The sequence below is a fragment of the Scleropages formosus genome, chromosome 19 (genome assembly GCF_900964775.1).
Source record: "Scleropages formosus chromosome 19, fSclFor1.1, whole genome shotgun sequence".
In the NCBI taxonomy this organism is placed as follows: Eukaryota; Metazoa; Chordata; class Actinopteri; order Osteoglossiformes; family Osteoglossidae; genus Scleropages; species Scleropages formosus.
This window is the reverse complement of record NC_041824.1, coordinates 13,361,358-13,649,715: the sequence shown is the minus strand read 5'-3', so window position 1 is coordinate 13,649,715 and position 288,358 is coordinate 13,361,358. Positions and strand designations below refer to the sequence as shown.

The window sequence follows — 288,358 nt, the reverse complement described above, 5'->3', positions numbered from 1 at the left end:
AATCAAAATCACTGCATCTTCTGTTCTCTAACATTACTAATATAATCAAAATTGAACATCTTAAACCTCACTGTTATATTTTCCATCCAGCTTGTAATAAGTTTTGCTGCTTTTACAACAGAAAAGTCTTTCAGAATCTTGCAGACAACAACAGTAAATAAAATAAGTACAAGGACGGATACCTAAAAGTACGTGGTCCAGTTATGAAGCTTTGAAAAATGACATTACAAAAACTGGCACTGGAGTATGAAATGCACCCCGTTAGCCTATTTAAGTTGTGTGTTTTCAACACCTACAAACTTTAATGAATCTCTGTCATGATATAAATTATCAAAATATTTTGCCACAGGGGATTTTTTTTCCTACATAATGGCACATTTATGTAGGGGTTGCAGTGGCACAGTGGGTTGAACCAGGTCCTGCTCTCTGGCAGGTCTGGGGTGCGAGTCCTGCTTGGGGTGCCTTGCGATGGACTGGCATCCCATCCTGGGTGTGTCCCCTCCCCCTCCAGCCTTGCACCCTGTCTTGCTGGGTAAGGCTCCAGTTGGGACAAGTGGTTTCAGTCTCTCTGTGTGTGTGTGTGTGTGTGTGTCACATTTAAGTTCTAATACCTTTGGTTGGAGTGGTCTAAAACTGGTACTGTATGTATTAATACAGGGTGGCTCAGTGGTGCAGCAGGTACCACTGCTGTCTGACAGTGCTTGGGTTGTTCTGGCATAAGCTGGAATCCAGCTTGATCTGTGTGGAGTTTGCATGTTCACCTCATGTCTGTGTGGGTTTCCTCTGGGTGATCTGGTTTTCTCCCACAATCTAAACACATGCATTTTAGATGTATTGGACAGTGTAAATTGCCTGTAGCGTGTCACTATGTATGCGTGTGGTTACTGTGCAATGGACTGGTGTCCTGTCCAGGGTTTGTATCCCACCCATCTTACCCTGGGGTTCTGAAATAGGCTGCTCACCTAGACCCTCACTCGGACCCTCACCATGAGTTTCTTTCCTAAATACCATGGTGTGAAGGAAAGTGTCCTTTATTGACACTTCCAGAACATAAATTCCAGTATAATCAAAAACCAGCAACAAAAAAAATCATTCAGATAGGAGTGAAAGAGATGCAAATCTGCCTCAGGCCCACTCCAAATGAGCAAAGTGTCATCAATGGTACTGGCACCATACCTTTAACGATAAGAGACAATGAGACAGCATTAGCAAAAACAGTCTTGTTTGTATTTCCCCAAGAAAAGATTTGTGTATGTAACAGAGCAGGTCTGCCACAGTTACATGTCAGCTGTCACATCCACACCCACAACTCAGTTGCCAGCACCTAACTCCAGTTCAGCACCCACCTTTTAAAAGACACTCCACAACTCCCAGATCTTTGCGGAATTTCGTCAGGGACAACCGCCCTTTCTCATGACTCTTTGTTCACAAGCATCGCTAGCTCTTCGTTCACGTCCTCCGGTTTCTGACTCTTCGCTTCGTTTCCCGACCACGTCCACGGATACTCGTTCCTGTCCTGTTCGCCGTTCGACCGACCCTTCGCTAAGTCCCCTGACCTCGCCCATGGATCTTCACTCTGACTCTGACCGCCGATCGATTGACCCTTCGCCTGTCCCCGACACCGAGAACTCACCTCATCCCTCGTCTCCGGACAAACGACGCTGCACTTGGGTCCAGCCGTCCCAGGCCCCTACGTTTCGCGTGACATCAGTAGGACCTTCACTCATTCCTCCCAGTTGAGGCGTCTCAGTGTGTGCAAAACTTGGTAAGATACATTTTCATGCCATACACAAGCACTGGAAACACACAAACACTTAAATCCTCCTCTGTTATCCATAAACATTTTTGAATGTAACTTATTAATTATTCATCCCTGAATAATAAAAGCTCTATTTACTTTTAAGTCTGGAAAAAGACCCATGTCAAGTTTCTGGTGGCCTTATATTGCCTGCTTCTATTATGCAGATGCTCAGCTGGAGTTGAACAAGAGAACTCATTGTTGGGAAAGTTTGTAATTACAGTGGGTCATCAGTTTATGACTTTACAGTAACAAACTTTGTTGCATTTTTGAGAAGTAATAAGTATTTATCTCTTTCATAAACAGACATAGCATACTAAGTCAGACTGTGCTAATGCTTAAGGCAACTCTTGCTATCTGTCAATGAATGACGCTTCACCTCATTCATTGACAGATAGCAAGAGCTGCTTTAAGTTTGTAAACACCCCGCTCCAGCCCTGAGCAGACTTTTTTATCATACTTTCTTACAAGTATCCAGCCAGGGGAGTTAGAATGTGCAGACACGTGTACGTGGCGTCTGGCTGCCTGGTCTCCAGGACCTGCTCAGCGAGAAAGAGATAGAAAACGAGTGAGACGTTGCATAGTGCTGCAGTGTTACCATCAAAATAACCTCACTGTTTCTTAAGAGCAAGCTGAGCTGTTTGGGTTGCGGACATTTACATTTATGTTTATTCATTTAGCAAGGGCTTTTCTTTAAAGTGACATAAAACTTGAAGCAAACAAAAGTGAATTTTGCCAATGGATACCAATACACACACACACACACACACACACACAAAATTCTTGAAGTACAGTCAATCAGTTCAAAATCACCATTTTTTTCTGATGCTCATTACATGGGTAGCTGCATATGTAATTACAACAGAATATAAGTATTAAACTGATGATAAGCCTCTGGCCTGTTCCATGTCACAGTCAACTAACAAACTTTTCGAGTAACAAAACTCTCTCCCAATGAAGTTTCTAGGTAATGGTCCCACTTGGCTTAGTATTTGTTTAATCAGTGTATTTTCTGATAATGGTCAATTGTAACATGTACATTTACATTTACGTTAATATTTATTGATTTAGCAGGCGTGTTTTGCCAAAGCAGCTTCTAACGAACACTATGTAATGAAATCGGCCCACACTTTATTACTGCCTCTGGATCCAAAGGTTGTGGGCTTGATCCCTACCTCTGGCTGTAGTACCCTTGAGCAAGATACTTACCCTAAATTGCTCCAGTAAAATTAGCCAGCTGTATAAATGGGTAAATAACTGTAATCTTAACATTGTAAGTTGCTTTGGAGAAAAACATCAGATAAACATACTGGGTAATTCCTAAAGTTCCTCCAAAGGCAACTGCATCAGGGTATTCGGAGCCTTTCTGTGGCCCTTTAGGAACTGCCAAGGTCCAGTGTAGCGGTCATTCCAAGTAACACAAACCTGCTGGAAACCACAGTGCCGCAAGTGTAGTGCAGTGTACCGTGAGGCAAGTCAACAATACATTGTAGTTATTCTTGAGGTGCTTAAAAACTGTGCTTCTCTTGCTGAGTAATACTGTTACAGTGCAATAAAAAAAAACACTCTTTTCTGCCTTTGTGTGTTAAAATATATTCTGTCTGACATTCACCCACAAACTGTCACAAGCAAAGCGAATTTAATACTAAGGGCTCCTTTGTCGCAGAAATCCCAGGAACCTGACAGAGCAATAACCTCTAATCTAGTTTCTGTTTGTTCCTACTGTCATTTCAGTGCCTAGTACGTAATCCCAGCAAAACAGATTTAATATTCACTTTTGCAGCGCCAATACAATAAAGAGGTCCAGTCCAATAAAGGACTGTGTGCATTACACCCATTTTTGATCTGCCATCCGAGCATTCAGCTGGGCTGAACAAAAAGTAGAACAGTGTGACCCTGGCTGACACAGAGAGAGCAGGAACCAAAGAGGTGTCGTGCTTCCGTTCTGTGTGACAGCAATACGTGAACAGATACCATCTGCAGGGCCTTCATCTTGCAGGCAATTCATGAATAATGCAGGCCAAGCGTCAAGTTCGTACAAATAATCAGGTCCCTTTCGTGTTCCCGGAACAGACACTGAAACATGCTGTAGGTTTAAACATTCATGTGTTAGTCAAGTATGTGCTGGAGAAAGAGAAGTATGTTCAACACTTGATATTATGCAGTAATAACGCCCATTCATCTTCAGTTACTGCGTTACCGGTTACGGCTGTAGTGATCAGGAGACAACCCTGGGAGACAGAGGGGCGGGGTGCACTCTAGACGTGCTTCAGATATATTTATTGCATTCACCTAAATAGCATGTCTTTGGACTGTGAGAAGAACTTGGACTTCCCAGAGGATCCTCAAAGAGGTTAGATTTGAATCTTCAGAGCTCTGCATTGCATCTTGGCACAGCATTCCACTAGATACCCATGATTAAAGAAGCGAAATTAACCTAACTGAGGGCTAAGCTAGTAACACATGTCGCTGCAATAGAAGTAATGTAAGCTCTACTTATGTTACACAACTTTGCAAATGGGTGCAGGTGGTTTTAGCTGATTTTAAAAAACGTGGTTGGCTATTAAAGGAGAAAGATCAGAAGGGTGAAACCTTCTCCAAAGTAAACACAGTGAAGCATTGTGAAATATTTATTTATTTATGTAGTGCTCCTCATCGACATGCTTGTTGTGCTTGACATCTCCAGGCTTCCTTGCCTAAATAAATAAATAAATTACATTAAACAAAATAAGAAAAAAAACCAAGCAGCAGATCGTGGCAGCACGACCCTGGCATACATTCTTTGTCAGTGGATCACAGGAGGAAAGTGCTGCCATAACAGGGTTCTCATTATATCATACAAATTCAACCCCCAAAGGACAGGCTTGCTCAGGGCAGGGAAGGAGGGTGCTACGGTTGGAGGCGCACAGGGAGATGCTCTGTAATATAGAGCTGTAACTCAGGAGTCACAAAGTGCTGACAGTGTTCCAGAGTGATTCAGGTCATCAAAGCCAGCACTTGTGGGTAAGTCATGGTTCCCAAGAACCATAAACCATAATATCCCACAGCCCTGTTTTTCTCCACACCCCTGCTAAATAAACATAATCCAAGAATTTCTCAGAAACAAACCATGTTTTTCATTTGTTATGTTTTTTCCTGTCTTTATATTTCCTTTTTCAGATTAAACTATTTACGTGAAAAGGTTTTGTGACACTTAGTATTTAGTAGATTCTGGATTGGGTTGTAGGGGGGTGCAGTGGGTTGGACCGGGTCCTGCTCTCCGGTGGGTCTGGGGTTCGAGTCCCGCTTGGGGTGCCTTGCAACAGGCTGGTGTCCCGCCCTGGGTGTGTCCCCTCCCCCTCCAGCCTTACGCCCTGTGTTGCTGGGTTAGACTCCAGCTCCCCGCAATCCCGTATGGGACAAGTGGTTCAGACGATGTGTGTTGATTGGATTGTAACTCTTATTAGCTGAGGTGTTAGTAGAATAAATTATATGTCAAGAAGTTGGAGAGAACAATCTAATAGCATGTCATTTAACACTTGCATTTCTCCAAGTGATAAACCCACCAGAACCAGTGCTCTCTGGGGGGCTTCAAGCACATTTGGCCCCAGCCTAAACTTGCAGAGGAGTCTCACTTCAGCCAAGAGTGCACTGGCACATAGCAAGCACGGGTTTAGGCTCCGATGGGGCAAAGAATAACATACGGAAGTTGTCCATAATGAACATTTATTGGAACACAACAGGAAATAATATTAAGTACAGAAGTAAAGATTGCCCTCAGTCTGAGAAGCCCTCTTTCCTCAAAGATCTGCATCTCAAGCAAGCTTTTTTATATCAATGAACAGGTGGGAACCACCTTCTGGTCTCTCACAGTTCCATATGTGGTTGCACAACTAGTTCAAGTTCAAATTCAAGTTTATTGCCATAGGTACAAGTACCATGTAGAAGTATCATGAAATTCTTCCTGAATGCTTCTCCACAGACTATGGACAAAGACAGAGACAATAAAAATACTGCACAAACAAAACAATGACAACGACAGTGAGTAGTGCAACAGCAATACAGACTTCAAAGCAACCCTTGTTCACTATTTGCAAAAAATATCGGTTCCTGCTTGAAGGGAGCGCCTGTCACATATACTGAGCTGGACACTGGAGTGTGGACCCATTTGTGGGATCTTTTACAGCTAAGGTACACAGAGAAAGCAATACTCGTGGTCAGGGACAGGCGTGATTCAATCCTATTTGCAAACATTGTTCAGAAGGAGAATCCAAAGACATAGTTGACAAGGCGAAATGAGGATCGATGCCGTGGGAGACTGATAATGGGGCAAGGAGTCGGGCAAGGGAGCAAGGAAGGAGATGTATGGAGGACAGGTAGACAAGGGGGACATATCATGAGGGTAGGAGGGATGGTTGTCTCAATGAGATTTCGCAACCGGGGAGCGCTGGACTGCTGCTTCTTACACCCAGCTAAGTTGATCGTGACCAGGTGCTTGCGGTTGAGGTGAGGGAATGGGTGTGACAGCACACTATGATAGTGTGGTGTTCTTTACATTTCGACGAGATCACCCACCATGGTGATGGCCCAGCGGCTGAGGCAGCCATCCTAAGCCTTTATCCTCCCAGCCTTAGTCCCAGTATAGTTGCCTGACACATCCGTACCGAGTCCTGGTGGCACTGATTTGTTCTCACCGACTGCTTCATACTCCCTGCAGCTGACTGGCTCTCAGAGGAACGATGGGGTCACTTGCTGCTGATGCTTTTCACCGTGTCTGCTCCAGCAGAGGTGGAAAACAAGTCCCCTCTGTGTCTGTCCATCCCATTGAATCTCTCACTGCTTAGTCACCTTTCGACAGGGCACCTGATCAGGTTGGCATACCCTCCTGCAGCTGCCCAAGTGCACACCAAACCTGATATGATGCCTGTGGAACAGGGAACTTTCAGTTGCACAGCACTCCTGCTTTCACAGCTACAATGGTATAGTAGTAGTAGTAGTAGTCCGACTGTATCACCCCTTTTTAGTGTGGCTTCCAGGGGCTTGAGGAAAGCTTTGGTCTTTCTACTTCACAGTGGTGATGTCTTCTTCAAATGTGGGAGACCTCAAGTTTGATGTTCGCTCGACTTGACTGGGTTAGGAAGCACTGTCTGTACATAGACAGGGTACGCCGTACTGCTCGATCCAGCACATCGTCTGGAGAGTGTACTCTTCCTGGAGTGCAGGGAGGCTTCCCCCAACCTGAACACTTGCACTGTGGGCCAGTTTCCTACATTCCTCTGCCCCTTTGCCCCCAAATGCAGGGAGATCCCTCTCAACCTGCTCACCCACCATTAAAGGCACATCACATTTCTTTCCTGGCATTTTCAAGAGAGCATTCTCTTACCCAGGACCCTTCTGTTTACCCACACTTTGTGCATCTCTTCCACTTTCACTACCACTGTCACAGGATTCATTCATCCTCACTCACTTCTTCCTTCATGTCAGTTCTCATTCCTCCATCTTTGCAAATTCCAGTGCTTTTGGACTGTAATTCTCAGGGTCCAGCACCATCCCACCTCTGCCACCAATGTAGCAAGCACAGGTTTGGGCTCTAGTGGGGTAAAGAATAACACACAGAAGCTGAACATGATTAACGTTTGTTGGAACACGCTGCACGAAATATCAGCAAGTAGAGAAAGAAAGACTGCCCTCAGTCCATGGAACCCCCTGTCTTGAAGGACCTGTATCTCAAACCAGGCACTTTACATCAACAAACAGGTGCTCATCCCCTTCTGGTCCCTCACAATCCCCTCTGCAGTTGCACAACTATGTGCACTTCCCAGAAACCCTTGATCATATCAATTATTTTCAATGAATATTGGTTCCTGCTCAAAGATAGTGCCATGCGGTAGCACGGGTCACAACGGTAGTTTAATACACAAACTAGGTGAGCCAAGGTGCTTAAAGCTAAGATGACATGTGCTCATACTTGATTAGAGGGAAAGGGACTTTGGATTCATCATTATTCCTTGCTTCATTGTTATAGAGTTGGCTTCAAAGCTTATATTCAGAGTCCATTTATCATTTATCATTAAGTTTAGTGAGTGGCTGCTACCCAGAGTAAGTATGCAAGCTTAGGTAGATTTCTTATTTCAAGTAGTAAAATTTCAGATTCGGGGCAGTTACTCTCCTTTGAAGACATGATCAATCAAAGTGATTAACATCACTAAAATTTCACTGTCTGTATCAATTCATAGATCTTGATATTTGCTGAGTGCAAAACAAATCTGATGTCCGGCTTGAGGGCATCGCAGAAAACAGCATGATAGAAATTTGCCATCTCTCAGTCACGGGTCCAGTTCCTTGACCAATTACCCCACTTGAGTAAAACCTTACAGCAACCCAATAGGTAAATCTAAGGTTGTCAACTTTGATTTAAGAGGTGGCACATTGGCAGTTTCATGTTTCAGCCCACTTTTTAGCTGTACAGCCCCACGTAACCTTTTCTGACATTAACACTTGCAGAGCAATCACAGCCATCAGCTTGCTGGCAGGTAATAAGAAATGACACACAGAGGGGCTGTGGGATATTTATGTCTTCACCAGGGCAAATGGTCTCCATTGGCTGACAAGCTAATCTACAGCCCTTCAACAAAAGGCCATGTACTGTAAACTGAGAGCTTGATATTCTGAAATCCAGTTAATTGTGAAATGTGTATGCTATTTTTTTAAATAAATGTCTGTTGATTATTATGAGATCGATGAAGATCACATCACATTTCCAGAGCCATTCATGAAGGAATAGAGAACATGGGGTTCACAAACTTTTTCCTCACCACTCTATGCATATGTGTGATTGAGTGAATATTATAGGTCCTGACCTTAGGATATTAGGCCACTTCGCTTAGGGTAGGCAGGGTAAGCAAGTCCTTAGAGCCCATGTACGTTTAACTGTCTATCATTTCTGCATATACTTCTTGTACTATTCTGTATTCTTTGTTGTGATCTGTTTGGAAGTGGTTTATATGAAAATTAATTGTTCAGACCACAGCCAGAGCTTTTCTCCAAAATCATTTTTTCAGTGTATCTTCTCCACATAGTCTCCCCACCTTCTTTTACATCCTCTCTCTCACCCAGTCAAGGTTGACTGATGGGTATGGCTTAGTCTTCCCTTTGTCCAGGCTATCCTAGCAGGAACATTTCAATATACATGTTGCCTCTCAGCATGGATGAAGCACACTGGATTAGCAAGATACCTCGTTTTGATAAACCTGGAGATTGATGTACCCTTCCACACCACAGGTCTGATTCCCTTCCGCTTGTTTTAGCATGTCTCTCTGCAGTATGACAGCTTTCACTGTGGCTCCTTTAATACTGACACTCCACTGACTTCCTGAATCTCAGGGATTTAAACTTGAAAGTCAACACTCTTTTTTTCTATTCTTTTCACTGGTTGGCATATCATTTGTGTCTTTTTGTGACCTTAAAATTCTATCCTGCTATGTAGATGCCATGTTCTGTTATTGTTGTAAATGTGATTATTATATATCCTTCCAAGCCTTATCTGTGTATTGTGAGAATTGATTAAAGCAACACTAAGAAAATATTTAATATTTATTGGCCATCGGTACTGATCCATGTCTTCATTGTCGTTGCAATATGTGTCTTATCTTATTTGTTTATTGTCAGCTTATCGCTTATGAGTCTTCATGTCTTCATGTAACACCTTACCCAGTTGTCACCTTTACCTGTTTATACAGCTCTGTATTTGCAACTGCACTGCACACTGAGGACCTGTTCAAGGGTAGGACCATTAGGCAACACATCCAGCTCCTTAACCACCACACCACCGGCTACAGCATAAATGTGCAAAGCTTTTGAGGCATGTGTCAGCATCTTCATTCCTCCTCTGCTCAGGTGACATTTTGAACGGCAACAATTCATTTCCATAACACAACCAAGGGAGTCCCCCTCTGTCAAATGTCACAGGCAGTTCCCATGAGCCTCCTACAGCCTCAGAGGCACCAGCACCAGTCGCCTCTGTGCATCACAGTCGTGTGACTGCTGCCCTTAGTGATACTATTGCTTTCACATGTGGGTGTTTCCTGCAGGAAATTTTGTATTTTGTAATTTAATAATTCCCCAGCAGCCAACATAATCTGCAAAAGTTCTGACATCACCTGTTCACAAAGCTAGATTGTTTTAATGCTGTAACTCAGTGCTCTGCTGTAGGGTACGACAGCAGCAGCTCAACAATCTTATCCATAAGTACAAGAACAGGTCAAGTACCGTTATCTAAATCCAATCATACATCCATAAGATCTGGCATGTCTATACTGAGGTCTCTGGACAATAATCCCTCTTGTGTTGTGTAACTCTAGTTTCCTACAATGTTAAAAAGGGTAACAAGGCAGTAAAAATTCCTTTCCTTTTAAATCCACCATATTGACTGAAGAAAACGGCACTTACCTTAGCTGTTCAGTACAGACCCTGTGTTGTTTGCATATATGTTGTATTGTATGTGTATTCCTGTTCAGTGTGAATTGATTGCTTTCAGTTTTTTTACAGGGTATTTCAGGGATGTGGAGAGGAACCATGTAAAATTCATTATTATTATTATTATTATTATTACTAAAGGGGGGCACAGTGGTGCAGTGGGTTTGGCCTGTGCCTGCTCTCTGGTGGGTCTAGGATTCGAGTCCCACTTGCAGTGCCTTGCGATGGACTGGTGTCCCGTCCTGAGTGTGTCCCCTCCAGCCTTACACCCTGTGTTGCCAGGTTAGGCTCTGGTTTGCTGCAACCGGGCTTAGAACAAGCGGTTTCAGATTGTGTGTGTGTCTGTCTGTCTATTATTATTGTTGTTGTTGGTGGTGGTGGTAGTTTTAGTAGTAGTAGTAGAAACAATAGCGGTGGGGGTGACATTCTTTTCTGCAGAGAAAATGAGGAATGTGAGGCTGTGGCTCAGTGTCTGTATGCCTTTAAGCACTGTGAATGTTTCCGGCAACTCTCAGCACTTCTGGAAGTCGTTTACAAACAAAACAAAATTTTGCTGCACTCTGTTTGTTAGTCCTCTCATTCCCCTGTCCCTCCAGCAGTTCACTTTGCTCCTATAGTATCTCCACAAGGCCTTTCTTCTACTTTTCCTCTTCTCTGTTCTTCAGCTCAGTTGTTGAGCTCCAACCCCAGCTATGTATTGATTTCCAAGGTCTGTGGGCTTTAACAGTCAACACTTACAAATGTTTCCTGTAGGTTTTGCAGATTCCTCTCAAAAAGAAAAAGAAAAAATCTACAATTCCACCCTCCTTGACGATGTGTCCTCATGGAAAATGAAACCATACAAAAATAAAAGAAAAATAGTCTGGGGTTTTCTGCTATGGGCATCCTCTGTATCTTCACTCCTTCTTGCTGTCCAACCATAAATTTCCTGATCTACTGTATGTGTAGATGGATATTCTGACCATTCTTCAGAAAGAAAGCCTTTTGTTCATAGGGCAAATATATTGTGCACTTCGCATTCTAGAACTCACCATGAAATGATTTTTTGGTCAGTGACTTGGGAGACACCTGACTCTACTCTAGTGCTCATTAAACCACAGTTGACCTTGTTTAACATTCAGATAGACATTTTATTGTCTTTGAATACAGCATCAGTAACAGTTGAAAGAGTGTATGCAGAATTAGAGTGAACCTGATTATCTAAAATTTCTTCATGTTCTTTAGCCATTCTACAACCTATTTTCTTCATATACTTCCTCCATTCTATTAGCGTACACTGCCCGTTCTGCTCAAGGTCAACTGACATGTCTTTAATAGCTGGGAGCAGGCACTACAAGGCAGTTGGTAGTGTAGTGGTTAGATCTACTGCCTTTAGACCCAAAGGTTGCAGATTCAGTCCCCACCTTGAGCAAGGTATTTAGCCTAAAATTGCTCCAGTAAAACTACCTGGCTGTATCAAGGGGTAAACAATCATAAGCATGTAATAATTGTGATCTTAACATTGAAAGTTACTTTGGAGAAAAGTGTCAAATAAATGTGAGTTGAAGACATCCTTTGGTCTTCTCCAAAAAGAAAGCTTGTCCTGATTTATCAAAAAGTGCAAAAGATTATATGTTGGCTCATATTACCATTTCAACTGGTAAGGGGTCCAGCTTATATGCTTTTGCACAAGAGCAACTCTGTGAAGCTCACGATGTACAGGTTTTAGAGACTGACTTAAAAATGTGTTTATTATACATTTTTAAGGGTGTTGTTTTGTAGTTTTCCTGTATCATGGTGACCTTCAACTTGTAGCCACATTTTTCGTATTTCATTTTCATTGCTTGGCACTTACTGCCATGATTTTCAACCCTTTTTCCATTACCACATTAAATATTACTAGAGTTCTAGTGACCAATGAACCTGCAATTTGGCCACCATCTATTAAGACACCTTTAAAACCTGCAAGTTTCTCATCTAGTTTTTTTGTGATTGTAACAGTCAGTCCCCAAGATACACTCATTTGCATTGTGAGAATTCAGCATTATAAGGAATTTCATTTAATACCCCCACTTCATCTTTCACTGATTTATTTTTTCTTTCCTGCTCTGTTTTTACATTTAAAAGACAAATAGATATTGAGTATTGTATTATATGTAATTTATTAAGGGAAACTGTCTTGTAATGTTGTTTTATGATAACTAATGGTAACTATTGAAGTAACTGTATCCATTTAAGGAGGTATGGTAGTATTTCAGCGTAAATGGGTGTCACTTTCGGTTCTGAAGAGGCATAAAAAATTTTATCTTTGAAAGGAACAGTAATTATGCCTTCAGGTTATGAGAATTTATCTTACAAAGAGTTTTTTTTTTTTTTATAACAAACACATTTCTTTATTAAGGTATGGGAAGACTGTACTTCTTTTTTTGCTTACAACATTCACGTTATGAGAAACCATACTTATGACATCTGTCCCATCAATTTTATATTTTTTAATTATATTATTTTACTGACACAAGGTACGGTATTTCTTACAGACTCAGTCAATCTTATCAATCTCATCAAATCTTATTGACAACATCTTTTCTTTACAGAATGTTTAGTTTGATTTCCTTATGTGAACATTCTAGTGGTGCAGAAAAGAAAAACCAGGGAAAACAGATTTAGAAACGAAAGTCAAAATAATGCTGCATGAAAATTATGTTAATGTAATCATTTTATATTATCATTATTCCATGTTAGTATTATTTTAATATGAATAACGTATGAAATTTGTGAAAAAGGCACTTTTGTTCAATATACCATTCATGCATGTTAATTTCTTATATGGTCTTAATGGTTCATATAATGCAGCTTTAGTGGGTTTGCAACTTATAACAAGGTCATCAAAACAGAATCCCACTCTAAATCAAGGGCTATCAGTACACGCTAAGAAACAGACAAAATAAATGAATTGACATAGTGAGGGCTGTTTCATGCTAAGGCTTGGTAAGAGTGACTGTGAAGTGGGGCCATGTTCTCCAACTCTTCTCCAGAGCCAGGAGTGTGCCCTACCCTCAACCATGACTGCCGGCATCCAGCTTCTCTATAGGTAAAGCCATTGTTAATGCTTCCTTCTGTTCTTCTCTTTTCCTTCGCACTCAGTAACCCCTCAGTCAATGCTCAGCTCTGTTCAGCCAAAACAAAGCCTGAGGAATATCGGGAAAAGGGTGGAGAAAACGGTGGCCTTAGTTCCAGTTGCTATCCTCTCGCTCATCAATCAGCTGTGAGCTGAGGGAAGGTAGTTCTGGAGGCAGAGGGTGGGGGTTATGGGTGAGGGAGGTGGGGTGGGTAAGAGCATTGAAGGAGTGTAAGAGAAGAAAAGCAATTAAAGGCAAAATTGTCTCATTTCACGGGACCTGTGCCTTCCCCCTTTGTTGTTCCATCTGCCATGCGCTATTGAAGGAGGATTTAAAAAAAAAAAAAAAGCACAATTAGCACGCAGGGTGCAGAGCGGTCTGAAGGAGTGGTGGAGGGAGGAGGGGAGCAATTTATGTCCCTGCCCCTCCCCCCGGAGTCTTGCTCCCACTCAATTGGGGCTAACCAAAAACCAAAAGGAGACTTTTCCTTGACCAAGCGCTCTCTTGTTTGCTTCGCCATCTTTTCACACGTACCTTGCCAGTTAGGGAATAATTAACAAGTGAGAAAGTCATGGCCATGTCATTGCAGGGCATTCTGGAGTGGCTTCCTAATTACAGGCATTCATTTATTCCAGCTAAATGCTGAAGTGATCTCAAGTGCCAGCAATGTGGTTTAAGTGACTGAGGTTTCAAAAGGGGGGTGGGGGGGGGGTAAAATCTGTTACTGGGCTTCTGCCACACGCAGGGTCTATTGTAGTCAGGCTTCTGCAGCTCACCATGTATCACTGTGGCTGTGCAGCTTATTAGCACAATCTGGAGCCGGAGCCTCTTGCTAAAGGAAAATGGCATGTTTATGGCAAGAGCTCAGATGACATGCGGACGGAATAAGACATGGAACTGAGTCGAGTGATATCTGGCTGAGAATATTTAGGTCTTATTTCAGAATAATAGCCTCTAATCAACATCTTAATTGTTCCTTGTGGGATTTCTCTGCTCCTGCCTCAACCCGCACCCCCCACTCCCCTTCCCCGCCTCCCCTCCCCTCCTTCAACGTCAGATAAACAACCAGCCATCTGGGATGGAGAGTTTGTGCAGAGATTGATGCGCTTTTAATTATTTCTGTTGCTCCCGTGCTGCTGCAGTACGTGTCCTCTGCCAGAAGAAGGTGCAGTTGACCAGGTTAGCTGACAGGACTTGATTCGTGCTCTGCTGAGTGATCAGCTATTTGAAGCAAGCCTTTCTTTCCTGAGTCCTAAGGGATCTCTCTGCCTTCAAGGTCAACTGGGATCTGTGGGGAGCTGTGCAGACAACATCAACCTCCCAAGACTCACAATGGTCTCTGTGAAACGAAGCAGGGGCGTGTGTATGTGGAAGCATGGTGAAGAGAAGAGCAGAAAAGAAGTTTGAGCCTCAAGCTGCTGCTGGAGCAAGGCTGATCCCCAACTGATGAAAAGGCAGAGCGAACCCTTAGCCCTTCGCAGTGCCATCAAGCAGAAGGGGAGGCAGTAAGAAACCGGCTTTCCTTTCATTAGCCTGCTGATTTTGAAGTCTCCAACGCTCCTGGTTGAAGTCTTCCTGCTCCAGCCAATGCATAATTCAGTAACCATGAGCCTTTTCCCCTTCAAAGAAATCCGCTTTGAATGTCTAAACTTTGAACTGCATCATATACAAGTAAAAAAATACAAAAAATTCCATACCCAACCCCAACTCTGTAAAAAGAATCAACCTCTCAGCACACACGCTCACAAACTGTCAAACAAAAGGCAGCAATTACTGGACTGTGTAGGTCATTACGGTTCCAGGCAGCACGCGCCCTTCTGAGCATGCTCCGTGTGCCATGAGCTGCGCTAGAAACATCAAACCCAGCACAACCATGTGACACATCACTTGTCACGCCTCGCCCGTTTTTCATCACCTGGGGGGGAGCGTCGGTGAGTCTTCAAGCCAGGAAGCAAGAGAGTACAGGCCTCATTGGGCCTCCACCAAACCACCAGTGACAGGACAATGAACAGGAGAACTGCTGCTGAACCACCCACCATCCTCCCCCAACGATGGTGGACGGAGCCCGGCCTGAGTCTGTCACCGTGAATCAGTGTCCAGCTTAGCTACGGCCAGTGCACAGGGAATGTGGGGCCACGCTCACCGACTCCACAAAGACATGCCTGCGAGACAAAAAACAAACAATGATAAGGTTAAACTGTATCTTTTGACAGGGGGCTTCTGAAGCGGCAGAACATAATTATCATCAACTGCACCTGTGTGAGGTTTTATGGATGGCAACCATGGCTGCACTTTGGGCAGCAGCTCCACAAGCCTAGCCGAGTAGTCTTGCAGTTGCAGACAGCACGGCCCATGAGAGCTGGACAGCTCCTTGCTGGCGCTCCTGTTCACTGCTCCATGATCTACAGTGGGCACAGAAACTAAGTGGTTTGATGAATAAATATGAAATAATAATGGCACAAAAAAATTGATAAAGTAAAAGAAAAATTAAATACAACAACAAATTACTCAGTAGACACTTGGTGCTGTTTTGCCGTAATGTGCCCAGAAAACTGTCAAAACTTAACGGTAAAGAGAAGGAAAATAAATCTGTAGAAAAGACTTTAGGGGACCTTGTGTTAGGATACAGCGGTGAAATGTGATGACTGACTCTCTGGGCTTTGGAAACTCTAAATGGTGGACCAGTTGAGCCACGAAGCAGCCAGTGGGATCTAAGCTCAGATCAGAGAGTGGGAGTCATTCTCAGGGAATATCCCACCTCCTGGTGTTATGCCACCTTGGTACCTCCAAAAAGCTACATCATGGAAAAAGGAAGCAAAAGAAGAAGAAGAAGAAGAAGAAGAAGAAGGAGAATCTCATGATCATGATGAAGTAGAAAACAGAAAGCAAAAAGATGAAGAAGAAGACCACAGAAAAGAAAAATATGACATGGAAGACGAAGAAGTTCATGATCATGATGAAGGGGCAAAGGAAGATTAAGAATAAGGAAAAGAAGAAAAACACGATGCAGAATTAAAAGAGGAAAAACCGCTCTCTTTAGCAATTCCCCAACTCCTGCACCTTGAACCATGTGTCTACACTGAACTCCTGCAACAGGACCCAGTATCCGCACATTTTTTTTTACTTTTACGTTTTCTGTGACCAAGTCAAGCTGCTCTTACAAAACTGTAAGAAATGTGCTTTTGTTCTTTAGAAAGGGCAATTGGAGTTATCCTCCAAAGGTTTCTTAATAATCCGTCTACACATTACATTTGAGGGCGAATCCATCCTGGCGTGGGAAGCCTGATTAAAAGCTACCTGCAGCATCTGCCTTGCACCGCATGGCCTGGATTCAGCTTGGAGAATACACGTGCCCTTTTACTTAACTCGGGCATAATTAAAAATCTAGTCAAATACAAGCGATAACTGGTGCTTCAACCGTTAGCTACAGTTGGCAGTGCTGATAAAGAGTCTCTGGACAAGGATGGCTTAATGAAGACATTTGTCAGTCTTCATCTTGTTTGAGAGTGGGAGTGATTTGCACCGGCATCAGTGTTCACAGACACACAGCTCTTGGACCCTGGCCACCAGTCGTTTACTGGTGCGACACCGTCATTCCATGCGCAACACAAAATGTTTCTTCCCCTCTGTGTCCATTTAGATTGCCTCCCTGATGGAACCGATTAGCCCTGGAGCTATTTCTTCTTCAAACTGCACCAGAGCTAATGTAATCTGGACAGGAGCAGTCGCCACAGGCGGTGTGGATCCGACCACAGGGCACGTCTACAGCGCTGCGATTACGTCCCTGTGTGTAACTGAGCCATTTCAATATTGAAACAGAGTTTGATGGTTGGCCCTAAATAATTCATGGCATGCGTTGGCTACAGAGCACAAATAGGCCATATTTTTCACATATTTGCAGAAGTAAATTAAAAACTGAATTATCTTGGGTTCGCATACCTTATTCGAGGGGAGGACTGGAAAATAAAAGTATTTTTCATTAAAAAAAAAAAACTCCGCCATTGTTGGAGTCTTCGTTCCTGTGAGGCTCGCGAGCATCGCCACAAGAGCTGTCGGTGGGGCACAACTGAAACATGTCTGAAAAAAAGCACGAGAGCCCCGAGGGTGCTTGGGCGGAGGAGGCTGCTGTGCAGGGATGTCAGGATGGAGCAGAGTGGGTGCTCACACTCCAGGCCTCCTCGAAGCTCCCCTGATGACCTCATTTAATGACATCCTGGAGTGAAATACCACAAGGGAGAAATTTCACCACCGTTCCTATAAATATGTATCGTGCAGCTTGTGTTGTTTCTCTCTTTTTATTGCATGTATATGCGTATGTGTGTGTGTGTATATATATATATAGACACACACATACACTCTTTCACCTCCACCATCCCTGATGCCCCGGAGGAATACAGCACCTGCAGTATAATAAGTACAAAAACAGAGCTTTTTGCACAGAGTTGCCTAGCAGCGAGCTATTGTCCGGTATGAATTCTTGTGCTTGCGTCTTGTGCAGGTCAATGGCCCTCCTCCTCTAGGTTTTAGAGGCCAGTGATCCCTGTCTCTCCTCCAAATGTTGTTTATGTAAGTGCCCTGCCTGCTTTGTTTTTGTGTGTGTGTGTGTGTGTGTGTGTGTGTGTGTGTCTGTGCGTGTACCTGCTACACAGCCAAGGTGTCGCGCGCCTACCAGAGTGATGTGACGCACCTACAGAGGTCCAACACTAGAGCCATGAGGTCCCAAACTAATTGTGAGGTCCCAGACTCACGGTGCTAGTGTCCCTATTCCTACTTTTCAAGAGCAGCATTTGAATCATTAACGGAGACCTTCGCGTGAACCGGACGCGGTGGCAGGCAGCGAATGTTTCTGAGGTATAATAATGGTCCCAGCGCCTTTGTGACCAGCGAGTGTGGCGCATGATGATCAGTTAACTGGGGGATGCTGGATGATCTGAATTAGAGGCAGTGATAATGAAAACAAGCAGCTGATGCACCGGGGTAGCTGTTTATCCTCATATCCGTCTCATTATCTTGGAGAACGGAGAAGGTAATTATCTTAGAGACGTAGGACAATACCTGGCTTTGCGGTTGCCATAGCGGCACTATGCTCCGTATCCCAGCGAAGTGCTTTGTCTGTGCCTAATTGGAGCGGCTTTGCACCACCAGAGCGGGGCTGGGACTCTGAGGCTGGGTGCTGGAGCAAAAACAAAAAGCAGTTCCTGGAAATAAATCGCTGAAAGGCCAACCAAATAGGCAGCCTGGCTCCAAGGCCCTTCCACATGTGGGCTTCCTGGCGGAGTAGAAAACCGGTCCTCCGGAAGCACAATGGAGTCCAGCTTGGTCCCCCCATGGTACTGCACCGGCCTTTCCCTTCTGCCTGCTGGGTTGATCACCGTATGCAGAAAGAGGAGCCGGAGAGCGATAAAAGTGAGTGTGCAGGGGTGGTGGGGTATGGCGAGGCCCGCAGGGATGGGTTTTTCCCATGAGGCATTGCTGTTGAGCAATGTGCCAGATTGCACGGGTAAATACCCAGCTGTACAAATGTGCGAAGCCTCAAAACTGTAAGCTCTCTAAGATACCGGGGATAAAACACAAGACAGTGTAGATAAGGGTGTCTGCTAAACAAATAAAGAAAGTATGCTTTTCACTGCAGCACGAGAACAACCTCATTCATTTTTTCCCCTCTCTTTTCAGCCTTTAATGTGGGATTTCAGAAATATTCACACTCGCTTTCGAAACCTTTTTCTGTGTTCCATTTGAAGAGTTTTCTAAGGTCTGGCACAATGACAAATTGGGGAAAAAAAAAAAATGAGTAACACTTCAGTTCAAGGTTTGCTTCTTTTATGGTGTATAACGCACTGGAATATTTACAAATCTTTATGATTTTGTATGTGTGCGGCACGCCCGGGCTGCCGGGGGGGGGGGGGGGGGGGAGGAGAGAGGGAGGAACTCGCCACACCTCGGGTTAATACCCACCTCTATTTTAACCCGTGTGCCCAACAGTGAAGGACGGAGACGGGGTTGGAAAGCGTAGCAGAGACGGAGACGGGTGCACGATGCACACACAGCAAACAAGGAACCCCAACGATCCCGCAGAGACCCACACGCCCAACGAGACCCCCCTTCTCCGTACCTGCTCCTTGTCCCCTCCTTTCCTCCACTCCCTCCCCCCGTGACCCGTTCCAATGTCTGAGTACGAGCACGTATCGGCTGTCTCCCGCGTCGTGTGTCACAGTGTGGTACACAATTTAATAGCAAACCTTTCATGAACGGCAGATTTTACTAATGCATAGATGACCGGTACGGGGGTAGCAAGCGGTTTAACGGTAACAGCCACAACCTCTGAACTTTGAGGTCACAGGTTTAAATCTCACCTCCTGCTGTGATACCCTTAAGCCAGGTACTAACTCTAACTTACCGCAGTAAAATTGCCCAGCTGCATAAATGAAGAAGTCACTAAGTCACTTTGGAGGAACGTTTTACCCTAATGAATAAACGCGTTCTGTTTCATGCTGGTTAGCAAAGCATTTCGTAACAACTGATAGACCATTTAATGGCAAAGCTTGAATTAAAGTGTCCTCAAAAAGGGCAGCACTTTTCAGCCTCGTTATTAGAGTGAAATGCATCTGTTGGGACAGAATTTCAGAGAGCATTGACACAGAGGACTCACGCGGGTCATTGTGTGGACTTCCGGCCGGGGGTGTCACCGTGCCATCTCGTCTCGTGGTGGTTTTGGGCAGAGCCTCATCCGATCACCCTACAAGAGATGTGACCGACAGTCCTTGTCAACGTGCTGATGGCAACATAACAGCGGGAGGTGAGCGAGAACCAGACCGCACGTGGGCGGAGTAGCAAACCTCGCTGTGAGCTACCTGGGCAGCTGGCCTTGCAAGCAAGCGATGCACTAAGGCCACAGCGACTTGCCACTCTTTTTGTCTCTAGCCCCCATCCTCCTCCCTGTCAGTCTGCTGGGATGTAAGATCCTGTTGTTTTTCCATTTTAATTGTCAGTTGAAGAGCCTTCTCCGTCAGCGTGGGCTTCAGCGCCAGAACCGTAAGCGGCTATTTATTAGCTGCATTGATTGAGTGGAGCCAGCATTAAAAGGGTAGAAATTGAAATCCACACGCTGACAAGCAGTCGGCTGAGCGCATCTGCCGGCTACGTGGCGCGTGGGTGCAGACAAGCCTCGCCATCGCTCCTCGCTTGACCAGCCAGTCCGGCTGCTCGGCTTGTTCATTATCCGCCGGCATCTGCGCCTCCACCTAAGCAATGCTGTGGGGGTTGGGCGTGCCTGGAGGCAGCGTGCACCCCGCACCTGGAGGGACTCCAAAACACCGCAGGCCATCAGAGCGATTCAAGTATTCATCATGAGAGAAGCTCTGCTTAATTGATCCCATCATGATCCCATATCGGTCTTATACCGTTCTGCCCTTTCCTCATTAATTTCATCGGTCAGGGTCAACGCATTCTTCCATGCGAGTGAAAGACGAGGAGCCAGAATAGCCAGCAGGTGGCAAAATGCAGGAATGGAGGAAAAGGATAACGGCAGTGCCAAAAGGGGAGGAGTTTATCTGACAAACACTTTGCACGTGCTGAAGATCCATGAGCGCTGTAATAAGACCCAGCAATGTTACAAGGCGCAACTCGGTATTATGAACAAAAGGCGACGCTGCTCTTAACGGTGCTACTGCTGGTAAATTTGTTTGCAGTGTTATCGATCGTTCGTATCTGCTTACATCAAAGCGAGATCCATCCTCATGTGGCACCCAGCGGCATGCTGGGCCGTGCCGGATGGCGCTGTGTAATTGGACAGAACGTAGAAATGTGAAGTGGCTTCCTTATCAGGAGAAGTCAAATACGCGCCAGCCTTTTGCCAGATGCACCGGCTAATCCCCACAGCCCCATGAAATAAAGCATTCCGAACATGACAGAGGCAGGCAGGCGAGTGACAGCCTCTCCCCCAGGGAGCCGAGTGCTCTGTGGGGAGATAATGGCCCCACTTTGTACTCCTTCGCCACGGCTCCCGCCATCTCTCCTGCCTTCCTCCTACTAGCACCGAGAGCTCCAATCGAACCTAATCTCTGCCCCCGGGGCCCGGCTGCTTGACCGGACCGCAGTGCCCCTGCCTCCCTGAGCGCATGCCTGCAGACGCACACGCGCACACGCACACAAGCACAAACAATAACACACCGGCCCATACGTCTGGGTCACGTCGGTGTGAGCACATGCCAAGAGCAGCGAGGGAAAAGCACACTGTTACACGCTGTTTGCAGAGCAGCACTGGAAGAGTTCTTTCACACCGCAGAGACAAAGCCTCCAACTTCAGAGCGACTAAATATTCCTCTGACAGACCACACTCACTCGCGCTTTCCGGCTCCATACGACTCTATTCTTTGATCGGTTGCAGGAGCTGCTGGTGCTGCCTACCTGCACATGTGTTCGTGTGCGTGCGTGCGTGTGTGTGTGTCTGTTTGCAGCCCCAGCCCCAACGTGCCCCCCAAGCAAAGGCACGCAGGCAATATTACCCATGGCTTTGTTTCATCAGCTCTTTGTCTCGCTCGTGCTTCCTCTCCCTACGAGTTCAGCGACCGCTTCTGGGGGCGCCGCTGCTTGGGGGAGCACGGACACGCTGTCGAACTCACCGCTAACGCGCTTCTCGGCTCCCAAGTTCAGAGCCTGTACGAAAGAAAAAAACAAACACACGCATAACTCGAATCTGTCTGCATCTCACCCCAGAGTCCCTGCATAATTTTAGATATATCACAGATTAAATATTAATACAGAAGATACAGAGGCAATTAAGGAGAAATATGTGTCAACACGTACGTTTCAAGTAAACATCTCTTCTGCATTCAAGTTCCACACTTTAAAACAGTAAACAAATTTCAGTTCACTTAACCTGGTGTGTGTGTAAGTAAGAATAAACTTACAGACTGCACATGCGCCACCTCTGTTACTAAGAGCCCACAGTAGGTACGGAGTGCCCCGCGATGGGCCTGTCCAACTCAACACCTCTGTTTTTGCCTGTTGTATAGATTTGGTCTTGCACCAAAGCTCATCAAGATGTGTGTTACAGCAGAGGTACTTGTTCGATTCCAGAGTGACCCTTTTCTCCAACATACTGTCATCTTGATTTTTAAAATTCTTTAAAATTCTAATTTAATAACACGTTAATGTTATTTCGTTCGTTCATTCACAAATGCATAGTTATTTGTTATTGATTTATTCAGGCATTTTTCTATTTTATTTTTGTTTTATTTTTTACATTTCATATCGTGTTTTTAGAAAGCACTTTGATCTGCAAAATTTGTATGAAAGGTCCAAAATGAAAGTAATGATCAAACAAACAAACAACAACAACGACAATAATACTACTACTAATAATAATAATAGGGCAGCACAGCGAGTATCACTGCTGTCTCACAGCGCCTGGGTGGTGTGAGAGGACATGGGTTTGATTCTCTCTCAGTCTGTGTGGAGTTTGCATGTTCTCCCCGCATCTGTGTGGGTTTCTTCCGGGTGCTCCGGTTTCCTCCCACAGTCCAAAGACATGCTGTTCAGGTTCCCCCATAGTGTGTGAGCGAGCAAGCAAGAGAGAGTGTGCTCCACTGATGTATGGATGAGTGATCCAGTGTAAGTAGTGTATCTAGCAGTGTAAGTCACCACGGTGAATAAGGTGTGTGGGCTGATAACACTAGAGTTCATTGGAAGTCGCTTTGGAGAAAAGTGCCTGATAAATAAATAAATGTAATAATAATAATAATGACCCAAAAGGTATGCCTTAATTTTCTTAAATGAGGTATGAGTTAAACTGGGACCTTTCTGAAAGACTGTCAATGAAGTTCAAAGATTAAATTAATATCAGCAAACATAAACTCCTCTGCTGAGCTCCATCCCCACCTCATTCATATCATTTCCATTTCACTATAAAGTCAACATCACATGGTCATACAAGGAAGGATAAGGAATCATCAGCTTTTACCGCTGAACCACATTTTCCACCAAAGGAACGGAGTAAAACTGCGTATGTTCATGAGGCATGCAGTGCTGCTGGACTCTTGAGGAGGTGGCAAGGCTACATTTCACAGACAGCCATGAGGAGCGGGGCGCGGGGGGACAGCGAACAGAATGACAGAAAACTTGAACGAACCAAGTGCCTTCAAGCCGACGCTTTTTATTAGATTTTCCCTAATTGGAAGTTTAATTAAATGTTTTCAATGCCATTTTCTTTTACTTTTTTTTTTTTTTTTTTTTTTTACACTTGTCGGCAAAATTACATCGAGCTCTGGAATGGGCACAAAAGCCACTTTTATTTTGCAGTCAGCATTCTTTTTTATGGGGGAGAGCGTGGCAGCGCTCTAATCACAATAACACTACAGCTGTTTCATTAAGAAGTTTGCGGATATCCAATTACAGAAACCCCACCAAAGGCGTCTCATTACGAGACGCACGGATTTCGGTTTGATCAGAGCGCCAGATGCACACACCTGGCCTGATGTGATTCCAGCAGGATCCTCCAGCAACAGGGAGACAACACGGCTCTGAACACCTCCATTCATCTTGGAAGAGGGTTAAAAAAAAAAAAAAAACAGGAAAAATAAAAAAGCTTTTCTTTCCTCATTTCAGGGCAATTTCCTCAATGGCTCGATCCACTAAACTGTATTTAAACCAAACCCACACTTGTGGCCTAATTTAACACTCTAGCAATCCAAATCTATTTTGCTCAAGGATCATTCACAGACGTGTGGGGGGGAAAAAAGATGAGTGCTTTCTTTATGGAGTTACTACGTACGGAGAAAGAGGGCATTTAGCTCCCACTTAAATTGACTGCTGGTACCCAGTATGGCCTCACCACTCATACTGAACAGCCGAAGAAGCTAATTAAATGCGTAACACTGTATTTTGTGTTTATGCTTTTCATCACACTTCATCAAGTTCCAGGCTTTTTTTTTTTAGTCTTGGCTGGCCACAGTGCCCCTATACCAGACCTTGAAGACAGCATAGACACTCCTCTGATACAGATAAACATCTCGGGAGCATATCCAACCCCACTCCCATTGCAGTTATTGAGTGTCACAAACTCTTTTCTCAGTTTCTTTGATACAAGGTAGGTATTACGAGTAAAAGTAACAGACAAAACCACATGACAACATGCAATGGAGCTACAGTCAGAGACAGCAGGAATACCACAGCTGACATTGCTGGCAACCAGCAACCTGCCACAGCCAGTTTGGACACCGCTGTTCATGTCCTCCCACCTAAAGACGTAAATGACAAGAGCAAACGGAACGGTGTTACACGGAATTGCTTGGGAGACAAGCTCCGATCAAAATGATGGACAAAGCAAACATGATTCACATGAGTTACCTTGCTCACGAGGTAAACAAGCAGGACCTTCCAGTGAATACGAACCAGCAGCCATGTGGTTACGGGCTGACATCTTCAGCCACTATTCCACAAACACACCCGTTAAAGAAAATGGGCTGGATGAAGTACATTGACACATGCCTTGAAGTCTGTGGCAACAGGGCAGCGCAGGCAATGCACTCCAAGTGGACTCGATGCTCGACCTTTTCATCACCGCTCCTTATTAAAGCACCAGCATGGACACAGCAGGCCGAGGGCAAGGAGTCGGGGCGAGAAGACACAACGTGCCGAATGAAAGGGAAAGAAGCCTGGGCTGCGATACATTTCATCATGCTCTTCTGAGCAGCACCACGCAGATAAAAAAACAAACAAGGAGGAGCTGCGGGGCAGCGTACACCCTTGGTCCCTTATCTGCAACCCCAAAGTTAATCAAACAGGAGTGATTTAATCGCCTTTATCGCAGACAGGGGAAGAAACCAGACACACTTTCCTTTCATTAGTGACAGGAAATTTGATCACTCCGATAAGCCATTTTCTTCATTATCTCATTTATTTACTCCCCTCGCCTGCCCGGAGTCTTGCCCTAAAGGGAGGTTGTTCCAGCAGGGCAGACGTCAGACTAGGGGTGGAGGGGGAGTGTGCCAGTGGCTGGCCCCGCTCAGGGAGACAGGGGGACACGTGGGCCAATCATGTATCTCTTTCTGGAAGTAGATTTAAGTTAATTCTGGCATGTGGAGGTGGTAGTACCTTAGCTCCTCTGACCCTGTAAACACTACCATTATAAATAAATAAGGGAAAGAAAGAAAGAAAGAAAGAAAGAAAGAAAGAAAGAAAGAAAGAAAGACTACATTACTGATCAAAAGGAGAATGTCAGGTTTCCAGAGTGGCCCACACAAGCAGGTGCAAACATAAATAAATACAGCTGCGTCCAAATACACCAACTAAACACGAACTGCAAGGAAAGCAAGGAAAGAAACAGCAAACATTTTTAAGTTTGTTGGCAACCTTCTGGCAGTACTGCATAAGATCAAGTCCCTTTCCTTTTGTTTTAGAGTACAAAAAAGCACAAAAACGTTGCATGTGCAATCCATTTCATGGAGTAATTGATAGAAGGAAAAAAAACTTGAAATTTTCATTATCGTACAAGATGTGAAAGAAACTGCAGTAAAACGAAGTGATTAATAAATTACTGAAAATTCAGGTTTTCATAGCATAAAGTCATCAAGTCCTGTTTATATGCACCTGTGTATCGTAGATTCAGCAATTTCCCGAGCGCACAAAAAACAACCAATATTTCCACACTAAGTGAAATAAAATTATTGCCACCAGAAATGAGGTCTCTCTCATTTGAGCGAGGTGCAAACCACTCCATCCAGCTAAAGAGCATTTGCTACTGTGAGGAGAATGGGAGCAGAGAAGCACATATATTATTGCACGTCTGGAAGCTTTAACAATTTAACTGTGAATGTGCACAAGATGAAAGCCTATCGCTCCAGTTGACCTCAGTACAGATAATTGCAGAAATTACAGAAAAGTGATTAATACCGCTGTGTGCCGCGGTAATCAGTTGTAACGCAGCTGGCCTTGAGAAATTTACAGTACCCCCATGATGGAGGTACCAAAACTGAGCACAGATTGCAAAGCTCATTCAATGTGGAGGGATCAAAAACCTGAGAGACGTCATCAATAACACTATTGATAACCCATTATCAGTAACCACCTGCCCAATGCAGGGTTACGGTGGTCTGAAGCCTATCCAAATAAACCTGTGGCACAAGGCATGGCACACCCTGGACAAGATACCAGAGAAATGCAGGGCAATAATATAAACACTCAGAAACACACTAAGAGCAATTTAGAGTGTTGAGAGCCACTAATGCACCCGATACATATTTTTGGACTGTGGGATGCAAACACACAAACACTGGAAAAATATAAATCTCCCCAAAACACTGAGCTAAATTTGAACCCTGACCATCAGCGTGCTGCCCTAACATAGACTAGTAACCCAAGTACTGAATGGATGCACAAGAATCTCTGCTACTGGCAATAAATGGTACAGGTCCAGGGGAAGGCAAGGCAACATTGTGACATACGAACAAAACTGCTTGTGCGATGTAGGGTGGCAGTGGTCCAGGGCTCATCCCAAAGGCATAGGATGTGTGGAAAGGGACACATTCAGAGTCACAAACCCGAATGAAAAGCATGTCTTTGGACCAGGGGGAGGAAACCCTGCAAACACGGGAACAACATTCAAACCCACAGCCGAATACATTGCCCTGGCACGGGGGAGACACCTGCTGTGCTACTGCGCTGCCCAGAATAAAATCATGTTGGAAGAAGACAAATAATGATGATAATAATGAAAAAGATGTAGAAATACATCAATTGCAATAAACAAAATGATGTCTTGAGCAATAACCAAAAACAAATTCGCTGAACGCATCGAACACCAGTCCCAGCTTTCTCTCTGACTCTTTTATCCTCTCTTGTCATCTCGTTCCCCTTTCCCCTCATCCCTCTTTTCCCCTCTCTCCCCTTCTCCTGCTCTCCTGCACTTTCTCTTTCACATACTTGGATTCCCCTTTTACCCTGTTTCCTTTTCATCCTCAGCACATCTCTCTTGCTCTTTCCCTCTCTCTCTCTCGCCCAGCCTTCATCTCTGCATCCTCCAGGTTGTTGAATTATGGAGGTGCTGCAGCACCGCTGTCAGTGCGCTGAACTGGAGCAGGCGTGTCTGGAGCCATGTGCACCACGGGGGCCTCCGGACTGCCCTGGGGCTAATCTCCAACACACCGCTCAGCAGCACATGCAATTACTACCTGAAATACAACTACATCAAGCTCCTCACCTTTCATGCATGAGCTGACAAGGGCTTCATTTATTCTGCTTGACACTGTCTGCTCTTTTTTTTTTTTTCCTTCCAAGGTGATATAGCATAAATGCAGACAAAAAACATTACTCTGGCACTTCTTGACCTTACTGTTATGTGCTGTATGTTATTAGACTGATGCTATTAGTTATTCTGCCGATGGAGAAAAGCACTTGCAAGGTCGCAACACAACATTGCAACGGAATGGACTCACTTTCAACCTGGGAGTTAGATGCTGGAGATCAGACCTTAGCAGTGCTGAACAGTGAAACACTATAACTAATGTAGCTGTCATGCTACCATACACCAGCCAAAATGGCAAAATGTGGCAAATAAAAATGAAACAAATTAACACTAATGGAAAATCAACTCTTTGTCAACCACTGAATTTCTTAAAACAAGAACCAACATAACTCTTGGAGTAATATGGACGATAGCCATGACTCCCTGCTTGGGGTGATTCCAATGAGTTTCTTTAGTCACCGTTTCAATTAGTTAAGGAGCACAATGGGAGTCTCGTCAACGACACCCATCTGCCTCTACAATGTCATTCAAGGGTTTGGTGGCTCCTCAACAAGGTGGTGAAGGTAATTGCACTGGTGTAATCATTCTCACTTTAGTTCTAGTATATCTGTAAATTGTACATGTTGATTTCAAATGTTCATAAATATTTTTTATACATTTATTTTATTTATTGTCTTGTCAGTGTAACTGCACTTTGCTGTTATGTGTCATGTTGAGCTGCTGTGTGTGAATTTCTTCGCAGAGATTAATTATTATCCTATCCTATCCATCACACATTAAACATAAGCAGTCCCCTCAGTAGGTCACTGGTCTCTGCCACCTTGTTTGTCACCTCACCAGTGCGAAGATATAAGAATCTCTATCCTTTTTGACTTCTGCATGAATGTTTCTAAGTGCTCTTAGGTTCAAGAGCTCATTGTTCTGTTCTTTACAAAATGTAGAACTGTAGGAAAATTTGTGGCAGTACTACTACACTAATCCAAATGTACTATAACAAATAAGAATAAAATTTCTTATTTTGAGAGCAACTGACACCAGTTCTTTTTAATGCTTTGTAATTACTGCACTTCTCATTTCCATTTTCACTTTGCTAGCATCTACAGTTGTCCTGTAATTTTCTGCAATCATTCTATAACACCATAATATTCTATTTTTCTACACTCCGCCTTTAAACAAGCAGTGCACCAATAAACTATGTGTGCTTTTTTTCCCCACAAAAATAATATACTAGTGTTATAGTGTACAATATCTTTTAAGAGTACAAGTGAGCACAAGCTACTTTTTTATTTTACAGTACATGCCTGCTGTGTCTCGGCCGTCTTTGACTTGGAATATATTGATTATTTTGGAGCACTTGAAAGCATCTTCATCCAGTGTTTTTTTTTCCTTTTAATCCTGGCTTTTTGGAACTCCCTTTCTGTTCTCTTCATGCCGCTGTTGTCCGCTGTTCTTTTTTCAGATGTTATATGTCTTAATTATTGTTGTTACAGTGCACTGCAGAAGTGCCTCAAAGTTTCAGACAACCTCTTCAAAGTTTCAAACAGATAAATTAAACTTGTAGTAGGTTCTGAGCCTCATGACTGGTACCCCTCAATCTTTAACTTAGCTGCGAACAGCAAAACACATCCTCAAAATATGAAAATCAATAACCATGTGACCTTTGTGTGGCCAATCAGGGTTCAGTTTTGGCAACACCAGTTCACAAGGGACCATTCCTCACTCCCCAATTTCATAGACTTGGCTATATGATGAATTTTGGGAGAGCTTGTGCTTGTGTGTATCTGGTACACAGGGTAAGTATGAGTGTGAGCCCATTGCCAAGGTAAGTTGGTTGTAGTGGCCTGCAACTTTTCAGTCTGCTCAGTCAGAATTTCACTAGCTCACCGGGAAAAATCCTGCCTCTCCAATGGCCACTCTGGAATTGATTCAGACCCACAGCCAGGAGGAACCACATGTTGCCACACGTCCCCTGCTGAGGTGGAAAAGCACAGGGAGAACTGTGGCACTAAAAAGCCTGTCGTGTAGGAGATGATGTGGGCGGGGGATGCAGCAATAGAAAGACTGCATGACAAGCTGCACACCTCACCAGGAGGCTTGAAAAAATTAAGCATTCTTTTACAGCACCTTCGCCTGGGCAGCACCCTCTTTCTTCTCAATAATTATTTCATGACGAACAAGGCAGGTAGTGTGGCTCAGACCTCATGCTTCCTTTGTCCGTGTAACTGGGCTCTGCTCTTGTCCTGCGCACCTTCACAAAGGGAGAGCCCCTCATCTCTCCCCCAAGAGGGGTGGCAGACAAGCAGGAGGTGAGGAGTCCGGCAATGATGGATGCCACTCTCGAGGGAGACAGGTTCTCGTTTGTTCTCACCCCTTCATTCCCACACCAGGCCACCAAAAGCAGCAACTGACAAAATTACAGCCCTGCAGGATGAGCTCCAGGACTCACTGGTTTGATTTAATTTAAGAGATTTCGTTTGTACAGATAAGGTACAGTCTAAAGAAGGCGACTCAGCAGTCTGTGAGGGTGTGCAATTCTGATAGGAGCAGAGAGTTCATTTCACCACTAGGAAGCAATGGTCAAAACCACCAGGCCAAAGCCAGGTATTACTTGCATATGTCCAGAGCAGTGTTCAAGTGGATATGGAGTGTCAAAGGCAATCACTCAGTGAGAACCCATGTGCACATTAGACATAGAGGCTGGAGAGTGCAATGTACTTGCGAGCCTGAGCAGTTAGTGCAATATCTTCATAGTTAATGAAAATAGATGGTGAGGCAATGAAGCCCACGGTCCAGCGGGTTACGACCGCTGCATGAGCCATGCAACAGAAAGTCATGGATCATAAGTAGAACTGACAGGGAGCGCAGAGCCATTCAGGGTTACACTCGTTTAATCACGTCTTTAACCTGCAAGTAATTGACCTCAAATTCTAAAGGAAAAAAGTCTTGAATGTCGCGGGTAAATGATCATCATTTCACGTTTGACACGTCATACATCATTTTTGATCAGGACTCCATGTAGAGAGGAGAGGAAATTTACAGTAATGGACTAAAGAAAGGAAAGGAAAATTGAACAGAGAGATTGATTTTGAAATGTAAACCACGCACAAAAGAGAAAAGCGGTGGACATAGTGACAGGAGAAAGATATTGCATTCTGACATGCCGAATTATGAGTGATGCTCAGTAAATTGAAAACAAGAGTTCACACAAATCACTAAAGAGTAAATGTGAGAAAGGAACAATCAGGAGGGTATACATGCTGTAAGGATAGCAAACCTTTTACCTGCACTCAGCAAAAACCTTGACAGTAAGAAGTTATGTGCCAGTAAGCCCCATATGAAAAAGAAATCTATTTTTAAAATGCATTATTCAATATGTAAATACTTGAAAACTCCCCAAGATTGTAGACATAGCCTATAAAGCAAAAGTATTCAACTTTGGTCCCGGAGGGGCACATCCAGCAGGTTTTTCAACTCTTCTTAAACCAGAGCCACGAAAGTGAGTTAAATGGGTTCACTCAAGAGGGCACATTGAATCAGGGGGTTCACTGAACAACTGCAACAGAAATCTCCCAGATCTCGGCTTCCAAGCAGCTCATTTCAATAGTCCTGCCTTTGAGACTGAAATATATTGCAGTACACAGTATACCAGAATATACGTCATACGTAGAGGGGGCCTTTATTCTTTTCTATGTGGAAAACCAATCTTTTTTTTGTAAAGGTGAGCCTATTGGTAGAATAACAGATGTAGATAAACAAAGTAAGAGGGGAAATGACAGTAATACTGATAAAACCCCTGCACAGACACTTACCTTTTCATCAAGAGGACCAAAATGTATAAGAATCCCATTGCATTTTGATGTCATAAATAGAGTGGGAGGGGAAAAAGACAAAGTTGAGGAATTAATGCACATTCCCAAGTGGAGAGCGTACACGCTTCCTTTCCTACCAATATTCTTTAAGTCTTTGGGTTTGTTTCGTTCTAATTGCAGCAGACAAGTGAATCGGATTTTCTTATCAGGTCATGGACCTGGGAAGCAGAAAGACCAATAGGATTAGATTCTTTTGACTCTATGCTTTCTTCTTGGCTGAAAATCCCCTCAAGTAATCATTGATCTTGGACAGGATATGTTAGGATACCCAGATGTGAATCTCCTTGTGTATGCACATCAGAAAGATCATCAGAAGGAGTCAAATGTGAGCCATGTAGTCCTATCTCACATGGATGAAAGAAGCCTGAGACAGAGAGTGGAATGTGTGGAGAGGAAGCAAGCCTTTTTCCCTGACTGATTCCATGTCCAGATTTACAATTCTATGTTGGCAGTGAAGTATCAAAGCAAATGGAAAATGTTGTCAGAGTGATGGACGAGGATGAATGTAAACAAGTGGTGGAATTCAAATAGTACAGTACAGTCACTGAAGGGAGAAAGAGTAAAGGTGTCTTCCGAAGCTCCCTCCAGAAGCCGAAAGGGAACGGCAGCCAAACAGTATACAATCAGGCTCAAAATCCGTAGTCTTCCGCGGCTAGTGTCAACTAATTGGGGATTTAACTCTTCTGGATTTGTACGCGGTCAAATCCAGAAGAGTTAAATCCCCAGACAATCAGGCTCAGTTAACTATAAGGCATTGGTTGGCTAGTCGATCCCATAGACTACGAGTGTAGCTGGTGTTGGGGGGCTAAAATGATCAGTGTCTGTAGTTAGAGAAGATATTGAAAAATACTTGGAGAAAATTAAACTTTCTTGACATCGGAGGGGATAAATCAGGCCCACTGTCCCCCCCATCATGCCAATGCTAAAAGTCAAGGTCTGGAGTTGCATTCAGAACAGAAAATAAGCCAGACAAAAGCTGAACCAAAAGTTTTGAGTGGAAAGTGTTGTGAAAGGATGGCAAAAAAGAAAGTGTTAAGGAAGAACCCAAGTGTTGTTCACAGCGCGGGGGAGGACTGAGCATGGTCAGATGGCGTGGAAGAGGCGTGACCAAGGAGATTCACCGAAGCTCTGCGAGAGATGGCACATTGCCGTCAGTTTGTGAAGCTGGGTCCATCAAGGCTTTGTGTGTAAGGCCCCAGACAATAGCACCCCACCCACACTCCTCCCCCAACCCCGGGCTTATCCGCCAAATCTACCCAAGGCACAGAAACATGCCTCTTGGGAGGGCTTGCATGCCTAATGGCATTCGGCTCCCCCCATGTGGCATGGAATCCAACATTCAAAGGGCACCTCAACATTTACCACCCACAAGGTTGCAAAAACCTTCCCTGAGAGAAGGACACTGTATTTCTGAGAAAGCATTACAACCATAATGATTCCAGACAGTCCTCCTCTTCTGCAGTTGCCTTGTGCATACTTACATTTACAAGTATTTATTTAGCAGATGCTTTTCTCCAAAGCAACCTCCAATGAACTCTATGTAGTGTTATCAGCCCACATACCTTATTCACCATGGTGACTTACACTGCTAGATACACTACTTACACTGGGTCAGTCGTCCATACATCAATGGAACACACACACTTTCTCTGTGTCACTCACACACTAAGGATGAACCTGAACAGGATGTCTTTGGGAGGAAACCAGAGCACACAGGAAACCCACACAGACACAGGGAGAACATGCAAACTCCACACAGTGGAGCGGGAATTGAACCCATGTCCTCTCACTCCACCCAGGCTCTGAGAGACAGCAGTGTTACTCATGATGCCACCATACCGTCCAACGGAGAGAATCAGAATTTCAAGTTTGCTAAATGCCGGGGTAATTGAGTACTTTATTCGTCGTGGGTACAAGTTGCTACCTTGAAGATAGGCTGGTTCAAATCCCGTGATACAAACAGCAGAAGAGGAGGTGTCCTGCTGTAAGTACCCTTTGAGTAAAACAAGGTATCTAATCCACACAGCTGCAGTGAAGTACCCATATAAATGTGTCAAACTGGAAGTAATCTTGAAAAAAAGTTTCATCAAAATAATAGTGAAATAATAAGCATATGGGTGGAATAGAGATAAAGTAGCCAACACAGTTCTAACTGAGGCAAAGAAAGTGTTTAAAGATATGATATAAAAAGCTGCAGCACTCAAACAAACCACATTATCTAATGAAAGCAGGGCTTTTTTCAATGAAGGACAAGATCATCCGAACAATGTGGCGTGTGGAAAACACCAGCCCCAATCCGGGCTGTAGCAAAATTAACAACACAAATGCAGTGTTTTCCTTGAGATAAACATCATCAGAGGGTGCAATTCAATCTAATTGTTAATACATGGATTCGGCTTTTCTTTTATTTCATATCAGGCAAATTGCAATGACACATTAAACCAATGTCTTTTCCGCCACAAGGCGCTTCAACAAAAGCTGTTTCTTTATGTACTGTAACTCTCTCTGTGGGGCACTCAACAGAAAATACAAACGCTATTTGCCATCAAAGACATTATTACGAACAAAGTTCTAATTTTTATAATCACTGCTATTAGGAGGCTCTAAAATTACAGGGCTTCACCTGTTTTTTGTTCTTTTCCTTTTTTCTGTCAGAAATGTGTCATCGACACAGGGAGCGTTTTGTTGTCATCCGCCTCTACTTTTTCCTAAATGCCCAAAAATGTCTTCAGGATGAAAAACTCAAATAGAAAACATCAAAAACATATTCAAACAAACGTACTGTGTATGTGTAATGCTTATTATCTCCAAACAGCACAAGTTTGTAGGATAGAGCACACGAATTTCAAAATCTAATCTTCCGAAGTCTGCACAAAACAGCGCAGATGAATAGACAGCTGCCATGTGTGGATAACGCAGAGCTGGACTACACTGCACAGACAGTAAAAGGAGGGACAGAAACAGTGCCTGGACCATGGTGAAAGAGCTCATTAGGGTCAGTTCTTCCTAGGTGTGAAGAATAATTAGCAGGAATGCGATTCCCAAAGTGGGCGGCGAATGCAGTGGGTCTGGTTGTGCCCATCCTGTTCCACACGTTTCTTTGGCAAGACCTGATCCGCAGACTGCGCTGCATTAATGAACACCACGCGTCTGTCCAGCGCGGCTCGGAAAACGGACGCTTGGCTCCAGAATCCGCACGCGATGTGTTCTCCTGCAGGCCGGAGCACAGCCACCGCCAACCTAAAACGAAAAAAAATGCTCTCGGCAAAGACCGTTGCTTATTCTTCAAACTCTTATACTTTTTTTCCAACTTTCTACAATTTTTAAAGTCATTGCCAGACTTTATGCGCGGTGACAGAGCTTCTTTTTTCTGACGAAAGTGCTTGATTTTAAGCTTTCAGCCACAGTCGAATGAAAGTTACTAGTGATGCACGCTCTTCCTGGAGGGCCCGGACGCGCCACAGGAGCAGAACCAAGAGAGCAGGCAGAGAGACACAGCACATCCCAACACACAGCAGGCACATAGTTATCAATTTCTTCAAGTCTCAACTGAGGTGCCAAAGTGGCTTAAATCAACACTAGACTCAAAGAGCTGAGTGACCAAACATTTCTCCCAGATGAGTCTCCAGTTTATTGACTTAGGCTCATGTCTCAAGTAGATACCCAAATCCACGTCCACTTAACAGAACCATGCTGCTGGCTTTAGTCATGCAGAGTTCACAGGGTGTTCTGATGCCAATGGTATCTTTCTGCCCCCCAGCAGAGTACATCTTCATTTCACAAGCTTGAGGTTTATGATGGCAAAGGTATGGCTTTCGCTAGAGGGGTGAATGTTGGTGACTAGAAAGGGGTCCACATCTGGAAGGCCCACAAGAGTTCCAGTGCTAATTAAATTGTTTCATTTGGGGTGGGGGAAAGGAGCAGAGGAGTATTCTTTTAGGGGCCCCACAATTCCTAGTTATATCCTCTGCTCAGAAAGGTTAAACACTCGTGACGCGGTTTGCAATTAAACCCTGGCAGGGGGTGGGTTTAGTTTGATGGACATCTCCCCACAGCCCTCTCCTGCCTCTAACTGAGATTAATTGAGAGAGCATCATGAGGGACATTAAAGCAGCTGCTCTGAGGACCCAAAGGGGACCTTGGGGGTGGTTGTGCTGGGAGTCAGAGGGTTGTATGCTAGGCAGTTTTGTTGCTTTGTACCTTGGTGTTGTTTCTGTTTGGTAGTGAGTGTATTGGTTTGGATGTGTTAAAGGAACCCCGTTCCCCCACTTTACTAGTCAATGAAGGCTAGTGTCCAGAGCCTTTATCCTGCCCACGTGGTCATATCTGCCCTAGAAGGGCCACACGCTAACTTAAATAGCAAATCATTGAAGGGTGAGGGACAATTAACAAATCAATACCTGTTTAAAGCCAGGGGTTCCCGTTGAGCGCAAATATCATAATTCCAAAGTAGTTTCTTTCTTTCTTCTTGTTTTGTGCTAATTAAAAATAAAATGCATTTTTCTAAAACCACTTCAGCAGAAAATGAATAATTGATTTTCTTTTCTAGCTTAACAAAAATACTTAAAAAAAAAAAAAAAAAAAAAAAAAAAAAACATTTGAAGAAAAAAGACACAAAGAAAACTCATTTTGCCTAAAAGAGAAATAGCTGTACTCCTGAACAAAGGAGTACCACAAAGTGTTGTGTCACTCGTTTTCTCCCAATTGACTTTATTTTCAGCATCAAATGGGAGTGCTGTTTGAGCAAAGTTAGCTATGGAAATGAAGGAGCTTTAATCTTACAAGCACATTGCAGATGCAGCTTTCCTAAATCATCCTGCACCACTCCGGGTTAACAGAAGTCCTCTAGTTGGAATGTGAGAGCGTGGCTGTGTTTCTAGTGAAACACTGGATGACCTGGGATCAATAAAAAATGGGCCATTTCAATGAAATCCCTCAGCACATTCATGATCTGGGCAGTTTGTGAGGAAGGTTTCATGAGACTAGGGCTCCTTTTTACTATTGGGGAGTTGGTCCTTCATAACATATAAATTGAAGTCCACATTCTGCCTGCCTTTGCTCGTGTTATTTGCATAAGTTTTATGAAGCCACAATCTCCCTGATATTGCACTCAACACGTCCCATCTTTCTAGATTAGAAGGTTTGTGAGAAAGGTGTGCAGTGTAAAATAATACAAAAATTATTACAACGTCGCTCTAGAGGTTTTTTGTTCTCTAGTTCTTAACAATTGTAAACAAGTGTTGCACCCCAAGATCCTTTGACACCGTGTCTGAGGAGATGATGTGCCATGCTTATAATTGATCCCATCCTAAGCCCTGCCATCACAAGAGTGCTTTGGATAACACTTACTGGGACTCAGTAAAGGAAATTACGTATGCGGCTACCTGGCTCTTTTTTCTTTTTTATAATAGCTCTTTCAACCTAAGTGGCCCCAAACTTTCAAACACATCCATTCACAAACTACTCCCGACATTTGTGTTTTAAGACTCATTTGCCACATGTACAGCTCAGTTTCGTCTCAACCTTATTGCTCCAGTTCTCACAGTGCAAAACAACAAAAAATCCTTTTTATTTTCACTCTCTTCATGCTGAAACGTACTGTGATTTATGGTTATGCTTAATCAAAAAGTGCAGTATGCAGACTTGAGGAAACTTCTCACAGAAATTGAGATCTTGTAATGGTTTTCTGTAGGTTTAGTTCTGTTTAAACATACTGTTCTACCAAAGTTTACTTGAAGGCTTTGGACATGTTAGATAACTGACAGCAAACGTGTTAGCCAAAGAAATAGCTTTGGAGGTAATCGATCAAATTGCACTGCATTATTTATGAGCATACCTTAATGCCTCGCCTCACATTGCTTACAGTTTTACTCCACTTCCATCTACAGGACTAGAGACTCACTGTAAGAAAGTTTTTCCTCTCACTTTGAACAGGCAGCTTTATGATCGCAGTACCAGTTACGCTTCCTGCTCATATTATTGTTCATTCTTTACCATTAAGTAGTTGGCCATTCATAAGATATAAATTGAAGTCCAAATTTTGTCTGCCCTTGCTCATGCTACTTGCAGAAGTTTTATACAACAACAGTCTCCCCCGACCACACATCTTCTGGTCCTGAGGTCAGAAGAAAACTCAAAAGCTCATTGGCAGAAAGAATTTCACCCATCTGATAACAGAGTTCTGGAGATGGGTGTCTAATTTGATGGGACACATCAAATCCTGTAGTGAACCAAATGGAGCCTTGAGCTCTGTTCTGACCTCCCTATCACAGGGCCCTGATAGTCCACTTATCCAGGGATATGGAGGTCTGACAGTGCCCATTATGAAGAGTGGCTTGTTTGAACATCTCCTCACTGAAGATGACCACACCTTCAAAATTACCATCTCTAATGCCTGACTGGTGACTTGTTTTCAAAACAGCAAAAAAAAAAAAAAATAGAAACACAGAAAAACTTAAGTGCAGTTCCTTTTCAAGAAAATACCACCAAGATCGTACAAATAACCACAAAGGCATGGATCTTCTGGAGGTTAGTTTTGGAGTCGTTTTGCAAGAGCAATAGGCTGGTGGAAAAATTATGGAAGGATAAGGGAAGGAGATATTTTGGAAATCAAAACTGGTCTTTGTTAAGGTTACAACAAAAGCACAAAGTGTGATTGTTTGTATGCACAGAAGTAAATAGCATCCTTCAGCCACGGCTTTATCAGCTGAAATTCAGTGCCATCAGCTAGTCCAATTCCTGTCCCTCAATACAGCTAGATGTCTAACACGGGGCCGGTCTATTCATTCCGGTCAGATCACATTACATTTTCACAAAAAACCCTTGGGAGTTATTTAACGAGGAAGAGCGGCCTTGATAGTATTGATTACTTGGAATTAAATGGCTCTATATGCTAAGAAAAGCTGTCTTTCAGGAAACACATTAAGTCATGCTTGTGGCCAATTTACGCTGTCCCTAGTAAACTATTCATTCTTAGACAAAGGTTAAAAACCATTTGCAAAAATGTGGTTAAAGCAACTGGAGGAAATTCAACAGTCAATTAGCTGTTGGGTTACGACTGCTTGCTTGATGGCATTGTTTGTGAGGGGCTTGAAGATTTGTAAACACCTTAGAACTGCTCACGAAGCACCAAGTGCTCATTAGACACATATCTTGGAGGGTGCCAGTGGTGAGCTCCATCCTGCTCATCTCCCGCTGCATGCAAATAAGCCTAATTAGTCTATGAATCTCATTAAGTGTTTCGGACACTAAAAGTACATCTGTGTTTAGCACAAAGGCTCTAGGACGTCATTGTACCTTTTTGTCCCACTGAGTCATTCATTTGGTCATTATTTTCCCCAACAGAAAAGGCCAGAGGAAGCAGATTATGTGTGGATTGGCAAAACATCTTCACTGGCTCCTATTCCATTTACATGTAATGTTTGAAAATTTGTTCATTTAGTAGATGTTTTTCTCCAAAACGATGTACATCTCCAAGAATGATACAAAAGTGTATTACACTAACAGAATGAGAGATTTGAAGCTGCATATAGGGTTTTTCATTATTGAACAGATAACTCTTCTATGTATGTAGAGAGAGATCAGAGCAGACCAAAAACCTTCCTATTTTTGATTTTGGACCTCTTGTGTATGTATTTCAACCAGCAGAGTTGTTTCTCCCTACTCACACATATAAACATATACAGTGTAAATGGGTCACAATCAACAGGACAGTAGATCTTGCATTGAGATTGTGTGGATGACTGCAAAAGTTGTCACCAGGTGTTTAGAGAACAATTGTAAATGTACGATGTAGCGCAGCATCTGCAGCAGCACGGTGCTAGAGGCATCTGCCAGTGGGGTCGTAACAGGGTCTCAGACCATTGCTGCCCACGCACAGCCTGCAAGCAGACATTGTCAAAGACGTGGCAGCAGTGGAGACAAGCAACACCTCCAGCGTTCTCCTTCATGACCTCAGCCTGCACTCCTGGCAAAAATCCATCTGCTTGGTTTTGGATTGGAACCATAGGTAGGTCAGGAGGCAGCACTTCTGTGTCCTTCTACCTGTTATGGTGTGTGTCGAACCCATGTCCATGTCATCTTTGAAGGCACCCCTTAGATGTGGTTCCTGTAACATCTCCATTCGGCAGTGAGAATCAGTAAAGATGCTTCCAGGTACACAGCAAAACTATTTCCTCTTCTTACTTAGTTGATATTCTTTACCCAAAGAGATGAATAATTCTATTCATATGTACAGCTAGATAACATGGCAGAGCAATTTGGGTTAACCATCATGCTTGAGTGGCGACAGGTGTACGTCCTTAGCTAATATAGTACCATTTGCCCAAACTTTTCTCAGGGACGAAGTTTGTTGAACTATGGAACTGTCATGGAACAGTCAATAAAGAGGTGGAAAATGAGGGCACACGAGAAGAAAGAGGAGGTATAAACAATTCTAGCCAGAAAGAAGGTCTCGGATTAACAGCTGCAGGAGGAGGAGCAGGAAAACAACGGGAAGGTTTCAGAATTTGCCCCCTCTGTCCTTATCAGCAGAGCAGTTCCTCTCATCCTTTTGGTCACGCTGCCAAAGAGAGACCTTGAGATGGAGAATGGTAGACTGGGAATCTCACCCACAAGGCCTGCTTTAGACTATCAGACAACCGGCTTTGGAGAAACAAAAGCTTCTGGAGGCAGCAAGAGATGGGGTGGGGGTTCTGGAGACAATAAACATGTCCCTAAAGGTGAAGGGCCAAATAGAGTATGACCTGAGAACTTATGATTCAGACTCAGACTGCTGCCATCCCTCATTATCACTCTCCAAGCAGGATCACCCACTCTCGCTAGTACACAAACTAAAGCACTCCCCTCTTTATTCCGATGTGCAGGATTATAACGATTTGCCAAGATTAAGGACTGCCAGTCAAGTTCAAGCAAGCTTTAATGGTTTAATTCACGGGCAAGGGGATGGGTTTAAATAAAATCATCAAGTGAGGTCGATTAAGCTCATTAAGTGTCTAAAGGACTGCTTACATATGCATCTGCAATCAGATTCTTTGAAAATTACAATTAATTAGGGAGGCTTGTTCCTTTCCTTGTGCGTTGGGGAAAAGGTCTACGGGATCTGGACTGGTTTTATACGCTGGGGTTAGGCCTCTAATATCTTGACTGGTGACAGAGAGATGGATCCAAGCCCCCTGAGCTATTTTCATTACATGTTGTACCACTGTCCTGAATGTAAGGTAGCTAAAATACCAATAATACCAGTCAAAATATTGCTTCTTATCATTTATGTACATTATGAGATTCATGCTGGTAGAAATTTAAAAGTTATTGTTATGTACCATATTCATAAATTACTCATTTCTGCCACAAATTTGAATGCCACCAGCTGCCCAAGTGCCCAAAAGAGGAATTATTCCATTAGAAGTCCACTGGTGGGATGCAAAAGGGTGGGAAAGAAATTTAGCAGCTGATTGTTAGAATAATGTCTAAAAGTAATATATTAGAGAGGTAAATGCAAAAGATGACAAGTTATTATAACAAAATAAAAAAACAATGCTTTCGCAGGAAGGCATTATTTGTAAAAGAACAACAGGCACCAGTGACTCCTTTGTTATTTTATGCATCAATTAATAAACACTGTTTGAATACAACAGGTCATGGAAATAGGGAGTTTTCATCATGGACAGTGATGATGCCTAGAAATATGTAATAAATACATGATGCATACACAGAATTAAAGAGAATTTTCAAGAAAATGGGCGACACGGTGACACAGCAAGTAGCGCTGCTGTCTCACAGCGCCTGAGTGGTGCGAGAGGACATGGGTTTGATCCCCGCTCAGTATGTGTGGAGTTTCCATGTTCTCTCCGTGTCTCTGTGGGTTTCCTGCAGGTGCTCTGGTTTCCTCCCACAGTCCAAACACATGCTGTTCAGTTTACCCTGTATAGTGTGAGTAACAGAGTGTGTTCCACTGATGTATGGATGAGTGACCCAGTGGAAGTAGTGTATCTAGCAGTGTAAATCACCTTGGTGAATAAGGTGTAACACTACATAGAGTTGATTGGAAGTTGCTTTGGAGAAAAGCATCTGCTAAATAAATAAATGCAATTGTAATAAAGAAAAAGAAAGTTGCTGATTTGACAAAAATCAAAGAAGCAGGGAACCCAATGTTCCAATAAACTCATTCACACACACACACACACACACACACACACACACACACACTGTCTGAAACCACTTGTCCTGAGCAGGGTCATGGTGAGCTGGAGTCTAACCTGGCAGCACAGGGTGCAAGGCTGGAGTGGGAGGGAACACACCCCAGAGGGAATGCCAGTCCATCGCAAGGCAACCCTAAGCGGGACTTGAACCCCAGACCCACCGGAAAGCAGGACCCGGCCAAACCAGCTGCATCACCGCACCCCCTCCAATACCCTCTGAAGATGTAAAATCACAGTCACCTTGTGCTTTATACCAAAATGAATTCCAAAAAATATTTGAGTCACATTGGCTCCTCCAGTGAGATGAAATGGCTGCACGGTAAGGATGGGTAATTAAAGAGCTCCTCAAAAAGATACTTTCAGACTAGAATCCGTGGTCACCTTTCCTTTCCTCTCCATAAATGTGAGGGGCAGACAGGAGATGAAAGGATTTCTATGTCCAGCCATTTGACAGAACAAGAGCAGCAGTCAGCCGCAGGCTCGAGAGCACCTCAGTGCCTGATCAGGCTTGGCGCAATGGAGCTTCTGAGAATTAGAGCCTTTGATAAAGTCGGAGCTTTCGGACCCCTTTGAAATAAAGATGGACATTTTTCCCCATATTTAGCTTCATCTGTTTTTTTAGCGCTGGTATAAAAAGCGTTCAGGGGATGATCTCCTTTCGTTTCCTGTCTTTTGAAGCCTGCCAACTTCAGACCGTTGTACCACAAGCACAGGAGATCGAGACGGAGGGAACAAGAGGGAGAGAAATACTCAGCTAGACAAGTGGCTCCAGAAAGCGACTACAGCAAGAAAATAGCAGGTCCCTTTGCTTCCCATTGTGGGGCCCGAGAGGAAGACTCTAGAAAATTCCTCAGTGAAGACCGTGTCTGCTTAACTAGCTCGGTAGCATCTTTATTTAGGTTGACGCTTAAGCCAGAAGACTCCATCCTCAGTTTCCCACTCCTCATACTGTGAACCTCCTCTCTGTTTGGTCTGGACCATTACCTTGCTTATCCCTATGCTTCAACCTTGTTTTTCTTTTGCATTCCCCCTTTGCGCCATAATTTGGGTTGTATCTGGGAAAGAAATGTTCCTTATCGTAGTGTTTCTCTTAAGTACATAAGGTGTTTATGACAGCCCTAAGTGGAAACAAGCCATGTTTTTTTTTTACATCTTTTGGGATCATTTGTTCTTGCTTCATAATAGACTGGTGAACAAGCTTTGATCATGTGGTGAATATGCAGCCTTTTTGGCATAAATACCCCTTTGAGTCAGGGAGAGAGGCACTCCAACAACTTAGTCTGGGAGTCTGATCATGCTTTAACTGAACCAATGGCTGAAACAATGAAATAGTTTATTTATTTGGCTGTGAAACTATTGCTTTCTTCCGCAACCCCATGAACCCCAAAAAAGGTGTAAGTCTATGAAACTGTACTTGTATCGGGAGGACCACGCACAAAAAAATCTTGTTTTAAAAATGCCAATTTCACTAATCCTCACTTGAACCTCAGTGGAAAAAATAGAAAATCTAAAGTTCACAAGGCTAAAAAAGAAGCTATGAAGGAAACGGGAGAAAGGAGGGAGGTGGATCGAGAAGGAGGTGGATGAAGAGCGAGGAGAGAGGGAGTGAAATTAGATCGATTCCTCCACAGATTTCTGCTCTTCGGCTCACCCAGGAATGAATCTCCCATCCCTTCCACCCGAGCAACAGATGGCTGACGTGACCCAGAAGGTTTCAAAGCCAACCTGGCACCTTTGTACCGCGTGCTAGCAGGTCAGTCTAGAGGTGTGCTTTGAACAGTTCTGACAGAGAACTGCAAAGCTCAGGCTGGCATATGTAGAAATGTTACGACCATCAGGGGCACACTTTGAATATTTCCTCGGTCTTAAATATAGCACAGGGGAAGCGGCAGCGGTGCACTCATTAAAGCTTAGTTTCATCTCCAGGAAGGAAGTCACGACCATGTTGCGGAGCCATCAGGACCACATTCCCAGGAAAAATGTTAACCCGTTGAACTTAAAGCTGTAAAGATGACAGCAAGTAAGTGGGTGTGCTGGTCTCGGCACCACTGAGCCAAAACTTTGCCATTTATTTCTACCAATAAATGGCAAATTCTGTGGGCTGTGTGAATGTTCAACCCCCTCTCTAAATCATTGTAATAGTACTGTATCTCAAATGCCACATTTCATACAAATAATGAAGCACATTTGAAGATGGCAGCTATTTGCTGGAGAGCGGGCGCGGTGGTGCAGCGGGTTTGGCCAGATCCTGCTCTCTGGTGGGTCTGGGGTTCGAGTCCTGCTTGGGGTGCCTTGTGGCAGACTGGCGTCCCGTCCCGGGTGTGCCCCCTTCCCTTCCAGCCTTACGCCCTGTGTTGTTGGGTTAGGCTCCGGCTCGCCGTGACCCTGCTTGGGAAAAGCGGTTTCAGCAAGCGTGTGTGTGTGTGTGAGCTATTTGCTGTGTTTCCCTGAATTTCTGTGGTATATTTTGGGGTAAAAATCCCCATGATGAAATCATACAGTTAATGAAGTATTTCTTTAATTAAATAAGCCAGGGAAATGCACTGGAATAATCATCAGCCAAAAGCCTAATTGCAAGGAATTCATTCTGAAAAGGCTGCTTCAAACTAAAATAGTTTAAATTCACAGCTTAGATATGTTTATACACAATTGCACTTTTTACTTAATTCACCACAGGTACATTCCTTAAAGGTCCAGGTCGACTTTTAAAAGCGAGGTCAATGAAATGCATTGCGTGGTCTTCTGTCCTCCACTTCTCCCATCAACAAAATTATTTTCTCTCCCTCTCTGCCTCTGATAAAACTACCATATTTAGCCAACTGTAGGGTTTTCTGACAAGACGGTCCTGTCCTAATCCTCTTCATTCCGGACACTTTGGCTACTTTACGCCCAAAGGGAAGGGTATCAAAGTCTTGTTAGAGAATTCCTTGTCTGGCAGCATCTTGTTAGTTCCTTGTTCAGCTCAGGTTTTGCATAATGTGTTAGACTGCTGAGCTTCCACTTCCACTTTATTGTCTGGCCTGATGGTTCTTTAACGTGGTTGTACTAGAAGTGCCATTTCAGCAAAAGCACCCGGTTGGATATTTCATCTCTTCCAGCGAGAGGTGTGTATCAGAGAGTTCTAACATCCGGAATGCATTTCGTATGGAGACTCCCGGAGCGTTTACTCTCGACAAGCTTCTGTGCGTCACAAAACCCACAATGTTTGTATTCCCTTATTGCTCTGCTTTTCACTCTTCAGACAATGTAGGATAAAAGCACAGAAGGCGGTGAACGTGATTGTGCCATTTAGTAAAACCACATGCCAGTGATGACTGAGCTGTAATGACTAACCTGAAGAGGAGAAATATACTGCATCATCCAGCACTCGAAGAAACAGCTATATGTCACAACCCTTAGAAGACATAGAGAATGCAGAAAAACACTGAAATGTGACAACCAGTGGTGTTTCGTCCATTAAAATATTTAAATAGAATATCATTATGCTTACACTGCAGCTCATGTGGCACAAATTAATAAAAATGGTGCATATAATTCATGTTTATACAGTTGTTTGTCCTCAAAGTATTTGCACTGCATACTTGTTGAGTCTAAAGAGGAAATAAATACTGGATAAAATGAGCGAGGACAGAGAGATTTTCACGTTGCCATGTAGTTTGTAGTATTTAGGTTCGATTCATGTTCACTCAGGGATATTTTTCATCACTACAGACCAATCAGCATCTCTTTTGCTTACTCTTTTATTCTTCTGCTGATCTCCTCTCACTCGCTTCCATCCTGATGAGCGTTGCCTGGGTGACAAGCCGCAGCAGCGGGGCTGAGAGGAAGGATGAGACTGCATTCCAGGTCTGAGCCTCAGATAGAAAGCATCAACACCGCGCACACCTACCGACACGTCTCGCATACCTGGTACCGCATACTCACGCAGCCTCGGTCACAGCCCATATTCAGGTTCCGCAGCCTTTGCACCCGGAGCCCACCTCCTTATCCACCAAACCGATAAGGGCTGGCAGACTTGCCTCTCAGAGGACTCGAAACAGTACATCGGAAACCACGGTTACAACCCTTCCACCCCCAGGAGATGCGGAGGCTCTAGTCAGTCTGCAGAGTTCAAAGGAGCGGCTACTTGGTAATGTAATATTTAGTGTTATACTCACACAGAAAAGTGGAAGAGACCAGTGCCAAAACCCACAATGCATTTCAAAAAGAGTCCGGCAGAACAGACGCGTACCTGGGGAAACAGCTAGGAAAGGATTATAAACAATTTTAAAAATGTTTACACATACAATGACAACAGGCAGCAGAAACACGGGACATTTTATGTTTAAATTAATAACCACAAAAAGCACACATGGTTTCGTTCCCGAATATTCAAAATATATTTTACATTATTCTGAAAGACATTAATGTATCATTCCATTCCTGTTGTTTTAATTACTTTTACATTTACTCACTTAGCAGACGCTTTTCTCCAAAGTGACTTACAATGGATACTATGTAGTGTTACTATCAGTCCACACACCTTATTCACCAAGGTGACTTACACTGTTAGATACAGTACTTACACTGGGTCAGTCATCCATACATCAGTGGAACACACACTGTCACACATGCTATAGGGGAATCTGAACAGTATGTCTTTGGACTGTGGGAGGAAACCAGAGTACCCGGATGAAACCCATGCAGACATGAGGAGAACATGTAAACTCCACACAGACCAAGCAGGGATCGAACCCATGTCCTCTCACATCATCGTAACTATTGCTGACACACATTTATGGAAAATGTTTGGTTTATTGCCTTTAATTAAACGAAACACTTATGGAACCAATATTACAGTCTAAGAAAAGGTTGTCACTTTTTCATGATGACTGTTGCTCAGTCAGCACTTTAGCACAACTCTTTCAGTGTTAATACAGTCAAAAACTAGCTGTCAATTACAGTATCACTTTAGCCTTCATTCTTATACTAAGGAAAAACAGAAAAATACTGAAACTTCTTGCGAATCACTTGCGGTAATTTTTTCAATGAAAAATTGGAGGTTTTTACTGACATTCTCCCCTTACCAGTCATCAGTTGAGTTTATTCTTCTGTAATACCCTCACATGCAAAAAGTCCTGCAACATCCTAGTAGCTTTTGCAATAAAAAACAACGGTGCACAGCTTAAAAATGCTGAAAAAGCATAGGAGAAAATGGCAGAGGAGAAGAAAAAGTTACAAGCCTGGTAAAGGAGAGGAAAAAAAACCTCCAGGGGGGTCCAAGGCCAACAGACTGCCTGCTCCTCCTGGGAACAACAACTTTACACAAGCGAGGAAAGCCTTTATTATTATGTAAGCACTTTCCAGAGTGGTTAGTTGGTCCTCTGGATGCCCACTGCCAGGTCAGCAGATGCTCAGAAGGTCAAGCAATACCAGCAGTAAAAAGTGGTGAAGAAGGCATTTCCAAGAGAGACCGAGAACTGTTTTGTGCGAGATGGAGTTACCCAACAGTCAAAATTAACTGCAGATGTTTCATCTACTGTAGCTGATATCACGTCTGTGTGAACGAAGTTACATCTCAGTTGTTTGAGTAAATAGTTTTGAAAAGACATAACCCAGCTAATCAAATGCTCATGATTTGCATCTACTGATGCACTTGTTCAAGACAGCTGACAATGTTCGGTGTACAGTACAAAGCTCTTTAGAATTCCATACCCATCCGTACAGCAGATCATGCGCACTGTATCAGCTCAGGGCAATGATCTGCTGTACGGATGGGTATGGAATTCTAAAGAGCAGGGCTTCGAACCCAAGTCCTTCGACTGAAAGATCACAGCTCTAATTAATGCAGGAGTAATGCGCACACAGTATTTTCTGTGAGATGTATGTCGCTTTGGAGAAAAGTGTCGGCTAAACGAACAAATGTAAACGTATATCACTACAACTCCTGCTGTCCCACGTACTGATGTGTTATTGTCCTGGTGATTGACAAGCATAAAGAAAAAATTTAAACACATAGAATGATGGCATTGTTCAAAGCAGTTCGCGATACACAACAGCCTATCATGACCAGGGGATCTTACATTAAGTCATCTGAGCATTCAGACAAAATATTTGTCACCAAAACCACAAAAGTCATTCAATGATAAGGTGAGATGACCTTTCTCAGGATGCATGAGCAACTGTGAGAGCATCTAGTCGCACCCCCTCGGTTTATCAAGATCAGAGCCATTATTGCAAATGTCATGTCACCATGTTATTTCTGACAATGTCATTGAAATAATTTTTCAATTGAGAGCTCAAAACATTTTTTTTATCGACTGGAAAACATTAATATGAGCAGAAAATTTCAACACGTTATGAAGCTTTTTTTTTTTTTTTTTTAATACATTGCTGTGGCTGAGTATTATTTGTGAACAGGTCATGTTCATTTGATAATTTTTCATATAACACTGGCTGTATTCACGAAAGAATAAATATGGAAATAAAAATGGGAAAAATTGACTTCCTCCTCTTCTCGTTCCCATGTGATTTCACATCACAATACGCAGCACGTATCTGCGCAGCCTCCTGTGAACTTTAACCTCCTCTCCACATGGCGCTCAAAGCTCCTACGGCACACAGCTTGCTGTTGATTAGCCCCTTTGAACCTCAGCGCCGGAGTGGCCGTGCACACTTCCACCGCGTGTCTGAAAAAACATCGTCCCTTTCCTCAGATGTTCGCTCCGTGCGCTGGCTGCCTGACACCCCATGCATGCAAACACACGAGCATGCCGGTAGGGACTAGTGCCGGACAAAATCCCCAAACAAAATGTCCTTCCTTTCACGGAGCATGCTTTTCATGCCTTCTCTTTATCTTTTCTTATTCCACTAGCACTTTATTATGGGGTAAATTTTTACTTGTGGCAATGTAAGTTTTTCCTTCATGTATAAATCTCCAAAGCACTTGCTCAACAAAAAGGAGGTGACAAAATCAAACCGAATATGGATGTGGGGATGTATGTTTCATCCTATGTGCGCGTTCATATGTGCGGGAGCATGTGTGCAAAGACATCTTGCGTTCGTTTGTTTTCAGATGTGCGTGTCTGGAAAAGTCTGAGAAAGGCAGAGTCCGGGAAAAGACTGGGGAAAAGTAACAGTCAATATATGAAAAAAATCAACTCTCTCTAAATAAGAGTGAATCCCTGCCTATCACATGGTTTCCAAGAAGACAAGATGTTTCTTGCCATGTACTCCCATCCCACTTTAAACAAACTGTTTAATAAAGCAAAGACATCAGCATTGTGTGGACAGTCAGTAGCATAATGGGTAGAGCTACTGCCTTTGGGTCTAAAAGGTCGCAGGTTTGATCCCCACCTCCAGCTGTAGTACCCTTGAGCAAGGTACTTACCCTAAATTACTCCAGTATAATTACCAGGCTGTATAAATGGGTAAATAATTGTAAGTTGCTTTAGAGAAAGGGGTCATATAAGTGTTTAGTTTCATCTGACATTCACAGAAGCACACACTTTTTGCCAAAGCAACGCACCTCTCAGATAACTTTTCAAAGAGTGCATCACATCAACAGCAGGAGTGTTAGATGCAGACCGGATGGTGGTACGGTGGCACAGCGAGTAGCGCCGCTGTCTCACAGCATTCGGGTAGCGTAAGAGGACATAAGCTTGATCCCCACTCAGTCTCCGTGGAGTTTGCATCTTCCCTCCGTGTCTGCGTGGGTTTCCTCTGGGTGCTCTGGTTTCTTCCCACAGTCCGAGGACATGCTGTTTAGATTCAACCATAGTGTGTGAGTGACAGACAGAGTGTGTTCCACTGATGTATGGTTGAGTGACCCAGTGTAAGTAGTGTATCTAGCAGTGTAAGTCACCTTGGTGGATAAGGTGTGTGGGCTGGTAACACTACATAGAGTTCATTGGAAGTTGCTTTGGAGAAAAGTGTCTGCTAAATAAATAAATGTAAACATAAAACTTTTTGAAAAACACAGAAGATCAGGGCACAAGTGAGTTGAAAAGAGGTGAATTTTAAGACCCTTCTTGGATGTTGAGATCCAGCAGTTCTGAGTGAGAGGGAGGTCGTTCCACCACATCACAGCCGGAAGCAAGAACTTTTGTGTTTTTGATTTTAGACCTTTAGTGGATGGAAGACCAAGCTGTGGCAGAGGTGGAGGAGCACAACAATTTGGTTGAACCGTAGGCAATGATGGTTCTGCTGTGTGAGAAGTATGATGTTTTGTGTTTAGACTGAGGAAGAGCATGAGACACACGAGATACACACTGGCTAGAGACGAGCTGCCACTCTACATCCCTATAAATCCCAGGAGTAACTCTCTGCCTACCGTAGAATCCAGTAAACACAGGAGATTCACAGGACTGTTGGCAACCTGAGACAAACTGGACAGGAAGTAGTTCTCCAACGAGTAAATCTGTGCTGAGATGTGCAGATAGGACTGGAATGAAAAATGATTCTTGCTCATTAGCCTGGTCGATTGGCTGATTTGTCACGGGATGCACGCAAATGAAACACATCCTCCTCCAATCAGATGCTCAATTGTGTGCTAGAATAAAAACACTTTGGAGACATGATCAAGAGCTGTAATATTTGCCATTGTTTCTCTCGCTTATGTTTTTTCTGCATCTCTTGCATCGTCTGGCAGACTGTCAAACATCTGCAAGTTATTTTGACATAATCTGCAAATTTTTAAAAAACTACCAGTTATTGCATGCAAATCTATTCAAGCTAACGCGTATTTAATCAACTACTAACAGCTCTGAGAAATAAAAATAAGTAATGGTGAGCATGTGCACAACATTAGACCTACATATCTACTCTTTCTCTCACCCTTCCACTTCCACTTTGAAACACTCACGCACACCCACTCATTAACTTGCAAAAAGTCATACACCTACTTCAGCCTTGCAGTCAAATCTATTGAAAATGGGCAAAGATGTTATTAAAAGATCTGAGTAAGGAAGCCAATGACAGACAGCGGGCAAATACATGCAGGAAGTGCTCTCTGTATTTCAGGGTGCTCCATCCATATTGCAGAGGTCCCATTGTCCCTTGACTGTGTCTGGTCTCATGGAGCTGCTTTCCAACCAACCAAGTAGAGTCTAGACCTTGATTTCATTTCCTACAGTAAAGAAATGGACCAGTCAAAGACCCTCACAATAGGTAGTAATCACTGCCTCTCATTTAATCCCAAGTTAACAAGAGTGTGTCAACACACAAGGTGTTAACTCACACCGCATACAAATTAAAGGCATCCTCAGGAGTGACTTACAACCAAATTCATTTGCATATAAGAGCTAACTTTGCTTTAACTTTATGGATGGCGGGGCATGCCGGTGGGGCTTTCATGTGTTCTGAGAACCTCAGAGATATGTTGCCTAGAGCTTTGCACTCCTCTTAAGGCCTGCCTTGGTGAACAAGTTTGAAGGGAAAGTCTGGAAAAATAGAAAAAATTAAGTGTACTTTACCTAGATTAGGACTACTAAACCATACCTTCGGAGCCAGGCCTGGGTGACCCACAGAATCAAGCTGCTCTACAGCCTGTACTGGCAATGAGGAGCTATCCTGAGGGCTGACCAACCAACAAGGTGAGTGTGGGGTTGGGTGCCACACAAGTCAAGTTCTGAGCAGGATGGATCTAGAGGGATTAGACTCAGACAATAAAAATTGGAACTTGGAATATCTCTTTGACATGGAAGGAGCATGAACTAGTGAAGAAGATAGAAAAGTACCAGATAGACTTGATTGGTCTAATCTCTACACACGAGAACCATGCACCTGGAGCTCTTTCCGGCTGATGAAAGGGTTGCCACACTTTGACTGTGGTCTGAGAAAATTCTGAAAAATCAGATTGTTGTGTGTACTTTTGCAAAACATAACTGCTTGGAGGATTGAACCTTCTTGGAGAAGGTGGGCGATATATGTGAGATATATGTGGCCTACAAACTCTGTTCTGTCCATGTTGGAAACAATGGTGATATTTGGAAGGTATAAGGAAAGCCCTAGTTTACAACTGCTGCTTCTCCCACTTGAGTTAGTTGAAGTATTTTGTTAATGTCACAATGTCCCTTTGTCGGCTCCCTTTGAAGCTATTTCAGGCAAGTTGCACTTAGAGCAGACCCCTAGGCGGACAGAGGATGTGCTGGAGAGATTGTATCTCTCAGCTGGTCTGGGAACACCAGTAGATAGCCAAAGATGAACTGGAGACTATTGTTGGGAAAAGGAAGGTCTGATCAGTTTACTAACACAACGACCTTCACCAGGAACAGTGGCCAGAAGAAGCTGAAAAACATTTCCTCCAGAAAGGTGATGTCTGTTCACTTTCCATATCCTGTACATACTTTCACTGGGCCTACCACCCGTTGAATCCTATCCGTTTCTAATAGAGAACTCTTTGAGGTATGAAAACTTGCTGTCCATGAAAAATAGACTTCTCATGACCTTGGATACTAGTCAATGACAAGCACATTCTCTGTCTGCATTGCATTTATAGGCTTCTGTGCCAGGGGATTCACATCACTGAAGGAAAAATAAAAACAGAGTATCCTGGGTTCCAGAAGCTTCATTTTCACACTCTCCTGATCTGTTTATGTCCTCCTGCTCCGAAAACATTTCCTAGCAGGCTGATTCAGCTCTGTCCAGCTTCGCTATCCTAGAATCCCCCCACCACCAGCTTCCCAAAACTCTCCTCCCCCACACATCCCACAGTGGTACCACTGGAGCTCATTTCATGACACATTGAGCAATTTCACACACAATCTTCAAAAATGTTCAAGAAAGCAGTACATTATTAGTTCCACAGTCTGCAGATTCTACAAGCCTAAGGCTTTCTATTGATACATTGGATCCCTGGGATGATTGAGCCCCCTTTAATGTTTTCTTCCACTGCAAATACACATGCAGCAAACCTGTCCAAATCTCAGCATCCCCAACATGTCCATCAAATACTGGTTACTGAAAGGTAATTAATTAGTGAGCGTCAGCACTCTCGCCAACAGGGTCTGGAAAGTGATTTGCGGGAGGTTAAAGAAGTGCCACACATGGGGATGAAAAGAGAAGCCAATCAGGTGCTATCTGAAGAAAGCCAATTGTGACACAGCCTCTGATTGGGCTTTCAGGCTGGCATTCTGTCTGCTTGAGAGTCAACCCACCTGTTTCTCCTGCTGTCCCATCAGGTGAGTCAACTGCTAGTCAGTGGTTATCATCTGAGGCTCCTCCTCCTCCTCCCAGAGCTGCTGTCAGTTGTCCAGGCCCTCTCCCCAGCAATCACATGCCTGGAAGTCCCCTCTCTGTGGAACCTGCTCACGTGTAAATGTTAATATGTATGTCCAAAAAAAAAAATACTAGGAATGTGATCAGGAATCGTGGATGTTCTGATGAAGTTGTATGCAGCTAGTCGTGTGATGAACACTGGTTGATTATGGTTCATATGGTGGAAAGAAACTAACTGCACTTAAGAATCACACATCTGTAAATGGCACTAGAATCACAGCTGGGTGAAAGGGTGAAACTATCCAGCGTGTCATGTTTTCTTTCTTGTTATTCAGATATAGAGGTTTAAGTGTAAAATCCAATAAACAAACAAAATAATAATATAATTCGCTATACTGAATAATGGAACTGCAATTTGAAAGTTAACAAAAATCACAAGATCCATCCAGTCCAAAGAAAAATATTTTATCTGGTATTGCGCCCAATAAAGTCCCTTCAAGAAAAACCAAGACTACACGCAATTTTGTGATCATATCAAGCTGATTTCATGTGGATGACGGTGATGAACTATGACTGCAATTAAAAGTGGTTTGGAGACAACTGTCTACCTTTTCACAACAATCAAGTTTGGAGAAAGTCATGTACTGGGGGATGTCGCTTGCAGATATGTTTATAAACATTGAAAATGCCTAAACAAAAATATCTGTCTCCTAAAATTCTGTTAACCCTTACATAAGAGAAGTTCGGGTATGGGGCAGATTTCACATTTTAATCATTTTAATGCTTAAAAGCACGGGTTCTTAAGCAATAATCTTAATAATGGGCAGTTTGGGGAGGCCTGTGGACTCTTTTTCAGAATAATGTGTTTACACGGATAAAAAAAATACATAAATTAAAAAGGAAACCAACTGTATTGAAATACAGTTATCAAATGATTAATATTGCCTCCATTCATAATTAACATAAAAGCTAAATTTCAGTTAGAGGTTAATGAAAATAAAGACATAAATTTTTTCCATCCAAGTTCATGGATCCCCTGAAATCTATGCAGAGACCCCAGGTTAAAACCACCTGCTTTCAAGGAACAGGTTCCAGCATTGACAGCTAAACTCAATTTAGAACTTACAGTAGAAGCACAACTTTTGATAATACCCTTACAAGTCTGTGCAAACTACTGAGTCTCTTCTTATCTTGTGACACCCATCTCCATAGATTACATATCAGAATTATGTCCTGGAAGGACACCAGTATTCCATTTTGCATTTCAGTGGATTGATTTTGGCCTAACTGTCCCAGCATCTAAAGAAAGTTCATTGTCTGCGTTATTTATTTCATGCCACTATATTTACTCAAAATGACTTTGCAACAAAATGCAAGGGAAGGGTATTCTTTTTGATCATATTTCCCTCATTACTGTTTCAGTTAGCTTTTCCACTCAGAATAAAATAAACACTAAAATGCATTTTCTTATTATCAAAATAGCTATGTAAGTTATTCTGAATACTGGGGCAGGTGAACAGATAACTATAAAAAAACACTGAGAGTCTCCATAGCAATTTCAGATGCACAAGCAGATTACATAGTATTTGTGCACAGCACAACCATACATTAGTGCATAGATCACTGGGCAAATTGCCTGATGAACTGAAGTCTATGCTGGAAATGGCTAGTTGGCAGATCCCAGACTGAAGGCTTCAATGAATGGAACTGCACTGCATTGAGATACGTTGAGAATTTTGCTAGTGCTTAATCTTATTGTATGAAGTGCTGTAATACAGTACTTTGTGTTCTAAAAATGGTAAAGGCGAATTAAATGAGAGCAGAATGCGTTTCTTGTGACTGCTTGCTTGATATTTTAAATGAATTAATGTTTGGTCACTCGTTCAAACTAGTGGAGCATAATGGGAAATTCTCACATGTTGGACGTTGCTTTTTACGAGTTGAGCAAATCCCAGGTTTTTGCTCTTCTTGACAACAGGTACCACAAATTCATTGTCTAAAACGTGTGCGGCAGCACCTGAAAGATACTGTTTTCATAGGCCTCTCCTGAAAAGGTGGCAAATGTTAGCGTCTGAATTCAGATGCATTGGATCTGGCCGGTCCTTCCCGCCCCCCCTCTTCCCAAAGTCCGCCCGGCACTGCCAAGTCTCAGTGGCGGCATCCCGCCCGGTGTTGATTAGCTTCTAGTGTACAAACACCCAACATGTGCATCTGCCAGCTTGTCACCCAGGGGGCTTGGGGCCAGCCGGAGCCCCTGAATTAGTCATGGAGCCTGTTCTCCTCCACTCTGATCATTGAGTAGGCTCTCAGACATACTGTCCGGGCAGCGAGCACACCCGCAGACGAACAAACGAACCAGCAAGGAATACACACATGAACCATCAGCAGCCGGTTTCTTGCAACAATTTCGAATTCGTGGATATGGGCGGATGTTCGGCTCGGACTCAAAGCAAAAACGGACAACACATCACACGAAGCTGTGCAGTCACAGTGACAGGCACAACAGGGCCCCGTATATGACATACGGTGTCCCTTTGAAGCTCAGTCTAAACCATGTAAATAGCGCGTTTGATGTTGGTGGATCTCATTGCTCTAATGAGCTGGAAGTGGACACAGAGAGCGGCATTCTGGGAAAAAGAGGGCCTTAAAAAGTGTTTCCAGAAATCAATAAAAGCGGTCATGGATGCTGTGTTGCTCTGCTGGTCTGAAAGAACTACCAAAACTGTTCTTTTATATTACCAGTTATTTGCTTACTCTTATGATCAAAGTCATTACTTTTTATATAATAAAATATGTGACGTTGAAATGAACAAAAAAAAAGATTTTTTTTTTTCTTGTTTTGTTTTATTCCTACTTCTGAGAGATTGTGACAGTGTCAGAAGAGACAGAAGCTACTTTTCTTGAGGGTAAACAAGAAAATGTAACTGACATTGTTTTTTTTTTTTTTAACGTGAAAACCCTTTGAACACACAGTGGTGAATACAAATTAAAGCACAAGTAGAAAGCATTTACTGGATCTACCTGGAGTATATATGCATTTAATTAACAAGTAGTACTGTGTTTGTATTATTTCTCTAGTATATCCCTAATATGTAGTGTGATAGAACTACATTGTATTTTACACAGTATTGTATACAGGGGATATCAAAAGTCTGTGCCCCATTATTAAAATTTCTTATTTTGTTGATTAAAGACTGAAATCAAGACAAATCATGCCAGACCTTTTTTTTCCTAAAAATAAAAAGAAAAAAATTATAAAAGCACTGAAGGCTTTTTATTTTTAATTATTTTTCCTAAAAGTCATCCACCAAGACATTTAACTGACCTAAGACACCCACCAAACTGAAACTAATCCCACCAACAAAATCCAAACCACTAAACCAGATTTAACACACCAACAAATAACCAAACTAAGCCTAACCGACTACAAAACACCAAGCCACACCCATCACCAAAACACCTAAAGGAAGCCTAACCCAACAAGCCAGCCATCCAGCCAACCTACTAACAATACCCAGCCACTAAGCCAGACCAGGGCACAACCACCAACAGAAACCAACCAAGCCTACTCCCACCAACACAGAAACTAACCAACAAACCACACAGACCAGATCTAACACGTCAACTCAGAACCATCCACTCACACCACCAGCAAGACCAAGCCAACAAACCAAACCTAACCACCATGTTTCAAGATCTCATTAAAGGTCAAAAACGTCTGGCATGATTCATCTTGGTTGTCAGTCTTTACATCAACAAAATGTGACATTTCAGTAAGGATGCGTTGACTTTGGAGATCCAATGGACGTATACGCTTGCATCTTCAATATGATATTATCAGCAATAATTAGGTAAGTAATTGAACTAAGCACCATTTTTAAATAACCACTCATCACTCAAACTGTGAGAAACAACGCAAGTGGCACAGGACATGTCCGCAAATAGCCCGAACCACCTGGCCTCCTTGTTGCATTCTTGTAGAACTACAATTCATTTTGCACATGGCCTTTGAATCCTGCAGGTAAGTTTGGGTTTCTACTTACTTGTCATACTTTCTGCAAGTGTAGCCATCTGTGTTCAAAGCACTTTGCAAACAGATGAGTGCTTGGGGCAAATGTGTTTGTATAAAGGCACGCTTTCTTCAAGTCTTTGATCACATAAAACATAGAGGAAGTAACCCCCAAGGCAGGCACAGTGCAAACGCCCAGCAGAAGTGTTCATGGCCATAGGATATTGGTTGAACCTTTCATAAGCGGATTGATAAATTGGCCGTAGAAGGAACGCGGAAACTTCTCTGCATTAGAAACTTTCCTCTCGAAATATATTCAAACGAGGACATTACAGAAAAACATCCGGCACATTTCATGGTATGTAATCCAAGATTTATGAATATATATTCCGTACATATGCATATGTGTGTGTAATCCAGTTTGGCTGTCCGTTTTTTCAAGGGGCTCCTGCAAATTTTTCCAGCAAAATCAGTCCAAGAAGTTGTTTGTGCATGTGAACTATTCAAACAGTAAAAATTAATCTCACAAACTTGTCTTTGGAATAAGAATTTCAGTTGAAAATATTCAGGAAAACTTATTTTCGTTATGTTTTTAAATTAGTGATAAACCTGGAGCACAATGCATTTGCTATATTACTTAAGAAACTGGGCTGTAATTAAAAGATGGCTGTTTCAGCTCCTAGGAGGCAAACAGCTGTCGTGGCCTTGAGAACGGTACTCAATGCGGTAGAATCGCACGATCACGATAAGAACTGAAGCTCTTGCTTTTGTTGACTAATAAAATGAGTACATTTTTGTTGCTGCCACAGACCATACATACCTCTTTCCTTCCGGAGACAGGCACTAGGGGTGGAGCGATTCCCCAGATCATACTCTTCTATTTCTCATACCAGCTAGTCTCTGTGGGGCTGAGCGAGGAGGGGGGGGACTAGTGCCCTCAGTGCAGTTTCCCCCCCCCCATAAACCAAATGGACCGTGGACTATGGACACCAGTGTTTGGACAGGTTGCTGACCCCTCCAGTGAGCCTCGGTTCCAGTGAATCGGGCGGCACGCGGGGGGGAGCGCAAACAGACCGATCGCAACATGTGTCGGACTCCTGCAACCTTGACCTGAGCTCGACGCTGAAGCACGGCGAACAACACAAGCGTAAACAAGGAAAATCAACAACTGTTTTCCCCCTGCCCTTAGACACCAGGCAGATGACCAGAGAATAAGCAAATAAAGAGTAAATTGGTGTGTACTCAGGGTAAACAGCTTACCCGGTGAAGGACAGAAGCCCGCGGGCGCCGAAGTGCAGAACCCTCGGACCGGCGGCACCGCAGCTTCTCCTCCCGCAACGGATTCGAGGAAGTGCGAATGTTGAATCGCAAAAGCACAGCACTGAGGAAAATTGATCCCATGCAGGGTGAAAAAGTTCGCAGGAGTCGGTGCGAAAGCAGGGTTCAAGTGCGCAGATGTATTTTTACGGCAGATGCTGTACATCAGCGAGAGGGAAAGAGGCATCAGAACAGAACATTAGCTTTGACAAGCTCACATTTGTCATGCCTGATCAGGTCTGTTTGCATGGGCCTGCCAGGACCATCTGTTGGAAAACAATGGCACCCCCACCCCCACCCCTCCTCCGCCTCCCTCGACAGGGTGCTAATGCGCTTCGCCGCCAGGTTCGGGGCAAACACTGTGGGGCCAAAGCAAATGTTGCATTTCATAAAATCTCATGCGATGCGAGGGCCAGGTGACGATTCGGGGTCCTTTGGCTGACAACAATGACATTGCCACTAGGTCGACCGCTTTTCCTCTCATTTGCCTTCGCATCCTTTCTCAGATTGGTCACAAGGCACGTCTTTTTTTATACAATATATACAGTATAATACTGGAGCAGACGGGACACAGCAGGTAGTACTGGATACTAGAGCAGCAGGCGGCACCGTGGTTTGTGCTTTGCCATAATAAAAGGACGCAGGTTGGAATGCACGCTCCCATGATAGTACGCTGAACTGCTCAAGTAAAAGAAAATTCTGGATAAACTATATGGCACTTTGTGTACAAACCTAATGCTGTGAGTCCCCTTGGACAAAGGTGTCGAGTAAAGAAAAGTTAATAATAATCGCTGTCATTAACCACTTGTCTAGTGCAGGGTCACGGTACTTTAAAGCCTATCCCAGAAGCACATGGCATAAGGCTACAGAGAATACACCCAGGGTTGACGCCAGTCTATATCAGGGCAGATGAACACGCAGTCACTTACGCAGTCAAGCAGTGTGGGCGATTAGTGTTACGGGTTTACCTGAAACATACGTTTGGACTGTGGGAGGAAACCAAAGCACCTGGATGAAACCCACACGAACATGGGTAGAACATGCAAACTCCACACAGACAGAGCTGGATTGAAACCCATTCCCAAACAGCCTAGAAGCTGTAAGACAGCAGCACAACTTGCTGCACCACCATGCAGCCTAATAATAATAATAATAATAATAATAATAATAATACTAATAGCACAATTATTTAAACATCTAAAGTTATAACCTGTGAGGTTGAATGCTCTAGTCCTTTATAATCCCTTCTTTATGCTATGCTTAAGATAAATATCTATCTGTACGAAATGGTAAAACTGTTGAGTAAAGTTCAGGTCAGTTTGGAAAATGAGGGTTTGCTCAAGTGTTTAATTTAAGAAACTCTGTCTGTAACGTCTGAATGCACGTGACCGTCAAGGGGAAGAGGCTGTCTCTGCATTTGTGACAATGCCAAGATCCGGCACTATTTCAGAAGGGCCACATAGTACACTTACACTCTTTTACCCCACAGTCTGTCTTAGTGACATGTTATGACTGCCCCACTAAATCTGCATTTCTGTTTTATTTATCACAAGTCCCTTTAACTCTCTTTGTATGCAGAGGGTGGAAAGGATGACTTTCTCCACCAAAAAAACAAATATATGCATGATTACATATGAATATACTGTAAATTGTGGTTTTTGCATAGAATTTTTCTGAGAGAGGATGATTGCAGGGCAGAAGTTGTCCTGGTCGAGTAAAGCAGAGTATGTCCTATATGTCCGTTGTCCCCTTTCCCGTGCTTGAGGGACAAGTCGTTAGGAGAAGCAACGTGAACAAAAATTATTTATTCTTTTTCATTCAGCTCAACATACATCTTGACGTGAGAATTCACAATGAGATCTTCGCAAAGAAGGCATGTATAATTTCTATTGTACCGGTCAGTTTGTCTCTACTTGTGCGAAGTAGGTGGGGCGGCTGAGTTTTCACACGGGAAAACAAATGCAGGCGTCATATAAATTATATATAGATGTTCTTCCCTACAGACCCTGACAGACAGAATAACTGGGGTGAAAATCCACATTGAAATGTCCACATATGGGTTATGTGTGTAAAGGATGAGTTTATGGAAAAAAATATAATATATTCACAAAATATTCTTTTTGCTTTTTACATGGAAAGTCACAATGATTGCTCCACTTCAGGAACGCCTCATTCATATTACACTTGTACTGTGACAAATATTTCATTATGCATTCTCCAGGGATTATATTTCACTACGTTAATGTTCACAAAGTGAAATGGTTCCATGATCAGAGGTCTACATCCAAAATGCCATGTAGTTCATGAATTTTTGCTACAAGCAAGGGACCAAGTGGTGGGAAATATCTGGCTAAGGAACAGAAACCGGCCAGACAATATGAACAATCAACATCTAGTGGAGCTGGCAGGTTATGTATTGGTTGGAAGCATCAATGCTCCCATGCATGTTCTCCCCATATCTGCCTGCGTTTCCTTCTATGTTCCAAAGATATTTGTTTCAGGTTTATTAAGGACTCGAAACTGCCAACGGTGTGTGAGTGATTGTGCGTGTGTGGATACGTACGATGGAGCTGTGCCCCATCCAAGGCATACCCTGACTCACCTGGTGCCCTGAGCTTTGAGAACTGGCTCCACCATCACTGCAACCCTGCACTGAACAATGAGTGTGACTGAGTGTTCATTCAGCTGACACCTTTCTCCAAAGAGTCAGAGTCTCCAACGAATGAAATGTTGAGCTACTTACAATGATTTACACATTTGTGAAGCTGGGTAATTCAAAGTGGGATTAGAACTCAAGTTCGAATCCCTCTTTGGATTACTCAGCTCCACAAATGTGCCTTGAACATATCTGTAAAAGTCAGAAACACATTGGCAGTAAAATGTTCAAAGTGTCAGGGTCTTGAACATATCTGTAAAAAACAGAAACACATTGGCAGTAAAATATTTTAGCATTGGCATAAGTCTCAGTAGCGATGTTTTCAGAATTTCAGATTGCCAGGTACAACAGACATACTATCTTCCCTTTTTAAATCCATCACCATTGTTGTAGAAGATAATATGCAATGTCTTGCCAGCAATCAAAGACAAGGCATTTTTCTCATGATGTAGGCTTCTCAAAATGCTTCGGAGCTTTAAGACTCAAATTACAGCAGTGCAGATACGTTGTACGCTGCCTTCCTGGGGCAATTTGGACTCGGTGGTTACGTAAACAGTGTGGTGTTTTCACATAGCACACTGCGTACTCTCCCAGACTGACAATCACCTTTGGAGACCACAGGCACCAAGTGCGACCAATCAGCTCTTGAAAGAGTCTCTATAACCAGGTGAGATGTTGAGCAGAAGGAGTTTTGGACATGGACAATTTTGAGTTTAGCAATTGTCGTGTCTTTCCAGTTCCGTTATATTTAGACAGTTTTTGTTCTTACTGTTATAGAGGGATGACTAGTTTTGTCCTTTTCCCCAGAAAATGGGCTTGTAGTTGTGCCAATGCATAAATGGGGTTAATGTGAATAAAATGTACTGGATGTTCAGCCATTACTGCCTGGTTACTCCTCGAGTCACAGCTCCCCAAACTCTGCAGTAGGGTCTGAGCTCAGAGATGTGAAAATCAGTCATGATCCAATCATCTCCAGTCCAAGTCTATAGACAGTGTAAGGAAATGGTAAGAATCTAACAGTTATGAGTCTAAAGCCTCTATCTGCTCTTTTGTTCCAGCTGTAAATGTGTCAGACCACTAATTCCACTGCATGGGAGCCGAGTCCAGTGAAGGTTGTGCGAGCAAAACAACTCGGACCCTAAATGTCAAGCGTGGAGATGTGATGCCCATTATTGCTGCTGTGGAACCCTACCCCTGATGTGCCTCTGAGTGTGCCACTGGTTCCCAGAACTAGATATGTCACCAATATCTAAACATAGCCCATTCCAAGAAAAATAACGGCAGTCGGCCCCCTCCTGATTTCCTTTATTCCCCGGAGGAGCCCGCCGCAGGCACTTTATTCAAACTAAAGACGATGACCTTTACAAATAGAACTGCACCTGGGCCGAGGTCGGAATTCTCTCCCAGCATTACTCTGCAAAGAGCTTTTATATTTCAAATAACTCAAATGCCGAGGGATATGAAGAGTCGCTTTCCATTCCTGCACCATACTCTACTTTTAGATACAGATCTGGCCCCTCATCCTAGGCTCTGCAGCTACAGTGCATCAATCTGCCTTTGAATGACCAAGGAAAAATTTTTATCTTTTAAGGTAACTTTTACTGTGTTGTATCCAGAGCGCTTCCATTACGACTTTACTGCCTGATCACAACATTTCCCCTTTTTACATTCTGCTCGCATATACAGTAGGGTGTCAGTTCAGGTTGTGTACCTTGTACAACAGGGCCTCTCTCTGCACATGACTTTTTAAAGTCCTCCATCTGCTGTCCCCATTAATGGGGAGTGGGGGGAAGGTGGAGGAGAGTATTAACGCCGCAGGTCCTGTTCCCCCTATCGACTGTAACATCAGGCAGAGCAATACATGGTGGATTACATCCACAACCCCTAGGGTGTGTTAACCATAGAAATGGAGCCTGAGTGTCAGAGTACGCTATTCATCCGTTCACTCCTTGTCCCTACTTTGGGCAACGAACACCCCGCGAAAAGCACCTGAGGGACTTGCTGCTGTCTGCTACATTTACATTTATTCATTTAGTAGACACTTTTCTGCAAAGCAACTTAAAATGATTCGTATGTAGTATTTATCTTACACCCTTTTCATCCAAGGTGACTTACAGTGTCAGACATAGTACAGTGCATTACCTACAGCCAAGAACACAGCTGAGGAACACGACACACTCTCTCACACACAATGAGTAATTCATAGGGACCAGTTCACTTGAACACATCTTACATCACATCAAACTAGATTATACTTACATCTAATCATTTAGCTGATGCTTTTCTCCAAAGCAACTCACAATTTTTTACCTATTTATAGAGCTGGGTAATTTTACTGCAGCAATTTAGGGTGAGTATCTTGCTTAAGGATACTACAGCCAGAGGTGGGGATTGAGCCTGCAACCTTTAGGTCCTAGGAGAGTAGCTCTAACCACTACACTACCAGCTCTCCCATAGAGCATGCCTTCTCCCCATTTCTCTAACTCTCCTTAAGTTCTGTGACACATACTCCCTTTTACATCAATTAAGGTACATCTGGAAGTCCACATAACTGTTCAATCTCCAGTATGTGCTTCCATTTGCATTACATTACCCAGAATAATCATTACAACAATTAGTGTACTGGGTAAATGTAAACTGCCTATTCCCTCTTTGGGGTTTTCTTCATTTAAACAAGAGAGTAAATGTAAATCGCACAGCCCCCTCTTAAAGGATTCATCATAAAGACCCACAATCACAAAGACGTGCTGTGTGGGCACCAGAGGTCACTGTTCCCAGTTCAACTCTTCATAGTGCAGAGGGTCACCCAAGAGTCTAATTTCTCATAATCAAAATAGCTTCTTAAAGATGCATGGTAATTAGATGTGCACTTCATTTAAATCAAAAGCAATGTTTCTGTCCTCCTATATCAGCACTAGTGCCTGTAAAAGGACCGAGTTAAGTATGTGAGGCAAACCACTAACCTCTGCGTAAAGTCCCCATGGGAAAACATCATCTCACGGGTGGACGGCTACCCTGAGCTCAGCCTATCGATCAGGCCGGAGAAAAGTATTTCAGCATTGTAGTGATGTTGAATTAAGCCCTGACAAGCCCTCTTTAATCCTTTTAAAGTGAGTATCTAAATGGGACTGTGGAAACACTTCATTTTCACAACGTACATACAGACGCCTCTCTCTCGGAGGTGCTGATGTGACATTGAGTGGCATAATCATTCAGCAAGACATGGAGCTCACACGAGCACTCAGTTTACTGCACATTTCCACAATGAAACCAGTGTCAGTGGGATTAGCTGGGGACTTCTGGCAGATGATACTCACTAGTACAGCAAGAAAACAGGCTTCTGTTCCCATTTTCATTCTCTATTTCATTCTGTTTTTGGGAGAATAAAGCGATCAAGAGGATAGAGAGGAAAAACAAGGGGTTTCAAGAAGCAATGGAGGGAGATGATTGAAACCAGTCATTACAAAGATTCTAGAACCACTGGGACACTATGAAGAAATGGGTTCTGCTCTTAAGCACCTTCCATTCAGAACCAAAAAAGTCAAGGGACCAAACAGAGACAAGAAAATGCAATAACCAGCAATACATGTCACTGCTGCAACACACATACACATCGTTCCTGAGAGTGAGAGAAATTAAGAGGTTGGGGGGGGGGGTCAATTCATAAAGGACAAAGAATGCTCTTTGGTGCCCCTTTCCAGGTACCTCCCAACACATCTGATTAGCTGTCAACTTTTCCGCTGGTGGGCTATAACAGAAGCAAGCCCAGATGTAGGAACAAACAATTACTGCGGCCTGTAGCACAAGAGAACACTTTCATAGATCTCTCACCGGAGGGCTTTGTGGACCCAGAGGAGTCGTAGGTGAGAAGAGAAACGTATAGAAGAATGTTAGAGCTCGGTGACCCGGTCTGACGGATCTTCTTCGGGGAAGGGAAAGAAGGAAAATGCAAAACCCAGGCACACCAAAAAGATTTTCCGAGTTAAAGGTCTAATTCTGAACGTCTGCAGATGGGCATTACTAACTGAACATCTCGCATAGTTATTTCTTAGAGTTTTAATTTGAAATCTACTTGAATTGAAGCATACGCTAAGGTAGAAAGGTTTCATTGATTTGTTCATGTTCACCTCTTAAAATGAATGTGCTTAAATTTAATTATGGCCCATTAAATTATTGTGATGGAATAACAATTACCCAATAGTTCCTAGTTTCTGAAAGATTAAGTAACTAAATGATCAATTAGTTATAATTATGTTGAATTGTAATTCATTCTATTTTGCTTCATACCAGCAAACTATTTATGTTCTCTTTTTTAAAAAGAAAAATGTAAGCATTAATAACTGTGACATGTAGATGAATGTTTTGTAACAGTCAAATGAAACCTAGCGAATTCACAGGTTGACATTAATGAAACTCAGCACACACAAGACTGGAGCACCTTGAAGCAAACCACTAAAGTCTCTGCAACCAAAAACTGTGGGGGGGGAGAGAAAAAAAAAAAAATTCACCATAAAGAAATTTCCAGCAGAGTGATCCAAATGAGGAAATAACATTCTGAACTCTGCAACACCCCCCGGCTATTTGATCCCCATCCACAGCCCAATTTCACTTGCTGAAAGAGGTCCCCTCCAGCCCCGACACCGGCCCGTATGATTTGGGAGGAAGAGACGCAGCTCACCTGAGGCGGGTTGTGTGGGTTAACGTGAAGATCCCACTCTGACAGGGTGTCAATACAAAGCAATTTACAGCCGCATGAAAAATCGACCCCCAGATAACAGGCAATTTCTTTGCTCGGATGGTTCAGCAGGAGAAACAGCCCCAGAGTAGGAGGGCGGGGGGTCCGGGGAGAAACAGGGGAGCCGGGTCATCCTCGGCGATTAGGGTTCACCGGCCGGCAGGAGACACCCTGGAATTACCCTGCCCACTTTCAGTCCTCGCAGCCGAGGAGGAGCAGGAGGGAAGCTATCCAGGGTACCTAAACATGCACGGACCTAAAGACAGTCGAGAATAATGGAGCGCAGAGGAAAGCGGCGACAAAGACCCAAAGCTCAGCTAACGCTTCGAGACATGAGAAGCACCCGGCAGTTCCTAAAGAACGCAAACGACTAAAACGCACCCAATGAGCCGGGAGCAGATGTTCCTCCGGTTCTGCCCAAGCCGGCAAAAGTTGTTGCTGCGCAGGCTCCCAAACGGAGGCCGTGCCACAAGAAAGCGGTCCTGGCCCTCGCTCTGAGCTACCGGACAGCCGGTGGGAAGGTTTTTCGAAGCGGCGCATCAAACGAGCTTTCCTCGAGGCCCCGCAAGAACGTTCAGCTACTTTTCTGGAAATTTCCAACACGGCCCTAAGGCGTCGGGGGTTAGTGAGAAGATGACACAGTCGATGGGAATCGGACCAGAGGAGAAATTGCCCAGCGTGAGGCAATTTTGAAGCCGTGATGCAATCGCTGCCAGCGAAGGAGTCACCTCCACCTGAACCTGCTCCATTTAAGTTAGAATGAGTGTGCATGTATCTCAGCTTGACCGCTTTCACAGGATGCGTTTCCATTTACCTGGCGCAACCTGAAAGCTGCTGAGGGCAAGCCTCGTTGCACACTCTCGGCGGCTCAGAGCCCAGCGCGTTCGAACTTCGTGCCGTTCTCTTCCGTAGCCTTGCGACTGCCACCCTAACGCGGCTCAGTGCATCATTTCGTGTCGGAGGCTCCTTTCTATTCATTTAAAATCAACGGTACATCTTAACAAACAGTAGGAAGATCGTCTGATTTCGACCATCCATCTCTATTGCTTGTTATTTTTTTTTCTCACCAGCTGATATAACAACACAGCGGACAGCTGGACATTTCTGTGGATCAGATAGTAGTGGTGCCCTAAAACTAGGGAAATGCTAACCTCACAAGTCAACAGTTTCTGCCCACACGTGGATAAATGCGGTTAAAGTGTAAACAATGGCTACTTGTGGCTACTTCAACGGCTTCAGCGAAGTCCTCTCTGCAGTTTCCCGCACGCAATCTGAGCACGTTGTAGCTGAGATCGACTGACCGGCTCCTTTCCTAAATTCTGGGATGAGGAAAAAAAAGCACTCCAGATAAAGGTAAAATGTGAGAAAATAACCATAAAACACAAATGTAAAAAAAGCGAACCCTAAAGCAAAACAAACGGCAGTGTGCGATGACAGCGGAATTTGTGTTTATAGGCAAAGCACTGCTCCGTAGCTCATGCTCAGTTCCAGAGAAGCGGATCAAAGTGCACAGTACCTCTGACTTCGTGGGACAGAGAAGCTGAAAATGCAAAAATCAGGAAAGAGAAGAAGAGAAAGTGGAGATGCGGAGAACAAAGACCTTTCCTATTCCAGGGCGATGAGCAAGAAACTGCTTGGAATGTTTTTTCCCCGTGCAGTTCTGGGACGGTACACAGGCACATGCAGAATGTGCATTGTAAAATCTCACTGAAAAATTTCATGAGAAGCTCTTCCAAAACGACACCCACACACTTTCCAAAAAACACGAAAAAGCGGAGAGGCACCAAATACGACGAATCGTCTCACAGCAAGACAGGAGGCAAAGCAGACCATATTGCCCGCGTGGGGCTGTGTTTGATGGCTTCTCCGCTCTCCGGCGAAGCACGCAGCTGAGCCCCGTGTGAACCTGTCTCTCGAGGCCCTTTCCCCGATCGCAGCAGACGGGATGAAGGACGGATGCAGTCCCCGCAGGAGGACGGGGATCGGGCGTGCGGAGGGTGACCGGAGAAGTTGGTGTTCATTCTCTCCCAGGGCTTCTGTAGCTTTTATTAATAAAACGGCCCTCGTTTCGACGCCACCCTTTCCTCCCTGCTTCTTAGTGCTCAGTGCCTGCAACCATCTGTGCTGCTTGTCTGACCCTTTTATCCAAAGTAACAAACGAATTTTACCCATTTATACCCTTGGATATGCTCCGGCAGCAGTTCAGATTCTCCCGTTGGCCGCGTTCAAAACCGCTCTCTATTTTTGGTGTTCCACCTCCAAAATTGGGCTGCATCTTAAAATTCTTTATAGAGCAACAATAAAACACTGATAATCAACCTACTGTTGTGTTGCACCTATCAACCAACTTCATTCCAAGTCATTGTCAAAACTTGTACACTTCACTTTGGGATTAATAGTCCAGAAACCTCATTTACCTGAAATTCAACTTATTTTTGAGTACAACAAGCACTATTTATGAAGTGTATTATTTACATGGCTCTACTCCAGAACTTGAAATGATTTCAAGCGCAAATTTTTACCCATATCACACACATTTTCAGAACCGCTTGTCCCAGACGGGGTCACGGGGAACCGGAGCCTACCCGGTAACACAGGGCATAAGGCCAGAGGGGGAAGGGGACACACCCAGGATGGGACGCCAGTCCGCCGCAAGGCACCCCAAGCGGGACTCGAACCCCAGACCCACCGGAGAGCAGGACTGTGGTCCAACCCACTGCGCCACCGCACCCCCCTTACCCATATCAGTCTGTGATAATCAATCTTCCTCTGGTCTTTACCTTAGCCAAAAAATAATAGGCCGAATGAACGATGAGATGGGCTCAGTCTTAATAGCTGCAGCTTTGTAGCTGTCTGTCTGTCTGTCTGTGTGTGTGTGTGTGTGCTCTTGAATTCTTCATCTGATAGTCTTTATTCTTAATTGTAGTCTCATCTCTTCATTTCATACGGGAGGCCAGATCTTACCAGAAACTTCACAGATGTAGAATAAACTTTGAATATAACACCTAAATCTCAGCAAAACTGTGGATCATTCAGTTTTTATGTTCAGATACCTGGTGTGGAGGGTGTCATGATGCCTCATGGCAATCGGACGAATGAGGACATTTTTCTAAATCAAGTGATTCGATCGGAGCGCAGCAGGAGGATTAAGAATCTTGCACAGAGTGTATTAAGTCATCGTCTGTGGGACTTGCTGTCCAACAGACATGCAGGTAACGCTGCGCTGCAGCAAATGAAAGTTGAAACATGGGGTATCGCCCTGCGTGGCCTCCTCGGAATTGTCACCGACGTGAACGGTCAGAACGGCGGGGGGAGATGGGGTGCACGACGGGTCGAGAAAACGCAGCAGCCGTGGAGATGCGGGTAGCGGATCCTCCAGAGAAGACGTATTTAGAGCTGCTGCTCAGCAGGAGGCTGCCACCTTACATAATGGCTGCCCAGATAGTCTCCTGTTTCTAGCGGGGTCTCATGTGAAGGCAGAGGGCCCCGCCCCACATGCAGTGCCTTTCCGATGAAGCGCGAGTTCAGTACAAGGTCTCGGAAGAAGAAGAAGTTTCTTCACATGCCTGAAGAAGGATCAAGCGCGAGGGCTTTTTAAGGACTTAGCTGCTGTTGGGGGGGATCGACGAACTGAGTCATCTACAAGCTGCTCCCTCTGAACAGAAAGACAAAGAATAAGAGATGTAATCCACTCCCTGCGGAACGGTCCCAGATTCAGAAGAGAGCAAGACTCGAGCGTCTCTTCTCCGATAATGATGTTTCCTTCCTCCGGCACCCTGCCGAGCAACCCGCTCACCTTGCTCCTTGCGACAGCCATGGCAAGAGGTTCAACCGGGTACCGCTGAAAGACTCTGCTGAAGATTACGGGTTGATGCGGCACCTCCTCCTTTAACTTCGACCCGTATTTTTAGATACCGTAAAGCTGAGGCCGTGCGTAATCGGAAATGCAAATGTAGATACGCCTCAACGAAAAGGCCCTTGTGGGTGTCGCAAGGGAACGGACCTGTGAGGGCAACAGGGCGTAAACCTTAATGAGTGACAATATGTGGCAAAATGGGGCGCACTGCACTGGCACTTCATGCCTCTGGGTGTTTCTTTCATCCACTCCGTAAAGGTCAGGAAAAGACCCTTAGTACCCTCTCTCTTTCTCTCACACACACACTTCCTTTTTCTCCTTTAACAGAACATTTTAGCTACCAGGCCAGAAGGGGACTGAGTCGAAAGTCAGAGTGGATCATCAAGGGGCTCCCCAGTCAACGACGGGTCTACGCTGACCCCACCGCCCTGGTTTTTAAGTCATTGTCTCCCAGTTTCCCAGCATGTGAGCACTGTATCCTTCCCAGAGGTGAGCACTCGGAGGAAGGAGGGATGAAAGGAGCAGGAAACGAGAAAAGTAACTAATGTAGGTGTGTGTGAGAGCGCTGGGCTGAATGTGCAGCAAGTGCAAAGTGCTGGGGGTATGTGAGGAGGGGAGGGGAGGGGAGGGAAGGGCGGTGGTCACAGGTGGACCATCTCCACTGGAACAAGGACCTGCTGAGTCTCGGTGCAGCTCCATCATCTGCTGGGTAGTAGCAGAGCACTCAGCACTTCAGCTGAAACTGTAAGCAACTTCTATACGTGGATGTACGCACGCATACACGCACATATAGACAGAGATTTAGAAAGTTGTGCAACGCCAAGGGACACTAAACCCGTCGGGATTGTTTTTCATGCTGCCGTGCAGAAGCTGGAATAAGAAATTGTGGCCAAGACAACTTCACTTTCCGTTTGTTCGGAAAATGGGTCTTTGGAAAATGTGAGCCAACTTCTCTGACGGGTCCTGCTTACACTCGAAATACGTCAACGTGGGCCGGACAAGCGGAGTCATTGCAGCCAGGCTTGCTGGGACAGGTTGTGCCGCTAACTATGTGTCCTCCGGGTGACCGCTCTCAAACTGACTCAGGAGTTGGGTTCATCCAGGCGGCATATTGCGCCCAGCAGTGACAGTGCACTTTTCTCCCCAGCTTCCCAATCCCACCAGGCATCCATAATCTCTCGCTGTTGTCCCGGGAGCAAGATCAAGGTCACCCTGTTCGCATGTCGTCCTCATCCTGTCCTCAGTCCCACCTAATGAGGTCCTTCCATCCCGGTGAGACCGGAACCTGACGTGATGAATGGGCAGTGTGGCGGCATGAGGACGCTCTGTGGGGGTCTCACGTGGCAAAGAGGAGTTGCAGAACAGACAGCTCACTGCCCCATGATGCATTGCACCCCTCCCTTGCCATCTCCCTCTAGAGAAAGGCACTACTGTAATTCAGGACCTTTCTCACTAAATGCATAGAACAAATTAACACACCAGCACATGTATCTTCCAGTCCCAGGACACATTTTTCTGACAGTTGACCTGGGACTCGCTCATATTCCCATGTCTGTGTGTGTGTGTTGACCCCGCTGGGTTTGTATTTCAGTCAACTCCACAACTTTGCCCTAACCCATTCTCACAATTTCATACTTAATCTACAAAAAAAACCTGTTCAAATACATGGAATAATTGCCTGCAGCTGGACAAGTTGCGTTGCATATGCACACACTGACACAGAGGATGTAGTTTCTGTATCCAGCATCTTATATGTGACTTTCTTCAACTTGCATTGCATTTCTAAATCCTTCCCAAACATAGCCCTTTCTATCCTTTTACATTCTTACAGGAGACAGATGTATCACCACACCAATTGCCCCCAAGTCAAGGTGTGTCAAGGTGTGCGCTTTCCCAGCAAACCTCTTGCCACACAGGTTATTGTCTTTACACCTTGTATCTCATACACACCTGTTTGTTTAGCTGACGCTTTTCTCTAAAGCTGGGTAATTTTAACGGGAGAAATTTAGGGTAAGTACCTCGCTCAGGGGTGCTACAAGATGAGGAGGGATTCAGATCCGAGACCTGCGTGTGCTGGTGCAGGAAGGCACTGGTTCTCGTCACATTGCAGGCGACCACCGTGAGCACCCAGAGATGACATACCGTGGTCCAGTTACCGCTGACATTCTGCGAGGTGGAACATTGCATTTTGGTAGAACGTTACAGCGAGGATCTCATGACAAAGTGCAGGCAGCACAGAGTGTGAGACAAACTAGAGCTGTAGGACTAGAAATGGCCTTTGCTGGCCTCAACCACCCCGCCAGCTCCATTCCCACTTTTCCTCATACCGATTGTTCTAGCGGGCAGCTTGGCTCATGTTGGTTCAGACCCATCTGCTGCTAAACAAACTGCAGTCAAATGTCGTGCCTCCCTTCAGTGTTCCCTGCAAGACCCCATCCCCATCCCATTTATCAGCTGTCCCTTCAAATCATCTGCTTCATGTTCTCATCCCCCTTCCTTCACAGCCAGTCTTCCCTTCCTCCGTCCTTTGGATCTCATGCTGATGTTCTCTCATTCACCCATCCTTTTCCATCTTTGCCGAAGTGATGCGCCCTCCTGCAGCACTGTGCCACCTGGAGCTCCAGCTCCCCCCACCGTGGAGCTCACCGTGGAGAGGAAGCCCGACTGCAGCTCGCTCTCCCTCTTCTGATACATTCATTACAGAGAGGGAATGACTGACCTCAATCTGTCTTCTTGAATTACCCCTGTTTGTGGCATTAATTCTGTAACACCTTGAAAAAGACTAACCACATGCTTGCCATGTTGCCTCTCCTTTGCTCCTTCTCTATATATATCGTGTGTGTGTGTGTGTGTGTGTGTGTTTCTGAGGGAACACAGATGAGGATTACCGGAACCCGACAGTGTATGACTTTCTCTGCAAGACGCCTGGTGTGTTTTAATGAAGTACCTTCACCAGACCACCTATCATTGTTTTATGTTGTCATTATTTTCTTTTGTGGAGTTTGGAGGATTTCTACAAAAATTCCTAACTTGTCAACTAAACTCTTTGGAGGAAAAAACATAAAGCTGATTTTTTTTTTAAAAAAAAACAGAAACGGTGGAAGTACTTCACAGGAACTAAAGGATTTCTTTGGCAGAGCATGGACGATGGACGGCCACGTGAGCAGCGACGCTGGGAGGGACATCCTCCGAATTGACGTGCCTTTCGTGAAAGAACCTGTCGTGTTCAAAGCGAGCGGCTCCATTTTCCCGTCGCACGTTTTTCCTACCGTCTCCATTTTTCCTCATTCAAAATACAAACCACCTAAATTTGTAATCATTATTCTCCCGAGAGACAGCTGCATACACTTTTCGGGCAAATGATCTCCACGTAGCCAGTTAATTGCCTTGTTTGCTTTAGGTTTCTCACCATGTACCTTCCTTGACTGAATGCCAATAAGACTCTTGGCACCGGCAGAAGGTTTCAGAACAGAAAATAGGTGCGAAGACTTACAAACCGCTGTGGAGTGTCGCATGGCGGAGTTCAACAAGCTCTACAAATATCGAGATGTCGAATAAATAAAGACAAATAAACAAATCAGTTTGATCTGCAAACTGATCATGCACTTTTGGACTCGAGAAGGTGCCGAGCAGCACATGCGATGCGACGTACCTGCGGTACCTGTGTGGCGGTGAAACTCAAAGGGACTTTTCAAAAGGCCTTTAAATACAAGGAGGCGTGCAGCTCCCCATGGATTAAAATGATTGAAATTACTCTAAATAGGCTATGACTAAAAGCCATTGCAAAACTTTATTCTGCGGACCAGAGACCGGCTGAAGGAAATCAAGGGATTGTAGGAGCTCAGAGATGCGAGGGAGGAGTGACAGGGGTATTCTGGGAGACCGAGGAGCCATCGATAAACCGTAGGCAGCCCTCCCTTCAACGCGGCCACTTGCTGTGGCCGCTGCTGCTCCAAATGGGCATTATACTCTGAAAGGGAGAGATTTAGTAGCTCGTACCTTCATAGAGGTGCCATAACTGCGCCACGGTAATAGCACTCGGTTCTCAAGTCCTGCGATACTGGGGCCTCAATTATTGCTGGCAATGAGGCATGTCCCTGTCGTTTATGGACTTAAAATTACCTAGCAGACTGCTGATGGACTCTGCGGTGCAGCTGTGGGGACAGCAGCCTGATTAGCCAACACAACACCGAAGGGAGGAGGGAGCAGCGTCACCGGTGAGCAAACGTCAAGACGAAGGTGCGAAAGAGAGGTTCCCGGGAAGTTATTCGAGGGCTCCAATTAGGTGTGTGCAAATGGACAAAAACAAATGCATTGCTCAGGTTTCCTCCCACACAGATGGACAATTGAAACACCCTCTCAGAAGGGCAGGACCAGCAGACAGCCCAGATACAAATGTACAGTACAGAGAACATGCAGAGACAGCAAGTGTGTCCCGGCACAGACGCCTCCACGTGTTGTACAGTTCCGTAATATGGAAGGCAATTAGGCTGACTGTAATTTAGCAAAACCTAACATAGAGCCTTCAGAAAATTGACAGAGAGCTGCACTTGAAAATGTTAAAGTTGCCACGCTGTTATTAATGGTTCAAAAATTCAAGGTCTAAATAAGTATTAAAAAGTTTTTATGCAAGCAGAAGGACCAATCAAGGAATAATTAGAAGGAAATCTGCCCATTTTATCCACGATACATGGCCAGGCTCCATCCGGCTTTTTAGTTGAGAAATTCCGAATGCAGCTATAGTCACACATGGATATACATGTGTTCAATAATACAGACGGCGCATTCGTACACACTCATACCTACCATGTTGCGTTCATAAACACATGTATAGACTGCAGTGTAATGTGCTGCTGGCTGTTTCGTATGGTAATCCATACTACAACAATTTAGTTGTTGCCAAGACAACCAGGGAAAGGACACAGTAGCAGAGTGCTGTCTTATCTATGCACGATTCCCTAGACTAAAGGCTCATCCCAGTTTTGAAGCCTGTTCGACCATCCATTTTAACTCCAAAACAGTATAATAGAGTGTACAGACACAAGTGTGCCTTTATATCTTCAAAATAATATTGGATTTAAGAAGATAGCTAAGGTAATGATATCAAGTTATTTCACCAAAAATGAAACCGCCAGATAAATAAGCTCTACTGGAAACAGTGCAGTTCATTGCTAATCTGATGGGTGATGGAGCTCCCATCGATTTTCCCAGGATTCAGATTGGCCTTTCGGTCAATCTCTCCAAAACGTACACAATGAAGCACATATCTAGCAGTGGCATTCGTAACTGTGGACCCCCTTGTCCTCTCTGGTTAATTGAGCTGAGAGGCACTAGTAGCTAAATGTCCCCAGGGCTAAGCGTCTTGAGAACAGCACCTCGTTTAGACGCGAGAAGTGCGAGCTACAGTCGGTGGGGAAATGACGGCCCACGTGGCGAGTAGCTCACCGAGAGGGCCGGCCCACGGCACAGACTACAGTGGCTGAGTTTGCTTCCGTAAATTAAAGATCATCCAAGAAATTTGTAACCAAACAGCTGTCGTATAGAACAGCACAGGAACATCCCTGGAAACGGTCAAAAACAAAACACCTAATTTCTAAGGGATCTTTCAGCGACCACAAAAGCCCAACGTGAGATTCAAGAAGTGCGTCGGGTTTGGCCTTGGACACGATCGTTTGACCCACAGCCTCCTCGGACCTCCCCTTACCCGGTGCTCCCCCTACCCCCAAGCATCAACCTCCGCCCAACGCAGTCCAAGACTGAGCCCCACGGCAAACCCTGTGACTTTTTCCACTCTGCTTGTTCTCCCTTCCCTGGGATTAATTAGAGGGAGCAGTTGCTGTGTGCTGCACTGGGAGATACCGGGTTATTACAGAGCAGTAAAGAAACTGCTCAGCTCTGCCATCCTTTATTCCATTATTCATCTGGATGCCATTTTGGCTTAAGGAGTATGAATCAATTTTTTTCCCCCCAAAAGGTCTGAAGTTAAGGGGGGATTTTACAGATTCCTTTTTATTTCAGTCTTGTCATCCCGGTTTGTGAGCTTGCATGAACAACAGGCCACTGTGAACAGAGCCATTACGGCAACAAGGAAGAGCACGGGCGAACGTAGGTGCCTGTCACGGTGCGAGGTGGAACGGAGCACAAGGTTCCAGCGATGATACGTCGCACCCGTGTGCCTACTGTGACGGCGCTCCGCTGAAAAACAACCATTATACACTAAAGCAGTAGGTGAATAAATGAGAAAGGAGGAGAAAAAGTATTCGTAAGAATGTATATCCATATTTTATGTTTTTAAGCCTGATATGCATTATTGAGACAATGCGGTGGATGCTACGACGACCACACTGAGGAGTAAGATCTGAGAGCTTTGCTGCACAATATTGATTGGATGCTGTTAGCAAGGCACTATGGATTGGATTTTTGTTGCGTTTCATATTGTAAATGCAGCTCCTGCAAAGTGCATCTCCAGTTCAGCGGAGTAAACGGCTCATACTTAGCAAGGCAGACAATGATGAGCATGCAGACCTTCCATAAAACAAGCTTGGAAGAGGGTGCAGGAACATGGACAGGGCGAATGAAGTGGCTCTTGGGGTTGCCGTGCTGCCCGCAGGGTTTACCGTATCTGAGAACTGGACACTGCTCACCTGGAGGTGGTGGAGCCAGCTTATGGAGAAAAGGCAAGAATCAGGAGGAGAAGCTGAAGACACTTGATGAAGCAGTTCTTTCAACAGCTTTCTGAGAAATTTTGATACAGGACTGAAGCTGTCTAAATTGGGGGCTCAAATTTATGGGCCTAATAAATTTTAGTCACTCTGTGTTCAGTATGAATACTTTGATGCTGTCAGACAAATTATATATATTTTAGTACACTTCTGAAGAAATAGATGTATTTAGAACGGCAGTGTGTCAAGCTGTGAGCATGAGGAGTGCTGGAGATACCCCAGCTAACCTTGGGACATCCAGGGGGGGATTTCACTGAGATCTAGACCCAGACTGGGAATGCAAATCCTGTAGAGGCAAATGTGCACGGCTGCCCTCGCTGTCCTCTCTGCGTGCCAGCTTGCACTGACTCCTCATGGGCTCTTTTCCAGCGAACCCAGGTCTTCTCCAGTGGGCCATGCAGGCCTGGTCTGCTCAAGTTGTTTAGCTTTTAAGAGAAAAGCCACAACCCTGTACAACAGGCAGTTCAGGCCAGTACGTGCGGGCATGCATTGTATGTCCGTCGTGTTTAAATCCTCGCTGCAATCTTGACCAAACAAAGTAATGATCGGCCATATCCAAGGTTTCTACAACACGTATCTAATGGTTTATCAGGCAACGTTAACATGATTTTTCTGTTACGGAAACTTAACTATTTACTACTGAAATAAATAAACCTACCGCAACACAACCTAAATGGCTGAAAGCTTAAGATCACTTTATTCAAACTCCCATTTCCATAGTGTGTGATTTACCAAAATGATTCCATTCTGACTTTTTCCATCTGAACGTACTAACGCAAGTGTGGACTTGGATAAGTACAAATGAAGGCACGCAGATCCCAGAATCTATTCTGGCTGGTAAACTGTAAGAAGATACGATCTTTGCTTTAAAACTGTTGAAATTATTTATGATTGGCTGCAAAGGAAGGAAGAGATCACTGAAACACAAATACCTGTGTTATACACCTAATACAAGTTTGTCGGTGATCACTTTAAATTAACCTATTTAGGCTGCGTCACATAAGAGTTGGAAAGATGGCATAACTGATGAAAACCCTTGGAAAGAAAGAAAATCCTCCACCTGAAGGATGCTTTAATCAAGAACCAAGGACTTTGGAGCTGTTTGTTGTTACCCATGTCATGCATTACGGTTTTGGCGTTCAGTTGCTATGCTTTATCTAAAATTCTCGCAAAGGTATTGAGACTGATGCAGAAATAACTTGGAACAGTTGCTGAGGTGTCGCCACAGCATCACTCCCACGCTATACATCTCGACGTAAATGTTAGTCAGAATCAGAAAGTTGGGAGATGGTGTTCATCAGGGACTGACTGACTGACTGAAGGAGACAAGTCAACATGGTGGATGAAAAATGCATGACGAGTAGGACTTGTCACTAAGACAAGTATGGAGAACACTCCAAACTTCTGCATTACTGAGTCAGAAGATCCCACCATCTTTTCACATCCTGTTGTGTAAAGTAATCATTCATATTATAGTGAATTATGGGTTAGCAACCACCACGGCCGGTCTGTTAACACATTGCTTTAGTGAAATAGTCTTGTGTAGATTCTTCCACTTTTATACCCGTCAGGCTGACCAAATGACATGTGTATGACCAGCTCACGGTGTAGTGAAGCTCTGTGAATCCGGTAGAGTGTCAGGAATGCAGCGGCAGTGATGAAAAACGACGGCCAAGTGGATGAATAGGAGGGCAAGAGAAGAAGGCGTGAGGAGGGCTGAGAGCGATGATAACAAACGGGGATGGTGGGTTCAGTGGGCCACAGAAAGGCTGGCAATCAAATCAAATGTAGCGAAACGCAGCCTGTGCTGTCTGACAGGTAGCTGCCACTCACCTGTGTGTGGGGAAATGACAGTGGGGCGAGTCATACTCAACACACGCTCAGATTTAGGTTGACACAAGGTAGCTTTTCATGCTAGTTTTGTGAAGCTGTGTGTCACCTGGCAACCCTCAACATCTCAACACCTGCCTACAGGCATCACTTTAACACACTCGTCACGCCCTCCGGCGTTCCTGTCCCCGCACTGATCCGCCATGCAGTCGGCCCCTCGTTTCGATCTGCTCAGCACAGAGCAATGAGACGAACGTTGCCAACAGCGACTGCCCACTGTTGTCAGGCTGAGAAGGCCAGGACCACTTTCCCTCCGTCAAATAGTTATCACAGGCGCTTTCCTCTGGTCTTTGGTGGGATTTGCCGTCCACATGAGGCGCCCCTCCCTGACGAACTCCGTTCATGATCTCATCCACATAAACTCTTATCTAAACTGCCAACAGTCCAGCGAGGCCATAAAATGCATTCCTTCCTTATCTGCTGCCTCCATAAAGGGCCCCTCTGCAATTTTCATCTGCCAATAAATTAAAAGATTATAATTCGTATTAATTTATTTCCATTTTTTCAACCTTTGGTAATTTGCCACTTTTTCAGTTCCCTGCATTTTCGGAAGAATAGAACAAGGAAACATCATATAGCCTGAAGGTCATTTTCCCTTCTTTTTAGATGAATATTGTAAAAAGTTGACACTTGTGAGACACAATGGCATAGAATTTCATGGGAAATACAATCAGAGAATGGGTACGAACAAACCCACTCTTTCCAACAACAGTTGGAAACCAGACAACCAGACAAAACTGTTTTGTTTGGTCTCTGGGTTATTCAATGACAGTGGCCAATATGAGTAGAAGAACAAAGTTCTCACAACAGGGCGCTCCACATAATCTGATCCAGCACCTTACTTTGTATGAGATAACAGCTCCTGTAATAGAATGTTCTAGAGCAGCGTAAAGCAAATTTCATACTCAAGGAGCTTTTGTTCGGCTGTGTTTGACAGGCAGCTACTTAACCAACTGGCAGAATTTCACACCTCAAACCTGGCTTTAGGAGAATAGATAATTTATCTCAGTCCAACAAGACAAAATATTGCAAAGAGTTGTCTTTTATCTTGGGGACATGGATATGCCTTGCTTCTCGGTCCTTTTTGGTATTTTGCCTAGCACTGTCCAAATGTACTGCAGATTATTGCTCCGCCAGATTTGTCACTGTAATTGCTATGGGCAGTCAGACACTCACGGAAGGAGGGGGAGGTGTTTTTTCATTTTGTGCTGTTTTGCAAACCTTGAGGTGATGTCTAAAGCGGTGTGGTGTTGACTTAAAAGAACTAAAGTTTGCCTAGCAATCCTGGGTGCCCCAAAAGGTATCACACATACCTTTGCATCCTGACAGAAATCATCTTGCACTGAAGCCATGAGTTTGTGTCTGACGCTGAGCATTTGCCAAGTTGTTGAGTTACGGGACTCAGGTACATCACTGTTCAAGTAGGGCTGTAGACCATGTGGCAGATACTAGCCACATGTATGATCTGCAGTGACTGTACCAAAGCCAAGTTGTGTTCTACTGTCACATAAACTAATTATCCAAGCAAATAATCACATAAAGTAATTCGTCAAGACTAATATATGGAGCTGACTGAGTTGGTTCAAATCCGATTTTTTTTTTTGTCTTTGAACACCGACTCTCTGCTTAGGATTGTTTGCCCATCAGTGGTGGCGATAAGGGTCCTGCCCACCCAATCCAAGACTTAGGGGACAAAAAAAGAATATTTAGAAAAAGAAGGGAAGTTTTCCCTGTATTTTTTCATTAACTTCAGCTATTTATGCTTTTTTAGACTAGTTGAACAGACAATTCACAAGATCTGTTTAAGAGGATTAAAGAAACCACATTTCACATTAACAGCACGACTGTGAAGATGAAGGTTGATTAGACTGAAAGTCAAGCTCTCCAGAAATTTCACTACTGTTTTGTTTGTTGAAGTTTTATAATACTTTGATGAGTTATATTTTATTATAGCTCAGTTTTATTTCATACTTTGTGTGTTTGTGATTAATGTTAATTAGCTCAGTTTCTGCCACTTAGCTGGTAAGAGGGAAACTAACAATCATTACTTGCATTTCTGGTAAGTAAAATCATTTGTCAACTATTCCCTTAGGGCAAATCTACCTCGGAATATGTGACGCACAACTAGGAGAACAATACAAAAAGTGTATGACATCAAGAGAAGGAGAGATTTGGGTGCAGACAGTTTGTCACTTACCTGCCATATGAACATTTACACAAGTAGTTGCATAAATGGGTTTTTTCTAATGTTAGCAGCCGTGCTCCTGAGTGGTAATGCAGCACATCTACATAGGAAAGCACTGTGCCCATCACCAGTACTCACTGCTCCCCAGTCCCGGTACAAGTTCTGCAAACTTCTCTTGTTCCCGTTCTTATGACGACAGTCCTGTTGCTAGATCCTCCAAAACTGACTTGACTTAAACCTCAATCGCAACCTCAACCTATTTTGAAATCCTGCCCTAAACGAATGGACGGCTGGGTCTTTATGAGTGAGTTGGTAGCAAAACCTCCCCTTTTAAGTTGAACACATTGTACATTGCGTAAAACACACATAGAACATACTTTCAATATACAAAACACCCAAACACTGCAGTGAATAAGACACTTTTACTGCATCTCTGTATTATTGAGAGAGACTACCATTGCATCTTAAAATGATGCAGACCTCAATATTTTGAGAAGAGACTAGTATATTTAACACTGTGGCTCAGCCATGGCAGCTGTCTGTCTAATTATTAAATCAGTGCCGCTTCGTGTCTTATAAAAGACACTGTGATTAAGAAGTTTGGAACAAAATTTAACAAAAACTTAACAAAATGATCTGCAATACCTTAAAGTTACATAAAACATGGATGCTTAACTGATCTCTTAAAATGTTCCCTCCACCAATGTATTCCAGAACCACCCGTTGCACATAGGGGTCTTTTATTTCTTTTCCCGTCAAGGGCTTCAATTTATTCCTCGGGTTTTGGATCTCATTCACGTAACATTTTTATGTTTTCACCTCTCCGGCTCCCTTATTCACTGCAACACTGTGAAGGGTTACATCCGCTGGTCGGACAAGAACTCACTCACGCAGCTAAAATCGTTTCCGTTGGACAGGTTGAGGGGTCAGACAATCTCAGTTGATTCACAGGCCCCTTTGAAAGGGGAAGGACTAGTAGGAGAAAATTGGGGGCGGGGTTGCCAGCATGAAGATGGCTTCTTCTGTCCGCTCTGTTCATTCCCCTCAAGTAACCTCTCCAGAGTCTGTCTTTCCATCCAAGAAGTCACTTATGTGGATAAGGCATTGACAGTACAGCAAAGATGAAAGGCTTTAGACATCAACTATGCTATGGGACACTACACACCCAATTCCCTTTCCAGACTAGCTGCATTCCCCTCATAGGTACCCAGCAATCACTAATTGCCTCCTGCACCGCCCTCATGCAACACTGGTCAATTACTGGAGAGGCAGAAGATGGGAGTAAGAAAGGACTTTAGAGATGAAGGAAAGTTCAGTTTATTGCCCGCTTTACAAAACAACTTCACCTTTTGTGGTTAAAAAAAACCCCTTTCGACTGGTTATGGCAGCAAATCTAACTTTCCTAAACAGCTTCAGTATCATAGAAACTAACAAGTTAAAACCAAACAGGTGACACTTAAGGAAGATGAAAAAAAGAAATGAAAGAAAAACAATCCTTGTGAATGAACCAAGTGCATTCTCATCTTATCTGTTCTCTCAGGCTATCGTCCCATTTTGTGTTATTATAACGAGATTATAATTTGACTGATGATCTGCTTGTCAAATCAGTTCTCTCCCACTGGGAGGCTTCATCCCATTTAAATGTAATGCACCACTGTTAGAAGGAGATTCAAATTCTGCCAGCCTTACAAAGCTGGGAGACTTGAGGCCTGCTTTCTAGAGCCAACCACAACTATACATAAGATGGTTAAGACTGTCTGATCAGAGCAGTGACCACAATCAGTGCAGTCTCCCACAGTGCCCTCCCAAATGTTTTAGGAACATTTCTCTGCAAAGACCACAAGCCGTAACTTGTCGATTGGATATACTTAGTATACTACAGATTGCCGGCGATGAAAGGAGTATAAACCATCATACAGCTGTTGCGTTGTGGTTGCAAGTTAGCTCCAAGGTCTGTTAATGGAAAAAGAGAAAAAAAATGGTCACAGCAGGTAACAACCAACCACGTTCAGCACTACTTACAAATCTATCATATACATATATGATAAATGTTTGAAATACATTTGCTTGAGGGAAATTGCAACCTGTTTTGATCATTGCTTGCTAAAGAATTTCCAAAAGTGGGGTTAGAGTAATAAGTGGATTAACTGGCTGTGTAACCTCCTGTGGCATCTTCAGAGAGAGGATGTAATGTTCTCACAACATAGGGGTATGTGATCATGTTTGGGCCAGTTTCAGATGACTGGACTCTCGCAGGGCTCTGAGTCAGACAAGTCAAGCAGAAGAAGATTGGTAGAACCACCCACGTTCTGTCATACACCACAGGCACAATGTAAACGACCTGCAAAGCTGAGGATGCACCGTGGACACTGTGTGTGTGCGTGCGTGTTTGGAGGCCGGAAGTCCCTGCTGGTCTTGAGCTCCTGCAGCCCCCTGCGCGTCTCCCAATTCCTTCCTCAGAGCACCTAGCAGTAATCGAGGATGCCACTTTCCCTGGCCGGTCACGGCTGTCGCTTCTACATCACGCCGAGCACCTGAACCGTGGCAGGGATTTGGAAGTGGGAGACGTGGCCATGGCTGTTTTCTGGTTCCAGCGCCTCTCTGATGCAATGTACTTTGACAAGTTCCAAAGGTTCTTCTGTGAAAAATAGAACCTTGTGAAATTCAAATTGTAAATGACATGTGCCTGTGTGTGTGTGTGTGTGTGTGTGTGTGTATACACATAAAAAAACTCTCAAAAATAGAAGAAAAAAACCACAAGATGATATGTCTGGTGGATACCCAAACTTTTAAAAGGTTCTGCGCAGGTTTTTCACTGCCCCTAACAGTTCATTTAGGCGTCAGCATTAAGCGAACACCGTCTCCCAGGAGAATCATTGACAGGCGGCAGTCTCACCCATCACCTCGTCTTTGTAATCGTCCTTCGATGAAATTATAATTGAATCAGCCGAGACAACCTTTCTTGTGGTGAACAAGAACTTGTCCATCAGCGTGTGCTCAGAAAATTGATAAAAGAAAGATAAACTGTCATCTCCAAAGTACGGACACACTGTGGCATAGCACAGCGACTTCAGCACCATTTTACACAGCCATAGCTGCTGCTTCTGTCTTCAGTTGCAGAATCATCATGCTCATCTGCTCACCGGAGAAGCGCGACTCGTAATCAGCCTCTGCTGTGCCCCAATGACGCTTGATTACAATATGAATTTCACATAAATAATAGATTTATCCTAGATGTTGCCTGTGGATAGTTTCCACATTTAATTTCAACCTAATTGTGCTAAGGATAGAAAAATTTTAGTGGCACACTATATATTACAAGCAATGTGGTGCAAGAAACACTAGGGTGACAATACTTCTTTTAATAATATATATAGGAATGACGTTCAAAAAAAATTTCACATTACAGTTTTCCCCAGTCTACAAAGGTAACGTATTCCTGAGAAACATTTCATAACAGAAACTTGTAACTGAAAGATGTAATTACCATTATCGTATTAGTCGCCATAGTAAAATATCATCAAATTCAATTAAAATTAACATAGTTACTTAAGTTGTTAACATTAGTTATCATAACCGGCCAGTTTCCCTTCTGTTATGACTCTGTAATACTAAACCTTTGATTATTACTACCAGGTTTAGTATTGCAGGAGTAATATTGTACAGCTGTGTACCTGCACTCCCAACGCTTTCAAAGTTTCAATATATCATATGCTTAAACAGTCACAGAAAACATACATATGATACTCAGTGTTTATGCAGTAATTTAACCTTTACTGCAACAAACAGGACGCGGGAGACAAAAAAAAAAAATCGATGAAAACAATGGAAATTAATTCATACTCACTGAACAAGCTAACGTGGTTTTTCACAGCACACCTCTTCCCAGTCTTTGTTGTTCACATGTTTTCTCTATGTTCATCTGGGTTTGCTCTCAAATTTCAGGCAAGCTGGTGACTCTAAATTGCCAACAGTGTGTGTTACATTACTCAGCTGTACAGATAGTACAACGAATATAGGAAGTTCAGGACAGCGTATCTAACACTAAGTCACCTTGGATAAAGGTGTTAGCTAAATACTAGTTAATAATCACTGCAATTCACTTTAGAGAAAAGCTTCTGCTAAATGAATAAATGCACTGTAAATGTATTAGGCTGCTCAGTTGAAAGTAGGCACACGAAAGCCAAAATCGGTCTTCCTTAACTCAAAGAAATCACTCGTAAGTCAAAGTAGGGGTATTAAATGACACTCTTCATAAAGTCAAATTCTTATAACTGAAACAGATGTATCTCAGGGGATGATTGTATATTAATTTATAATGAAGAAATTCAATTCATTTTTATACAGTGCTTTTCTTACCAGAGTGACACAGAACATGAAACAAGGGTGTAAGACTAAACAAGGTTGCTGAAAATAATGCAAAATTACTAATATATTACATATATAAGTAACTATAGCATAAGCAGGCTGGCAACACAAACAAGAAACAAACAAAAATAAAAAAAAAAAAAAAAAAAAAAAAAAAAAAAACTCCCAATCATAGCCAAAGTGAGAAAAATAAAATTTTGGGGGCCCGAGTACCAGGGGTTGCCCACCTTTCCTGGGTATTCTATTGCAGTGACAGAGGACATATGTGGAAATGTCTAATAAAGTTCAACCGTCAGTACTAAAGTACAGTCCATAGAAGCTATAATTTTTTGTTCAAGCAAAACGTTGCTGGTCTTACAAGGTCAGCAACAAAGTACACCGGAGCTTCATGTGTTGGGAATGGGTCTGATGCCACCTCAGGGTGCAGGCAAACGACAAAAAAGATAAAGGCGAAGCAACAGACAATATATTCAGAAATGAAATAATTACTTTGGCAACCAAACTAGAGTGTACAATGAATAGCTCAACTCAACAATGAATACTCAAAGGAAAAAAGTAGGACTCTGTCTGGATTTAAAGATTAAACTTTTTATCCAAAATTTTGGTTTAACGCTCTTAGCTTTTGATACCCAAGTTTTGAACTACAGAACAAAAAAATCAGCCTAACAAACTTCATCTTCAGCATGTTCACAAAAAAAATCCTGATCTCTCCCTCTGCTGGTGTGTTAGGAATGTGAGACTGTTGCTTTAAGAGAGTGGGGCATTATGGGAATTATATGAAATTTCACAGGAATGTCTTTCTGCCATATTGGGTATATTATTTAGTTGAGCAATTGCAGAGACAACAGCAATTATCAGGAAAAGGCAATGGTTAGCCGATGGTTTTTCAGGTATGTGTGTGCATTTTGGCAACAGTGTGCAGTTTTCGAAAGTTGTTCACAATAAACAGGATATGCTCACTTGATCCCTGCTTGATTAATTGCTCATCCTGTTGTAAACTAATCATTTAAAACGAAGTGTGCAAATGTAGTGCTTTGTATTTTGCTGAAATCATGGGTTAACAGTTATATAGGTGTTTTACAGTGTTGTAGGGACATTTATGGAAATTTGAGCTGAGAATACATTTTCCTTATTTAAACTAATGGGAAATAGGCGTCTGGTATCCAAAATTGATATCAGCACATTTTCAGGAACGGATTACTTTTGAAAACCAAGGGATGCCTGTATTGCTAAGGTAAGCTGGAGTGCGGATAAGTACTTTGTACATTCCCCAGGATTTTATGATCTGCTGTAAATTTAACTGGAAGCCAGTGTAGTGACTTAAGAACCTTTGTTATATGGTCATATTTCCTAGTTCCAGTGACAATCCTAGGAGCAGCATTGTGAATAAACTGTGGGTTCAGTACAGTCTGATACGGCCAGCCTGAGACTTACAATAATCAGTTCTTCTCAAGACAAAGGCACGGACCAGCTTTTCCGTGTCTCGTCTGGATAAAAGGCTCAATTTACCTATACATCTCAACTGGCGGAAACAAGACCTAGATAATGCAGCAACATGAGAGCTCAATGATAGATTAGAATAAAATAAAATGGTCAAGTTTCTAATGCAATCAGAGTAGTTCAAATCTGGTCCTTGTGAATTTAGAATGAAAATTGCTTACAGCTTGCAACATCCCCACCAACCACTAGCACTTCAGTTTTTCCAGTGTTTGGAGATTAAAAAGTTACAGCTCATCCACTATTGTAATACAATGAAGCAATTTGCTTTACAGAAAACAGGAAAGGCCTCTTTAGACTTGACAAAAACACAGAGTATCATTAGCAGAAGAATGAAAGCAATTTATAGTTTTAAATTAATATCTCCCAATGACAGTATATCTAGAACAGTAATGGACCACACACTGAACCTTGGGGAACACCACAATGGACTTCAGACAAGAGTAAAGGGGTGCCGTTGTCAGGTTTATGCACAAATTTTTTTAACAATTTGATAAGTACAGACATAACCATTGAAGAGCGGTACCTGATATTCAAGACCAGATATTAAAGACTACTAAGTAAAATATTGTGGTCAACAGTATTAAATATTGTGCTGAAGTTCAACAATATAATTGAAGTTTTTCTAGCATAAAAACAGATTAAAATACCATTTACTACACAGGTCAATGATCTTCTGTACTCTGACTGGGGTGGAAACCAAACAAATTTTTCCAGTATATCAGTTGTGGTATATCAATTTGAAAAGTTACAATTTCAGAATTTTTGATAGAAACCCACAATTTGAAATCAGCCTGTAACTGATAGCAGGATTTTAGTCTAGATCTGTTTTTTCATCAGCGGTCTAGTAACGGTGGTTTTAAAAGTATTTAGAACATTACCATATAGTAAGGAGGTAGTAATATCAAGCAAAGATTCTACAATGGCAATTTTTAGGAAAAAAAAACAATTGTTTGTATTATCATCAGTAAATTTAGAACAACATTCAGAACTGGGTACACAATTTGCAGAAAGCACTATAAAAGAAAACACTTCCTGAAGCCGGATCACTGTAACACCTACATAATCTCTCTATTTTATATATATATATATATTCTGACTATGCTGAAAATATACATTTCAAATGATAGTCTTTGTTTTCAACTTGCAGCTATTAAATTTAAGAAGTTCATTTACAGTTTCTTGACCAAGAAGTCGTGATTACAGCATCATAGGAAAAAGAGAGTAATGTGACAGCTTGAAGGCTTTTAGATTTATCTACTACACTTGGATTTATCTAACAATTCACAATATGCAATGTACCTGTTTTTTTTTTTTTTTAAATACCTTGCTATTTCCTACAAAAGGGCTCTGTTATGTAGCACCACTTATGGTAGGCATGATACACTTCCATATACTTACAGTTCATAAACAGACACTTATAAAAAAGGCCATTGCACATAGTGACAGGTGTTAAGAGTGATTTAAGTATGTCTTTATAGAACTGGATATGTAATTTCAATTCCAATGTGAGAGTGAAAACATCTTGTCCAACTTATTGACTTAAGATCAAAGCATGGTTCAGTGCTGCCAATAAAATAGGACTGATGATGGATGTACTGCGTTTTTTAAATACTGGATAACAGAAGTGACTGTACATAACTAATATAGTATTACATGTGCACATGTTAAATGCGTAAGAAGATAATCACTTATTTTCAAATCCAAGTACAGAAAAGAAAAAAAAAAAACCTAATTAATGGATAAAAGCATCAGGCACAAAGCAGACAAAACCAGATGTATTTAGCAAAAAAGTTTAATCTCTCCTTGATGCGTGTGTTTATTTACAAGTAATAAATCTGCAAAATAGGAAATAGCAGAATATTTACACAATGAGCATTAAACAGCCAACCTGTCACAGTTGCTTCAAGTCTGAAACTCTTAAAAATGTATCAGAATCCATATAATATTAAAACTTGTTTCCTCTGCCTAAATTTAAGTGAATTTCCTTTGTTTCTATGCATTTTAATTTCATTTTAAAAAGGACAGTTTTTCAATATTTGTGATTAAAAAACAGAACACAAAAAACACGTAAAAGGGCGCCGGGGACGTGGATATTATCTCTTCCATGACACAGAAGAAGAGGGAAAGGAGTAAATGTATGAGATAGGAAACTGCAGAGTTGTGACTGCTGGGAACAGGAAGGAGCACTGGGGTCAGGTGGCTGCAGGGGTGGGGCAGGGGGGTGGGGCAGGCAGAAGGAATGGACGGGAGGGGACAAGGCACTCTGTGCGGAGCGAAAGCTCTGTGCTCACTGAGCGGCGTCACCAGCTCTCTGACCACCGGCCGTCCTTCCCATACCGTCTGTCCTCAGTGCTGCTAAACCGGAGTCTTCGCACTGTTTCCACCAAACACGATTATGCAGTTAGCGCTCCTCATCTATGTACAACAGTGGCCAAGTAGGCAGGAATAGCAAAGAAATAAAAAAACAAAAACTGGGAGGCTTATGCCTCGGTACTTACTTTTTTCTCCCGAAACAACTCGCTCTACACTGAACAGGTAGTCATGCAAATGATCAAAAATGCCGTACCCCTTATTTCCCCAGCAATAAAATCCTTAATCGAACTGAAATAACACCACCAACACAAGGAAAACATCCTGAGACTTGATAATGCAACCTGCTGTTTCACAACTGCAATCAAGAGAAAAAGAGAAGCCTTCACCTACAGACACTTAAGACTGGGATTACAGAGAACTGTTCGTGTGGACAACTGAGCTCTTAGGCTACAATGATGCACTGTTAGGTCTGAACTGTGCATTGGCAGCATCCACTTGCACAGTTTTAAAGGTAACTGTGTGTCAAGTGGTAGGCCTTTCACAGAAACACTGGTCTTTTAACAGCTCTATTTAGTTGGAATTTTCAACTGGAATTGCTGGGGGTACTCATATCAGACAGGTGTCCTACAGGCCCAAGAGCCACATGTGTACCAAAGACATGATCATGCCTCCACTATGCTCCAGTAGGAAACCCGAAGAGGTGAAGGGCCCTCCAAACTAGGAGCTGCCCGTTCCCGTCCTTCGTAGAGGAGCGAGCCTGGAACTGTCCAGAAGTTTCTCCAAAAACAATCCTCTCAGTGAAATGATGGTCAGGAAACAAAAGCCCTAAAAGTAAATTTGACAAGCGGTGCAAGCGAGCAACACCATTTGTCTCCCTCTTTCTAAATGGAGTGCTTCAGAAACGTGGCCCAAACTGTTCAGGAGACATTAATCTATGAGAAAAGAACAAATTTGTAAAACCACATTATGGTCCGTAGACACAGGCAGCCTCGGTAAAAGGAACTAAATTGCCTGCTGTACAATTACCTAAAAACACAGTTTTGGTAGCAATCTCTCACTGCATTAGTGACCTAAATATTCCACTATGCCAGTTTTCTTCTCCCTCCCATCCCAAGGAGGTGGTAATCTAGGGTTGTTTGCTTCATGTTGGATTAACATTCACCTCTTTCTAAGGGACCCTGGCACACAGCACACGTGGGAGGTGACGCAGCATCACATAATAGGGGGGAAGCAGAGAAATCCTTCACCTGTCTCCCTGGCAAAAAAAAAAAAAAAAAAAAAAATTAATAAATAAAAATAAAAAATAGACAAAAATTAAGCAGCAGCAATTCAGCATCTTGTCACACAAGACACAGATGTTTGCTTTAAGAAAACAAAAAAAAAAACTGATTTGCTTCATTTTTTGCTTGAACATCTTGAACGACAATGAAACACAAAACAATACTGAAGGTCCAACCAGCGTCACGGCGCCAGGAAGCATCATTCCTGTGCAAACAACGATCCTACAACTTGCCACCAAGTTTATAAAAAGAGTAACAGCTCTAATTCACTTCAGACCGGCAAAAAACACCGAAAATAAAATTACATTGAAAAATACATTACAGACCTTAGTTTGGTTTAGGCAAGCAGAACAAAGACGAGTTACAAAACTTTTCAGCTCAGATCAAACAATCAAACACTATCCATTGTGTAAAAAAAAAAAAACCAAAAAAAAAACCTGAAGTAATACAAAAAGAAATAATCAAAATCTTAAGCCACGCGATCAGCTGATTTTTCTTTTTTCTGCTTAGGCCGGGGGCTACGGGGATTACTTAGCTAATGAGTCGATAAACAGCCTTGGTTATGTCATCCACCCTCAAAGCTAACACTGCTCAGATCAGCAGTCGCATACCCAGCCTCGGCACCTCTTCTGACTCCGCCCCTCTCACAGACCCTGTGTACCAGAAGCCCCCCACACGGTGGGGGCGGCCTGGTCCATGTGAAAGGTCCTGCAATGTGCAGCACCGCTCAAGGATGAGCTCCCAGCAGGCAGCTGGGACAAAGATGGGTTCGGAGGTTAAGAGTTATGTCATCGCTCTCGTGACGACTGTGTACCAACCAAGCGTATCCCCTGTCCCCACAAGTTCATTGCTGTTGCCTAAACCACGGCTGAGTCCGGCGATTCAGACGGGAGAAATAAGGACAGAAGACGTTTTTCTTCAAGTAACGTGAGGTACTTCGTGGAACAAGGAGTGCCTGTGAGCCTGGAGTTCACACGGACGGATTGTACAGCGCACACGGGGCTGACTCTTACGAGGAGACCCTTTTGCCCTCAGTGTGTGTTTCCGATGGAGTGCCAGTCTTACGCACAAATCAAAACCTAACGTTACATTTGGCTCACACGCTAAAACCACAATTGCACCAAAGGTCAGAGCATCTGCAAGTGAAATAAGAAACCACACTAACCATCTCTCCTTCACAAGTACCGCGTTTAGCCTTTGTGGGGCCGAATCTCCCAAACCGGCAAGGCAAGAATCCTACATCCTCTTAACTGCTTCTGGTGTTTTGACGCTCGACACTTTTTCCAGAAGACTGTTGTCTTTCCACTCACTAAGCATGTTAACATTTAAATCATAGCACATTTTATCTAACAAAATGTCTTAGCATTAACAACATTCAAATAAAACATGGCACAGGACATTTTTTTCAAATTTCTTTCCTTCTCAAATATTAAAGGTTTTTTTTTTTTTCCTGTAATGTTAATTTCTGGTATGTTTAAAAAGGAGAACTTTCTCCCCATTATTTTCACATATTTCTTTAAAAATGCAGTTGTAATTGTATATATTTATATATTTTCTTCTTTTTGTCAATTCCTGTAAATTGTGCAAATTCAGCAGTGACACAAGTGGCAGGAGTCCGGAGTGGGCAGTTACGCGAAATGAAAAGGAAAAAAAAAAAGGCAGGGGAGGGGGGAGGAGAAACAGGCCAAAATAAACAATGTCCTTGATGTGACCGAGAGTTTTCTTGTGGCAGGTGGTCACGTCAGCATAATTACCTTTCCCCACAGACTTTGTATCCTCGAACCTCTGTCCTGGCAATGCGGGACAGGCAAGAAAAGATCAACAGTAATAACGCAAATCTCTGTCAGATGTGTGTTCTGTGTGGACAGCAGGTCGACCGGGGAAGGTTTTGGACAGGGGAGGACAGACACCAGCCCACACACACGCGTCCGGCTCTGTGCTCTACACCAGTGCAACTGCTTCAGTGCTTGCAGTCCTTCCTTCTCGTCTCATTGATTTCGGGTCCTCAGCTGGCCTGCGCCATCGTGTCGATGACCTGCTCCAGCTTGCTGCGTAGCCTCTGTCTCCGCGCCTGTTCGTCTTTCTGCAGCGCCGACAGGATCTACACAAAGCGGGGTACTGAGTCAACAGCGAGAGGACCCCAACATGCGATCACATTCCCTTACAGCGGTACAGAGCAATAGAGGGCTGCGATTAACAAATTCTGCTGTGCAGAAATCAGCGAAAGGCGTGTGAGTGAGGGAGCGAGCGAGCGAGCCTTTGCACGGCATCACAAATTAAGAGAGGATGGGGGATTTGTAGGCTGCTCCGACGGGCCATTAATGAGGCAGAAAATGACGATGGAGGGATGGACGACAGAGTCACAGAGGCGATGGGGGAGGGATGCCGACACAACTCCATAACCGTGGCGTTCCACAGTCCCACCCTGAAAGCTAGCCAAAACATCTGTTTCATGAAACAAGGAAGGGGAGAGCGGGGGGGTGCAAAGGAAGCTGCCCTTGTCCCACTGCTGCTTGTGCAGGTGCGATATGGATAGGAGGACCAAAAGGTGGCATGAGGTGAGACGGTTGCACTAAGTGTGAGGGATGGGGAGAGGAAACTCAAGCGAAGGATGATGATAATGAGACTTGTGGCAGCTGTAAGGCAGTCTAAATGGCTGTAGCAAAGGGCCCCATTAGCTCACCACTCATCCATGCTAATAACGAGTCACATGCCTGTGCCCCTCTGATCCGCCCTGGGATGGCACTCATCACCGGGCTCATTCTTCATTTAAAGTGAGACACGTTTATATGTTTGTGCAGATATAAAGTGAAGGCAACAGGTCTTTTATTAACCTAATATTTAATGTACTATGAATTCTGCTTTATATCCGGTTTCTTTACAATTTCTGGTCTTTTTTTTTTTTTTTTGTAAGATTGATCCTCCAGTGCAGTAGGTGGCTGCAAAAGGTCCACAGTGGACGAGCAGCTACAAGTTTGTGCATTAGGGTTTTCACTGGAAACATGTAAAAACGGTCAAAAGGTTGCATTCTGAGAGCCCATTTGGCTGACAAACTGTTTCCCATACCATTTAACTATTTTACAGAGATAGACCCACAGATGACCTGCAGACAGCAGGACTCACCTCATCTTTGTACTTAACAATGTATGAATAGATCTCGTGCAGGGCGCTCATGCTGTTGAACTGGTTGAGGTGCAGCCGTGACTGTTCTGCCAGGTAAGCACTCATGTCCTGGTCGCTGATCGCCGGCATCCGAGAGATGTCCGAGTAGTACCTGAGAAAGGGCGAGACAGTCTATACTTATTTTTCATGGTACCCAAGTTATTTTAAGGAGCAGCTACAATGTAAAGAGTGCCAAGTGCAAACACACACTTTATTAGTCAATGTGGTGAGAGGAACCCCAGAATGGGAGCACCGAGTAAGTAACAACCTGACAGAGAAAGTTGTTGAACGACTAAGTGGAGCCCAGCTAATCGCAAACATACCTTTCTACCCAGTTCTTGTAGTTGGGGATGTCCTTGGCATATAGCAACTTGTTGGAGGGTGAGTCTTTGCCCAACTTGTGCTCTGATGTGGAGCAGGAATCCATGAACGTCTGGGCCACCACTGACAGGCAGGCGTCCGTAATGCTGTTCTTGTGGATGTCAAAGACAAACTGCGGGTTCTTGATCACGTTCACCCAGAAGCGCAGGGGCAAACTGGAGATCGGAACAAGAAAAAGCCGTCAGGGGAGCCGAGGCAAGGACAGCTAGCAGACAAAGGAGCGGAACTGTCTGGAAAGAAGAGCAGCTTCACGAAGACGAATGAGGAAACAAGGCCAGGTATGCAGAGCACCAGCGCATCATGTCTGGGAGACCTAGCTTCTCCCCAGACAGCATAGGGTGATGTTTCAGCGGGAGCTCAGCAGTGCGGCTGCAGTGTGTCGTCTTTGCAAATACATCTTGAAATGTCTGTCAGCGTGAGAGCCTTTGCACACAGAGAGGAGAAGTGTGTGGCTTAGGTGCGCTGTCACTGTTGCTCATCTGCCCATTCTCTTCATCCTCATAGTGAGCAGACACAGCTGGGAGTCTGACAAAAATTTCTGCTCAAAGTTCCCGAACCACAGGCAGCAGGGAAGAGTCGGGAACTTTTGTGTGAGTCAAGCTGACCAAATACAGGGACTTGTACAGACGCATCTCTCACACACAGACAAGTAAAAACATGCAGACAGATAGATACATGTATTGCTCTTAAGGAAAAGGGCTTCAGCCTCTACTGGCTTTCCCCTCACCAGTTGCTCTTCCAGGTATGTCGGACGTCCGGGTCGGTGATCTGATGTTTGTCAGCCTGCTCGTCCAGGAAGTCGAACATGTACTTGATGGCCAGGGGCAGAGCACTGCCGCGATGTGCGGTGCTGAAGATGGTCTCAAAAAGGTCATCCACAAACTTCTGTAATGTACCCTGTGACAAAAGAAACATGCTGGGACAAGCATAGGACATCACCAAGTCGTTCAACTCCATTTCGCCCCATGAACTCAACAGCTGGGCGGCAGTGATCAGAGAGAACTTTTGATCATAATGTTGCATATTTGAGTCCAGTGTTTTTGTTCTACCTTCACCAGCTTTGTATAAATCAGGGATGATAAATGTAATAATCAAATAACTTCCGCAAACAAAAAAGTTTCTCTCAGTCTCATATAATTCTATCACTCTTTTGATGGTAGTAATAATTGTAGCTCAGCATTTGCTAGTGTTTCTTACCAAATACAGCAAATCGAAGGAAATCCCATGCCGGCCTAAGTACCTGTGTTACATGCATGAGTTAGTTCCTAAAACTGATCGTCTTCCACACAAACCTAGGAGAATGGGCCTGGGCCACCGCCATGAGCTCCCTGATGCACCCAGGATAAAGACAGCCGTTCAGCAAGTAAACAGCCATAAACATGGTGTTTAGGAGTATTGCTGTGGCAGTAAACAGTAGCACTTCAAGTGGAAGGTGGTCACACACAAGGGGAGATCTAAAGCACAACTCCAGGCCTAACAGACAACAAATGCAGGTTTTACAAAAGGCCCACAGCGGAGATGCCACCAGCAATGCGTAAAGACTCAGGTCCTGAAAGTTCTCCAACAGAGCCTGGTAATGTGGGAAAACGAGGGTACAGGGGGCCATCCTACCTTACCCTGTCAACACCACAGCAAGGCACCCTTGTTATGGATCGTCAGTCGGTCGAGCCCAATCCTTGTAGTCCCCCCCCCCCCGATTACAAAAACTAAAAGACAGGAAGAAAAGGAAAGATCATTCCCAGTTTAGTTAAACTGGTGGAAGCATGCGGACATCACCGCTGGAGGACAGACGCCCTGGGAGAGGGCTGTGCTCAGCCTCATTGGCGCACGCCTAAGCAAGATTGAGAGTGGGCTCCTCCTGCACACTTTGCTCGGCACGCCTCGAGACACCCTGTGATTCACAATAAATTACCTGTCCTCATCTGCGCTCCCTCCACCTCCTCACACGCATTTTTCTTCCATTAGGCTTCCAAACAGACTACCCAAGAGGATTGTAAACAGCATCTCGATTCAATTTGATTTTCAAATAATTAGGACCAAAACAATCAGCTGGGAGGCAAAGGAGAGCGAGGCACCCTTTTTGCCCAGTTAAGAAGCAATTGGCCAGGGACGCAGGGGGAATGGAGAGCTGCCACAGAGGCTTCGACGGAGCCAAGAGGAACAGGACGGGCGGGGCAAAAAAGACTCCAAGCGATGAGAAATACCTTGTTTAAACTAGAATGTAAAGAAAACCACAAACCTAGCAGGGCACTACTGCACCAGATTCTACACCTTCCCCTTAGTGCAGGAGGGGGGGTGGCGGCGTGGTGGCGCAGTGGGTTTGGCTGGGGCCTGTTCTCTGGTGGGTGTGGGGTTCAACACCCGCTTGGGGTGCCTTGTGACAGACTGGCGCCCTGTCCTGGGCGTGTCCCCTCCCCCTCCAGCCTTGCACCTGTGTTGCCGGGTTAGGCTCCGGCTCGCCGTGACCCCGCTTGGGACAAGCAGTTTCAGACAATGTGCATGTGTGTGTGTGCCCTTAGTGCAAAGGTATAAACACTGCAAGAAAACTGATGTGATGTGAGGAAATGCATTATAAATACGGTACTACACATCATTAAGAAAATTTTACACTTGTACCTTAGTGGCCAGCAGGCGAGTCAGGTAGATCTCAGACACCATCTTGCTGCCGCGGTCACCCTCCCGTTGGTCTGAATGGTCGTGATTCTTGACCAAGTGCCACAACTTGGTGCCGCTCTCCAGGTCAGGCGTAATCATGGGTGTACGTGAGCGCAGGCTGTCCGGGCTGCTGGCTGTGCGCAACATGCTCTCTGCGTAGGGCAGGAGGAGGAGACAGGGGGCGACTTAGATGACGGACACATCCAGCATACTCTGTGGAGAGGGGGCCATAGCGAAGCCACGCCGGAGATTTCGTACAGGATCCAAACTGATTCCTCGGGTTGCATCGAGGGAAAAAAGGGCCTAGTGAACCTTGACTAGAGGACAAACTCATTATTCTCATTTGCAGAGCTAAGACTAATTGGCACAGTGGCGGAGCAGCATGTGCTAGCTCAACAACGTCTCGGTAAACGGCGACAGGGAAAGTCAATATCGCTGGCTGCCTCTCCCATCTCTCCCCCTTCACTCTCCTCTGCCGTCGCACAAATTACACATAATATGATCCTGAACACAATACAATATCCCGAGCAGAGAGCAAGCTAGGCAATATCAGCCATTGTGAGAAGACTCCCTCAGCCAGGGGAGCCAACACGCAGGCTCTTTATTAATGGTATAAATGTCATACTTCATTACGTGAGGCCAGAGAGATCCTATCTGCTCCTGTTTTCCTTATCTACATAATGCTAGCAGTCAGAAGAGATAGGCTTGGAGGCAATACGAATAAGCTGGGGGGTTGGGGAGCTCTCAGACACATACTCTTTTCCAGGGTGACAGAGTGATTGAGTAGGCCCAAGCGATATACCCAGTAATGTGGGATCCTAGGGGGTGGGGGGTTGCTGTTTGTTTACTTGTCACAGTCCCAGGTGCCAGTGTTTGAGACACAGAGCAAGGTGCAGACACAGCGACCACTCCTGAGCTGGCCTGACCCACCTATGTTTGCAGGGTGAGTGACAGCAAGGCGAGTGACTGGTGACGAGGACAAATGAGGTTTGCGCTGGCACTCCTCATCACGGCGCACAATTCCATCACACAAACATAATGCCAAGATGCCACAGCTGTTTCATCAAAGGAAGCATCTGAGGGGAGCATACAGAGCTGTTCTGAACAGACCCAAGCCCTGGGCTAGGGGATTCAATTTTATTTCAACTCCAAGGAGGTGATGTCTCCATTGCAGGACTCATTCTGACTCAATGGGCTCTGCTACACACACCTGGGACAAAATTGCATAAGGCTCTTGGTTTTCCATCGTTCTCTTTGGCATTAGTTTTCAAATCACACATTGTGCACAAAATTTAATTCTCCACTGAGCTTTGCTGGAATGAAAAATAAAGGCACTCAACCCGTTCTTCAGGCTCCAGATATCCGGTTTTTCACTTAGTCCGCCGCAATTACTAATACCCCTCATAATTAATCAGCCTAGATTTCCATTTATCTGGTCTGCCATATCTGGTCCAGACCAGCAACATTTGGTCGGGCACGATAAACTGACACTACATTAGAAAATTCCTCCACGGGGCTGTGTGACACACTGAGATACACTGTCTGGCAATGTACATACAGTCTTGCTTGCGTACTCATGTGTTTTGTTCCTCTGCTTTGCACCACTGTGCTTTAAGTTTCTAATTATTCTTTTATTTGTGACATAAAACCTTCTTCTTTCTTAAGCCAGTCCAGGCATACTTTAAGCAGATCGTCTAACTCTATTAATGTCACTCCGTTGAAGATCAGACCATAATGAATGCAGAAATCCAGGTAATTCCAAAGGTTCACAATTTTTTTCTTGTAACTGTAGGTATAGTAAATATTTAAAGGTATATTTGTAAGGTTTACTTAGTGCCAAAATGACCAGGAAATCTAGAGGAGGACACTGATCTATCTCTAGCAACTAGTTATTTGTTTAAAAACATGACAGCTGCAATCATAAACTAGCACCCCTGCAGGCCTTACGTCCAGCTTTCAAACCTTAGCTTTAACCTCTACACATGTCCTTTGAAAAAACTAGGTGCCCAATTTAAGGCCCATCATCCACATTTAGGAATTGTAAAAGAAATTTAGCATCGGGTTTAGTTCGGGAATTTTTTCACTCCCACTCACAAAGTGAAGGGAAAATGATGGAGAACGCTCGGGACCACAAATCGAAGACATGCAGATTAGACCATCCACTGTGAACTTGGAACACAGGTTCATCCTACGCTATGAAGAACTGCAGTGTATGTTTGTGGGCAACAGACCAGCAAATACAAGCCATCTGAGGTCTTAAGTACTCACCATATCGACTGAGAGACTTGCTGAAAGTAGAGGAGTTGGAAATGTTGTACGCAGAGTTCTGCTTGGGCACCAAGGCGATCACTGACCCATCCGTCACCTGCAAAAGGCCAACAGAGAGGAAAATACCGCTCGAACCCTCCCACTCACTGAATAATTTAGTCCTGTCTGAGTCTGCTCCTGGAAAACCTGGGCCTTGCCTGGTAGTGCGCCAGCGTGTTGAGCCGCTTCCAGTCGTTATCTATCTTGGTGGTGACATCCTCATCCTGGAGGATGATTCTGGCCATCCTGCCTTGCCGCCACTCTGCGGAACCAGAGCACCAAGCTTTGATCAGCACAGGCAGTGTGACAACAGAAATGTAATGATATGCAGCAGAGACGGAGCCTGTGCCCTTAATGTCGTTCTCTTTAATTCTTCACAATTTTTACTCCATCACCATAGATTATTAGTTTATGCGCTTTTGTTTTTTGTACATGTGGGCCAACAGGTGGCATAATGGTTAGAGCCACTGAAAGGACCCAGGTTTAAACTCAAAATCCCACTGTGGTACCCTTGATCATGGTGCTTACCTTGAATTGCTCCAGAGAAAACTACCCTGGTGTATAAATGGGTCTCGCATTGTAAGCAGCTAACACTACCAACAGTTGAACCCACAAGGTGAAGGGAGCGATGTAGCTGAACCAATAAAGCATATGTCAGAGTGAGAGACTCCTCATATTAATTATTTGTATAAACTGAATGTTCTCAAATACATACAGAGAGGTACAGTTCACAACACACACAAACTACACAGAGCCAAGTTTGTGGCGAACTTACCCAGGTCCATGTCGCTGGCTTTGGGCCTCTGGGAGTAAGGGCTACCTTTGTAGACAGCATCTAGGAGCTTCTCCTTCACTTGGGTGATGGTGTCGCAGTTCAGGCACTTCACCGTCACCTCAGGGGCATTCTCGTTTTCAGGGTTCACGCAGTGCAGGGTCTTGGAGAAGCACCCAAGATAGTCATACAAAGAGAATAGTCATTCTCCTAGTCTGTGTCCACAAGCAAGGCTACAGGCATACCCTCGAACCTGGGATGTTGGTTCAGCCTTTAGGCCCAATAGGGCTTTGGGATGGGGATGCACTGCTGTACTGACCAGGGTTTTGTAGTCGATCTGCTGGCGGATGAGCTTGTCCTCGCTCAGAGAGTAACGGGCCTCTCCTGTGATGGCGTCGATTGGACCTTTCTCCATCTGCTGCTTCATGGCACAGTACAGCATGAACAGTGGCTCTCCTGCACACTCCTAAGAAACCAGAAAGCCCCTTTCAGACCAAGCTCTGCTCTGTTACTGCCATTTGTATATGTAAGTAGGGGCATACAGTCCACAAGTAAAGTTAAATACAGAAGGAACAATAGCAATCACATGTTCGCATATCTGTCAGTGACACACCTGACCAAACGGCTATGCACCCGTTCATTTCCATTGTTAAATTTATAAGGCATTTTTCTCACCAAATTAACACGGCACTGAACTCAGTAACTGTGGATGATCCTATAATACAGGGTTTGGATCAGCAACAGTTATAGTTCACTAAAGAGTAGGGTAGTTGCTAGCGAGGAGAGGAAAACAAAAAATTCCCCACTGTAAAGAAAAGGAGAGAAATAAATCTCTTAGGAAGGAAGTACCAGCTGCTACCCAATGCTGCTGGGTATTTTACTACGGTGATAAGGGATATGCATGGACATGTCTAACACAAAAAAAGACCAGTATAACTGAAGAATGCGATGTAGTCTATGACAGCTAAATTCATGTTCCAGGGCCACAGTTGCTCATCCCTTTGTGTCCAAGTGCACTGCAGGAGCTACATAACTGCGATGAAGTACAAAATGTTCCAAGGAAGGCAGCAAAAATAAATAAAAAATACCATACTAAGCAAATAAATAATGCACTGACAACATCTGAGAGCTGTGATATCTTATCCAACATCTGAAGGAATATTAAATTATACAGTTCATCCTGATGCTGTCCATGTATGAACTGTAGCACCATGCTGCTTAAAGACCCAGGAATGAGGAGAGAACCTCTAAGTTCAGCTCCTTTCCTTCATCGCTGTGAAGTCAAGCTCGACCTCAAAGCCCCAACACTCAAGAGGAAAGGAGGTCTTAGCAGGGCCTTCCCAAGACATGCGCTCGAGTCCATTTGTCAGTTTAAGGAGAAGGACCTTCATTTCCTCTGCGCACAGGACCAGTGCCGTCGTAAGTAGCAGACGTGAAGCAGAGACCCGAGCTCTCATTAAGACCTCCTCAGAGGCGAGGAGGCATAACACGCCATTTCATTGACTTGGAGCCCTGGGAAAACACTCTTCAGAACGCAAACAGTTGAGGATGAGAGTGTATGTGCCAACGGATAGGAGTGTTAAACCGGGGTCAACCACTTTGAGTGGGGCGTGCTTGAACAGCACTTGAGCACTAGGTGTTAGCGCACTGCTGGGAATGGCGACAGGCAGCCGGGACCAGGTGAGCGATGCGCACTGGAGCACTTCTGCCAAGGACACACACACAAAAATAATAATACTAATCCATCAGCAGCTTGTTGCTGAAATCTGTGCAACATTTACATTTATTTGTGTCTGATGCTTTTACAATGTGAAGATACATTGATTTACCTCTTTAAACAGTTGAGTAATTCCTACTGGAGCAATTTATGGTAATTATATTGCTCAGGGGCACTACCACGGGTGATTCGAACCCTGATCCATTTAGTGCAAAGCAGCAGCTGTAACCACTATACCACCTGCTGGCCCATAAGATCGGTTAAAACTAGTAATTCAGCTGGTGATTTTTTTGCCAAGACCACTTACAATGATTTATCCATTTGTACAATTGGGTAATTTTTACTGTATTAATTCAGGAAAAGTACCATGATCAAAACAAAAAGAGAATTCAGAGTCAATTCCTTTTGACTGCAAGGTAGTGGTTCTTACCAACACGCCGCCTGGTACCCCATGCTAGTGCTACAGTATGGATGATACAACGTTTGCAGACTCGAAGTTGAATCAAATAGTATCAAATAGTACATGCATTACATGCTACAAATGAATGGCTGTTTCAATCACGAGAGTACTCATCACCGACCGTCACAGACAGGTGAGATCGGACAGAGGCTGAACTTGCTCCATCTGCGACCCTCCTCCCCACCCCCCGACACCCACGTGTCAGCCTTGCCTCTTCCACAGCCACCATATGCCGTTAGCATCTCGTTAGCATCTGCAGTAATTAAACAGACAGCTGCTAACGAGCAGGAACACGCATACATCATTCCCAGAGACCCTCTGATAGCACGCTTGTCTTTGAAATTACCTTTAATTTGAAATTCCGGCTTCATTAGGGTGCATTTGCACACATGTCCACCAGAGAGTGGAGGAGTGAGCGCCTAAATAGCCAGACATCACACCCCACGGTGCTAATGGCCACCAGGGAGACAGCCCAAGGAAGTAACACCTTCAGCCTCACCTTGCAGCACACTCAGTCCACAGCTAATGCCAGCCCTCGTGCCGCTTTGTGTGTGACTCTGAAGTCACTTGCCAGTGGTGCTAGAGGCAAAGGTGTAGAAGGTACAGTTGGAAGGGGTGGGCTTCGCAAAGTGCAACACACCGTCCCCTCGACTGCAGAGCTCTCAAAGAGTGCGGCACTGAAGCGAGCACTAATCAGGGCTCATTAGTATCAAATCAATATCCAGAGGGCTTGGTGAGCTCAGCCAGAAAGCTTGCTAAAAGCAAGTGTAGCAGGGCTCACCACTTACTGGGGAGCTGGGAGAAGACGGGCTGCCAACCGTCCTTCCGCATACCCTCAGATGGGTCAGCAACTCAGCACCTTAAACCAGCAGTGCTGCAGAAAGATCAAGTTCTTGTTTATGAAAAAAACAAAGGATATACTGAGAAGGCCCAACCGAGACTCTAGGGCAGCGTATCGAACCTCCATCAAACTACTGCACCAAAGCGCTTCAATGAGGGCAGCCTGGACCTGGCAGCCCCAAGCAACAGAACTCATCTTTGTCCCCACGATTCCCCATGATTTACAGTATCTCTCTTTAGTCTGATTAGGAGCCCTATGAGCCCAAAGCACGTGATGGAACTGTCCCATGGTGCAGAACTTCTGCTGACAGCGGTGGCGCTCGAGCCTTGGAATCGGGAAGGGAGTCACGCTCTCTGAGCGGAGAAGAGGCACAGAAACAAAAGCACATGTATATATCCATTTTTAGTTTTGCTAAATACCAAACAGAAGGGCTGCAGTGAGGCTGTGCCATGATGGGGAAATGGAGGAAAGGGACCAGAGTAAGTGATATGAAATCATAGACCATATTAATGGTTCAGCTCAAAATGTGTGTGGTGTCCAGTCATCGTGATGGAGCACAACTAACAGTCTGTTAAATACATATTTGTTTTTGTTGCACACAATTCAGTATGGGCAGCTGAGGGTATGTGTATCTTGTTCACCGGCGTCGATTTCGTGTTTCCTTAAGCGTTTGTCTACTTGCATTTCAACAGACTTGTTTAGTGTGCAGTGCGTGAGCCGAGATGAACTGCGCCTACCTTCAGGAACTTGTAGAGGAGGAAGGTAAACCAGTTTGTCAGCATTTTCTCCGCCACAGACTCCGTTCTGGGGAGAAAGGGAGAGGGAGCAAGAGGGAGCGAGAGACACATGAACACCTTTGGGGTACACTAGGTAAATGGTGAACGCAATCTCTGCAAAATACACTGGAGAAGAGGCTCAACCCATATTTGCATTTTGCCACATATGTCATATTCCCTGTGTGTTGAGTAAAAGAAAAAATCCAGTACCAATATTTAAGGAAAAGGGGTGGCAACAGATTTTTTTCCACAGACTGGAAAAATGAATCGGTCTTCCTGGAGTATTGTACAGCAATATGAATGGTCATAAATCAATGATCTGTCTTTGCATCACATGAATTACCGAAAAGTCATTCAGAGCACTTTCTCGCATCACTGAAATAAATAAATAAAAGCAGTAAACAAACTTTTCAAAACACACAACCAATCTTCATTAAAATGAGGCAATTACCATAATTAGGCAACTTCTCTCATTAATCATAAACCTGGTGCATAATAATGACCCCCAAAAGGTCCCACAGAAAAGAAGTAATTAAAAGGCTCTGTAATTAACGGACGTTATTACTCCTAATTTGTTAACAGCTCTGAGAACGCATGCAAGAGAGGCTTGCTCAGGAGGAACTTAGGAAAACAGTTTGTTTTTCCTCCTTTTTTCTCTCCCCCATTCCCCGCAAGGCCAGAAAGCATCCCTTCCTGCTTAATTATACATGCGCAGTGTTCGTTTACAAAGGGGGAAATGTACAGAGATGAAAGCAGCACAGTGGCTTCTCCGCTGTGATGAACTGTGAGCGTGGGTCAGATCAGAGTGAGGTAGCTACTCAATGCGCCAGGGGTACGAGCCACTGCGGGAGGGGCTGGGCAGAGCAATGACGGGCAGAGCTGGGAACACTCAACTGGACACAAGTTTTCCTTCATTTTTTTTTTTTTAGCTGATGCCTTGTCCAAGACTAGATACACCACAGTGAACTCCCTTGTAACACACACAGGGCAATTTAGAGTGACCAATTAAGCTGAACTACATGTCTTCGGACTGTGGGAGGACAGAAGTGCACATAGAGGAAACCCACACAAACAAGGGAGGACATGTACAATCCACAGAAGGACCAAACCTAGCTGTCAGCTGTGGGCAAATCCTGCTCTGATGAGGAGCACTAGGTGCTGAGGGGTGGGGCCGTGCGGAGCCTCAGGTGATGTAGGGGCGCTGTGAGAAACACCTGTAATACGGATACACCGTGCTCCTGCGGTGATCGAATTACCTTGTGTGTACGGTGTAAAACCGTACCACCAGTACCTTTTGCCAGATAAGAATCTCTGAATGAAGTAATGAATATTAATATGATAATGAGACACGCCTGAGGAGCAGTAAAACTGCCCGGTACAAAAAAGCAAGCTGCTCATGCATAAAAGATGAAAAGCCCCATCAGTATTTCTTCCTTTCTATACTGCATTGTTCAAGATCAGATGTGTGCAGTCAATGGGATCTGTGGGGCCAAAAATTAAAGTTAGGGAGGCACTGGTCTCCCGAGCAATTGGGGCCTTTATGAAAGCACTTAATCGACAGCAAAGGGATACATTTTATAACAAGGGGGCACGGGAGATGCACACTGTGAGATTTCCTGAGAGAATTTTCTCCTGGCATTAACATCGAAGCACGGAGATCAGCAACTTCCAGAGAGGCCTGCTGGCTGAGTCCCGTACCATTTGCCAGCTCCCTCGTTGCCTGCTCTCAGCTTCAGTGGGTGTGCTGCTATGCTTGTTTATGAGCGTGTCTGTGTGTGTGTGTGCCTGTCCGTGTGAATGTATGTGTACTCATCAGCGTAATCCTCTGTGACAGTGACAGGAGGCTGTGAACTCGCTAAAAAAAGCGGCAGGGTTTTGCCCATCACCACCTCACGCAGCAGATATGTGGGGCGGGAGGGGGGGTCAACTGACAGAGACGCTTACAACAGTGGCAGGGAGCGGAGCACGTGTTCAGCTCAGAGCCCCTGAACAAGGAGGCGCTTCGACACCCACCGACGCAGCAGCAGCTTAGGGTGGTTCTTGCTCTCCAGGTTCTTGTCGATGAGGTCGGACAGAAGCTGCTTGAGAACCCCCGTGGCGTACTCCATCTCGCCCTGCAGAGCTGTCATGATGAGCGATGCTACATTCCCGCGGTCACGCATCGAGAAAGAGCGCTGGGCCTCCAGAGTGCGGATAAAGGTGAGCAAGAAGTGCTTCTTGTTGAGAAGCTGCCCAAACAGAGTGAGTGCCTTCTCCACGTTGGCTTGGACCTGGGAGGGCCAGCAAGACAGACACTCAGTAAGGAGGCACAGGGAGTATGGGAAACATGCTCAAAGTAAATTGGACAGCTGCGCAGAGCTCTGCCCAAATAGAACCATGGTATAAATACTGCAAAGACAATAAAACGAAAAGACCTTCATGAATTCTGGGCGAGAATCAGTTTCTTCACTGAGACCTGTAAGAGTAACTAACTCTTTAACGGCTGTTTTCATTTTACGTTTACAGTGGCTCCCTAATTAAGAACTTTCAAGTAAACTTTTCTGAAAAGTATTTATTTCCTTTTCTTTTTTTTTTTTAAAAAAAGTACACCAAGTCAAAGCTTGCCCCGATTTGCCGACAGATAGCGATTCTGAATAAACTGCCCTAACACTCTGCTCTAGCTCTCACCAGTTCTTTACTGTGCTTCCTAATTTACTGCGGGTCATAAATACCCAGCGAAGTGATGTGCAACACACCAGTGTGCATGAGGCTGTTTGCTAGCCTCGTCTCTGGGACCTGTCCAGTGGGACAGAGACAGACAGTGCTGCTGTTGTCAAGTCCCTCACTTTCAAATTTGTTCAATTAGCAGACATTGCTTTTCTCCAGAGTGACGCAGAACTCTGTGAACAAAAGTGTATTTCAGTAACAGACAGAAATACAGACACGGACACGTGATTTCCGAAGTACAGTCAATTAGTCCAAAACCACCGTTTCTGCCTGCACATGATAAGAAGCTTCATACAGAAATAGAAGAGAATTACTTAACTGATGATGAACTGCTGGCGGTATCAGAATCACAGCATGGAAGAAGCAAAAGGACAGAAACGGAAGGAAACAAAGGAGGGGACAGGAGACACAATAGGGTGATGGAGGTAAAGCCCCTGGTGGCAGGAGCTACAAGCCTGGAATTCAGTGTTGAGGAAGCTGCGGGACACGTTTGTTCCATAAACTGGCAGCTGCCACTTCTGATTAAGCTCCACCCCCAGCTCCCGCTCTGTTTTGGTAGGTCTCAGCTCTGCAAGCGTGTACGATGAAGACGGTGCAAAACACAGGGGTAGGACCATTTTCTGTCCCACAACTCCTACCCCCAACACCCCATCTCGTGCTAACACAAGCACAAATTCAATGCTGGAGTCAAACAGGCATTCAACAATCATATTCCATAACTTGATAAAGCTCCCTTTCCTACTACATGGATTAATAAAGTGCTTCAATTTTCCTTTCCAGAGCAAAATGAAATTTCCATGGCCCCCTGGGAACAGGTTGCTGTAGCGCTAGTTGCTTTGGAGAGCGCCATCTCGCAGACAAATAAGAAACGGAGCCGTGCGCTGCAGCAGAGCGATGACGGCCGAAGCACGGGGGGGGATTTCATATGAGACACACCCATACGTAACAAATAAATAATCACTCCTGCTTTGTCACCACCCCCTCAGATGACATGACATTGCAGTGCAGCATGCCTGTATTATACGGCTGCCTGCTGCCAGCTATGCTTCATGGACTGTGGCGTCCCATATTTCTCAATTACGCAGTGTAGCGTGGGCTCTGGAGTTGTACCACACTTTATTAAGCAGCCTTCTGTTGCCCTAATGCTAAGTGAATTCCACGGCACTTCATATTTATGTCCCGCTTCGTTTTCCGTTAAACGGCACTTCGCTAAAATACTGTGGCACAGTGCAGGGCCGTGCTGTGCACTAACGCAGTGTGCTGAGCACTAATCCTCGGGAAACTAGATTAACTTATGTCAAGCTGCAGTTTACGCTACGCTAAGCGGTGCTGAGCTGTGCTGTAGTGCATAATGCTGTGTATACACTTTGGTTTACTCAGTTGAGTTGTACATTGCTTTGGAGAAAAGCATTTCTTAAATGAACAAATGACAATACAACATATACAAAAATAATACAAATATAACTCCCAGTGGTGGCTGCGATCTACTGACCAGTACCTCCATCTCCTTGAGCACAGGATGGTCTTCAATGCCGGGGAAGAGCACTCTCATGGCGTAGGTCCTGTAGTCCAAGAAGGGGATGCCTGCACCATCCAGCTCCTGCGTCAACTCGTGGATGTCAGTTTGCAGCTCAGCAAACGCTGTCAGACAAAGATTCAAGGACTCATTCCAACAAGCATTCCATTCCACACCAACAGTGGCACAGGAAGGCCAAGACGTTCCTCAAGCCAGCAAACTCAAAGGAACAGCAGCTTCAGCTGGGTCCATGACCACAAAAGGTGCTGCTGTCAAAGACAACCAACAGAGTGGACTAATAGGTATTGGTGTCCAGTCAGCAACGGTAGCGGGAGCTCACCTGTCTATCTGTGCTAAGAGAAAGGAACAAGCACCACACAATCACCAAGAGGTTCTGAAGAACATCAGCACTGGTCTTAGGCTGGGTGTGTCAAGCAAAATGAAAGAGGAACTCAGAGAAAAGAGCAGGGAACAGTGTTACTGGGAAAATGTAAATTAGGCTGAAGTTAATTACAGATGATAGAAGAGGCACCAAAAAAAGTTTTTTCCCCAAGCAGAGGAAGTTTTTTTTTTTTTTTTTTTTTTAAAAAAAAAAGAAAAAAAATGACCACAATATATGGAAACTGAAAAAGGCAGAAAGTCAGCGTGATTTGTTTTCCCCCAAGGAACTGCCTGCAAAGAGCAGAAGATGTGAGAACTGTCCCGAGGCACCATGTTGGAACCCCGCAGTCCAGAGGGACCAGGGCAAAGCATGCTACCGGAGGCACCGCCGCCTGCTTCATTGGTCTCCGCGAATAGGTGTGTTTTCTTATTGACTCTTGTGCATTATTGGTGGAGCATGCCCCTGTGACTGTCGCCACATCCCTCTGCTTCATTTTGTTTCTGAAGGAGAGAGATGCCGAGACGGGAGCACACTGGTTACCCTTTCAGCGCAGTTCATAAAAAGGAAAGTCAATTAATTGCATGAATGATTAATTAATAAAAGTTTCAGCGATTCATGCATAATCTCCCCCAGCTGTTGTTACCGGTGCCGGCCTCTGGGGAGCACCATGCGTGGGTTTAATGTGGTTTCAGAGGAAACGCTGGGTTTGTGGAAATGTCATGGGGTCTGTGGGGGTCACCAGGTCCCAGCCCACACTCCTAAGAGGCTCCTTTTGCAGAGACCTTCATTTCAGGCACACAGTGAATTATTTATTACTACAGCACGGCTGTTTGGAGAAGACAATAGCTCTGAGCAGAGCGACAGAGCAATGGGGGTTTATATTTAAAAAAAAAAGTGTTATGTTCTATCACAAAGTGTGACCTGGAACAGTAGTCAAAAGGTGGATGAAAAAGGATGGGATGAAGGAGAGCAGGGTCCACTTTGGTAAGGATCACAGACAGGCTCCGAACTCATTCCCTCCACACAAATCCTCACCTGCCACTCAATACTACAGTCCTGTGCTGTGACACCCCCTAACACTCACACAGTTCAGATGTACTCCAATGGGTATTTTAATTATACCATTACTGTATTTTACATGCTCTGACCCAAACTCTTTTCCCCCCAAATGTCCATCATAACCAGACAAGGAGGAAGATCCCAAATTCTCCTCCCCAGCCCCACACTGCTGGCTCTGCTGTGGGCTCAGCATACAGATATGGACAGCTGCCAAGAGTAGAGCATTCTAAACTCATAACTGCATAATTAGACAGAATTAGTTTAGAAAAGAAATGAAAAACCTAAAATATCAATGTCTCCCCTGCTATCCAGATGAATCAGTAAACTCAATAGTTCCTCTACCCCCCCACTGCCCACCTAGCATCAGGGCCATGATTTTGCACAAGAGCGACAAGGTCATGACCCGCAGTGGCCCGGCCAGAGACAATGGCCAAGTGGTCAGTCCTTGTGCCTGGCCCTGGGGTGCTCTGTCAGTGCGAGCAGCCATACAGCTGTCCTTCAAGCATGGCACAGGTGGAGAGTGCACAGCTGCTCTGCTCATCAGGCCTTGCGGCACATTTTATTCCAGACCTTCAGCAAACCTGTTCCTGTTCATCAGAGGCAAGCGGATGGGGAACCGCGGCAGACACACATCTTTCACATGTACACAGGCACAGAGCTGACAGATGGGTGGTTTACTGCAGGAGGCCTTTGGGGACATTCGGGGGCAGCTCAGCAAGGCAAACCAAGCAAGACCTGAAGAAAGTTCCATTCCTTTGAGGACCACTGATGCTGACCCAGTGTGCTCCAGTGGCATGAAGGAGCAAAAGGATGGAGTCAGAAAAAGAAGGATGAGGTGGAGATGAGTATAGAACCGGAGAAATTGCACAAAGGAGACAAAAATAAGCAGACAGTGTAGCGGGAGAGAGAGAGAAAAGGGACAGAGAGAAGAACCAGGTGGCAGTTGTACCTTCCTTACACTCCAGCGCTACTCGGGACTCCAGGTTGTCCATCTGCAGCTGCAGACGCTTGAGCGTACGGTCGGCATCACGTGACTTGCGCTTGTAAGCTATGAGCACGGCAATGATGACAAGCAGCAGCAGGCCGCCGCCGCCCCCGATGCCAATGATTGCGGGCAGCGTGAGCAGGCTGTCCGAGTAGATCTGTAGGGTGCCAGGGGAGTACTCGAACCCGCCCACTCGGACCTGCAGCCAGAGACACGGACCAGAATGCAGAGAGGTTTGCCTCCTGCCACAGACTGAGACGGGGAGGCAGATCTGCTGTGTGAAGTGAAACAGCCAAGCGAAAACAAACAGGCTCATTGTGGACCGCACTCGTGTCGACACGCCAAAGCAATCGTATTGGTTACAGGAGGCTCCCAGCGTGGCTCAGCAAGCCCATTGTCTGCCTCATTACACAGGCAGCGGGGGGTCGCTCAGGTGGTGCTGCTGGACTGCCAGGAGAAATGGTGCTCGAGAGTGGCAGCATACCAGTGCTGCACAGAGCAGCTGGGAAACGGGTTGGTCCTAGGCTACGCCCCCCACTGCCCAGCAGTGACTGATGGGAGGCACCTGCAGTGCCACATCCCCTACGAGCAAGAAGCCCTAGAAACCCCAAAAAAGTGATGAAGCGCAGGGAGGTGAGCAGGGTGGGAGCGAAAGGGCAGAGAGCCCAGCTGTGCACTTGGGGCTTCTGCAGCGAGCGAGTGATTCGGGGGGGTGGGGGCTCGGCTTCCAGACACAGCGCCTCACTGGGACACGCTGAAAGGAGATCGAGCTCCATATGTAGGTCACTTTACATAGGGGGGAACAAACATCTGTGGCCTTCTTCTAGGGTTCCCTCACAGCGAGGGAGCAGACAGCTTGGGAATGAGAAAAGACAGGTCTATTTTTAACGCAGCCGACAGACGAACAAAACAGCCTTGCACAAGTACAAAAGAAAAGTTTTATCTTTAAACTCTGCTTCCCGTCACTGGTTTGTAAAAACTCTTTCAGGGAGCCTGACAATTTATGTGCGATATCAAATCACACCCACGAGACGCAGAGACACACTCACACATTTGCCAGGCAGGACGTGTTCCCAGTGAAATGACCACAACCCGAGAAGAACATGTCACCTCCTCGTGTCTGTCTGCATATCTGCATGTTATTGTAGACGCATGCTGAATAAATCTTAAAAGAACTGAAACAGGGCGGGGGTGATCAGAGGGGCACAAGGAAGAGTGAAGTGAAATTATGCAAACTGAAGGCCACAGAGAACAAGGACGGTGAAGCGCCCACCGTGACTTTGTGTTGTCCAGTGAGGTTGGGCCATTCGCACAGCAGCTGGGTCTCTGACAGCGTCAACACACATGGGGTCTCGCCAATGAGCACCGTGTAGTTCAGCCGTGAGTTTCCGGGGGCAGAGGGAATCAGGTTTCGGCCCTTTAACGAGAGACAGATACACACACACACACACACACACACAATGATAGAGCATAAAACTCACAACCATGATTAATATTCATAGCCTGCTAATCTGAAATATTAAATGTAACAAGTCTGCTGTAGTATGTGCTGCTGGATGTAGATCCACAGCAACACAGAATTTCTGTTATCCCACATAAAGTAGTAGTAATAATAATAACAATAATAACAACAACAACCACCAATGAAGACCTGTAAGAGTTGTCACCTTCTTGTTGTTACAGCTGCCGTTTCTGGCCTCAAAGGTCCCAAGTTCCAATCTCACCTTACAGTAGTACCCTTGAGCAAGGCGCTTACCCTGAGTTGTTCCAGTAAAAAACACTTACACAGTTGCACAAATGGATAAATCACTGTAAGCAGCTTCGCACTGTAAGTTGCTTTGGAGAAAAATGTCATCCAAATATAAATGTACTTCTTAAAAATACATAACTTTTTTTTTTTTTTTTTAATTATCACATTCACTTACGAAAGGAAAGAAAGCATTCTAGCTTGTGTGGATCTAGAGCAAGCAAATGGAGGGAGCTGCCCCACTCCCCACACTGCACTGCTCCAGTGCGAATGCTGGCAGGATTTATACTTTCAAGATCCACCTCGCAGCGGCTTTCTGCCGAGCCAGGCCTGGGGATGTTTAATATGTGCATTTTTAAGTAGCAGTTCACTCCTGCGCAGAGCAGCCTCTGTACATGGTGTGACCAAGAGATCCAATTAGACTGGTAAATAACCTCCGAAAACAGAAACTTGTCTCTTGCGCTGACTAAATTTTACATAACCAGCTAGGTTTGGTGATGAAAAATTAACTGCATGGAAAATGTAACGTACACATTGAGTGCAGATGAAGCTTCAACTCCACATTCTTATTGAAGTGCAAGACTTACAAGTAGTGCAGGGGAATTCGACAACCAAAAGGGACGTGTTACATTTTTTTTTTTAAATTAATTTTTCATTTAATAAAGTATTTAGGTGGTAAGACAAGGAGGAGGGTAAAAACACAAACATCCACATTTATGGCTCAAAACAATTATAAAATTAACAGGTGCACCAGAAAAATGTGAAATGGTCAGGAAGCATCAGTTTATATATTTCTTGTTGGCATACTGACTCAACCCTGAGAGATAAATATTGACTGGGAGTCATGAAAGAACAGTTTAGTGCCTTTAGAAGTGAGCCGGGAGACAGCGCTCACACACAAGTGAGGATGTACAACACTGTGTTTCACACAGATGATAACTGTGATGCAACTATATGAACAAGGTCCATGTTCATTAATGAGCCATTAGAGAATATCGCAGTTAATAACACGTTCAACAACAGGATGTGAGATGACTTTACGAACAAGGGCGTCATGCAATGTGGTGCCCACCTTGAGGATGAGTGGGGAGCTGGGCTTGAGCTCCAAGACACCAGTGGAGCTGAGGGGCTCAAAGATGGGGTCTGGGTAGTAGCTGAATGTCTCATTGACCACCATCACCGACTGCACATTGTCCATGTAGAAGCCGATCTCATCAGGGCTGCTACCCAGCTCGGAGAAGCCCTTCTCGGAGGCAGCTACTGAAGGCGCCAGGCAGATCATTATGGTATTGTTGTGGACCGTGCAGCTCTGTGTGGGGGGGGTTGCAGACGAGGAGGAAAGACCTAGTAAACCAATATGTCATGAAGATCAAAACCTATTGAGTTCAGCTCCAAAGAAAATACCAAAATAAAAGGTACTGCTAGTTTGACCATGATAGCACAAACTTATTGTATATTTTTAACAATTATTTCAAGCTTTTCGCTGTTACTTTTATGATTTTTAATTTTTTTTTAAATACATTTTCTTTTATTCCTTATCAATAACCAGTTATCCAAAGAGACTACCCAGAAAGCACAGAGTAAGAGGCAGGGTACATGCTGGATGGTGACATTTTAATAATTTGGCTTAAGGATATCGATGATAATGAAGAAGTATTCAACGCAATTTAATATATTTTTATAGAGCCCTATTCTCACACAGTGATAGAGCTGAACAAAGGATCAGAGACATAACACAAATAAAAGGTTGGCTATACATTAAATTACTGCAATAACTACAGTATATTAAGTTCTAAAGCTAGAAGAAAGTCAACTGGCCACAGAGAGAAGGAAACTAAAAATTCCCAGTCAAAAGGAGAGGGAGAAAAAAAATAACCTCTGGGGGTCAAAGTGCCAGTAACTGCCTGCCCCTCCTGAGGATTCTAGATGGAAAAAGACCTTTAAAAGCTAACTGACAGAGCTATCAAATATAGTTTACAACATCAGTGATCACCGTCTTCTTCATAAAGCACATACTGTGCCATAGTAGCAGTAATAATAACAACAACAACAGTATAGAATCTGGAATATCAGTAGATTTGCTGTAACTGATACAATTGGTTGAGACTCGCAGCGTGATAGAAGTAGGAAGCATATTGTTTTATATGGTTTTGCGCCGGAAGCAGAGAGTATTACTAACACCACTCAGGGGCAAAAACACTTTGTTTTAGACATCAAGTGTGCATATCTCTGTCCTGAAATGTTTTAAAACAAGGGACACAACACATGCCCAAACAAAATGTGATATGAGCCACTGTACAGAGTGAAACACTCTTTGTGGAAATAAAATGACTGCATACTGGTGAAAACGCCACTGTACAAAATAAGTAAGGTACTGGCAAAAAGTGTGTCTTCTCATTGTAGTAGTAGTTCTGTTTACAGTACAGGATACTGCAGTATGAGGGCTGAATATACTCCAAATACTCCCTTTTGTGAAAAAGACACTGCTGGCACTTTCCTCCAGCCCTCTCTCTAAATGAGCACATATTTGGACATTTCACTGATATTTATTTCCCTTCTTCAGCATTTGTCATTACTAAGCTGCTAGTTAATTTTTCTCAAATGTCAACTAATCAAAAGCAATTAGCACCACTTTTGTTCCATGACTTGCGAACAGATGCTGGAATTAACTGCAATTGATTCAACCCTCTGCCAGAGAGCTTTCCACCTCGGCTGCCCACGCCAGCCCCGTCAACACCGCCGGCCCATAGGAAGAACACGCCACGTCAGGTGCTGTGCCTGCATTCAGCGCTCAGCCACCTAGCCAGCGCCTTTCATTCAGCTACATCTGTCACTGCGTGACAGAAGTAATGAGACTCAGTACAGCTGAACGGCATGAGAGCCAGACCGCATGCAAGTACAAATGCACGGAAAAAAACACATACTCTTCAATATTGCACTTCAGGTGTAACCTGAGACAAAGGTTGACAGTGTGCTGGGATTTGTTCTAGCTGTAATTTATTGTCGCTTCACATTTCAAAGGTTAAGCATCTAGCAAGGGGTTAGGCGACTCAGTGTCTTTTCTTAAGATGTACAAGCGGGCCTCGAGTTATATGACCACTAGTACACTGCGCTTCCTGCCTGGACCCTGCATCCTTGCTGCCGCACATGGCTGTACTCACGTGGAAGGATTCTGCAGAACCAAACTTGGCACGGATCTTGGGCTCCCTGATGGTAGCTAGGTTTGTGCCGCTGACAGTCAGCAGGGTCCCACCACTGTGGGAGGAAAAGAGGGGACAACCAAATTCAACACACTAGTGTAGAAACACATTCTGCTCCAGTAGAAACATCCAAAACAAGTTTTCCTAAATGCAACAGGAGAACCTGTCCAGATGGGGTCCACCAAGTGCTCCAGCGGCCTGGCAGTTCTGCCGAGCTGCTCCTCTGCTGCAAGCCCAGTCCGTTTTACTGCACGCCTGGGCAGCTGCTGGCAGCCTCTGAAGTCAGTCCATTTCACGGGCTCCTCAGCAGTTAATGTTATTTATGTGGAGTCCCAGCACCCATGTTTTTTTTCCCCTCTAAAAGCCCTTTTAACTCAGGTAACGCTTCAGGGAATAACCAACAGGATTTTCAAAACAGATTTGCTTCCGTACGCGTGGCCACTATCTGCGTGGATCTCGTTTCCTGCAACAAGGCTCCTCTGGGGCTTTTCAAAGCGGCTTACTGAACCTGCTTCCCTTTTTTATTTCCCCGCACTTTGTGGTGAAATAAAGCGCTGTGAAGGACAAAGGAGGGCACTGCGGGATCTCAGTGGCAAAAAAATTTCCTGTCCCTGATTTGCAGAGATCTGCTCAAATGAAAGTTTTAATGTACCTCATCCACTGTTCCAAAAAGAGTAATTTGGGAGAGAAGATATTGGTGCAAGCAGAGCACATTAATATGCATATCCCTTTGATCGTGTGTTAATCAGGTCATGGTGCACTTCACCCGCGAGACCAGGAATTGCGAGGCTCCACCGTCCACTAAAGTTGCTCTGTAAAAAGAAAGATGTACTGCAAGCAGTAAAATATTTAATTCTATTTCATTATTCCATCATTCTGTAGTAGAGAACATTAAGGGAAGTGTTCTGCTCTCTGAGATCTCCTGCTTGCCCTGCCAGCCTCGCGGCTATAAAGAGGGAGGCCCAGCTATGTGGTGGTCAAGGGGCTGAGCAGGAACACTGCAAGCAGGATGTGTGAGTGTCCGCTGAAGGTCAGATCAGGATGAGGGGACGGAACCCAGCTGAGTGGGAGCTCCACGCATACGTGATGTGCTACCACTGCTGGGTGGACCGGGGGTGGTACGGTTGAGCACCCTGCCCTGGCCGGGGGGAGAATACTCAGTCAAAGCTGCCTGCTCATCCTCCCCTGCATCCAGACACCACCAGGAAAAGAAAACCGAGACCATGAGACCAGGCAGAGGACATGAGAGGAAACAAACCGTTGTGGGTACTTGCTTGAATGCTTCCTATTTTAGGACCAGGGGAGCTGGGGGGCAATTCACACTGTGTGGACCATCTAACTGAGTGGTTATTTTAGAAAAAGGCTTGTGAGGATGGAAACCAGCTTGTCTCGTTGTGCCATGTCACAGTCATAGATGGGTGACCTTCCAGGCTCCTCTTTTTTCTCTCCATTTCCCTCTTCTGAAATTCAATCCCCTTTCTGGTCCTGGAGTCCTGTACAGTGAGACTAGGTGAAGGCTCTCATAAGGGCTTCCAGGTTCAAGTTCAAGTTGTTTTTATTGTCATTCCTTTATACAGCTTTTGTATAGTGGAATGAAATGTCGTTCCTTCGGAGAGCATGGCCCAACACAGAACAGCACCAGACAATAAATAAATACATAGGACAGGACGTGGACACAGGTATGGCTGCGAGCTGTAGGCAGTTGTGGTGTAGTGTAGTGCTGAGTTAATTGTTCAACGGTGCCAGGTGAGCGTTGGGAGGCAGTTGGGTGTTGAGTAGTCTGACTGCCTCAGGGAAAAACTGTTGTGGAGTCTGCTGGTGGTAGCGCGGATGCTCCTGTACCTCCTGCCAGATGGCAACAGGGCAAAGAGTCTATGAGAGGGGTCATCCACAATGCTGGTGGCCTTGCGGATGCAGCAGTTTTTGTATGTGGAGTCGATGGCGGGAAGAGGAACTCCGATGATCTTTTCAGCTGTTCTTACCAATCGCTGTAGGGTCTTGCGGTCGGAGACTGTGCAGTTCCCGTACCACACGGTGAGACAGCTGGTCAAGACGCTCTCTATCGTCCCTCTGTAGAAAGCAGTGAGGATGGGAGGGGGGAGTTTGGCTCTCTTCAGCCTCCGTAAGAAATGGAGACGCTGCTGGGCCTTCTTGGCTAGGCAGGTGGTGTTCAGGGTCCAAGAGAGGTCCTCTGTCGTGCACACCAAGAAACTTGGAACTTTTGACTCTCTCCACACTTGTTCCATCGATGCGCAGAGGTGGGTGGTCTACTCGGGCCCCTCCTGAAGTCAACAATTATCTCTTTAGTCTTATCAACATTTAAAGATAGATTGTTGTCTTTACACCATTCTGCAAGCTGGTTCACCACCTCTTTATATGCTGACTCATCATTGTTGCTGATGAGGCCCACAACTGGAATGTTGTCAGCAAACTTGATGATATGATTTGAACTGGACTTTGCAGCACAGTTATGAGTCAGTAGGGTAAACAGCAGTGGACTGAGCACACAGTCCTGGGGAGCACTGGTGTTCAGTGTGGTGGTAACTGGAGGTGGAGTTGCCAATTCTGATGGACTGTGGTCTCCCAGTCAAAAAGTCTAGGATCCAGTTGCAGAGGAAGGTAGTCAGACCCAGCAGGCTCAGCTTTGTAATCAATTTCTGAGGGATGATTGTGTTGAATGCTGAAGTGAATGAACAGCATCCTTATATAGTTGTCCTTTTTGTCCAAATGGGTCAGGGGAAGGTGGATGGTAGCAGATACGGCATCTTCTGTTGAACGGTTGGGATGGTAGGCATACTGGAATGGGTCCAGTGTGGTGGGAAGACCGCTCTTTATGCGTTTCATGACTAGCCACTTGAAGCACTTCATGATGATAGGCGTGAGTGCAACTGATCAGTAGTCATTCAGACAGGACACCGATGATTTCTTTGGCAGAGGGATGACTGTGGTCGTTTTGAAGCACACGGGAACAACTGCCTGGCTCAGTGAAATGTTGAAGATGTTCATGAAGACATCAGCAAGCTGAAGAGCACATTCCCCGAGTACCCGGCCAGGTATGTTGTCAGGACCCGTAGTTTTCTGTGGGTTGACTCTGGAAAGAGTCTTCCTGACATCTGCTGCAGACAGACAAAATACTCGGTTGGTGAGAGTTGGGGTGGCCTTACCTGCTGGCATGTTGTTCTGTGCTTCGAACCGTGCGTAGAAATCATTCAACACGTCTGGAAGCGAGGAGTCGCCGTCACAAACAAGTGATTTGGCTTTGTAGTCTGTGCTAGCCTGAATGCCTTGCCACATAGTCTCTGACTTCATGCAGGGTAGTTAGCTGTAGTCTGAGGAAGTCTAGTTTACTGTTGAGGGAGCGAACATTGGAGAGGAGAATGGATGGCAGAGAAGGGCGGCTAGGGTTAGCCTTTAGCCTAGCACAAATGCCGGCTCGCTTACTGCGCTTCCGCTTCCTCGCACACTGTTTCCGGCTCCCTCTATCCTGGCCTGCGGCATCAGGCGATCCAGCGGTCCTAGGACTTGGTGCGCATAGCAGCCCGAGGTTGCGTAGCTCTTCCCGAAGCCCATCTGTTACTCCTCCTGAGCTTTGTTTTCCAATGTTCAGCAGAAGTTGGTGATGATAGGTATGTGCACCAGTGCTTCCGATGCACATCTTGGTAAGAGTTTACCAAATGGTGTAGATAACATGTAACATGCACCATGTTTAAGGACCCCGAAGTGGCCGCTGCGTGCTACCGCGCTGCCATCTTGGAAAGGTCAGGTGAACTCACGATTCCAAATAGAATCGGATGGACCCAGCCTGGGAGGGTTCCCAGTGTTAGACTGGAGTCCTAGGGCACAGAGCAGTGAGTGCGCTCACGAGGGCGGGACCACCTCTCTGAATAAGAACCACCCTAACGAAGCCTGCAGGACCCACAGGTGTACTAAAGCCCTGCTCTCAGACAGAGAAAAGAAGCACATGAACACCTTGGAGAGAGGCATGGTGCCCAGTTCTTGGTTGGTCACCAGCAACATCTTTAAAGCCTCCGTGTTTAAAATCAAAGGGAATAATATGTATGTGTTAACCTCTCTAAATAATCCTGTGATTAAACACACTTACAGGATGTAAAAGGCCCTCTATGATCTTAAAAAGAACTTTGAGTTCACTGTATTTCAATTCAATTTATTTTTATAGAGTGTTCTTCTCATGCAGTGATACAGAGCGATGAACAAAAGGATTGGACAAACAAATAACATATTTGGCTATATACTAGAGTACTACATTATCCATACAGTTATTTAAAGCTGTAAGTATGCCTACTGGCCAGAGAGGAAAGGAACAAGACTCCCAACCGAAAGGCAAGGGAGGGAAAAACCCTCTTCAGGTACAAGTGCCAGTGGCTGCCCACCTCTCCTGGGCATTCTAGATTAAAAAATACTTAAGTCAATTTACAACTAATAATAACACTGCAGATGAAAGCTTGATGTCCCAGTTCACATAGGCACCTCTCATCTATCATGGCAAGCAGTCATCAGCTTCAGTCAGCATAGGGTGCTGGTATCATGGTTGGGAGGCCTTCTCAGGTCTTATCATAGGGAAAGAATTTATTAGGGAGTAAGAGTTCTAGAGTTAAGTAAACGTGTGAAGAGAACGGGTTTAGGCTGGTGTTAGAGTCACATGCACATAGGCACACAATTGGGTTTATACCTGGCGATACTCCAGTCTGGATCAATCTTCAGGATGGTGGGGTCCTCTGTATAGTTGAACTTGACCTCAGGGTTCCTCAGCTCTGCCCAGTTGATGTCCACCATGACTGGTGTGCCCCCCGGCCTCTGGCCAGCTGGAGTGACACACACAATCTCCTTGGCGTTCCTCCTGAAGGAACACACAACAGGAACTGACATAGCCCTTGGTGAACCAAAGCACCTTCACGATCACTGTCTTTCAGCCCAACTCTACTGGTGAAAAGCAGTGATGCATCATTGCGCTGTATTATATAATCTGTCATTGCTTTGGCTCCCATCGTCTGGTCCTGTGGACTGAAGGGCATTCTGAAGCCTCCTCCGTTGGGAGCAGAGTGGTTCACAGAGCGGAAAGAGACATGGAGAAACAATGGGTTGATGTGCATTCCCTATGGCCGACAGAATCATGTCAACCTGGAGGTGAGCTGGGTCACTGTACATCACATCCTTGGCTTTAGGACTCATTGCCCCATTCTCATCTAGTTCTACAAGGTCACCAAAATGGAAGAAAAGAAACCATACCTCAACGAACCTTTGAGACCTTCCAGTATTTCATGTGCTTGTATGGAAGCTTTACTGTAAAATGAGTGTGACGTCTCAAACTCTCAGATTCATATATCAAGGTTATTGTCACTCAGTGAACATGACTACAGGACATAATATGTAAAATTACAATTATCGTCTTCAAACGGATTACTCTGAAGGCTGGCATGGGGTAATTCAACAGCATCTCTCTCCTAGGTTCCAACAGAGGATACACGTTTCATAAATAAATAAAACAGGTTTACTGATGCTCCTCTCGCACCGTTTCCATGGGAACCCTTTTCACAACACCCGTCTCGGAAACTCTCTGATGACTGTACATATTTTGACAAGGTGTTTATCACAAATACAAAGGACGAGGAAGAGCGACAGAGCAAGGGAGAGGAACCATGACAGGGATAAGCTGATGAATTACCTTAAAGGTAAAAGTAAAAATATAATAAGTAAATACATCATGATTAAAGCCGCTGGGGGATTTTAGAAAGAACAGTGGTTTGTAGTCACCTGAGGATAACAGACAACGCTAACATCAACACTGTGGAGTGTGGCCCTGCCGCTTATCAGTCAGGTAGGATGGGGACACAACCGTTTCACAGACTAATACAAAGACATGTCTCATGACAACATGTGCAGACATGGCAATCACACGTCCATTACCTAACGCACATCTAATGTGATAAGGAACAGTTCAAATTGAGTTATTGAGTGTCACATCATGAGGCGAGTGGCAGCTGCAGGGCGCCCATCAGCAAAGCTGAGCAGGAGCAACCTTTGGGGGGGCCAAATCTGACGCACCTGCCCCACCTCCTCAGCTTCTGCAGGTAAAGCACACCTGCAGGCGGAGGCACAGGGCTCGAAACACTCCGTTTACACTGAAGGAGGAACAAGGTCATGCTGGATATTTCTGGATTCCATTACAGACACTTCCATGTGACCTGAATGTGATGCCAGGCCTTTCCTCCCTGGTGTGGAGTACCAGTTTTTTCACTGTAATCACCAGCTTGCTAAATGCATAAACAATGTGGCTTTTTTCTTCGACGTCAAAACAATCCATCAACATTCTATGGGGAGGAAACACAAACAGAGCAAAACAAAGGGATATTTGACAAATTAGAGTCCTGGCTATGCTCCAGAAGAAAAACTACACATTAGTCAGTGAGTGGGAGGGAAACCTCGCCTCTCTTCCCCCTGTAAGGAATTTGGCACTACGGTAAGTCTGTTGTAATCCCATGATGTCTGAGCACGAGATGAGAGCCTTCCATTCCATCCCAGGTCAGGAGCACTTGTGAACGGAGTGCCCCCTGAGCACTCTAACATCAGACATATGTTACATTTACATTTATTAATTTAGCTCATATAGCTTTTTAATGAAGAGATTTCATTATTTACCTGTTTATACAGCTGGGTAATTCTACTGGAGGAATTTAGGGCTCATACGTTGCTCAGGGGTACTACAGCTTGAAGTGGGATTCAAACCTGTGACCTTTGGATCTACAGTCAGCCACTCTTATCACTATGCTACCAGCTGCTTCTACAGACAGGACATTGACAGTGAGACGGCGGCAGAATCTCACCTTTCAAAGTGGCAGACATTCAGGCCAATGTTGATGGCCACAGCACTGCCTGCATTCAGGTGGTGGCCCTCAATGGTGATCCTCGTGCCCCCAGAGAGGGGGCCCTGGGCAGGCTGCACCCGGAAGAAGAACGGCGTCTGTGGACAGTGCCAGATGTAAACCGTATGGATCACCAGAGGTTCACAAAACAGAGAATTATGTCCTGAATCAGGTGCTGAAAAGATGCCCCAGTTTAAGGGTGGGACTGTGAGCCCACACCCATGGCTGTCTGGCTTCCAGGCACTAGTGACGACACTCATTAGCAGGCACAGCAGGAGAGCATGCTGACCCACAATGATACCACTTGAGCCCATCCAGACCAGACCTGTGAATATCTGATAAGAGTCAGAACCAAATAAGTGTCTGCATCCCTCCTATTGCAATTTCCAGAGCTACAGCAATACATTGATATTTACTCATTTAGCTGACACTTTTTGTCCAAAGCAACTTACAGAGAAAAGATAATTACAATTATTTACACATTTATACAGCTGGGTAATCTTTACTGGAACAGATCAGGTTAAGTACCTGACTCAAGGGTACTAGAGTAAGAGGTGGGATTTGAACCCACAACCTTCAGATCTGAAGGTTGCTGTTCTAAACACTATGCTAACTGCTGAGAATGCATAAGTAGTTTGAACACATTTTCACACCAATTTACATTTAGCACAATATGACATTTTTTTACTTTCACTTCTGCTATTATACTGGGTACTGTTTTGTTAGAGGTCATAAAAAGAGTTTTTGTTATACCGTAAGCCCAGAACAACAACCCCACAGCATCACTCAACAGCCCCATGAGTCTACCCAAAACGCTGGGACTATGCACAGGGACTGGTTCCGGAAGTGGACTCAAGAGAGCAGTGTACTCTGCGGCAGTACCCTTGAGCAAGGTAACTGTCCCAAATTGCTCCAGTAAAAATATCCAACCGTACAAAAATGTATGAAAAGCTGTGAGCTGCACGTCAGTGGTTCTGGACAAAAATGCCTGATACGCACCAAAAGTGTGTCATGGGGAAGCCAGGGCTCCACCTGCTGCTTACCACAAAGGTGAAGGCCTTGGGTGAGACAGCCCTGTAGTCCGGCTGGCAGTCCCGCACGCACACCTCCACGTGGGCCTCCTGCACCCGGTACCCCGTGGCATCGGCCAGCTGGCACACGATCCTGTGTGGGGATGGACAAAATGGAGGTATCCGGGTGAGGGATGGTTAAAGGAAACAGGAGGGACCCTTCCGCCACCCATTCACCATCAGGCCGACCCTACACTGCACCTGGCGCAGCAGCTCAGCGAGTGTGTGATTAATTGGATATGCTTGGCTTCCATTCATCACGCAGGTGGGGCCCCTGCCTGTGGACTCAGTTACTACCTTCCTGTGGGTGGGAGGGCCCAGTCCTACGCATTCCTCTCCTCCTCGACTCAGACCAAGCATCTGTTTGCAGGTTGTAGAACACATTCGTTTCCACTCAAGCTCTTTAGTCCTCACCACAGAAGGCTCTGCTGGTGGCAAATATCTGGCAGTGGCTTTGCGATCATAAATTAATAGCCTCCCTGACTTATCTGTCACCCTGTGCACCTGGACGACTCCTGTAGGAGCATTACAAGTCTTCGTAGATGGCAGGGTGCCGCTGAAGGATATGGAGAGAAGTATTTGCTTGTTTGTGAGGTTTCACCCCCTGAAATGGTTTCATTTGATGATGGGAGGTTTGTACAAAAATGTCTAGCTCACTGCTGAACCTTCTACCATCCATACTGTTCCATTCATTAGTTTATTGACCTACCACAGCCCATTCATTAGTTAAAAACCCTACTGGTAATCTTGAAGATGATGTTGACTTATCTGAACCAAGAAGGCTTGCTCTATGTATCTCATCTAGGTTTAATTTCTACTAGCAACATGCCTGTGCCTGGGGGGCAGGACTGTAATAATATTAAAATGAAGTTTAATTTTTTTTCCTCAGGCCAAGTGTACTTTTATTCAGACACCCATATGTAGAAAAATACAAATATCTTACAAATATACCAGAGATTTCTACTTATACAGAGCATTTCTAAGGGACAGTCTGTTATCACATTTCACGTATTGTCTGCATGACACTTGTGACCAGAGGGGCAACTGGCTGGAATCTACATTGATGTTACTTGAGTTCCCCACTCATCTCACTGCCACATGCATTCTGAAAACTCTTGGAATCTCCATGAACAGTGGCGATTCTGTGGACTGTGCATTCGCTCAGTAAATTGACATAGTGTGTGACAATATGGTGCATTCTTAGTACACACAAGTGACACACAGGTCACATACTAGAGCGACTACTAAAAATTGTTGGATTATGTTGGAATTTGACTCCCATCTATTTTATTTAAAAAAAAAAAAAAAAAAAAAGGGGGGGGGTAACACAAAACAGTGAAGACTTTGAAAAACATTTTTTGAAACCCTTTTTTTTTTCCTGACACTCTAGTGTACATGACTGTAGCAAAAGCTGCCGTGACTTAGAAAGAGCATGACACACAAAGCCGTCTAGGTAATTTCAGAGACGGTCAAAGTGAGGACAGTGTGTGAGGTTTCTCTACGACCTAAACAGTGTCCTCTTCCATCACCAGGCCACTCCAGCTCCCTCTACACGCATTCTGGACAGAGGCTGACCCTTGATATTTACCAGGGACGTAGTGAAGGTACTCTTCCATCAATGGAAACAGTCCACTGTCATGACCCAGATGTTTCCATGCAGAGCAGCAGTTGACCTAACTGTTCTGTGTTCTGAGGTCGTTACGTAATTGTAGGGACACGGGCGGCTGGGAGAGGTGCGGACATGGCATGGTGCAGGAAGGGGAAGGAGGCATGAGCAGCCCTCCACCCATTACGCCCTAACTACACTCACCCCCAGAGCCCTGAGGGAGACACACCAATTGGTCCACGGGGTGATTTTTTAGTGCTTTTATGGTCTTTCCCTTTCAGCATCAGGGATAAAGCGAGGGTATGTGATATTTGCATAGTGGTTAATTCAACACAGCTTGTGAGATTGCCATCCGCCCATTTCAGTTACTTTTCATTTGATCTGTTTGAGTTTGATTTATCTCGGAGATGTACGGCAGATTGCAGCGCATCGCACCTTGACATTTCTTTCATTCCTGCCTGCCGAGAGGAGAGATGAAAGGGAGAGGAGAGAGAAGCCGCAGAGGAGGAGCGAGACAGCCGGAGGGTGTGCAGGAAGGAGGGTGGGGAGTGGGGGTGAGGGTGTACACACAGAAACTCACTGCTCGGCTCGGATGTACTCCTCCTCGATGGGGTGGCACAGAACCTTGCCCAGGCGCACCCCGGACTGGATGTCCCGGAACTGGAGGCCCAGGTTCTCCCCAGTGATGGTAAGCCTGGTGCCACCCTGCCTGGGGCCAGTCTCTGGGTGTAACTGTCAACCAGGGAGACAGACACAAAGGACCAGTGAGGACAGATACCATATACACATATCAGCCTCAACCTGCAATTGAAAATGACACCGTTGTGATCTGCAGAAACACTGTGAACATCTCTGCTCCTCCCCAATCCACACCAGACGGGCCAAGTGTGTGTGTGTCACACACATTTAGAACAGAGTGCACAAAACGGGTGAGAAGTGCGCCCTTCTCCATATCCCTGACAAACGAGAAAGATGCCAAGTCACACACGTCCCTCTGCATCGGGCCCCAAACCCAGCAGCTTTCACATTAATAGAGAAAAATGAGCCCTCAGGATGGAGAAAGAGGAGCCTAACGGAGAACCCAGCGAGTGCCCCGTCCCCTAATTGAAAGTTATTACCCGAGCTCCCGCATCGCCTCCCCGTCGCCACAGACACAGTGCCGGTGGAATAATGTGATTTATTTAGCGGAATTATTCCTCGTAAGGCAGACAGGTGTGGCGTGACAAAACAAACCGTGTGAGTGATGCGCTGTGCCGAGCGGAGCAGCAAACAACAATCACAGCGTAATTATGGGTAATTTCATAGCCCAGCTACTCCTCTTCATCTGGGGCCCATCGATGCCCACAAGGAACTGCGGTGCATTTCCAGCAGGCACGGCTCGATTTGGCCGAAGGGTGAGAGCCGTCATAACTGCGGTCACCGTGCTTCATTGCAAGCTGAGCCTTGCCCACTGAACACAAAGTGCACCGCGGTATTCCAGTCCAGCATTTGGAGGGTTCAGCCTGATGGTCACTTCTGGAGACCAGCACTTTAACACTGTGGATATCAACAGGGAGCCTCCCCCCGACACCCCACACACACAATGCGAGTGTCCGCAGCTACAGTACAAGATAAAAAACGGACCTATAAACACTAGGCTGCGGGACAGCAGAAACAGTAGGTTCAGCACTTCATGTGTATGGCAGGTGAACACTGTGCCGCTGAAAAAGTTCAAAGTGTTGCTCCACTGTGCGAGAGGACCGCTTCTCATTCGCTTCTCCCCATTCCCATTGTATGGCTGATCAATACAAAAGTGTTCAACATCTTTCTTTTTGTCCCTCTGCAGTCAATACCTCTTTTTGTTGAACATACACTATGTGGACACGGATTAGTCCTGGGTCCTGTTGTTTTAGATATTACAGCGACACACACAAAGTTCTGTCCCTGCAGTTCAAGAAAGATGTGTGACCAGATCCGAAGGACTTCATGTGCTCCGGCTTCCAACTCACCACGCCCTTCTTCAGGCTGTGTCCCGTTCAAGCACTCAAGGAGGGCATCGACAGGGACACTAGCAGTGTAAGGCAAGTGGTAAAGACAGCGAGCAGAGCCAGAGGGAGTGGTCCTCTAATGGTCAAAACAGGGGCAGTGTCCTCATGGGACAGCCAGTGTGGAGTCCACACCCTGGTACACATTCCGCAATGTATACGTCTTATTAATCACAGCTTTTTGAAAATGCCATGTAATGTGGGTCTCTCACACACACACACACACACACACACACACACACACACATTCTCCAGTGTATTTAATACAGAGAAAAAAAAATAATCATATGGCTCATGGCAAACCAATTAGAGTTCATGGGTTTGAGGCTCTGTGCGTGCACGCAAGCGCACGGACCCTTATTGTGTCAACCCCCTCACTCCACTTTTGCAACTATAGCTAAACAAGACTAGAGGGAGCAGAACATGAGTGTAAAAACAATGACTCTGCCAACATGGAGAACGACACACATGCTGGCCTATAATTGGTTTCAGTAGGATATTTGAAAACACATAGTCACTTTGCTGCTGAGGAAGGAGTGAGGGAGAGGGACCACAGAAGAAGAGAGCCATAGCAACACAACCCTTTAATGACACCATGCATCTTCATTTTGGATTCTGATAAGCAAGTGACAGATGACGGCGAGCCAAAGTGGGGCACATCAGAGCAGCGCAAGTCGGTGTGACAGAGCAACACTCATTTGAGCGCTCTCTGAAAAGGGATGCACACGCACATAGCGTATGAATAAAGAAATATAGAACCCAGTGATGTACGTGGAGACACGGCGCAGCCTTCCCCGAAGTACTTGACAGTGATATCGAGCTGCGGAGAAGCGCTGCGGGACATGTGGCGAGACCTGCCACAAGGGCTCCCTTCCCCAACTCTTAGCATCCCCCCAATTAGCAGAGTTTAACGAGAGAGAAATTAACTGAAAGCCCTGCCATTATCCACCCCCTTCTTGAGCGCCTCTTCAGAGAAGCGCCAGGGCCGAGTCGGTAATGTGAAGCCGGAGGGGCACCAGGCGGAGAGCGAGCGCTGCGAGAGACACTCGACATGAGAAACAATGAGGTAAAAAGGCAGCAAATTGTCCGTTTCTCGCCCTAAAGCTCAGGGGTCTGTCACAAGCAAAGTAAGAGCTGGGAAATCCCAGTTAAGCAGCCCATTCCAAATGAAATTACACTCTAATCCCTGGTTAATAAAAAGCCCCACACAGCGTGTATCACGTTTAAAAAGGACGAGGGACAAGAGACAAAGCTGGAGAGAGAAAACAAAAGTGAAACGAAATGGTGCATCAGTGCAAGTGGTAAAAACGTGTGGCGATGGTACTGTACGGGTGTGTCAAGGGGGTTGTCATTGCTTGGTGTTAGAGTGTGGAAAGGAGCAGGCGGCTGCCACAGTGCTCCCCCTTTGTCCACGTCCCCCCACTACGGGTCAGTGCATCCTAGACTCTGAGGATCCTGTCCATCCCTCAGGTGCCCTTGTCCCCCCATCCCCTTTGCATTGCAGCCCACAGTAAACACACTGCCCTGTGTATCTGCCCCTCTGCCCTTTACACAGCGATAACTGCAGGAAAGAGGAAAGAGTGAGGAAGCAAAAAAGAATTAGCGAGGGGATTATTTTCAACATGCCAGTGCTGCAGTTATCCGATATCTTGGATTTATCATTTTTGAAAAGCTCCCCCCACCTTCCCCGACATAGCAATTTGACTGAGAATCTAAAGAAATGTATTTCCCCTGCAGCAAACTGGGAGACCAAGCAATAAAATAATGAAAATGAAATGAGTTGTCTGCACAGCTACTCCTACAAGAGGTTAGAACATCCTTGCTACAATGAGGGGAAGAGGTAACAGTGTGGAGGATGACAAGAGGGGCAAGGAGGAGGGAAGCGGCTGCAGCACGTGAACTTTCCTCCCCCCGTCTGTTAGCGCTTTGTCCAAGATTGTCTCTGACACGCAGCTGAGGTGCTGTGATGCCCGAGGGATGAGTGCGAATAATGGTCTGAGCTGCGGCCAGACATGATTCCCTACCACGTGTGACAGATGGACTGCTCCCTCCATGGCGCCGCCCCCTGCACTCCGTCAGCGGGCTGCTCCAGCTTATGACAGACCCACACACCTGGTGGTGCAGCTTTCCGCTTCCGACTCCGTGTCTCTTCGAGATCCGGCCGCCTCCTTCCTTAATACTTTTGTCCTGCCCTTGACGCTTTCACACCTACCTTCTGCCGCCGGCCCCCACCTTTTTGTTTCCCTCCACCCCACTGCTCAGAACCCAGTGGGCCGGCACTTGTGCAGAGTCACTGTTTCTGCCTGCTGGTCCCCCCTTCTTTTTCTCCTTTCTGCTTCAACACCCTGTCATGTCACCCTCGCTGCCAGGCAGCCCAGCCACCTGCATTCCTACCCACTGCCCCTTACCTTGAAGATCTTGGGGTGGGCACAACGGCTGTTGCCGGAGGAGGCGTGCATCCAGCTGCTCTCCAGGGGGGTGCACTCTTGCCGGAGGGAACACTTCTTCTCCTGGACGCACCAGCCACACTCGAACCGGGGGTCGGCCTTCAGGCACATGCCACAGCTGTCCCGAAGGGCGTAGCACTTATACAGATGAGCTGGGGGTGAGTGGGGGCAGGGCAGGACAGAGAGAGGAATGGAGCGCAGATAAGTGAGAGATGGAAAAGGCATTTGGGAGGAATGGGGGGGCAGTCACAGAATTATCTTGCGCGCACGCACGCACGCACGCACGCACGCACGCACGCACACGATAACAGTGCCCCCAAAGTGTATGAAAAAGGTGTGTTTGCATGTACACGGTGGTCTGAAAGCCTGAAAGTGAAGCTCCGGCACAGACCACAGACACCAAATAGGTGTAGTGGCGAGGGGAAGTGAGTGCGGGAGAGAACAACCCGAAAAAAAACACAAACGCCTCAAAATTCCATTTAAAATGTCACGATGCTGAGTCTTGGTGCCGTTTGAAAAAAATAAGTGCTGCCCTGTGTAGTCTTCTAAAGGAATATGGAAAGGAGGCAGCAGCTTCTTCTGGGTCACACGAGAACCTCACGGTTCCATGAGGACGAACAGCACGGCATCGCTGAGCTCAGGACGGCCGCAGGACTTCAAAGCAGACAAAATATTCATGCGCCTGAGCTCTGGCGCTAATCTGATTTGTCACAGCTAAGCTTAAAAGTAACCCTGCGCTAATTAAACTGAACTAAATTAATGATTTAATTGCATTAACATTTCCATGTTACACCAGGGTACATCTCTCTTTCTGCGGGCAGTCAAAGACGGATAACTCATGAAAATTTCATGGGGGTGGGAGTGGGGGGCGAGGGGGTGCAGTTGGTAGGACTTGAGCCGGCAAGGCTCACGGAGACCCAGCGCTATTGCCTCAGTCGCACTGGAGGGTTGAGTGGTGCCATGCCACTGCAGTGTTCCATGTTGCTAGACACGGACATGAGGAGGAAAGCTCGCTGGGGGCTTCATCGCTGACCTCACACCTGCACAGAGTGAGGTCTTCTATACGAACACCAGTACACAAACGTCAGCAGAAAGGCAGCCACAATAAATCAAAGTGGTTTAATAATAGACATTTAGACATTCATCAAATGCTTTTCTCCAAAGCGACTTGCAGAGTAAAGCTACTTACATGGATTTACCCATTTATAAAGCTTAGTAGTTTGTACGGCATCAAATGAAAGTAAGTATGGATGGACAACTGGTAGTGCAGTGGTTACAGCTGCTACCTTCAGACCCAAAGGTCAAACGTTCAAATCTCTGTGTGATGGGGGCGGTTCAGCTAGGCACAGACTGATGGGAAGTGTACTGGTCCCAACAACAGGCCACATGAGAGCAGAAGCAGAAGTGTGCACTAGGGCACTTGTTGGCATTCAGGGTCCACTTCCTAGGACAAAAACTCCTTGGACAAAACCTCTTCTTTTGAAAGGCAAAGTAGGACAAAACCTTCTTAATTAAATAGAAAAAAGTCAAAAGGCCCTGTTTTTTCCATTTTTGCACTTTAATGCCATTTAATACCATTATAATTGAAAAAATATATAATAGTGAAGTAATCCTGGAAATGATTACAATCTTTCTCTGTGTTGGTTCATTTCGGAGTGGCGTAGGACACAACACCAGGTGATAATAAATGAAATTTAAATAAACTTTGTAACACTCGGTGATGTTTTTAATATTGCATTTTTATTTATCTTATTTTTCAAAGATATGATGTTCTTTTAATTATGCTTTTTTTAAGAATTGTACAAATAATTTTGTTGTAAAACAGTGAGCTATAAATTCATAATGCAAGCATTAATGTATGCTACAATACAGTACAATACCTTCCTTACTGCAGTGTCATTGTATAATAAATGTATAAAACAGTAAATACAACTGAAGTGTTCATAAACTACAAAAAATGAGAAGAATAAAAATTTTGTTAATTATTTGTCCTAAGGGGGTACTGTCCTACACTCTATGGCGTTCACCACATTGCTCAGGGAGAGGAGAATTACTTAGAGCTGCCGAAAGCCCCGTGGCCCAGCTGAAGGGATGTGTGCTGCTCTTGCTCAAACCGTGTGAGGCAGCACTCCCTGAGCCCATCTCCTTGGATCACAGTAATACTGACAGACCTCCCAGTCGGACCTCTGCCATGCCTCCCCTCTCCACCCCACACCGCTCAAAGGGGGTAGCACTGTGCAGCCTCAGATACAGGGGAGCTTGCAGAATTCTGCTCAGCTAATAGGAAACTATACAAATTTGGGCCCAGATCTGAGTGCCCTACAGGGTGCTGGGTCTCGAGGGGTGGCTGTTTCTAATAATCACTAGTGTGTACAAAGGCTAGATCCTCAAGCCATTTTCTCATGCTTTTCCCCTCCTGTGTAAAAGCCCCATTCAGGAGGCTGTTGTGCAGTATGCTGAAATAACTACAAACAAAGTAAATGAGATAAGCATTATTGAACCCAGCAGGCAGAGCAAGCGGTGTGTTGAGGCGTGAAACGCTTCCCATTGACTTTCCAAGTCACGCCTGGGGAGGATGGGTGGCTGTCAGACGGCAGCGGCACTCCAGCCCGTCCCATGTGCGCTGCGGGTTTCTAAGCAAAGACTCACAGGCTGCACTGAGGGTCGATGGCAAGCTGTAGCTGTTAGCAGAGGCTTACCTTGGATGTTGTAGGGGTTGTCGATGACGAAATTGCCGTTCCACACCACCGACAGGTCCACCGGCAGGTCACTGATGTCATTGCCCTCATAGTCATACTGTGGAGATACAAAAAAAGATCTATTGAGTGAACAACTCGGCAGCCCAGTAACCGCACTCTTCTTCAGCTCAGCACCCAACTGTAGTTTTACCCTGTTAGTGCCATGGGCAAAACAGCCAAAGATCTGGGAGTTTTCCTCCATGTCTGACCAACCCCCAAGTGCCACTCTCAGACAAGTGAGCTAGTAAACAGCAAGGTCACCCCTTGGTAACACCAACAGCCCGTTAGCTTCAGATGTTCACAGCTGGCACAAAAAATTTTCATTCAACTACAGCACATACAATATAGAGTTTAATGCTATGCTATAGTTTATAACATAAACGGTACCCTGTGGTGCAGTTAAATGCACGCATAAGACTTATCGCTTCACCTTTGCGAACCTGCTGTAGTTACTGTAAATCTATGCATTCCGCACCTTTGCTTCTTAGTGATCAGCATATATCAGCTTAATAACCTTTTATCTGCCATCACCTTTGCAGTAGCTAACCCCTTTTCAATGTGGTGGCAATACAGAATGCTGGATGAACTACGCTGCTGGGAGCCGACGACTGCGTACCACGACTAACAAGATCGGCAAGAAATCTAACTTCCATACAATGTAGCTCCGTCTTGACACTTGCACGGACATTTTTTGTATTAGACACAACCACACAGGGTTCCCGTCATCACTTAGTATGGCTACTGGTATTTGGACTCCCAGAGGTTAATTTCTCTCCATTTGCTTACAATGCAAAGTTTGTTTTCCTCTCCTCAACTGTCAGCTGCTTTACTCTATAGTGAACTATAATTTAATATCAAACCCTGCAACACGAAATCATTCACAGTAACTGAGTTGAGTGCTGTGTCACTGTGAAAATGAAATTGAACAAAATAATGTAAAAAATAAGACGACTCTCTTATGCAATGCATATTATGTGAAAGTTCAGAACATTTCAACTCATCTAAAACAACTGAAACTTGTGCTCAATCAACATCCATTCCTCCACCGCTTTGTCAGACTGTGGCTCTCTCCTGTGCAACATATTATAGCGCTATGTGTGCAGGAACGCACTGCTGTAGACGGAGGCTCAACGGACACCATGGCAAAGATAACCGAGAGATGTTCAGTCAAATTGCCCAGACGCAAGAACTTGAGCATCACTTTGCAAGGATGGAAATTCTATAAAACAAGACTGAAAAACCTCGCTTCCATCTGCTACACGTAGAAGTGCACACCTTCAGCCACTGCAGTCTCCTCCCAAGCCTGTAGCGCCTCCTGCTGGAAGAGTGTGGTCCCATCCCTCCTGATCACCTGCCTCTAGGCATGGGCTTGCATCATTAAACCTACCATTATTCACAGGGCAAGAATTGCAGGAAATGAGCTGCAGCTATTTCTGGTCCTTTAACTCTCCTTCAACCACTCTATCCTCCTCCTCATCTCAAAACTCATTTCTTATGTCCACAAACTGAGAATTCAATCATATCACATTATTTACTCGCCTGGAAGCTGCAACTGTACAGTGTGGTAGGTGGCACGCTGGTCCAGGACAGTCTTTTAGGCTGAAGGCTAATGGTTCACCCAAGAGGGGCTCTACTACTGTACCTTTTAGTCAGGTGCTGGTCCTATTCCAGTAAAATACTGAGTTAGGCAAATGGATTTAAAGAAAGAAACGAGTGGCCCGTTTTACACTTGTTCCCTGCTTATGAAGTTCTATCAAATAAAACTGTAATGTTCAATCTCAAGGGCATAACAAGAGTTTCACTTTGAGGATATGAACCTGCACTCCTCACAAGTTATACGTGTATATAAATAAGCGCTCACATTTCCATAGTGTGCTGGGTCTTGTCTTCAAGATGAAAAAACTCATTGCTTCAAGTATCACAAGACAAAGTGAGAAAGTGAAAATAGTGAAGAAAGAAGTGAGAGAAAAGGGGAAAGAAGGATATCTGACAAAGAGACAGAGAGGAGACCGTTAATTTACACATGAAGTAAGTGGCAGAATTTGCCTGTGAAGTGTGATGCCAAACAGTAAGTGAAACTGGCATTTTCAATTTGTCCTCTGACATGTCTCATTTGGGCCCCCATGTCTCATCCCTGATTGGCCAGCTTGGGGTCGTCCTAATGTTTGTCAGATGAAGGGCCTGGATGCCACTCTACAAAGCCTGCAGGCATCCTCTGCTGAAGCAGAGCACTGTTTTGGAGGCGCTGGATGCTGGGTGATTGTACTGAAGGTACAGGGGAGCTCTGTGGGGCCGCTGAAAGGTACGGGACAATGCAGTGAAACCTGGTACATATAATACATCTAATGCACAGATCTGCACACTGAGCTGCCCGACCCCATATCTTCCCAAGCCATCAAACCAGCGTGTGACTTCATACTCACCACAATCGTGACACTCGAAGTATGAAGTAACTCAAGCAACACACTATAGACTTCGACGGTATCTTTTTCAGCAAGACGGGTCCAGCTGTGCTATCGGTACAACTTTTGTTTGTACTGCCTGTTTGCTCTTTCTTTTACTTGTCCAAGTGCGACATTTACTTATTCCAGCGTTAGTCCAGTGTGTTGTCACTTCCCTGCTGGGTGTATGTTGCTTTATTTTATATTGATTTTTTTTTAGCTGACGCATACAGCTACTCAAAATGTTAAGTTACAACAATTTTGCACAGTACCAATTCAGGGTAATTACCTTGCCTAAGGACATTAGAGACAAAGGTGGGATTTGAACCAGAGTCTGAGTGTTACCTGTTGCCCCAATTGCCTTTGGGGTCAATGAAGTTTATATCTAACTTACTGTCAGATGCCACCCCCCACTAGCCATCAAGATAAGCATGTACGGTACTTGCTTTGTGAGTGTGACCACTACCCTGGTGACACACAGTGGCTTTAAGAGTTGAATTCTTCATGAGTGAAAGGACTGGTGGGGGGGTAGAAATTGCCCCCTTTTTCACACTACCTCTTTCACTACAATGATTAAACATTAAAAGTATGTCAATGATCTGACCGCTGCATAATGGGTGCTATGTGATGTGAGCTCCCTAGCTGCACGCACACAAACACCTTCATGACTTATTCACTGCAGTGAAGCCCAAAAATGGTGCCGTTGAGCAGAGCTGCATGAGGGTAGTCTGTCTGTCCTGAACCGGATGAGCCAACCGGCCCATCTTTGTCCTTTAAAGCCGGCTTCCCCCACAGTGACAAAAGAGGCTGGAAATCTCAGAGAAATAGGCAGAAGGAGGAGAGAAAACAAAAATGGTTTTACTTTGAGATGCCTGCATGCCAGGGAAGTGCTTCCTACTTGTGTGAGATTAATAATCACACTTCTTATTCTCTCCTGGCCGACATTCCGCGTTGCTTTGAATAATGAATCATGTGCGGTGAAACTCGTAAGAGCTTGGAGAAGACCCCAACAAAAAGGTGAGCACAAACTAAACGAAGCATGGCCCTGAAACCATCTAGATATCTTCAGCTTCTGTAGACATCACTTCATTCCAACTGCTTCCTTCAGACAGACCTGTTTGTTTCTGCCCTTTTGGTTTTCAATGACATGATGCACAGAGGATAACTGTCTAGAAGCATTAAGTCCATCTGTAGGTAGGGTGAACTGCTTGGAGGCTCTGTAGCATCCTGGAAACTGGATGTTTGAGGTCTCTCACTATACACTCACTGGCCAGTTTATTAGATACATCCAGCTGATATGAGGTGGAACCCTCTTGTGCCTCCACAACAGGATGATTTCAGGAAACAAGGTGCCGGACATACTGCACAGGGTTCTTGGTCTGTGCTGCCTTGACAGCGTCACACAGGTTCCGCAGATATTCTGCCGGCACATTCATTCTGCTAACATCAAGTTCAGCCTCATTCCAAAGATGCTCTATTGGCTTGAGAGGTATAGATTATTCAGGCTGCTGGTGCAAAATAAAATATTTTGTGGAACAATCCTGAGATCATGTGCACTTTGTGACATGGCACATTTTCCCACATGGATGCTACCAGCAGGACACTCTGGACTGGCCATGAAAGGATGTATGAGGTCCACAACAACGTCGTGGTATTTGTGGCATTCAACAGTGTGAACTGAAACTGAACTTTCCTCCACTGCAAAATGAAACCCATGTGACACTCCTCTGCTTCCAACTGCTGCAATGATGGCACCATAAAAGAGTTTGATGGAAACTCCCATGTGCCCACTGAAGCACAGTGTAGTGGTTTATCTGTCCCTTCAACAGCACACCTACTCTACAGCTGAAGCCCTGACTCCACCTGCAGCCATGTACCTCTAATACTGTTTGATGGGTGGCCATAGTATCACCAACCTGGATGAAAACGAGTGCTAGCAATGGCCGAGAAGTAGAAAAGGGCGTCTGTGATCTGTCCAGTGCATGAACTCAACCCGGACCAGAGTGTCATAACAAAAGCTCTTGCCATCAAGTCCCACTGTGTCCCTACATGCAAGGCACGCTCACCGACAGCACTAGCTGAGAAAATATAAATAAACAAGAAATAAACAAAGAGCAGAGCAATTAATGAAGCCCGTGGAAGGAAAAGCATGCACCAGATTTTCCCCTGTCCCGCCTCCAAGCGGTACTGACAGCCCTATAGATCAAGGACGTGCGGGGGGAGAAGCAAAAATACCAGCCAAGCAAAACAGACCACAAGTCTGCCGAGCTAAAAAGTGCCGATGTTAACAAAACCGCGCAGCTGCTGTTCTGGGGAAACTGGGAGAAGTGGAACATTGAAGGAGGGAAGAAGATGCCTTTTGTGGGGGTCATAAGCAGATAATTAGTCATTTTCATGTAATACCTGAGTTAATCCCTAAAAATAGTCCACTGCCGAAGGGCTAGTCCTTCTCACATTACCCTGTTCACAGAATTGCACGCGGCCTGTGACTGTTTCTCTAGAGCTCAGTGGCTGCCACGCTTCTGGTCCTTGAGCCACAGTAATATGGACGTACGTGTGCCAGAGCAGGTCTGCCACAGTAGTTTCTGCAGGAAATTCATTCATTCCAAACAGTTGAGCTAACTTAGTGGGTGCACACACCTAGCTGGCTACATTGTTGTGTCAGAGGAACACTTTGTTTCCCCTCTGTTACTACATATCTTTGTTATGCATAATGTGCAACGATTGTATTTTACTTGTGTATTACTTACTCATCAGTACTGTTTACTTTTAGCCCTGGCAAAAGACACAAGAGAGGTTTTAGATGGCCTTAAATATTGACTCTTTCTGTGGTGCCATGCTCATCTGAAGGTAAATGAGAACACTCATTGTTGGGGAAATCTGTAATCGTTTGGTTTTGATTGATCATTGTATTTTATAACAATGGATAAGGTCCTCAGCGGATCCGAAGATTTCTGCACAGCATACCTGGATGATGCTGTAATTTTCAGTGAAACATGAGACGATCACATTCGCCATCTCTACCAGTTCTTAACAAAACATGCCAAAGCTGGACTAACGTTAAACTTACACAATGTAAATGAGCAAAGATTGAGACTCACTACCTTGGACAAGGTCTCATAAGACCCCAAGTGGATAAGATGACATACATAAGACAACCCACATCTCCACACCCAAAAGCATGTGAGATCTTTTCTTGGCCTAATTGGATGGTGCTAGAAGTGGGATGGTGGGCTGGAAAGGAGTGAAAGTGCCAAAGGTAAGAACTGGTTTGCATTGTCAGAAGGCCAAACCAGTTCTGCCAAAGACAACTGTGCCTCATAAAGAGGGACAGTGGGACACTTTGGAATCTGAAGAACATGGTTTTACAGCTCAACTACTCATCCAAAGGCACAGGAAGCTCCAGCATAGCCCTTGGAGATGTTAGATACAGCAGACTTAATGGACATACAGCTAGACTGGGAAAAGACTAGTCCAGCAATTTTGAAAAAGTTTGTCTGACCATGTGACACACACCACACACAGAAGGAAACCCAAAAGGCAGTACAGTGTACCAACACAGTGAGATATGCACAATAGCTCCTGACAATCATATCTTGAGAAGCTGTGGAGCAGTGAAGCAAAGAAGGGCTGAACAGTGGTGACCTGGCAGGCTGGGTATGAGTATCTCGCATGCATGCACGCACACACACACGTATCATCAAAAGCAGTGCTAAAGAACCAAGAGCTGGGCAGTAATCCCATCTGGGATTAACACTGAGGGTCAGACAGGATCGAATTAATGTCTAGGCACAATACACTGCATTACAGAATTACAGGAATTCAACTGGATTTTTACAGGACTCAATTACAAAAATCAAGTTAGAGAATTAACAGTGGCTATATAATAATAAGAGAAAAAGAAAAAAACCTGAACATGGCCTCAGTGCATGCTCATTACTGTGTTTCAGACAGCTGAAGAGTACTTTTATCAGGAAGGTCACATGAATTCCTGCTCTTATACCAGTATGTTATAACTTTGTGTCTAATATAACTAATTAAATTGGTCATTAAGCAAAGCTGAGTTGTTTAGTTGCAAATGTTTTGGCATCATGCAAGAAAGGTAAAAAGTGTGAACAGCGTGTTTAAACAGGTTAAGAGTGACCTTGATAGGTGGATGGTCACAACCAGCAGATCAGTGAACCCCTGGCATTTACCGTTTGCTTTCAACGTCATGGGGATTTCTGGAAGTTCACATCAAGCCAGTTCTGGCAGGGACCCCATGTGCATCCCTTACCTCTAATTTGATGGTAAGCTAGGTTGATATCTACATTCCAGTTAATCAAGTTGGGTTTGGAGAACCATGCTTCCTGGAAGTCTCTACTTTATCTGGAGCTTCATCTTCATCTGGTCTACAACCAGAGGTGTATTGTGACAGAGCAGGTCTGTCTCAGTTAGGTGTGAGGAGAAAAATCAGTTGTTCATTCTGCTGTTTATCTGACTTAGTGGACTTGCATACGCTGAGTTGTGTATGATAAAAAATATACACAAACATTCAACACATGCACGCCACTCTCCCTAGCATGTCTGTTATACATGTTATGTTTGTGTTTCACGGATACACCATTAAGTCAACATTGTTTTTAGACCTGGCAGAAGACCCAAGTAAGGTTTTAAGTAGCATTAAATACTCCCTGTTTGGGGGGTGGCCCATGCTCAGTTGGATGGAAGTGGGAAAACAAATTACTATGGAAGCTTGTGACAAACTCGTCGTCATTAATCATTGTATTCTATGAAAATGACAAAGGGAAATGTAAGGGGAAATTGTATTCATTGTAACTAGACATTTGTAGATTACTTTTGCTGAGTTCATGTCTGTATCATTGATACCGATATTTTGGTAAAAATGGTTCAGTCCATCCTACAAGAACAAAGGGAGGCTATTTAAAAGTCTCCTTTTGCACTCTAGGGAGAAGAGGTGTCTACATATATGGTTTGTGCTGCTGTTGATGATGGCAAATGAGAAGTATTGTGGACTTTTGTAAATATTGTATATGGTTCTTGTTTCTCACTTTCTTGGGCACTTTAATAAATACCTTTGGCACTAAGAAGGTTTGTTGCAACCAATCACTGAAGAAAAGAAGCAGAGAAATCACATACACCCAACACCAAGATGTGAGGTGTGACACGTATGTTATTCCTTTTCTACCTCTTTCATCATTTAAAATGTGCTGGAGATATTCTAAACTAAACCATTCAGCCCTGCACGTATTTAGTAACCAATCTGACTCTCCAAGGACAGCCATCTTTCTGCTTTTTTCTAATAAGTTAAAAGTTTTGAAAATGGAAAAAGTCACACAAAAATGATGTACAACATAGCATGTCCTTGTGGAACAGTGCATGGTTGAATATTTGGAGGAAATTTTCCAGATGGGCCTTGGTTTGTGAAGGAGGTGGGCCGAGATCAGACCATAAGGCCATTAATGTGGAGCCCCCACTTTGGCCGGAGCACTGCGCTCTACCTGATGATCCCTATGGCCAAGTCATCTCCTGTCGAGGGGCACCTCTTCCTTCCCTGCTCTAGTAACCCAGAGAAGGGCATATTCAACCAACAGCACTCTGCCGATGGAAAGGATTCGCCAGCTTGAGCTCCCGGAGACCCATCTAATTAATACCCAATTAAAGCCCCTACTCTGTCAGTGCAATGTGCCATATTACTTTTTCATAGCCATGCTCTTGTAGAAGAGAACTACTTTGAATCTCTAACTAGTTTCACAGGGCGTTGCATCCAGGGATGCATCATGAAGGGATGCCAAGGCAGCCAGAGGTAGTGTGTGTCTGCAATGATAATGTGCATGCCTTTTCCCATGTGTAAAGGAACTGACATGCCAATTTAACCTCATGACCTAAAACATTTTGCAACGGTTTAATGTGTAACGTAATTTCACCATGTCTGCAACTTCAGAGGTGAAGGCTAAGCAAAGCCCCACAGAGCAAGAAGCACTTATACACCCCTCCCAAATGATTCCAAACAAAACGGGGACAGCAGATAGCGTCAAAGGAAATCTTTCATGTCCCATGAGAAACACTGCCACTCTACCCTTGAGAGAAGTATTTAATCTAGAAGTCTTCACCAAAAACATACAACTGTATAAATGGGTACAGAATACAAACTGCCATTATGCCATGCGTACCACACTGCCATTTTTCTGCATGAACAAAACAGCCTGCTTGGTACCGAAAACAAAAAAGTCAAAAGAGAGAAAAAGGAGAGAAACATGGACTTCTGAGTTTCGAGTAGATTAGGCCCAGGAGACAGAGTGCTGACAGTGTCACTATATGAGTGGGGCCGTACAAAGAGGGCAGCCCTGTAGGAACATCTCAGTCGCACCCAGCGTGGAGCCAGAGTATCCCCCACTTATATGATACTCTTTCTCAGTTCCCTTCCCAGGTGTATGCCAAACCTCTGTCTCCCTCTCGCTTTCTCTGCAATCCAGGGTCCAGGCTAGAGCCATCCGCCTCCCTCTAGCCCGGCTGCAATTCATCATCATTTCATCCGCTGCCTCTTTAATTGGATTCCATCAAACCCTCCTGATGCTCCTCATTTCTGCTCCGAAAAAAGGAAAACAGGAGCCCCTAAGATTGATGCCCAGGAGCTTCTGAACAAGATTCTCTTACAGCCCCCTTTCCCTCCTTCATTCGTTTTTTTTTTTTAGCTGAAGGGAGAGAGGAGATGGAGCGACCGCCTGTTTTACTGAGAAGAGGTAATGGGGTTAAAGCTGCCACCGATGCTATCTGTCCCATCGCTGTGCTCAAGGCATGCTGCATGCTCCCTGATGCAATTCTGCAGCCAAGACAGACACATCAGCGGGATACGAGCTGGAGGCAGTTAAGCAGATCACCAGTCTCAAAGTGTCACCAATCCTATTGGCCAAACTCTACCCCCTTCAACCCATTCCACCTACTCTTATCTCTGCCTAAAATTCCATTTACCTTCATTCAGCAGACATCTGCAAAGTGATGTACATAAACAAAAGTGCGACTCACAACAGAGTTGCACATGCAGACGTATGATTCTCGGAGCACAGTCAGTGTGCCTTGTGCCGTGGCTTTTGAAGCTGCACGATACACAAGGGGCAGCCTTTAGATTATAGAGGAAGTACAAAGGTGATTATGACAGATGGTATAATCCAATTTTACTGAGTTGTCAGAAGACCAGGGGAGAAGTGGGTCTCAAAGTGGTGTATTTTGAAAACCTTCTGGCATGCTGAGAGGGATTCAGCAGTTGAGTGTAAAATAGATCTTGTAACCTTACATGGGAGCCATAACCAAGAACCTATGGACTTTCGATTTTGGAAATCTCAAGCGTGGGACTACTAAGGGGCCAGAGATGGAGGGATACAGGACACTCTTGCTGGGGTTTAAGAAGTCATCAGGTCTTGGAGGAATTGGGGTGTAGATCTTTTTACCCCCTTGGATGTCATAACCAGAGTGTTGAACTTGATACAAGCAACTACAGGAAGCCGATGTAGAGAGACTAGGGGGAAAAGAGAAACACGGCAAATCCACGCACAGAGGAACAAAAAAAATGCAGTGCCGAACTGATGACTCCTGTCAGTTCTGTTGAGGAACCAAGCGTCGAGCCAGAAGACAGAGCTCTGGCTTTAACCCCGGAGGTGGATGACTGCAGGGCTTTGCGTGTCCAGCCCACCCAGTCCTCCGCGTTCCTTCTGCTGAACCACACTGTAAATTTGTTTAAACAGCACTTTCAGTGCTTTGTGCACCACATTCACTTGCTTTGGATCCCACGTGTGTGTGCGGACTGAGAGCAGTGACACATCAGCATGGTACAGTGGACACGAGTGTGCTTCTCTCCACATACCAGCAGACACTGTACGGGCCACTGGGAAACAAGAGTGCGGTTTCAGCATTTTATCATGTGGTCTGCAGCGTACTTGTGGGTGTGAACTCACACTTCCGAGATTCCTTACATCAGGTCGCAGAAACTTGCTTGCTTGGCATCGATTCAACCATTCATAAATTGCAGGCCCCTGACCTCAGATACTAGGAGACAGCACTTTTTTTGGCATCGCCTCATTTGTCATAAACCATGCTGAACAGAGAAGATGCAAATGTGCAAATGGCAAAACAAAAGTGCAGGACACAGTGCTGGAATGTACATTTGTGGGGATGCAGCATTTCAGAAACATGGTCATGATCAAAAGTCAGTGCAAGAGTCACTACCCACTTGGAACTGTATCCATTCTAAAGCTAACAAATTCTCTCTCTCTCACACACAGACACGCGCTTCTCCCCGAGATGAAGCAGCCCTTCTGCCATGCACAGAGACATGCTGAGTGATGGATGGTTTTCTTCTCCCAGCCACTGAGAGCTATGTGTCTGGGGTGTGGCAGCACGAAGGGGTGTGTGATGAGTTAACAGACTCCATACTACTCCAGCCAAGCGACCACTGGGATTTGCAGTGGGCTAAAGGAGGGATTAACACCATCTTGTTTACCTAATCGATTACCCAGACACCGCGTGCCCCCTCTGCCTTCCCCTGCTCACAACCCAGGAAAAGGCCTCTAAGACAAACGCTGTCTGGCACAGCCACCCCCTCCCCCGACAAGTGTAGCATCTCCATGGAACAGCTGTGCGGTTGTTGCCCTTCCCCTCTGGGCGGTACATTATTTATCTCGACAGCGAGGACCGGATTGGACAAGGACAGGCTGGGAGCGATGGTAGATAACAGCAGTACTGACCCAAACACTCCACAGAAATGGGGTCAAAGTGAAAGTACTGAGCAAGAAAAAACAAAACTGCACCGAGCACAGCCGACTCCTATCTACACCCCTCTTCTCCAGAGGGACTGGGCAGAGAAGGCACCGTGTCTGATTGTCTCGTGTCGACGTCACACCGCTGTGAGCATACACATTCCTACGTTATCGCGGGCAGATGGATGCAATCAGAAGGCCATCAAACACGGCTGTCTTTGAAGGTCATGCAGCTGACAGGAAGCTGCAAGGTGACACCACAAGGCAACAGTCCTGTAGATTCAAACAACCACTGACCCCCAACAAGGCATTCAGAGAGGTTGGGAAAGACAGGTCTGCAGCAGGTGGCGCAGTGCTTACAGCTGCCCTCCTGAACCTGATGGGCTCAGGTTCAAATATCACCTCCTGTTGTAGTACCCTAGAGAAAGGTACTTACCCTGAATTGATACAGTAGAAAAAACCCAGCTGTTAAACTGAGTAAACTGTAAGTAGATTAACAATAATTGTATACTGCTCTGTAGAAAAGCAACAGCTAAATGAAATAAAAACTAAGCAATAAATAGCAGGGATACTGCAGCAAGGGTGAAGACTAATGAAGAGGCTCGGTGGGCAGGACAAGAAAGAGTCCATCGGATCACACATGGGCGCCATCCAGCCTCCAGACACACAGAGGCTCCACTAACCCCTCTGATGGCAATTATATGCCAGCGGTAACCGCCACGCTTGCACAATTGAAGGGCAATTGCGTTTCTATGCTCAATATTAGACGCTGGTCCAGGAGAGTCACGGAAGGGGGAGTTTGGTTTGTGTGATGTTGGGAGCCTTGACTCCGCTGATCCGAAACGGCTGCGACAACACGCAGTCAATAAAGGCCTTGTTAGTGGCATGTAATTAGCTCCCGTTCAAAGAACTGTGTAGCAGCTGCGGTCAGTAGCCTTGCCCGCTCCTTGCGGTGCCCCCTGTCTCTGCTCCTAGAGGTCATCATGCTCCTTCCCACTGCTACTGGTAGACCCCTTGATGCAAATAGGTGGCAGGAGGCATAACTTCCAACATGTAGGGGGGCTGCAGTGCTATATGCTGACACTGGGTGCTTTTGGAAGTGGTGTTTTACCGGACTGATATCTATCATTAAAGATCAACAGAGAAAAGGAGGACAGAAATGCAGGTGCTCGGGGGGGACAAGTAGGAAAAAAAAAAAGAGGAAAACAAAACAAATCTTTCCTCGTCGGGGTAGCAGTGACACGCAAGAAACATTCCTCTTCCCTCTCGTCCTGTCACAGAGGACGATCCATCCATCACTGGCCACCGTTTGCCAAGGCGATGTACTATTACAGCAACAAAGACCAACAAAGGACTTGGGGATCGGTCCTGTGCTCAGCTGCCGTCTTTGCATTTTCAGCCCCACTGAAGCGAAACAGTCACACACAGCACCGCCAGCCATCATCCTCATTCCACCCCAGGACCTGTGTGTGATGGGCACACCGGACATCGCTGGGGGATGTTGCTTTAACTACAATCTCAACTGCAAGAGACACTGCAGCAGGCATGAGACAGGCCTAACTTCCTAAAACATACGTCAGAGTTCACTGGTTTTTGGAATAACAAGATGCTCACACCAACCGAAGGGGTCAGGGCGGGTGCCACTACAGGGCTTGTTGGACCCTTGCCTGGGAGTATAGCATTTGAGAACAGGATGAGGAAGATGAACTGGACTCCTCCTGCAAAGGAGCAAGGAGTAGGCTGTGGGACAGGGTGCCACCAGTTTCTATCATGGGGCCACTATACCTTTTGGGGGAATTCTGAGAGAGAGCAGTATGTCTATGCTTGTGTCATTCTCCATTTCTGTGCTCCTCTATATCTCTAACCTCACAACCTCTTGGCCATGAACTACACACAGTTCATCCAGTTCAGCTCTACAGTACATGTATTATGCATGTAAATGTGTATCGGGGTTCTCCAACAGGGGCCCGGCAGGTGGGGAGACTCACCACAGTTTTCTGGCACTGGATGCTGGTGCTGTTGAAGCGCAGTGCTGTGACGCTGTGCGAAACCCCCTGGATGCGGAAGATGCACTCGTAGTTGCGTTGGCCCGACTGCGGCTGCGGCAGGTTCCGTGCCAACAGCGTGATGGGCTTCATCACCCCCACCGGGATGTAGATCTGTGTGGAGGGCAGGATCTGGGGGCACTCCTGGAGAAAGAGAGAGATGTTGCACTGCAGGTTTTTGGAGTCATGTTGGAGCACTGACCACTTGTGTGGTCCAGGATAGGGAGGGCCCACAGGGTCTTACTGGAAACAATCAAGGTGCAGTTGTGAAAGCGGAGCAGATATTTACACAATTGCATCATTTAGGAAGAATCCACAGAAAACATCATGCTGCTAGTGAATCACACATAGTGGGGGGGGTTAAAAGGATAATACAGGAAAAGGACGTGAAAACGCAAGTCAGTGCCGCCCAGGTCTGTTGCAATGTCGATAGATGGAAACATCGAAAGCAACTAAATGAAGCCGTTGGAGTGTTTGTGCCATTTAAATATTTTGGCACTGCTGTGTGCGCCATCATGCCAACTGCACGAGCATTTGGGCCAAGGAGCGAGAGCAGATTTTCAGTGGGAAGAACAGCCCGTAGAGTCCTGCCGCCTGCTCTGGCACGAACCCCAGACCAGAGCCCATCTGTAGAGCAGAAAAATGAAGTGGACACACAGATAAATAAATAAAGGGAAGGAAGGAAACTGGGGTTTTATTTTTCCTTTTGGACAGTTGGACCCACTGCTGCCACATTTGTCTTGCCCTCCGCCTACTGGGTGCTAGTAGTCAGTAAAAATATTGTTATTGCATCTGACTGATGTACAACCAACAGTAGTCACCCCTTTCTCACCCCCCCCCATACCGAAAATCTACTGACCACTACATCTGTACTTTTACCTGACTACCTCACACTGTATGTAATTTACATTTATTTATTTAGCAGACGCTTTTCTCCAAAGTGACTTCCAATGAACTCTATGTAACATTATCAGCCCACACACCTTATTCACCAAGGTGACTTACACTGCTAGATATACTACTTACACTGGATCACTCATCCATACATCAGTGGAACACACAGTCACACACGCTATAGGGGAATCTGAACAGCACGTCATTGGACTACGGGAGGAAACCGGAGCTCCTGGAAGAAACCCACGTAGACATGGGGAGAACATGCAAACTCCACACAGACTGGATGGGTATTAAACCCACGTCTTCTCACACCACCCAGGCACTGCGAGACAGGAGTGCTACTCACTGTGCCACCGTGCCACCCAACGTTCCTTGGCTAGCCAATTGACCAGTGCTAGCCAATTTACCCTTGCTTTATTTGTATTACTGTCACGTCTATTTGTGCTTGTAATCATCTTCCCTCACTTAACAAAGGTAATGTGTTCTTGAAAAACTCTTCAGACGATGAATTCGCAGGGTGAAGACATAATTAGCACTTGTTCTAATGGTAAAAATGTGTGCTCTTGAGCTTCAAAATTGTTGCTCATTTATACTGAAATATTACCAAATCCCTTTAAAATGGACACAGGAACTTCAGCAGGTTACATCAAATACCATAGCAACCTAACCAGACATAAATGTTAATGTCTTCTGCCGGTGAGTTGTTGGGAGATGGAGAAACTTCAAATTCAGTCCTCATAAACGGAAAGTAATGCCTTGTGAGCTGAAGAAGGGGTACTAAAAACTCCTTGAAAATCAGAATTTTTATCACTCAAATTGGCGCATCTCAGGGTATGACTACATGTTTCTTCCTTTGTGGCAAGTATGTTTTCTGTGTGGTGCCACACTAGTTTGATTTATGTTACACTATCTACTTTCCTCTATACCCCATTTATAGCGAAATGACAAACCTTAAAATTTGCACCCCTTGCAGGTGCTCGCCAGCACTGCTCATGTAACTGCCGTGGGTCGCTAATAATACCTCCTTATGTTAATACCCTCTTGCCCACATGACTTCCAGGATGCTCTGCTTGTTCCTTCTCTCTGCACCTTGTGTGTGCTTTTCATTTATGATAAACAAATGCAGGACCTGGGTCAGGATGGGCACAGTCCACACAGCTCATGTTTTGGGGGAGGGGCTCGCTAAGCCCATTCCTAACCATGACACGGACACACTAACCCAAGAGAGAAAATACCAGGAGACAAATTTCCATGACAGCTTTGATTCTTTCATCATTATGAGCACAGCAGGACGTCTTCCTGTCGGCATCCACAGTTGTTCTCTGGCTTGCTTTTGTTAAAATAGTGTTAAATTAAGTGCAGGTAATGAACTGAGATTGCAATTTACAAAAGAGAGCAGGCCAGGTCTGTAGATAACACCAAGCAATATCTGTTCTGCAGCCATGGTGCAAACGCAAAGCGGGATGAGGAAACGGGGCTCACTTTGAGGACCGCAGCAAGATCAATTTGCATGAGCCATAAAATAAGATATGTAAATGCTATGCTTATGACATGCATCTTTGTTTATGGATTCAGAGCACACAGGTACAACACAAATTGTGATAAACAACAGAGTTAATTAACTGCCTGAAGCTCTGAATGAGGGGCGAAATGAAAGAAGAGCAGGGAGAACCGTGTTATCCTAATAACAGGAGGTGTGTTTGGGAAAGGGACTCTGTTCTAATCTGTGCACTGTGTCACTACTGTGCTCAAGGGGAACACAAAGTCAAAGCTGGTGAGAAACTTACTTCTGTGAAACGAGTCTCAATCCCCACCAGAAAGAGACCTGTGTTCCTAAGCAGCTGTGTCTCATTCGCTCTCTTACTCACAAGGACTCGGAGGGACCTCATCAAGTCTTCAGTTCGAACTCATTTCATTGCAAAGCGCGTGCGCTGGTCCACCCTGCGGCACCCAGAAAAGCTTCTGATCCACTTGTGGCATCCTGCCACTTTGCTGTGTGCTGCAGTTCCTCCTGCGCAGAGACCACCAGAGGAACCTCAAGAAAAACCTGAAGCTTGCTGTGGAGATCTGATGCGGAGGCCTCATTTTCTCTACGAGTGCAGTGTAGGTCAGTGTCCCTCACCTCACCACTACACCCGAGAATCGGCCTGCTACATTCTCAACGAGTAAAAGCACAGACCCATTGGTGGGGGCGTGAAAAGCTCAACAATTGTCATCATTAACGGGTTCATGCAGGTGCCATAAAAATCTGCATTTGACAATGACACCATACCCAACTCATGTGGAGCTACTGCTGTCGTCTTAGTATACTACTACTGCACTGTGCCGAGAGCAGGTTCATCATTCCTGTAGATGGCACAAGGGGATGGGTGCAGTGAAACACTGTTCTTTTAAGATCAAAATTAAGGGTTTAAGAGGTGAAAAAAATTATTAATCTGAAAGTTTTCTCAAAGGCCACGTACAGGGTTAAGATACAGTAATTTAGCCGTTTATTTCAGGGGATACAACAGCAGAAAGAGGGATTTCAACCTGGGCCCTCGAGTTCAAAAGCAGCAGCTCAAACCACTGCACCTATCAGTTCTGAGGAAACATGAACTCAAGTCTCAGAGGGAGTTATGGGAATCATCACCTACAGGACTGTAGACCCAAACAGCTTTAATGTAGAGGACAACATTCACAGTGTTGTCTTGACACAGACACACTGAGGGCTGGGGGCGCTAGCGATGGTTAAGCACGCAAGCAAGGGCGGAGGAGGGAGGCATAGGGGGTTTGTGGCTCAAAGCCTCACGTCTCGGAGCCCAGCTGCTTCTGCTCCGCCGCTTCATGTTTGTTTTCTTCAGATACTGCCTCCAGCGAAGCCCTTGCTGGCTGCTGATTACTGTTGCTGGGTGTCCCCCCATCGCCTTCTCCAGAAACATGGAGAGAGAGAAAGTCTGCAGTCCTGGTACATTAACCACATGCCACTGCAAACGGCTCAGTTGAGCCAAATTTTGAAGGTAACCAGCCATTCCAATTTGGTGCGGCTTCAGCAGCCTCAAGGGCAGATGTAGCTCTGTGTACAGTCACAATAACAGCAGAATACTACTACGGCACCATTACTGTATTATCACAATACTGCCATGGCACCACAACAATGCTATCAGAATACCACAGCAATCTTTTAATACTAACCTAATATAATCAGACAGTAAGTATGCGGCTACCACACCATACAATGTGGCGACAACACACTGGAATAACAAAGAAATAGACAAATACAGGCATCCATAAATTAAAAAAAAACGAATACTTTCCTCGAAATGGTAAGGATGTCAAAATTTCTGGTTCCTAAAACCTCGTTCCCACTATTTTAAATGGGGGAAAAAATTATGATGTGTTCCCAGGTCACCAAAAATCCTAAATCAATTTTCCCTAAATATCACTAGAATAGTCTGAAACACATATATAACTATCCCCTGAAGATCAAGAGCAATAAACCAAGCAGGACTCCACTGAGCATATCACGTCTGCTGTGAACAACTTTATAAAACTGCACACTGCTGCCAAAATGCACATACAAACCCAAAAAACCAGCAGCTATCTTTTCCTGCTAATTGCCATGCTGCTTCCACAATAATTCAATTACGTAACACACCCGATATGGCTGCCAGACACTCCTGTCAAATTTCATACGCTCCCCATAATGCAATACTCTCAAAGCAGCACTCTTGCATTCCTAACACACCAGATAAACAGATCTGGATGTAGATACACCAACAACAATACATTACTGCACTTCTGCTTTACTTGAAAAATGCACAAGTGTCAGTTTTTAATTTTGTTTGGAAACGACATATTTTGGTATATCAATCTTTTGTTGCATAAATTGTAAAGCAAAGGCCAACAGTTATACCGAAATTTCAGATAAAGAGATTTCATAAATCAAGCAATGCCTGTAGTGTTTATTTTAAAAAAGAAAAAAAAAAAATAGTGAACAGCACAATAAGTACTGACCACTCAATACCATTTGGGCAGTAAGACGCTAGTATGAAATATATAATATATACAGTGTAAAGCCCTGTCATCAGAGTGCGCTCTACAGTATCAGCATGTGTGTATAAACATACTGGTGGCTGTATGCAAGAGTACCAGCAGACTCCTGAACACACTTAGGAGTTAATCAGTAAGATCAGACAATAGAAAGAGCAGCACTATTCTAACAATACAAGCATCAGAAAAGAAACAGAGAGACTGTCAATGTGGACATAAAATAATAAACCTGTGTGTTGATCAGGTATTTTGTGAGCCACCCAAAGAAAAAGTCATCTAAAGCCCAAGTAACTATTTGCATAATTTCAAAGCGCAACAGTTCCAAAGCTATTCCAAAGCACAATGTCTATGCTTGTAATGGGCACTGAGGCCGGTGCAGCGCTGGGGTAGGTCCCCATACTTTAACTTCATCTTCAACATCTTTGTCTTTGTCTGCCTACTCTAGATAGTCAAGCTTCTGAGAAGCTGATGGTACATTTAACGGCATGGACCACATTTTACAGCAATCAAGACCACCCAAAGACAGGTACGTATAGATAGGTTCCCCCAGTACGTTCTGCAGCAGAGAGCTGAACCACAGTGTGTTTCTCAGCACACTGTCAACATGTGGTAAAGCAGCTGCCTAGACACATTAGGTTGAGAGGGGAGAGGGCTTTGCAGGGGTATTCAATCACGAATTAGCCGAAAAATAAATAAGATAAACGTCAAAGATGGGAAACCGCAGAAATGTATAAAGGAGCAAACAAGTGTGCTGAAGGCAGGGAGATGACATGCCAAACTCCAACGCACAGAGAAACAGCAATAAAGCAAGCTCTCTCGCATGTAATTGGGTCTGCGTCCCCAGGTGAAGCCGATTCGGTGCATCTGAGCAGAATTCAGGCCATGAACAAACAACCTACACCTGACCGGGCCCCCTGGAGAGAGAACATGTCTTTCCAGGGCATCATTCTCCTCCTCCTCCTTTTTGCAACTGGGAGGAGAAATCCTCAGGGGTAGTGCACCTGCAGGAATGTGTAACAAAGCTTCAAAAGCCTGTACCATAGTGGTTGGAGTTGCTGCCTTTGGATCCAATCCAAAGATCACAGGCTAGAATCCCACCTCAAACTGCAGTACCCTTGATCAAGGATTATCCTGAACTGATACAGTAAAAATTATGCAGTTGTATAAAAGGGTACGTCAGTGTAAGTGACTTAGAAGAAAGGTATGAATTAAATTAAAAAAAAATAAAACAAACTGATCTCTTCATACACACGCGCACGTACCATGTTACACATTGCTGTCCAAAAGCAAAGATGGTGGCCAGTCTCCATTCCCAGTCCAATCCACCTCTCACTTTTGGGATCCTTTGGGTATTATTTGGCCAAGGGTCCCTCCAGTACTCACGGTTCAATTTCACAGCCAGAGACTGTTATTAATTATTAATTACACTTGTTTCAGCCCCTCCACATTAAGACCCAGAAAGCCAGAGATGCCCGTTTGGTGGAATATAAGACAGCCAGTAGTGTGGCAGACAGCTGTTTAGGGCATTTACCTCCCCTTAACTTATTAATGTGCCATGAAAGCAGCTGATTATGGTGTTCATCCAGGGGTTCACATCTGGCAGGAATACAAAGATGTATTATACGTGTGTCAGGTTTCCAAAACGAGCACACTACACCTGAGGACTGTACTGTACAGCAGACCCCACTTTTCCTTATAAGCAGCTGCTGTGGAAATGATATAATGCCGCAGCGACCTTCCACTTGGCCTCAGTGTGGTCTCAGTGTCGCCCATACTTTCTCATTGAGATTCTCTTGAGCTTCCCCCAGGGAAGTAAGGTAATGATGAGGTAAACCCCACTGCTTGACATAACGTTAAGCACCAGGAATACCAACTGCTGCCCAGAAACGTGCAGCATTTGTAAGACTGTAAAGCACAGACAGAAAGTGACAAACTGAAAGCAGCAGAAAGTATGAATGTCGCCAAATGCAGCCCTTACAGATGGTGCCACGCTGAGCATGCTCCTGTCCCTCAGAAGGCCACCCACTCCACCAGCCTTCCCCACACTCATGTTTCCTGTTCTCAATTTGACAGAATTGGAAAAGGAACCATGGCTGCCATCTCACTGGACTGGTATAAGCGAAATGCCAGGCGCTAGTGGGTGTGCCGCACACACTGCAAAGGCTCAGGGTAGGCCAGCGATGAAATAGGTCTTCAAAACGTTAAATATTTATCTGCCTGTAAACCAGCACCACAAACTGTATCCATGGACGCGTGTAAAAAAGGTAGTGTGGCCTTTACTAGATAAAGCCCACAGATGGTGGGCCGTGCTACCTCGATGCACCGCAGCGAAATGCAGGTGAAAATCCAAATCCATTTTCTATCTGTTCTCTGCCTACAGACCACCCAGGGTGAAGAGAACTTTATGCACAAATTCAATTTATTCTTAACTGTACCGTTGCCTGATCGGAATCAATCATAGGACTTGCTTATTTACTGCCAGAATGCTGGATACTGTGGCCCCTGAGCAGAGTGCACAGTTTAAAGAACCAAGGCGACAAAAACAGTGAAATAAAAGACGAACTCAAAACCCCACGGCAAAGGTACACGCAACTGCAAGTCCTCGAGCTGCTTTCCTGACTCGGGATGTAATATTCATCTTCAGCCTCCATTAAGCAGACAGACGCGAAGGCATCTGGAAATTAAGATTTAATACACTTTGAATAATTAAAACCCCAGATCGGTGACAGACCCTGGTCCCTGTGTGGGCCCATAACGCGGGGGTGGGGGGCTGCAACAGCATGGTGCATCATTTGCCACACAGAAGGCCTACAAAGCAGGCAATGTGGAAGGTGAGAAGCAGCAATAAGGTCCCTGTTCCCACTTATTAATTCACAAACTAATTCATTCATTAAAAGGTAAGGCTCCCCCTTTGCACGCCAGGAAAGGGGGTGGCTGACATTTGTGAAGCTGCCGCTTGGGACGCAGCACCCCCTCCCCGTTGCTGGCATCCAACTCTGCTTTCATCTAGTGCTCGCACCTCCACCACTGCCTACGCCGTCATCAGCAGCTGACATGCAAAAAAGAAGGTCAGCAAGTGTCCTCATGCCAGCAGAGATATCTGCGTGCATGTGTGTGTGTGTCTGTGCATGTTGCATTGAACAACGTATAGCTAATAGAGTAGCACAATGTCAGAAGGAACCAACTAGGAAGGTGATTCAAGTCACATAACTGTTCAGAGAAGGAAACAGCAGCAGGTGGCAATGTTTCGAGCTGCTGCCTTGCATTCACAGGATCCAGGTTTGAATCCCATCTTCTGCTCTTGTACCCTTGATCAAGGTACTTACCCTGAATTGACAGAGTAAAAAGTATCCAGCTGTATAAATGGCTGAATCACTAATACTGTAAGAAGAGGGGAAGAGCATAAGCTAAATTATTAAAGAAGTAACAGTAAACAGTTTTTACAGTGGGAGGTGACACACAGGACTAGGGGTCGCTCAGGAGATTGGCACAAGACAGGATCTACGATAACAGGCAGGAGAAGCCGAGGCAAAGACTCACAGATCTGGGCCCGTGGGCAGACGGATGAATTTTCTGACAAGCCGTGTGGCCAAAAATATGCAAATGAACACTATGTGACTGTGATGCAGTTGAGGCCATTGATTTCCTGCCACGTGAAGAGGGTGGGGGGTTGGAGGGGTGTGCCGTTCTTTCACTCACTGGAGCAGCCATTGCACGTAATAATTCATCGAGTTATGCATCGTCTTCCTAACACTATGTTCCATGAAACTATATGACATGACGAGTGATAAAACCACTTCTCACAGAAACTGTACAGTTCTGGTGTGTTAGTATGGAGGTGAGGGCAAGGGGCACGTGGGGGTGTGGCACAAACGAGAAGCTCTGCCTGGCCTCAGCTTGTTCATATTTCAGCAAAAACAGCGGCCTTTTCTCAGCCATATGTCTCCTTTAATGGAAGGCAAAGCAGGCAGGAACGCGTCGCTGCTCCATGGCGGTTTGATCCATTGTCTAATTAGGGGATATAAGATCAATTTCATCTGGAAACCTCTGGTTTATTATCTTTAAAACAAAAGCAGTGTTAATGGTTATGAATTGGACAATGAAAGCTCTAATAATTGGAGGCCATTTTTCGCGCACTCTGGTGCTCACTCCAGTCAAGCTGAGTATTCTGCAGTTTCCCATGCCTGTGCAGTGTAAGGTAGGGTAGACACATAATAAGCGAAGGGAAGACCAGTTCCTTTCACCAGCTAAATCATTAGGTGCACCTGGCTGGTATAGCCAGGTGGTGGCATAATGATGTAGGGAGTGTCTTCTTGCCACACTGAGCACAGCTGAATGTCACAAAATACCACAATACTGTTATTGAGCTCACACATTCCTGCATGGCCAGTCTAGAATTGCCCACATTGATACTACCAGCAAGATAATGTGCTATGTTCAAAGCACACATGATCTCAGAATGGTTCCACAAATATGAAAGAGCCCATACTTCAGTAGGCTGCATAGCCCAAGGCTCTCAACTCAAAAGAGCATTTTTACAACAGAGGGTCCCACCCTATACTAGCTGGGTGTGCCTAATAAAGTGGCCAGTGAGTGTGGTATCAAGGACAGGCTGTCCATACTGCTTGCCAGCCATGCCTCAAAAGGCCACCATGAACACACAGGAACAATGCACTACCTGATACGTGCAGATGCCTTTCAAATGGAGCTAGAAGCTTCTAGTAGTGCTGTAACCAAGGAAGTGTCAATGAAACAGTCAGCCATGAGGAAAGACTCCACTGTAGAAGGGAGCGTGTGAGGCGGAGCCACACAGCTCAAGAGCGGGACAATCCGTGAGTCTATGTCACAGCCAAGAGTGTGTCCAAATGCAGGCTTGACGAGTTCCAAACTCAGCATGGGGTAAGTATATGGAGGAGCTCCGTCACTTCACTCCAGGTGTCTGTGTCACAAGAGATATTCTAATGGTTGGATTATTGACTAAGCACAGGCTTTTGACACAAAGTGCTTAAGAGGCATTGGTGTACGAGGGACAACATGAACTATAAAAGGGAGAACGAGTAACTAAGCAGAGGAGCAGCACACTCAAACGCCCTCCTGCTGCTCACACGAGAACACCATGCATTGGCTGGGTCCACACATGGCACTGTTGATCACGCATCGTTACAGAGGTACCAGGGGTTATTAATAAATGTGACAGTACTGAAAAATCTCACATGCAAAGGTTCTCCACCATTCTGTGGCAGATGCCCATGTCGCAGAGCAGTGGACTCCAGCAGTGCCCTACAAAGTGAGATGTGTCGCTTTGTTTGTTTGCCGTTATATATTGCTCCTGATGGGCTTCCAAAGTGTGGCTTACCCCAGCAATTTTCTGCCTGGCTGCATTTAATGCGCCTCTTTGTTTATTGGCTGTCGAGAGGATGATAATTTATATACATTTGATTTGTAAATGTTGCTCATTACATTTGATGTCTTGTTCCTTTCTGTGAGCTGTGCTCATAAGGAATGCCCCTTGCTATTGGCTGTCTCCCATAGACAATGGTGTCAAATGCGTGAATTGCAGATGGCGAGATTCCGGCACAGCACTCCGTTGATACGACAAACGCAGCGTTGCCACGGTAACTGACAAAGGGGCCCAGCGAGCAAAGCACTGGATATGAGGAAATAAAGTGAAGGGAATATGTCTGTGCGCTTGTCCAGTTCTGCCACCTGATTAAGGCATCACAGTCTGCAGGGAGATTGTTAATGCAAAAACTGCTGTGGCCAATCTCAGAAGGAGACCACACATCTCCATCAAGGACGATACAGCCCACGCACTCAACAGGTGGACATGAGCGAGTGTGGTGGAGGCTATGCACTGGAGCCATCACTGTGTATCGTGTAATACTAACCCCTGGAAGAAGGATCACTAGGGTTGTTTGTTTTCATATGAGCACAGTCAGCTCCAGCTCGATTGTACTGATCATTGATATGTGTGTCCTAACAGTCTGTTCATTTTGGGTACAACATCACAGGATACCCGATCAGTTACAAGCACTGCTCAACCCCCCCACACTACATCTGGGTGCCAAAACCCTCCGCCAGCGGTGCCAATGTGTGCTAAACGGCTTTCCCTGCGATTAGACCCCACGAGCGTTTCAGCTGGAGATTTGCGGGCGGCGGAGGCAGTCTCGTATAGCTGAAAATGTTAATCCATGTAATTTGCTCTTTGAGGAAAGGAGTAAGCACGTGTATCGTGGCTGGGGCCTGGGCCACAGTGCCGAGATAAAACAACTGCTTATAAATTGGATTGATGTTGGATACCTCATGACCAATTAATAACATGAATAAATAAAGAGCCCAAACCAGACTGCTCTAAAAGGTGTTCCACAGCCTAAAAGATAAGGAGGATGCTTGCTGCTTACAGCTAAACAAATACACACATCTTCTGCTTCTCCACCCATACACACACATAGATACACACGAGGCAGAGAGCTGCCATCTCATGCACAGCTAAATGCCATTCACTCGGGAGACCCTTGCATACAAATGCATATTTAATAACAGTTGTTTCCAGGGATGGATAGATGGGGGCTGCCTTTTATAGGAGGGAAATCTCCAGCTGATAAACAGTTTACTCTGGGACAGCAAGAGGCCGTTACTTGGTATTCCAGCAGTGGGCTTGGAGGAAGCGGGAGATGTGACTGATATTAGTTTTTATGCTAATGTAGCATTTGAAAATGTAGAACAAGATATGATTTGCATAGTCATTCTCCCTTCCCCCATCTAGAAACACTTGAATCCCCAGGATCGAGAACTGCACATCTCAGCTGCAGCTCTCCTCCACGGGTCACAAACCACACGTAGCACGGCTGCGTAGGACAACCTGCACGTGTCCATGTGTCCGTGCGTGAGTGTACTCATGCATATTAATGCAGCACAGTGAAAGGAACCACGCTGGCTCCTGCGTGCTCGACTTCACCAGCTGACCCACACAGAGCGAGGAGATGGGGACAGGAAGTGGCAACAGGACTGACCTCAGACACGTTGACACGGCCCTCCTGGAAGGAGCAGTCATTGGCATTGTGCGTGCACATGTGTCGGTACTTGCACCAGTGGCAGGGAAAGGACCCGTTGACGCATGACAGGCATCTGTGGTGGATGAGAAGCAGAAATAGAGAGTTAAACACACAACTTGTGAGATGGGAAACCTTGTCCTCTGGTCCATCCTTCCATTTTGGTCTCGCTCAGTCTTTTCTGCTGTCAGTCTGTCTTCCTGCTGTTTTTTTTTTTATTAAATCTTTCATCCTGTCCAGAGGATGACTTTGGTGCACAGAGAAGAAAGGAGAAGAAAGATGGAGATAGGATTACAGGAGAGAGAGATCAAATGGATGGGCTATTGGAAGAAGCTCCAGTGGTCCTGCACCAGAGTCCTGGGAGACACAGGTGGAGCAGATGGGCAGGGCAGGGTCGGGAGGTCTACGAAGGGATTGTACATTGATTGTTTAATGCAAGGACTTCATGGGCCCCACAGCTCTGAGTAAGGGACTTGGGAAGAAAGCTGAGAATATCACATCAACAGACTGCGAGAAGCACAAGACAGTAATGAGCAGACAGAAGCCCACAAACAAGTGGACAAAAGGGAGTTCAGAGGCCATCTGCTGCCCTACTCCTTCAGCCTAGAGGAACAGTGCAAACCGTGACGACCACAGCATCTTATTGCCTCAAAATAGAACTTGGGGGCCTATAGAACAAGAAATGGATCCTTTTGGGTCAATCGCTTTAGTGATTTGTTCAATTAAGTAATTTAGTGGCCATTTGGAGCACACATTAAACTATCATTCAGCCCTCGAAGACAAGAGAGGTTCCTTAATTAAACATATGACCCACTTAATTGATCAATTAACTGGTATATGTCTGAAGAAACTGAACATTTAGGCTGACTCGAGCCCAAATGGGGCCCTAGGGGACAATCTGTGGTGCCATCCGAGACAAAGTCATGAATTTCATTATCGCCATGTAAGTCAGATTCAAAGTTCAATGGCACCTCTAAGGCTGACAAACTGGGCAGATGGAAAATTCTCGGATTTTAGAGCAAAATAGAAGGAACGGAGAACCGTCTCGTTGCAGGCGCCCAGTACACACAAAGTCCACTGTACACAGACATCACACGGACACACTGTGCGTTGCCATGGTGAGGGGACATCTGATGCCGCACGCTGAAACAGAGGCAACATGACAGACAGAAACGGTTCCATGGCACTGTCACAGCACATCTCGTCCAGGACAGAAACACTCCCGCATTCCATGCTTTTCTCACTAACCGGAGCAATCTGAGTCACTGAACTTCCACCCAAGATTCAAAGTCAAGGTCACCGCGAGTGAGGGAGGTGTGGGGGGTGGGGGTGTGGCAGAAGCTTCAACACTCGCTTCCTGCTCCTTTCTTAGTGGACTGTCTGGAATGGTGTGAAATATTTAACGGGTTACATTAGAATAATCTGTGGGCGCAAGATAAGCCCTTTCTTAAAGCTCCATTCCTTTCCCCCTCGTAACTTAAAATGCAAAGTTAATCGTGGATTACCGTCTCAAATTGGTTATAATATCCGCCAGAAAGGAGGAGAAAAAGCACACATTAGTTTCAGTGACTTGCCTTTCCTAAAATACAGCCATTCATCTTTTCACATCTCTATTAATTTAGAAGATAGCCCATGGACACTTATCTCTCCACTGTAACGCTATAAGTCCATTATACATATATTATATATATAATGTACAGTATATTTTATTTATATATATATATATATATATATATATATATATACACACACACACACACACACACACACACACACACACACACACACACATCTGTGCAAAGTGGTTGTAATGAGGAGGAATGAACATGTAGTTATAAGAGATAAATACGCTGCCTTCCTGTCGGATGGACGTGCTGCCAGTGAGACGATCTGGAAGCTCTCTCTACAAACAGTTCCCTTCTGTTTGCATATAGCGTTTTAGTCCTTCTGTCGCAGTTTGTAACTAGTGATTCCCCAAAGATATGGCACGTGGGTTTTCCTTCTTTACCCAGAGCCCCCCTATCTGCAGGGAAAACACCTGAATTACCACACTGGCTTCTCACTGTAGCACTGCATTGTGAGTAACACTGACCACCCTTTGTGGGTTCGGTCCTAAAGCACAGCAGCACTTCACAGAGCACCAGTCCATGTGGGCTCTGCCTAAGCCTCGCAGTACCACTTGGGAAGAGAAAGCGGCTGGAAAAACAACATGACGGCCAGATCAACACAGGTGGATGACGGGCAGCAGCGCGACACACCCTGACCAGCAAAGTCACTGTCACCCCCTAACAGACCCCGTTTATTAGCTGCTCCATGCTTGTGCACACTCATATTTACTTGCTTGTTTTTGTTTTTCTTTCCTTTTCAGCAGGGAGGAAGCAGACATTCCCTTTCGTGATACAAACAGCTGCAGCTCAGTCTGTGAACTGAGCAGCGAGAAGCCAGTGTCACCCGTCCAACATGGCTTTCAAAGTGGTTATTTCCCAATGATACCGGAGACCAGGATATCAGAGAGGGTGAGCCGTTCAGGCCGAGTGTGACTGACTGAGTGTGCGCGCGCGTGCATGTGCGTGCGCATGCACGCCTGCCTGCTGGGAGGGGGTCGGCACAACACAGTGGGATTCCAGGGGCTCCTCCCTCCATAAAAGCTGCTCCAAAGGCAGTGTTCATTCCACCCTTTCATATTAAAATTGTCACTTTGCCATGGCTGAAGCTCTCGTTCCTGCACACAATGGCACCACTATTCCAACACAATGGCTGCAATTTCTTTTCTGCTCATTTTTCCCTCCACCCCCTCTTCCTCTTCCTCTGCACTCCTCGCCACAAAGGCCCGCAGCCCCTTGCGCTTCATTAAGCTATTCCGATGGCCCTTTTTAATGCAAAGCCCCTCATACTGTCATGATGCATGTAAATAGCCGACCTGGTAATGCAGCGATTTGCCTTGCCAAGCGGAGGCCCCCCGTGAGAGCCCTCTTTATTACGCCCCCGCCTAGCTGACACGGGGCATCCTGGCAGCACGTGCACGGCGGAGTGGACCATAGATGCACAAAACGGATCCCTCCCCAGCGATATGCGTGGGCTGGGATTTCTCCGCGTTGGCACAGGATTGGGGGCTAAGTACATGAAATATAACTTTGGGTGAAGGGTAAAAGGGGGCGCTTGTGGTCTTCTTACCTCTGGTATCCTCACTGCAGAATCTCTCTCTCTCTCACACTCAGAGCTCTACCCCCTGGTTCTGAGTACTGCTGGGTCAAGCAGTGCAGAGCCCACAAACATGTCCAATAAATCTCACACTGGCGCTTCTTATGTCTGCACCATTCCTGCACTCCCCCAGGAGGGCCACAGCTCAGCAGCTGAACTGAACTCTATCACCAAATACTGCAGATGAAATTAAGCAGGTGTGAGAACCTGTAGCCAATAAGTGCCACTCACTGAGACTGCTGCATATATGGTGCTTTACCATAGCAACTGCCCCATTGCCTCCCTGTACCAGCAGAGGATGCAGACACGTCCTAATATCTGCCTGCTCCACAAGCCTCTTCACTCGGTCCAAGAAGCAGGACAGATCCTGAAATCCTATGATAAATTATTAAAGGGGGAAGGATTAAACATGGGCACAGCAAATGAAGCAGAGGAAATGCAGTGACTCCGATCTGCACTGATGGCCCTGCTGAGGACGACATTCACGTTGCAACCGAAAACACAGGATAAGGACTGACTGGTGGAGCACATGGAGTTTCGTGGGAACTGGGAGGGAAATAAGAAGAAAAGTCCTGCTCACGAGAATCTGCTTGTTCGCCCAGCTGAAGGTGGGAGTCTGCTGAGCTGGAATATTCACACTGCTGCAAACACCCTAACTGCACAGAAAGGTACACACACTGGCACATGCTCGTGCACTCTCACACAGCCATGTCTTTCTGAACTCCATGGGGGATACAGCCCATCAGCATAAAGGATGATCATGCAGACTTCAGAAAGTCCCAGAGTCATTAAGGAAATTATATTAGTGTGATCTCATCAGAAGCAATATGGGCATCTCGTGTAGAAAGGCTCTCCGATGAGCTCTCAGGGCCTCTGAGTCCTGAGCTACGGAAACAGTGCATTACCATATCTGTGAGAGGCAGGCAAAAGCCAGGGCTCGAGGGATGTGTCTATGGGGAGTGTCTAATGTCTCTTGAGTAGAGCTCCCCAGTGCTCCTAAGGCCACAATCAGGGGACTCATGAGACCCCTGCCATCTGGAGACCCTCTTCTTCCCTTTCTCCCTGACCCCGATCAAGTTCAGCATGTTTCACTAATGGAGGAGAGCATCAAAGGTCTGAGGGAGAAGAGCTGACTTCAGTGAGGTGACCTTTAACACAGAGTGAGCCCTCAGTCTGCAGGTGTTTGCCCTTGAGTGGAGCCCCTGAACCTGAGGCTCATACAGCAACCCTGTCACAACATCACACGCGTGACCACTGCACACACACGTCACTTGCATGGGACTACTGGTGCAGGAGCTTGAAGCAGCAGGACACAGAGAAGGAAACAGGCAATAGAGATGGCCAAAGTGGACAAAAACACTCATTGATAAAAACTATACATGAAAAATAATAATAATTATTATTGTTATTATTATTAGAAAAAGTGGACTCACGATTGGTGGACACTGCAGTTGTAGAAGACAAAGTCCACACTGGCGAATTTCTTGCCGGTCTCTTTGGACTTCAGGTAGAGTTTGACAACACGCATGTCCCCTGCGGAGAGCCTGCATTCAGTACTGATTCATTCTCAGGGTGCCGTACGGCACATGCAGCATTTCACCAAGAAACACCGCACTTCGGCTGTTACTGTGAGCGCACAAGACACACTACATCAACTGCACATCATTAACTGGGGTCTCAGTCTCATTCTGGCACATTCCGGGGTGCAGCACTCAGAGGCAGCAGCACGAGCAGCACAGTGGGCCCAGACCGTGGCTGAGTAACCTGCACTAGCCCAACCACCAGCCCACCTGCTCAGGGAAACAAAGCATCGAGGGCCGTTTAACGGGACCTCCTCTATCTATGTTACTACACTGTTTCTCACACTGTTCAGACCCAGTACAGCTTGGGCTCCAACACCCAGGGTAGCACAGGGGGAAGAGATGGAATTCCGGAACTCACCCTGGCCCCGCGTGATGGGGATAACATCACGGGCAGATGGGGATCGACAGTAGATGTAGTTCCCCTCAATGAGCCCCTCTGTCTCCATGTAGTCCTCAAAGGAGCAGTTCACCCCAGCGGACAGGTCCGGGACGTTGCGGGCCTGCAGCACCAGCTGGGCACAAAAAGTGGAGCGTGACACACAAATACAAAGAGGCACAAAATGCTATGGAAGCACCTGCACATCGGATACACGAGGACCTATACACACACAAACACACATATCGACAGTGTCATTCACAGGTGTCAACCGGGACCACCATACCTGGACCTCAGACATGGTGACGGAGATGTTCCTGGGCTGTACGCTAAGCTGCACGCACTGGCGCAAATCCGAGGTGAAGCGCTGGGGCTCCTCGGCACGTTCACAGCGATCCTTCCGGGAGCATCTGCAGGGATGAGAGCATGTGCTCACACAGCAAACCAAGCAGCAACACCCCGACACCCCATCAGGTCACACAGGCCTTACAAGTGTTCGCCATTTAAAGAGACCTCACAGTAACGTTTGTGGTCTTAAGGATCCGCTGAACGTGCACCATTTCTGATCCAGTGCTAAAGATTAAAAGGGGTGGAATGCCAGCGAGCTCATCTGGGTTACACACTCAGCAGAAACACCTTTCAGCCTGTTTGAAGTCATCTCTTTCACTTATCACAGCAATAACATGTTTTAGTGCAGAAAAAAGTGGCAGAGTAAGACACGGGACACTATCAACGGAAAAAGCTCAAGTGTACAAAGTGAAATATGCAAAACAGAAGGGAAGTTTCTGAAAACCGTGTACTGAAGTGTGTCAGGCAACTGCTGCAGAACACAGGGTGGCACACCAGAACTAGTCAGTGCAGATCACCTTCCTGCCCCTCTTGGACATCTATTATAATAAAGTCCCGATTTTCGTCCAATGCAGAACAGCCCGACTAGTTTGTTCTGTGGAACCACTTTAATTGCAGCACCTCAGCTGTCATTTCTACACCTCAGAAAGTAATGAAATTGCCTGTAGTGCGTGCGTGCGTGCTATATTGCATTGGTGTGCAGATGGGTGTACAGACTGTATGAAGGTAGTTCAGTGTACTATTTATCTATCAGTTTAAGTTGCCTTGGACTAAGGGGGCATATAAATACTGGTTAATAAGCAAGTGCTGTCCCTAGCGCTGCTGGCTCTGCCATCAGGGGGTCCTAGTGGCTCTACTCACACACTGTGGAGGACACACCAGCCGCAGTGGGGATCCCTGGAGCCCAGGCACTCAGCACAGCCGGTGTACTGCTCACAGCTCTCCACTGGTACACGGCTCACCTGCAAGAACACACAGAAGGCAAAATCAGGTCAGTCTACACTCATGCCGTGACAAACACACACACAAACAAACATCTGCTTGTGGTTCTCAGCCCACTCTCCTAAGCCAACAGCAGTGACAAAAACGGCTTAACACCGAGAGCGTTCCAGAAAGACAGCATTATTTCCTGTTGTCCAGTTTATATCCGGACTTTATATTTTCATTTTTATTTTTGGCCTCCTCCCCTCCTGACAAAAGCTCCATATCTAATGACCGTGCCAGTAGGTTGTCTGAGAATGAGAGTGTTGGGAGGGGGTGCCCTTTATTCAGTCGAACACCAGCGCACTGAAACAGGAAGGGACTAAGAAAAGGACAATCAGATGGTGTTCGCTATGGGATCAGAAGGGTCTTCACAATGTTCTGGTGCACCAGTGATGAACAGCGAGTGCTAGCGGAGTGTGTGTCCCGTTGCCAACAAGGTCTGGACAGCCGACTCCAAGCAGTGCGCTTCCACGTGGTCTCTGTGCCGTACCAAGCACGTGCCCAGCGCCGCACATAACTCACCCACCTAGTTGCACATCACACATGTTTTTACACGTAAATAGGCACACGTCAGCAATATCATCATTTCAGTCCACACATGGGACTCATCCGACCACCTGCATATTTTTCCATGTATAAATGAGACTGTGTGCCAGAATGGTTTTTCAAAGTGCCAGAGTGACCAAGGCGTACAGTGTCAAGGGATGCTCAGTATGCTGCTACTCACATACATACATTGTGTGCGTCTTTTTCTTTATCCGAATACAACTTCGTTTTAGCTCTGACCATTTATTTTTAGAACACGTGAGTTCGCAATAAAAATTGTAAAATTATTGTAAAATTAGTAAACTAAAAATAGTGATTGGGAAAACATGCGTAATTATAATTTGCTCTTTGTATGTGTAAAGGTACTTTGTGTGTGTGTGTGTGTGTGTATATATATATATATATATATATGAGCATGCACAACTGTTTCTTCTGTGTAATGAAGCAGCTAGTGTGAGATATTCATAAACAAGAGTGAAGATTTGCTGCAAGGACAGTAATTATAGATGAGGGGACAGTGAGAGAGTGGGGCGAAAGTGTAATCCTCCCTGCCTAGATTGGCACTGGTGTGGCAGCTGGAATGAGCCGAAGACAGATTCCAAAAGGTAGAGAAGAGGACAGAAAAAAAGGAAGCAGATGTGGTATGGTCCCTGGGGGCAAAATGTGTATGCGTGCATGTGATTGTGCGTGTATGTGTCTGTCTGAGAGTGTGCGTGGTTCACGATTGGGGTCTCGATCTGTGCGTATGTGAAGACAAAGTGCTCTAAAGATACCAGGCCTTACCTGAACACTCTGTCACATCATAAGCAGTAGCTGCAATGGTGCTGTGCATATACGCACGCACGGACAACATAAGACATATCGACCCTTTGGTTATACACTGTCGTGCTGCACTCAGAACATACACTGAGCCACACGTGCTCTTCTGAAGCTTTAGTAACACAGAACACACAGGACCTTTGTTAGACTGGAAAAATAACACTTCTGTGCAAAAGAAAAATGAGAGAAGAGGGCGACTGACGCACAGATGACCTCATCTTCAGGCAAACGCCATTGTCTTGCTAAGCAAAAAGGCACCATTATGAAAAGCGCCCAGTGACACTGGCAGCAGAGTTGGCGTGTTCAGGGTGCGAGGGCGACACCCCTCCCGCAGCCCGGGGTGGGTGGGCGTTCTGTCACAGACTGCAGAAAGATATGCACACACAAATGAGCCTCTTTCACTCGATTTTGGACTTAATCAGACAACGTGGGGCAGGAGCACATGCTGGGGGGGGCGATAATGTAGCTGTGATTCGGTTATTTTGTGCGATCCGGAGGTTCGCCGCGCTGCCACAGCCACCTTCCTGTAATTGCTCTATCTGCGCCATTTGCACTGAGACGGGAAGCGCCGGGAGACCGCAGAGCACTGATGGATGGGCCCATTGTGAAGGCCGCACACCCCTCAAACAAGCAGCAGCAATAGGCCAAAAATGACAGCCTTTAATTTCGTCCAGAGAAACTTTCTGTTCAGGAAGCCGTCGTGTTCCTCACTGTCCCTCCCAGTCTCGCACACTCTGGGCTGGATACAAAACGGTGCAGCAGCAAATGAAACCATTCATCATGTGCTACGGCTCAGGTGCGCCACAAATGGGCACACGAGGCACAGAGTGCCCCAGGAGCCCTGGCTCGCAGTGGGGAACCTGCCCCACTCTGATCCATTCTGCCCCAACCTGCCCCAAAGAACTCAACGGCCCAGACGGTGAGCCGTATTTCTAAGCATGAGGCAGCACAGCAGGCAGTGCTGATGCCACACAGCACCTTGGCTCTGAGTTTGAATCCGGGTGAATCTGTGGGGAATTTGCACTCGTGTTTCTCCCCACCATGCAGAGGAGCATTTCAGGGGAAGTGATAACTCTAACACTAGATGTTGCATGTATGTGTGTGTATGACTGCAGGAAGATCAAAGCAGTGCATCTAACACAGACACTCGCACACTAGTTAGTAAAAATCGGACAGCGTGGCCAGGCATCACAGTACCCCTTATGCATCGTGTGTGTAAGTGTGAATGTAAAGGGCACGTTTCCAGAAGGCATATCGGCATCTGTGCGCAGTGACGTTCCACGGAAAGCTGGTGCTCTCGGGTCTGAGAAGCTCTTTCCAGCAGATGACCCCCCATCAGGCCCTCAGCAAAAGTAGGGGAAGGAGGAATCGCATTCAAGGCTTATCGTTTCCCATTATGTTGGCTTTCCCATTTTCGATGAAGGTCCATCACTGTTCTTCAGAGAAGCCTAACTCATGGATGCATTTACCTATCGGGGTGGTGGTGGAGCCTCGTCACACCACCGTGACACCAACAAGGCGAGCGACGACCGCAGGTGAGACGACATGAATAAATTAGGTGCTTGAGGAAAGGCGCTTCGATGCAACAACCTGCGAGCCCCACTGCTCAGGTTCAACAGACAACAGTTCATCTACATTCTCAGAGGCTTCCTGACACCAAAACCTCAGCGGGGAACTCGTCGGATCAATAGCTGCATCTTTTCCACTGTGTTCGGTCAGCAAGGACTACGATAAGGTTCAACATGAGCAAAAACGGGCACACATTGGATCACTGTTACAAGCAGACTGGGAACATCCAGCAAACGGGTTCTCTGTCAGCGTGTTGCACCCACATGTGCGGCACCGGAGCTCTGCTTTGTGACACGTGGGGAACTACCATGCTTGTGTCCGCAGAGTCTCACCGCTCCCCGTTCCGACTGCATTAAGACATCCATAGGGAAATAGCGGTTCGAGTGAACCGATCCTTTTGAGGACCCGGAGTGCATTGCGCCCGAGTCAGGTCTCCTGCACACAGCTTTCCACACGACACGGTGAACTTCCACATGCATGAGGTGTCCAGCTTTCTCAAGCACATTGCACCGCATCAGCACCGCCTGGGACTGTAGTGTAGCGCTTCTCTTTCTTTCCTGGTGTCATTCATAAGGAGCAGTGACTGCAACTCCCACTGGAGCACAGCCAAAGGGACAAGGGGCCTTTCTTGTGGGCCATATCCTGCTAAGAACCTCACCTCTCCTTCCCCACCCTCTGGATGGCAGCCGACCGTGGGAAACGTGTCGCGTGTTCAAGCACAGGCAGCGCAAACAGCAGGTGGAAGCCAATCTGAGAAGAGGCTGTACACCCGTCGCCACCTGTTTAGGGTTTCTTTGTCCCTGCCTGCGCAAAACACATTTACATTTATTCACATTTTTATGTACAATATTAAACTCCTCACAATTACTGCCATTTTTACTGGAACCGTTCAAGGAAAGTACCTTTTGTCAAGGGTACTACAGCAGGATATGGGATTCAAACCCGCAACCCTTGACTCCAAACTCTGAGCTCTAACCAGTACGCCACCTGCTGCCCCTTTCCAACACCTTCCCAACAAGTGCTTAGGGTGTCCTAGATCATCCAAACGGCAGCAAGGAAAATAAAGGGAGCTGCTGGCAAACCACTGCACACATATCAAAAGCTCACTAATCAAAATTTATATTTCCCCGGTTAAACAGACAGTTTAATGTCCTGCTGAGCACCCAGTGTTTGCGCTGGGGAGACGTGTGGCAGCCTATCGGGGAACTTTTAATTAACTGGTGGCGAGAAAGCACACGGGCAAATTGCTCTGTCACTTCTGCAAATGGACTTTTTGAAGTTTGAGGCACAGCCCGACTCTCCACGCTGGCATTTCCATTATCCGCGGGGACGGGCACAAATGAAAAAGTGAGGGGGAAGAGAGCACAAATGGTGCATCTCCGCGCCAACCATTGTTCTCCAGAAAGAATACAGATTAAGCATTGGCCAAAAAAAAAAAAAAAAAAAAAATTTGATACTTATTGGAGACATATCTGTAAAAGGTGGCTGAACTAATGGTGCAGATAGCAGTAACTTAAACAGCACTTTTCCCAAATTGGGGTTGGGGGGGGTCTGATGTGGTGCATTGGCCACAATTCCTCCTTGACGATCAATAATCGACAAGCTAATGAGCAAAACGTGCCTGTACGCCTCACTGCAGGGTACCTGTCCCATTTACTGCACTGAGTTCTTTGCTTAAATACACAGCTGGGGCTGCAAGTGTAATCACAGCTCCATTTGTTCATAAACCACAATCAGAGCTGAGGAAGGAGGTGGTTTGAGCACATCCGGTGACAAACCAAAGCTTTGCTGGGACAGGCCGCATGGACTAAAGGGGCTTTCGGAACACACACCTCTGCCATGTTGCCAGGAGGGGCAGCGACAGGCACACGAAAACATCTGACTGCCTCTCCTTCCGCTGTGATTTGTCATACACTCGCACCCTGGGCCCGTGTTACCCGTTTCTGCAGCACCACTTCTTTGGAGAATACGCCACTCGCACCTGCGTTCTTCAGGATATGGTCTGAGATGCTCCCCCTCAACAGGAAGTGTTCTCATGGCCCAGTGTTCGGGGCTCAAACATTGCGGGAATGTGCACTGGGGCTGCTTTATACTTGAGGGTGAATTTAGTTTAAAAAAAATAAAAATTAAAAAAACTGAAAAGTAAATTGTGATCAGAGAAAAAAAAAAAAAAAAAAAAAAAAAAAAAAAACTTGCTTAATACTAATGAAATAGTTTCAATAGAAAACTCAAGATCTGATACCTTACACGTAGAATTATGTAAACGTTGTATGATACACCGCCAACCGATGTCTTGGAAATGTTGTAACATTTTTTCTGAAATTAAGCTTCCCTCTACACAGTAAACATTACATATCTATATGTTCCCTTAACCAACTTTAGTCTCAAAAAGAAATTTTATCTACAAACCACCCACTATCAGTCATTAGATGATACATTTGCATTCTGTGTATCTATTATAAAGAATTACATACAATGATCATAAATAACAGCATAAAAATAATTTACCAATTCAAATTTTATTTTCCTCTTTTGATGATTTACATGTATCCATATCAAAAATAAAAATAATCTGTTGTCTTCCATATATGTGTACTGTTATTGATTTTAGAGACCAAGGGGTGTCGGACTGATTGTTGCCTAGGGACGCCCAAAAGACCAGCGCAGGCTCTGTGGCTGGGACCGTACCCCTAGGGGCTGCCCAACACCAGGAGGGAAGCTGATGAAAAACGCTTTTGAAGGAGCTCTATAAACGAACGTGCAAATACCCTTGGACATAAGCAAGCTACTAAGGACCGTTGTTACAGAGGAGCACATGAGGAATTCCGACCTGATGTGTGCTGCTAAGAGGAGTTCCCTACATCCTCAGTCTGGCCTGTTTACAAGCAGAGCTTCTTGAGAGCTTAGCAGCTCCAAAGCCAACAGCTCTTTCCTGGGCAGAACTCCCCCCCCCACGCTCCCTGGCCCCAGGGCACAAGGGACCGAGGGCCATGCCTGCCTTGTAATTGGGTCAGTTATAGGAGGGGAGGAAAGGCTAAACGAGGCTTGTTAATAAAGTGTGGCGCCCTGAAGCCATGCGCCTCCTTCCGCCCCACCCCCCCACATGCGACTGCAGTACTACCTTTTCCATGCCTCGCTGACCACACCAATATACCACATTTACATAACAACAGCGCTCTGAGGTGCTCCTTCTCATGTGTGCATAAACTGCCTGTGTACACGTGTGCATTGCTGAAATCTGTGTGCGCGCATGTAAACGCAAGCAGCGTTCAGTTTCTCTTATCACAGAGCTGCCGGCGACCACTAATGAGTTTTAGAAAGATGCAACAACAGCAATTACATAATTATCAGGATGAGATTGTGTTTGCAGCATTGTAGCAGGTATGGGCCTAACACAGCTGATCAAGGTTCTCACACACACACACACAATTTAAAATCATGAACCACCCGAAACTCATGTTTGGACTGTTGAAAGAAGCCCATACAAATGCAGGGAGAAAATGCAAACTCCACACTGACTGAGTCGGAGTGGAACCCACAAGTGAAGCCTCAGCCCAGGCACTGGAGCTACCTGCTGTGCCACCCACATTCCCTGTGCAGCTAACTGCTGCTTCTCTGAAAGGCCAGTTGAAGAACACACCTAACCCTAACCATAAACTACCTCAAGTTACTTTTCACCAGTGCAAGAGATGCTGACAGTCGTACCCATATGCCACTCTTTGTTTTTCCCCACAGTAAATGCCAAAGAACACAGATGGAGCCACACGGGACACACACGATACACACTCAGCATAAACTACATTAGCGTGTAGTGAAGCTGCACGCTGACTGCAATCAATGCTCCACAAAACCTTTAACCCTCCCCCCTGCCCAAGACAACTGTCAGCTGCTCCCTTGAGCGAGTGCATGGGGATGAGGGCCCAACGTGGCTGGTCAGCTCCCTCTGTTAGCTTGTATTTCTAACCCACAAGGGATACCTGGTCCCTAAGGCTGAGACCCCATGCGGCACATCAAGGGCCCTGACATCACATGGCTCCCACTGTTGTGCCACCCATCACAGAGCAGCAGGTAGCATGGTTTTTAGAGCAGCTGTGTTAAGATCTGAACATCGTTGGTTCAAATCCCACCTGCCTTGATCAAGGTACTCGCTCAAGTACTTGCATCCTGCATCGCTACAGTAAACTGTACTAGTATAGTATACAGTGTACCCTACTGTATAAATAGGTAAGTAGTTGGAGGAGCTCAATAATTGTAAACTACTTTTGGAAGGGTCATATATTTAAATCTTAGTACATATTTGCACTCTTTTTTTTTTTTTTTTTTTTTTAAATCTGCAGCAATACATCACATATCCACATGTCCAAATGCCTCTCCTCGTATGTCGGGGGTCTTGTTCAGAGACGAGGAACACAAATCAGAAACAATTATAAATCACAAGTGGGGGGGAGGGCATTTCAGTACTGCATCACTCCAGTTTGGTTTCCATTGATTTACTGGGCCCCCATCTGTACCCCCTGGTGGGAAACATCCTTGGAAACGCATCACTGGAAATGTCTGCTGACACCTTAATGCTCTTGTCATGTCAGCACCAATCTTCTCTTGGGGGGTGGGAGTGGGCTGGGCTAGAACTCCAGAGCTGGACAGCACTGGCACTGAGTTCCCTCTCCCACTCACAAGGGGTTGTAAGTGAAAAAGTGTCTGTCTGTCTGTCTGTCTGTCTGCACGCGTGCGTTGGGTGAATGGGGGACGCAATGAAAGGATAAGTGCATTTTGGTGAGTGTCTAAGAGGAGATCTCTCCTTTACAGCCTGGAGGAGAGGGGTGGGTGGGAAGCTGGTTGGTGGGGGCAATCAGAGCACCACACACAGCGCTGGGCCAATGGGGGGGGGTAAGCTGGGAGAACTGCCCCTCAGCTCACTACTCAATAAGGGTTGGAAGACACGACCCCAGTGCAGTCTCCCTGGTTCCAGCACACAATCCATTACAGGAGAGTGCACCCACCTCTCCATCTCAAGTGCAGCAATCCAGAGCTGACCCATCACATTTAGAACACCCCCTCAACCCCGTGCTGCCCTGGCTACCCAGAACTCGCTAGTGTGCTGCTGGGATGCAACAAAGCAGATCTCAGGATGAGCTCTCTCACATGGATGGCGCTACGACACAGAAAATACACACACACACACACACACACACACACACAGAGTCTGAAACCGCTTGTCCCGAGCGGGGTCGCAGCGAACCGGAGCCCAACCCGGCAACACAGGGAGTAAGGCTGGAGGGGATGGGAACACACCCAGGACAGGATGCTAGTCCGTTGCAAGGTACCCCAAGCAGGACTCAAACCCCAGACCCGCCAGTGAGTGGAACCCGGCCAAATCCGCAAAGTGACTGCGCCCCCACACAGAAAATTTCTCACATTAAACATCAAGTAAATCTACTCATTAATGCTCCAAGCATCAGATATGAGGAGCCAACTGGAAGGGGGGGGCTCATCCCAGTGAGGGGAGGGTGGCACCTCCCAGGGGGAGCCAAGGGTGGTTGGGCTCTTATCAGGGGAGGCTGGGGGGGTTAGCATAAGAGTGGATAAGGAGCAGGACAGAGAACCAGAAAGCATCAGGTTACAAACCCAATGGGAGCCCTAAAGCTGAAGCTTTGAAGGAGGTGGAAGTGCACTTACTGCGGCACAGGAGCTGCAATATGAGCAGAGCTCTGCTGGATGAAGGATGGTGCTGAACCGTGTGCGATGCAGCAGCAGGACACTTTTACCAAACCACCCCCCACATTGCAGCTGTTACACTTTTAAATATATATTAAGCTGTGTGGATCAGGCAGCACAACAAATATTACAAGAACTTCTGGGCACCAACAGTGGCGTGCAGCAGTTGGTGCAAACGCCTTGCTCACAAAGGTCCAAGGTTCAGATCCCACCTTCGGCTGTTACTGTTTATTTATTTAGCTGATGCTTTTCTGCAAAGCGACTTATGTTAAGCTACTTAGTTATTTACCCATTAATACAGCTGGGTAGTTTCAGGGATGCAATTCAGGGTGAGTACCTTGCTCAAGGGTACTAGAGCTAGAGGTGGGATTTGAATCTGCAACCTTTGAGTTCATAGACGGAAGCTGTATGCACTACACTGCTAGCTGCCCCTACTAGTTACCTTGATCAAGATACTCCACCAAAAGTGTTCCAGTACAAATTACTAGAGTCAATGTGAGCAGCTTAGTGAGCTTACAAACATAACAGTGTAAGCGACCTTGGTAAAAGGAGTAAATGCCAGCAGTAATAGAAACAACACTGCCCAATTAAAAGGCAAAACTCTCTAAGCACTTCACTCCCAGCTGTTGTTCACCTATAGAAACCACTACTTAGGCAGAGTGTAAAGGAGCTGACAGCACCTGCTCCTACCTGCTTGTCTGTGAGGGTGTAGATGTGCTGGTGGTCTGGGCTCAAGAGAAGGTCCCTCAGGATGGGGCTGCCCTCACTCACCACCACGTTCTCGTAGAGCTGTGCCGGCTGGCTTGGGCTCACCGAGTTCACCAGGATCTGCAAGCAAAACAACAAAGTGAACAAACGAGCGAGTTCATTACAGCGGAACCACGGACAAACCGCGCAGCATTAAAAGCACCGTTTCGAGGCCTCCCTTCGAATCAAAAACTGCTTGCGTCACCCAAAAATAGATAAGCAAAAACAGACATCAAAGAGCTCCATCTATTTGACGACTCGCGTCTTGATTCCAACAAAATGTCACCTGGCATCATTTTCTCCAAGCATGCACGCACGCACACACAGGCACTGCGGTAAAAGCTGTGCCGTGGACTACGGCATGTCATGTGGGAGCAGGTGGCTGCGGTCCACTTCCTATCCATCTACCACTCCCCCAGTGTCCACCTCCTGTCACATGCACACCTTCAGAGCTGAGACAGGGCTGGTGGCGGCCTGGTACCAAACGCCGCCGGTCTAACAGCTTAAAAAACAAGTCATTTGGTAACTAATCACACAAACACATAACTGCCTTCAGAAAAAATGTACAGTAAATATGAGAGCGTAAATCGGAACACAGGGATGTGATCTATAGCTGTCTGTGTCAGTGCCGCACCAAGTCTCAAACGCCATCTGGGCCAAAACACATCACCCCTGCAGGCAGACAGCTCCTTCACACAACATGGGATAATATCCCCGCCGGGCCACAGAGACATCACACACTGAACTACAGAGCAGGTTAACACACCACACGGTCTCTTCTTATGGGGGTGGGGGAACGAAGCAGCTGTGCAGCAACTCTAGACGCTCACCCCCAAGGGGGGTCACGGAGGCCCGGTGACCCTGCCCAGCCTGTAACGACCTCCTCGTATTTCAAGGCCCAAATGAGGCGGCTGGAAATTAAGCTGGGGGAGGAGGATGGTGGCGCACTTTTCAGAGCTCCACATGCGGACTCATTGTCACACCTGCGCCCTCTGGGTTTGTGCCACATGGGATGTGCAGGGATCAGTGAAAGACGAATATAAGCACCAGAGCCTGCACAGCACCCTCTGTAGGACTGGTCTGATGACAACATGCACAGGAGGTCCTCCATCTCTGGACATGCAACCAGTCCAGAGGGTCAGCTACAGTCCATCAGAGGCAGCACAGGCAGTTCTTCAGGGGCAAAGCCCATACCTTGTCCAAAGAGAACCCACCCACCATACTCCCCCCCCATCCCTACCCACATTCCTACTATACTCATCCTCTTCTGTGATTATTCATCTGTAATGAGACACAAGTCAATTTAGACACAGTTTAGGCAGAATGGTCCATGAGGGACAGCACCTCTCTCCGCAGCTCTCATTACTGCGAGATTCGCCCGGGAGCCAATTAGCACACAAAGCAGTAATGCAGGACTCGCTCCAGCCAGACACACGGCAGCAAAGCACAGCTTCCAAACCGGCTTTGTCTCAAGCTGCTGGAAATCTGTCCTGAGTGGCAGACAGGCACAAACCGGGCAAAGTTGCATTCAGACCAGCGCTGCTTCACAGATGTGAATACACCAATAGTAAATGCTACACCATGGATCCCCAAATATGACCAAAACAGCAGAGGACAAACAACTGAATATAAGAGGCAGCAGGGGGCATACTAGTTACAATCATTACCTGGTTATCAATGGACTTGAATTTGAATTCCACCTCCCGCTGATTTACTCATTTACAGAGCTGGGTTATTTTTATTTGTTAAGTACCCTGATCGAGGGTAATATAGCAGTAGGTGGGATTTAAACCTGGGATCTAGTGCAAGGTGGCGGCTCTGCAGGTGGAGTAGCAGTTGGCAGCAGCAACACTAAGTATGAGAATCAGTAGTTCAGGTAGAATGCCGCGCCGCATGGCACGGTGTTGCACAGACTTGCTTTGATGACCCCCCCACCCCCAACCCCCGCCCAGCCTAGTAGTGGGGTGGGGTGGGGTGTCTAGATGTCCTCCAGCAGGGGTGTTATTTGCCCTCAGCAGTGGGGATTACATAAGAAAATGAAAATAGAGGAACATAAATTAAGAGCTGAGCCACTCTCCTGTTCCTCTAACCGCAACTCCCCAGACAAGACCATGCTTAGACAGCAAGCAGAGTTCAAGTAGCGGTCACACTGCTCAGAAGAGTGAGGCCAAGACACACACCCTCCTTGACCCACCTTGACGACCTGCACGTGACAAACGGCAGTAGAGAAGTCAGCAGCCGCAGATGAGAGCAGAAAACTCTGGTGAAAATGAGGAGGCGGCTACTACGTGCACTGGGTGTCTCTCGGTGCTGGGTAGGGTCCGGGGGTCCTGCTTGCCCAGCAGTGCTCAGAGAGCGATGCTCCTGCCATCCACCCTGGCAATGGCCCCATCCGGCAGGATGAGTGTGGGGGGCTGTGAGGAGGCGAGGGAGCAGAATTGCAGTGCAGGTCATTCAGATGAAAACACTTCTGCAGGGCTTCCCTTTTCTCAGCGCACGAGCACATCTGTGGAGCACTCTTGTGAGATGCCAAAAGCACTCCCGTTTCTTCCTCAAACACCACTGTACAACATTTAAATAGCCTGGGGCCACTGGCATCCTGGGTACGGGTTCAACAGATGTGTCTTGCTCAGGTGAGTGGCAGCAGCTCCACTTGGACCACCTCGTCCGATCCTGTCTGTTGCGCACAGATGCCACCCTGGAGCACCGCACTGCAAGAAGTTGGACACGAGGGCCAGGGACATCCCTACAGACACTTGTCGAGCACCAGGGGTCACTGCAGCAGGAGGAGAGCGAGAACGGTCCGCTAGCAGTCACCATACACGGCTCCAGCACACAGCGCATCTTTGCCGAAGCACCTTACCCTTCGCCCTGTGACGCATGGCTGTTTAGCTGCACCAAAAACACCACCGTTAAGCCCCTGCCCCACTGCAGCCACGAAGACCCAAACGGATCCAGACAGAATCTCAGTGTCGGCACGCCCTGGTCAGCCCTTTGCATACCATCTGGCCAATGTGCCTTTGGTGTGTGGCCCACTGAACTTGGAGTCAAGTGGAAAAACAACAGCTGCCTAATTCATTACCATTTATTAGAATTATTATCATCATCCATCCATCACCAACAATGGCTTGTCCTACATCAAATCGCACTACTCCAGAGTCCATCCAGGAAGCATATGGCTTGAGACAGGAAACAGCCTGGACAGGATGCCAGTCCACTGCAGGGCAATAACACACACTCATTCAGGCAGTCATTCACTCACCAAAAGACAAATATATGCACACACACTATAAAACACACGTCTTTGGACTGCACTGAGAAACCCAGGCAAACAAGGAAAGAACATGCAAAGGCCAGAGAAGGAGTTGGATTCAAACCCACAGCCTAGGAACTGTGAAGCACCAGTGCTACCCACTGCACAGCCCATTATTATTATTATTATTATTATTATACTTGTTAGTTTATAGATCACATAGTTTTGGCCCAAGATAAATGTCAGCGAGGAGAGACAGTCTCACCATTGTTCTGAACTCGTGGAAGCTGGTCCGAAAGATCAACACCAGGGTAATTCCATGACTTAACAACAAATAATAGAAGCCTCAGAAAAGTAGGACCCCTGAATGTGCAATGAAGCATCCTGGTAGACCCCCACAGCTGGAGGAGACACAGTGCAGCCTGGTAGGATGAAGGAGGGTCAAGGGACAACCGGTGTGAAGATGCGTCACACCTTGTGGGGACAACGGATAGTGTAAACCCATGGTGAAAATGTCCCCTGAAGAACCAGAGAAACACAAACACTTGGACCTTGCACCAGACCCCATACAAAGCATAGTATCCAGTTCACAATATCCCCTCCACCACAACGAAAGCACGCCGCTCATACATCCCTGTACCCCCCCACTTCCTCCTGATCTTGAGGTCACCGAACAAACACAGAAAACAGCACCCTGGGGGTAAAGACGTAAGGACCCCCGCAAACCACCCGGCATCGCTGTTTCAGTTTGGGTGGGGAGCATGGCTGGGAGCTACGGCACCATGTCTCTTCCAGCAGACAGGTTGATAGGGGTCTGGCGTGGTAGGGAATAATAAGCAAGGCCCTGAAGGGAGATGGGAGTGGGGAGGGGGCCATGATGGCTGTCCAACTGCTGCCCCCCACCTTGTTTTCCTAACTCCATAATGACAGCGTATGAATGGCCAGCGGCGCTGCTTGTCCTCACCACAGCCCCCCCCCCATGCATTATGTGATGCGGCTCCAGGTCTCCAGGTGTTGAGAGATTTGCAAGGAATTTCATTTATACTCCTACCCCCATCCCTGCCAAAAACAACCTCCCCACAACCACAAATTTCCTTTTTCTGACATGAGTGGAGTCCAGAAAGCAGCTGGAGGAGCCAAGGAGAGAAAGGATGGGCCCCCTAGACAGTTCGCAGCAGCCCTTCACAACACAATGTGCCTACTCCTACACACACAGACACACAAACAAAGGAATCTGAACACAGAACACTGGGTGAGGGACACATTGTCATGACTAATGTGTGGCACTGAAGGGCAAAGTTTAGTAACACTGCAGATACACAAACACTGAATGTGTGCAGGAGTACATAGTACACATACTAGGGTAAGTGGCATCTGGTCCAATTCGGATCACAGTGACTACTTTGTCTTCATAGTAGGTAAGAGTACAGAAATGGTTTACCAGCCTTCTGTTGTGCACAGGAAGAACCTGCCAACGTACTGAGCTGTATTCGAACCTACAGCCGGACCCGCAGCTCAGTTGCACCATTATAAACACACACCAACACGTTAACTCCGTAAACAAGTGATACTGTATAAGCAGCACCCTGTTGTCAACAGAGGGACAGCCATCCTTCACTATGCTACAATCCGCGCTGATTACAGGAAATCTACCCCACCGAGCACTGGAAGTGATGCTGGTGCCGGCGGCTGTGGCAACCTAGCTGACTTCATCTGCATGTCCATGAGCCTGACTGCAGGGTGCTCCGGAGGGACACTGTTCCCACCACACGTTAGGATTCCATTCTCTAAGGGTGCAAACAGAGAGAGACGATCCAGGGAAAGGAGAAAAAGGCAGCGGAAAATTGTATGTGAGCCTTTAGCTTATGACGGAGGCAAATGCATGTTCCTGTGTGCTTATAAACATGGGGCAGCAGGTGGCACAGTGGCTGGAAATGCTGCCTTATACGTAATTCAAGAACACAAGTTTGAATTCCAGCTTATGCTTTAGCTTACTCCAAATTGATAGTGAAAAATTATTCTGCTGTAAAAATAGGCACATCGCTGTGTACAAGTAGCATTACAGTGCATCTCTGGAGAGAAGGGTTGATTAAAAGAATAAATGTACAGTTGTGGTAAAGTTTGTGAATCCTCTGGGATTATCTGGATTTTTGCATGAATAGCTCCTAAAATGTGATCTGATCATCATCTAAGTCATAATAATTGTCTTATTTAACAAGTGCACACATTTTACACTTCATATCTTCACTGAATAAATACTTTAACAAAAGGTGATTAATGGGAAAAGTGAATCTCTAGGATTACGCCATCTCGAAAAGAAAGTAACGAGTCAGGTGTTCCAATCACCTCTAGTCACCTACTCTTCACAACACTATCCTGCTAAAGAGGAGATTCTGAAATTCATCAGAGTGGAAAGGGTTACAAACTGATTTCTAAAGACTTGGGCCTCCCTCAGTGCACAGTCAGGCAGATAGTTTACAAATGCAAGAAAGCCAGTTGCCGGCCTCCCTAAAACTGAGTGTATTAACATCATTGCAGGGGCACACTGTACAATCTTCAACCGAGTGATAAAGAAGTCTAGGGTGACAGCTAAAGATGTGCAGACATCTCTTGCACTTCATAACATCTGTGTTCATGAGTCTACCAAAATGGGCTGTTCATGGGAGGCTACTACTGAGGAAACCACTGCTCTCCATAAAAACATTGCTGCCTCTCTCAAGTTTGCTAAAGACCAACTAGGTGTTCCAGAGCACTCTGGAACAGTGTTTTGTAGACAGATGAGAGAAGTTTAACTTTTTGCTAAATGTACACAGCATTATGTTCGGAAAAAAGCAAAACGCTGCACACCAACATCAAAAGAGGCCTCAAGCTGTGAGGCGCTGTGGAAGAAGTGTAATGGTATGGGGCTGCTTTGCTGCCTCAAGGCCTGGACAGCTTGCAGTCATTGAGGACCAATGAATTTCAAGTTGTTTCAGAAAATTCTTCAGCAGAATGTGAAGGTGCCTGTGATCGAAAATTCAAAAGAAGTTAGGTTATGCAAAATGACAATGATCCAAAACACAGGCACAAATCAACAACAGTGACTCAAATAGAAGAAAATTTGTAGTTTTGAATTGCACAGTCAGAATCCTGACTTCAGTCCCATTAAAATGCAGTGGTGTAACCTAAAGCAGGCTTTTCCAGCCAGACACAAAAACTCACAAAAATTATATATGAACTGGAACAGTTCTGTATGGAGGAATGGGCCAAAATACAGCCTAACCAATGTACAGATCTTAATCAGCAGCTACAGAAAGCTACAGATTTTTTTGAGGTGCCTGCCAAGCATCACTGCTTATTAAATGCAAGAGGTCACATACTTTTCCCTTAAATGTCCTTGATTACTTAAATTGTTTGTTTGTGTGTTTGTCTGTGGTTAAACAGGACAGTATTTTTATGACTTAGGTGATAAGATCACATTCATGTAGGTGCCTAGATAATTCTAGAGGATTCACAAGAATTTTCATGAATTCACATTTCTCATACTGAATGCTTTCTGTAAAATGTCTGCAAAAAGCACTGATTATGCAAAGAGAATAACAAAGGTCTGTGGCTCACATCCTTGTTCCACACCAAACAGCTTGGACCTGCTGCTTTCCTAAAGACCTGTGTGTGTGTCTTTCAGCGCATTAATACACCACATTCAGTCACACACGAGTTCAGCAGCAGAAATCCAGAGGTCTGGCTCACACTACACACCAAACACAACCGAAGTGGTCTCGGGGCAAAGCCAAGGACAATGTAGTCAACAAAAAACACTGCTCCCATATACCGCTGCTCAATACACTGGAAGAACAAGCATCAGAGGGGAAGCTGACAGGACCGCTGCATCTCCCTGTCCTTCTGACCCTGTCTGAAACATCTAAAAGCCATCATACCACTCCAGAGCATGTTTGAAGTTGCCAAGATATATCCCATAACAGAAGAAAGCACTCCACCTGGCCATCAACCGAACTAGCACTCTGAGCAGGGACAACGGCCACGGAGGGAGGTCTGCAACTTGGCGGCCAAAGCCAAGCAAATGGAAACGCAGACAAGCCAAAACAAGGCAGCAGGTTTTGTTTCCAGGGCTTTGTGGGAAATCTAGAGGAACTGGAACTGAAGGAGTCCTGCTCTGTTATAAATTGCCGTCAGAGACGGAACGGCAGCTTGGGAGATGACAGTGAAGGTACGACACGCCGCCAGGTACAGAGAGCACAAACACTCCGAGCACATCAATCACCTGTGACCAGGCAAGTTCAAACTGACAAATAAAGACGTATCGCGTGGAACGCGTGTGTATGATCGGCAGAGATGGAGCGTATCAAACCACAACGTTATCATTCCTTAGCTGGAATCACAACACTCAGATGGTACGTGCTGAGCGCTGCCTCTCGTTGAGCGGTGAGGGTTCACCCCCGACACTGGGATTGGACCGTCGCTCACTAGAGTTGAGTTCCAGAGCACAGACCCGAGTCCCTCAAGCCTATCGTAAAGCACGAGTCAACGAGTTCCAGAGGTCCTTGGACGAAAAAATAGATCTGATCTCCTTCTCCGCAGATGGCAACTTTAACCGCACCCCCTGAGCGATGAAGCCCACCATTCTGGAATGAAGCAACACGTGTGCACTTCTCAAGACCTTTGTACAAATGGCCGAGAGGACAACATACAAACAGTGAGCCCAAAAAATCCAGTTACATGCAGGGAACAGGCAGGTTTGAGGAGCGACTGAACTGGGAACTGTAGCTGGTGGATTTAGGAGATGTTTGGTGCTTTTCCCCATAATTTCGAAACACACACAGTCTTGAAACTATAAGAAACCGACATGCGAGAGGAAGTCACTTTTCAATGTCTAGGAAGGGAACCAAAAATCTGTCATATGCCTACCAAACCAAAAGTCAAACACACACATGCCACGAGACTCATGATTTCCACAACTACACTGGGAGACTCCTACCTGTCACATTCAGAGTGAACACAAGACTAAAAGACTGCAGGTTCAAGAAACTACTGTTGCACCTTTCAGAAAATCACAACTACAAAAGTAAAGAATAAAATAACAGCATACTGAGATGTAGTGAGCACAGAAGTGTACATCCATACCCATCATAAGTCAATACAACAAAGAGGAAGAGCAAGAAAAGGTTTTTTTAACACATTTATTTGTGTAGCAGACACTTTTCTCCAAAGCGACTTCCAATGAACTCTACATAGTGTTATCAGTCCACACACCTTATTCACCGTGGTGACTTACACTGCTAGATACACTACTTACAATGGGTCACTCATCCATGCATCAGTGGAACACATACACTGTGTCACTCACACACTATGGGTGAATCTGTAGAGCATGTCTTTAAACTGTGGGAGGAAACCAGAGCACCCTGAGGAAATCCAAGCAGACACGGGAAGAACATGCAAACTCCACACAGACTGAGTGGGGATCGAACTCACGTCCTCTCGCATCACCCAGGCGCTGTGAGACAGCAGCGCTACTCGCTGTACCACGTGCTACTCATTTTCAAATGTAAGATCACTTCGGACACTTTGACACTTATTCTGCCAATGTGATAAGGTACAACCTTAGTGGAACAGTGTTTATTCAACTATTCAAAAGGTCTAAGAAAAATTTACATTTGTCTTCTAAATCTTAAATAAACAACAGTGCAAATGCAGCTTTTGATGAATGTATGGGAGGTAGGTTGATTCCTCAAACACCTGGGAGAGAAACACATCTCATTGTTATAACAAAAAGATCCTTCTATTGTACATGTTTGACTCAAGTTTCTAACTTTCTGATTTAGTCACCTTCTTAGAACTTAGACAGTGCTACATGACACCCCCCCCCCCGCTAAGCACTGCAACTTTTTGCCCTTCCATTGAATTAAGCATCTACGTGTACATGCAGCCAGTTTCAATATAATGCAACAGATGTATTCTTATCTTATTCCATCCATCCATTTTCTTGACCGCTTGTCCTTCTAGGGTAACGGTGGCAATAGGTAGGTGGGAATCTTACTCCAATATAATATAAATAATAAGTAATATAAGTTTCAACAGAGCACATAAAATACAATAACCCACTGTCCCCAGATAGCGTAGTGGTTAGCGCTGCTGCCTTTGGACCCAGAAGTCGCAGATTCGGATCTCACCTCCAGATGTAGTACCCTTGAGCAAAGTACTTACCCTAAATTGTGCCAGTAAAATTATCCAGCTGTATCAATGGGTAAATAATTGTAAAGTAGCTTAACATTCTAAGTCACTGAATGAATAAATGCAATTACCACCTACAAAAACTCACCCAAAGGTAAATTAGAAGATAGTACCGAACTTACCATAAACATAAAAGGTTGTAAATAGGATGGATTAAACTAATGCAAGAATATGCAATTTGTGGCACCTTGTGTTCTTTCGCTTTGCTCAAAACACTTTCACAAATCTCCACTTGGGCCACCAGAATGCTTATTTACACTGTTATCACTTTGGTCAACCACATTTAACTGTAATGTGGTCAACATTAAACATGAATAGGATTGTTATGCCCAAACCACACTCAGGTTTACATTATGCAAACTGTGTTTCTCTATATATTCAATGCACTGTAGCCAAACTGTGCAATTAACCACGCTACAGTAGAAAAGACTGACTGCACCTTTTTTGGGATATTGATTCTGTCTCAGTACTGTTGTCACCCAGTTCCGTTCTCTTGTTAATTAACAAAGAAAGCATGGTAGCAGACAGGGTGAGCAGGTAATGTAGTAGTTAGAAGTAGGTCCAAATCCCAACTCGTTCTGCAGTACTCTTGATCAAGGTACTGACCCTGAATTGATACAGCCATATAATTGCTACATTAGTCTAAGTAGCTTAGCATTCTAAGATGCTGTGGAGACGAGAATCAAGAAAATGAATAAAGAGGTAATAATAACTTGAGCCCCTGGAGATTCCCAAGGTGTTGTGCCAGAGAAAAGCACGAGGTACAACATGCATCTTGGAGGTACTGGCCAGATCTGGGTCACTGGAACACATGCCAGCTCTGATATGAACTTATAGTAGACTGTGGCCCCCACTGTGGGGTGAGCTGTCATAAGGAGGAAGTGGTCAGGACCCATGTGAGACAACTGATCCTGGTCAGGTTTGTGACTAAACAAAAACTCAGCACTCTTGAGGACCAAACGGAATTCACAGATTTGAAAAGGTATTCAAATATCATTGATTAAACAAGGGGGGAGGGGATGCTAAATAAAAATAAAACAAGAGGCCGTGGTGGAAGGGGGCCACGCTGCCACTCCCGCTGGGTGGGTAATAAATTCTGCTCACCTTCTCCATGGCTCAGGCTTTGTGCACTATGCCTGTTGTTGCTTTGTACCCTTATCTGCTCGGCGAGGTGATTAATTCCGGGCGTCTGGTGGAGGCGCTGAGAGCAAGCTTTACGGCGAGGCTGCGATACTTCAAAGACGGCAGACTTATCTTCACAAAACACCCGACCACCCCCCCACCCCACCCCCGACCCCTGAAACCCCATCTCCCAACACCTTAACCCCAACAGCTCTGGCTCCTCCAGTGTGCAGACACTCTCTCTCTCTCTCACACACACACACACACACACACACACTCTCCTACCAGCCTTTGCTGGTCCCTTCCCAATACCTCTGGCTGTCAAGCACGCCACTTTGTCCAGTGGCGCTGTTCACAGAGCTTCGTGTGTATAGACAGAGCAGTGCACCCTGTGTGAAGCTCACAGGTGCACATGCACACACACAGTATTGTGACCAAGGAACATGGGCAACAAATGAGGAATTGTGAGCATCCACCCGTCACTCTCACACATGGGGAATAGCCATTTGAGGTCAACTGAGCGTGTGCGAAGGAGGCAGCAGTGCCTGTGTCTGTGTCTCCTTAAACCGTGGTAAACCTGCAAAGCTGGAAACGGTGTCATGTACATTGCCAAAAGCAGGCAGTGCAGTGGTTGGAGTCAGCACCTCTGGACTTGGGTTGCCCCAGGTCAAATCCTTCCGTGACCAAGGTAGTCCGGCCAGAATTGATAGCGAAAATTACCCAGATGCATAAAAGGGGAAATCAGTGTAAGTAGTTTAACACCATAAGTCACATAAATAAATGTGACAACTCTGTTATCCATCTGCAACATGGTTCCACATCCTGGAGGTCTGCAAGGAAAGAGACCAGAGAGGGGAACGACGTACACACAGCACCACTGGAATGTCCGGGGCCCCACTGCATGCACCGGTACCGGGATAAATCTGGGGCTTGGAACCAAGGACAAGTAGCTTCAGGCAAATGCCTCCCCATCTAGCAAACCCTCACCTCCTTCACCTAGGGCCAGCGCTGACAACCCCCAGCACTCACAAAAAGCTGGTATTACATGTAGAGATGAACTCCCTCTGATTCGCAGTAGCACCACGTCTTCAACCCCGTGGCACAGAGTGAGCAGCCATGGCCCCGGCTGGGTGTCATCAGCACCAGGGCACTAATGGAAGCCGCATGTTCCACCCTGCCGCGCCGCTAAAAAAGCTAGCAAGGGAAAATCGCCATGCCATCTCTTCCCGCAGGGCTTGTGGACCGAGGTCATTAACGCGATCACTCACTAAGTGGCAGCTATGTACGCACAAGGCTCACGTGGGGAACTCGGAAGTTTACACCCGAAATGTGCATCATCATTCTTGCAAGGCCGTCAGACCATGACCACGAAGATCAACAAAGGGTCCAGGCAGTCATGGAAAAGCAGGGAAAGCTGGGAACGTCTGTTTTCAGTTTGTATGTTTGCAGACTAGAAAAAATCCTCAATCCCAGCCAATGTTTATAGTACATTTAGTCCCCTCTGGCCGCTTAATGAAAGTATAGGGCCTGGATTTGCATCCTAATGTGAATCCACTCTCGGAAAAAAAATACTTTGCAGGAAGCGTGATGGAGCCTGTGGAAACAGTTGTTCACATTTATCAATACAAGCATAGAGGTGGCTGCTATTACCTATTATTATTAAGTTTTATATAGCTGAAATCTTCACCTATACAGTGTTTTGCCCATTACACAGTAGGGTATTCCAAGTCAATTCAGACTAAGCACCCAGACAACGAGCAATTAAGTAACAGTGGGATTTAAACCAGGATCTTTCAGATTCCAAAGCTGCAGCCCTAAAAACTATAATACTTGACAGCTATAAAGGAAAGTTAAAGAATGTACTTTTAAAGAAGGGTAGCGCAGTAGTGCAGACACTCGGAGCACTGTTAAGGACGCTGGAGGGTAAATCACTGCCCCAGACAATAATTAATGGGGGTGGGGCTGCTGGAGAAAGCATTCCTTCTAGTAGGGGGCGCTGTGTGCAATGCAAATCATGCCACATGAATGGCACATCTGTGGAAGAAAACTAGAGCACCCAGAAAAAACAGAGAGGAACACGTAAACTCCTCGCCCAAACAGCCCAGGCATTCTAAAACAGTACTGCTACCCACTGCCCCACCGTGACACCCAAAATAAATAATAAAAACAAAATAGTGAGTTTATAACCTACTGCTGACCAGAGTACAACTTGAACATAGCCAAGGAGATGCTGAGGACCACACAATACAAAGCAGCTGAAGAGCACACCACCACCGTGAAATCCCACTTCTACCACCATGATTACCCCTGTAGCCCAGTGCAATCAGAAGGGCACCTTAAGGTCTTTAAAACTGAACATTTCCATAATTCACCCTGCTGGGACCTCCCTGAAGAAACGGCCTGCCTGAGATCATGAGCCCCGGCAGAGACTCCCGCCCCACTGTTTACTGCTGGTATCATTTGCTGGAACCTTCCTCCATCAGAGAGGAAGTTGGAGTTCGCAGAAAAAACTCAGCACAAAAAACAAAACACACGCCCTTTGCCCACCCGCCAAGCTCTGCAAAAGCAGTGGGTGTGAGAGTGTGGGGGCAGACAAATCCCATGGTCTACAGAGTGCTTGTTGAATGACACACTTTTGTAGGTAGTTAGGCAAGGCGCTGTCTCCATCTCTACATCTGTTTTAAAGATGACAGAGCCAGGCTGGTGATGGGGTGGCATGCAAAACACCCCCACCTTCCCTTTTTCAAAATGTGAATGGCTCCAACTAGTATGTGCATAGCATGGCTTTGTGTGTCTCCATCTCCCCTTAGTCCTGCACTATCAGGATTTAGAGAAAGAGGTGGCACCTCCAACACAGACAGCATGCTGAGCAGTCCTTCATGTGGACTAATAGTGTGCAAGACATTAGATGTGGTTTTGACAGCCCTTAAGAGTAGGGTGGCAAAAGGTGGCACTTTTTCAGCAAGAAAATCTGCAAAAGATGAGGGAAGGGTATACAATCCCACCCCCAAATTGTACTTTTTGTGTGTGAAAGACTGTCCTCTGATGGACTAGTGCCCCATTCAGGGTGTACAATCTCACACCCTACACTTCCAGGAGAGACTCCGGACCACCACAACGCTAAATTAGACAAGCTATTATAAAAGATGGATGGATGGAAAACACACACATATTAGGCTGTGTATAAATGACATTAGCTGATGTTGAGTCAGGCCAAATACACAATGAAAGACATAAAAAATGAATCCATAAATCTGAGTTCCTGCCCACCACTATTTGTACCCGTGTGTATTATGGCTGTGTGTACATATTTATGTAAATTTACTTTTAGTCATTTAGCTGGTGCTTTTCTCCAAAGAAACATACTGCCCATCTCAGAGAAAAATATAAAGAGTGAATTAGATCAACAGAAAGACTTGGATGCAGACCCGTAAATCTATAGTTAAGTACAGTTAATTTGTCACATTTCATCATATGAAGCAGTTTACATTACATGAGCAGCTGCATAAAGGTTTATCCATTAATTCATTATAGACATTACACATATTAATATGTAGGAATTTATTAGCAGCTACTGAACCTAACCTCCTGATGTCAAAGTACAGAGGGTGGCCTAAAGGGAAGAGAATGCTGGAACTGATATGCTGACCATGGTGCGATGTACAGCTGAAGGGGACAAGAGCAGTCACCACCATACACTGCCACATTAGCAAGTGAAGCACCCTTCTCCGCCTGGGAAACAGAGGGCGTAATGGTCAGAGATGCTACCTTTGAATGACCCAGGTTGGGGCCCAACTTCCTGCTGCAGTACTTACCCTAAAGTGAAACAGTAAAAAATGACAATGCAGCATTAATGGGTAAATCACTGTTAACTACCTTAACATTCAGTTGCTTGAAAAAAGTGTCAATGAAATAAATACTTGTAAATGTAAGGTAAGCAGGGAGCGGAAAGGATTTCATGAGGCTCCTAATGCCATGGGTGGGGGAGACACCCCATAACCACCCATTCAGTGTGTGAAATGCTCGTGGAGCTCAAGTGATGAGTTTTCAGATACACAAAGGAAAAGGAAGGGCCATGTCTAGACTGAAGAGGCCCTGCAGGAACAGGCCAGAGCTTCCAATGGCACTTGGATCTTTAATTACAAAGGAAATGATAAGAGCGCTCCAGTGGGAGCTCCAGTGGGAGCACACGGCCGATTACAGAGCCACCGATGCTTCAAATTGCTGCTGGAGGAACTCATACATAATTACAAGATGGCAGATGTCATTTCCCCCTATTCTTTCTGGTACGAGGGATACCCCTTATTGCCTTGTTTAGGTGGCTTTTATTACAGCTCTTCTGTGCCATGTGGGTGTGGGAGAGAGTGAGGTGGACATGCCGCTCCTGCCAGTGTGTGAAGAAGGATGTGGAAGAGAGCAACGTGGGGGATGAAACCAGAGAGCTCAAATACAGAGCCAGAACGTCCTTGGTTCCTCCTCCCACGCACACGCGCATTCACATATACATAAAGTGAGACACAGAGAGGACCATAAATCCCACGAAGCCCCCCACCCAATGCATCGACTTCCCTCAGGCCATGCGGAGAGAGGGAGGGAGCTTCTGGGAAAACAAGTCCACAAAGACAGACAATGAAGGGAGGCCAGCCGGCAGAGAGAGCAGCATCACATACTTTGTGGCTTTCCTATTTCCTAATTCTCTCCTTGTCACACACACGCACGCACGCACGCACGCACACGGGTAAAATGTGCTGCTTCCAAGCAGACTGAGTCACTCCAAGGGAAACACTGGCTTCCTCTCTCCCCTTTCACTTTTCCTTTCAGCATACATCCCCCTAACAATGTCACAGACCAAGAAATGAGTGAGATAATAACCGTAACAGGTTAAATAATTGTAAGACCATGAGCCATTTGACCACTGCTTCCCACACATTCAAAAATCCAGGTTTACTAGGTTTCTCCAGGCCCTTTGTCCCCTACAGGGCTCCTGTACCAGTGGAATCAGCCAGCTGTGGCTGCACTGAGGGAGCAATTCCTCTGGCGTGTCTGCAAAGTGCACGCTACACCTTTACACCAAAGCCTGACCAATCCACCACATAGCTGCCCTGAGAAGGAAACAGCATTTGAGCCCAGTTCCACAATCACAAGGCGTTCTTTTGCTCCCCCCCCCCCTTTTTTTTTTTTTTAAATTAAACATTTTTATTACAACTTAGCCGAAACTTTTCTCCAATGTGACTTGTCACTATCAAGCTACTTACTGATTTACCCATTCATGCAGCAGGGTAACTTTAACTGTAACAATTCAGCTAAGTACCTTGATCAAGGTGCTACAGCAGGCGATAAGATTCGAACCTGGGTCCCTGGAATGCTAGGTGGTCACTAACTACCCAGCCACCTGTTGGCCTTTCATACCTGAGTTATGCCTTCTTCTCGCTTATCAGATCACTAGAAGGAAGCTGCAAGTAATGTCCCATTTACTTTTAGCAGACACTTTTCTCCAAAGCGACGCACATCTCATAGAAAATACAATTTGTGCATAACATTAGCGGAATGAGAGACGTCCCATAATCGGTCGGGGGCACGAAAACGTTACATACAACACCATGTTCGCAAAGGTACCATTTCACATAAAGAGGTATGAAAGCAAAGGAGCTTGACTGTCTGCGGTGCAAGGACATTAGGCCTGTCGACAGACACTCCCTTCTTCCCAAACATGCCTCCCTGTCCATACACATATGTGTGTGCGTCTGTGTCCGTTTCCACATGACAAGAGAAGCACAGGTAGCTTGGTGCTAGGGGTGGCTCAGTCACACACAGCTCACACCACAGGTCACACTTAGGCCGCGAACAAAAACAAAAATGCGCAGCACATGGGTGAGGTGGAGGAGTCTAGCAGCATGAGGAGCACTAGAACGACGCAACGAGCACACACACCTACACAGGTCTCACCAGCCCTGTGCCACCAAAGGAAAAGGCTTACAAGAAGACTTAGGTTCCTGTTTTGTCATTTTATTTCTTTATTGTACCTGTACAGTTTCTCTCTCCTAATTCTGGAACAAATAAAAATATTTTTGCTCTGAAGAAAATCTTTACATTTTTTCCCCTGACCACAAAAGGAAGGGAACTTACCAAAGAATGTGCTGACGAAAGCACAAGAAAGAGCCTCATGGCAACACATACGCTCACAGTCGCTAGGAGAAACAAGGCACTGCCGACATGGACATTGAGTAATAATAATAATAAAAAAAAAAATTTAAAAAAAATCGAAATAATCAAGATAATAAAAGCCCAAGAAAGCATCAGGCTCACCCAAGAGGCACACCCAGCTTCAACAGATACCCAGCAGTAGAGGACAAACGGCGCTATTCCTGCAACACGACTTGTCCCAGCAGAACATGTCCGTCAAACACTCAAACAAGCAATTAATCCACCAGTGTACCACCACTAGATGCCTGAGGCTGGAGGTAAAACACACTGAATCTGTCAGAGAACTAGAGAAGGGAAAACAAAGGTGGAAGACGTTCACAGCTCAAGAACGGGACTTTAACAATCACCAGAGAAGTGCTCGGATGGAAGCTCTTTCCTAACGTGGGAGTTCCTGCTCAACCAAAGTACGGTCAGCTTTTCAATGAGCATTAACCTGCTTCTCCATCTCCAAAATTCCAGAGCTCCGTGATGCAGCCTGGTGGGTGTCTGCCATGTGCAAGGCACCATCCTTCAACGCACTGGTCCCTAGGCTCACCTCCATCATTTTTCCCTTCCCCCCTTTTTTTTTTTTTTTAGGAAACACATCTGCCTCCCTCCCTCAGTCTTGCATGGAACAGTTAGTATAGCATCACTCGCAGCAAAGTACAGTACAGTCCAGGGCAACCAAACAATGAAATAAGCCAGAAACTGTAAGGACTAGCCAGCACCAGATTTGTCCGTAGGTGAACCTTGGCAAATTCATTTAAAACTGCTCAACAATAGAAACTGTCCTATTAGAAAATTAGAGATGATCAAGCAGCTTATATATTATGCTAACATTGTATGAGAAATTGTCACCCCACGTCTCTGAAATGTTGCAGTTCTTTGCAACATTTTCTATTAAATGTACCGTCGCTCTACAGGGTAAACAGCACATACAGTGCTCTACATAAGTATTTCAGCAGACACTTTATCTGGATCTGAACTCTAGCACTTTGGATTTGAAATGAAAGAACAACTGTAATGATAAAGTGGGGACTGTCAGCTTTAATTTCAGGCCTTTTACATGTGTGTACACACACACACACACACACACACACACACACACACACACACACACCTACAACCACTTGTCCTAAGCGAGGTTGTGGCAAACTGGAGCCTAACCCAGCAACACGATGCAAGGCTGAAGGGGGAGGGGGGACACCCCGGACGGGACACCAGTCCACCCATGTATATACAGCCCCCTTTTAAACACAGACTTCCCATTTTATTACACACACAAACCAGAAGTGGGCAAATTAACAATGTTCAACAAAACTGTCATTTTTAGTAGTTGAAAGCTTGATCTACAGCCATCGTCAGGTCCCACTAGTTTCAGGAGCTCTTTTTCTTTAAGCTTGTCTTCAGCAAATGAGATGCTGCTCAGAAAAATTCTGGTTGTGTGACTGAGCCAGTCAAGAAGATTCCACTTTCTGACTCTGAAAGTCTCCATAGTCGCTTTAGGAATACGTCTCAAGTCACCGTCTTGCCCAATGAGTGCTGAAGTCTTTGGTTGGATCTGAGCAGATAAAACAGTTCCATACACTTCAGAATTCATCCTGCCACTCTAACCAGAAGTCACATAATCAATAAGGACAGGTTATCCTGCTCCAGTGGCTGCCATACATGACCAAGCCATGCATGACACTACCTCCACCATGGTTCACAGATGAGCTCTGGATACTGAGCAGTTCTTTATTCTCTCTCCATAGTTTCCTCTTCTCATCACTCGATTTCAGGTAAATCTTCATCTCATCTGTCCACTTTTTCCAGAACTCTGCAGGCTTTTTAATGTGCTTTTTAGCTAACTGTAAATTGACCTTTCTGCCCTTGAGGATTACCAGTGGTTTGCATCTTGAGGTTTGAGGTTATGCAGTGTATGCTCTTTATGGTAGTGCGGTACATCCTGGAGAGCATTCTTAACCTAACAGTTGAAAAGAGGTTTTTCTTCATGACAGAAACTATTAGTCAACAGTGTTGTTTTGTGTTCTGTCGTGCTGTTGCTATTTATAAGCTCACAAATTTGCTTTTCCTTTTAAATAATGTACCAAACAGTTGATTTTGACACTGGGTTGTTTCTCTGATCAACTTATTCTTATTCTTCAGCCTCATTATGACCTGCCCTGCTGACACTGACTCTTCTTTGGCCCTCATGTTGAGAGAGACCAGAATGCAAATGCCTCAGCCAGAATCAACTCTATACTATTTTTTGGACTCTTGTGCCTGATCTACTGATGCAGTGAAATACAGCCGGCCAAGAAACAACTGAGCGCACAAGTGTGCAATTACCTTTTGTCCCTTAAAATGGGGGGACAATGTACTAAAAAAAGCCTAAAATCCCTGCATGCTGCATCCCATATAGATGTAAATACAGTCAAATTAAAACTGACATTCTGCACTTTGACCTCATAATCACCATTTTATTAATCAGAATCAGAATCAGAATCAGAACGAGCTTTATTGCCAAGTATGTTCGCACATACAAGGAATTTGTCCTGGTGACAGGAACCACCACAGCACAGACAGAATGACAGTGACAAGACACAGATGAGAAGATAGAGCACGCGAGCAAGGGACAAAAAATATTAAAAAATATAAAGTATAATTAAGTCCAATGTGCTGGCCTAAAGAGGAAAAAAAAAATCTGGGGGGAAAAAAGAACTGTGTCACCGTCCAAATACAGACTGCACTGTATTTATTGGTTCCCTTAACATACTTTAGCTTTAAGTTTAGTTTTCAGTCCATTTTCAGATAAAACTATACATTTGTGTTCTGGGCTGATAACTTGTATATGAAGAGTTTATCAAAAATGGATTAAAAAAATGTATTAATTCAAATTTCACCTTCTACATGATCTGTGTATACCTAGACCTAAAAAAAACATTTTCATATATGTGTGTACCTTTACTAATTTTGCAATACAGGACTAATGGGTACCAGACAACCTTCCCTAGGTGTGCCAAAAATCACTGTACCACCCCTGCCCATCACAGCAACAGACCGTAGCTCAGTGGCATTACAGTGGCCTGAGACAGAAGGCATGAGCAGTGCAGACTGTGCTTGTTCAGTCAACACTACACACCCCTAGACGTGTCCCTCTTTTCGCATTATAAAACCCCTTTCCCTCATTTCCATAGTGCTTCTTCTGAAGCATCATTATGTTTGAGTGAATCCACAAGCAAAACCTCGTCACACTGCCCACGCAGAGGCCCAGGGACGGCCCCACGGTACCGGCAGCAGCAGAGCACAGTCCGCTGAGCTGTATAATCCACTGAGTATATGTGATGCCTGCATCTGCCCATACTACTATGAGCTGCTTTACACTGAACTCTTGCATCACTGCCATCATGATCCTCACCGTCAGGGCACAGAAGAGAAGAAAGACGCTGATCTGAACACAGTTGGTGATGCACATGTCATAGGCAGATAGGTCCAAGAAAAGGGGGGGGGTTTGCGCACGCCTTTGCTGCTGGGAAGAGCAGAGGACATCTTAAGTCAAGAAACATTTCCATGGGACCACTAACGGAAATCTTTACATTAATGTGGACAAGCAAAAACTGTGTGCTCGGAGGACCAAAATATTACCAAAGACAGGACATGTTGACCAAACAAGATTAAGCATTTCTGACACATGGCGTCTCTGAAAAGGCAGCGCAGCAGGATGACTGATTATTTTTAAGGATATCAATGCTCTTATGAAGGACGTGAGAAGAGGCTGACGGCAAGCTCTTCAAGGATGACAGTGAGTAAACAGGCGGCTCAGAAGTTGCCTCAAATCAGACCACTCAGTCAATTCTGGTAACATCACACTGCAGCAGCCAAAACCCTTCCCCAATGAAGGTAGGTCTTCTGCTTAGCAGCACAAGTCTTGACTCACATCCAGCCGCTCGCTGCGTCACACAGCTTCTGGTCTCCTCCCTGTGAGCCAAAGATGGAAACACAGTGTGCTGTGGAGTGAATCACGACTGTAAGACAACCAACGGATGGAAGGGGTTGCTTTAGCCCGAGAGACAAAGAGAAAAGAGAACGAGAATCAGGGTGTGTCAGCTCTTCATCTCCACCAGTTGAGTTCTTGCAGGTGTCCAGAAGAAACACACTTTTTTCAACTAATGGTAAAATGCCAATAACTAAGCACAGCAAACCACTTGAGAGGATGAAGAACTAATTACCCCTGTTTACTTATGGAATCTAAATGTGGAAGTTGGAGGGTGTGTGTGTTTGTGTGGGAATGGATGGCTAAACCCTGAAGAACCGCTGTCAGCCAGGTAAACACACTTGAGGGCCCAGAGTCACAGGGGTCACAACAGGGGCCTCGAGGGAACAGACCACCTACCTCATTGCACATCTCCACCTCACTTCTCCTCATCAGCGCCTTAATATGCTGAACTATTTCTGCGCAAGTCCAAACGAAGCGAACATTTCTCAGTATTGGTAGAAGAAAAAAAGTGAGTGAGTGTGTGCACGCACATGAGAGAGAAAGAAAGAGAGCTTTGGGGAATACAGGTTGGGGAGGAAAGGAGAGCATGAGTAAATCAAACAGAGGGAAAAAAATTCTAACAAGTCTTTTTAAAAAAAATAAATAAATAACCCAAATAAAGTGCCTGTGGCTGACAGGTTGGATGCTGAGAGAGAGCCAGGGGCTGTCCTCATACGCTGTGTGGGCCGTTTTCCACACCGCAGCGCTGATAAACAGACACCTAACCCTTGTATGAACAGGATGCACGTGGCTCTCGCATCTTGCACAGGTACAATGGAAGGGCACTTGAGTTCTAATGCCAATAGGCTCTCTGTAGAGATCTGAGTGTGTGGAGCTGAGCAGGACAGAAGCATAATGGAATAGCAGTCAAGGCTGAAATGTGAGGAGACAAGAGCAACGAAAGTATGCTGTATGGTGAGACCACGCTTACGACTCCATCCCACCACAAACACACACATGCCTAGGTGCCTCAGCTTTACATTGATTCATTTATGAGACTTTTTTCCAACGTGACTTACAGCATTCAGTTACGTCAATTTACCCATTGATTCACTCTGGGTAATATTTAGCACATCAGTTCAAAGTACCTAGGCCAAGGGAACTACAACAAGATAAACATGGGTCCTCCGACAGCAAGGAAACTGCTCTAAACAGTATGCAATCTCTTTGTCCCACAAGTTGCATGTACCCCAAGCTGTTAACGAGGGTGTTGGCCCAATTCCTCAGTGCTCCATGAGCAGAAGTCAACATCAGCACCACAACCCCAATCCCTCCGTCTATGAGTGACAACACCAGAGGTGTGAAGCGCTAAGATGATGATCCGCACATCCATCACGGGGGTTTGAGGTTTTTCGGATCCCGCCCTGCCGAGGAGAAGGCTAGCAAGTAGCTGCGCTCCACAATTCCTCCCACAACGAACCACATGAGAGTAACATGGGGAGGCCTGGATGAGCTCTAGCAGGCTGGTGCCAGGAATGCTGCTGCCACACCAGTGAGCTCCATAAAACCCTGCATGACAACATGGTTAAGCCCCTGCATGTGCTTCAGTGAGTGGCCCCTCCACAGAAAACACTGATGTCAATGAAACCACAGCCTCTCATACATGCAAGCTGGAGTGCAGCGATCCAGGGCACCACAAGAAGGACGCAAGTCTTTAATGGACAACCACGTGATTTTCTCAAAGAAATTCCTCCAGAGAAGCCCACCCTAACCAGAGATTTGTAGGGCCAGTGTTTTCCATCTGCCGTTGGGGTGGTGATTAAGGTACAGGGGCCGCTCCAGACCCCCTGCCACCAACTCCATTTGCTCAGCTGTGATGACAGGGCAGGTTCTGTCACACGAACTGACAGCCAGGGCTATATCAACCGCTTTCTCTCAAAGTGAGCTTCAGGATGATAGCACTCCCACAATACAGACACCCAGGGGTGATGACTCCACTCACTCAAACACACCTCAGGGTCAAAGCCATGAGCAGGCCCATGAGCAGAGGCTCAGCAGACTACTGCTGCATGGGAGAATGAAGGTCTCCGCGATCCACCAATTTCAAGCTAAAATAGACACGGCAGGGAAGATCCCATTCAGGTAGGGCATTCTGGGTAGTGAGCTAGCACAACCAGCAGCAGGAGGATGCGGAAGGCAGGGAAAAAGGGAGTCTCTAGGGGAGCGTGCCCTAGCCCAAGCTAAGAAGGCAGATAGCGGTTCATGTCTGGCCTGACGGTGGACAGCAGGGGCAGGAAAGGAGGCAGGAGCAGTACACGTGAAAGTGGGACAGTCGGAAGATCCACCACAACGTGCCAAAGTCCTGGGCATCAGGAGGAGCAAGGACAGATGAACAAAATATCCAGAGAGGAGGATGGTCCACCCACAGGTGAGCAGTACCCCAAACCCAGGCTATAACCTCAAACCCTCTCATAGCCAATGTGCAGGTCCAGCCTCAGCGCCGCAATCCTTCTCAAAGTAGCAGCCCAAGTGCACACTGTGCTTATCCAGCAGAGAACAAGGCAGTGGACAGGAGGGGAGCTGTATGCACAGGGAGGATACCGGTGTGACACTGCTGGTGACCGCAGCCTCAGGCACAATGGGCACGGGCTTCGGAACCGCAAATCACTTTACTGCGCAGGACCAGGACAGACACGGAAACACATGGTCGCAGTCGCCCCCCACAGAGCAAACAGCTGTTCAAGATGTCCCAGAGCCTCCCTCTCCAGCTTACCACACACACAAAGTTTCTTCTCCACTATCCCTACACCAACCCCCAGGGCTCTGTACTGTGCACGGGCGCAACCTCAGGAGCAGAGCAAACAAAGGAGCTCCGTTGTTGTGCGTGTATGTGGGGTGGGGTGGTTAGCAGTCACGAGGCAGCCAGCAGCTTCTTCAAGAGGACAGGGTGCACCCCCTACCCCACATCTAAGTCACACACATGTGACTGGACTGCCATGCCCGGTGTGTGCTCTCTCAGACATGTCCACATCTCCACGCCCTGAAATTAGCATGTCCTTCAGTGTGACACAGGCATCCATAACACACACTGGTATCACATCTGTACATGTGTACGCAGTCAGGACTCTAAGCCAGTTCTGTAAATTTAACAGGACAATGGCTGTATTCTAATGTGTGAGCCTCGATTTGCAGTGCCGGCAATCAATAGCCACCATCGCACAACGGGCTGCAAAAGCAAACACACAGATAAAGAGCACAAATCGAGGTTAATATGCTGAGAGGGCCGGGTAGCGCACAGGCCTTGTGAAAAGCATCCCGAGAAGACCAATTATTCCGAGAAACGGGGTGCCGACAGTGGCTCCAGTGGCAGGACCTCGCCGACCAGCAAGACGCTTTTATGGCTGGAGGTCAGCCATGTCAAAGTAGTAAAAAGCTTGCTTTATTCGCTCGCCTGGTCAGTCACAGTGTTCGCCGCACAGGTCATGTTCTGGCTCCCACTTTGCTTTCCGCTGCTCTTTTTTCACTGACGTTTGTTTGGTTTGAGTATCAATGGGTCACAAAAACAAGCCACGCTTCAGATAAATAATTTGCTCTTTTCTGGAAAAGGAGATAAGAAAAATGAGAAAAAAAAAAAAAAGTACTAAAGGGAAGTAAGCCAGGGCTGCCACTGCCCACCTGTCCCACAGGCTCACTGTGCCAGGACTAACAGGCTATGCTGGGAATGGACACTCCACCCTCCTAGTGCCTACAGTGGGGCAACGGTAAAAGGAATCGAAATATGGTGACCCACCAAGACGCTTGTGGCAAGGCTACATTCTACACACATTTTGCTTTACATTTGTATTTATTCATGCAGCACACAGGCCTTGTTAAATGGCCATGCAGTTTCTCCAAAAGCACATGACTCGGAATAAAAATGTGCATTCCACCAAAAGTCAGACAGACAACTAACAGATACTGTAATGCTGTGAAAGTTTATTCAACACAGAGGAGATATAGTGACAAGAGTGGAGTGGAAACACAAAGGGAATACAATAGACAACGTGATGTACGAATATGTGGTGCTTTTAGGAGATCATGAGAGGAAGTGGGTCTGAAATATGCATACGGAGAGCCTTCTTCAATGCTGGAAGGGATTCAGCAGTTCTGAGGGATAGAGGGAGTGCTAATGGGGGAACAACGGAGGGAGGCACATCTGGAGACACAAGTTTATCCTGATAAGCGATTGACTCAGATGCCATGTAAATTCCTTAGGAGAAGTCAATATTTTAGCAAAACTAAGTTCAACTACCGTTCTCGCCTCTTCACAGATGACATGCAACGCCATACCTCAGGAAAAAAAGCTGCTCTCCAACAACGTAAGAGGAGGCCTCTTGAGCATACTTAAAGGGTGAAAAGGTTATGAAAGATCCCTTAGTGTACCGTGTAATGGAAGCATAGGACACACTTCTCCAGAGGCCGATGGATCTGCGGAAACACTTTTGCATCCTGCCAGCACAACAGCTGAACAGTGTCTCTACCAACACATCTAATGCCACTCTGCCTGAAGTCGGATGTTGTGGAAGGTTCCCGCCAACACCCCGCTTCTCCTTCTTTCATGGTCATGACTGGTGGATGGAGGGGCATGGGCGGTGGTAGAACAGGCAGGCTGGGTGTGGCTACATTACGTCACTGACTGCCCGGTAAGCTGGAGAAGAACCGTGCTGCCGCCAAGAGGAAGCACCCTCATTGGCCAGTCACTCTCCAGTTTCACTTCCTGTTCTCTCACCCATGTTATTTTCTTCTCTTATGCTGTCATGCCCATCGTCATCCCAAACACCCTCGAACCCCTGAGCAAGTCAACATGAAAGCGTGCACTTAGAAATACTACTGGCAGAAGTACATGGCGTGAAGAATATCTCGTGCACGGCACAAACACTAGCTGAAGACCAGAGCATAAAGATTATTCAATGACGCGGCAGCAGTGACTAATCCCCATCTAAGTAAACATGAGAATAAAAGGAGCTTTGCAGTTGCTGACATTTGAGAGCCCTCCACTCCCAGCACCTCGTGCTCCACCAGCTTCTAGGAGTTGGACTTGGCACTGGAGGATCTCTAGACAGAAGGTCAACATCAGGTAGACAACGTGAAGTGTTTTCCCACAGAATACCAGCTCAATGATCAACTGGGACACGGACACACGTGTGCCGCTGCCCCATGGTTAACGCCACACATTTTTGAAGTGTTAGTGGGTCGTGATGAGTCCTTTGTCTTGGAGGGACACCTGGCAGAGGACTGAAAGCACCACCAGGTAATACTTAAAGGTAATGCCCCTAATCCAAGTTGCCAGGGATAATGCCGCTTTCGACTCCTAGGCCACTGGCAAGCTCTGCAGCATCCTGGCAGCTCCGAGTTGCCCCGAACGGACACACATATGTATACAGACACCATGAGCACACAATATCACCAGGATCTGTTTCCAGGACACAACTGAGCTCTCAAGGCCCCTTTCTCTCTCTGACAGCTGACCCACACACCATTTGGAAAACTCCGCCCGGGTCAAACGGGACTAAACCCAGTGACCCTTGGAGATGTACAGAACCTTCTAGCCTGTAGGATAACGAGCTGCGCTCTGAAGGTCCTGATAAGCCCATCATCTAGCACCCGTGAACCTTGAGAGCAGGGGTGAGGTGAGGTGGGAGTGAGACAGTCTTTGTTTGGGCCACAGCACAGATCACTGCCACAGGCTGCTGGCAACAAGGCAGCACATCGGGACATGTTCGAGTCCAATCTGGCAGCATCATCCGGGTTTGGGAGTATGAAAGGGCAAACAGTCAATTAAGGTGGAGTGGGAAATCGGCGCTAAAACCATAATAATTCCGATAAGTATTAATTACCAAACGTGTTACTGTAGTAAACAGCGGAGCACTGTGATTGGATTAGACCCTGGGTCAATTATAATGAGGCATGACATCGAAGGCCGTGTTTTGAGTCAGAAACACAATTACACTGATTGTTGAAGTGATTACGGTTGCCGAAATAAATGCGAGGCGGGGAACAATCCAGCCTTTGTTGCCGTGTCATTTCCCAGCGTGTTCCACTGCGACGGATCACATGCGCACCACATTCCTCAACGGGCCTCAAATGAGCTCAAGTGAAAGGATCATTCACGAGTGTGAATGCCCCAAGCGCCTGGGGGGCAGGGGTGGGTCTCTTCTTACAGGTTGTGGCTATTCTGATGGGCATGCCGTGTTGTTTCACGCTGACAAAAAAAAAAACACACACATACACACACACGGGTGCACAATCACAACAAGGACCTATGGCCACAGCTCGGAACAATTATGAAGTTCTACAGAGAGATGGGCAATGGAGGGGGGCATAACAATAAGGCCATTAGTGGAAAACAGGTCCAGATGAGCCAATTAAAGTGTGCAATCAGATCCGCCTGCCCAGAACAGCTACAAGGTAGGTGTGTGTGTGTGTGTGTGTGTGTGTGTGTGTGTGGCTACACAAGCAGGGACTCTGAACAGCTGAAGTCGCATCTGACTTCCTGGGTCCCTGGGGTGCACCCCCACCCAAAAAAAAACAAATATTAACAATGTCATCATTGCCAACTGGGTGGTTTGAAGGCCAATTAGGTGAAAACAGGAGCAGAGGCCTCATCACCACTGAGAGACATTTCCGTCCCTCATCAAAGGGCCCACAAGCCTCATCAGCGAAGCGCAGGCAGCCAGATTGCCTTCCCAGCCCACCGTAAATTCAAGCAGGAAGCCGGAGATCGGCACTCCGCCGTACTCTGCCACTCACACAGCACAAACAAATGAGGGAGGGTCCCTCTCACACTCGGGCCACAGCAATCCGCCCCCGACACACCGTCAGCGCCAGGGACAGGGTTGGATGAGGAGCCTTGCTTGGGCAGCACGTCTTCCGCAGCCCTCACCTACAACACATATCCTGGCCACACGGGTCGCCTCTGGCTAGACTCAAAGGTAGAGGAGGAATGACACCCATGTGTACGAGCAGGATGGCTAATTGTGAGTTCCCTCCCCTCACAGAACCTGGTGCCCAATAACCCAGCTCCCCACCCCCCAACTGCCAACAAAAGCCCTTGACAGATGTAGGCCTCCGCCAATTATGGGGAAAACAATGGTGTGTCTCATCAACCAATTATGTGGCAGCCAGCGGCGACGACCCCTGCCAGAGAGTGACACCGGGAATGGAGTCGGGTTGAGGAGCCTAGGTACACAACTGGAAAGCAACAGACTCTCCAGCTGTGAAGAAGCAAGGCAACAATTGCGCCGGAGTGGCCTGCTCCATACAGAACATTTTAATTTGGCCAGAGGAGCAGGACGAGGAGCACAAAACTGCCTCCAGCATTCAGAGGGTGGAATATAAAACACTTTACGACTGTATAGGCTGGCTACTCAGCTTAGGAACATAATTAGGGTCAGAAGGCTGTTCGTAATGATGTGTTGATATACTGTATAAATCAAATGATTTCTTTAAAAAAATCAAGTTTATTGATTTTTAATATTTTTTCATCAAATGCTACAAGATTTCTCTGGTAACATATCTAAAAGCACTTGAAAACAGCATGAAATTACAAGAAACTATTAGCACAAAGTACGCAAATGAATGAAAGGAATGAAATGATAATGACTCTGGGATAATCCCCAGTGTTTAATACACAAGTCAGCTTTAATGTCTACAACCGCTTCTCCCAAGCGGGGTCGCAGCGAACCGGAGCGCACCTAGGATGGGACGCCAGTCCGTAGCAAAGCACCCCAAGCAGGACTCAAACCCCAGACCTGTCACACAGCAGGCCTGCTTATAACACATCAAAATTACATCATAACATCACAGACCAACAGTTTCACTAGAAGTATGACTTACTTGACTCACCCAGCTCAAAGCTCTTGTTTATAGCCTTAAAGACAACACAGGTTTTGCTGAATTTCAGTGCCAGTCCTGTTCCTAAGTTTACAGTGAATAAGAGGGCAAGTCCATATGTGCTCATGACACACTCCATGCCTACAGAGGATGCAGTGGCAGAAATAAGTTGGTTGACAGCAGCCATAGGTTCTGCATCGGCATGCAATTAATATTAATGTTTTCCCAGTTTTTATTTAAAAAACCTCTTGACAAACTATTTGCTCTGGCTTTTGAAATGTCTACAATAAAAAAAAAAAAAAATACTTACTGGAAAAATATTTGTATCCATCCTTTCTAACTCAGAAAATGCTTCAAACTTCCAAGGGCCATTGTAAAAAGGGGAAAAAAAAATGGAAGTAGCTTAACACTGTAAATTTCTTTGGAGAAACACATCAGATTAATGAAGTAATGTAAATGTGTGTCTGTGTGGTTTTTAAGAAAGGCAGAGGATATTAACCACATTTAAACAACTTTTAAGGCAAATGCACCTGAAACACATACACGATCGTGCGTACACACCTGCCCTGTCTCGCCAAGACCAGCAACCACAAGAGCATCTTATGAGGGCCTTTAATTCCCAGCCTGTAGGCACTGACCTCATGAGTGACCGCCTCTGGACGGACGCATCCCCTCTCAATGACCACGAGGCCCAACAACATGGCATCAAGAGCACGGCATGCAAGCTATGAGGCAGCGCTGTTCACACCATGGTTATGCACGCAAAACGAAGTACCGGCGATACAAAGGACACATCCACCATGCGGTACCACACAAATTACCTCATTAAATTTCATTGCATTAAGCCACTTTTATGAATTTAACGTAGTCCCTGGACTATTGTTCTGCACTAAATTAGATTAAAGCAACATTTGCCTTTTTCCTCCCTGCTATGAGTCTTTTAATTACATCGGGGGATGGTCCAGACACGTGAAAGCAGTAGGGTACTCAACTCCCCCACCCCAACATCCTTAAGATCTTTTCGATAAGGAATGTCTACATGTCTGGGTGCTCTGTCCTTCCATTAAGCGATGATATCTGCTAAAAGGCAGGCATCACGTGATTGACGGTGTGTCGATTCCATCCCCCCTCCCCGCTCCGTCCTGCACCCGCTGCACTTGCAGAGCTGCCTTGTTCATTATTCTCTGCTGGGGAGCCATTAGTGTGACTCCATCCACGTGTGAATGAACAAACACGCTGCTGCAGCCAGTGTGTGCACGATATGCCCAAGTCTGTGCGTGCGTGCATCAGTCACCTGACGCGTGTACTGTGCACAAATAAGTGTTTCTTTCACTGTCCCGGGCACTATCGAGTGTAAGCCTGACATGAGTGCCACTACGTGCGACAGAAACAAGCTGCAAGTGTGCGCGTCGTGCTATGCATACGTATGCGTGTTTAATGTATGTTTTTGTGTGCTGTTTCACCCCCCACCATATGGCAGTTTATGTGACATATGGCTGCCATGGTAAGGAGTGCTTGGAAGAGGAGAAGCTGGCGTTGGGGCCGCTTTTGATAAGCCTCAATAAAAGCCAACACACACACACACACACACACACACACACACGCTGTCCTGGACTCCACACAACCCACTTCCTCAACATCATGTGTAACCGCAGCAATGCAAGATGCGTGGATGCAGGGGCCATGATCAGACTATTCATTCCATCACAGGTGTGTGAAACCGGACAGGTGTGGCGTCTACTTAGCGAGAACAAGGACACCCAGTGCCTCCCCAGACCGCCAAAGGCATTATCAGCTACACAAGTGGTAAACACTGTAAACAAAGCAACAGCATCTGGCTTTTGCTGAACAACAGTCCTCCTTCAGTGTCTGAACAAGAGCAAACACACACTCTCACACCCCCCACATTAGCGTCCTGGCAGCGTGGCAATCAATCCCTGAATCAGAACGCCAATCAGGCGTGAAACACAGGGCCGCAGACAGAACTTGCCACCAGCGCTGCCCAGGAAGTCGAGGGAGCAGCTCATTAGCGTCAAAATCCCTCCTGCGGCGCAGAAAGACAGCAGTGTCCCTCCCAGCAGGGGGGACAAAGGGGGAAGGGGCAAGTCGGGGGGACACAGGGGAAATTAACCCTGCTGGAGCCCCTCCACTGATGAGATATGGTGGGGGCAACAGACTGGGGGTTGGCCCAGAAATGGAGATCCTTGTTCATTTGCATGTGAAAGTGATTCAAGGGAGGGGGGCTTCTGAGCCGTTCTGCCAATTAAGAGAGACCACCAACCCTACACCATTGCCACTCACATCCCTGCTGGGTTATTCCCCCCTTCCATCTATTCTTGAACCACACCCCCATCCCCAGCAGACCACCCATCCTCCCCTCTCTCTTCCTGTTTCCAAACAAACTCCCCCCACGCCAGTTTTGTATGTCGACCCCCTCTCCTCCCACACACTTCTCCCTTGATTCACGCTGTAATCCTTGCACCTCAAGGCCTACACCCTCCCCCTCCCCATTAAAATAAAAAAGGACAAGGAAGGGCCTCACTGATACACAGGCAATGAAGTCAAGTTCAGATGAACATCCCCAGCAGTGCCAAACCAACTGGAGACACCCCCAACCAATGCCCCAGCAGCCCTGACTAGTGCAGACAGAAAGGTCAAGGTCACAAGTGAAGCACTGCTACTGCAGCAGATTGGGACTGGGCTACGGGCTTCCAGGGGTAGAGCATGGCTACCTATCGAGCATCCCAGACACTTGGACTCGGCTAAACCCAAGTGCGGAGAGGGCAATGGAGGCGGTGACAGCGGGGCACAAACCAGTCAGACCAGACTCACCCCACCATCACCACCTACACGATACAGGAGTAACATACAGCTACTGCAAGACTGCATAACACTCAGGCACTGTGTACCTGGGGGAAGCTGTGAATATTAATGTGCACCGCAGGACATGCAGTATATCATACACACATCATACACACTGAGGTCAATGGAAGCACTGAAAGATGAGCGCCAGTGTCCACACACACACACACACACACACACACCTACCTGCTACTGCCACAGCAACCTTACAAAACGAGTTACAAAGCAAATAGCTAGCCGGCAATCTGCTATAATCAAACTCGGCTCCATTAATTACAGCGCTCCTGGAGGGTAGAGTCTGAACAGCAACCGTGTACCAGCAGAGGTGGTGCTGAAGCCTCCTGGTGGGCAGCTATACCGTTACAAATGTGTGTCTGTGCAAAACGGTGATATTTCCGTGTGTCTGAATGCATGTCACGAGCCTCTAAAACCGCTGTAAACATACAGCAAATCTGAGAAAGTGTTTCTTCTTTGCCTCACCAAAGGTCTATCTCTCACTCACACAGTTTGTGCGCATTACACATTATGTGCATTATTTATGTGTGGCTTGTGCCTGTCCACCATTGAAAAGTGGCTCCAGCCGTTACACCAGCTCATTAGCATCTTCCAAGATCAGTGCAGGCACAAGGCGGCTCATTAAAGCAGGTGCCCCGCCCTCAGATGGAGGCCACGCCCCCAAAAAGACATCCGTTAGACCTTTCCCTCTGCTGCTGGCTATGGGGCATTCTTGATACAAATCGCCCCCCAGGGACAGACAGCAACAGGTGGTATGAGGAATTAAAGGGGAATTAATGGTCAAGAGCACATGTGACACATGTGGCATAAGAACCTGACTGCCAGTCGTACCCTGAGAGCACACAGCGGTCTTGGAAACGGCAGACAGTACTGGCTTTGCAAAGCAAAGCCGGGTCAGAACCACTGTAGCCCTTGTTCTTTTGTTCCTGTTGTGTCGGCAGCCTGATCTGTGGGGTGTCCCGGTCAACTGTACTGCGAAAACGACTGCGTAGCATCTACGACACCTAACAATGGGCCGCTTGTTGGGCAGGCAGACAGCGGGATGACCCTGAGCAAGAGAGTGAGTGAGCGAGTGAGTGTGTAGAAACTGGAAGCTCCATGGAGGCCACCTCCAGAGATGTGCCCCTACATAGAACGGTTGTGTGACAGGGACACTCATTGAAAGCATACCAAAGAGTGAGCTGATGTTCTCTCTCTCTCTCTCTCACACACACACACACACACACACACACACACACACACACACACACACACACACACACACACACACACACAGAGGTGAGCATGTTCAGAGGCAGACAGGCTCCGCACACCCAGGTCAGACTCCTCAGCCACAGACTCAGCAGCACTTTCTTCACATTTGTTTGGCAACTCAGTACCTATCTAATGTACATCGAAGCAGCGCCGCTCCAGCGTTCAAGTCATTGCTTCAGCAGAGCCGCCAACAGCCACAAAGACACAGTGGCATCGGGAGGAGGGGGGTTGCCTGGTCCACCCGGGAAGGTAGAGAGCATAATACCACATCCAACTGGGACACGGAAGTGAAACACACCAACAGAACATACAAAGGACACACTGCGGGGCCTCATGGAAGAAGCAATGGAGACACGCCGCTTCCCCACATGTCGCTGTGATTGTTCCCACAGCAAGACATTATGTAAATGAGCAACTCCATGCAGTGCTATAATAATTCTGTTGCATTGTAAACTGTAATCATGCTTAAAAGCGACAAAAATAAGGAGGCGACAAAATAAAATAGGGAAAAGACACTATTTATTACCGAGCGATCCATAATCCGATAAGCCTGCAAAATGTACTCTGGGTTCGCACGGGAAATTTCTTATTTAATACAAAGAAGCGTAAAGGCGCCAGTGTTGTCTTCACTCCAAAAGATTAAGATAACGACACATTTATTTATTTACCACACATTTTTCCCTTTTGCAGATAATTAATTGTGGGCGATAATTTGATTTTTTTTTTTTTTGAGCCCTCATGTCATTTTTTTCCCTCCCAACATGTTCCCTTGCTCCTCTGGCAATGTCTTGAGCACGTCAGCAGCAGAACAGATATAAGCGCGCAGCCAGTGACACAACACATACTAGAGTGCGAAGTAAAAGAAGCAGAAAAAAATAAACACCTTACAAGTGGAAAGTAAGCAGTGAAGACACAAAACACACCTTTAAATGGTAGGTAGAAACACACAAAGCATCTTCAGGAACAGTTCATCGTGGGGAGTCCAGCTCATTGTGAGCCATCTGTCCCCTCCTGACCTTTGACCTTAAATAAAACAACCCTACTCTCTTTATTAGTCTTTGAAATGGCCCCTAATGGTGCACCCACTGTGTGTGTGTGTGTGTGATGGTATGTGAGGCCAAGGTCCGGCAGTCTGTTCTCCTCAGCACGGTTCGCACCCACTAGCTGTCTTCTACCCACACAGGGACATTCCCATGTGCAGTGAGTCCCCGGTGAGGGCAGATGGAGGAAGGGTCAGGCGTCAGGGTGTCCCCCAAACTCACATGGCTTCCCTGTTCTCCCAGGCTCTGCTCTGTTCCTTTAGAACCCTAGACACACGAACGAAGACAGTGCGACTGCCATTGCTATTCAGAGCATCGAGCCCCCCGTGAGCGACGCCGTCTTCTTATTACGGGTCCTTAATGAAAGCAGCCGGACGGAGGGAGACGGGCCCAGCATTATAAGCGCACGCCTCGCTCGCAGAGGGCAACCATCAAGGGCAGGCCGTTGCACTCGGCACAATTAAATCCCAATAACCGAGAGCCGCAAAGCAGGCAGAAGTGAAGGGAAAGAGCCTGGAGATAAGCCCTGGGTCAATACAGGCACCTGGATGGTGCAGAAACTACAGAGGAACACTTTGGGAGTGCAGATACACACCAGGCATGACGAAAGGAGACAGAAGGACCACCACATTTACCTGGCGTCCCACCGAAATGGATCCTGTCAGACCGGTGTTTGCCTCTCTTCTGAGGTGAAGCACCAGGTACTGGGGGGCAAAACAAGGCCACCCCCAAGGAGTGCTGCATGCAACTCGACGCCGTTCACCACATACACAATCCCCAAAGGGCCGACACATTTGCAAAGGACCTATTATAAAGGCCTCGATATGCATTATTCATTGCAGTATGGCCATGTGTAATTTGCTGGATTAAAGGCCTCTTTTGTGTCACATCAGATGAGGAGCGAGGGGGGGAACCGGATTATGTGTGTCCCTTCGGAAGAGTCAGGGGCACCGGTGGGCCTTTGAAGGAGGCTCATGTATGGAGAGTCCTGGGCCAGGACTGACAGGCGTCGAGTTTAATGAGCGACCCGAGGGCCCCCACCACTGTCGGGGGGCGCCTTTGATAACACAGCCTCGCCGCACACAGAGACCCTGGCCAATGCTGCTTTCGTTCCCTCAAATCCACTGGCACACCTCACCCATGTGCATGACACAAACATGTGCTCAAAAGGCTATATAATAAAGAAGGAAATTAATTTCCTGAACTGCACAGAAGGACAGTAAATAGGACTTTCTACATTTAAAGGTAAACAGAGAAAGAAGGGACCTGGTAAAGGCCTCCAAGAGGAAAGCAATGCATGTTGCCCTCCCTAGGAGTAGGACCCCATACTGAAAGAGCCCTGAATCACGGTGCTGAAAGCTCTCACTGGGACAGCCTGTTTTGCATGCTGGGATCAGCATCTAGATTAGGGGTATCCAAGGTGGGTGGAGCCTTGTTGTTCACCTAAAGGGGGCCGCCAGAACATTTGTAAAATTACATTACATTCATTCATTTAGCTGATGCTGCACCAAAGTGACTTACAAAGTTAAGGTACTGACAATTATTTATCCCTTTCTAGAGCTGGGCAATTTAGGGTATGTACCTTGCTCCAGGGTACTCCAGCTGGAGGTGGGAACCAAATGTGCAACCTTCAGGTCCAAAGAAGCAGCTCTAACCACTACTCTACCAACTGTCTCTGACTAATGTCTCTAAAATTAAATATATACTACACCTACCATTAATATGAAATTCTGTTAAATCACACAATAGACAATAGTTATATAGACACACACACACTACACCCAAATGAAATCTCAGCTGCACCTCTAAATTCTGTTCAGTTGAGCAAAAGTTACAACAGTGGATGGAAATAATGTAAAGTGTCTGCCCAGAATTAATGAAGCTCATTAGGAGCCACGTCCTGAATGGCTGAAGGAGGTGTTTTGGCAAGTAGGAAACAGCTTTGAGAAACACAAATAAGACACACATGGCCATCGGGCACACTGCAGTGAACCTCCTCCTCACCACTTACACTGCAAACAAGGATGGTCTGAACAGACATCCTGTTTGGGACACTTCCTAGTCAGGGCCAGTGCTAAGAGCGCGACAGGCACCTCCCCAGCATCGCCAATCATTCAAAGATATGACTAAAGCGCTGTTCTGCCACTGCTTTTATTTACATTTCGCAATTTAACTGATGTTTTTCTCCAAAGCTACTTATATTGATCTACCCATTTATACAGCAGGGCAATTTTTACTGTGTCAATTGATAGTAAATACCTTGCTCACGGCTACAACAGCAGACAGGGGATTCGAACCTAGATTGCTTCAGTCCGAAGACAGCGGCTCTAACCACCAAACCCTCCTGGCTGCCTGATGGGAACATGCTGAATGTATGCGACTCAATCCCATGAAATCATGTTTGCATCATTTAATTGGCAATTTTTATTTCTGTATATTAAAACAACAGCTCTTGTTCAACAACATAACAAAATTTCATTTTCAATTAAATAAAAACCCTTGAAGAAATGGACCATCAAGCACGATGCTGTCGGTCCAGTCTGAGGATGCTGCCGGCTCACTGGGCACTGCGGGATAAGAGGGGCTGCACTTTTGTAATACTCAGACAGCAAAGCCAGGCATGTGCTTAACATACACTTGTAGCTCTTTGCCAAGACCCCAGCAGACAGCGACCCATCACGCAGAACGGGGGCAGGACATAATCTGGCCAAAGATGCCTTTTGCTAAAAGCAGTCTCTGGGTGCATGGGATGTCCTAGGGAACGCCAACCAAGCACGCTGTACCTGCTGAGAGCCAATGTGGAAACAATAGCGACACATGGAACACACTGATGGGGACCACGAGTCTTTCATGAGCTCCTGGTGGAAGCAGAACCTCTGAAGATTTCTTGTAGGAATCCCAAGACAGCGCAGTGCTAATGAACCTCAAATCCGCACTCAATCCAGAAGGGATTTCAACCACTTCACTAAACATGAGGATTTTCCCCCCGGTTTGCCGTCACCCATCTGCATACAAGGAGCGTCTTCTTCACCAAGTAAACACAAGTAATAAAACTGCAAGAAGCACAACCCAACGCCAAGCTGAGAAGTGTTCTCCAATAGTACGCAAAGATGTTCATGTCTAAGTTCCAGCAAGCGTTCGGACGCGTCCACAGTCTGGTGTCCAGTCCCCAATGTTCAGTGAAGCCCGGGGCACAATGGCCTCTTTATGACATCAAAGCCAAACAACTTGAGCTCCCTCATGTTTCGCGTGGTATGGTGCTACCACATCTCACTGGGAGGCTCCACTACACTAATCCAAGCAGGGGGCAGGAGTAGGAGCAGACTAGATCCCCAGTCCAGCACCTGCAGAACTCACAAGTGACAGGTGCCAAAAAGGGTGTCATGCAACAGTAGCAGGCACTAAAATACACACGCACACGGGAATACTCCAAGGCATGCACGAAGTACTACAAGTAGTGCATATTTAGAGCCAAAAGCTGTATTCATCAGTAAATCAGTAAAACAAGGCAGATTACCTGTCGCTACCTGTGTGGGGCAACAGGGCAAAGTGAAACCCTGAAGTAGCACCAGCCTCAGTAGATGTGTAGGTGGTACCCTCTGAAAGACAAAGTGCTGGTGCGATTCGAGAACAACAAAGGATCAAAAGGACACAGCCGATAAGATGAAGATATGAAAAAGACCCCAGTGTCTGTTTAACGTAATGCTCTCTGAAAACCCAAGCTCAACAGTACACACTTATTGCAGACACCTCTGAGACCAGTCAAAGACATCCCCATATTAGCACCCTTGGCACGGTAGAAGAAACTAGCCATGAAAGTAAAGGGGCAACTGCATATGAGGAAGAGGAAGTGAAAAGGGGCTAACAGCACAGTACTGGAGAAGGGGAGCCCACGCAGGAGATGGAGATGAAGAGATCACAGCAGTGTCACAGGGGCTCCTTGCAAATCTGGGTGAGGAACCAGACTGAGGGAAAGTCATTAAACTCAAATGTTCACATTATTCCAAATTAGGCAGAGTTCCACTTCCAGTTAAGGAATTCCTTACAGAAAGGTCCACGGTTATGGTTGGCATGAGGCGACAGCTACCCGCTGTGCTATGTGAGGTCAATGTTTAGGTTTAGGTCTGATCCGTCCATGGATGGCTACTTTAAGCTCCCACTCATGAGATGTCCAAATTTGAAAGGTTCACGATTTTGGCTGCAAAGTGGTAGAATGAGCTCCCTCTGTCCCCACTGAACTGCTGAATCCCTCCCAGTATTCAAGAATCACCTCAAAATGCACCTTTTTCAGAGCTTCTTCTCCACTGATTTCCTAGCAGCTCAATTTGCAGCAAAGCATCTGTCACCATTGCCTCTGTGTTTCCTCTCTGATTCAATTATGAGAGCAGTTAGTGGTATACCTGAAAAGGTAACTGCCCTCTGATGATCTCATATCCGTATCTAAAGTCCTTCATCGCTTGTGTAAAGCCCTTTCTTCTTTACTCTAAGTTGTATGTGGCTTGAGGAAAGCACCTCCTCAGTGAATGAAAGAAAGGCTAACTCCCTGCAAAGACTCAAGCTCAACAAGCACAGGATGTGAATCCAGAGACACGCAGTAATTCCAAAAACAGGCCCTTGCAAGTCTACGCCCTCCACTCTATTCCACTTCTCCCAAGTCCTAGTGCACGATCCACTCGCGTTAATAATTCAAGCGTCAAAGTGCAGGAGGAGACACTATATCGTCATTAAAGCATAAATAATCAACTCCTGACGAACCCTCTGTGAGCCTTCAGATAATTACCACGGAAGGAGTGAGAAAACAAACGCACTGCCAAGTGCCATTTCACAGTGATGGAATGAGCTCTGGAAAGGACTGGAGCCGCAGACGGCCAGGTGTCAGCAGGACTCTGGGGCCCAACGAGGAAGCAGATCTCAGAGGACGGGAGCAGAGCAGCTGAGAGGAGCTCAGTCACAGCTGCTTCCCTCCGCAGGGCAGCCAGGGGGCCACAGTTGTTCCCATGGCCTGACATCACAAACGGCTACACAGCCGCGGTTGTTTGGACAGCTGCTGGCGGGACACTCGTGGCGGGCATCAGGCTTGGAGGGCAGCATTCCACAGGGCACAGCTGTAAAGCGGCCCACAGGTGGGCCCATGGCCACTGACAAAGGGAGCTCCTCTCCTTGAACACACGTGCACGCAGACACACACAGAGATGGACCAGTGTGAGCACGAGGTGGAAAGGTCAAGTCGTGGCACATAAAAACTAACTTTGCTGCAGCAGAGCGTGCAGACCTGCTGTCCGACATCACTACTGGGTAATCTTTGGTCAAACGGGTGCTGCCACGTCCGCTATGGCCAGCAACACAGCCGGCAGGAAATTTGACACGGTATGGCACTGCAGCGGCGCTGTCTCAAGAAACACATCAACACTTTACTGCTGAACCACAGCCAATGACGTGCAGAGTTTAATTTCATTCATACTACTAACCTTTATTTAACCAATGTTCTTGTCTGAGGTAGCTAATGGTGCGAGGCCTGTATATGAAGCAACTTAGTGATTTACTTATTTATACAGTGAGATGCTACATTAGCAGCAATTGGGGATAAATGCTTTAACCAAGTGAAGTACCACTGGAGGTGGGACTGGAACCCACATCTTTTAACTAAAAATTGCATAGATATATAGTTGTACGCAAATTTGTACGTTGTAAACCTTTCCATTTGATCCCCTTGTGTTAATTTTTTGTAAAGTCACAGAAATTAATTGACTCGTTGGGCCATAATCCAAGTTAAGTGCAGACAATTCCAGATGTTAAATTCTTGGACCCTTCGAACCTCTCAGGGTGCTGTGCTCACACTCAGCGGCCACAGGCTCCTCTAAACAGCTGACTGAGTATCTGAAAATAAACAAACACTTTACACTCTTACAAAGCAAGGGAAGGCTACGAAAAGATATCAAAAACACGTATTGTTTTCAGCTTCCACTATTCGAAATGTTAAGAAACAGAAGTTAAGAGGAAGTTGAGACCAGATGCGGAAGAACCAGAAACATCTCCAACAGAAATGCTCAGACTGGTCCAGCATGCAAAGCAAAATCAAGATTTCACTGCAAAGAACCTGTAGGAAGGTTTTAGCTGCACTGAAGCAGTGGTTGCTTGGTCCACTGTGCAGTGTTGCCTGCAAAGACAAAGACCATGAGAAGGAAACCTTACCTGCAATCTCATCACAAAACTCAACCCCTGAAGTAAGCAACGCAACATTTAGACACAGGAATTCTGGGACCAGGCGCTGTGGTGTCATAAAACAACAGAGCTGATTAGAAAGCAGAAGGAAACAACACCTTGCCAGCTGGGGTTGTGTGGTGGCCAGTGGTCTAGGAAATATCCTGTATGTAAAAGGAAGAATGGATTCGACTAAGTATCAACAAATGCCGGAAGCCAACATCCCACAGTGAGTGAAGAAACTGAAGCTGAAAAGAACTTGGATATTACAAGACAATGATCCAAAACAAACCCCGAACTCGACCATGTTTTAGACTGGCCTTCAGAGTCTGGAATGGAATAGTAACAATTTGTGTGCAGATCTCAAACGTGTAGTGCATGCAAGACAATGAAAGAACATTTTCACACTAGAATGAAGAGTGGCGTAAAGAGGGAAGGACAGAAACTGGCTACAAGAAATGCTAGAAAGCTTCAATTTCTGTAGGGTGGACTTCAAAATAAAATGACCACGGCCTGGCCTGAACCAGGGGTAGTGAGAGCAACCAAGGGTGGGCACAGGCTTTACATTCTCCCGACACCCAGCACTGTGTCCCAATCAGCACTTTGGCTAACAAAACTCAACTTTCCTGCTTGTCGCTAGTATCAGGAAGCTTGAGCACAGGGTGGTAGTGGGGGCATGGCATCATTCACATGCTCACACACATGCAGAGAGGTTTGATATTGCACCAAAGAGCAGGTATTCTGCAGAGACTGACAGCTGTGGGATGAAACGGCAGAAAAGCGCTCAAGGTGACACACGTATAGGGAGTGAGAGATGCAAAGAGATGGAAAGAAACTGAGGCTCTGCGCTTCATTTCAGCACAATTCATCCTGTCTCTCTGCTTAGAGACCCAGGGTAACAGAGGATGGAGGGAGTGTGATGGGCCTTGAGCCAACTTCTGTCTACCTCCACTGCTCCAAACCTCTTGTAACCACCACACCCCCATAGTCCTCTGAGGCCTCTGCTGATGTGGGCCCATTCTTAGTCATGACCACGAGGTTACAGTCTCAAGCCACAGATGGGACACTCCTCTTGTACCCATCAGCAAGGTGGTGCTTCTACATGTCTTTTACTACGAGTGGCCAGGCAGGAGCAAATGGTGTCAGCCTGCGATAACTGAGAATGAATCACAATACGAATATGTTTTCTGAGCAGCGTGGAGCACTTGCCACACTGGACTGACGCGTCTGCGTTAGGTGGAAGTAACAGTGGCTGAAATCCTGTTTTACTGCCATGTCCATACACTTCATTTTATACATCGCGCCTATACATCTGTTATTTCCCCTACTCTTTCCCACCTATAAACCACTGTGCAAACATAATGCCAAGGTCTCTGCTGGGGTGACACATGTAACCAGGAGATAAAAGAGGGCAATTCCCAACCGCCACTCATCTCCTTTCGCTACAATAACTAATCATTACATTGCCAAATCAACCCACCAAATCCTTCCCCCCAAATAACATCTTTAATTTTGATTCATACGGCAAATTAGCTCAAATCAGACCATGCATCTTAATTAGTGCGACGGACCGGAAGCAGAAGACACAGTGCTGCAGAGAGGAGCAAACAGAGGGCTGAGCTCCACACCCCACCGGTGTCCATTTGCGCCAGTCCATCATCACTTTGGTCACCCCCCAGCTGAGCTCCATCTCTCCCACCCCATCTTGTCTTCACCACTCCATGGTAGACCTCCTACGCCTCTAACTGCAAGCAGCTTAGTCTTGAGGACACCAGTGGCCCCAGCGACATCTGACTCCCAGTTCTCTCGGCAGGAACTTCTTAGCGGAGCCATTTTTAACAGTGACCCATGTGCCAAGGCCAGGGGTGCAAAGTTCTGGGAACAGGGGGAGCTTAATGGAGGCACTGCAGGTACCAAGATGGCAATCAGAGAGAAATCCAGCATACCTGGACATTACCCAAAGTGCAGTCAACTCGTAGTGGTGACAGCAGCGTTCAGTGGGGGGTGAGACGGCATGATACGACATTTATGATGTGCCACTGCACTTCCACATCCTCTTTCTCTCACATACACACACCTGTCCTGTGTGTGCTGTCCGTCTCCTAACTCTGCCAACAGCCGAAAGACAGCCTCACCTTGTGTGGTGAAGCAGTGAAAAATAGAGGCAAGGTCTCCTTCTCCCAGGAAGAGTTTAGGATTTCTTTGAACGGAAGAAAGAAACTGCAAAGAGGTGGAAACGTGGAATTACCCGAGCTGCGTGTCAGGTGTCTGTCGGACTATATATAGTATGATAAAAGCTTTCCAGGTTTTATGATCATTACTTCATTTCCTTGCAAGCTGAGGAGCTTTACTGACCCCCACCAATGACCTTGTGCTCCAAGGCCTCGAAGAGCACAAGACATGTGGACGCACACACATCTACTGCCGCACTCAGAGGCCCCGCTGCACCTCGTCATTTACCAAAAGGGAACAGCCGTGAGAGACCCACAAACTAAATATCAGAAACAGGACATATGGACGGTGAAAAGTAAACACAGGGTCACAGGAAGTACACAGACACACAGGTACATACACAGGTGCATGCAAGAGCCTCACGACAACGCAGTTCCACACATTCAGCCAGCTGACATTTATGCCGCCATTATATATTCATAAAGATGAATCAATATAGGCCTTCCAGTGGCTCGGCGGGCTGGGAGAATTACAATGAGCCACAATCTACCCTGAAAGCCTCACATCAATAGACCGGGGCTTTACATTTCATTAGGACGTGGGGTGCAGTTTAACTCCCAATGAATAGCAATAAAAGGAGACCGCGACGAACGATCGGGTGCAAGCGAGGGGCCAGAGTGGGACCGAGCTCCTTGTTTACGCTGCAGATGTTCTCACTGAAGTTCCCGCTTGTCTGAGACAATGAAGTGATGAACCCTGCCTTTAAGGTGCAAGCAGCTGGATGATGAGCTGCCTCAATGCGTAAAGACCTGCCTAAAGACCATAAAGATCTCAACCACTTTGACTTAACGTAACTCACCACCGGTCGCAGTCCACATCAGACCACATCACGTGGTTAACAGAACAGAACACCCAGCAGGCCTCCTGCAAGGTCACGCCATTGACGTTAGCCAGCAAGGTGCACTGACGAACGGGCTCAACAATTAGGTCCTACTTGTGAAAGAGGCCGGAGATGTGTGGAAATGCGCGGCTGCAAATTAAGCGTCCTTGTGACCTCAGCTGCGCTCTGTGCCCTGATCTGCAGCCGATGAGCAGCTCTCTAGAACAAGGCTCATTGCAGGCCACAGTGAAAGCCTGCACCATACATACACTCATTTACAGCCCCCCATTGCCTTTCCTTACATTTATTCATTTAGCTGATGCTTTTCTTCAAAGTGACTTACAATGTTAAGCTTACAATTATTTACCCATTTATACAGCTGGGTAATTTTTTTCCCCAAGTAGACACTTAACGCCATCAAAGGACTCAGATGAAAAGAGAGCAAAGATTGTTTTAATGAGAAGCAAAGAGGGGGAAAAACTTTTATTGAAGAGGTCTGCTTTTTCCCACAGCTTCCTAATTGTAAATCAATACCGGCAGACTTCTCAGCCTCTAAATAACCGCAGCAATTCACATTCTCTGCAGCCCAAATGGAGACTTTCCTAAGTGCAGTGGGGCGAGAGCGGAAATGGTCAAATACATCAAGCGCGCAGCACATGAAGCGCCTGCAGCCTGATGTGAAGTGCCAGCGGAGACAAGCGCGGGCACGGCTGCAGCTCCAACGAGTCTCCAGGCTGAAATCCTGAGGCTGATAAAAGGGACCGAGTGGGAACCCAACACACACAAAACGGAAAGAGCACCAAACCTACCTTCTTCATGCGGCCGCTGCGGGTGCCAGCGAACACAACTGTGTTGCCCCTGTAGTCATAGGCAGCCACCGAGGTCATGCCGTCATCCTTGTCCACAAACAGCGGCAACCCTTCGATGGTGCTCGTGCCGCCCAGGGGCTGGTTGAAATCCTGCCCGCAGAAGTTGTCGTCAATCTGCAAGGGCTGAGAGAGACACAAGGGTAAGAGAGTGTACTGTGTGTGTGTGTGTGTGTGTGTGTGTGTGTGTGTGTGTGTGTGTGTGTGTGTGTGTGTGTACGCAGATTTGCATATCATTAACAGAGCTGCAACACGCACTGCTACCTTGGAACAGTGCTAATTTATGTATCGCTCCTATGCATATAGTCAACATGTGCCAGACGGTATCTTTCACGTGCGCTGACATATGTAACCAGGCGATAATCACCGGCACCTGGATTAGCAACCCTCCATTTTTTCCAGCAGCAATCCAAGGCAACACTAATTAATTATGAGCAAGATTCCGCTAATTCATTAGGATGAGACGCACCTCTTTGTTACAGGCTAATCAATCAAATGTGTGTTGGGAGACTGGCAGAGGATCAACAGCTGGAAGTTGGCATGCTTCTTCCCAAGTGGCATTCTGATGCCCCGTGGCACTCTGCAATCTGGGGGTCAAAACAGATGCTCAACCTCTCAGACGACAACCACCTAGGCACGAGCAGGTACATTTATCCACATGGACAGTACATCCATCCATCATCAATAGTGCAGGGTGGTGGTGTCCCAGAGCCTCTCCTGGAAGTGCAGGTTATAAGGTAGGGCACATTCTGGTTTGAACGCCCCTTCACTGCAGAGCACTACACTACAGACAGTTTAGAGTCGTGAATCCACTTGAAAAACATGTGTTTGGACTGTTGGCGGACACCAGAGTACCCAGAAGAAACTCACAGAGCCATGTAAATACAGAGCTAAATTCGAAGCCTTGTCCAAATGGACAGCCCACAAATTGCAAGGCACCATCACATGCATTGTCACCATGCTGTAACAAGAAAAATATTTATGCAAACCACAAGTGTAAAGAGCAGCAGAATGGTCACATCATCAAGGCCACACTTGTAGGCACGATGGGAGGAAATTGGATCTCGAAACGGATTTGGATCGAAGCAGCAAACGTGCAGTTTGCAGAAACAGAAAACCAAAGCCACAGTGAAGCAGACACTGAAAAGTGAAGAAAATGAACGAGAACAAATTGTGTGCTATATTAAAAAGCCACAGCGCGAGTAATTGAACAGATTAGCCAGTGAACCGGGCAGCTTTCAGGAGCTTGGCGAGAGTGGAAGTGCTTCGGGACCGCACTGGGGTGTAAAATAGCCTTTGATAGCCATTGTCCTCAGAGTTTCCTTGAAGCCCAAGCCAGGAGGTGTCCGGCACTTCCAGACAGGAAGACCCCAGGACGAAGCCCAACACCGTACCCACAAGAGGGACTCATTAGCTACAATAAAGACATGCGGCTCCTCGGCCTCCCACAGCCCCTCATCTCCCCATCAGCACTAAGGCTGTACCCCTCCACATGACTCATGTCTCGTCCAGCTGGAGGGCGGCAGCATCCCAAGTGCAGCGAGCACAAAACCACCAATTAACGAGCCTAACAACAGCCACTCCAGGAGCTCTTGGTCTACAGTGCCGCAGTGACCGCAATGGTCCAGAAATGGACCCCCCCGTCCATACAGACACCAGGCAAGGTGGGCTGACATTTGGTACCACAACAATGGTGCAGAAAAATCAAAGTTGTGCATACATCTCTAGTGTTAATGTGGAAGCTTAGTTCTTGGTGAGATTGGGCCTTCTAGGCCCTTCATCCTCCGGAGATGCCAATGCCTGTGTATAAACCACCAGGGAAGGCTTATGCACTCCAAAGGCCTTCCGCCGCTCGCATGGGAGAAGAAGCTGGCATGGCATCTTGAGCTGGACGGAGCTGAAAGGGCTCAGCCAAATGGCAATCCAGGAAGCTTATGAGAGCCTGTGCTCAACCCCCAAACCAGCAACGTAGTGGCGAGGGGATCTGATGTACAGCAGCCTCACAGAACGGCAGCTGGCAGAGCAAGGGCTGTCTAGTCCAACTCAACTTAAAACGGTGCGGCATTGAGTAGCGGTGTATTTCAGTAGGTAGTACTACTGCCTCACAGTGCCTGAGCTGTGCATTTGGGTTTAGGTTTGCATCGGCTCAGCACCTACAATGCAAATTCACATGGAGAAGATGGCAATGGTAAACCACTACTGTACTACCACTTACTGCAAAAATTCTGGAAAGATTGCTGGATAACAGTGCAACAGCCTCCCAAAGCACCTGCTTGGAAAGGGAAATGAAGCACAGATATCAGGGCTTCCCTTCTACTAGTGTGTCTGTGTTTCGCATGATAACTTTCAGCGATGACAAAAGGCCAGCAGCTGCAGAGAGGGATGGAAGGTGGGACTGCGGTGCTGATGTTTCCCCTCGGTCACGGTGGACAGCCATCACACAAAAAATAGCAGGACCTCACACACAAACAGAGCTTCATTTTTCCAAGCAGAGATTAGGGTGTCTGAGCAACATGGCAACCTCACAACACGCTAATTGCGCTTGGAGAGCTTAAGGAGAACTACCACAAAGGAAATGGGGAAACAGAAGCAGAGCACGGTGGGGCCCCTCGCACACAGGGAGCGTATCGACACTCTCCTCCTTGTTCGCGTGGGCGTTCACAACGTTCTTATCACGCGGTGAACATTAATTGCAGCCCTGCCGTCCGTCTCCTGGCCATCCCCCAAAGTAAACAAAGGAGGCAAGAGCACGAGGTGTGTGTGTGCGCTGAGGTCTCCGGAGTGCATGTTTGTCACCTTGATGAAGGGACAACGGAGTGGGGGAGTGGCCTGCGAGTCCCTCCCATCTCCAGAGGGAGCAGTGTTATTGCCACGCAAAGCCACCTGTGACACTATTTACAGCTCTAGTGATGAGGGACAAACCATGGGAGTTGAGCCGCGACAGAGAGAGCATCCATTTGTCTGCGATGTGGTTAGAAGCATTACGGCTCCCTTGGGATGTGCTCCGGGGAGGGAGGGGGGGGGGTCGGCAATAACAACAAAGTACGGCGCAATCTCCTGTAAACAGCGGCGACGGGTTAGAGAGTCAGGTCACCCAGGGGGAGGGTGATGCAACAGCTCTGGTGATTTACAGGAGTGGCAGAAGCCAGTGGAGAACAAACTGGTATTCCGCTGGCAGGGCAGAAAGTGAGGAAAGCTTTTCAGGTAGCTAAAGAAGGGAGACATCTGCAAGGCACACCACAGGGGAGACCAGCGCTCTACTTGGGGGGGTGGGCGACCAGGTTCTTTTTTTTATTTGTTCTACTGAATACTTTGTCCTGCGGCCTGACGTCCCCCTTTTGTTTTCCTGCAGCTGCCAAAAGTTGCTTCTTAATTAGCCGCATATGATCGAGAGCTGAGCTTCAGACGGACAACTGGCTGGACGTGACCAAAGGCCGGGATCCCAGTGCACCTTAACTATTCCGGCAATGTGAGAATTGGCACCATGGGAAATAAGGAGCAAAGCAAACCACACACAGAGTTGGTGTCTTCAGCAACAGAGGTCACTGCACATCCTACTGACAGTAATGAGGTGTGAACGTGACAGCAGTAGTTACAGACCATGAGCGTGGCACAGACCCCACCGCAGTGAACGGGACACCTCAGCAACAGGTGAGCACACATGGCACTTTGCACGTTCAGGCAGAGTAACCTGCAAACTGCTGTGTCACGTGCTCAACTGGGTCTCCCGTCTCTTCTCCGGCCTCCTTTTGCATGCTGGGTGGTGGGCGCTGTGCATGTCTATCCCAAGGGCAGGAGGTGTCCACCACATGCAAACGGTGCTGCTCCAACAGCCATCTGAGTCACCCAAGGAGCCCCGTGGCACATATGTCAAGTTGTCAGCAAGCCCAGGCCTGTGAGCATGCTCTTTATTACTTCCTCCTCCTCTTTAAGTCAACAGCCGCTGGTTCCAGAGTCACCCCATCACCATCGGCTTACCGTTTTATATTCTAATCTTGCAGCTCGCATTCCTGCCTTTGCAGCCCTGGGGGGCACTTACATCTGCTGGCACGGCAGCATGTCTACGGCAGACATGTTAACAGGTGTTTGGGCCGCTGAGTCAGACAGCGGCTTTCGTACTTTCTCCTCTTGTCCAGCAACTGAAACAAGGAAATGGTGGAGAAAGATGAGGCTACAGCGATGATGGGCGACACACTTAAACCACCTTCCAGTGTTTTACCCACTTGTACGGGTGGGCTCATTGTATCGCCACAGTACCTTGGCTCCTGCTCCCTCTTTTCAGCCCCCACAAATATCCTTCGGTGGCAAGGAGAGCCCAGCAGGGCCTAAGCACTCATGAGGACAGTGCCAAACACCAAAAGAGGAAATAAATCTAAGTGGCTGTCAGTGCCGTCACTTACTTTGCACATCAGATGGCCCAATACAGACTAACTGCCCTCGGCAAGAGGTGAACACCGGCCTCGCGCTCAGTTAGGGCGCAGCTGCAGTGAACACAAGCTCCGGTTGTTCAGCCCGGCTCATGGCTGACAGCAGGGTTCCGCTCAGCTCCCCTCCACTGCTGCAAGCCCAAGTCCAATTTAGGTCAACGGCGAACATCACTGACCTAGTTTGAAACGGCCGCGCTCTGCCGAGCGCCCGAGTATGTTCCGCTGGATGTGGCGCTCCGTATGGGCCACAACATGAGACCCAGCAGGGCGCCACGTGACCGGCCGCTTGTTCCAGACGAGAGAGGGGGAGCAGTGCACACACTCACTCACACACAGACATAATTACAGCGCTCACTTGTGGATCCTTACCTCTCTCTCTCTCTCTCTCTCTCTCTCTCTCTCTCTCTCTCTCTCTCTCCTAAATTATGCCCTCCTCATAGCTGGTGGGGGAAATATCCAACTAGTAACCTGCTTTGCTGACGCATGGTTCATGAGGAGCACCTTCTGACCATTATTCACAGTGTACAGGTACATTGATGGATTTAGCTGATGCTTCTCTCCAAAGCAAATTATGTTCACCTATTTAAACAGTTTGGTAATTTCTACTGGAGCGATTTCAGGGCAAGTTCTACACAGCAGGAGGTGCGATTTGAATCTGCAACCTCCAAGTCCAAAGGCTGTAACCACTACGCCGGCTGCTGCCCCCAGTAATCTCCTACACTGACAGGTCACCAGGTATCCGGCAAAACTTCACACAAGCTGACGCAGAGACAAGGCTCTTGTCAGTGCTGCCGCTAGGAGCCATCGAATCAAAGGCCCACAGTGACCAAAAAATTCTGTCCTCCACCCATGTCCTTCTGTTCTAGAGGGCTGTACCACTGTTAGCTGAAACAGGACCTGGTACCTCACTGTCTCCTTTTCCCTCCAACACTTCCAAGCTCTTCCGCCTCAGGACACAGAGTCACAGGGTCCAGTAATATCAGCAGGTTGGGACGATGGGCCTAAGCAGCACTGCAGCCGACAGACATCCCATCTGTGGGACTGTGAAGAATTCTCTCCAAGTGTGTGTGTGTGTGTGTGTGTGCGCGCGCGCGCGTATGTTTTCCTGTGGGGTGCGGTACGTCCTCATTATGCAGACACAAAGCAATGCTCACACTTTCAACAATTTCAAGACAGCAACTGCAGATTGTAATCTACCGGATATGATGGAGACTAGTAAATTCTAATCCAATTAGGATGAGCAACTCTTCCCCCAATCCTCCCAAGCCCCCCCTCCATATTGATAGGAACAAGGCACTCTGGGCCGCACCGTCACCACACTCTGCCTCGGTGGCTTGGGTGTGAGAGGGGAGTCCATTTGGCGAAGCGCTGTGCAAGTCAGCACTTTGAGGAGAGCGCATCACTTACTGGATTTTAGAACCTGACCGCTGGCAACGCCCCATAAACGCAGAGAGAGCAGGTTCATTATTTGTCATTAATCATTATGTAAAGGGTCACAGCAAAGACAACAAAACACCAAGGTGGCCAGAGTGGGCTGCCGAGCCAAGGCTCCCATCCCTGATCCACCAGTAGGTGGTGTTGTGGTTAGAGCCATCCCTTAGCCGTCAGAAAATCTTCCCCCGGTGCAGTACTCTTGATCAAGGTACGTATCCTGAGCTGATACCGTAAAAATTACACTGTTGTACAAAAGGGTAAATGCCAGTTGGTATTTACCCATTTATACAACAGGGTAAATACCAACTGGCATTTACCCATTTATACAAGTTGGCCTTGGAGAAAGGTTCAGCCAAGTGGATGTAAACGTCTATTTGAACACACAGTGCCAGCGAAGACATCCCCTTCGATGACAGAGAGCACCATTGAGGAGGTCAGTTCCTGAAAACTTCATCTCTTTCAGAAGCAGAACGTGCGCGACACAGACAGACACAGCCGTGCTAAAGTGCTACGCCTGCACTACCCATTTTACCACATTCCAGAGTTGTACACTTTCGAGATGCATGCCAAAGAGGAAGTCCAAGTACAGCGTGTGTCCAGGAAGTGCTGCTCTCATGCACAGCTCAGCAGCTTTACAACCTATGATGGACAGCAAATTAGGGATTCTCACGGAAGGACAAAAAAAGTTATACTGCACAACTGAGAACGATGCTGAGCAAGTTTAATAAACATGGAGTGACACCAGCTCTCTCTGTCCTAACACCTTGTACCCAGCTGAGACCACCTGCTACAAGCTACTGGAGCACTGAAGGAGAGTCTATGTCCCAAAGACCCACAGCCATTGGTTGTCTACTTACAATGATTTACCTATTTACACAGCAGGGACTTCAGTAGTACCTTGACCAAGATGACAAAACATTTGTTAAGAACACAGTGCATCAAATAGCACTGTGCCCATGAGCTGCACAGTGTGAAAGACATGGGCAGTGATCCTGTGAACTTTGTTTCTTTATATTATAGCTATCATTGAGGCAAATTACCAGAAAGTCGCCATTCAGAGTATACCCTGTTTTACAAAGCCTGGACAGACTGCAGACCACCATGACCTTGCACTGGAGAAATACTTGTTAATGAATGAATGGTAAATATAAGGAATAAATATTATTTTGTTAAAAATACAATAAAATCTGTTAATCATACCAGGGTATTTTTTGTTAATTTTAGTGGGACATTTTCTAGCATTTGGGACCAATTTCCAAACAAGAGAAGTTTTGTTATGGGGGGGGGGGGGTCCAAAAAAAAAAAAAAAAAAAAAAAAAAAAAAAAAAAAAAAAAAAAAAAAAAATTACCGCCATTAGGTGTGAAGAATGGTGTACTTTGGTCAAGGGTACTATAGCACAGCTGGGTATTTCAACTAATGTCCATCACAGTGCAAGCCAGCTGATGTAAGCACTAGGCCCCACGCCCACTCTTTTGGGGGCGGAGTTCACATTTCAGGGCCATTTGAAAGGCTGATAAACACCCTGGATGTGCAGAGAACAGTCAAGTGCTCCAGTTGCGCAGGGCTGACACGCTTTGTGTGGCTAAGGTTTCCCTACCTTGCATATGGACATCTGAACAGACTGTGCGCGGCTCCCCAAAACTGTGACTCGGGGGGGCCCTCCTGCTGCCATGGTGCGTGCCAGACAGATCAGCGCTTCCCAGATCCATGTCAGCGTATTATGGGAAACAACAAATACAGCTGTACACGCTGACGGGTGAACGGCTCCCTGCACAGCACTCCCCCCCACGCCGCCTTTCCTGCCAGCGAATCCGACATCAATAAATAATTACATTGGCAATTAGTTCATCAGCATCAACCCCATCTTATTAAGGGAGTCACGAGCTATACGCCACCAAGGCAAAAGGTAGGTCACAGGAGCCATTTTCACCAGAACCACTATGCTCACATGTATATTGATTGGTAATCACACCCTGCAGGGAAATTACATACACTCATTTCATTCCCCATGCAGACAGGACACCACTCAGCTCAACAAAAATAAATAATAAATAAATTAAATAATCCATACAGGGTTGAGTGATACTGCACTCCTCTTGCGTGGTTAACGCACTTCTCTGGTAACAGAGCGGTATGTCTCAACACACGCGTGATTCATGTTTGTCCTTCTCCCACAACACGGCTGTGCAGTTAGAAAGGCACAGAGGCCCAGTTGGTATGTGTCAGTATAGAGACACAGGGCAGCCTTCCCAGGAGAACAAGCACATGTAAAAAGAGAAGCCCAGATGAGGAGGAAGGTCTCACAGCTACATTGACCCGGCAGGCCCTCGGCTCTCTCGGGCATAACAGCTGTTAAGGACAACGGCGCCAACAGGAGCAAGGCCGTGCCACTGTCACACATCATTAAGCCAAACACTCAAACACGCAGAAGAGCAGTCAGGAGCGAACCTGGAATGGCAAAGAAGAGAGTCAGAACAGAACGCAACTCAGACAGCTGCGTGGGACACACAGAATAAAAACTTTAACGAGAAAAAGCCTGACAAAGGCACCTGGTCACAGCTGGACCAACAGACCAACCGACCGACCCTCATTTGGAGTAGTCTACAATGGTTTGAGGATCTTGCTCTGCATCCCAAGGTATACTGTGGCTCACACTTCACAGCTGGAAAACATGGAAGGTGGAGAAAGCAACACCAACATTTATCCAGCAGCGACTGAGATGTTTGTCCGAGGTAGCATGCAATGTAAATCAACTTTTGGCCAATTCACCTTCTGGTACACTGAGGTATTCTTACTGTGTCAATTCAGAGTGATCACCTTTCTCAAAAACACAACAGCAGGAAAAGGATTTGAACCAGAGGTCATTGCAAGACAACTGCTCAAACCACTACAGCACCTGACGGGTCAACGCACGCAAAGCATTAGAAGCGTAGCACAGTTCGAACGCCGTTTAGGCAGCCAGAGGCGACAGAGCTGTGCAACAGATTAATAACGAGATCACCAGGCCATCGGGCTCAAGAGCATTTCCTGAACATGAGATAAGCACCGGCACACACTTCAAGTGATGACCACTGATAAATATTCATGAGTCTCAAGGCACATCTGGCTCCTTACAGTGTCTTCTGCTTTAAATGTGTCCCCATGTTCAGAAAGAACCACCTCAACCAGCGCTACCTCCTAAAGCTTTGTTTCGCTATATCGAGCTTTTATTTTAGCTTTCAGTAATTTTAATGAATAATTCACCATAATAAAAAAATTCAAAATGAATGAATTAACCTCATACTGCTGTTTCATTTAGCACCCGGTTTTTCACGAATCCGTCAGCACAAATCAGTGACAAATGTACAGGTATATTGCTCCTGTGTGACACTGAGCATCGATACCAATAGGTACAGTGGGATGAAAAAGAAAGTAACCCCAGGAAAAGGTTTGTGTTTTTTTTTTTTTTTTATTTTGTTTTTACTACTCCCCTACCTTTATCATTGCATAAAATGCCTCAAACTAGAATGACGTGCACCAAAATGGGTGTAAATGATTAGAACATATTTAGAGTAACTAGGAGGCCACTGTCTTAGATAAACATCAGATCAGCAATTGAGGTGTGTGGCCACATTAAGCTATGATCTGGGGTTCTTAGCCTCAGAAGAAAGACTGTTGATGCTTACAAGTCTGAGAAGGTCTTTAAAACCATTTCAAAACAATCGGAGGTAAATCATTCAATTGTTTGAAAGACCATCTACAAATGGAAGAAAATTCAAACCACTGGCAATCTATCCAGGCCAGGTCATCCCACAAAACTCAGCCCAAGAACTGCCCAAACCATGCAGCAGGATGTCTCCAAGAAACCCAGGATGACCTCAAGTCGAGGGAACCACCCGAAAGAGTCAGCAAAACGTTGACCTGCAAGCAAGGCTTGGGGGGGGGGGCATGAACATATGCACACAGGTCCCATCACCAAAGTAAATACCAGGGAAGGGTGGACAGCTGCTAGTACTTGGACTCCCAGAGGTTTATTTCTGGTTGTAACTGGGAATTTTTTGCTTTCCTTTACACTGTTGCCTACTGGCTAAGCCTTCTCAAAAAGAGATGGAGGGTTATGGAATGGCAAAGTCAAAGCCCAGATCGTAACCCCATAGAAAAACTTTAGTTACACTTGAAGCAGGAAGTACATGCAAGGAATCTCTCAAAGAAGAAAGTTCTCAAAGGGAAATGGGCAAAACGTTCTCCAGGTCAATGCAGAAGACTGACAGACAGACAGACACACACACACACACACACACACACACACACACACACACACACATTTTCTGAACTGCTTGTCCCATACAGGGTTGCGGGGACAGTTATAGGAAACTCCAACAATAAGTGACTTCTGCCAAAAGAGGAAAACCCAGTACTGAAACTTGTTTGAATAACTGGTTGTAAAAAATAATTTTCATTGCCATTTGTTAAATCACATCTCCATTTTCTATCAACACTGGTTGCAACAAAGATTAAAAATACATGCACACAAATAAGTTTTAAATCACACTCCTTTCTCTGGGGATGTGCTTTATCACTCCAAAATGCAGGTACGCCTGTCCTCCCGATTGCAGCTTCAATTACCCTTTCCCAGCTGACATTTCCACCCCTACCCCTCGGGGCATCTTGTGTCACTGCATCCGCATTGCAACCAATGTTAAGAAAGGTGTGAACATGTGCTTCTGCACAAACACATGAATGATAAATAGCAGAAGGACCCCTGCTGAGCAGAGGCACCAGCACCACTGTGTTTCCAGCCCCTTGCGGGCAAGGACGTACTCAATAAGTCATCAGCGGTGCTAATGTCGGTTACATGAGCCAATGTACATGCAGTTATCGAGGAAAGAGACCCCCCAGCCTTTCAGGTACCTTCACATAAGCCCGACAGCGGACAAGAGCCATGGCTAGCGCTGCCCTCGGGCGCACCCATGTTGGCCCCTTGTGCTGTCGTACAACTCGGTATCTCACATCTACATATCCAAGCACAGTAAATGGCTCTCGTCGATTGCATCTGCAGCCAACGTGCAAAAGTTACGATCCTTTTCATGAAACAGCAGACAAGGCACAGTGGCAGCAGCCCTTTTACCTGAGCTCACCTGCTAGGGACTGTGCAACTTGCAGGAAATGTGTGTGAGGTCTCGAAACAAAACCTGCTGCCTCTCCCTGAAGACACATCCATTTAGCACCAACACTACAGAAACAGGTAACGAACAAGATGCCATCACAACAGCTGTCACAAAAAGGCAGAATGGTGTGTGTTCATGGGTGACAGAGAGTGGGAGGTGCTGTACCCTCCCGAAGCCTCACATCCCTCTGTGTGCGTGTGCATGAGCCTCTGTGTTGCAGGGTCTGCCATGAGCAAGCAGGCCACCCGTGAGCCAGAGCAATGGGATCACACACATTAACTTATACAATATATTCATAGATGATGGACAAGGACAAGCCTACAGCAAAGAATACCCAAAACAACCAGCAATCATCACTGAAACAAAACAAAAAAACAAAACAAAATCTGTGTTAGCAGACCGCTACATGCTCTTCAGGTAATGAGTAGGTAAATATGATGCAGTCATTTACCAGGTTCGAACAGTACATTTTGTCTTACATTTAAGACCAATAAAATTTTGAAAAGCACAGCCACCACATGTATACTACTGAAAAGTATTTCCAAAATGGCAAATTACAAAAGTAACTGTACATAAGATAAACAGTCAAAGTCTGAAGAGTCCTCTCAAAGAGTGTTTTGCCCGATATGTGTGTAAGTTAGTAAAGCAAATTTTACTAAGTAAAATTACCCAGCTGTATAAATGGGTAAGCAGTTGTAACCTTAACACTAAGTCACTTTGGAGAAAAGCATCAGCAAAATGAATAAATGTAAAATGTTTAAATTATTTGAAAAAATATAAACTGCGTTGTTACATAATTTAAAATGTCTTCAAAAACATAAAACTGTAAAATTTAAAATGCCAAAGGCCATGGCTAGTCTCAAATGTGTTCCATTTTCACAGATCATGGACAAGGATTTCCTGACTGCCAATAATGGCAAAGAAAACCAGCCATCATTACTGTTAGACATTATTGTAGGATACCAGAGTGCTACAAATTCTTCAGCCAATGAACAGGTAGCTCTCTTGTAATCATATATTTGGGAAGCATACAAATTTATTAATGTTTTGCTTGCTTTAAAAACTACTTAGTCTAAAAGCACCAACCACTGCTTACTCATCTTCCAAAAGGTAATGAGAGAAATGTGAAGTAGTAAAGCCCTTCTTGAAAAAAATTCAAAGTTTCAAAAGTGATAGTCTTATCTCCTTTGGTACTGATGACCTTACGATGTCCCCCCCAAAGCAGTTTTTAAATCAGTGTGTGCGTTTGAACCAAGTGACTGGCAAATGCATATTTTCATCTTGAATATCGCCACAAGCAAGATAAACAGGAAATGTGTAAAGAGTGTTTTTTGGCCAATATGTACATTGCCAGATGTAAAAATATAGCCACTTCAATTTATCTAAGTATGTTATTACATAGTAAGGGTTATCCTGAATTTATATACATTACAATGTTTTAAATAATGTGAAATTTGATTACACCTGGGATTATTTTTTTTTTTTAACTTCTAAAGAATTATAGAATCCAATTATTATTTTAGATTATATTATTCATGCTTAAAACATACTAGAGATGTCATTGTGCTTGTCCTCTTTATTTTCCCAAAGGTTAAGAATTTTATCTTTAGAAACTTATTTGCATAGCCAATACAAAAGGAATGACATCCCTCAGTCTTGTTTGTCTTTGTAATTTTTTTAATCAAATGCACAAACAACTTTAAGCATGTCACTAGTGAATCTACTTTTAATATGTTTACAAATTAAGAACTATACTTCTGCTACAGTGTTTTACCCCACCACCCACCCTCCGCACTAGCCTAAACCTCTGGTAGATTATAAAACTGATACCATTACAAGTCATCCAATAAGCAGTTCTATTTTTTTTGGATTCTTAAGACTCTTAAGCCATAATGGTCACAGATCATTAACCCAAAATTTAGTCCGAGTTAAATCTTGTTGTAATTTGTCTCAATTTATCTCAACATTTGTGCAAAATATTTCCTTTTTAAATAAAACTATTTCATAAAGTTGCAGCATGAAACACTCTCCTGGTCACACAAATATTTCAGAAATTTCAGAACTTCATAAGCCCTTTCAGGCCCGTATGTTTTTTACGTATAGAAAATTTGAACTTGTGCTGTAGCTCTGTATTGTTTTCAGTTCAGAACCTTGACTTGTTTTATTTTTCAGAGCTCTTAATCAAAGATGAGGACATCTGAATGTCAAATTCAAGAAAACCAAAAAGCATCATGGTAAATAGTTGAGCACCATGCATATGTTGCAGCATGTTATGAACTTAAGATAATTCTTCTTCTTAAACCTTTCATGTGTTTTATTTTATATTGTGTGTCTTTCTCTGATCAAATTCTATTTACAAGCATTCTTGAAATCCACAAAAAATGGTTTAAGACTTTGGCATAGCCTAAATTATGAAAACGATTCAGTAAATTGACCTGGCTATGTAGGATACCTCTGCATAGTGCAAAAGAATATATATTTACATTCATTAGTTATCAGGTTTGTTCTAAATACAAATTCATTTACAAGATACATAAATTATATATTTTGAATAATCCCATCTTAAAGTGTATACAGAGCATCTATACAGCAGAGATGGCAGCATCGGGAATCCCAAATAGTGATCAAAGGGAACATAAATCAGCAACCACAAGATGCATGCATAACATGATTGGGAAGGGTCAGTAGATAAGGAGGAACAGGAGTAGAGGTGGATGTTAAACTGTACCGATGCAAGTCAAAACTTCCAGGTGAACTGCAGGATGATTTGAAAATGCTGCTTGCATTAATGCAAGTAAAAGTCTGCCATTACTGCACTTCTAGTGACATGTAACGTGTAAAATAGAAAAGGAACTTAAACACATATGCATTTTGATTGATTGTTAAAATGTAACGAATTAGCCAAGCATTTTCCTGACACACAGACTTGATGCTTTTTTTCCCCCTGTTAGTGTTCTTCCTCAGATGGAGAACACAAGTGTGCCAAGGTTAAAGAGGACTAAAGTGTCAGTAAGTTATGTCATAGCAGGAAATGTAAAATTTAACATGCTACAATTTTTCTTCATTGTGGACTGACATCAATACACAATATAACAGTCTATTTTAAATGTCTACAGTTAAGGTTTAATAAATTTGACATGGGATAAAAACCAATGTTGGGAATTCTACAAAATACTTACAGGAACCATGTGTAACTTATAAAGGACTGGCATTATTTCTGTTCTTCTGTAATTTTGTTGTATGTTTTGCCACAGAATCATTCATTCCAAATTATAGTTTTTCATTCATTCATACAATAAATGTGACTCAGAATCTAGACCAAACTGTTCTAGCCTGATTGGTTAGATGTTTTCCATAACCACTGTACACCTGTACATTTCACCAAGATCACACCAAACATCCTTAATGTCCTGCCATTACATGTAGACACTACCAAACAACTCAAAATGTGCAAATATTCTCACATGACTGATAATATGCTACTTGTTTTTAGATGAGAGAAAGAATTCCTGAACATTCAGAAGAGCTCTGACTTCTTCAGACAGTGGAGAGGAATATGTCCCAGGCTCCAGAGCTGAGTGATTCAGAAAGTAGCACATCCCTCAAACCATCAAAATGGATTCGTCTGTCTTCGACGGACATAAGATTTGTTCAACCTTGTCATGTTCTTCCTGATAGCAGCTCAACAGACGTCATTGTTGTTGGAAAGGAAAGCAGTCATGAGGCCACAGAACCAATTCAGAAACCCAGCACGTTCTGAAATAATGGAGGGGGATTTAATTTGCAGCAGTGCTGAATTTGTGCGGAAAGAAGGGGCAGTAGTAGTCTGTGCAGTTGAAAGAAAGTGCAATGGTAGTAGAATGTATAAATGGCATTACTGTCTCTTTTGCTTGGAGCCTTTCAGCAAGGTGGCAAGGCACCTGGAATATGTGCATTCCAATGAAAGAAGTGGCTGAAGCATTCAGATTTCCAAAGGGATCGAAAGAGATGAATGCGTTAAAAAAAAAAAAAAAAAAATCTACGTAACAGGGGAAACTATGTACATAATGCTGCAGTGAGAAATTCAGGCTAAAGGGAGCTGGTTCCGCACAAACAACGACCAAAGAAAGCAAGAGGAATGGACTTCATGACTTCCTGTTCCTGCAGATATTACCAAAGCACAGTGGAAGACACTGAGCATCATGAAATGACAAAATCACTGCCGCTGTGAGAAATGACAACTGTCTCATTCAGCAGGGAGAATGTGTGTTGAATAAAGGTGAACAATCTGACAAGAATAAGATGTTATACAAATTACGAGAAGCAGGAAAACTATCAATCAGCAGCAAAAAAATTATCAAAAGCTAGTTTAACATGTCTCATTGATGTTGGGATTGAACGTTTAAGTATATGTAGCATAAATAGTAATTTGTGAGGGTGACAGTAGTTAGCGTCACCTCTGTGCTGCCATTCCTGGAATTCACATATGAATAGACTTTCCATGTTCACCCTCTATTTTAATGGCTTTATTATTCTCAACTTAAAATTCAGAAAAAAGGAAAGCTTGGGAAGTGAATGAGGTCCAGACTGTGGAAAGACACCTGAAGAACTTCACCTATGTCATGTACCAGGAAAGACAGCTCTTAGGAATAGAGATTGGCCGTGTCAAGATTTTATACCTACAATCGCTTTGTGGCTTACGAAAGAGATGTGCAAACAGTTTAATTTTTTCTCATTTGTACTGTATTTCACAAGGATATGCAAATTGTGTTTAAACAGTATCACATTTTTCTTTTCGTCAGTTCGCTAAGGTGGGCCATTCTGCAAGTGCAGTTCAAGCTTACAGCTATCTCATGTAGCTTCAGCATAAATAGAAATAAGATACATTTGTTAAAATGCCATTTTATACTTTTCGTATTATTTTGTCATCAATTCACACTTAGGGTTAGGTATTGCGTTCTGGCAGCAAAAAGCTTGTGCAAAAATATGTGCATTTGTTCCGATTTACTTTTGCCATAGACTTACAATGTGAAAAGTAAATTGCATTGTTGTCTAACCTAGTCATACAGTTCTCAACATATCTAAATAAATCCTGAGAAAAACCCATTTAATTTCACTCAGATAATCTTATGATGCAGCTTTTGAATTTTTAAAAATTGCTTCATGTATGAATCAGGATATGGATTTTTTTTGAGTAGATTTACTATTAATCTAAATATTTTTAAATATCCCCTTGGTGTTATGAAACGTAAAATTGTGTGTATGCAAATTAGTGTCCTCAGTAAGTGATAAATACAAGCTAATTTCTTAGAAATTTTCAAATCATGTCCCTAGTAGTGATGAGTGTCTCCTCCCCGAAGGGGGGCATAAACAGGTGGAAATCCTTCTAAAGAAGAGAAATCCAAAATCTGAAGTGCTTGTTATGATCTCTGATTTTAATCAAACATTCAGTAGTAAGAGGCGATCGAGATTGAGAAGCACCCCGACAACTTCAATCGGGAGGAGGGCTTCAAACTATCAAGAACCTACACACCTCTAATTTCGAGTCTTCACGCCAGACCCACAACGACCCGAATGCCACTCACTGAAGCTCAGTTCAACGAGCCGACCTGTAACACGAAAGATTTCCACCCCACAGTGCAAAAACGTGTTTCAGGTGAACTGGTAACTAAATGGCTCACAGTGCATTTCCTCGTGTGTGTGTGTGTGTGTGTTACAGTACTCTGATGTGCAAGTGTTTAGATGGCTGAGGTTTTCACTGAAGTGTATCTAACAGTAAGTCACCTTGGATAGAAGGCATCACATAAATACCAGTGAATAAGGAGTGTATGTCTGCACAACAAATAAGTATAACTTAATACACCTGCCCAGGTGGAGACAGCATCCATGTGCCTTGGCTGGTGATGGTTTGGGGGGAGAGTGCGCTCTGCAGTTGGAACCTGCTCCTGGGAAAGACCCACAGCTCTGTGCCACATGTGGGACAAGGCCATGGTTTCGCTCTGCTGATGCGGAAGGTACTATGGCTCAGGGCCTCCATATTAGGTAGGCAGAAGAGGAACAGGTCCGCAAGGCAGAAACAAGTAATGGTGAAATCAACAACTACTGCCAGACAAATTAGGGTTTCGTGTTCTAACAATGGTTGGCATTTGGTAAAAATGAACAAGTGAATGTAGTTTAGTGAAAATGAGCAAACCACGATTATCATCTCTCCCTGGTGAGAGAGGAGGAATTTGAAACTCTGCATTTAATTTTATTCAGACACTGGTGTAACTTCACAAGCAGACTACAGCATCGCCATCATTGTCATCATTACTACTGCTGCTCAGAGTTCACCCGCTGCATGGGTACGTAGACAGCATCTCAAAGAGTGCGGACAAGCTAACACGGAGGCCCTGCCCAAGGCCTGAGGAGCTAATGGTCCATGCGGGGTTCATGAAGCTCATCTCGCTCAGCAGGACAACAGCCTCCCTTGTCTAATTTTTTCATTAACAAATCTGGAAACGAGACTTACGGTTGCCGATGGGTGCCAGGTTTTTGGACAGCAACTGCGGGGTACCCAAGTGATGCTACCCTGCCTTGAGAATTCCCAGCAAGAAGCGTGCATTAGCAGAAGAGGCAAACCTCACAGCCCATAATTACGAGAAGACGGGGGGGGGGGGGGGGGGGTCATAGCTGTCAATTTGGAAGAGGACCGAGACAGGGGGAGGTACACGCTGACAGGCCCTTTCCTGCATGTGCCCGCTGGCGGCTCACTCCTGTGCTTCTGCTAATTAACTGTTCAAAGGCACTCCCCTCCTGCTCGGCACGTGCTGCCACATTACACCGAACCAGGCCCGGGGGGAAAGCTGGGAAAACGCTGCGATTGCAGTCGTAAGTGTTCGCCTAACCTGCAAACAAGCACCCAGCAGCGCACAACGGCGCTGTGTATTGCACCGAAGGGCGCCGCTGGTGAGAGAAGTGCTGCAGTGGGGGTGCGCAGACAACTGGTGCCAAGTTAAAGGCATCTCTTCCTGGCGTAGGTGTGCAATCCACGGGGCACCTGGGCACCCCCAGAGAGAAACATCATCCGTGTTTAAGCCCCAACCTCCTGCGAGTGACATTATGCATGCACCGCCATGCCCCTCTAGTCACCAAGTAGTGCTCGCCAACAGCACACAGGATCTGGGCCTGACCCCTGGGGGACTTTGGCGGCACGGCAAGACTCCGTCAAGACTGTAGAAATTAATTAAGCACGGACAGAGGAGAAAGTCGAGTAAACCGAGCAACAGAGTGCAAATCCCAAGGGCTCATAATGAGAGCAAAGTACAGAGTTGCTGGATCAACACTATCGCCAACGTCATAAAGTAAACCCTATAATCTCAAGGCAGTGCCCATGGAAGGAGAGGGCGCAGAGTCACACGGCACAAGGCCATAGTGAAGACAGTGTGTTGCATGGCAACGCGTGGCTCAAGACATCCGCTGACTTACTGAGTTGATGCAGGCCAGCTCCTTGTTAAGCAGCCAGGGGAGGGACAGCTTCCCCTCACCCTTGTAGCAGGACTGGATGCGCTCCTTGATCTTCTCCTTGATGCGGCGCAGCGTGAAGAGGCACAGCGCTGACTCCTTGGGCGGTTTGGCCCGATTCTTTTGACCCTGCGAGAAGACGGTGAAGAGGATGTCCTCTCTCTCAGAGATTCCCAGCGAGCGGGCAAGCTGCCGACCTGGGCGAGCAAGGTAGGCATCCTGGATAAGACGATACTCCACACCATCCTTGGTACAACCAATTGGGAACTCCACATAGGAGTAGAACTTGGGGTCGTCCACACAGAGTCGCACGATCTTCGAAGTGAAGAACTGCTCGCCACTGGCATCAGGGGACGTGAGCTGCGTGTCCAGCTGTAGGGTCAAGTAATAGACAAACTGCTCGCTGCTGAAGCCGTAGATGTAATAGATGTCAAAGGCCGGGAACTTGGACAGCGTGTCCGAGGGAATCTTGAGCTGAGAGGAAACAAACTCGTCCTGGTAAACAAAACTGAACATGTCAGCATTCTCTTCGTTTGCCATCAGCTTGCGGCTGGATAGAGTGGGGAAGTACTCAGACTTGCCGTCAATGGGAGTGCCAACAAAGAGTTTGCCATTGGGACTGTCGATGCCCTCGATGATTACGCCTGACATCGTGCCTGACTCGTTGACGCTCGACAGGTAGTGCTCCTTGCGGTGGTGTGGCTCGCCGAGCTTGAAGAGGTCATCCAGTCGCAGGAACTGGCAGATGCCCTGCGAGGTGCTACCGCACGCGATGAGTCTGTTCTGTGCGTAGTCCACCAGCAGCAGCTTGTTGACGTTGTTAGTCTGAGCGAGCTCGTGGGGACAGGACTGCACACTGGGGGGTGGATAGCACTTCTCGTTGTCCACCACAGGCCCCGTCACGTGGCTACGTAGCTTAGTCAGGTCGCTAGACAGCTTGTAGATCCAGTTGACCGCTCCAACGTATAACTCTCCTGTCTTATTGTGGATGACCAGGTGCGTGAGACCGCCTTCCAAAGGGGAGAAGGTTTTAAAGGGTGCAGGCATGGTGTGGGCTGAGACCAGCACCCCCTGCAGGAGCAGGAGGACCAAACTGCCCATGAGACGGACTGAGCGGTGCAGCCCCGGAGCAGGCCGCATTTTGGCACACTGCTCCAGAGTGGGCGAGGCGGCTCTCTTCCTGCTCACTCGTCCAGCTCACTTCTGCTGCGCCAAAGGATCGAAAACCACTTATTGACGCGACGCCCGGTTTCTCACTCGGCGCTGAGCTGTCATCTATAACATCTGTGGCGGCAGAGCCAAGAGCCCTGCAAGTGGGGGGAAGAGGGGAAAAAAAAAAAAAAAAACACATTATGAGCTGCGATGGAACATTTCCTATTGATTTTGCATCGCTACTGTTTGAAAGCCCAAGAAGGCGAGGCCTAACGGGATAGTGAGGAAAAACAGTCACAACACATACATAGCAATAAAGTACAATGGGGCCTCGGGGAAATATCCCATACAACATTTAATTACTAGGATGGACATCCTGAGGGGCTGTCAGACAAGACAAACTAATACGAGGACATGAGGAGGAGGCTGAGCAGAGCCTGCCCTTTTAGTTTTCTTTATCCTTGCTGCTACTGGTTGGCTCGTAGAGAACGTTCGAGGGAAATTATTGCCAGCGCGAGCACCCATTTCCCACAGCTGACAAGCAGTGCTGTCTGCAGCAGCAATGAGGCGTGCCTCTCTAATGCTGGACACCAGTTCTGGCGCTGAGCCTCAAGCGAGGCACTCAGGACACATGACGCTGAAGAAACATCTGATTCTGGCACAAAGGCAGGCAAACAAAAAGAGGCCCTGGAATGGACCGAGGTCCAATCAGCCATACCTACAGAGTAGTGGCGGCAGACGCCGGTTCCACGCCAAGACGACACACGCAGCAGAGCGGAAGCCATCTGCCGGACTGCTCACGAGTCGAAGCAACCTGCCACATCCTCTAGGGACAGAGTGCGCGATCGAGTGAGCTGACAGTTGTTGCTGCACACAATTCCCAGAGCGAGAGCGTTGCCTCCATTTAGTTGCACTCAGCCCTAATTCACTGTTTAGAGCATGGCTAATTCTTGTTAGGGGAAACGGGCAGTAATATATGATGTGCTGGCGGGTGCACACATGCCCTCCCACACAGGCGCACAGGGCAAATAAAAGTGCATCAAAATTTTAAGCCAGAGCACTTTGCAAAAATCAATGGGCCTGCAGGACAACCTCAGGAAAAAACTGCAGAAATGGCTGCGGGATCAGTGCACCTTCCACTGTCCTCGCCCCACCACCTGCTCACTCCTTTCCAGTGGCAAACTCTTGTTTGTTTGGCACCATCACTTGAGCTGGAACCACCCAATGCGTCGCTTAAGGTTGTGCCTGGGTACTTCCGTGAGGGCAGCCGTCGAGTAAATCCGAGACGCACTTAGAGGAAAGAATCAGGTTCATCTCGGACAACTGCTGTCCAAAAATGATAAGTACAGTTACAGTTTCTAAGACAGCATTAGCTCAGATAGTGGAAATTAAAATGTCTCTCTAACTTGACTTAAGGGCACAAAAGGAAGCCAACGTGTATAAACTGCCACGTAACTGTTTAAAAAGTATTTTGCACAGCACCATTTCCTTGAATATATTAACTGAAAACCGTGAACACGTGAACAAGGCAGAGCACTGCTCAGAAAACAGCAGGAGGGGCACAGCAAGAGAGAGGGAGCAGGTTTCAGGAGGTAGGCTGACAGCTGGCTGTGCCCGAACACCATTAGAGAAAGGGTTGCAGTGGCCACTAGACCCCGACCCTAGGAGGGTGGGAGGAAGGGAGGGGCTGGGTGATTAGAAACCTGTTGGCGCTTTGTGACACGCTTCCAGCCCCACTGGAAAAGCCACCCTCCACCCTCACAGGCCCTCCTTGGCCTTGCTCTGATTTATTGTCTGTGGCATATCAATTACAGCCTGCCCTGCAAAAAGCCTGCTCAAGCATAAACAAATTAATACACACTGCAATCTCATCGTGGCCGCTGCACAGCATCTCTCCTCCCCGTACCGTTCACAGCATCCTCTACGTGTGTCATAAGCCACAGTCCGAGGGAGCAAGTCGAGGGCACCTGAGTCTCAACGGCGCCTCCGTCACAAATGCCCCCCCATCGCGACAGACCCCTGTCAGGGCAGCGGTGGGAATGAAGCATATTTGGATAACAGCTGGTCTCTACTGTCCCAGACGAGCCACTGAACCATCTTCTAACAATGGAGGACGACAAGAACTGCGAGGGCTTCCAGCAGCTGAGGACACAGCGGATTGGATGGGAGAAAAGCTTCTAATCCAGTCTGTCATAGCTCAGCGGGGCATTCCGGAAGCGGTCCACAGAGATCCATTGAGTCACTAGAGCCATGCTGCAACATGTCTCTTATATAGGCTGCAAGCTGACACCGTAGTAGACACAGCAAAAATAAGCAGCTTGCCCAACAGCTGGGAATGCTATATATAGGAACAGCTGGGTGCAGAAATTCCTGTGAATTAATTTTACAGGGAAAAAAATTTCTGTTGTCTATATCAGCACACAAAAAAGGATGAGATGAAAGAAAGAAAATAACAAGTGGAGCGATTTAGCAGACAGGTTGCCCCACAATGGCAGCCTGCATGTGAGCAGCTCTTTATAAACAAGTGCCGCACGCCAACGTGGGAGGAGAAAGAGGGGAAAATAATAATAATAATAAAAAAAAGCTGACAACGACGACAAAGGCGGCACAGAATGAGAAAACAGGACGGCAGCATCTGCAATTCAAGAGCCTCGGAGTGACTATAACTGACAAAATAAATCAGCGCCGAGTAGACGAGAACGGGGGCCTGGTGGCAACGCAGCGCGTGGGTGTGTGCAACCGGCACCTACGTGCAGCGCACCGAAAACACAACCACGCTGCAGTTACTGTGCAAATGAGCATGGCACAAGGAGGATCAGCGAACGCTCCATGTGCGAAACCGGTTCAATCTGAGGACACCTCCCCCAGCCCAAAAACAGCTGCCCTTTCAAGCCGGAAGGCAGGTTTTATACCAGGCCTCCAAACACTTGTCTTCTCAGGGACAGCTGGGATTACGGACACAGTCTACACCCTCATTTATTCTTTTAGCTGTCTTCTCTAAAGTGATCTACATCAATTCACTCCGCTGGATCACTGTATCAATTCAAGAAAAGTACCCTGATAGAGGATACTACAGTAGAAGGTGGGAGTTGAACCTGGGGCCTTGACCTGTGACCAGTACTCCAGCCACAGTCAGTCATTATTTCACAGGGTCACTGCATGTGTGCATGTGAGAGAGAGAGTGTGTTCAAGCATCATTAACTGGTCTCCCCCATAGGCATGCACGTGCACACACACGAACAATAGAGCAGAAACATTGGTCCCATTCACGTTAAGCTCCAGGTGATTTATTCCTAATCTCAGACTGATCCCAGTTTCTCATTCCTTACAGCCAAAATCCCCATATGGAGGGACTTCAGTGCAGCACCAGTCCCCCTCTAACAAGAGGGTCCAATGACCACACACCTCCAAAACAGCAGCAGAGGACACATGCGGTGCACACCCTCACACAGCCCCAGTAAAAGGGCTTAGCCATCATTAATCCGTCTCTGAGAGCAGATACTTAAAGGGGAGAATTCACCAACACCTATTTAATTCAGCCAGAAAATGCTCTCAACCCTTTATTCCACACTTTTGTAAAAAGCCTTTCTACAAAACTGTAGTTACAGCCACCCCCCCGCAACTGCCCCAAGATCCAAGGTAATACCACGTAATACCACGCCCAAGGTGCTGATGACAGATGGGAGTGCATCGCACACAACCCATTTGCGTTGTAAAACGTTACTCCCATATTTTTGCAGAGACCTGAGAAGCGCAACACGTGGAAATACTGACACGATCCAGCCATGCTGGAGAGGCTCCGCACACAAGGCCACTGCTGTCTAGACGAGGCCCCAAGTGCACCGTGTCACTATTCCGCGATGACCCTGCACGTGTCGGGATATATTAAGTCACAGCCTTTGTGTCTTACCTAGAGGGTTCGAGCTGCAGATTTGAGCCCCATTCCTCGCTTTCTCACCAGAAACACAGCAACAACAGCAGCGCACATGACAAGTCCCGTGTTCCAGAGGTGGCTGAGACCGTGCGAGCGGGCAGTAACAAATATATCCCGTTTCATTCATGGACCTGCAGAGAAGGCAGAGGGGGCCGACCGACGCGGATGAGTGAGCGAGCAAGCGCCTCGTCCCAACAGCTCTTTGTTGGGGAAAATGAGATTCCCTTGCACACGCCTCTTACTCGGCTTACCCTGCAAACCGAGGCAATTACCCACACAATTAACCTCCCGTTGGCTTGCCGCTCGCTTCCACTCCACAGTGTCCAACACCTGAGTGGTGCGTCAAGGGCTTTGTGAACCCCCAGGGACATGCCGCCGGGAGCGATCAGAATCCCAGCGCAGCTCTCCACATTTGGGACGGGGACACACACGCACACACACAAAACCATTCTCTTATTTGGAGGATTTAGCATTTAGTTGCCTGACAGATGGTTTTACTCATTCACACAGATGGATATTTACTAAAGCAATCTGGTTTGAGTACGATGATGGAGGATTCTACAATAACATTCCTTCTGGGACTTGAACCTACAACCTCTCAGATTCAAGTTCCTTTCCGCCTGATGCGTGCCCTTTCTCCGCTTGCAAGGCGACTCAACAGCCACTTCCCATAGGGCAGAGGCCCTCTGCAGGTGAGTGCGTCATCTTTCAGTGGAACCAGGCTACACAATGGCACAGCGAGTAGCCGGGTGGTATGAGAGGACATGGATTCGATCCCTGCTTGGTCTGTGTGGAGTTTTCATGTTCTCCGTGTCTGCAAGGGTTTCCTCTGGGTGCTCCGGTTTCCTCCCACAATCCAAAGACATGCTGTGCAGGTTCACCCATAGTGTGTGAGTGACAAAGAGTGTCTTCCACTAATGTATGGATGACTGACCCAGTGTAAGTACTGTATCTAACAGTGTAAGTCACCTTGGTGAATAAGGTGTGGGCTAGTACCACTACATAGTATCCATTGTAAGTCACTTTGGAGAAAAGCATCTGCTAAGTAAATAAATGTAAACTGCGGCTGGACACACAGTGTCGATACTGCACAGCCCTTCCCATCACCAACGGCAAACTCAGCCTAAAGTACAGCTTCGCCCTTTTGAACTGCTGTTGCAGAACTGGCTGCAGGCTGTTGCTCCGGGGTCTCTGCTCTGCCCTCTCAGCACAGCTAGTAAAATAGGTGGGGAAAAATGCAGTAAACTCCTGCAGCAGCAGCAGTTTTGTGGGATCCGACAGCTTCCTGCTTTATGAGCTTTGTCATCAGGCCACATTCCTGCTGGATTAAGTAATATGGCAGGACTCGTTCCACTGACTGTGTGCATGTGTGTGTGGGAACTTCTCTCTGCCTCCAAATGCAGGACACATCAGCACCAGGGCAGGACCTAGGCAGGGAGGAGCCGCAGGGCAAATACTGTTTACTTCAGTTCTGCGTCTCCAATTTGCCCCCCCTCACATGCCCCAGGAGCGATCGGACGAGCCCTGTGTCATGGCAGATGGTGGGCATTTGTGAGAAAGGTGGCCATGAGCCGCCCACAACAATCGAGCCACGAGACCAGAGGCAGGGGGCATACCAGGCCGGCAGCCACCACTTCCACTGCGCCGTGGCGATAAGGCGCTAGAGCCAGGTTCTCAAGGAAAGTATGGAGGCTGAAGAAACGGTTGAGTACGGCAAGCAAAAGCAATGACCCCCGTCGGAATCAATGCCTACAAAGCTCAGCTTTACGGCACGAGACCCAGGCCTCCTCTGCTGCTTTACAGATTTTCATGGGACCCTTTAGAGCCTTGCTGGGCACAGAGAGACCCAAACAATGTGTTTGAGGACAAAGAGGATGGCAGCACAGGAATTAATCAGGGGCAAGAAATGATGTGCAGAGGAGCGGTCTGTGTCATCGCACTGCTCTCCTGACCTTTACAGTCACATATTTCAATTTCCCTCTGCCGTGTTTGCGCTAATACAATTATACCAGACTAATGAACAGTCCGTGCTGATAAAGGGCTATAATACTCACTTCTGCTGAGCATTTCCATTTTCTTAAAGGCTATATTTGCATCTTTAATATAAACGACATTCTCAGTTAAAAAGCAGACAGCTACTCAAATTTGCATGAAAAATACCTACCCCCCCACCCCAAACTGGAGCACATGTTCTCATTTCAACAGAGGCGTTTCTGGCACACCGTCAGAATCAAATAAATGTATAATAAAACAAGAGAGTGGCTCACAGTTCTTTATACAAGATGATCAGGAGGGGATAAAACTCTGCTGCCATGAAGACAAACAGTGTCAGGCCTCTGTCGGTGATCTGAGAAAAATGGTTAGGAACGTCCAAGGGTAGTGATAGAACCCAGGGGTGGGAGTCGGATGGCTGCAGAGGCGGTATCTTCTCATCCTCACTGCAGCTGTGCTTTCGGCATGGCTGCCATGCCAGGACCGAGCCAGTGTCACATCCCAACAAGGTAATTTTTATTTGGAGCTCCATCCCAGTGTACTTCCTGCCTGGCCCAGGGAATCACTTCCTTAGCACTGGCTTGTTCTCATCCCACTAAGCGCCTGCTGAGAAAACAGCGGCCGCACCTCTTTTCGAAAGACGATGTGACTATGGTAGTCAGGACGCCCACATGGGTTCGCAACCGCACCTTCGGTGGCGATCACGCAGTTTCCCAGCAGCTGGCCAGCTCCTTGGCTGCTCCACACATAAACAGCACTCTGGCTTTCCTCTTCCACCAGTGCCGGCACACTCGCTTGCACCACGCTGAACAGAGTAAACAAACAGCAGCAAGAGCTAAGCACTTCACTTGGCTCAACAGCAACGCAAGATCTGCAGGCTCCTCCATGGTATGGATTGAGTTCTGTGGTGGGGCCAATCTCACCAACAGCTGATCAAAAGTCATCAGTTCATCTTACTGCACTTCTCAGCTGCAGAGGGGACCCTTCCCGCTGACGGTCAACAACAGCCCTTCCTGGGTGATGCCTCTGGACACGATGGTCGATTGCGTTATGAGAAGAAACACGTGAGCAGAAGCATTGTTGGAGCCCTGTTTTCTCTTCCTGTATCACTAGAAGGTCGCTTCCTCTATCGGAGTGTGTGCCTGAAGCCGTAGAGAGAGCTCTAAAACGTCAAAGTGTGTGTGCCACACAAACGGAAACATACATTTACTTATTTACCTGAATTTTCTCAAAAGTGACTTACCGTATTAATCAGTTGCACACATAGAAACAGATTTGGCAGAGGCCTGGGAAATAAAACCAATAGCTATGTACCCTCTACACCTTCTTACCAATAGTTCTTTTCCTAATTCATACGGAGACACAAAGTGTCCTTGGAGTTAAAACTACACAGGTCCTAAAAGAGAGGTGGCCTGTGACTTCAGGAGCTACACCCTGGCAGCACTGGAAAGCCTCTTCTTGTCTTTAAATCAGATGATGCTATCAAAGTGGATTAAGAGCAAACAGGGAATCCACAATTATATTTCTGTCTGATGAAAAGCTGAGGATCCTGGGTCACAAGCAGAGCACGGAACATTCAAGAACGCTGTATAAGTCAACAGGAAGATATGTGACTGGGCTCATGCAAAGTGCCTCTATTTGCTGTGGACAAAATATGATATTGAAATTCGGGCTGATTTACTGATGGAACACCTGAAGAGCAGGATTATGACATCTGCTGTATGAGTGAAACATGGGCAGAGCCTTAAATCAGCACTTCCTCTCCCTGGTAGGCATCTTTTTACAAACATTTATAAGCTTTTTGTGTTAATAGAAGAACTGTATCACAATATAGAGAATTAGGAAAATGCAGATTCACACAAATACATGACACAAAGATTTACAAGGACTAAAAAGGTTGGTCATAGAGCCCTATGTAAGATGATCCAAAAAAAAAAAAAGTCATCTAAAGTTTTTCAACACAATATGCAGAACTGCACCACGCTTTCCAGGAGAAGACACGGATTTGGGCACAGACGGGGTGAAAGGCCACAGATGTTTTCCAACACAGTCACACACACAAAAAGATGTGTGGCCCTTGACCTCTGAGCCTGCCCCAGAAGGGTCAATCCCAACAGTTCCTTGTTGTCCACGGGCAGCGCACTTGAAAAAGTATGAAGAGGAGGCTTCAAAACACTTCAGAACCCACTGGTCTCCTGTACAAATGCAGCGCTTGCCGCAGGATCATGATAAAGTCCCTACCACACAACTGTTTCACATTAAGAAGCAAGGAAAGGGAGAAAAACTCTCATGTGTGCTGCCCAGTCACACCGGGTAGCAACAGCAAGACAAATACATGATTAAGTTTCATAAAATGTTTGTTGGGAAGCGCGCAGTGGGATCATGTGCACAGCTCAGCCAATCGTTCCTTTTTCACACGCTGCCCAGGGTAAGCACTCAAGCAGTTTGCCAGCAAGCAATTCCTTTGCAAAAGCTGTCATTTTGATAGACGTTAACATCGGTGTCTAATATCTTTAATTCAATCACTATAAGCAACTGCCTGTCCGAGTCAGGGTCGTAGAGGTATGCAGCCTATTCTGGAACCAGCAGCCCAAGGCTAGCCGAGGGTACACTGGATCGGTAGCCATTCCATCGAAATTTCACGTTGTAGTTAAGTTGTTGAAAAAAAAAAATCTGCTTATTTATCGGTCTTGTATGTGGCACAGTCAGGTATGACGCGTTCTATATGCAGCAACCAAACAGAATTTCCCTCTGAAATTAAGTTCATTCAAAGCATTCATTCATTCTCTCCCATGAATAAAGGAGAGTGCTAATCGGTCCTAAAGGGATTGATCCAGCTTTTTCCCCTTCTTTCTTTCTTTCACTAATCCAGAAGGACAGTCAAGAAGTGAATTTCCCAGCCCTTAATGGTGCAAGGAGAGCTGGAACCCTGTTGGATGGACTGGCCCCACTGGATCCTGGCACCACAACCTGATGCTGCCCAGAATGAACAGCCCAACAGGCCTTCAACAAAGTCATGTTGGGGTCATAAGACCCCATGAAACTGAAAACAGAACAAAGAAAAGCCTCCTCTAGAACTCCTTGTGTTTTACAATAACCATGGTGCTGCTTGCATGAGATCAATACCCTCTTTCAAAGCTTTTAACAGGGTATTAATTAGAAGATTACCACAGAAAAGCCTGCTGCTTCCGCTTCACTTGTGTCAGCAACAGGAAATGGGGATTTACAGAACCAATGCAGACAAGCGAGTGGCACACCGAAGTCGGGACGTGTAGTACTGTGAGCAAGGTTTGTGGGTGCAACAGAGAGCAAGGAAAGCACCCCGAACCTGGCGCTTTGCATTAACCTGGGATGCCACAGGGATGGCAGACTGTGAAAAGGGGGTGTCATGACAACTGCGAGTGCCCTTGTCATGATTAATAATTAAGGGAACGTGCATGTGCCGCACACTGGGAAGCAGCTGTCGACAGGCACCCCCGTCGGTGCACCCTTCCGCAGGGCGGCTCGCCATGGCACCAGATTCACCCTTCTCCCTCAACCAGCCCCCCTCGCCACAAGCACTGCTCACATGTTCCACTTCCTATTACTCTTACTTGTAAACCATATCCAGGACCTGTGAATTATTCAAACTCCCCTCAGTAATCACAGGACAAAGAGGGAGCAGAAAAGGCCAGGGCAAGATGACTGCACAGTGCTGTTGAGGGAAAGGGGGTGCATGTAGGTAAGCAGTGTTTTTCTGTGTGTGTGTGTGGGGGGGGGGGGTCCACAATGGCAAACTGTCAATTACACCCCGTTCCCTGCAGTTACAGCCACGCTAGTAACATAAATCACGGAACAACGAATGCGTGAGCAGTCGCATAAAGCGGGTCTCCTCTGAATCTTTAACACGGTGCAGAAGCATGTATGCGTAACTGGGTGAGGACAGAGAAGTTCATGTGCAGACGGGAGTGGTGAGGGGGTTCATACTCTGCCATCTTTCACTGGTTTAATCAGCCACTAGAAAATTGCTGGAAGTCAACCTGCAGGCAAGGCGAGATGGGTAGAAACACTGCAAAGGGCATTTTAGAAAGGAAATTTCACCCACTTCATGTATGTACTGTGATGACTCCATGTTGTGTAGTGGTTAGAGGGTTTTTGCACTCATAGGACAGAGATTCAAAATCCATTTCTTGCAGATGTACCTTTGATCAAGATACTTAGTACTGACATAGCAAAAATAACAGTTATATGAACAGGTAAATCACAGTAAGTAACTTCACTGTAAAGTCGCCTTGGAGAAAAAAATTTTGCTAAAAATTGTAGAGGGCAAATGTGAATATACTGTGGACAAGCCCATATTGAGATCCTCATAAGTAACATTGTAATATCATGGTGAAAGAACTACCACTAAACTGAAAGACAGGTTTCAGGAAAGCACGCTCTCACTGTTCAGTACCGTGGGTATGGACAGGAAGGCCTGACCTTTACTTCCTCACCTAGCACAACGGACGGTAGAGGAACTCCCGGGGGCCACACCGGTCACCAAGGCAAGCAAATAACTCTTCACTCCCAACGCTGCATTAATAAGGCCATTATCAGTGAACAAGGCAAACATCCCCAGGTAAAGAAACTCACACCCATGCGCACAAATCCACGCCTTTCTCTCCCTCACCATGATAAAATGGGGAAAGAAAACTCTAGACGACACGCATCGACAGGACCCATCAGGTGCAGCATGCTTTCCAATACTGCTGAACTTCCATACGCAGCGTCCCACGGCCAGAAGAACATGCTCACGAGAGAGGGCTGGCCGCTGGGTGGAGGGCTCTGGCTCCAGCTCTGTTCATACGCTGTGAGCAGTAAAGCCAGCAGAACAGAAAGGAATATCAGAAAGTGAGACGGGGATGAACAGAGGCAGATGAAGAGAGAGAGGAGAAAACAAAGGCAGATGGGCAAACAGAGCGAGTGCTTTTGGACACAAGCAGCGTCATGCAGAAACACGCGGCACCTCACAAGTCCTGAATCTGCTCCAGAGCAAACACCCACCCCAGATAGACACAGGCCTCCCTTTTCGCTCCACGAGCCCAGCCTGTCTGTGCAGGTGCATGTGCACGTTACAGCAGTCGACACCAAACCAAGCCCACTTTTCACCTCATTCTGCTCCGTCACAGTGAGACGCTGTGCTCATCAATCAGTGCAGGAAAACTACAGTCACACCAACACCTCAGGCATGACCACAACGCTGTAGCTTCTACAGCTAATTAGTTGCAACAAAAACAATTACACATTTAGCAGTTTTAATGCACCATGGGCTTCATTTAACCAAAACGTACTGATTGTACTTTGCTAATTTTTCAATTTACCATGCCATTTTGTGAGTTTTTATTTTGTCAGGGGTAGAGAGGAGAGATTATTTCGGTTTGATGTGGGCGCTCTTTGCTGTGCCTCCTACATGAGAATGGCGCGCACTTGAAAGCATCTGTCTCTTCAGAAGCCCGAGCGTTTGAAGGCCAGCAGAACACAGCAGACAAGAACAACTTCTCAGAACGCTGATTAAAAATTATTTCAAATTAAAAGACAACACCGCAAAGCATACCGACAACGAGCCGATGCATTTAATCCGTGTCACTGATGCCATAAATGAATCGACCCAAACCCATTTCACAGCAGTTTCCCCCCCACCCGAAGCCCCGCCCTCTTCTGTAAAGGCAGCACTACTGATATCAGAGGTGGACTGACATCTGGAATCCCCGCCTGTCAAGGGGTCACCAGTGCAAATGTGACTTTTCCTCCCAAAAAAATCCAGCAAGATCACCAGAGCTGGAAGCCTCCAACACAAGTGACAGAAGAGGGAAAGGCGCCGTCACCCCTGCACAAACACCACGAAAACAGAAAGGGTGCGAGACAATAGGAGGCGGATGACAACAGCTCTCTGCCATGACTCAGTCAGTCACCTGACTCCTAGTGCTGCCCAACTAAGAACACCACAAACGCTGTGGCCTCAAGTTGTCTAAAAATGGAGCGGGGAGGTTAACCTTCCCCCGCTGCCCTGAAAGCCCGAGCGCTGCAAAGTGGCAATGAGGCGAACAGTGCGTTGCGGAGGACAGCTGAACCCCGTTGTTTACACAGAGCATTACAATGACGGCAGTACTGAGGTCCTGGGACCAGGCTTCTTAACCGCATGGTTCAGACATACCGGCAGGAAAGTGGCAATTATGAGATGCCGGGCAGGGGCAGTGCTGAGCGCGGGGGTATGGGGACCGCGGCCGAGACAGATAGAAGTGGGCTGGCGGAGGTGCGCAAAAGGCAGGGGGAGAGACGCACACAGACATGCATTCCCGTCATGGCAGCTGCACGATAAGGACAACACAGGAGCTATTCAATAATCGTCTGCACACGTTCGGCACCTGGATACACGGAGCACTGAACTGTGGCACTGCGTTTCGAACCATCTGTCACTTCAGAGGTCAACGCCACACCACTCGCATTCACACCCATCTGTGAACTTCTCCCCTCCTCCTGTAGCGCCACTGAACACTAAGAGCTGCACTCCGCACAGTGATGTGGAAGACAATCGACTAGACAGTCACACACAAGAGGACTAACAAATTTTGTGTGTGTGGAAGCCTTTGCTGCAGTTTGCTGAAGACCAGCACACGACACAGTAAGACATGGAAAAAAGACACCACTGCAGAGCGTTTTCAGTGACATTTGCTGGTCATAGTTTAGTTTGCATAGTTATTAATTTTTGTTATTTGGTTTTTGCTGCCAAGCTCAGCAATTCTTCTTCTGTTTTGTTTCCTTCTCAGGTGTTGGGACAATAGCACTGAGCCATACAACACTTGAATAAAGGGACAGCAGGGGGCGTAGTGGTTCGAGTTGCTGCCTTTACACTTAAAGGACCCAGAGTTCAAATACCACCTCCTACTGTAGTGCCCTTGACAAATGTACTCACCCCAAACTGATACAGTTAAAAATGTGCCTATTGTGTAAATGTTTAAGTCACAGTAAGTACCATTGAGACTCGCATGTACTGATGTAAGGCGTGCATGGGAGAGCAGCTGATTTTACATTACACTGATGAAACAGCAGGCATGTGAGAGTAGCACCTCCACCTCTCTGTGCCACTGAACCTCCGCTGTGGAACATCATGTTTCGTATGACCACATTTTTTTATGTGGTGTCTTACTGTTACATAAACCAAATTTACACAGATTTACCCGTTTCTACAGCTGGCTGTCCTTACTGGAGCTGTGCACTAGATGTGATGAATATATTAAGCGGTATATTCTTTTAATATCTACACTGTCGCTTCCACTTCACCGAGGCTATCAGCAGCAATATGGGTATGTGTAATAAATGTGCAGTAAACGGTGTGTGTGTGTGTGCGCGCGCGCGCGCGAGCGAGCGAGCGCGCGTCTCTCCACCTGAGTGCCAAATGCCGTCCACCTTTCGGGATATTTCCTGCTCGCACACAGACTGTCCATATTAATATCGCTCTTCATTTTAATGCACGCGCCTCACCGCCGTGCGAGTCACACGCGCTCGTAAGGAAACCAAGTCGCTACCCTGTAAACGCATTGAAAATCCTCCGCTTTTCATAGATGGACCGTAAAACAGGCGTGAATTTGTATGCCGTTCTTTCCGATCCCCCCCCCCCTTCAAGGTGAAACGGTTCTTCAGCAGAACAGGTTTGCCCTCATTTACCTGGCCGGGAAGCTGCAGTATGCGCGAGATGACACAGCGAAGGTGTCTATGAATACGATCAGGAGTGTGTTCCGACAGCACCGCGAAGAGTGTGAGGGCATCGTTCCCTGCGCTCCTCCACGCAGTGTCCGTTTTACAATAATCTTGTGTGTCGAAGAAGTACCGGGGAAAATGCGAAGCCAAGCCGAACCCAAGTTCAGCGCACCGAACACCGGCTGTCGAGGACAGTCGGGACCAGCTCACCGAACGAACAGACAGAACAAGGTGCCGAACACAGCGATCGCAATGAATGAAGAACGGTACCGAACACTTTAGCACCGCTGCGGGGGGACGAGCGAACACACCGGCTTCAGCACCGCGTTTTGTACGCACGGCATCCACACTCCAGTTAGTACCGCTGGTAAATGTTAATGTGACACTCGACTCGTAGCGCTCAGTGCGGCATTCAGTAGGGTATTCAATGGTATTCACCGTTAGTGGAGCGGGACTAAAACAGCGCTACACACATCAAAACGTGGTTAACTTCGTGACGGCGTCACGGTCTTCCTCTTGGATCAGTTCTTATGACTGACTGACTGACTGACACACACACAGAGAGAGAGAGAGCGAGCGAGCGAGGGAGAGGGGAACCCAGACGCGGTGCGGGATTTCCACGCCAGCAACACCTTGTCCCAGAGCGCTTCTCCTTCATCGCGGCTCGCGCGCTGTGAACGGGACACACACAGACGAGCAGAATCTCCATCATCTTCGTCGGGGTAAGTAAATCACAGACATAATGATCAGCCGGGCCATCGATCCGCGTACCACCACCACCTGCTCCCTGGAGACACAACGGCCACGCCGCTAAGGCATGTCATGATGTTACACAGACGAGCTCGGTCGGTGTCTTTCAAGCACGGAGTAACGGACAGCACTCACACACAGCCAGCTGAGCCTGTCCTCAACTGAACACACACACAGTTATAATCATGAGCCACGTTTACACACTAGACTAGAGCGCCTCACGAGAGCTCTCGGCGTCAGGGCTCCACTGACTGACACACAGCCGGCGACGTACAGCTTCCAACTACACAGAGGCACAGTTTATACCGAAAAGGTTGTTACCAGGTACGCGCCCAAGACGCGCCACCGTCCTGCTCCTCACACTCACCGTCTCTCACGTCACACTTCACACACAGTGAGTGTAAGAGCGCCGACTCGCACCGCGACGTGTCCGGCCGCCGCGCGCCTCCTCCTCCTCCTCCTCCACAGACTGAGGTGTGTCACACCGGGAGTTTGTCCGCTTCTTTTCGAAGCGCTCCTCTAGTACAAGTTCACGTCTGTCTCCGTCGGTGTGTTTAAGCATTCGGCGGGCGCGTCGCGACGAAACACACCGCGTGGAATAAGGCGAGTTGGAACTTCGCCAAGCAAGCCCCCCCCCAAAAAAAAAACACAGACGGTCGGGGAGAAGTGCGGGACAACCGAGAAAAGGGGGTCCCAATTACAGGGAGGGGGTGGCGAGAGCAGCGCGGTAAAGAAAGAAAAAAAGTGGGGTTACTCACGGGTGAAAGAGGCGCTCCCTGCGAGCGATATCCTCTCCATGATTACATTCCACAGCTCGCGGACTTGTCCTGTGCCGCGCTCGCCCTCACCCGCTCGGCGCTTCGCCTGCGAGTCTGCAGCTTCTCCGCGTGAATGGAGCGGAATGCGGCGCGCACTCCTCCCTCTCCACCCCCCCCAACCCGGTCAACCCTCCGTGAGCGCGCGCGCGCGCGACTCCGCCTCATTTTGGAGAGGGACGCGCGGGGCGGAGGGAAAGGGGGCGCGAGCGGTGACCACGCAGCGCACGTGCAGGCGCCAGCGTTTCCCGCCGGTGGGGGGCGCTACCGTGCGCGCGGGGCAGCACCGCGAAGTGTTGTGAAGCGCGCGTGTCTGGAAAAAGGCGACGAGGAAAAGGCGGGAAAAGGAGGTTTTACGCCACACAACTTGTCCCTAAAAGTCCAAATCCACTTGTGGGCACATTTAGCCTTGTTTGGTGTGAAAAATGCAAGCCGTCATGGTGGATATGAAGGATATTTACATGTACATTTTTTCATTTAGCAGACGCTTTTCTCCAAAGCGACGTGCATCTCATAGAAAATATAATGTGTGCAATGGTTAAAGTTGCAATACATTAGCAGGGAGTGAGACTTAGATGGAGTTAGTTTGTTTCTTTCCACCATATGAACCAATATTCATCACACGAGTAGTTACGTAAAACTTTATCCAAGTATCCACAAATCCAAATCACCTTTCCTTTTTTTAGACATATAAACATTTACATTACATTACAGGAGTAGCTTTGCAAAGGTTTATCGGATATGGTGAACGTCTGGAAAGGCCAGGATGTCCTAGCAAGGCCAGGGCACGAACCCTGACGCTCGATGATGAGCAGAGTAAACAGCAGGGGCCTCCCCTTCCATCTGTCATATTCCATAATGACTGCGATGATGACACTTTCGTTTAATTCTACCGCTCTGTTACGGCCCCACAGATTTCGCAGGTGGCAGCAGACCTGCAGCGATGTCCTTCAGCAAGGATATGGTGCACCTCCACCTGCACATGGTTAGCCGCTGCCTGTCTGGTCACTTATACATCTGTCCAGTGTCATCAGATGTCCTTTCTGACACATAACGCACAGCACACGGTCCTGCCAGGACTCCCTGAGTGTCTCCATGGCAGGTGACGCTGCCCTGCATCGGCATGTATTTTAACAAATGACTCAATTAGCCGAGACACTTAGTCTGCGCGGCCCTTTTTCCCGTTCTCAGAATCGAATGGTTAGAAGTCACTGAGGTAACTTGTGTCTTGTGGTTCTGCATTTCAAGTTGCATGTGACCCAGATGGAGAGAAGCATAGCATTCAGCAACTTCAAAATGACCTTTCATTTCTCAGACGAGTTATACAAAAAATCTGAAGAGCTGAGATTACCGTTTATCACGTTGGTTTTGCGTGGGCGGGTGCTAGAGGAAAGTGTGGTTAATGTTATTCAGTTGCCCCAGCTCGAGCGGGTTTCTTGCAGCTGCGCCCTCAAGAATTTCATCCGTGTGCCACCTAGCAAATGTGCATGCGTGCGTGCATGAGGGCAACGGTGTGCGTGCATCTTATCTTTTTTTCTTTTTTTTTTGCAGAAGCACTCTGAAATGCACTGCGATCTTCCGTTCTCTTGTCTGGTTGGCGATGGCCAAAGGGAAAAAATGCGAGGCACAACACAGCAGGTTTGTTACGGAAGATGTAAAGCCGTATTGGACAACGCCAGGGGCAAAGAGTAAGTTATCTCCTCGCCAACTCTGAAGCCCCCTGCTGGTTTGTTAATGTCGTTGCGATACTCAATGTCAAATATGGACATTGACATCAAAAAGTCTGGCTTTAGCTCTCTGTACCATAGCTTTACCCAGACTACAGCACAAAGTAGCCTCCTCCTTGTAAAAACCCTGACAAACATGAAACAAAAATCCTTTGCATTTCATTATCTGCAGTTCAAGCATAACCAAAAGTGAAAACTACATAGGAGTAAATCTAATTAGTTGCAGCATAGCAGGGTTCCACTGGTGCCTCACAACTCTAGGGCCTAAGTTCAGATGGCTTCAGATCTAGCTTAGCCTGGGTAGAGTTTGAATCTTCTCATGTTCACATGGGTTTCCCTCCCACAGTCCAAAGACATGTTTGAGATAGATTACACACACACACATTCACACATTGGCTGAAACTGCTTGTCCCGAGCGGGGTCGCGGCGAGCCGTAGCCTAATCCGGCAACACAGGGCGCAAGGCTGGAGGGGGAGGGGAGGACGGGACGCCAGTCCATTGCAAGGCACCCCAAGCGGGACTCAAACCCCAGACCCACCAAAGAGCAGGACCCGGCCAAGCCCGTAGCCCCCCGAGATAGATTGATGAATCTGAATTGCTCTTTCTGTGTATCTGGGGTGAATGAATGTGTGATTGCTGTCCAGTGTGCTGGTCTCCTGTCCAGGGTGTGCCCTACCCCACAACCTACGATTTCAGGATATGCTCCAGGCACCATAACCCTGCACTGGGCAAGTGATTATTGATAACCGAGGAACGGATGACATACAGATGGTTGGATAAATTTTATGAGGGGCAACTTTCTTAAATATTTTTGTGTTTAATATTTCTCCAATTGGCACAGCAAGATAAGAAATTAAGTACCTCCGGGGTTTTGAATTCGCAGTCACTTGGCCCCAAAGTGCAGATGCTTAAAAAAGGCGTCAAACTGCTTCCAAAACCAAAGAGCTGTCTCTCTGCCTTTACTGCGATGTGTGAAGAAAGCATGGTAGATGTGGTAAAGGATCTTGCAGTGCAGACACACTTCAGTACTTTGTACCAGACAGAGGTGAGAGGAGCTGGATTCTGATTAGTGGGTGTCCAGAGGACTGACCCGACTGGGAAGAGGACAAGAGATGGCACCAATCCCCCGTCCCCAGTGGAGCTCCGCACCGTCTATAATGTCCAGCACTGATGGCCAGCAGAACTGCCACATATTTGGGAGAACACATAGCAATAGACATCACCATCCCCAAGGGAGAGACTTAAAATGGGAGCTGGATTAAAATGTCCATACTTTTGTTTTTAATTAAATAAAATCTTTATGCAAAAAGATGAGTTGAGCTCATTTCTCCCTTAATTATCGATGCATGGCATTTTTCCAGAAGTGGGAGGTTTCGAAAGGGTCAGCAGGGTTATTCTACAGATATGTGCAACATGAAAGGCTAAGGATAATTGGCTGTGGTTTAGGTAGTTTTTTACATGGAATTCAATTAATAACTAATCAAAAATGACTTTAAGGAATGTATTTAAGGAATTACTCATGACTTTCTGGATCAAAACATGTCCTCAACTGTCTAAAAGTTTACAGTGAAGTGCAATAAGTATGTTTAAGGTGAACACTTGTGTTTAATAGTATAATTTACTGCAGTGTTGATTTAAAAAAGAGAAATATGGACAACGGTTATTCATAGTTTGTGTTTATCAGGATTTCCATTTTTGCATGATTCCAACATGTAGCGCATTTTGAAATTAACAGGATAAAATGGTACCTGTTAGCTTTTTACTATTTAACAAGCATTTTTGGTCTTGTACCAGTGGACTTTTTGGATTATGTGCATACAAAAATGACAAATCTATACATACATACATCTATGTTTTTTATTGTATGGAACTGACTGACTATATGGATAAACATGATGTATGTAGTTCGAAGGGACCACATATCTATGACACGGGCAAAGGAATGTTTTTGGCCTTCATAGTTTAGTAATTTTCAGAGGAAAAGCCAATGAATGAGCCATTTGCAGGGTTTAGCTTTGGGTGTGCAGAAAAGTTCAGTTGGCTATAACAAACACGCACGTACACGTGCACACAGCAGACTCATAAACAAAGCAATTGGAATGCATTTACCATGAAAAATATGAGCCTCAAAACAAACCAAGTTCTCCAGCAGTTTAAAGTTGACACACAAATTAAAAAGAATAGAACCACTAACCTTTGCACCCATTGTGGGGATCTTTTCTTTGAAGCATGCTTTGTGTCTCAGCACAACTGCTGAAATGCATTCATTACACTCAAAACAATGGGTAGCAGTAATTATTTATGGAAATTGAAACTCTTTTAAATGTCAATCTCTTTTTGCATGGAAATTAATTATTTGTAATGCCAGCAACTTTTGTATAAATTATTGCAGGCTGACACTGCAGCAAACCATGGAGTACATTCCAGCACGAGAGGGAGAACACGAACCCCGGCCCTTGAAATAATCAGCACCGCAGGCGTGCACAGTGCCGTCTCAGTCGAACCCCGGCTGCAGGAACGCACCCCATCGGCGCAATCAGCACAGCGCCGCGGACGGCCTCCCGTGCCGACACGTCGCAGCCACGTGACGCAGAGCTGGTTAGCCGCCTCGTATCGTTTCCTGTTGGGCCGCCTTGATGCGGGCGGCTTTTTCAACCACATCTTTCAGCACCCAATCATAATTAAAATCTGGGAGAAAGCGCACACAGAAACTAATTAGTGACAAACACTCTTTTCGCTGCTCTCCAGCACTTTCCTCGAGCTCTCTGATGTGTCAGCCTTGAGGTGTGTGTGTGCTCAAGAGGAGCTGGGGAGGAAAAACTTTTGATTTATTTTAGCACTTTTCATCATGATCAAGATCACAGAAAGCCCCCTTTTCCCTTTCATACTGTATGCTTTTTCATACTCCCGCACTGTCCGGTTATATAAGCCGGGGGCCGATCAGAGGCAGAGCCAGCAACGGGGGGTGGGAAGTGGGGGGTGGCTGCCCAGGAGAAGACAAGGCTTTCGTTTCCTCATCGGGTTACTCCAGGTCCCAGAGGTGTGTGTCACAGTGTGCTTTCGAGGGAGGACAACCTGCCACCCTCTCGTGTGATACTCGTAGTTTGTGTCCTACAAAAGAACGGGTGTCAGGTTCACTGCATCAGTTTCCCAAAGGGGAAGGAGCTCAACCACACATTGCTCTGTGGATGATCATTGAACCGCAGCACGAGCGCATCCAAATCGGAGTGGCATTATTTGCTGACGTCGACATTGGATTTCCTAGCTTGTGATGACCCTGTAAAGGGGACGACTGGGAAGGTATTTTAAGGGACATGGGGCTGCACTCCATTCATGTAAGTGTGGGCTCCCCCCCCATCCCCCTACAGTTACCTTCCAGATGGATCCAGATACCGGCAGGTCAGTAATTACCGAGATGGGGCCGCGCGTGCCAGGTAACACCTCTCCGGCTGCATGTCGCGGTCCACATTCATTCCCCACGTAACGCGATCCCATCACCAGGTCCATGACAGGCTCTCCGCCGTCCATCACCACACTGTGAGGTGATTGCCACTGCTACAAGGAGCACTTATGTAGATTGCAGGGAGTTAGCATAACTGGCCGTCAATGCCTTGTTCCAGGCCTAAATGACAGTAATATATTGCTTGTTCTTACAGACATGGCAGCACGTACTAACGTTCATCCCCTTCAGCACCCAGCTCTCTACTGAGCTGAAATAAATTATGCAGTTCTGACACTGGTGGTTATTACATCCAATGTAATAAGAGAGGGGACTATATCTATATATTTTCGGCTAGAGGCATGTCATAAAGTGAACAAACATGCTACAGCACGTTGCAGAACTATATAAAAGAACATTAACTATGAAGTTGACAAAGCACTATGGATTCCATCTAGATGAATGGGTACGCCAGCGCGATTGTGGTTGAGTTCACTGGAATGCAGGAGTCACAGCACGGCTGTGCACTGATGTGTCACTGCACTAAATGCCAGTGCCAGGGCACCGCTTTCAATCAAGTAAGTGACAGAACGGAGGATTAATCATTCATGATGACTGATGGAGAAATATGGGACAACCTCATTTTTACCGTGCCATTATTACTTTTGCAACCTTATCATCAGTCCACATTGATTGCAGTGCATGGCCCATTGTAACTGGAGCTCCCGAAGCACCCCTGACAAACATACATAGCGAAAGCTCTGGAAAATTCTCAATGCGAGGTTGCCTGCAGGTGGAGGCAGAAGAGTCTGCTGTGAAATGGGCCTCTTTCCCAGGAGGACAGCGGAATCGCAAAGACACCCATCCCTCATCCCTGTGGTATAGGATCACGTCTCAGCAATGTGATTTCCCCCCGTCCTCACAACCATAATCTCATTTCCTTGGCCGTCACTGTGCCGCAATGGGCTTGTGTGACAGCTGCGGAACAGGCCGAGACTTGACCCCGACTCCTTAACAACCGCATTCCACGCAGTCTCCTGACGAGGGATCAAGTTAGCTTGATGCACTAAACACCCGAGGGCCCTACGTGGGAACTTGAGGTCAAAGATCACTGCAGGGGACTCGTCTGTCTAGCGAGCGACGCCACGCTGGAGAGAGGCTGAAACTGTGGCCCTGAGTCGCCCAAGAGCAGGTGTTCTCCTTCCCCAAATCTTGACCATCAGTCAAGTCTAGAGGTCCTTAGAGAGCTGGGTAGCCATTCCATTCATTCCCCTTGTGCAGGATGGAGGGAGGATCTCCCCTTGTTGGGGTGAACAGAACCATCCCACCGGATCCCAGGGCTCCCCATACACAAGCAACTGCAAGAGCCCCACCCCACATCCTGTAAGAGCCCCCCGCCGGTCTCACTGGCAGGCCAATTTGTTGGGCAACACAGCGGTTATCTAAATGCAAAGTGGTGCTGTAATGGCTGTTGGGACTCTCCCTGAAGACCCGCCAAGCTGGCCGACATGGGACTCGTCATGGAATTACTGTTGCAAAATCGAGCCGGAACGCTGTGAGCGGGCGACGATGTGCAGAGCTGTGCTTGACAGCATAAGGGAACGGCAAATATGTATGGCTCTTTCATACTGGATCCCCGATGAGGAATAAAAAAGGAATTTGAACTTGGAGAGGGGTTGGACAATGGGGGGGGGGGGCGGTCTGCGTGCAGGAAGAAACCAGCTAGAAATGTTCACGGAATCAGTATTAAATGACACATGGACGATGTGGGACTCAGAAGCAGGGAGGAGAGGCGATTCCTAGAGTTGCTCTCCTGAGCACAGCTACAGCCTAAAATGCTTTAGAACTGAGTCCACAACAACGTGCATTTCACACAAATGCAAATCACCAACACATATTACAAAACATCTCCTGAAGTTCATTTAAAATGAATTACAGCAATATTGCTTAATTTAATTGCATTATTATCATCATCATCTTGCTTCCCCAGTGCTTTTATATAGAGGGAATTAGGACCTTACTGTATACAGTTTAATGTTTTTACTGTGGTAAATCATATCAAGCAACTTGTAACCACAGAGGGGACTCGAACTGGCAACCTTCACACTCAAAGAGTATGACCTGAACTGCAGCGCTATCTGCCACATTACAATCAGGCTCAGTAATGGCAGTAAGGGAGCAGAGGTACAGCCCCAGTAGAGCAGCAAGGACCACACTGATCCAGCAGGTCGCTTCAGCTGTTGGCATGGAGCTCAGCTGCAGCTGCTTCTAGTTGAGAGGACACCTTTAGGCAGTGTTAAAAGCTGTGTATATCTTACTCCAGTCTGGCTTAAGAAATTGCATTTAGCACATTGATTTCTGCTGGTGCCGGGTTGTATTGTTTAATCCTGACAGATGGAGCGCTCTGCATCTGCAATGAGGCTGTGACCACAAAACAGGCTTCTTGCTGCAGGCTTAATTTGCCTGTTTTGTATGATTGACATGTCCCCTCAAGAGACCATTTGTTTGTTTAATTGCCTCAACTTCACAAGGGTCGTTTCAGTGGTGTATTCTCCTGGCTCTTCAGTAGGCCGTGGTTCAGCGGGGCCTAAGTGACCAGGCACTGAACGTTTGCCCACTCTGTCCAACCTCCTTTTGATAAGCACACACACGTAAACGTGTCCAATTAGTTTTGGTCAATAGCATCCTTCTCTCGTTGGCAGCGGCACGTGAAAGAAGAACTAACCCAAGGGCAGGAGGGGGCATTCGACGTGATAACAGCACATTCAGGTTGGTCATCTCCCACATTTGCAGAGGTCATCCAGCATGACACCGCAGTATAATGAGGGGCAGGCAATGGCAGCAGAAGAATTCATGACATGTCAGTGCTCCAAACCACCTCTCTTCTACAAAGGAGATGGTCATTCAGTCCACAACCCCAAACAACTTAAAACCAGTTCTTCACAGTCTTTCCCGGGTCTACATCTCCATTCTGCACATACCAAGGTGTTTGTACAATAGGCAAGTGAAATCCACAACAAGTATTTCAACAGAATGTCAAGAATTTAATCAAGGTATGCCTTCATTTTTGCTGATAATACTAGTGTTTTTATACATAATGCAATGGATAGAAATTCACATTCATGTCATATCATTGCACTGTTGTATAGATTCCCCTTAGTCCCATGTTACTGCAAAGGCTGTGCTGAGACAACAGATAATAACTATAGCCTCAAGACTCATGTGGATATTATTCATGTCACAGCAGCAGAGAGCAATAGACTATTGAAAGAGATGGATGTGACTGCCAATGTTGCTTTTTGTCAGTCTCTTCTCTTTTGTTTGTTTTTGAGGCACCGTTGTGCATGTGAACTTCTTCGGAAGGCCTCACAGTGCCACCTGGGACAACACACACTCAAAAAGCTGAGCACTATGTTTTGTCTCTGAAGGAACCCCTGAGAACATCTGTAAATTCCGATTGCTTTAGTCTAGCTGTACAGACATGTGAAAGAGTAAACTGATAAAGGACCTGTTGATCACAGCACTTGACCCGCACATTGTTTGCTGAAGTACTTAGGCAGTTTACATTGATCCTCTGAACTGGCCATACTCTTTATGACCTTTGGCAATGATCTCATTTCCACATCAGCCACAGGTGTGATAAAATGATAACGCTGTCACACTTGAAACTCTTAAATTCTATGATTAAAGGGAAACAAACAAAATTAATTAGAATTACTTTGTTAAAGCAGTGTTCTAAAACCTACAGTGCCATGCAAAAGTATTCAGACCCTTGACAAAATCACACATTTACATTACATTGAGATTCATTCATTTAGCAAACACTTTTCTCCAGAATGGCTTACATCTCCAAGAACAACACAAAAAGTGAATCGCACCAACAGTAGGAGAGATTTGGATGCAGACCTGATTCTTGACTACAATTTGTCACATACCGAGATATAAACCAGTATAGATTACACAAGTAGCTGCATATAGGTTTTTAAAAATTATTAAACGGATAACACAGCACGTTTATCGAGGATGTAGGAGATCAGAAGAGAAGTCCAAAAGAGGTGAGTTTTTTTACTTTCGTTAACATTGAGAGAGAAAGGTTCAACAGTTCTGAGTCAGAACTGAAAACCTTAGCAGTTTTGATTTTGGATCTTTTGTGCAACCAGGTGGGCAGAGGTGGAGGAGCCTAGCAGTCTGGTTTGGGCATAGTACATCATTAGATCTTGTAGATATTGGGAAGCAGATCCATTGGGGATATGTGGGATTGCTTTGATAGGTTAAGCACAAGTCATGGAGCAGCATTCTGTATCATCTAGAGAGGTTTGATGGCAGAGGCCAGGAGGCCAGAGAGGATAGAGTTGCAGCAGTCAAGGTGGAATATTACCATGGCTTGGACCAAAATTCGCATAGAATTTGTTGTGAGATAAGGGCAGATCCTGGAGTTGTTATGGAGAATGTATCCGTAAGACCGAGCTGTGGCTTCGATATGTTGAGAGAAAGACAGACTTGAGTCGATTGTTACTCCCAGGTTCTTAGCTGATGAATTATTACAGGTGAAATGAGCAAACTGTCCAGTTTTAAGAAGTTCTTAACAGAAGGATGGACCAGCAGGGAGGTGAAGGTCTCTGTTTGGAGAGGTTAAGTTGTAGGTGGTGACCAGATATCCAAGCAGAGATGTCAGAGAGGCAAGTGTTGTTGCATGAGGAAATTTCTGTAGCTCTGGGGTGAAAAGAAAGGAAGAGCCAGGGATCATCAGCATAGCAGTGGTACAAGAATCCGTGGGAGGTAATTACAGGGCTGAGGGAAGAGATGTAGATGGAGAACAGTAGGGGGCCCAGCACCAAGCCCTGTGAAACATTCAGCTGAGAGAGGCTGAGTGGCTGTCTAGGAGCCACTCCAGACAATTTAGTAAGATCTACCTGATAGATAGAACTCGAACCATGTCATTGCTGTTCCTTTGATGTCAAGCTGTCCAAGACAGGAAAGTAGAATCAAGGAGGGCAGTTTCAATGGAATATCCAACTTTGAATCCAGACTGATAACCATCAAGGAGTTTACACTGGGTGAGCAACACAGATAGCTGGTTACAGCTTGCCCATTCCAATGTTTCTGACAGAAAAGGGTGGACAGAGACTGGCCTGTAGTTCTGGCCTATAGTTTTGGTCTGGATCCAGAGAGGGTTTCTTTAGCAGTGATGAGATAAGGGCAGTTTTGAGAGTGAAGAGTTCATGATCATCGAGATAAATTGTGGGGAAATTTCCTGTAGAAGAGGTGAAGGGATGGGATTGAAGGAGCAGGTGGTGGCTCTCTATAACAGCAGGAGGTCCAACATTTCAACTTTTGACAAGGGTTGAAATGAGGAACTCAAAACTACTCTGGGAGACCAATCTTAGTCAGGGCAGGTGGATGTCAAAAACTTGTTCATGATGGAGTTACACACATTTTCCTTGAAAACAAAATGGTGCTTTAATGCTTCTTCCCATTTGATATTTTAATTCAGAATAAAACCACTTAAAATAAACATCACAAAATGAAAAAAAAAGAAATATTTTGTTGGCATAAGTATTCAAACCCTTCCATTGTGGCAAACCTTACTTAATTTAGGTGCATAAAATTACCTTAACAAGCCACCCAGTTAATTCAGCGGCATATGCCAGTGTGCAGTAATAATGGTTCACAATAATGATCACACATTTCAAGAAAAAACACCTGTATCTGTGAAGTCTTTTAGTCAGGTAATGATATCTGAAGCTATGGCATTATAAAGACCAAGTAGCTTCCAAAGTATATCAGAGAGCAAGTTATCAGAAAACACAGATTAGGAGAAGGGTACAAATACAAGTCAAAGTCCCTGAACAACCCTGTGAGCACAGTCTATGCCATCATTAAAAAATGAAAGAAGCATCACACAACACAAACTAGGCTTAGATCAGGCTGAGAACCCGGGCAAGAAGGAAACTCGTGAGAGATGCCACTCTGAAGCCAACAGCAACTTTGAAAGTGTTGCACAGTTCAATCACTCCAATGGGAGAGAATGTGCATCCATCAACCATGCCCAGAACTCTGCATAAAAGTGGCCTGTATGACAGGATAGCAAAAAGGAAGCCGTTCAAAGTTTGTTTGGAGATCACAACAAAGAACCTAAGTGACCCAGCAAAAAATGGCGAAAGGTACTGTGGCCAGATGAAAGATAAACTGAACTTTTTCGACTTCATGCAAAGCATTATTTTTGGTACATGTAACATTATCCCTACAGTAAAGCATGGTGGTGGTGGAGACATCATGCTGTGGGTTGCTTTTCATCAGCAGGCACTGGAAAACCTGAAAAGACTGAAAGAAGAATGGACAGTGCAAATTACAGACAAATACTAGAGGAAAACCTGTTTCAGACTTAAAATTGGAGCAACATTTCAGTAGGACAATGATCCCAAGATCTCAAACACAAGGCCAAAGCCCTGATCTGAATCCAACTGAAAAATCTACGACAAGACTTGATCTCCAAGCACCTTGAGTGAGGTTGAACAGATTTTGCCACCGAGAATGGGCAAAAATTGCATCTAGCCAGTATAAAAAACTGGGACACTTACCCAAAAAGACTTGCAGCTGTAATTGCTCCCATTGGTGCTTGCGCTAAATATTGAGTTCAAGGGTGTGAATACCTAGGCAAACTGCATATTTCAGTCTTGTGATGCAAAACTCATGTTGACTTAGTTCATTCTGAGCAGTGATATTTTGAATTTAAATATCTCATGGAAATAAATACACACACACACACACACATTTTCAGAACCGCTTGTCCCATACGGGGTCACGGGGAACCGGAGCCTACCCGGTAACACAGGGCGTAAGGCCGGAGGGGGAGGGGACACACCCAGGACGGGACGCCAATCTGTCGCAAGGTACCCCAAGCGGGACTCGAACCCCAGACCCACCGGAGAGCAGGACTGTGGTCCAACCCACTGCGCCACCGCACCCCCCGGAAATAAATATTAAAGCATAATTTTGCTTCCAGTAAAATTTATGATTTTTGTCAAGGTTATGAATACTTTTTCAAGGCACTGTACACATGAAAGACCACAAAATTAGCGAGACAGCAATTTTTCCACTTGAGTAATACAACAAATTCGGCAAAAGAACTTGAACTGAGCCCCTACCTCTCTTCTGAGCTCATGTTCATATTCCAACATGTCTATTTGAACTTCAGATTCATCAAAGAAAACAATGATTGAAGTACATGAGTGCACAACATACGTTTTAATGACAGGCTGGGAATGCAGTTTCCAGTGCCTTTCTCCTCTGGATTTTACTGTTAATTTCTTCTTTTACAAAAACCGTCTAAAGCACCACAGTACAAGTGAAATATTTTGTTCAGTAACGTTGCCTGAGTTAGAAATTCAATCCTCCACGCTTTCATTTAAGTATTTGTCACATGTGGCAGTTGGGGAATATGTTGCCAACCCTGGGTTTACCCTATTTATTCTGTCCCATCTACACTTATTCCAACATGTTTAGTGACGATGTTTTGTAGTATTAACCATTCTAGCACTAGTTTAAATAGTTTTCTGTAACTGTTTAAAAAAAACTGTCACATGATTGACTGTGCTTCTATGATTGTCATCATACTACTACATTTGTCCAGGACCTTGTGTTAGCAGACCACTGCACAACTGAATGGGCCTGTGTCACTACAGCATTACATCTGTTACATTTCTCGTTGTCTCTCTCTTAGCATAGCATCGCTCTTCTCATTGTCCCTACATCGGTGTAGCATTCCGCTTTCACCGTGAGCAGCTCCCCGAGCTGGAGCCTCCTCGTTAACACCCATCCGCAACTGCCGACACATGAGCTCCCCGATGAGGCAGCGCAACGGCATCTTCTCAGTGGCTCGGCCCCACACTCCGCGCACTCCCACACGCTCACGCACGCTCTGTACGCTTCTCTTGCTCTGGCTCTCGCCTCCGTTTCTCAAGTCTTTCCTTACAAGAGTTCTTTTTTCTTTGAAATGTTGCGGGCTCTTCATCGCGCTGACATTTAAAACCGTCGGATTGCGAGACTGAGTGCAACAAGGTTAAGGGATTCTAGAAGAACAGGGCTTCAGTTATGGAGGACGTGGAGCCTGGCGTTGCTCCTCAAGCAGCCGTGCGTTCAAGAGCAGCTTTGGCCGCAGCGAAATGGACTCGGCCATTCGGTTCATCACCGCATCTGGGTCTTCGGTCTGAGGCCGTGGACGCACCGGGGCGGGGAGGGGCGGTGGGTGTCGGCTCGTGTCACTCAGCTGCTCCCCGCTCCAGCGGTCCATGCCCCTCCTCATCCCTGGCTCACAGGCGTTTCGCCGAGGGCCCGACACTACAGCCGTCCAGCCTTGTCAGTGGAAAGACGTAGAAAAATGCGCCTGAAAAAAGTATGTGCATCATAGTGAGAACAATCAATCCCCAGAGATCCCCCTTTGTCTTCAGGAATAAATTGCTTTCACCAAAACTCAGAACAAGTGTGGAGTGAAAGAAGGAGAGCTGGAAGAAGGGGAGGAGAAGCGATCTCTCAGACCAAAGAAAATGAGCCTGACAGGGAATGGCTGAGTTGTCTCCAGGCTTATGGGAAGCGTTGTTTCCTGGGACGGGTTTGAGAGTCATGGCCATGTCAACGGAGGGAGGCAGTGGGGGGCGTCTTGCTTCCCACGTTGACCAAGCCAATGAACATAAATACAAGACTAAAGTCGGGAGCGGTTAAAGAAGAAGGGGTGGGGATGGAGTGACTCCCCTGGAGGTCTGTGAGTAGCAGGCCAGTTGTTATCGATTCGCACCTGCAGGTGAAGCCTCAGCCGCTGTCATTGACTGATATGTGATTCTGTTTCCTATCTAATCCACATCAAACTGATTAATAGAAATTTCACCCCCCCCCAGAGTCACGGATACTTTTGACAGGGACAGGATTTTAAGAAACAAAACATCACGCAACACTGCATTTTGCACAGAAGCCGAGCCACTGGGACTAATTTTTGCCAAAATTCGGTAGCAGGGAATATGGGGAACCTTAGCTGAGGGAAAGCTTCACTGTTTCACAATCAACCTCACGATGGCAGGAGCCGGTTTGCATCGGTGGGCTCACAGAGACTGAGGGTGAGCGATGCACAGCAGAAGCACTCAGAGTTGCGGAAGATTGTACTCTTCCAAGGCCAGAGCCCTCTGGGAAGTAGGCGCGGCACTAGCTGGGCTCGGAACCTCTCAGTCCAGGATAACAGTGGCCTCTGCTTCAGAGGTGTAAAACTCTTGCTGGTCTGCATGATGATGATGATGATGATGATGATGTCATCTCACCTGGTTACACCACCACGTACAGCCACAGAGGGGCCAGTGCATTAAGAGCAGCTTCTGTGAGTCAGAGGTCTTACACCTTCCCATATCGTCTTCGCCGTCACTATCAGCCTCATCGTGACTTTGAGCAAACACCGAGAACGTGGCGCCTGGCTTTCCGATTTCTGCAGCCTGGTCGAAGACGGGTGGAATCTGCGGCACGCTAGGGAGAGAGGTTAGGTGCCCCTCGCACTTTGGTTTCCGACCAGGTAACCCGGGGGCCAAAACCCACCGATGGGTCCAAGGGACTGAGTTTCTCACCTGCACCAGAGCCCCCTTGCCGATTCACTGGAGCGGTAGGGGGAAGGTGGCGGTGTACAATCCAATTCTCCATTCACCGCGGCTGCCATACTCTTAACTGGGGGGCTGAGGGGATTGCTGGGATTAACACGGGAGAACAGCTGGCTGCACACCCGGACGTGGCAGGAGAACTGATGGGGCACGCGGGCTTACATCCTCCCAGGCAGAATTCTTTAGGTGAGTGCCTCTGTTCTTTATTAAGAAAACATGTAGTGTGAGGGCATCCAAGTATGAAATTCAATTCTAATCCAGAAACACTGTTATTATTAAGTCTTGCTATCGCTACAAAGCAGACCTGGCCTGTTTCGAGAGCCGAGCTCGGGAAGCAGAACGGCGCGCCGGGCTGTGCTCGGCTGCAGAAGGGCTCCAGGAGCCGCGCGGGGTGCTCGGGCCCTTCCAAACGGGGCTGTTGGGCTCCGGCTCCCGAAACCCCGGCCTCTCGGCAGGCCGAGGGTCTCTCTATGTTACCTTGCGCTTACAGATGGTGAAAAAGGTGTGGTAACATGAACAAAACACAGTGCTGCAGCTGCCCTTCCACAGAGGAAACCCCAGCGATTTAGATCAAGGAGCCGTACCACAGGGTTTCTGCTCAGTGTAAAATATTTTAAACATTCTTGCGTTAGACCAGACTGAGAAAGAAAAATCCCCCCCAAAAATGTGGGCGTGATTTGAAACTGGGCAGCGCTAAAAACGGGAACTGGATTCTGGCTCTTAATATGTGGCTGGAGCCCACCAACATATAGAAAAGGGCGCAAGCGGCTCGGGGTGTCTGCTGAATGACCTCTGGATGGGCTCTCGCTTCGGGCTTCCGCCCCACAACAATGCTGCTGCGCTCGCGCTCTATATATAACAAAATGTATGCAAGAAAACATCCTGTAACGCAAGCTTCGCTTTTACTGTTTTTTGCTTGTAGTCAAGGGTAAGTTCGTGCTGCAGAAAAGCAATTCGGTTCTCTGGGCGCGTTATCGTCGAAGCATCGTTCATTTGCGTATGCAATTTGCATATTCAAAGATGAGAGCGGAAGGGGGCACGCCGGACTCACGACGACACGCGCTTCTACGCACCTCTAGAAACTTCTAAATGAAAGAAAGGATCCGTGGGGAGTTCGGCAGGTGGTTTCTAAGATACCAATACGGAACGGCCCTCGACTTCTTCGACGAGACCGCTTTTTCCGAGCGAAGGGGACGCGGCCGACGGCGACAGGTGTGAGGGTATGTATTTATTATTCATTCTCCGCGCCTCCCGATATGGATCAAGCCTGGAGTGTGACGGGCTGGGAGGTTCCGTGGTGGATGTGGCACTCAGCAGGATCGCGAGACTTCTGACATGTACGCATATCCGGGCACCAGCCTTGCAGATCTTAACTCATTCGATCTGGAAGATTGTTTAATGATTAATGCAACGTTTATGGAAAAAAATGTATATATTAAAAAAGTAGAAAATAACACCTCTCGCAAACACGACACAACGTGTGCAACCTCTTGTCCCAAGCGGGGTTGCGGTGAGCCGGAGCCTAAGCCGGCAACACGGGGCTAAGGGGGAGGGGACACACTCGGGACAGGATGCCGGTTCATCGCAAGGCACCCAAGGCGGGACTTGAACCCCAGACCCACTACAGACCAGGCCCCGGCCAGACCCGCTCCCCCCCCCCAATAACATGTGATGCACTTTGTATATTTTCAAAAGAAAACATATTGCATTCCATATGAAGTCATACAGTGCCACCCCTTGCAGAAGACGCCCTCTGGTTCACCATAAATTCACTTCAGTTAATTATTTTTGAGAAGTGCGCTGATTTTTCGACTTCAGTCTTACTTAATTTTCCAGCGGCTGAATACGTTCTGAGTAAAAATGCTGCATTTCTGTTTGCTTCCTCTTAATATTGCTTTATATGCAGTTGCCCACTCGTAAATTGTTAGGTGCCGGTTTCCCACATTTTTGCGGGCGACCAATAGCTTATTGTCCGGAGACGTAAAAATAAAAGTTTTCCATTACATGGTGGCTGTGAATTGGCTGCCGGCGTGAATCCCGCTATTTCACATATGAATAGAAGAGGGAATGCCTTCAGCAGAACTAAAATACAGAACAGCGCACCCCCCCCCAGGAAAATGACCGGAGAACAAAACATTGCCATTGTACAACTGCGAGTCCTCTGTGGTCACTTACAAATTTATTTGCATGCCACCGGCCATAAGAAGAAGAGCATCTTATTTGTGTTGGTTCCCTCAGTATTTGAATTCCAAAATACCGGCTGTTTTATTTTAGTCAACAGTTATGTGACGAATAGTTTGGGACACTCACATTCTGTAGATTGGCCTCACTGCTGTAGTATCCCCCGGAAAGCCACGTCCCCCACATTTTGTACATGTACGTTCGCTGCACCGGTGAAACGTTATATGTCAAATTTCACTTGTTTTGAATTTTGCTGCACAGCCCTCTGCAGGGATCTGATACCCATGAGGCAACATAGATAAGGCTGCTGTCTCACAGTGTCTGGGTGGTGCAAGAGGACATGGGTTCGATCCCCGCTCAGTCTGTGTGGAGTTTGCATGTTCTCCCTGTGTCTGCGTGGGTTTCCTCCAGGTGCTCTGGTTTCCTCCCACAGTCCAAAGATATGCTATTCAGGTTCTCGCATAGTGTGTGAGTGATACAGAGAGAGTGTGTTCCACTGATGTATGGATGAGTGACCCAGTGTAAGCAGTGTATCTAGCAATGTAAGTCACTGCGGTGAATAAGGTGTGTGAGCTAATAACACCACATAGAGTTCATTGGAAGTCGCTTTGGGGAAAACACACATACTGATACACACACAGACTGAAATCGCTTGTCTCGAGCAGGGTCGCAGTAAGCCGGAGCCTAACCCAGCAACACAGGGTGTGAGGCTGGAGGGGGAGGAGACACACCTAGGACGGGACACCAGTCCACCGCAAGGCACCCCAAGCGGGACTCGAACCCCAGGCCCACCAGACAGCAGGACCCAGCCAAGTCCGCTGTGCTACCGCACCCGTTTTGGAGTAAAGCATCTGCTAAATAAGTAAATTTAAATGTAAACATGCAACATGCAAGTATCAGACACCTGGACCCAGACATCTGTGTGGCAAAGAGGGATCTTTGCTAAAGAAATCCTGCCTAAACTTTCACTGTTAAGGAAGAAGACATTGAGTTTCTTTTTTATAGATGAACTCTGACCTAAAGGGAAAAAGGTTCACATAAACTGCAGTCGACATGCATTCCTGCATTCCTCAGACAAGTGGAATTTTGGCAAACAAAGACCAACTGTTTTTCGGGTGCAAATAAAGATTAAAAGAGCAGCTGAGTGAAGTGATGCTGCTCACGAAGAGTGCCGGCGCAGACAACGCCATACGAGAGCACGCCGTCCGTATCCCGCTTGCATTCAGGGTGCTACGCGATCGTTCGTGCCCAGGAAACTATGGATGGGAGCAAAGACTGTTCTTTATGCCCTGATGTCAGAGGACAAGCCCCTTTAATAGGGCTGAAAGGTGGTACCCTCATGGTAAAGCTGCAGGATGAGTATCCTGCGAAGAGGAAGGCCTCTTTTTTTAAGATCGAATGTATTGGTTCTGCATGGAAAGTTTGTGCATTAGCTTCTTTCCATGGTTATGATTCCAGGTTTGTGTTTGTATCTACATATGAATGTACATAGTACACGCATACTCACGCCTCCAGGGACGGTCAGATCTCACCTTCTTCAGAATAATCTCGTTTGGTAAGGATCACATCCGGATGAAGTATGGAAAAGCAAGTGAAATTTCCCAGCAGTGATTTTATAACTCTTTGCCCTAATGTAGCCCAGCTCTGAGGGAGGGAGGGAGAAGGCAGCTTCCTTACTGATTAACTGAGCACTGAGGTCTGGTGGGCCTGGGGGATGGGGCTGGAGCAAGTACTGCTCTACCTAGGCCCAGGAAAGAAGCCACGCAGCAGGGATAAATTTAGCCCCTAATTACCTCCTGAGAAGGTCATTATATCAACTTTCCTGGTGGGGTGAAGAATGGAGCCTCTGATACATTTCCATCCCCCATGGAGCATAACAGCTCTTCGCCATGGAGATAGGTCACGAGGACAGCGCTCGCCGAACAGCACCGCCTGGGTGGGGAACACTCGTCCCCGGCCCCAGATCGGCCCGGTAAGCGCCGCGTGCCCGACGCCGGGAGCGCGACGGCCCATTTTCGCAAGCGTAGAAATTCACGGGAAAGCCGAGCCGTCCTCGCGCGGACGAGGCCTCCCGTTCAGACCATCTCTCGCTTACCGAACGTGTGCGGACGGGCGAAACTGTCACGGGACCGTGTCATTAGGACACGGGTTTTACTTGTCGTTGCGGAAAAGGGAGCGGCTACGAAGTGGCACGGCGAAGGGACCGCTAGCGGGGACGAGGAACGCGGCCGTACTTTGCGCACCTCGTTGCAGGGATTGCGCCGTTAGAGCCAGGTAGCCCCTAAAAGAGCAACGGCCCTGCTGGGGGGGTCTGCGGACGCCCCGGGCCGCTGGCCGAGGACAGAACCGTCTCGATATAAGCGTGGCATCTCATGTATCTAATGCATGCACACCTGAGGGGTTAGGGGTTGTTGCTGCATACCTGCACTTTCCAGGGCTCGGGCCCACCGGCAACAGCCGGCTGTGAGCAGGGAGCTGCCTTACCTGGAAAAGCCTTACTTTTGCCAGCGGCCACGAATATTTGTCTGCGCGAGAGTTTCTTTCTGAGTCTGAAAGTCTACGTGTGAGAGAGATCACTTGAAATCAAGCCCAAAGGCAGTCGCGTGTGAGTAGCTGGGGGTTGTAACAGTCATACCTGCCAGCAGAAGCCCCTCACTTTGCACCTTTGCATACTAGGTGAACACTGGGTAGTCCAACATGTCCAGCAAAACCCGGTCGAGTAGAATCACACAGAGAGAGGAAGAAAAGAGCTTCGGACAAGACCTCATATACCTGCACCTCCACTAGGCTCCTGCCGGACGCCTATGCGCCGCATCAGTGACCCGAGCGACGGGGCGGGCTCGTGCCAACCTACGCCGATGCACTCCAAGGTTTTACCCGCCGACGAGAGGTCAAAGCGAAACCGAGGGCACGCGTGCTGCGAGGTGCAGACGCGACACGGACTCTATAAGGCGCTACGACCGCCGTTTGGAGGAATGGCACGGAACTGCTCTACTCGTCAGGGGCTGCATATTTCTGCGGTTTTCAGCCACGAGAGGAAGATCTCATCCGTGCGAAAACACAGCAGGTCTCCACGCCGCACATACCGCTCGCACCCGTTCCGCATCTACGGGCCCCGTCAGGGCCGCGACGATGGTTGCTGACGGAGACCGGACACCCCTTTCTTCGGTGGAGGGCAGCCAATCTTACCGTGCTCCAGGGATACGGCGGAGAGCCTTTTCGGCCTCGGCGAGTACGACGCACCTAGAGGGCATAGCCATCAGTGTCGAGGAGGTGGGCCACGGGGGAGAGGTAGCGGGGGGAGGCTGTCTCTCCAAACTGACGGGGGGAACGGGAAGAACCGCCGGATCGTCGCTAAGCGTCTGACTTCATTACATATGTATTGCTTTTGTAGCGTAAAAGTTGTTAAAAGTTGCACTCTCCTCTTCGACGGAGACCGCTTCTTCCTCTTGCCCCGGTCGGAATATCGGCGGAAGTGCGAGTTCCTCCCGTTGCCACGGGAGCCCGGCGATCGGCGAAGCGCGATGGGCGGATGGCGACCTGCAGGGGGCGGGCGGGAGCAGGGAGCCCCCCGCTAGTCACCGCTCCACAGCTAATCCGCATGGAAAGACAGGCAGCGTAATGCACAGCTCAGTGGCTTAATCTATTAGACTGTCAGCGAGATCTGTCTGCAGATGTGGATTTTCTTTGTTTATTTATTTTTTCCTCCTCTAAGCTCCAAATGTGGCCCGGGCTCCGGAATGGATGTTCACGCATGTAACCCCTGGCAGCTGGCTTATCCTGAGGGCTGATTCAGTGGATTCCCTCTGCTAATAAGCTTACAGGCAGGGGGCATTGTGCCCTGACCGGCTTGTGTTCGCGGAGCAGGCAACCGCTACTTCACAACCGTAATCCCTTTAAACAACAACCCCACCAGAACAATGGCTTCATTTAGACAGTTCACAACTTGGGTGGCTGCCAGCATGCTTTCTCAACGAAAGTATCGGACGGATATACCGGAAAAAGTGAAATTCTTCCGCGGGGAGCCGGGAGGAAGGGAACGGACGGCCCCGTCGACGCCGCTCGAGCACTCGGATCCAAGATTTAGTCAATTGGTTTGGGAAGGGGGACGGAGAGCTACGGCGACGCCTCGAGACGCAGATCCGTTTGGGTGCCCGTGCTCTTTGAGGGAGCGGCGCTCTCCCGTCAGCCTTTCGTGCGGCTTGAGCGCAGGAGCCGCGAAAGAAGCGGTGACCTGCCATCAACCCCAGCTCCATGCCAGGCGTGCACCGGGGGGGGGGGGGGGCTTGTCGCCAGGGACAGGGGACCCAGTGCTGCCTGGGCCCGGCGGCCTGCCCCCCCCCCCCGCCGCCGCAGGCCCCGCCAACTCAAACACGCCAGCTGGGTCACCAAACAGGACTGACATTATTAGGCTCTTCAAAGCGGAGTTGGCGAGGAGCACAACACCCAAACAGGGGCGATGTGACGTCAAGCATGTTGACAATGCCGGCTTGTCTACGAGCATCCTATTTATAAGTGAGCACGGAGCAGGGTGGGCGCAGAGGTGATGTCCATCCTTCCATCCAACTTAAACATCCGCTTTGCCCGGACAGGGTCGCGGTGAAGCGGAGTCCATCCCGGAAGCACTGGGCACGAGGATGACGAGTGGTACGCCCTGGACGGGGCGTTAGTCTGTCGCAGGGTAGCCAGACACACACACATTTTCTGAACCGCTTGTCCCATACAAGGTCGTGGGGAACCGGAGCCTAACCCGGCAACACAGGGCGTAAGGCCGGAGGGGGAGGGGACACACCCAGGACGGGACGCCAGTCCGTCGCAAGGCACCCCAAGTGGGACTCGAACCCCAGACCCACCGGAGAGCCACTGCAGGGTAGCCACACGTGCCCAAACGGTCACTCGCACGTTCGTACACTACGCGCAATTCAGCATCACTAATCCACCTGCACCGCACGTCTTTGGACTGTGAGAGGAAACCGGAGCACCTGGAGGAAACCTATGCCGACACGGGGAGAACACGGGAACTCCACACAGACTGAGAGGGGATCGAACCCACGTTCTCTCGCACCTATTAGGCACCGTGAGGCGGCAGCGCTACTCGCTGCTCCCAGAGGCGATATGTTACTTCTCATTTTTAATCTTCATTACCTTGTCACACAGCTGACGCTTTTATACAAAGTGACATAATTCTACCCATTTATGCATCTCAGTATTTTTGCCCAGGGTATTTCGGATTAAGAAGAGCAGCACGGCCCGCTGGGGACCGACCCAGCAACCTTCAGGTGTCGAGACCACGTCCTTAACGGCCACGCTACCATCTGCAGCCATCCGCGTTCTTCGCCACGTTCACCGGCTGGCGATCGGTTCTCCGCGCGACGGTTTCCATCACGCTGAGACGATGCTTCAGCGCGACGGACGCGTAAAGTCCAGAGGAGGCGAAGGCTGCGGCTACGAGGGAGCGGAACCTCTCCCTAATACGGCAGCCCCCGCGCAGCCTCCCGGCGAAGGTTCCCGTCTCGTCCCCATGGTATTAACAATCCGCAGGCCCTAGTTAAAGCAGCGACAGGTTTATGGCGACTCCGGGTCCCTTGCGGCCCCCTCCCCATCGGACGCCGCTGCCTCCTATTGTAATGGAAATCACCTAGACGAGACACCTAGGGCTTGGCTGTCAGTCAGGGTGCACCGCCGGGTCACGCAACGTCCCCCGAGGCCTCCCCTCCCCTCGTCGTTACCCACCCCCCCACGTCCTCGCCGACCCGGTTTCTCCGTGCGCTGCGGCTTCGAGGGAGGCCATCGCCGCAAGTCGACGGCGTTCCGACCGAAGCGAGACCTCGACCGACCGGACTATGGGTTTTTATCGTGGCGAGACGGGAGAGTCGGCTTGTTGGAACACACACGGCGACGTGAAACTTCCTCGCTAAGGGACCTTAACACAGAGTGCCAATACCTTCAGTGCTGTTCCTGCTAATAGCAGAGTCAGTATGATGACATTTAGCCAAGGGATTAGCAAACAAACATAATTAGCAGGGGAACGCGTGCCAACATCACCTAATCCCCAACCGTACGAGCGCAGCATCGACTTGCAATACCGGAGATTATTTCTTAAACGCTGTAGAGCAATATGTCTGGACGGCAACGGAAAGTGAGTCGGACGACCGATTATTCACCTGCGGCCTGAGCGAGCGTCTCATATTCACCAGTAGAGAGAGCCTTTACGGTTTGTGCATCGGCTTACTGGCCATCAGGCCAACGAGGGCCCTCGAATAGTAACCATTCAACATTGAGCGCAAAAGCGCCGCTCTCGGCGGTCAACCGAACGTGAAATTCAACCACCTGAGCCGCCGATCTTCTCTCGTACGCTTTATCTCCACGTTGGGGCCACACGGACACCCGCGCCTCGTCCCCGGGCTCCGAGCCTAGCGATCTCAGGCCCGAGCAGGGTGGCGGCTATGCTTCGGCAGCAAAGCATGCTGGGAAACAGGTGTCATGCCCTGCATTACGGTGCAGCGGACTTCCGCCCCACATCACACCCACCTCCTCTTCCCCTTCTTCACAGGGGCAGGAGAACATCCAGCTCCACCGCTGCTCCGCTCGAACTTTTGAATGACTGCTCTTTTTCGAGGCAACTCGCAGTTAAGAAAAAACGGGATGCTGGCTTGCGCTCACGGCACGAAAGCCAAGGCTGACAGCTTCTCGGGCGGAGGCAAAAGAAAGGATTTTTGGGGTTTTGAGGAGAAACATCTCAGCGAACAGAATGCAAGCTGATGCAGCGATGCGGTTTCCGCCCGCCGCGTCCCTCCGTCTCCCCAGGATCGCGGATGTCCCGGCCCGGCTACCGCACGGCGAGTCGAGCACAAAGCTCTCCGGACGCGGCCCGTTGTCGTTCACGTTCCGTTTACACGTAATTTACATGCAGGCGTGACATTTAGGTGTCATTTACGCGGACGTTTCACGGCGAGCCTGGATCGGGTGCTGCCTGTGGGGCCCGGGTCCGTTCCCACCCTCCTCCCGCTGGCGCGCCCGCAGCCCCTTTGTTTGCCGTTCCCTATTTTAAGCGGAGCCGCGAAGAATATTCGCGCTCATAACAAAGGGACGTGTGCCGATTCCGCAAACGAAAAGGCGAGACGGAGGCGAGGGCCGCGCGCACAAATACATCTTGGATTACAAAAGGAATTTTAAAAAAAAAATGCAGAAAAACATTTGGTTCATGTTTGAGCGCGCGCTCGCCCCTTCGTGGATTATGGGCCGAAGGTGCGACGGTAGCGTGACGGTGATGGACTGATGGAGGACAGGAGGCGTTACCCTGCCAGGCTGGGATGCTGCTGATGCGGGTGCTGCCGAAAGCTCCGGGTTTGCGTTTCCCGGCATGTGCGCAGCGCTGTTTGTCTTGCGTTTTCAACAAAACGCTCCATAAGTCCACCCCGTACCACCTCCCACCTGGTCGCTCCGCGAACCCGGCACACCGCGGTGTTTTGAAACAACGAGCAATAACATCTTTGTCGCCGAAGTCATACACAATTTAGCATAAATAACACAGAAAACTTCCATTCTTTTATATTAGGCATACAATACAATACATGCACTAGCTCTGTAATTAATTCATAACTGTAGAACAAATAATTAATGAATACTGACAGATGTGTGTGAGGTGTGCTTGTGTGCAGAGGCCAGCATTATTGGGGATTGAGTAGGGTTAGTTGTACACCTGAGCTTCTGTACTTTAAGGGGCCATGTGAGGATACCTGGAAAATGTTGGTTATCTGAAATATTCAGTCAATAAAACGTGTCCCGAGACCCGTAGAGGTAGAAGTTAGAGGGTCTGTGGCTAAATCAACTACATTGTTTTTGGTAGAGGTTTTGGGATCGAAGGCCACTTGCGAAGGTTCGCATTAAAGGAGCTGTCAGGTTGCAGAGAGAGTATGTCAGTGGCTGTGGAGATGGAGGGCGCAGGCTAGTTCCGAGTGCAGGTCATGAGGTGGTTTGTAATGTTCATTATTGGCGGCACAGCACCTGGGTGGTGCGAGAGGACGTGGGTTCGATCCCCGCTCAGTCTGTGTGGAGTTTGCATGTTCTCTCTGCGTCTCTGTGGGTTTCCTCCCACAGTCCAAAGACATATTGTTCAGGTTCACTCATAGTGTGTGAGTGACAGAGAGTGAGTGTGTTCCACTGATGTATGGATGAGTGACCCATTGTAAGTAGTGTATCTAGCAGTGTAAGTCACCGTGGTGAATAAGGTGTGTGGGCTGGTAACACTACATAGAGTTCATTGGAAGTCGCTTTGGATGAAAGCATCTGCTAAGTAAATTAACGTAAATGTATTAAGGTAGGCAGGAGGGTGGAGGTGGCTTGCAGTGGGGTGACTGTAGAGTAGTGGGATTGCGATATGTAGTGAAGTGTTGTGTGTGATGCTACTGGTGAGCAGATTGGCTTGAGTGCCGATAATGTTTTATGCAGCTTGTAGGTCTACAGCGGGCGAAGGTCGGCTGGCACGTGCGTGGAGGGGGTGGGGCTGCGAGGAGTTGCGAGCCCAAGTCCCCAACGAAAGACTCATGTTGGCACCCTGTGAGTTGATGTAGTGGTCAGGGAAGAGGTTAAGCCTCTTGGAGCTGCGCTGCAGAGATTTATGACGGCATTGCCGGATGTTTTCTCTGGGGCTACGTGTGCAGGGTGGCGAGGCTGATGAAACTGAGCCTAGCGCACAGCCCTTGGCATAAGCGCAAGGAATGTAACATCTTATCCTGTGTATATTAAATGCTGCTCCCGTTGAACTCGAAATACGGGTATGTGATCAAAGAACCCGTAGGACTGAGCTGCAAGAGAATGAGCAAAGAAACATCATATCTTTACGTGATGATTTACTAGGACGCTAGGCAACAGCCAGATACATCTGTCAGCAAGCTGGATAATGAATGAAAAACTGTTCTTAGGCAGAGAAAGCAAAACATTCCTTCATTATCAACGGAAACCAAAATCGGTGAAGAAAAATGAGATTCGAACCCGGGACCTTAAGACAGCAAGGCCACAGCCGTACTCGTCTACGCAGCAGCTTCAACGAGAACTTGTAATGAAGACAGGTTTTCAACCAGCAACATTCACACCTCAGTTGAACCTCATATAATATTGTTACCGTGCAAAGATACGTTATGAAGAGAAACCGCACAGGTTCCAGAACGTTCACCTCACATACATGACACATCACACATGACATTGCAAATTCCCAAAATGATTGGATAAACTTTTCCTGCTAATTGCTCTGCTGTCTCTTCAACCATTAAACTGAAGAGCACGCTCAATAAGCCAACAGACACACGTGTGGAGTTTCACACACTTGCCATAATGTCCCACTCTCATGTTCCCAACACACCAACAGATGGAAAGATCCGGATGCTGATTCAGCAACTACAGTATATGACCGCACTTCCCCTTCAGTTTCTTTTTTTTTTTTTGGGACATATTTTGGATACATTCCGTTTTATTGATTTTTTTGTTCCGCGAATCAAAAAGTGGGTATTAAAAGCTCAGAGCTTTTATACTAAAATTCTGGATAAAGTTCAAAAATTTGGAGATGCCTGTACTTTGTGTCAGTTCAACGTTCTCTTCTAATCATGCTTAGTATCTTGAAATTTTACATTGGTTTGTATGTTAGTTAAGAAATTTTCAAGATTTTATTGGTTACAAAAAATTCATTAGGAAGTGAAATAGAAAAGCAATCATGGAAATACATTAATTTTTACTGATTAGATTCCGCAACTAAAGCTCAGGAAAGAAATTAAGTTCCACCTCATTATACCCTCTTTGATTCTGGCAATGAGAGGTCTATAATTAATCTCTGATAATATTGACACGTCTTGGTAAACATACGCCTAAGGATTGCCAAGACTTCGTTCCCAAATAATATTACGTTCCTTTAGAAAGTTTGGGGCTTTAGAGTTAAAAATTTAACCTTGATTTGTGTGGACATTTAATTTTGGACTTGTGAATAAATGATGTTTGTCTAGGCAGCGGCGACACCTTTGGCTTTGCAACTCAAGGACCTCAGTTTGAATTAGTCTCCTGTCCCAGTACCCCAGACCAAGGTACTTACCCTGTATGGATAGAGTAAAAAAACTGCACAGCTCTATAAAAGCAGTCTATTTGCAGGCTGCTTTGGAGACCGGTTCAGCTACATAAACAAATACACAAGTGGGTGCTGCTAAATACAAATAAAGTTAAATATAACCAACTTCTCTGCATGTAAGGTAATTTCATGTTTTACTCTTTAATGCCCTTAATGTTGCTCTTTTGTCATAGCCACTAAGTCAGGGAAGAGATCCATGGAAACTAGGAGTTGAAAGCACTTCTGGCTGTGAAGGAGCCCAGGTGGCCAGATGTGCTGGCAGATGTGTGACTCACTGTGGTTTTTTTTACTTTGCCTTGACCCCAGCTGCCACGACCCTTCGTAGGTAGTCGTGATGTCAGTATGGGAGGGCTCTGCAGCGGGTTAGGGGCAGTCAAGGACGCACTGGGGCGCCAGTGAAGGTGAGGGGCATTTCGGCTCAGACGACCGATGAAGTGACATCGCGAGACCGGTCACGTCACTTCCCCCGGCTCCGCCCTCACCGAAGGGGCCTCGAACACGCGGCTCGCACGTGCGCAAGACGCCGGGGAGACGGGCGCTCGTTAGCAGCGCCTTTTGTACCGTGATCGACCGCCCCGTCGCCGCAGACGTTTGGCCCAGGGGCAGGCGGACGGCTGGCGAGGACTCGGCCGTCCACGCGCTCAATACTCGCGCAACTGCGCGCAATCGCTTGCACGCCTTCTTGGACAAAGTTGGGTGAGGGCTGCAGGCACTCGATGGTCCACGTCGATCTACATAACAGATCTGGCGGCTCTGGCAGCACGCCACTCTCACCCAGGCTCTTTCCATCCTCACGCACACACACACACACACACTCTCTCCATCTCTCTCTCACCCCTACAAGATATGTTCACTTTGTAGGCTACAGACTGATGCTCTCAAATGTGAAAATTCTCACTGTTAGTCTGGCAGTATTTAAAGGACAGGAACACGAAGGGTAGAAAAGCATAGCGGGAGCAATGGGAGGAATGGAGGAACAGATGCAGGGTTGCAGAGTTTGAGGCCACCATGGGTGAGAGTCCTTTCGCCTCGGTTATACACTGGGTGCAATACTGCCATCTGTCGCTGCCACCCAGAACTGTAGGTCTGCACCAAAGGAGCCTTAAAGAACTGAATGACATACATTCCTTTTACGTGTGTGTGTGCGTGTGTGTGTGTGTGTGTGTGTGTGTGTGTTTACGTTTAGGCAAATACAGAGATAAAGAGAGACTCTGAGCCAGAGATCAGCCCCAGGTCTTTGCAGAAAAGTTTGCAGGGAGGACTGTAGTTGAGTGAGCTGATTCTGGATCAGTTCCTGGGGGCACTATTTCCCCAAAGCCCCTTGAGAGCAAATCTACAAATTAATTAAAATATGGCAACGTCTGGCATTTGCTGTTAAAATACAGCCCGAGGAACCCGGGCGAGGGAAATTCACCGCAGTGCCGACGTGGGCCCTGGCAGTCATAATTGTGACGATCAAATGAAATCAGCCAAACATTGCTGCTTTCACAGCGTTTCTTTTTTTCCCTTTTTTTTAAAAAAAAAAAAAATAAATAAAATTTCGACCACTTTTGACAAGGAAGACATTTCACTTTTTAGCTTTCACTCAACTAATAATCATCTCCTCTGATTCATAAACACCTGCTGTTTGTTGATACTAACGGCAGTAATGAACATGTTCCATTAAAAAGCAGTCATTTCTCTCGCTACAGGGGACCGTGCTTAAAAAAGTGACATGTAACCAGAAGGTTTACGGTTCAAATGCCAGGAGGTCCATTGCAATTCTGCCTCTGAGTGGGTGCTTAACCAGAAGAGCTTCGCTGAACGTCCAGCTGCGTTATTTGCTCAGTTTACGCTATTGTACGCCAAGTTGCCCCGGTAAAGAACCGCACAAATAATTACAAAGAAAAAAAAAAAATGGAAAAACACTTTGAGATACAAACACAAAATAGTCCCTCTGCCCTCTTGTTTATTATTTAAAACACAAGCTTTTTGTCATTGTTACACTGTCCTCCCAAGGACCACTTAACCCCTGCATCAATACAACTCATTTCCACAACATTCCAACGGAACGTGTTCTTCAGTCCGTTTACCACGTTGGACCATCATGGGATCCAGGTTCACACGTGGGCCCACCTGCGTAGGATGATGCAGGAGGGGGTGTCCTCAACGGCACGCTGTCCTGAATGTCTTCCGCACACACACACACACACACACACACACACGAGCGCAGACTCATTTACACAGCGGTGCTTTGGCAGCTCAGAGCATCAGGGTGAAATGTGTCATCTCCTCCTCCTTGGTCAACATACTTCATTAGATTTGCTCTATTAAAAATCAGTGTCTATACATAGATGGACATGTAAGTTCTGAAGGTATGAGGGTCCCTTTGGACTCGGGGTTTAGCTTAGCTGCTGGCACAGGTATGCTAAGGGACTGAAAAAACACCTGTGTGTGTGTGTGTGTGTGTGTGTGTGTGTGTGTGTGTGCGTGCTCACACCCCGATATAGTGCATCTGTGCAGTGAGAAACGGAGACTCTGTCAGGCAGCACGGTGATTCCCTGGCAGTGCAGCAGACACCCACCTTCCCACCTGAAGCCCAGGGGTCTCACCTGCCACTGCAGACAGACTTCATCTGGCTTGACGTGTGGCAGTTAAGTAGTCGGACAGGAACCCCCCCCCCACCCCACCCCTCCACAGGACCTCTGCGAGATGCTGACGTTCATACGGAAAACCATGAGAAATTTGCATGAAACGCTGCCTTCTGTTCGGCGTCAGTCAAACCCTCATCGCACCCTCCTCCCCTGGGCTTCGCGCTGCACCTTCTTCTGGTGCCATTCTCTAAAGGAAGCTTAACACCGTTACTCTCTCTGGAGAGTTAAATGAATAAACGGACATGTAAACACTCCCGCTCGGTCCCCACGACTACACTCCCCACCTTCGGACCCCTGCACTACAGCCATTGTCTGAAAGGGAGTCCAAGAGTTGGAGGAATCTTTGCTCCGCAGCATCAGAATCCAGCCTCCCCAGCATGTGAGACACACATCGCTCATGGACAAGGTCAGCAGTGAGGTGTTGCCCAGTCCCACGGCACACGGTGGACCAGCTTGCGCTGCCGGACACATGCGGGAGATGAGGAGATCCCATTTTCTCCTGGCAGCCTGATGGCACCATCTAGAAAACACAATTTGCTCCCAGCATGTTGAGATGTGGACAGCAGCGGAAACACCGAGGACAGTCGGCGGCATGCTGGGAATCCTACCCCCCCACCGGGTGAATTCGCATGGTGACCAGCTGGCAAAGCATGCTGACCACACTCTGCGCGGGGTGAATGAGCCATGGACATGATCTGCAGGGTCAGTATCGAACAGACAATCACCTTGGAGAGTCACTAATTATTACTCTTTTAGCTGCGCTTTCTCCGAAGTGACTTCCAATGTCAGATTTGTGGCAACACACTAAGTCCCTAACCCACCTATACAGCTGGGTTGTCTTTACAGTTTAATTTTAGGCTAAATACCTGTCATTCAAAGCAAGGTGACATCTAACTGCTACACCCCCCGCCTTCTCTATAAGCCTCTTAACAGACAATATTCAGAAAAAGAACATTTTCATCAACGCTTCTCTTGAAGTGAAGACCACTTGAAGTGACCTTGTAGTGTGGTTGAACGCTCAACCCTAGACCCTTGAGCCTATCCCAAACCCTAACCCCAGTTTCACTGAGGGACACTCCTGGAAGAGTTACAGTAGATGTCCTCAGAGCCACAAGGAGGCCAGATTACTAGAGCTCGATGGATCCAGTTCGAAGCAAACATCTTACTTAGTGTGAAGGTGTGGAGATGACAGTGTTATAGAGGTAAACTTACTGCGATAAGGAGTCACAATCCAGCAAATTGATGGTAACAGAGGGGAAGTTCTGGGTCAAAGAGAGAAGTCAAGATCCTGAAAATTCTGTCTGCTGGGGGCTAGAGACCAAGCAACCCTGATCATGAGGGCCCATGTCACTGGTCAACTTGAGCCCTCGGAGCAAAAGTGAGGACCGAGAGAGACGTTAACTAAATGCGGTTAGACACTTGCGGGACTGCTTATGCACTTCAGCTGTTCAGTGCGACTGTTCATTCAGGAGCTGTTGCTAAGAGTAACAGTCCATTACAACGACTGAGACCCACTCCTGACCAAAAGTGAACCTCACGGAGCTGGAACTGCAGACCTTCTACATGGTGCGACAGCCAGTCACAGAAATACCTCAGAATCCCGGTACCCAGGTTACAGGTTTACTGGAGCAGCTTTCACTGAACTAATGAAAAGCCCCGCAGTATAAAGCTACACTTGTCCCTGTAAGGCCACAGTATAAATTATAAGAAATATGTGCTGCTATAATTAAAGGGAATTTATTTTTTTTAGTTTCTTAAAGCACAACCTAAATTATTTTTTAATGAAGGTTTTGAATGTAGGCTGAATACTCTTACGTTCTTGGCAAGGAAACATTTTATTGTTATAGTGTAGAAATTAAGGTACGTAAATGACTGAAGTTCTTTTTCCACTAGAAAATAGTTTGATCTGCTTGAAAACTCAAACTCTGGAATGCCCGGACACCTTTCTGGATGCTCTCAGTGGCACGCGATTAGACCTTTGTCATGTTCTAATCTCTTCATTCACTCACTTTGGTTAAATGCTTCTCCTGGTCAGGGCCACAGCAGTCCAGGGCCCATTCCAGGAGCGCTGGACGCAAGCTTGGGCGTACACCCTCGATATTCTCACACAACACAGACACGCACATTCATCATCTCTAATCCAAAAGAAACACATCTTTGGACTGTGAAGAAAAAGATCAGAGCCCCTGGGGGTGCTCTTTTGTCAAAAAAACTGAAATCAACACTTTCGGCTTGTGACAGATACTTTGTCCGAGGTTTGACCCCATCCCTTTTACATTCACCGATTCAATCCCTCTGCCGTGACCAGTTACTGGTAACATCAATACATCAAGCATGGGAGCACATTCTCCACAGTGACCAATCTCTGACCCTTCCCGCTCTCTGTCTCAGCTCCGCCGGTCCCTTTCCGTGTGGTGACCAGTCACAATGTGAGGAAGCAGCTGTAATTACCTCCGGGGCCAAGTCGTATGCACGCAATCCGTGGGGCGAAGGAACCGGCTAAGGTGCGGGGGCAGCGCAGCAGGCTGAGAATGGGGCCTCAGAGACATTCTACCCAAAGTCAAAGTCGCCTTTATGGTCATTCCCACAATATGTCTAGAGAATACATAGGAGTGAAATAGCATTTCTCCTGGACCACGGTGTGAACATAGAGAACAACAGAAACACAGAGGACCGCATATACATGTATCAAGTGCACTGATAAAGTATGTTCAATCCCTGCTAGCAAACAGTGGCCTAGTCAGAGGAGTCCATTTAATTTACGACTCACTTCCACTACTGGTCGCGTGTGCGGTTCATAACGAAGGAGAGCGATGTCAACAAGGCGACGTGGACAGATACCGCTCAGAAGAGTAGCGGCATGCACGCTGAGAACAAAGCTCGAGCACGCTGCTTGAGGGGTTTAGATGAGCTTCCTGATTAAACTGTACAAGATGTCGTGCACGTTATTTGAGGAGCGGCGAAGCAAAAGGTCTTAATATGATTTCTGATAAGCCTTCCTGGCACACTCGGTCGGAGAGCAGTAGCGGACAGTAGGTTGCTATGCAACACCTAGCTCGCAATCGAGAGAGGGGCTCCCGGTCCTCTGCAGGCCTTTTGTCCACCCATGCGGTGCTGTCTTATGTAGCTGTCCATCTCCCAGCAAGGTCATGCCTACCTTCAAAGCAACAAGCTGCTCAAGATCTGCAGGGCAAAGTACTCAATTTCCACAAAACTCCGTACTCCTGCCACAAATCCCACCTGAGGAGATGGAGGGAAACACACTGCGCTACGAGTGAAGGATGTTCACTGGTAGAGGAGGCATTCAGATGAAAATTCAAACCAGCGGAGCACTAAGCTGTGCACGGCAAGGAAGGTGGGGAGAGCCTGGGTATATGGTGGGAAAGACCAACTGACAGAAAGGAAGGAAAAAGGGCATGGCCAAAAAAAGTAAAGAGAGAGGAGAACATTCATCGATGGGAGGCACCTGTGCTGCTTTTTGGCAGAGCTCACACACTGCATGGAGCTTCAGGTGCTCTGCACTGCCTTGGATTCCACTGCAAGGGCGTTGCAAGATGCCAGACTCCTTCTCTCCAAGGTATCGTACCTTATGGGAGCTCATTCCACTACTGTTGAGGCCTCACCCACTCTGTTAGCTGCCCCATGTTGCTCTGAAAGCAAACATATCGAAGCATCAACTGTCAGAGCTCTTTTACAGTTGGCACACACTGCTAACTAGCAATCAACCCAATTCGACTCACCTTCGCAGATGTGTTTGATTGTGGTTTAGTTATTTCGAAGTTAATCTCCTTTTTCATGCAGTGTTTTCGTTATTTTGTCCCATTGTTGTACTCAGATGGGGATGGAGCACTGCATCTTACAACTACTACAGGCAAATAATGGAGCCATCTAATAATACATACTGTAAATATTAAGGACCTCACAATTAAGGGGTAGGGCCACCCTTTGCCTTCAGAACAGCTTCAGTCCTTCTTGAAATAGCGTCATACAAGTCGTGAGTTGTTTGCAGTGGGGTATTACACCGTTCTTCAAGAAGACAAGCATTCTAGTCCTTTGAGGCACGAAGGAGGTTGAAATCGACTTCACATTTTGTGCTCCAAGACATCTCATGTATCTCCTCTACTCATTTCTCTGCACTGGCTTCCCATAGCTGCCCGGATCAAATTCAAGACCCTGGTTATTGCCTTCAAATGCATCAATAGAGCTGCTCCCAGCTATTTACAAGACTTGATCAACCGCTATACTCCAGCCAGACCCCTTTGCTCGTCTACTTCTGCTCGCTTGGTGGTCCTGCGCACGAAAAGTAAAACACGGAGGTTCTCGGTTCTGGCTCCGTTGCGGTGGAATGACCTTCCCCTCCCACTCAGAACTGCTGAAACTCTGTCTACATTCAAGAAGGGTCTGAAAACTCACACCTTTTCCGGACTCACTTCGCCCAAGATTTCTCCAGCTCATGTATGGTGAAGTGCTCATGCACCGTAACTTCATGATCATCCCCAGCTAAGCCTTTACACATAGCCTTTTGGCATAAAGGAAGAGTCCCTGTAGGTGACCTTTGACTTGTGATGACTGTTCCTCTTTGCCGATGCAGTTTATTCAAGTTTGCAATATGCTGTCATTATTTCTGAGGCTGTTCTCCTTAACACATTAAAGAATTTTGCAGTTTTGTGACCAATGCACCTTCAGGTCCAGATGGCCTCTTTGGAACACATTCCTCATTTGCTGTTCACTTGTTGCTTCACAATTCTTCTGATGGTACCTGGCGCTGAGTGCCTGGTGTTACGTTGCAGATATTAACCTTTCTATCTCTCCTTGAACCCCACAACTGTGCAACCATGCTATGGTTGCTTCTTTGTCCAACTGCTGGTCTGTCAAGTTTCCTGAAGAATTGGGCATGTAATGGTTTGCCCTTCAGCAAGTCTATTTTCTCATTCTCAGTGCTGCTATTGAGTTTGCTATGGTGTTCTTGCCAGCAATCTCTCAAGTCATTTACTTCTCTTTGATTTGTTTTGCTTCTTTATGGAGAGAGTACTTAGCTTTTTCCACATTACGTGACCCGAAAAGCCTAGTGAACTTGTCTACGCCTAGTTGGATGTCGTTGCAAAGGCTAATGATAGATAAGCAAATTCAAGTTTGACTCACTGTCTTGTCTCTTGATATATAGCCTTTCGACATCAGCTTTTGAGTGATGGATTTCCTCTCATAGTCATAAGTTTTTTTTCTTGTGATCTAGCGTTTGTATCTCAGCCAGTCCTCTCTATTCCACAGCTAGGGTGGGACTGGTTCCACAGGACTGTTCATAGCTGTTTCCTTGTTTTCTGAACTCAGCTCTGTGTTGAGTCCGACTTGGCGATAATACTGTCTTGATTTTGTCTTTTATCAAGGTGTGCTACATCCCATCACTTTCTTCCATAGCAAGTTATGTACGTGTTCTCAGGACTGATATTTCAGATAACGGTCTCGTCATTCATTTGGATATTATGGCTTTTGCTTAGCTTGTCATGTTTAAATACTGCTGCGGCACGTATCTAGTCCAAAGTCCATTTTGATGTGGTCACTGAACGTTCGGACTGTGCTCAGAGCTTGTTCTAGTTGATATTCACTCATTCTTTGCACACAGCTTCAGGGCACACATATAGAAGAGGTGGCCGACGTTGTACCGCTTGTCAACGTCATATCGTATACCTTGTCTTTTGAGGACAACCGTGAGCGGTGTAAGTGCTAAACAGAACTGCAGGGGAGACGAAGAGTCACCTTCCTCTTTGTACTATTATATCAATGCATATTTAGCTCACACCTTTGTTGAAGGCAGTTTAAAATGACAAAATACACCAGGCTTAGCTACTATAGTTATCTACAAAACAGAGCAATGTAACACACACTCATACACCACGGGCAACTTTGAGATACCAGTCCACCTGAGACATATCTCTTTGGACTGTGGGAGGAAACCAGAGCACCTAGAGGAAGCACACACGCACACGGGGAGCACTGTCCACAGAAACTAAGCAGGAACATCTGCTGCTCCAGAGTGTTTCCCAGTCTCACAGATCTCTTGATGTCTGGAAGTAGGGGGTGGGAAGCAGACACTAATGAGAGGGCGATGTTTCCTGGTCCAGTCTGCTGTTTTCTCCCTGGGAACCACCATGGTCAACCAGAGCAGCAGGCCAGGCTTCTGAAGGAAGATGGATCAAATGAAATGAATGAAGATGAGAAGGAGGAGATCAGTGAATCCTGCATTTACTACATGATGCTGTGACTTGAAGATTATACCCATCAATAGGATTATGATCTTTTGTTTGCTGGTTTCGTACAGTGTTCTCCCATTTGAATGGCACTCGGTGTTTGAATAAAGATAAAGAAGCACTAATGGTGATGGTTCAGTACTGTAATTGCTATTGAAACAGGCTTCATTCACCCATTTGCAACACATTTCTTTTCTGCTTCACAATACCCTAAACATAGGATGAGAACTTGATGAAGCTTAATAATTAAATGCAACACAATAATTAATAAAAAATTTCTTAGAATACCAGAATTAGCTCCCGAAAGACATTCTCATGGCAAGGAAGGTGGTCGGAGGGTGCCGTATCAACGAACGTCTGTGCACATTTCATTCAAGTAGCTGTCTTTCTGCCCATCGGACTTTGCCTCGTCTTTCGGACCACCTTGGTCTCTTACCACCCCTAGGGACGACTCCCTGCGTCTAATTGAATTAGACTCCAGCCAGTTCCGGTCCGAATTAGCGCAAATGCAATCAGACGGAATTGAATTAGGCAAACCCGGTCGGATATGTAAGAGAGAGGCAGAGGCAGAATGCAGCCTGTCAGAATGAGCCACACTTTAATTAGGCCCATTGTCGGGCCGCTGTCTCAGTACGGAGGCTTAGGGAAAAGGGAATGGGGATAAAGACCATTTAGATCAATTTAGACTGTTGAAAAACACATTATGCCCACAAAGCTGCTCAGTACATGTCAGGAGAGGGACGGGAGGAGGGGGACGGGGGGACAGGAAGTGTCTCAGAACTCTGGCATCAGCCGGGCCTGCGTAGCGTTTCTTATACCTCTGTGTCGTCTTGTCCTTCCCGCTCTAACCGACCGCCTCGCTGCTCTGCGTCTCGCGGCCAGAACATCTCCGCCACTAAATCACTCACGCTGCACTGGTTCGCCTGCGGTTGTACTTCCGTATCTTCCCTGTGAGAATTCCACCATATAAAACATTCCAGCACACCTGCTGCATGTCACATGTTGCTATGATAATGTGCATTTGGTATTTAGTTGAGTAAGAGAAGTGAACAGGGAATCTCCTCACCTTCAGCTCCACCGCAGCTCCAGCAGATGCCTGTCACATTAGCCTCACCCTCATGGACTCAAGGACTCATCCCATACCTGCACCCCATGCAGCCCTAACTGGTCTTCACCGGCACACTCGCAGAGAGCAGCAGTAGGGAGCTCAACTATCTTCTTCAGTCTCACCACCTTACGTGCGAAGCGGTAAAATATATGGGCTTTGCATCTGCGAGCACCGCTGGCACGCTTGGGCTCCGGTGTTAATTTGGAGCGGCGTTCGTTTGGCACGAACGCATTCGGATGCGAAGATGTCATTCACTAACCCGATACCTTCAAGCTCACCGTTCAATCCAT

General features: G+C 46.3%; 1 protein-coding gene and 1 long non-coding RNA gene across 4 annotated transcripts; one reads left to right on the top strand and one right to left on the bottom strand.

Moving 5' to 3' along the window:
• Window positions 1–87,899: 87,899 nt before the first annotated feature.
• LOC108939320 (plexin-A1-like) lies at window positions 87,900–251,059 on the bottom strand. Of its 3 annotated transcripts, XR_001966501.2 has the most exons (33): window positions 250,930–251,059; window positions 234,589–235,931; window positions 216,077–216,259; window positions 172,168–172,305; window positions 162,706–162,806; window positions 161,783–161,906; window positions 161,479–161,632; window positions 160,971–161,070; window positions 156,298–156,412; window positions 144,302–144,502; window positions 131,081–131,177; window positions 128,343–128,533; window positions 124,491–124,642; window positions 122,278–122,398; window positions 121,196–121,332; window positions 119,044–119,211; window positions 114,315–114,408; window positions 112,226–112,462; window positions 110,680–110,823; window positions 109,371–109,605; window positions 106,963–107,105; window positions 104,772–105,028; window positions 102,720–102,786; window positions 99,284–99,430; window positions 98,968–99,127; window positions 98,351–98,454; window positions 98,154–98,250; window positions 95,847–96,037; window positions 93,958–94,127; window positions 93,173–93,385; window positions 92,811–92,961; window positions 91,442–91,788; window positions 87,900–89,662 (listed from the first exon to the last, which is right to left on the bottom strand). XR_001966501.2 is itself a non-coding variant. In XM_018760562.2 (32 exons), exons 2-32 carry the CDS (start codon window positions 235,762–235,764, stop codon window positions 91,693–91,695), a joined length of 5,664 nt encoding a protein of 1,887 aa, XP_018616078.2. In that variant the 5' UTR covers window positions 235,765–235,931; window positions 250,930–251,059; the 3' UTR covers window positions 90,070–91,692. The 3 variants fall into 3 exon arrangements, 2 of the variants coding, with proteins under 2 accessions (XP_018616078.2, XP_018616079.2); XM_018760562.2 differs by lacking the exon at window positions 87,900–89,662 and having other exon boundaries at window positions 90,070–91,788; XM_018760563.2 differs by lacking the exons at window positions 87,900–89,662; window positions 91,442–91,788; window positions 92,811–92,961; ... (3 more) ...; window positions 98,154–98,250; window positions 98,351–98,454 and adding an exon at window positions 98,737–98,826.
• On the top strand, window positions 250,109–255,230 carry LOC108939321 (uncharacterized). Its single transcript, XR_001966502.1, has 3 exons — window positions 250,109–250,143; window positions 252,538–252,674; window positions 255,106–255,230. It is a non-coding gene; the product is annotated as an uncharacterized LOC108939321 (long non-coding RNA).
• Window positions 255,231–288,358: the final 33,128 nt, after the last annotated feature.

Bases quoted from the DNA above. Each gene is read 5' to 3' on its own strand.
- LOC108939320 (XM_018760562.2), bottom strand. From the start codon at position 235,764: ATGCGGCCTGCTCCGGGGCTGCACCGCTCAGTCCGTCTCATGGGCAGT. The intron at 161,071-161,478 runs GTGAGTTCCGGA...GGCTCTCCGCAG, and splicing joins CCCCATCACGCGGGGCCAGG to GGGACATGCGTGTTGTCAAA. The intron at 156,413-160,970 runs GTGAGTCCACTT...CATCCACCACAG, and splicing joins AACTGCAGTGTCCACCAATC to ATGCCTGTCATGCGTCAACG.